We start from the raw sequence: 288,358 nt of genomic DNA, 5'->3' as shown, positions 1-288,358 counted from the left end.
GCACAGGCGTTGCTTACGGAGATCTTCATCCACTGTCCTTGCCATTGCCGCCCATTTATCTTGTACTACGCCAGGTTAGGGCCCACAGCAGCCTCATTCTCCGTACTCACCCTTTCCGGGTGTTAGGGCAACACATGCCCAAATGGAGGCTTATTCAAAGGCACTCCAGGCTTTTTTTTAGTCGCCCCCTCTCCTTGGTGCGCCTTCGGGTTCCACATAGGTAGCTGGTACTCATGCCAGGTCTTCGTCTGCAGACGTTTCACCTGCACCAGCTGTGTGGATTGATTCCAGAGCTGACACAATGCCACCGAGCCAGGCCCAGTGCTCAGCCCATAGCCCTGTGCGGCTTCCTACGCCAACATCGGATGCAGCGCCAGGGACGCAAGGGTCGACGCCAGTTATTTCAACAGGCTCAATGCTGGTTCTGGCACCTCGTGCTCTCTCCAGGCAGGTTGCAGTGGGCTTGGCTTCCGTCAGTGTCCAAGTTCAGCCCTCTGTGGAGGTCGCCGACATCGAGGTGACTCAGATGCGGCATCTATCCCACTTCCCTAGGTGGTTGCTTCCCCTTGTCTCCTCATACGGCAATGGGTCTCCACCACAGTGTTCTCTGATGCCAGTGCTACCATTTACGCCTCCTTGCTTGGAACCTGATGTTTCCCTGGACTCCTCTGATCAAGGAGCCCGGGTGGAAGTACTCTGTATCGACTGGCCTACGGGTAGGTCTCCGGCTCCTCCACTGCTCATGTCCAGTGGTAGAATTAGCTTTCAACCATCTCCTACTGACAGTTTTTTAACTCCGACAAGGATGGCAACTGAGTCTAGTGCTGCCTTTGTGTGCGCTATTCATAGGGGTAATGCTGTGCTTGGCTTTTAGCCTCCTATGGTTCCTCTTTTCTCTGATCCTTTGTTGGATCTGCTCCAAGCATGGCGGCGTAAAGCCACAGAGCGCGTAAGGACCCGTCCCATAGGGTCAGTTGCATCCTGAGATGACCCAAGTGAGAACTGTGCAATGCTTCTATCATGCAGCAGTAGACAAAGCAATTCTGTCCGCAGACCTTCTGGAATAGAAGGGAGAAGGTGAGCAACTGAGTCAGAAAGAGCGGAGAATGCTTGTGAAAACAGACAGGCCGTATTTAAAACCCAGACATCTGCGCTGGCAGAGGCAAAAAGCTGGCGACCACAATCATCCAGCCACCTACATTCCCTGGAGGGAGGTGAGGACTGTAAATTAAAAGCTGCCTAAACAACCAGGTGAAGAGACAGACAAAGTGTATACGAGCAATAGCCCGATCAACAGGTTCACCCGAAGAGGGTCTGGACCATCTGCCACGCAGGATATCCAGTAAAGATTCTCCGAAGGGCAGCAAAGGTTCTACTTTGGAGTCTCCCAGCAGGACGTCTGCTTGTAGTTCCTTGTACAACTTGCTCTATTGCACGTTCGGTTGGTCTGTCTGTACTGCACTGGAACCTGGCATGGGTTCCATACTGTGTGGTGTCTATCACACAAGCCTCGTTAGACACCTTGTTGAGGTAAATCTTTCACAAATGACACCCTATTTGTCGCTATGCGGTCTGCTGCTTCTTGTTTTTATTGGGCAACTTGAACGTACAGCCTCTTTGGGTTTGTCCTCCAAAAGAGTGGATTAACAGATGTTCTCTGTTATCTTACGAGTCTTTCCACGCTTTTGCTTGGATTCATTCTGTGCATTCTCAAGGGGCATGTTTTCCCTGGATAATCGCTCCTTGAGATCCGGATACTTTACAGTGGCAAAGGTGAGGACAAATGTAGTGACTAGTTCTTTTTCCTACTCTGTCTTGCAGGGGACGGTGGTGCCTCTCTGGCAAGGGACAAGGGTCACTTACTGCTCTGGACATTGTCCTACCCAGTTTCCGCATGTCGGTGAGTATGTTCAGTATACTCTAGACTCTTGTTGGGTCACGTTTCATTGTTTCAAAGTTTTTCGTCCTGCTCCGTACCTCCTCTGTGTTTTTACATGACTGATTCATGCAGGCTCTTTCATTCATGCGTTGTCCGTGGTTTCTGACCCAGTCTGATTGTACCACCAGCTCTTGTGGTGTCTGGCTTGCTGGTGCCCTTTTTGGGCCGTTGCTTTCTTGCCTTCTTGCTGCTGTGCGCCTCTGAGCTAGTGCTACCCTACAGGTAGTCTTCACTGACTGCGTATGGTTCCAGTGTCCACACGGAATGCTTATGTCCCATTCCTGCAAATGATTTCGCACAGCCACAAAGCTGTGTACTGGGATATCAACCGCCATATCGACACAGTGTAAGATAAGTACAACGCAATGTAAATGCACAACTGGGTAGTAATTCAAAAGAAAACCGTTTTATATTATCAAGCTTGAATAGACCTATGTAACTATAAGTAAGTTTATCCCTACACCTCAGTCAGCCGGAAAGAATAGTTAGGGGGTCGTGGACTGATACAAGCACTACTCGAGAGTCTCACAATAAGACCACACTCGTTGGTGGCGCCATGTTGCAAGGATCCTGCACATACACAGAACTGTACACAGAGACCTAGGACATCAGTGAATTGTGGTGTGCACAGAAGCTCACCTCAGTACCTAGAAAAACCCCAACCAGCTAGCATCAGTGTCCCATTAGCTCTTCGTCCTATAGCAAAGCAACCAATGATTAGACAACCTAGAACATGCAACTTAGTACAAACTCAGGAATGGTGGTAAGTGAGAACACTCTTTCGTTATACTCTCATACCAGTCCACAACAGGAGTAAAGAAGAGACACGGTAAGGTTAAAATATTTATTTTACCAACGTGATCTCAGGTGCAGTATCCTAGCCAACATAAGCGGATATATGATTAAAAATAATATGGTCAGCATTGTTACAATTCCATAAAACACAAAAGGAGAAAGCATATTATAATGCTGGTGAAAACAGGTAGTATAGCACCTAGTTATTACACCCTCCCTATATAGGAACTATGTTTATAAACTACAAAAGGTCTCTTGGGCCTGTGTGGGTAACCCGATTACCTTTCCACTCAGTAAGAGTAAATCACGTCGGTATCAGCATGTAGCTCTCTGCATCCCTGGAAACGGAAAATCTTCCAAGTGTGTGAAATCATGGTGGCTGTGGTATAATTAACATTTTGGTGTACAAGGGAACCCAAGGAAGCAGTATGCTAGGGACCTTAGGGTAGTTATATCTATAAACAGGACAGTGGTTCCTAGACAAGGCAAATTTGACAAATAAGTAAATATAGGCTAAATAGACACTATATTCTTTGTCCAGCCGGACATATTTATTTTTTAATAAGCAAATTTCTAGAATTTTTTGAAAGGAGTGTTAACAGCAGGACACCAGCCGATGTCAACTGACACACTAAGGAAAAAGACAGACAAGGCAACTAAACAGTCTGCGTAGTTAATTCACAGTCAGACGATGATACAAACACACTATTGCTGACATCAAATAATACATTTCATTTGCATATAGTGTGACACAGTGGTATAATTAAGGCGCCAGAATCTCAGTTGGCTCACAGTTGCCTAATTGTGATGTCTAAAAGCGTTCTTCGGTCATGTCGAACAACATCTAGTCTGTTATGATAACATTGACGACTTCAGCACTCACTGTGCAGACTAAGGGTACAATGTAAGTCTAGAGATGTTGAAAACAAACCTTTTATCATGTGTAGCCTTACACAAAGCCTAATTTACAAAAGCAGTTATGTGCAGTATAGTGTGCAAAAGTAAAATGGCGTTTAAATTTCTAATAAGCCATGCTAACATAACATGCATTCAAAGGAGGCCTTAGGCCATACTACCAGAGGCAAGTATAGAAAGCCTCAACCTGAAAAGTTCCTCGCAGAATAGGGAGGACGGGGGGCGTTAAGGAATCTGAGGCTAGACTGTGTCTCTACCAGCTACATCGTTACCGAAGGTAAGTAATTCTATCAGCTGATAGAGACATCCAGCCACAGATTCCTTAACTTAGAATAGATACCAAAGCCATACCCATAGAGGAGGCAGGTCTGCGACTGAACCCCACCAAGTTCCCAAAAGAACTTAGTCGTCCATAAGGTAACTTAACAGCACTGTTAACCGTGGGAACGAACCACAATGAGGACAGTAATGTTGGCACAGTTAACCACAAGACCATGAGCTCTAAAGAGAGTGGAAAGCCAAGGGAGGCAAAAGCACTGGAACCCGTCAAGAACAACATGAAAAATCCCCTTTGTGTATACCCGGTTGAGAGAAGGAAAACACAGAGCCAGAATAATCATGGCAAAGTGAGAGTACATAACTTTAAAAAAGGAGATGAACCAACCCAGGGTTTGAAGGATCCACAGATTCCGAGGTGTCGACAGAAAGCAAAAGCCATTACCGGTCGACGAAGCAAAACAGTGGTAAAAAGCACTGTGGAACCTGTACCCGTAAAGGCACATGGGGCAGCAGTAGCTATAGGCTGACCAAAACACAGTAAGTACCAGCATGGAGAAGAAACCATATACAAGATAAGCTGGAGGAAAGAAGAAGGGTATGACAACATAAGACGTGGAGCTGAACCGAGGGTGTGAGAGAACCGCCGGATGCAGCATGACAATTGAAGCAATGCCTTGACGGATGGCAACTGGTATGACAGAGGCATGGAACATCGGCCCGATATGTACAACTGCGAAAAAGAACCCTGTTGAAACCGGTACCAGAAAGCACAAGTGACAGCAGTGGCAGAATGCCAATCCATGGCCACAAGATGATGGTAGTGCGAAAGTAGAAGACACGCCAGGACTAGGCGATGTTGTCACAATATATAAAGGGCAGATGACAAGCAGTTGAGCAACAACAAACAAGAGAGAAGATCGAATGGGACCTAAGCATGCCGTGTGGACACTGGAACCGTACGCAGTCAGTGAAGACTACCTGTAGGGTAGTACTAGCTCAGAGGCACACAGCAGCAAGAAGGCAAGAAAGCAACGGCCCAAAAAGGGCACCAGCAAGCCAGACACCACAAGAGCTGGTGGTACAATCAGACTGGGTCAGAAACCACGGACACCGCATGAATGAAAGAGCCTGCATGAATCAGTTGTGTAAAAACACAGAGGAGATACGGAGCAGGAGGAAAAACTTTGAAACAATGAAACGTGACCCAACAAGAGTCTAGAGTATACTGAACATACTCACCGACATGCGGAAACTGGGTAGGACAATGTCCAGATCAGTAAGTGACCCTTGTCCCTTGCTGGAGAGGCACCACAATACCCTGCAAGACAGAGTAGGAAAAAGAACTAGTCACTACATTTGTCCTCACTTTTGTCAATGTAAAGTGACAGTGTGCGCGAAACTGGGCAGGATCACCTCCTCCCCTTGTGGAGCGGGCAAGACAAAAGGTGGAGGCCAATCGACCTCCAGCAGTAAAATGTCATAAGTTGTTGTCAAATTTTCCCCCAAAAAGCCTTTTATAGTACGTTGTATGTAACCTTCAATTAAAAGGTTGATTTCAAAAAGCCTGTCAGGGCGAACCACTCTAGTGTCAGCTGTTTCTACTACTACAAAGGTGTCAGTCGCTGTCACCTTCAGTAGTGGACGCAGCACATCTGGCACTATGGTAATTTCCGCTGCGCTGTCCAACAACGTCAGTGCTCATGTCATATTCCGAAGCTGCGTTCTCACTATATATGGCATATCTCACTGTTAAAGCTGCAACTCTTTTCTTTTGAAACTGAGGTCTTTGACGTGGAGAGTCGTCCTGCTTGCCTTTTCCGCCAGCCTTACGAGGCTGCTCACTGCTCTGTTGGGCACCTGGTCCTCTGCCGCCGCCTCCTCCACCAGTGGGCGATACTGATATTTCCTGCAAAGAATGAGGAGAACATTGTTCAGGAACCTGAAATCTATCAGGTTACTTAATGGTAGCGCGGTCGCGTAACTCATAAGTATGCTCATTAGAGGCAGGTGAAGGTGAAGCAGGACGGGACCCCTGTTTCTGTTGCTGGTCCCCCTGTTTTTTATTCTTACTCCAATTTTGTTTCGGAACTTTCTGGCGATCATCTTTGTCAGAAGACGCCTGTTGAGTTTGCTGCTGTGTTTGTTTTTTAGCAAAAAGCTTAAACACCCAAACTATTACGGCCAATGGTCTTATAAGCCTCCGTAATATTTCTCGGTAACTGACAGGGTTTGTCGGCATCAGGGACTTCGCGCAAATCATTAGACACTTGGAAACTTACCGCATCTCCCTTGACATTAGCAAGGACGAGGTTGCAAGCCATGTCAAACGCTCCCATGAGTCGTATTCTCAACTCAACAGCCGTCTACGGCCCATGTTCATCTTGAACACGCTTAATGACGGAGGGAAGGACAGCCATTGATGGGGTGCCAAAGCACCTAGTATTGACTGCCTCAAAAATCACACCCCAAGTGGTTCAGTCATTTACATCCGGCATTAAGTCTTTCTGCAAACTAATGGTCAGGATCCTGTATTTCTCCACAGGAGTGGTATTCGGGAATACTGCCTCCAATTGGTCAAATTTCTCGGCAAGCCAGAAAGGCATCTCATCCTTATCTTGAGGTCGCTTGCCCATAACCGCATTACCATAACGGGACTAAGCTTCAGCCTGTTCGGCCCAACTGGATGTGCCGCACCACCCAGGGCCCCACCTGGGAAGTTGCGGGTAACGTATTGAACCAGAATCCCTTATCGCTGACACCGCAGATGCATAAAGGGTCCTTAATTCTGCAGCTGTACACCGCGCCACATTAGGGTACGGAGTATGACCAGCTAAAGCAGGCCAAGAAGAGCCTCCAATTGACGACAGTCCTTGTCTGACCGTCATCATACTGTGGGGAAGGGCGTCATTAAACCAAATGGCATGCTGCCAAACAGAAATTGGAACTTCCTGTGTTCGATACGGAGCGTACTCTTGACGTACGGCAGCTGGAGTTTTTACGGCCCGCATAGTGTCTCTCTTGGAGAGATTTGACCCAGATGCCTGTTCGTATGTGGATGGCATCTATCTTACAGACGACGAAATATGGCTGCATCTGTGTCGCGTAGACCGCATAATATGTCAGTTTGTGGACTTCAGTTACAAATTCAACTTTTCAAAGTCACACATTGCAGAGTACACAGTGTTGTTCCTGGGCTATGAGTTCAACAATGAAGGACAAGGGTTAGCTCGTCACTTCCTGGAGAAATGCGCACAGTTGCGCGCTCCGACAACACTGAAGAAGCTACAATCTTTACTGGGATTTTTGAACTTCAGGCGTACCTACATTCCTGATTATGCCCAGCGTATCAAGCCACTTTACGCCTTGATGCAACCTACTTTCTCCAAATTGTGCTGGCTGCCTGAACATTCAGCTATAAGCTGAACCAGTTACTTACCTTCGGTAACAATATAACTGGTAGAGACATAGTCTGGCTGCAGATTTCTTAACGCCCGCCCGTCCTCCCCATTCTGCGAGGACCTTTTCAGGTTGAGGCTTTCTATACTCGCCTCCCTTAGGGTGGCTTGCCCTTTGGCAGGATGATATACTCTCTCACTCCAACATAGACTGTTTCGCTCTGTTTCTCTGATACTTTCCGTCCATTCTCTAAAAATTAGGCGGTATGTTAGATCATATGTTCTTTCTAGCCCTCACCTGGATTGTAGGGTATGAAATCTATTCACATTTTTTCCCACCATCCCGCTTTAATCCTCTACATTGCCTTATGGTCGTTGCCACCTCTGCAGCCTTTTCCTTCAGGTTTACTGGCTATGTATGGATGTTTAATTGGGATTGCAAAGTCTCTTTTTGGTGATGTCTTCTGGTGAACTCTAATTAATCTAGTGTTTTACTGTTAAACCTGTTCTACTTCACGGTTTTACTTTCAGGATGTGGACTTTCTGCACTCTGCCAGGCTGTTTTTCCACATCCTTGTCTTCCTATAACGTTGATTGAGCCTTTGCTTTTGCAGGGTAGCTTTTCTCAGTACTGCTGTGTCTCACATGTCCATTTTTTCTAATTTTTATCATTTTTGCACACTGTTCCCATATTTTCACCGTTTTTTCTTTTGGTAATGGCTCCGCGTTCTGGCCCGGAAACGTTTCTCCAAGAAAACTGAAGTCAGCGCACCTGAAGGGGCATATATGGCACCATTGACGTCATGTCTGTGGATGACGTCAGGGTAGAGCCGGCAGCACTGCCCCCCGGCGCACAGAGTTGCTGCTGCGGAAAACTTTTCCAGATCCAGTCTTATGCCTGGGGATATTCTAAGTTAAGGAATCTGCTGCTAGACTATGTCTCTACCAGATACATCGTTACCGAAGGTAAGTAACTCATTCTTTAAATGCATACAAGTCAGCCCTAGGGTAGGCCCTGCACTGCCCAGAGGGCAGGGTGCAATGTATTGTAAAACTTAAAAGTACATTTTTAATGTCCTAAATACAATTTTTTCAGCACTGCAATGCCTACCCCTCCCATAGGATAACATTGGAGTTACCTCATTACAATCAATAAGTGTACTTTACTTTTTTCTGTTTGGAATCAGTTCATGTTTGCTGTTTTTGGACTTGTAATGAAAAATCCTAACTCATGGTGAAATCAGATTTTAACCCGTTGACCGCGGCGCGAAGCGGTGGTGCGGGTGATTTATGGAGTGGGTGTGTTTTGGATGGCCCCTGGCCGTCCTCCGCACACGCCCACTGTGACGTCGGACGGCCATGGGCCATCCGGCTCATGGAACAAGTTCAATTCTAATAGTGACATTTTTAAATGTATAAAGTTAGCATTTTCCTGTCTTAACCATTTAGGGCCTGTAACCTGTCTCTGGCCACATAACTGGGTGCTGCCGACATTTGGGCTTTGTGGATTCCTCCTAGGTAGCCACACACAATGGGGAGCTTAGGTGTGACTGGATGGGCTGTCACTGGCAGGATGGGAGGGAGGAGCTGGGTCCAGCATCACTTACACTTGAATAGGCTATGTCCTGTCTCCACACACAGGGCTGCATACCCCCTGTAGTTAGTCTGGAGCCAAGGCCAGAAAGGCATGGCACCTGTGTACTTCAAAGGCCTGCCTCTTGCAGATTCTCCTCACTTCAAATGCCCAACTGTGTATAAATACTGGACCTCCGACATCAACTCTTCAGTACACTTTTTCCTAGTAGAGTATCCACAAGTCAAGAAGGACTGTTGTGATGCTGAAAGTACTGCCAATCTGAAAGGAAGACGTTAGTTAGTGATTCCTTAGAATTACCCCAAGGTGTCAGACTGGATCCAGAAAGTCTTTCATCAGCAGTACCTCTTCACGTCGGAAGGTGGCGTTGGTCGGCTCCGCGTTCGTCATTGGTGTTGTGGTGCCAGGAGGACATTGTGGTAACTACTTAGATGCCGCCCTCTCGCGCTGATGTCAGTTCTTTCTTTTTTCGCGCCAGCCAGCGCAGATCTGGAGAGAGCAATACCTACAGTCACTTTTTTGACAGATTTTTTCGTGACTTTTGTTGACCTCTCTTTTGAGTCTACGACTCCAGGTGCACGAGGGATGCCGGGTTGAAGGCCTGCAGTGCCTGTCCCCGACTGATGTTACGGATCTGTACAGCAAATGCCTCTTTTGCCTGGAGCACGACCTTGATACCAAGCTGTGCTCTGACTGCTGGTCGATGGCACCGAAGGGTTTGTGGGAGGGGTCCCGAAAGTTGCTTGATTGCCAGCGGTTGGCTCTACGCCGTTCGAGGTCCCAGTCGCAGGGGAGAGCCATCACCACTCGACAAAATCATCCAAGTGTTGGCACTCAGGGTCGGGTAAGTTGAAGACAAAAAGAAGTCGAAGAAGCATTGTTGCTTTTTGACTTCTTCCAATCGTTTGGCTGATGCGACGAGGGATGCGGGCGGTACCCTTTCCACAGCCCTGCGCGGGGAGCCCGAAGAGTCTACTCCAGGCTTCCCGCCGTTTCCGGGACCCGGGCCCAACCCGGGCCCAACTTCGTACATTCTACGAAGTGATGCATGTCATCTTTGGTGACCCGATCCCGCCGGCTCACCTTTGGGCCCCGCAGACTCAGATGGGGGACCTAGGCCTTTTCTGCCATCAGCTCCGGCCACAGCGCAGCAGGCCCTCCTTGGATCCAGGCCTGGATTCAGATAGGCGCTGGTTGACCTCATTACACCTTCACCGGTGTTGATGCTCGCTCAGGTCTTGTCTACCCTCGACCCGGAAGACTGGATGGTAATGTTGGAAGTGCAGGATGCTTATTTTTACATCTCCGTCCTGCCGGACCACCGGAGTTACCTGTGACTCACGGTAGACCACAACCATTTTCTATTTACCCGGCTCCCTTTTGACCTTACCAGTGCCCCTCGGGTATTCAGGAAAGTGATGATGGTGGTTGCAGCTCATCTGCGCTGATGAGGGGTTTCAGTCTTTCCCTATCTCAATGACTGACTTTTGAAGGCGGGCTCGCCCCTGGCAGTCATCTCCCACCTCCAGTCTACGGCAAACACCCGGCAAATTGATGGAGAATTCCAGCGAATGCAGAAGTCACACTTGATTCCCTCTCAGAATCTCCTCTTTATCGGAGCGGGTCTGGACACGATGATGTTTCGGGTCTATCCTCCCAAACAGTGAGTCCATGATAATCAGGCTATGAGTCTGATCTTTCAGCCTCTAACCCGGGTTTCAGTCAGAATGACCCTGAGGCTGCTTGGACTCATGGCCTCCTGCATCCTGCTTGTCGATCATGCCAGGTGGCTTATGTGGGCTCTGCAGTGGCTCCTGAAGTTCCAGTGGGCGCAGTATCAGAGGAATCTGTTTGAATACGTTCAGATCTCAGAGGGCACGACAATGGCAGTGGCGGCTCACGAACCAGGATTGGGTCAACGGCAGATCCCACTCTCTTCCCCATCCAGAACACACAGTGGTGACAGACACATGCCTTCTGGGGTGGGGCGGCCACATGGGGGATGCAGAGATCAGAGACCTCTGCTCTCCAGCGAAGTCCGGGCTCCACATCAACGTTCTGGAGCTTTGGGCGATTTGTGTTGCACTCAAAGCATTCCTTCCCTCTGTCCGGGGAACAGTAGTGCAGGTGTTCACAGACAACACCACCACCATGCAGTACTGCAACAAACAGGGTGAAGCAAGGTCTCTTTCAAAAGTGGGGAGAGCCTCGGTTAGATCTTTTGGCCACCGAATTTCCAAGGTGGCACTCGCTTGGCGATGTTTTTTTGCCACAAGTGGAGTTGCGGTCTGTTGTACGTCTTTCCGCCTATACTACTGCTGCTCAGAGTGCTGAAGAAGATCAGGTGCGACTGGGCCCGAGTCATCCTTGTGGCTCCGGATTGGGCACGAGGAGTCTGGTATCCCAAGCTGCTCAACATGGCCATTGATTCTCAGATCCGACTGCATCTTCAGGAGGATCTTCTGTCACAGCAGCAGGGGACAGTCTTCCAACCGAACCTGTCCAGCCATCACCCCCTTGCGTGGAGATTGAGCGGCGGCAGTTGACGTCATTTTACCTGCCTCCCGAAGTCTGTGATGTCATCTTGGCAGCCAGGCATCCCTCCACTAAGAGGGTATATGCCTGTCGGTGGAACAAATTTGTGGCATGGTGCACAGCAAAGGTTGTGGATCCCCCCTCTGTCCCTCTTTCTGAGGTTCACTTGTTCCTCCTTTCTTTGGCCCAGCAGGGCTCTACTCTGGTTATTATTATGGGCTATCTCTCAGCCATCTCTGCCTTCCTTCAGCATTCAGATCAGCCTTCTCTTTTCAAGTCCCCGGTTGTCAATCATTTCTAGAAAGGCATAACTCTTCTCTTTCCTCCTATTCCTTTTGTTATGCCTCAGTGGGACTTGAATCTGGGTTTGACCTCATTAATGTGGGCTCCCTTTGAGCCGCTTTATAGCAGTCCTTTGAGGCTTTTAACTCTTATCCATCACATCTGCCAGAAGAGTAAGTGAGCACCAGGCTCTTTCATCTAAGCCTCCTTTCCTGTCTGTCTATCCGGACAAGGTAGGTATCAGGACTTATCCATTCTTCCTTCCTGCCCAAGGTTGTCACTGCCTTTTTCATCCGGCAGACCATCACTTTGCCCACCTTCTTTCTGCCTCTGCATACTTCAAAAGAGGAAGAGAGGCTCCACCCACTGGACCCAAAACGTGTGCTTTCCTTTTATTTGGATCGCACCAAACATTTCCGGGTGGATGACCAGCTCTTTGTTGGGTACGTAGCCGCCAAGAAAGATCGGGCCGTACAAAAACTGACTATCTCCCTATGGGTCGTCTCGTGTATCAAAGTCTGCTATTCTTTGGCAAACAAGGAGCCTCCAGTGGAGTTGCACACCCATTCCACCAGGGTGACTGCAGCAACTACTGCTCCGGGATGAGGCGTTCCTCTGAATGACATCTGTCAGGCAGCTACGTGGGCTTTGTTGCACACTTTTTATGAAACACTGCTGTCTTGACAGTCAAGTCCGGAGAGATGGCTTTTATGGCCATTCTCTTCTCCAGGACTTTCTCATGTGATCTTGGATTGCAGGGGGTTGGTATTTGCTGGGGTATCTATTCTAAGGTAGGGAATCTATAACTAACATGTTTCTTTCAGATGAACGAGTTAATTACCCACGGTAATGATAAATCTGTAAGTAACATTAGTTAGTTATAGATTCCTTACCGCCCCACCCACCCTCCCCATTCTGCAAACTGATTTCTAGGGTTAAGGACATCCTTTCAGGGCACTAGTTTTCTGCAACATTGGTCAGTGTCTTGCATGGCTCTGCGTTTCTGGCACTGAAAGTCGTGTACAGAACTGACTTTAGCACGGGAGGGTGGCGTCTAAGTAGTTACCTCAACCCGGCGACACAATCCCAACCACAAACGCGGAGCCGACCGACGCCCCCTTCTGACGCGCAGAGGGACTGCTGCTGAAAACTTTCCGGAACAAGTCTAATGCCTGGGGGTATTTCTAAGGTAAGGAATTTATAACTAACTAATGTTTCTTACAGATATATCATTACCGAAGGTAAGTAACTTGTTCCTCTTCTCGACTGCTGCTCTGAAGGACTGCTGGTATAATGTGCTAACCTGCTGCCCTCTGTGCTCTGGGTTCAAGAGATATAGTCTCAGTCCATTATCACCCAGACAAGTTTGTATTCAAGAGCTAGTTGGTTGGCCTCAGATCTGAAGCTTCTGGGACAAACCTACTTAAACAAACCTTGCACCTTCACCTCACCTCTGCCATTTATCAGTCCACCATTACAAGTGGTGCCATTCAAGTCCTGGACCTTTGGAAGTGGGCTTATGGTGCTCCTCCAGCCGCTGTGGATCCAACTGAACTGGCGCATCTCCTCTGCTGTGTGGTGTAGACTTGAGCAGAACTGATGCATCACCGCAGCTGAATGGATTGGACCCATTGCAAAGACCTGCATCACATCGTAGCCCGTCGGAACCACCACTGTGCGACACGCAGGTACTGGCCCTCACACCCCTCATCGAAGGCAGCTTCAACAGCATTTCCAGACTCTGCATCGCAGTCTCGCAGCTCCTTGGATCCAAATCATGGCCCTGACTGCACACCACATCCCTGACACTGGACTTTGCATCACAAGCCCCACTGACAGGATCACCTGCAATGACACAGGCTCTGGCAATGCAGCCTCAACGGATATCAGAACGGACCCATCGCTTCAGCTGCAGGATGCATCTTCAACGTCAATCCTCGCCACGTTTGTCAAAGCCAGAGTTAAGGCACTCTGTTCAGCGGGCTAAACAGTGTCCATGTAGCTGGCCTGAACACTTTCACAGTCACCCTGAAGTTGTGACTTTGCCCCAGTGTGGTGCAACCAGATCTCCACAGTTGGCGCTTTGTCACTATTTTCACTAAAATCTTTAGAATTGCATAGCCCCAGTTCTATAGATTGGATCTTTGTCATTTTGGTCTTGTTTTAATCATTATAGAACATTCTATTAATCTGACCTTGTGCAACACTTCAAATGTGATTCCACACAAATACTTTACACATTGCCACATTGCCTCTGGTAGCCTGGCACAGAGCACTCAGGCTTAACGATGAGTGTTAAGCACAGTTAATTTAGGGTTGGCTTGTTTCCTCACCTTGACAAGGATTGTTGTTGTTGCTTGACCAGGGCTCACACCCCAGTCAACCAACAATACAATTTCTTACAGCAGAAACCTCACTTGGCTTTGAGGCTTGAAACCCTTGACCCTATGGTATGTCCACACCTTGAATACGTGGTAACAGTGGCGTTCACCCTTCCGTGGTTAGGCCCTCATTATGAGTGGCCTGTTACATTTTTAAATACTGCACATCTTTGTTTGCACATTGTTTGGAATTATGATTTATTTGGACTCTATCAGACTGAGTAATTATTGGGTGCCATAAGATCCAACCCTGTGAGATAAATATTGTCAGGTTTCATATGATAAAATGTAACTATAAAAAGGGCTGCTAATTACTGGAATATGCAGATTTTGGTGTGAAAAGCTTCAAAATGTGCTTTTTATTTGCCAAAATCTTGTGATTGGCCAATCTTATGACGCCCAATAAATTCCAACTGCCTAACTTTTATCCATGCCATAATTATCACTAGAGAAAAAGGGCCAGTCCTAATGAAGGACTTTGAATGGGTCATCTATCCTTGTTTTTTCCGTCCTGTGGCCACCATTTGAGGCATGGTAGTCCTGGAAGGAAGGAAAATGTTCAGGTGAAGGGGATGCACATTCACTATAATGTGGCACAATTGTATTGTTTCCTTCTGCTGGGCCGGCACAAAATAAAAAAATGCGCCATTTGTGTAATACGGGTCCAAAAACCCAATTTCTAACAGAACCCTTTAAAAAATTCAGATCTTGCAGCAAGGCCAGCATTGTAATCACTTGTGGCAATTCTGCAAGATGGTGTAGTTCGGGCTGGGCCTTGTTGCACGCATTGCTATGTTAGCATAGGCTTATTAGAAGTTTAACCGCCATTTTTACTTTTCGCTGCTTTTGCACACGACACTACATATAAATGTTGTTGTAAGTTAGGCTGCGTGAAATACTTAGCCTTGGAGACTTTAGAACACTGTGTGCAGACTAGAGTCTCAATGTAAGTCTAGGGATGCTAAAAACAAGCCATTCTCATGTGATCATAACAAGGTAGCTGTTGTTCGGGCCGATCGGCTCACGTTTTAGCCTTAACATACATGCAGCTGCAGCCAACGTGATTCTGGCGCCTTTAATAATGCACTGTAAGCATAATTTCAGACACTTGGAAGAAGACTTTTTTTCTAGAGAGACAGAGAGCTTTTGCAGATCCTGATGTGATTCACAGCTGTTGATCTTGGAGGTATGGGGTCCCCCAAACAAGCCTAAGAGGCATTCTATATTTTATAAAACATAGTTCCTAGGTAGGGAGGGTGCTATACTAGGCACTATAAGACCTTTATTTACCATCGTTGTAATATGATTTCTCCTTTTGTGTTTTATGGAATTGTAACAATGCTGATCATATTATTTCTAATCATATGTCTGCTTATGTTAGCAAAGATACTGCATCTTAGAGCATGTCATTAAAATAAATATTTTAACCTTCCCCTTGTCTCTTTTTACTCCTGTTGTGGACTGGCACGAGAGTATAACGAAAGAGTGTTCTTGCTTCCCACCATTCCTGAGTATAACCTATGTCGCATGTGTTCTGGGTTGTCTAATCATTTGTTCCTTTGCTATAGTCAAGTCAAGTCAAATAACTTTATTCGGTTATTTAAAATAACAACCATAAAAGCATTTACACACTGTACATAAATTGACCCATACTTACATATAAGAGTTAAAAAAGTAGCTTAACATAGAAAATGATCGCAAGTAGTTACAGGCAGACTATACATTCAGGATATTAAAAAAAGGAGAATTCTAGGAATATAAAAAGATTTAATTTTTGTCTTTGCAATTAACAGAGCTATCATCCTTCCATACTTTTCCTCAATTTGAGTGCTGATTTTAAAAAACTGCAAACAAACAGAGTACAGTCACAGCTTAGCATCTGAAGATAGTAAAGTGCTGGTCTAAATTGAGAGAAGTTCAATTTTTTGAGACAGGGTTTTAAATATAGCCTCCTTGGTATCTTATAAAGTGGACAGAAAAATAAAAAGTGTGACAGGTCTTGCGGAGACTTTTCGTCGCAGCCGCAAGCCGGCAACACTTGTCCTCGATGGGATCCCTTAGGCACAGCTAGAAGTAAATGAAGTAGATCCAGCCTAAACCTTGTCAACAAAAAACGATCATAACTTGACATCTGCCATGACAGGTACTGTTCCATGAGCAAGGTTGTTTTTAGTAGCACATGTTTTCGTACACTGCCTTTCCTCAATTCATCAGCCTCCCTGGCTAATTGCCTAGAAGAAATAAAAGCCTTCTTCCTTTGCTATAGGACGAAGAGCTAATGTGACACTGATGCTAGCTGGTTAGGGTTTCTAGGCACTTAGGTGAGTTTTTTGGTACACCACAATTCACTGAGATCATGGGTCTCTGTGCACAGTTTTGTGTAGGAGCAGAATCCCTGCGACAATGGGAAAGCAGGACGTTTAGAATACAAGATGCAAAGCTATGGATCTCACCACATATAGAGTGTAGATTCCAACAACAGCTCCTCAAATTTAGAAAAGCCTGAAAAACCAGTCTCTTCTCGTATTTGAAACTTTGTCTCAAGTCCTCCACTTCCAAGCTGATAGACACTTATGGAGTTGTGTTCTACAAAAAACATAAATAAAATATTGATCCATGTTTTTATTTACAATGACAATTCTGTGCTGCTACTTTGTAAAAACATTTAACAATACAATCATCCACGTATGTTTTACCAGGTACAATTTAGGATTTTCAACAGAAGTAAATTTAATGGGGACATTACTTTGAGTTTAAACATGGAATGAACTCATGGGAAATTATGCTTTTTTTCTAAATAGAGTAGATATTGTTATACTTGCAAACTACACATTTATGTGTTTGCTTAAAAGTTGAGTGGAGCAGAGAAGTGTTCTTTCTTAAATTGTTTATTGGTAAGTAAATTAACACTCGGGTCTACTGTAGTATGTTACGCAGCTAGCCTGCCCATTTCTTACTGACCAAACTGTTGCTGCCAATGCAGCCAAGAAACTCTGAGGCCAGCCTTCTGGGAATGAATCAGGCATTGTGGGGGTGTGGTGCTTGAAAGGTTCTATGGTGACCTTCCCTCTTTCTCTTCTTCTTTGTCATTGTGTATGTTTCTATTCACTATAAAATAGGCAGGCCATTGAAATACAAAATATTTTACCTAGACCTTTTTAGTCAGAAGGGACATTCTCATTGGATACATCAATACATGCTATGATGCAGCCAGTAGATAAGGACTAGAGTAGTTAATATTTTCCGGTCCTACGCACTGATTCTTGCATGATCATAAGTGTCCCAGATGAAGTATTGGGTCGGATATACTAGTCTCAAAAGTGGTTGAAGTTTACAGCCGTCTTTTGCGACCAGAAACGTATTTTTAGAACCAACCTGTGTACTAACAGGTCGGTTCTCAAAATAGGAAATCAGAGTGGGTTGCCGTTGAACTTACCCAAAAAATGTTATTGAGTTAAATTAGGTAAATTGCGAATTGCTCTTATTGGCCACAGTCGCATGGATCGCTATCAGCAGCAGCTGTTCTGCCCGGCAGTGGCGGCTCCTCTATAGGGGTGTTTGGGCACCGGCCTCCTGCTTTCCTCGCCGTGCGAGAAGGCAGAAACAAATGGTAGTTATTACAGTAATAACTACCATTTGTTTCTGCCTTCTCGCACGGCGAGAAAGCAGAAGTACCCGGTTGGGGGTGGGCGGTCCTGCTCGAGGGCAGGGGGGAGTGGCTGGTCCACTGTTGTTAATACTGACTGTTTAGGCAGACTGAGGCCGCCCAAACAGTCAGTATTAACAACAGTGGGAAAGCCACTGCCCAGTACCCTCAAGCAACACCGCCCACTCTCCCTGTTCTCTCTGTATGCTGCAGCATACAGAGAGAAAATGACCCGGGTGGGGCAGCGCCCTGACCAATCAAAAATGCTGTGGTGGAGGGGAGGGAGGCTGCCTGCAGCCTTCCTGATGACGAGCCCAGAGGAATTCAAACGCAGTGACGGCGGGAGGCGGGAGACTCCGGGACTTCACTAAAAGCGAGTGGTAAGTTTTACTTTTATTTTATTTTTATTTTTTCCTTAAACCCCTCCGCCTACCCCTCCTATCCCCTCCGCGGCACAACTACCCCATTTTCACCCCCCACCCGCAATGCCGGCCGCAACTGTTCTTTTGCCTCTGATTATTTTTGGCTGCAGTTAATATACACTGCCAGCAGTCGTGCAGCAGCTTGGTACGCCTGTCCTCACCCTCGTAGTTGTGTTTTAGGCACGTGCATGGCTGGTGTAACGCTAACGCTGCACGGATACAACACTGTCCTCCTGTGGTTCAGGTGCAAAGAACTGTATAAGGTTGGTGTGGAGACTGGTTTGATTTCTACTCAGTGCATCTCTTTTTCTTCCATTTGCGCTGCTGTTGGACCCTGGGGGGGACGAGAAGGGTGGGATGTCCCGGCTCTGACTACCCCTTACATCCTTGGATCAGATGAGTTGTTCCAAGTCGCAGTGAGTTAATATTGTTTTGCAGCAAGAAGCAAGCTTGTTCCTTTTATAATTTGTCAGTAAATAAATTGTCATGTGGGCATGAATGAAAATGCACTTGTAAAGGTTGTCAAAGGGTAATGTACACATTATTTGTTCGAAAATAAAATAATTTTCTACATAAATGATGAAAGATACATATGTTCATTGGGGGTGTTAATTGCCGATTACATTTTATACGTTTTATTTAATGTAATCTCTTCATTTGCTTCAACCCATAATGGTAATTCCTGGTATTCTTATACACTTGAAAGGACAAGAGAGTTCACTAATACAATGTCTTTTTGCTGAATCTGGATGTCAGACTGGCACTAGTGAGGTGAAATCTGTCCCCAGGTCATGTAAAAGTGTGAAAATGACAAAATAATAAAGTAATACTATCACAAACTGTGGTGCATTACATCACAGAAGTTGCCTTTTGCTGCCACATAATTCCAGTGGCCCTGCATATGACATAAAACCAGCAATATATTAGATCTTAGACCTCCAGTTCTGCCTAACTGTAAGACGTGTTACTCCACACCACATACTCTGGCCCCACTGCAGGCAGCAGCCGCAAGGGCTTGAACAGTGTAAAGGTTGCAGTGGTCATAGGTGTGTGAGAGTCATTCTGCAGACCAGCTGTGGTGTTTTTTTATAGAATGAAGCAGGTGGTAGCGGGGCCCATTTGCCTTGATTGACGAGGGCCAAAGGCCCCCTTGATGTGTTACTAGGCAGCCACCACAAGCTTATATTCTCTCACAGTCAACGCACCTTGCAAGTCAAGAACACTTTACCCCCTACCACTTTCAAATGTTCACCAGCCGCCACTGCTGCCCGGCCCTCATCTGCCTGCATCCTTTAGTTGGAGGGAGCAAAAGGGTCTTAACAAAAAAGATAACATCTCTCTTGAGACTCCCAGACCTTTCCCATCGCAAAAGAAAAAGCTGCTGCAACATTTACCACCTGCTTGGAGGTTCCAAGTTGGAGCAGATAGTATATGTTTTTTGATTTGGGCAAGTTCTACCCCTTGAAGGGGGGGAAAACGTGCGGAATTCGAGCCGTTATTTCGGGGGCCGCACCTCATTTCCTATTTTGGGCAAACTAACTTGTAATCCCCATTATTTCACAGGGAATTGCCGCCAGATATTGGAACTTTCCAACCCTCTCTCTCCTTGTCGAGATGACAACACTATGGCCGCATTGCAGCTTGCCTGTTAAGATCCTGGAATGAGCCTCTAATGTGAACAGATTTTTTTAACGATATGTACAGCAATTAAAACAAAAATCTATTAAACAACGTTTCAGTAATTACTCTCTCAAGATTATTCTGGTGTGGATGGATAAAACATCGTATTCTTTGGAGAAGGTCTCTAACCCTCGTTGGAACTAATCAGTCAGCCTGCCTGCCTGAAGCTTATCGCCCATTGGACCCAGTGGGCACAGGCTGGTCATGAGTAAAGAACAAGAAATCCGGAAGCCTTCTGTGGTTCATTCTGAGAAGTGTAATTGTGCTATCTGCTGTAGATTGAACAAAATACCAGCTTGCGACTTGAGTCATTGTTCTGTTTTTTAATATTAGAACAGAGGACATGTTTCTGAAGGTAGGGAATACTGTTTATCCAATTATGTGAGATTCAAAGTCAGTTTAGTGTTACTCTGATATTTTTTTCTTATTTCTTTAATAAAAGGGAGCATTTTCTTGGACATATCCTTCCTCTCGAATGATATTTAGACAAACATGTATTGACTTGAAATGGCCCTTTAAAAATGTTAAATTTAATTTAGCTGTTTGAAAAAAAAATGTTGATGTACTCAGCAGCAATATTCTAGTTAAAATTTCTGTTTTTTACAACTTCTGACGGTGGTCATGTGCCTTTTCCACCTGGAGGATTGAATGGCATCTTACCTGCATGCCTTCAAGTGTTGTAAGATGGAGCATGATTTTCTATACGAAGGCAATGTAAATAGATAAGGCAATAAATACCCTTTCAGCAATAGCAAGAAGTGAACGTGAAATTCGATTTTCTTCTGGATTCTTCAGGCACATAAAAGCAACCAGGAAAAAGACTTCAACTACATTTATTGTGATTTTTATATAAATCTCCCATTTGTGTTTACTTTCAAATAACGGAAAATACTCAAGGGCAATGCTATTATCTGTTTATTCACGTGTCCTCGTGATAATGTCATTTTTGTGGCTGTAATAAATATGATGGCTTTGTTTTTTTTTTCCTATTGGGGAGAGCGGTTTGGTTACTTCAAGATGGCAGACAGCTTGTGTGGACATCAGGTTTAAAGACTATGCAAATGTGCAACAGCGAGTGTTGTAATGTGGATGATTGGCCTACATGGCAACTTTACGGAAATTCACATGAGAAAAGAAAGTAGCCCCTGAGAGCTACTTTCAAAGTAATGCGTTGACATATCCCTCCGTGCACTGCCTCCCACACACAAAAAAAGTCATCCTAATGTTGTAAAGGTATGTGTAGCAAAAATGTGTGCAACACCATGTGTATTCTGCTCTATAGGCTTGTTGAATAACAACTAAAAAAAAAAAATAATATCCTGCCATGAAAACTACCAAGTTGACTTTAAACATGATCAAGTATTTGTTTTTCCTGAGGCAAGTGCCCAGAATGCCCTAAAGCAGCGGTTTGGGAGGACGGTCCGAGGGACAGATACTCAATTGCTCTGGCCTGACTTACCCCACCTGCACCCTTGGATCTCATGGTTCACTGAGTTAGGTCCATGGACCTTGTACTTCCTTCCAAAAGTAGACCTACAACTTCCAAGGCCTCAACATGGAGGAACATCAATGTAAGTATTGTAATTGCATTTATATAGCGCTTACAACCCCAGGCGAGGTGTCAAAGTGCTTTTTCGGCGAGTAGCACGCTACTCCAGAACCCATAATGGATTAGTGGTGAATTAGTATAGTGAAATTTGAAATGTGAGAAGTGGAAATGCTAGTCTGTTATTTTGATTGAAAAGGATAGTGGAGGGATAGAAGAGGTAAGGATTTAGACTTTTCATTTTGGAGGTCACAGCAGTAGTGGGAGGCTAGGGATGAGTAAAATGGGATGTGGAGGAGAAGAGTTAGAGGGAAGAGTTTAGAAAGGCTTGTTTTGGAGGATCAGTATAGTAAAATAGGTGTCAGATGGTGCAAGGAGGGGTATAATAGGGGAGAGTCTAGAAAGGGCTATTTTAGGGATCATAGTAGTGGTATGGGGTTTGGCAATGCAAGTATATAGATACATAACTATAGTACAATTAAATGCCTATATACAGAGGGATATGCTGTATATTTCTGTTTACGTATGATGCTTATGTTGGGTAGAGCCGATTCTTGAGTAGTTTTCTGAAGATAAGGTGGTGTCTGTGGATCTTATGTTGAGGGGTAAAGAGTTCCATATTTTGACTGCTTGAACAGAGACCCATTCCACCCATGTTTTTTTCTTGTATCTTTGGATTTTGAGGTTAGTGCCACTCTAGAGCCGAGGCTCCTATGATGAATGTGTTTGGTGATTTTATTCCTGATGAAGAGCGGTCCCATTCTATGTATGGCTTTGTGGGTGATACAAAGCAGCTTAAACATGGATCTTCTGGCAACTGGTATCCAATGCATGGCTTTAAAGGCAGGGAAGATGTGGTCTTGCGGTTTGCTATGCAAGAGTAGTCTGAAAAGACTGCAACAGATTCAGAACTTGGCTGCTTGTGACGACGAGCAGAGTCATGAACCCACCTCATCGGACCTAGAACATGTAGAATTACCCTCTTACCTTACCCCCTATCCCCTCCTCTACTTTCAGACTCCGATGTGGAATCCGGATCAGCGCTGTCCCTTTAAGAGTCCTCAGTCTTCATCTGTGGTGGCCGATCACGTGGGCGGGTCAGGTGATCCGTCGACCTTCAAAGTGGAAGAGGAGGCAGTTCCTTGGCGTTCGCATCGTCGATCGGAAACGTGGAAGCCAGATCAAAGCTCAAACTTAACGGAGCAAAAACTGAGATCTTGATCCTGGGACACCAATTTACATCTTTGCCCAAAGCCTTTTGGCCGCCCTGTATGGGCGAGCTGCCTCAACCAAAAGAGAAAATCAAAAGCCTAGGGGTCTTGTTTGAACCCGAACTAACCTTTAGGACACATGCCCAGAAAGTCGCGGGCGTGTGTTTCGGCCTGCTTCGGGCAGCGCGGAAAGTTCTCCCTCTCTTGCCCTTTCAGTCCAGGAAACTATTGATCCAGGGATTAATTTTATCCAGGCTGGACTATAGCAACGCCCTACTCCTGGCAGCACCAGAAGCTACCATTAATATCTTGCAGCGGGTGCAGAACGCTGCTGCCAGGATGCTTCTGGGGGCCCCAAGAAGAGCGTCTGCCAAACCGTTACTGAGAGCCCTCCACTGGCTTCCAGTTCGTGAGCGAATTGCCTTCAAATCATCCTGCATTGCCCACAAGACACTTCAAGGCAAAGGTCCTCCGGCCCTGAGGAGCCTGATTCGTTCCTACAGACCTCCTTGGGCCCTTCGATCAGACCTGGACAATCTTGCCATAGTTTCTAGAGTGAGGAAGGTCCGCACAGGGGGCCGCCGTTTTTCTGTAAATGCGGCAAAAAATTGGAATGCTCTCCCTAGGCATATTCGGACTGAACCTTGCTATCTGAAATTTCGAAAGTTGCTTAAAACTTTTCTTTTCCCTAAAACCCCTTAAATTTCGGTTCCTTTTGAGTTTTCTGTTATTGTTTAGGCAGCGCTGGGACGCTCTTGGGCAGCCATGCGCTTTACAAATCAAATTTCATTTCATTTCATCTACCGAGCCGAGAACGGGACATCCGGACCTTCTTTGTGGAGCCAGGACTCGAAGGAGCGAAGACCTTTGCCATGGAGGAGGAAGAAGCAACAGGAACAAGACGTACAGAGGGACTGACCACAGCCATGGAAAGAAGGGAGCCGGACCTATTCCGGCAACATGCAGGAAGTGGCCACAGCCTTGGAGGGTCGTGGCTCCACAAGGTACGGGCCGGTTAGGGGCCGTGTGGGGGAAAGGAAGCAGGGAGGTGAGGGGAGGGCTCAGCAACACATCGGAAACCTCTGCTCTTTTGTCAGAATATTAAAGTCAAAAAGTCACAAGAAGTATTGAGAGCACATAGAGTGTGATTCACGGGTGACGGTCAGGTGTACTCTCCCTCACTCCCTCTTCCCTGATCATTCGTCAACAGATAGAACAACGCTCTTACAGAGCTTTTATTTTCTTCTTTCTCCTTTGTTTGTTGTTTTCCGACGTTTACTGCAACCGGACGGCAAGACCAAGTCCCTCAATTCTCCAACCTGGCTGAAAACACAAAGGACATCCTTACTCTTTGACGGAAGAGAGCGAAGAAGGAGTCACTAAAGGACTATTTTTTTTTTGTTTGTTCCCCTCCAATTGTGGAAAGTTCCCCCTTACGTGTAGAATGAAAATAAAAATAGAATTTACATATCCTACCGTGAACTCTCTGTCTTCTTCTCCATCACCGTGCACGTGGTGTCCGAAGTGGGATTGTAACATCTCCTGGGTCTAGGAAAATGGAGAACCTTATTCAGCAACTTATACGGGGGCAGGAGAAGCTAGAATGGTCTGTGGAAAAACAGATGGCTACAGCCCATGCTGACAGAGAGCTTTTCAGAGACACTATGGCAAGTCAGGCGGAACAACTACAAACTGTTGCTGATGACCAAGCCCAGTTGACAGCCCAAATACAGAACCGCGCTGGGACCGGTCCCAACGTGTCCCTCCAAAAATACATATCAGGCATGGATCCGGATGCATTTTTATTACATTTTGAAAGGGCAGCCCGAGCAGCGGGCTGGCCAGAGGCCAAATGGCCATTTTTTCTGGCCCCCCTCCTGACTGGAGAATTGCAAGCCGCCTATCAAGTGGCAAATGCATCCGGTCATGCCCCTTACCAAGAAATAAAAGGGATAATTTTGGACCACCTAGGTATGGATGCGGAGGCATACCGAGTCCGTTTTAGAAAAGAGAGAGGAACTCCTAAGGACAATCCTAAGACATTGTATTTTAAATTAAAAGCAGCCGCAGACAAATGGCTGAAACCACAGATCAATACTAAAGAAGAGATTATGTCTCTTATCTACCTCGAACAGTACCTAGAAGCCCTGCCATACCCGATTCAACATTGGCTAAGGTAACACAACCGACTGACAGCTGAACAAGCAGTAAAAATGGCTACTTCATTCTATAGGGCTCAACCCCATCCCTTGTCAGGAGATCAAGAGAAATCGGTACGCCCCTCATCCTCTATGGGAAAACCGGACCGAAAACCAGTTAAACTCAATTCAGAACCCATGAAGTCCCGTCAATACAGAGCCGAACTGGTTGCTGTTAGGTGCCCACAATGCTTCGACTGTGGGGAATGGGGGCATATAGCCAGAACCGATGGACATAAGCTACATTCCTCCTGCCATATTGTACACTGAAGAGATGGGTCCCAGTTATTACGTTTGTGTCCTTGTGGGGGGGGGGGGGCGAAGGTACGAGCACTGTTAGATTCTGGTTGTCCCCAATCAGTTATTCATCAGTCCTTGGTAGACCCCTCTCTCCCTACAAAAGGGAAGATGGTGCCTATCAGATGTGTGCATGGGGACGTGCAAAGCTATCCTTTAGTTCACCTATCAATCTCCCTCCCAGCCGGAACCACCCTAAAGGCTAGACTGGGAGTTTTACCCTCTCTTCCTGATTAGTTAATCCTAGGTAGAGATAACCTTTCCTTTCTAGCTCTCCTGCAAGACAATCTCCAGTCCAAAACATTACCTCCGACAACCTGTTCCTCCCTCCTCACACAGACTCCCTGGCTCTCAGATAGAAGCTTCAGGTATAGTCAGTTAAACAATCCCACTCTTCAACCCGCCTGGGATCATGCAAGGCAAAATTCTCAACTTCAGAACCCGGTATACCCCCTTTTTCGGGTACAAAATGAACTCCTGAATAGAATAGCTAAAGCAGGAGACCAACCCCAGCTTGTAGTACCCCAAGACTTCCGAGAGCAGGTCTTATTCTTTGCTCATTCAGATTAACTTGCGGGTCGCAGGGGGGCACAGAAAACCATAGAGATGCTTTTGAGACACTTTTACTGGCCCAGTATTTTTTCTCATGTTAATAAGTTCTGCCAAGAGTGTGAAATCTGCCAGAGGAAAAATCTGTAAATACCACCCGCGGTACCCCTACAACGCCTTCCCATCATCAGCACTCCCTTTGAAAGGATTGGTATGGACCTCATTGGACCATTACCACAGACCAAAAAGGGACATCTTCATGCCTTGGTTATTGTGGATTATGCCAGATGGTAAGCTGAGGCTTTTCCTTTACGCAAACCCAACAGTCAGAACATCAGCGATAACCTCCTGGAGTTATTTTCCCGGGTGGGCTTTCCACCCACGTGAGATCCTTAGGGATCAGGGAACCCCTTTTGTGCCTAAGGGTATGGCCCAAGTCTGTAAGTCCCTTGATATCTCTCATATCAGGACGTCAGTATACCACCCTCAGACTGATGGCTTGTGTGAACGCTATAATGCCACCCTAAAACTCACACTAAAGAAACTGAGTGTAGAAGGAAAGGAATGGGACATTAGACCACCCCTAATACAGTTCTCAATCATCATTTGTGGCCAGTTAAAGACCACCATTCCAGTGGGTGGATTGACCAGGAAGTGGAAATCCTTAAATAATCAGGACTTTATTAGCACCCTGGCCAACTCATTACCCACCTTCAGCCACAACGTAAACTCTATGGAAGAGAAGCTCTCTGAATGGCTATTGTCGGCATGCAATGAACATGTTCCGCTCATTAAATTCTCTTGCGCCGGCCACTCAGATGCTCATAAATGGTTCTCCTTTGACCTTAAAAAAACTTGAGTTACGCCAATTTGAGAGGAAATGGAGACATGGATACTCCACAGAAGGCAAGGAGCAATACACGATTGCTCGCAGAGAATATAAAAAAGCCATATTGGGCACCAAAGAGACTTATTTCTCTGAGAGAATACTAAATGCTCACAATAAATTGAAGGAATTATTTAGGGTAGTGAACGACTTGTGTAATGACGAAAGAACAGCATCTGCCCAAGCACCTACCCAAGAGCTCTGTAACTCCGTAAATGATTTATTTCTGGACAAAATAGCTACTATTAAAGACAGCATACCAAATAGTGCCAGCCTGGACTCCCTGAAAGACATGCCTAGCAACCTCTCCACACTAGATCTTTTTCCTCCTATCGACCCCCGTATACTAGCGGAACTAATGACCCGGGTCAAATCTGGATCACCCAATGACTGCTGTCCACCTCACGTCTTAAAAGACATCTTCTCGGTCATACCTCATAGTGTACTCCCCCTTCTTAACCAGTCACTCATGCAGGGCATGGTCCCTTGCGCCTTAACAAACGCAGCAGTGGTTCCCCTTATCAAAAAACCTGGGGCAGATCCTGATAATCTCTACCGCCTTATATCTCTCCCCCCTTTTGGAGATAAAATATTGGAAGCATACATGGCTAGGTGTCTTTCCAACTTCATTGAATCTTCAGACTACCTGGAACCTAACCAAGCCGGTTTTCGTCCTGCGCATTCTACAGAGATTGTGATTCTGGCAGTCCTGGACACTATTAGATCAACCGCTGATAGGGGTATCCATCAGGCCCTAGTGCTTCTGGACCTGTCGGCTGCGTTCAACACGGTCAACCATACTATCTTACTGCACCGTGTCAAACAGGCCGGCCTGCGAGGTCCTGCACTTAGCTGGGTCAAATCCTTTCTTGCCGACCGCACTCAGGCAGTCAGGCTCTGGACTTTCATTGACCCCAAGCTCATTTCCACTTACGGGGTCCCTCAATGCTCTTCCCTGTCCCCGCTCTTGTTCAACCTATACCTTAGGCCCCTGTTACATTCTTTAAAAACAGAAATATCACAATTTTTAATTATGCCAACGATCTGCAGCTAATATTTTCACTGAACTCCCAGGACTCTGTCACTGAGTTTCAGGCCACCATGCTTCACATCCAGCGTTGAATGGACCTGAACCACTTGAAACTTAACCCAAGAAAGACGGAATTGGTGCTTCCTGGGAAAAGTGAGACCAGCTGGGGCCCGCACTACTGGCCGACAGAACTAGGGCCTCCTCCCTCACCCTCTCACTCGGTAAAAAGTCTCGGGATCATAATTAATGCAGATCTTACACTTAGAGGACAGGTTGGAGCAGTGATCTCCTCTAGCTTCCATCAATTGCGTATAATCAAGAAAATCGCCCATTTGCTGACCCACTCGGCTCTCATACAGGTGGTGTTAGCTCTGGTACTCTCACGGCTTGACTTCTCGAATTCCATCAATCTTCATTTACCTGCATTACTAACAAGACGCCTACAAATCATTCAAATAAAGCAGTCAGACTTATTCATAAACAACCTTAATGGCTCTCGGCCAGACCCCTGCTGTCGAATCTCCACTGGCTACCTATAGCCCAGCGGATTGCCTTCAAGTCCAGCTGTCTGGCCTTTAAGGCCCCGCCCGAAGTCTTAGTTCGGCTTACCTCCACTTGCTCACCATCCCCTCCTTTAAACAGAAGCGGCAAGGAGGCTGCCGCTTTGCCTACCTTGCCCCTAAAGTCTGGAATTCCCTTCCCTTGACAATCAGGAGCTGTGACAATCTCATGGGTTTTTGGGAAGCTTTAAATACCTGGCTGTTTGAGCAAGCATATGCATAGTTAACCGGCTGCAACATTCTTTACTATCAGCGCCATGAAGCCTATGGTTGTCGGTGCGCTTTTGAAGATGTTATTAACATAACATAACATAACATAACATGTTACTCCCTTTGGCTTTATATGTGATTAGGAGCCAAACCCAGGCCAGCTTAGGCGTAGCCTGTTGGAAATCACTAAAGAAGTATGGGAGCAGGAAGAAGAAGAAGAAACAAGGTCCTTCCTTAACTATACACAGGGTTTGCGTAATCGCTTACAAAAGTTGCAGGAATTTGCTGACTCTAATCTGGAAAAATCCCAAACCAAACAACAAATCCTGTATAACGGGGGGGGAAATGGGAGACAGTTACAGGTGGGGGATTGGGTATTGAGCCTTATGCCCGCCGCCATCATGAAAGCAAAAGCAGGGTGGCAAGGTCCTTTTAAAATCGTACAAAAGGTCGGATTGACTTCCTGCCGGGTCCAGGTCACTCCTAAAGGAGAACAACTGTATCATATCAATCTTCTAAAGAAGTGGTTAGGACCGCTTCCTAGGAATATACACATGGTCAACCCAGTAATGGAAAACGAGACCACCCTAAATCGATTGGTAATTAACCAAGAATTGACAATAGATCAAAAAGAATCCTTACAGAAAACATTACATCCTTTTGCACCCTTATTCTCTGACCTTCCTGGCCATACAAACCTGGCAGAACACTCCATCCCCACTCAACCAGGAAAAGCTATCAAGCTAAAGCCTTATCGTATCCCGTCTGCCCAGAGGGAGGCCATAGAGCAGGAAGTTCAAAATATGCTTTCCTTAGGGGTGATACAACATTCTCAAAGCGAGTGGTCTTCACCAATCGTATTAGTGCCAAAACCGGACGGTTCTGCCCGGTTTTGCAAAGATTTCAGGGCTGTCAATGCCATCTCAAAATTTGATTCATACCCCCTTCCCAGGGTAGATGAATTAATAGAGAGCCTCGGAGAAGCACAGTACATCACCACCCTTGATCTCACCAAAGGATACTGGCAGGTGCCTTTGAAACCCCAAGACCAAGAAAAAACGGCCTTTTCAACACCTTCTGGCCTGTATGACTTTACAGTGTTACCGTTCGGGTTACACGGGGCACATGCCACATTCCAATGCCTTATGAACAAAGTACTGCTCGAATACCAGGCATACTCTTCTGCTTACCTAGATGATATTGTTATTTTTAGCCCACTTGGGACACACATCTCCAGCATTGTCATCTAGTTCTCCAGGCCCTTCAGGCCGCAGGATTACATATAATGCATAGAAATCTAAAGCAGGTTTTAGAAAGGTCAAGTATCTAGGTTTTCTCCTGGGTAATGGATACATTGTACCCCAACAAGAAAAGGTCAGAGCGATATCCCAAACCCCTTTTCCTACCACAAAATGGGAGGTGCAAGCCTTTTTAGGACTCTTGGGGTACTATCGCCGATTTATTCCTCAATATTTTGAACTGGCCACCCCCCTTACTGACCTCCTAAAAAAGGAAACTGTAATAATGTAGTCCACGCTTGTAGGTAGTTCCCAAGTAGATTTATTGAGCAGTTAGGTTAAGTCAATTATAAGCTCAGTTGGAGACCATAGGGAGACCCCACCAGGAGCATCCATCTAGGTGCTCAGCCCATCCAACTGTCACTATCTAGGCAGAACACCAACATTCTGACAGCTGCTCCAATGAACATTCCATTGTAGGTGGAAAGTCATCACATTGAGGATAGAAGGATATTACAGAAACAAACCCAGGGACCTCCTTAATCCCCCCCTTGAAGCCAAACAAGCCTTCCTTGAATTGAAAAGAGTCATCACCTCCAGTCCGATATTGCGGTCCCCAGACTTTTCCAAACCTTACCTACTACAGACAGACGCTTCTGAGAACGGGCTGGGGGCTGTTCTATCACAAGTATCTTTAGAGGGGGTCGAACACCCTATCCTCTTCCTGAGTTGCAAGCTGTTCCCCCGAGAGCAGAAATACCCCATCATAGAAAAAGAGTGTCTTGCGATCAAATGGGAGGTGGACAAGTTAAGATATTATCTTGAGGGTTCCCATTTCCTCTTATATACTGACCACTCCCCGCTCCTTTGGATGAGCAGGAACAAGGGGAACAACAAACGTGTGCTACGATAGTTCCTCGCCCTTCAGCCCTTCTATTTTGAAGTCCGCCATCGGAAGGGTTCTGAAAATGGAAACGCAGACTTTCTTTCACGCATCTCTCTGTTCCCCGATCGGGAACAGGCTGGGGTGGGAGTGTGTGACGACGAGCAGAGTCATAAACCCGCCTTGTCGGACCTAAAACATGAAGAATTACCCTCTTACCTTACTCCCTATCCCCTCCTCTACTTTCAGACTCCGTTGTGGGACCCAGGTCAGCGCTGTCCCTTTAAGACTCCTCAGTCTTCATCTGTGGTGGCCAATCACATGGGCGGGTCAGGTGATCCGTCGACCTTCAAAGCGGAAGAGGAGGCAGTTCCTTGGCGTTCGCTTCGGGGATCGGAAACATGGAAGCCAGATCTAACGAGCCAAGAACGGGACGTCCAGACCTTCTTTGTGAAGCCAGGACTCGGAGGAGTTAAGACCTTTGCCATGGAGGAGGAGGAAGCAGCAGGAACCAGACGTACAGAGGGGCTGATCACAGCTGAGGAAAGAAGGGAGCCAGACCTATTCCAGCAACACGCAGGAAGCAGCCACGGCCCTGGAAGATCGTGGCTCCACAAGGTACAGGGCCGGTTAGGGGCCGTGTGGGGGAAAGGAAACAGGGAGGTGAAAGGAGGGCCGAGCAACACACCGGAAACCTCTGCACTTTTGTCAGACTATTACAGTCACAAGAAGTATTGAGAGCACATAGAGTGTGATTCACGGGTGACGGTTGGGTGCACTCTCCCTCACTCTCCCTCACTCCCTCTTCCCTTGTCATTTGTCAACAGATAGAACAACGCTCTTAAAGAGCTTTTCTTTTCTTCTTTCTCCTTTGTTTGTTGTTTTCCGACGTTTACTGCAACCGGACGGCAAGACCAAGTCCCTCTATTCTCCAACCTGGCTAAAAACACAAAGGACATCCTTGCTCTTTGAAGGGAGAATGAGTCACTAAAGGACTATTTTGTATTTTTTTTGTTTGTTCCCCTCCAATTGTGGGAAGTTACCCTTACGTGTAGACTGAAAATAAAAATAGAATTTAAATATCCTACCCTGAACTCTGTCTTCTTCTCCACCACCGTACACTGTCATAGTCGTTAATGGTGATCCACGGTAGAGGCTAGTGGCATAACCAAGTTTAGACAGAAGATGGTAGCTTGGACCTTATGTGGAAATCCCAAATGGGGGAAGATTAGTCGCAGAGTTGTTATAGTAACAAAGCATGATCTTGCTAGTTTGTCCACTTGGGCATTCATCGATAGCTTGGTGTCCATAGTCATTCCAAGGTTTCTTACTTCCTTCAATACTTTAGGCGGTGATACCATTTTATCAGGTCAGACGGCAAGCGGATCATAATGTTTCCACTTGCCACACATGAGTATTTCTGTTTTGGGAGCATTCAATTTGAGATGGCTCCAAGTCATCCATTGATCTACGGCTCCAAGACAACTGAAAATTGGTGAGTTTCCAGTGTCTTTGGGGCATTCAAGTTGAAGGAGTATGTGCGTGTCATGTGCATAGTTATAACACTTGAGTCTAAAGTGATTGATCAGTACCGGTAATCACTTCATGTAGATGTTGAAAAGCATGGACGAGATGATAGAGCTTTGAGGGATCCCAGCTTTTGTGGAGTATGGTTTGGAAGAGAAAGATAGGGTATGGATGACTTTAATTCTGTTTTGAAGGTAGGACTTGATCCAGTCTAAAGCAGTCCCCTCTGACATGGTTGACCATGACACTCTATGCCGGCTTTGTAAAGTCTTTGTATCAAAGGCAGCCGAGAGGTCTAGGAGGAGTATCACAGCAATCCTGTTGCAGTCAACTGCGTTCTTCAGGTCATCCCAGATGGCACGGAGGGCAGATTCTGTGAATCTACCTGGACGAAATCCTGTTGAGAAGTCTGAAAGTATGGCATTCTCTTTAATGAATTGTGACATCTGGGCAAACACTGCTCTTTCTATCGCTTTGCCCAAGAAAGGTACATTTGTAATGGGTCTGTAGTTGTCAGGGTTCATCGGGTCCAAGATTTTTTCTTCAGTAAAGGGCGTATGTATGATTTTTTGAGTTCTTCTGGAAATATTCCGGTAGTTAAGGAATCGTTGACGATTCTTCTTACTGGAGTGGCAGCAGAGGTTGTTAGAAGAATACTCTTGAAGGTTTGTAATGGACACGGGTCAGAAGGGCTGCCGGCATGCCATTTTGCTTTGACCAGTTCCATAAATTCATTGTGTGAAATGTGTTGGAAGGAACGGAGAGGCTGAGTTAGAGTATTCTTGGATTGTTGTTCTATAAAGCGGTTAGTTCTTGTGCTTTGTCTCTCGCAAATCATTACACAGACAAAGCAGACACATTGGATTCGTACTTACAAGATTTCACTGACAAACTGCTTTAAGAAATAATGCCCACAAAACTCAGACTTTATAAAACAGCAGCAGTGTGGCACAGACTCAATTACACAAAAATCCTCAAACGTTTTAAGGGCGAAACCTTTAACTAACATTGGTGGCCTGTGCTACAAGATTTCGAATATACCCATCTAACCAATAACAAGAAACCTACCAGTAGCATTAAAACTTTATAATCTCAAATTTCGCTACTTTTCGATAGCCAATTATAGAAAAATCGCCAGAAGACGTGATTTAGTAGCTGGAGGGACAGGCTCAGTGAGAGCACTTTTGAGGTCGAGGTATTCACGGGGTGAAGAGACTAAATGTTTGATTCCCGCACCCTATGTTCAAGCTCACTGCCAGTCTCCCCACTTTCGATGTCTCTTCTGGCCCTCTCAAGGATTAATACAATAAACAAAAAAAAAACAATTCCAGGAAGGATTACTGCTTTGTATTAACCTTAAAATGGAAGAAATTCCTTTTTAAGAAGAAGCCTCACTCACCAACCTAGTTGTTGAAATGCTTCATCATAGGGTTCCCAAGCTAGCGGCCGAGTGCCTCCTGGGTGTGCTGCGACACCCGATTACAGAGGAGTGGGTTTTCTTTGTGCAAAGTGTGAAGTAGAAAGTGATTTAAGATTGTCTCTATGCACCCAAGAAGGTTAATGGTGGGGGTCATAGGACAAGATTAAGAAGTAGGTAGATGTCCTATCTGGTAATATTGGCCATTGACATCCGTGGTGTATTTGTGACAAGGTCTACATGTTTCTGCATTCTCATGCGTTATCACAAGGCTTTCTTCAGGACCAGTGAAAGTAGTCAGGTGTGCACTTGCTAAGGTGTACACACATTATGTGAGACTGACCGCAAACTTAGGGTTCTGCTTGTACCGATTGATATTTAAGATGCAAATATGTGGAATTCCATGGATCCTGCCGGGGGTCGTTGTCTATTATCAAACCTTTGTCAAGGTCAGCACCTGCATGTGGCACCTGTTGCAGTCCCGGCCCGGGATCCCGAGGATCTCCAGGATTAGCCAGATGTTTTTCTAACTGAAAAATCAGGAGTCCAATATGACATGAGCATTAAAATAGACTGACCGTTCCAAGTGGCAGAGGAAGTACAATCCCCACTGTGCACCATTCCTAGGGCTGGGTGGGAACCAGATCATTCTTCTTTGAGCAGGAGTAAGAAGACCTCTGATGAGAGGTGCATTGCAGCAAATATGCATGGTACACAGGGAGTTGGGGGATTTTTGCTAACTTGGTAATGGAGTAGAGCAACTGCTGGAGCATGAAGAAATGTACCTCTGCAAGAGTTTCTGTCCTTCTAGGTGGACCTTTCATGATCTGAGCTCCTGCAGGTTTTGGGTCCTAGCCAGGTCTTCCAGATATAATTGCTCTGTTAAAGTCACACGAGTGAAAGCTTTGCAGCATTGTCTTAAATGCTACCTATCCTCCTGGGACTAAAAGTCCTAGTATATTCCTGTTTGCTATTGACCAAAGTCCCACAATTCAAAGTAAACACCTGGACTGGAGCACCACCTCACGCATGGATCTTGGAAACTTGGCAGGGCTGTGTGCTCAGTAACAGACTCCCCCATGCATCCAACAAGTTCACAATTCAAAAAGGCTAGGCATTTGGTATTGTGTGTGGTACTGAATAAATCACACATGCAGTGCTAATGTCCACATATGATCATATGTCACTATCTCGTGAAAACGTTCAGGTACCATGTGAGACATTTGTCACGGAGTAGATGTCACTATCTGAGCTGTTAATGTCATTTTTTAAATATATTTTTATTGTTTTTAAAGACAAACAAAACAAAGCATTATATTTCCGTAGTTTCAGCATCATGTTATGAAAAGAAAATACTCCCTAGAGAGAGCTCCTGTTTTCAACTAGGCATTAGACATTATGGAAAATGCGGTCCACAACATACTGTCAACTCTCAAAGCTTCTCAATATCAATCAAGGTCTCAGATAATAATGCCTCCGTCAATGCTATTCGAATGCAATTGTCAATTTCTCTGGGTATCAAATAACATGAAATGTAATCCCATTCCCACCCACTTATCCCTCCCCCTCCCTAGTGGTGTAACAATGCTGTGTAAACAATATGCAATGACAAGTCATAGTTGTGAGATTTACAGGTATGTATACCTTAGTAATCCAGAAAGCCATTCTATGGTGTCAGGGGTAATGGCATATGAGAAAGCAGCCCAGGTGTCCTTCTAAGGAGACGTTAGCCCTCAAGGAGGAGTCTCCGGGCCTAGTGTGCTCGAGTCATCATCAGTGTCCGTGTGAGGTGTTTTCAATAAGTGTACTAGCAAATCCCAGGCCCATCATTTTTAGCACGGGTTGCCATCTGCAGTCGCGTGGTTCCCTCGCATTCCGCCCACATAAGAAAGTTGGAACGCCAACTCTGAAAACTAGGACCCTTCGTTGCCTTCCAGTGTGCTGTTATTTTCAGTTTCGCCAGTAAAAGCCATGCCGTCTCAGGAATTTCATCACTCAGGTCTACTTCCCACTGCTGCCGGAGCTGTACCAATGCAGTCAGTCGTTCACTCGTCATACGACGATAGAGACAAAAGACTGCTTTGATGGTGCCAGCAGCCAGGACTATATACTGGCAAACCATGGAGGTGGGCGGTTCCCTGAATCCCGGTTTCCAATGTGCCTGAATGGCCGTTACTAATGCTAGGTGTAATAAGTAGTCTCTCCGAGCCAAGTCATATCTGTCTTGAATTACCTCATATGGAATCACAGCCAATCTGTATGAAGATGGCTCAATGGTAATCAGCCCCCTCTCCGCCCAGTCCCCCAGCGCTGCCCAGTTACCACCATGCGGCAGAGCTCTACCTATTCCTAATGGGATTTCAGGGGCATAGGGTTGAACTATTTGTGCACGTCTTTTACTCCTATTCCAGCAGAGCCTAAACGTCACCATCTCTCAAGTCAGAGAGGAGGCTGTGAGTGGTAATTGCAACAAAAATTTGGAAAGCGTTTGCCATTTGAATTGATTTCCCTCCCCATCATCAGCACCGTAGAACTACCATTCCACTGCCTGAGTAAGCCACTGTAATTGTGCCGCCAAATAATACGTTTCAAAATCAGGAACTGCCAATCCACCCTCCGATCGCGGTCTCCTTAGTGTATTAAGAGCCACTCTCTGACGTCTCCCAGCCCAAAGAAAGCCAACCACAATCGAGCGGAGCTGCTTAAAAATCGATGCTGGGATCCAAATCAGCAGCTTTCTGAAATAATACAACAAGCGGGGGAGCGCTACCATCTTGAGAAGGGCCAGTCGTCCAGCCACCGAGAGTGGCAGTGTACCCCAAAACTCTACACTGCCCTTAAGTGCTCTAATGGCCCTAACCACATTATCCTCCAATAAGTCAGTGTGGGTGTGATAAATGCGAGTGCCAAGGTACATCAGGCATTGTCACTCCGATCGTACCTCCTGCGTATAGTCTTGGTCCTCAGAGTGCAACGCCGCAGGGAACAGGCAGGTCTTTGTCCAATTTACCTTCAGACCGGCTACCTTGCTAAGGTCATCCAATAAAACCTTAGTGCCACGAAAGGCACCCTCTACATCCACCAGAAACAGAAGGAGATCATCTACAATATAATGCGATATGATGAATTTGCTCTTGTACCCTCAAACCCGAATAGTGCAAGCCCGTTCTTGCCCGGGCCGCCAGCGGCTCCATGGCCAGGGCGAACAGCAGAGGAGAAAGGGGACAACCCTGTCTCGTCCCTCGATCCACAGAGCAAGTGTCCAATATCATCATCCCTATCTTCACCCGCACCGTGGCCTGTCTGTATAAAAGAGATGCCCAATCCAGAAAAACGTCCCCCAACACAAAGCGCTGCATAACTTGGAACAAATATGGCCATTCCAAGCTGTCAAAAGCCTTTTCAATATCGACCACCAATACAGCAGCAGACTCCTTGTGTTAGGTGTCTGCCTCCAAGATAGTAACAGGGCGCCAAACATTCTGACCCGTATTCAGAGTTGGTATAAAGCCCGCTTGATCAGTGAGTACCAGGTGGACCATGTATGGGAGTAAGCGGGTCGCCAAAATTCGACTCATTATTTTATAATCCATGGTCAGCATCGATAATGGGCAATAAGTGGTCCTATCATGGGGGCTTACCCAGTTTCAGCAGTGGTATAATTAACGCCTCCAGAGTGGTGGGAGGCAAGTGGCGCTCTTTCCACGCTGTATTATACAGTTTCACCGACCTAGGGGCAAGCAGGTCAACATAAGCACTAACACCAGGGATTTTCTTCCGGGCCATATGCTTAATCGCACTACGGACCTCTCCCTGGGTAATGTCCTGACCCAGTAGCTTCACCCTCTCACGATCTAGCACCGGGAGATCTGCCGCCTCTAGGAATTTCTGAATAACCTCTTCACCAGGGGCCTCCTTGCTTTGGTACAAGTCAGTGTAATGAGCAAGGAACTGGTCATTAATCTCCTCCTGCGTATAGCGAGCTTCCTCATCCGGGGCACGAAGTTCTAAAATGACCGACTGTCACGACTACAAAAATCACTAGTCAGGCTAAGAGTATAGCTACTCTAATAAAACGACAGAGGCAGATTAAGCTCAAGAAATTCCGTAGGAGTAAAAGAATACCTGTAACCAAACTATTTGTAAAACGTTGTTTGAAATACATACAACATTCAGGAAAAGAAAATGGCGGCATCAAAGGACAATATTCAAGAGTCAGTTCGCGGTCTAGTGTTTTGAATCTCGCGACTGGCGAAGAGGTTGTAGCGCGCGTTCCAATTAGGAACTGCGCACTTCAACTGTAGCCTTGCATGAGGAAGAAGTGTCTTCCATCGCGCATGTCTTTTCTGTGAAAACATTTCTTTCCGAGAACCTGTGTCAAAGCCAGAACCGTGAATTTTCTACAACGCATGCGCAATGAGGGATTTTCCTGTCAGTCTGGAGGAAGTCAAGTTCATCTGAAGACAGTAGTTTGAACATTTTTGATAACGACTCAACTTAGCGGTAAAGTAAATGAATTCCGAAAAAACCACAAGGTATGATAACAACCTGAGACTATTCAAGTAGCATTCAAGTTTGGACCTGTAACTCTATTTAGGATATTGTGAAGATATTCCACATAACGTCTAGTTTAATACGTCCTGTCATAATTTCCAGGTAATTATACATTCCAGTCAGAGCATTCGTAAAAAGTGAGGGAGCTCACTAGGTACTAAATAGTGTGTTGTTGTTTCCTATACAGAATTGAAATTATAACAGAACACTCACACATAGGGAGGAAGTTCAGCCTGGGTCATATTGGTAAGACTCAGTCTTTAGGCGAATAGAACATTGCAGGTATAACAGAAGTGTAGAGTTGCATGTCTGTTCATTATATCTCCTATGCAGGTACACCTATCAAGTGTCATAAAAAAAAACGTGACCCAGTGAAGCGTTACTACACGCAACAATAAAAGAAGGCTGTTTCTCTCTTTTTATCTATTTCCCCTTTCCCCTCTGTTCAAGGCACACCCCAAGTACTATTGTCTCGGGCGGTGTTTCGGGTGGAGTGGCGTTGGGACCATCATCGACTCCTGTGGACCATGGGCGTTCTGACAGATTGAAGTGCCACTTTGTCCACCTGAGTCGATATGGCTGAAGGGTTCGATTTAAAGTCCTTGGCAGGAGTATTGGAGGGGTTGCAGAATCAGTTGACCCAGTCAGCAGAAGAGAATAGGAGGCTTAGAGAGGTCATTGGGAGGTCCCAGCAAGAAACTCACCAAATTAAACTGAAAATGGAGGAACTCTTAGCTGGTACTACCCCATTGCCAGGATTGACGCCTACTTGCAGTACTGCTGCGGAGGTTGCCACCCAGGTGATACACTCGGTAGCTCCCATAGTGCCATTAGCCAATCCAGAGAGGTTTAGCAGGGACCCCCACAAAGCACACATTTTCCTTACCCAGTGTTCATTGCATTTTTTATGTAAGCCAGTAGTATATAAAGAGGATCAGGCTAAAGTTGCGTTCATGTTGTCCTACTTGAGCGTTGATGCTGCTGCCTGGTCGATGCCTTTAGTGTCTCGTAACGACCCTGCACTGTTTAACTTCGACCTGTTCAAAGGAGAGTTCTTGAGAATCTTTGATCGGCGTACTGCAAATCAAGCCACCGATAATGAGTTATTGGATTTAAAGCAAGGGAACCGAGATTTGGTGGTTACATTGCCCAATTTAACAAACTGATAGTGGAAACCGATTGGCCGGAGGCCAAACGTTCAGCTATTTTTTATCGTGGGTTGAAAGAAGAATTAAAAGACGCCCTTGTGCAGATACCTAAGAGACCACAAGAAATTTCCGAATTGATTGATTTGGTGCTTCAAATTGAGCACCGACTCTATGAAAGACGTTCCGAGAAAAGGAAGGATTTTCGTTCATTGGTACCTCGTTTAGATCGAATAAGAACCGAAGGAATTAAACCAGAAGTAATCGGGGCCGAAGAAGCCTTTGGCTTTGGAGGCAAGATGGCCGCCGTGGCTCTGTAGAGGATAGTCGCTAATTTCCTCTCTCTCGCCTGTGGCTTGGATGGACTGGATGGATTGGAATTGAGAAAACGGGGATGTGGGGCCTGGATGGAATTCTGACTCGTATAAAGGCAGAGGTATTCAGCACCGGCTTGCTTAAAAACCTAGTGGCTAAAGTGGTTAAAGCAGGGGTAATTTTCCTCAGCCGTTTGACAAGAATAGCAGAGACATCCCGCAAAATGTCGCATCGAGGCAAGCCAGATAAGGATAAGACTGCATTGACAGCATCAACATCGGCTGGAACGATTAAAGGTTCAGCGGTAAAAGAAGGCGCGATTCCCAAAGTGCTAACTGCAGCGGCTGCTGTCATGGCCAGAAAACAAACGGAGCAGCTCACCCGATCCGCTAAGAGTGCATTACTAAAGAAGACGGAGAGACAAGAAAAGAAGATTGAATCAAAGTCTGACAAAACCGAGACCAGGTTTGCAGTCAGCAAGCTAGCGAAAGAGACTCTAACAGAGGCTGAAGGAAAACCCCAGCGCGCGCAGACAGTGATACCAAAGGATCAATTTCGCCAAGTAACATTACCGGAGTCTTTTTCAGTTAAACTGCTTCCTCCGACTCAGCTGCAGGCGCCCGACTGGGCTCAACACGGAGAACATGGAGAATCGAGTGGATTTCCTCCGGGGGAGCAGAGGGAAGCGGAGCTGCAGCGGCTGCCAGCGGAGCCGAGCGCAGGCGTCGGAGAAGCAGCAGACCGCGAGGACGCCAGCGTCAATGTCCTGGTTGCTGGGCAACCGCTGCACGCTGCAGGAGAGAGTATCCAGCAAACGCCGCGGCTCGCAGCAGTGGAGAATCCAGGAGCGGAGGAAGGTCTGCAGTCTGACCCAAAAGGTAATGTGGTGGAGCGTCTTGAAAGGCAAAATAACTTCCAAATGCTTGACGCTTTGCTGAATGTGGAAATAGAGCTGGACAAAAAAGCCTCTAAGCAACTAGACCCGAGCTGGGGAAGCACAGGAGAGTTACAAAACTTTGGACAGGAACAGAGAGCTGACAAAGGAGGCATAGGCGACAGAGCTATGAGGGGAGGCTCCCCTGAATTCTTTTCAGTAAATGAGGGTTCTGACTCCTCAGAGGCAAGTGAACTAGAAAATGATGAGGAGGGGACTACCACGGACCAGTCCTCAGGCTCAGGTACAAGTAATGACTCCCGGAACTTAATGACAAGGAAGAAGAAAAGACTGGGGGCCAGAAGAGATGGTAAGGGGTCCAGAACCAGTATGAATAAGAAACTTTCCTGGGACTACTCAGCCACATCGGAAACTTACCAAGAAAAAGACCAAAATGAGGGTGGAAAGGAGGAAGGGGCAAAATATCGAACTGTTGTTCGGGACTTTAAAGCAGATGCAAGCTGAGGCTAGAGTAGAAAGCCGAAGAGCAAAAAGAGACACAAAAAAACTACAAGCCTCTATTAGAAAAGTAAATAGAAAGCAGGAAGAGGTTGAAGTAAGAGTAACACAAGTCGAGGAAAGGACTAGCAAAGCTGAAGACGAGATAACGGACTGGAAAACTTTTAAGATGGAGCAAGAAAAGGTAGTAGAAGACTTGCAATGGAAGTTAGAAGATTTTGAGAATCGCCAGAGGCGCAATAATGTAAGACTTTTGGGACTTGAAGAAGGACGGTAGGGGCAAGATCCTAGAGGGTATGTAATTAAAATCTTAACAGAAGCCTTCCCAGAATCAAAATGGCAGTGGTAGCTTGAAGTACAAAGGGCCCACAGATACCCTCTGTTTATAAAAAGAAACCGGGGGGGGGCAGGAGAGTGCCTTGCCAAGGGCAATGTTGGTTTTTTTAGCTAATTTTCTAGCAAGGCAGGAAATAATTGATAAAGCGAGACCGGACTCTAGAAAGACTGCAGATGGAAACACATTTTTTGCCCGCCCAGACTTCTGCCATGTCACTGTCGAAAGAAGGTGGAAACTAAGGCAGATGATAGTGCCTTTCCAAAAACAAGGAGCAGAAGCTTATTTATTGTTCCCCGCGAGATTGAAAGTCATCAGGAAAGGGTACACAAAGATGTTTACTTCAGAAATAAAAGCAGGAGAATATCTCGCTGAGATTACAGAGTTGGACAAAAGAAAGGAAGGTGGAGCTAGAGGGCCGCAAAAAAACCCATCAGATAGCCCACAAAAAAAACCACAGAAAGGAAACTAAGCTATAATTTGGTTAAAGTATGGTTAAATCTGTGAAGAGTAATTTTTGAGGATTCAGGATGAGAGAGAGTAGCGACTCTACAGACTATAGGGGCCACACATAGGTCAGGATTGACCTATTTGCCTGTACCAAGGGGGGGAAGGGGGAGGGGTTCTAATGGGGTGGGCAGCGGTGGGGAAAAGGGGGGGGGAGACTTGCACTTAGGTGGTGGGCACAAGCGTAATGCACAGAAGAAAGTAGCGAACGACTTGGGAGATAAGATAAATTACTATGTGGTAAAAAATTTAACAGATAAGAAAATAACGAAGCAGTTTGAGAATCGCTGGAACAGGTGTAAACAGAAAATGGGAAAGAATAAGAACTACAATGACCTGTAGGATAGTCTCAATGAACATCTGTGGATTGAATGAGTTGAACAAAAGGCTTAAAACAGCTGCCCTGCTAAAATCATTTAACCCCGACCTGGTGTGCCTTCAGCAAACGCACATCGAAGGAACTAAGGCGTATTTGCTAGATCAGCTTGGCTTCAAGGTATTAGCAAAAACTAACCAAAATACAAAGACGAGAGGAGTAGCCATTTTAGGCAAGTGGTCTGATATACAGGTTAAAAGAAGAAAGGAGGACCAGTGGGGGAGATGGGTCATAGTAGAACTAATACTTAGAGGAGAAATAATCACGGTTGTGTCGGTTTATGGTTCCACAGGGGATGACCCAGATATCTTTCAATATTTAGATATAGAACTTGCACAATGGCCGGAGCCTATCATATTATGTGGGGACTTAAACCTACATGATGAAGATAGTAGTTTCTTAGACCCCGGTAGGAAATACTTAGGGAGGAAAAAAAGGACATATAGAGCAGTTGCAGATATGGTGACGCACAACTCGCTGGAAGACCCATGGTTAAGATATCACCCCAATCTTGATGGGAGTACCTTTTTCTCAGCCCCACATCAGTGAATGGCTAGGTTAGATTATTTCCTAGTTTCGAGAGATTTAATGGATAGAGTAAGGATTGATAGAGAACCTAGGAATATTTCAGACCATAATCCGTTAGTTTTAACTGTAGAAGTGGGACAAAGGAGAAATAAAGAGATAAGACAATGGACCTTCGACAGAGCTTTATTACAGGATCAGTCTTACAGAGACAGAAGGAATAGTTGGATTAAAGAATTCTGGGAGATCAATAGGGATTCTGCAGCATTAGGGATAGTGTGGGACGCATTTAAAGCTGGTGTAAGAGGGGAAACACTGAGCTATGTTATTAAGATGCAAAGAAAGTTAAAGGTAGAAGCTGAACAAATTAAGAAATTAATCAGGGAAGAGGAGGATGCGCTTATTTCAGCAATACTTAGACAATCACCCATTGATCAGATAGCGTTGAAATTAATTGAGCTTAAAAATGAAGCTATGGATGGAATGGCGAAAACGACAGTGGAAAAATATATAGTGAATAAAGAAAAGGTATATGAGCTCAGTGAGAGAGTAGGGCATATATTGGCAGTTCGAGCTAGGCAAAGGGAGGGGATTGCTGATATTAAGGAGATGAAAAACACTCAGGGAGTCACAGTCAAGGAACCTGATCAGATTAGAGAAATTTTTAAATGTTTCTACACGAAGTTATATGCCCTAGATGATCAGGAAAGGGACGAAGATATCAGTAATTATCTAAATGAATTAGAACCATCTGTTCTAACAGACGAGGACAGAAATGGATTGGAAGAGGCAGTGCAGTTGAATGAACTAGTGGAGGCCTTGAGGGATTTACCATCTGGCAAGGCAGCTGGGCCGGATCAAATACCGGTAGAATTTTATAAAATTTTTCAACCATCCCTGCTGAATCAAATGCTCAATGTAATGTTGTTGGCACAAGCGGGCGAGTCTGTTCCACAAAAATGGGGGGGTGCAGACATTATTGTAATACCAAAGAAGGGCAAACCAACAGATGTTCCAGGGTCATATCGACCCATTACGTTAATGAATGCAGACGTTAAGATATTTTCTAAAATTCTGGCGAAAAGATTATCTAGGGTAATTGAAGCACTGGTAGTTCTATCACAGTATGGCTTTATACCAGGTAAGGGAACAACTCAGCACACTAGACAGGTAGTCATGGCATTCGACGTAGCAAACACTCTAAAAGACCCCATGGCTGCCCTTTTTTTGGATGCAGAGAAAGCATTCGACAGGGTATCCTGGAGGTATTTGTGGGAGGTTTTGAGATGGAATGGTATAGGACCAAGATTTATTAAGGCCCTACAAACCCTATACATAAACCCGACGGCTAAGATAAGGGTCAACAGAGGTCAGTCTTCAGCAGTTAGCATTCAGAGAGGTACTAGGCAGGGATGCCCTTCTTCCCCCCTCCTTTTCGCTCTATACCTTGACCCCTATATACGGAAACTGGAAAACAATGGTCAAATTCCTCCACTAATGTTAAATGGCTCCAGACTGAAAATGCTAGCATACGCAGACGATGTGGCTGTCCTCACTGCAAATCCTACAACTGCTATAAGTATAATTGAGGGTGAAGCAGGGCGATTTGGTCAATTTTCAGGCTATAGTTTAAACAGCACTAAAACGCAGATCGTCAAAAATCAGTGGGTAGTCTGTGCTGATGACAGAGTGGTGAGAGAGGCAACGTATCTAGGGGTGCGAATCACAGCAGATATTGATAAGATTGTTGAAAATAATATGAACCCCTTGATGGCCCAAGTCAAAAAGGATTTGGAAAAAATGAATAATCTACATCTGTCCCTGGTAGGATGTACTAACATTATTAAGATGATGATTTTGCCTAAATTTCTGTACTTTTTTAGGGCCATACCTCTGTTGTTTGAAGCCAGTTGGTTCAATAGAATTGAGGCCCTATGTAATAGGTTTATCTGGGCACATGGTAAGACCCGAAGAGCTTATAGATACATGACACTCCCCAGGGAAAATGGGGGCTGGGGTGCACCAGATTTCCGAATGTATTATATGGCCTCTGTTTTACAATGTATAAAAGGTTTAATCGGGGGGAGTATGGAGGATTTAAGCATGCAAACCATGGCTAATGAATTATATGCTGTTGTACTGGGACCAAATGTTTACAATTGTTTTCTAAAATGTACAGATTACAGTTACTATAAGAGAACCAGGTTTAAAACTGTTATGGCAGAAGTCACGGTGTGGAACGCTTTTACAAAGAAAGCTAAGATGGGGAGGTTTAATAGATACGTCTATCTGATTAATAATAGATCACTCCCAGTGGAAATATTTTCTGATCAGACGATGATAGAATGGGCAACAAAGGGGATTACGCAAATAGGTGATTTTTTTACTCAGGATGGCTTTAAACAGTTCTCAGAATTACGTGAGTCATATGGTATAGACAACAGGGGCTTCTTTAAGTACCTCCAGATTAGGAGTTTCTTAAAGAACAAAATAGGAGGCCCGGTAGGCTTTAGCAAAATAGAAAAATTGGAGAAAATAAAGTTGATGGGAGATTGCTCAATTAGGTCCCTATATGCAGCCCTGATCAAGGAAAAGCAGGATGATTTAGAGAAATTTAGTCAGAAGTGGGCAGAAAAATTGGGGGTAGAAAGAAATTTATTCCAGGACTCCTTAGATTTAGGATGCACAGTGCTGAGGGCAGCCCCTCTGCAGTCTCAGCACTATAAAACGCTCTACTTTCTCTATTTTACCCCGGCCCGGATTGCAAAATGGGGTGGGAATACAGGAATTAATTGCCCCCGCTGTAATGAATTGGAAGCAGACAGTATACACATTTTTGCAACATGTCCTCAGTTGCAGTCCCTGATCAGGGAGATTGAGGGGTTCCTAGCAAAGTCTTTGGGCATCGCGATCCGTCTGACCCCATCTTGGATTATGTTAGGAGTGGCTGAGCAGGAGCATGAGCAGTATACAGAATTTATGTTCGTCTTAATGGCAGTTTACAGATTAACAGTTGCTAGGGCTTGGTTAGACAAAGATCCCCCAAAATTCCAAAACTGGTTGGCAAATACGTTATATGCTCATAAGATAGAAGAAAATATATATGCTCGGAAAGGAAGGAGAGGAAGACGTTTGGGGAAAAGAATATGGGAGCCATTAAGTAAATGGAAAGAAAAGCAAAGATAGTAATACTTGAGGGTATTAGGGTGGATTTGTTAATTTGTGGCTGCTGGTATTCTGTATCTTTTTTGTTTTTTTTGTTGTCTCTTACGTATTGTATTAGACTCACTTATTGGGTAAAAAGTCTCAAAATCTCAAAGTTAATGTGGTGGGTTTCACCATCTGTATGACATATTTTAAAGATGATATTTAGGAAACTTAGTAATCAAAGTAAAAGATTGTAATTGTAAATTGTTAACTATAACTTGTGCAAGCAGAATTGTGCTAATGTTTGTAAAAGAAAAATAAAAAAACCTTTAAAAATAAAAAAAAATAAAACAGCAAATTGGTTCCATAAGAGGCCCGCTAACTAAAGAGGAACGAAAAAAACGACGTACAAAAAATTTGTGCCTGTATTGTGGAGAGTCCGGTCATTTCCTCAGAGATTGTATGAAGAAACCCAAATCAAGCTTGGGTTTAAAAGACAGATCCCACCAGTGAAAGGAGTTGCCCTGGTGGGTACAGAAAATGAGCCAACTCAGGAACATCAGCAAGTAATTAACACCCTGCAATCTGCTGCACCCCATTTAACCATTTCATTTACTGTGAAATTTGGTTCAAAGACGTTGGAGGGGGTGTCGGTAATGATTGATTCTGGCACAACTGGCAATTTTTGTGATTTGAGATATGCACACAGTGTCGGAATAAAGGCTCTTAAGAAGAAACATAGTGAAGTTGTTAAGGCTGTTGATGGTACCAATCTCACTTCAGGACCAATCGTGGAAGAAACAGAGACCTTAGAATTGCTTGTGTTGTTGAATCATCGAGAGTATATAAGATTCAATTTGATTGACGCCCTGCAATTCCAGCTCACATTGGGGGTGCCTTGGTTGACTCATCATACCCTACCATTGATTGGGAAAGAAGAACAGTTAAAATGGAGTCAAAGTATTGTAAAGATCATTGTTTTGCTCGAAGTCAAATGAGATTCGAAGATTCCCCGGCCACAGCATTGGCTCAACTCAATCAAGTTATAGGAGTTGTGGAAACCCAAGAATTTCCAGTGGAGTACCAGGATCTGGCCAGTGTTTTTGACAAAAGAAATGCTGAAAAACTTCCCCCGCACAGGGAATATGACTGTAAAATTGAATTAGAACCCGGGGCCACCTTGCCGTGCTGTCGTATTTACGCTCTTACAGAAGCTGAAAATGTGTACCTTAAAGAATACTTGGATGAATAATTGCAGATAGGATTCATCAGACCCTCACAATCTCCGGTGTCATCGCCACTATTTTTTTGACCCAAGAAGGATGGAACTCTCCGCACTTGTATTGACTAAAGAGCCCTCAATCTGGTGACAGTGAAAAATAGATATCCATTACTACTGATCTCTCAGCTGCTGGATCAAGTTAAAGGAGCGAAAATATTTACCAAGCTCGATCTGCACGGTGCTTATCACCTGGTCAGAGTTGCCGAAGGCGACGAATGGAAGACCACTTTTAGAACGAAATATGGTCTTTTTGAGTATCAGGTCATGCCCTATGGATTGAGCAACGCTCCCGCAGCGGTTCAACACCTGGTTAATGATGTTTTGCGAGAGTTCCTAGATCGAGTGGCGGTGGTCTACATCGACGATATTTTGATTTTTTCTGATAACACCCAAGAACATGTAAAACATGTAAGAGCTGTCCTTCAAAAGTTGTTGGAGAATCAACTTTACGTCAAATTGGAGAAATGTTCTTTTCATGTTGAGCAGGTGGAATTTTTAGGATTCGTGATCTCTGCAGATGGAGTAGGCATGGATCCATCAAAAGTTCAAGTGATTCAAGATTGGTCCTCCCTGAAGAATGTCAAAGAGATACAAAGCTTTATCGGGTTTGCCAATTTTTACAGAAGGTTTATCCCCAATTTTTCAATCAAAGTGTCACCAATTACAAAACTTTTGAAAAAGGGGAAGAAATTTGATTGGAATTCGGATGCTGAAGGAGCTTTTCAATTTTTAAAGAAGGCTTTCATCACAGCCCCAATTCTGATACATCCAGATCCAGAAATGGCATTTTTTGTGGAAACCGATGCCTCGGATTTTGCTACAGGAGGAATTTTATCACAAAGAGATAAGGTGACAGGGCAACTTCATCCTGTGGTATTCAGATCTAGGAAACTATCAGCTCCTGAAGTCAATTACTCAATTGCAGACAAGGAATTGTTGGCTGTGAAGGAAGCATTTCAAGATTGGCGGCACTATCTCTTGAGTGCAAAACATTGTGTGACGGTGTTCACTGATCATCGGAACTTACAGTTTTTAAAATCGTCCAAAACGCTTACCCCACGCCAGTTACGTTGGTCTCTATACTTCTCTGAGTTTGATTTTGTAATTACATACAAGCCAGGAGTCAAGAACGGTAAGGCCGATGCCCTATCCTGAATGAATGCTCCTGAGGAGCTACGCGTGTCAGCACATGAACCAATCATACCATTGAACAAAATTGTCGGTGCCATCCATTTGGAAGAATTTGCTACGGATCTTCGAGAGAATGGCTTAGACAAGGAATGGGAAGATTGGGCTGACAACGATGCAAAGAAAACCATTGTGGAAGGGTTGCCATATTATGAAGGGAAGCTGTATCTTCTAACCAAAGAATTGCAGGACAAGGCTATGAAGAGTTGCCACGATGATCGTATGGCTGGGCACAAAGGAATCAGGAAAACTTTGGAACTTGTAAAAAGAAGTTTTTGGTGGCTGGGCATGGCAGCTCAAGTGGGGCAGTATGTTGCGACGTGTGAGTTGTGCATAAAAGGGAAGCCGAGCAGACAAGCCTCTCAAGGGTTGTTGCAACCCTTACCTAATCCGCCTGAACCCTGGCGCACAGTGACCATGGATTTAATTGTAGACCTCCCACCGAGTCAGGGGTACACAACCATATTGGTTTTTGTGGATTCCTTTTCCAAAATGGGTAATTTTGTTCCTTTAAAAGCGGTACCAACAGCTCCACAATTAGTTCAATTGTTTAATAAACACATAGTTAAAGCTCACAGGGTCCCACAGATAATCATTTCAGACAGAGGAACTCAATTCTTGTCTAAGTTCTGGAGAGAATTTTTGCATAGTTTAGGTATTGATACACGATATTCCACCAGCTATCATCCAGAGACTGACGGGCAGACTGAAAGGGTAAACCAGGAATTGGAACAATACTTAAGGCTATATTTATTGGAACAGGAAGGGAAGTGGTCAGATCTCCTGTGGACTGCAGAGATAGCATATAATAATGCAGTTCATGATTCTACAGGTTACTCCCCTTTCTATTTAAACTCAGGTAGACACCCAAGAGTAATGATAGGGAAACAGCCTGAGGTAGTGCCAGCAGCTTCTGAATTAATCCTAGATTTACAGAGCAATTACAAAAAAGCACAAGCAAACTTGTCCAAGGCCAAAATTTCCTATAAAAAACAAGCTGATAAGAAGAGACGGGTTGGTCCCAGTTTTGCAGAGGGAGATTTAGTCTGGCTTTCCACTAAAAATCTAAGGCTAAAAGGGAATAGGAAATTCCAGCCACGTTACATAGGGCCATTTAAGGTGTTAAAGAAAATAAACCCAGTGGCCGTAAAATTGCAACTTCCAAAAACACTGAAAATACACTCCGCTTTTCACATTTCACTGTTAAAAAGAAATGCACCTCATGTCAGACTAAAACAAAAACCGAAGCCATTGCAGTTCGAATCAGGAGATGAGTTTGAAGTTAGTAGAATTCTTGATTCAAAAATTTCCAAGAACCAAATGTATTACGTGGTTGACTGGAAGGGGTTTGGTCCAGAGGAGAGATCATGGGAACCTCTTGAGAACATACATGCTCCCAAACTCATAAAAGAATTTCACAGGGCTTATCCAAACAAACCTAAGAAGGAGGGGCTCCTTTTGGAGGGAGGTACTGTCACAACTACAAAAATCACTAGTCAGGCTAACAGTGTAGCTACTCTAATAAAACGACAGACGCAGATTAAGCTCAAGAAATTCCGTAGGAGTAAAAGAATACCTGTAACCAAACTATTTGTAAAACGTTGTTTAAAATACATACAACATTTAGGAAAAGAAAATGGCGGCATCAAAGGACAATATTCAAGAGTCAGTTCGCGGTCTAGTGTTTTGAATCTCGCGACTGGCGAAGAGGTTGTAGCGCGCGTTCCAATTAGGAACTGCGCACTTCAACTGTAGCCTTGCGTGAGGAAGAAGTGTCTTCCATCGCGTATGTCTTTTCTGTGAAAACATTTCTTTCCGAGAACCTGTGTCGAAGCCAGAACCGTGAATTTTCTACAACGCATGCGCAACGAGGGATTTTCCTGTCAGTCTGGAGGAATTCAAGTTCATCTGAAGACAGTAGTTTGAACATTTTTGATAACGACTCAACCTAGCGGTAAAGTAACTGAATTTCGAAAAAACCACAAGATATGATAACAACCTGAGACTATTCAAGCAGCATTCAAGTTTGGACCTGTAACTCTATTTAGGATATTGTGAAGATATTCCAATCCAATCCAATCCAAAAATTCTTTATTTCGGTCTATAAGACCATAAAAGATACATGGTATATACAAATTGACAACATTTAAAAAAGAGAGTTACATTTATAAAAGCACATTTACATTAAAAAGAATAACGCGTCATTCCAGGGACGATGAGCGAAAAAGTCTTTCATAAACAGGAATAAAATAGACATAAATTGATAAAAAGCACAGTCCATGAATATAACGACAAGTTCACACTTTGGGGATTTGTGCAATTAACAATTTTTTCCTGATTAGCCACATAGCCATAATAAATTTCGCCACAGCAAAAACTACATGAGGCAGAGTACTGGTTTTTAAAACTCTGTAGACATCTATGTAGCTCCTGAAACCCAAATTCCTGCAAAGAGGGACCAACCAGTACTTCCTAGGTCTATAATATGCAGGACAAAAGAAAAAAAGATGGGTTTCTTCCTCATCGTGGGAATTACAACCTGGGCAGGATTTATCATCCCTCTGAAGCCATTTGGAGGTAAAAGTTTTGATTGGTAAAGTGCCAAACCTCCACTGTATAAACAGCTTCCTAGCAAGGGTTGGGAAAATAATATCCATAAAATCATCAAACTCATAAGAATTTTTGGATTGCAGGAAATGTTCAGTTAGGGTGCCGTTATTAGTCGATGTCATAAGTAAATCGAGGCTTTTTGGCTTGTATATTTGGACAAGTCGTTTCCGGGATAGCCTTTGGCAGCCTGCTGCTGGGACTTCCCAGAGTTCAGACAGATTTAGACGGTACAATTCCTTCTTAACAAAGGCCAGCCAGGGAATTCTATCTCGTTGATTCAGGGCCAGTACATGGTTGAGATCACACCCGTAATGCTCAAGCTCGCTGGTGGACCAGAGCCTGTGCCAGAATCTTACTGGTTTAGACTCCAGCTCAGCAGCGATAGAGGGTACACCCACGTCCAATATCAAAGGAAATAAGCGGTGTGCGACGGGGGAGAGCCAGTAGGCGTCTGAGAAAGATGTTTTCTACTCTGGCGAGATCCTGACCTGCTCTGTACCCCCAAAGCTCACTGCCGTACATTGCAGCCGCCTTGGCTTGCATTTTGTACAGTTCCAGTGCCGGACTTATAGGTTTGTAGTTTGAAGTGTTTGCAACCTTCAGGATTCCACCAGATAATTGGGTCAACTTTAGCCGAGATTTCACTATCTGGGGTTCCCAGGATAAATTCTCGTGCAGAGTCACCCCCAGATACTGAAAGGTTGTGACCCTTTCTAAGCTGGCTGTACCCAGAGTGGGATTTGGTCTGCTCCTTGGTGAGGGATTAAAAATCATGAATTTGGTCTTCTCTGTATTGATCTCTAGACCATGTTGTCTACAGAAAAGACCAAATCCATCCAAAATCCTCTGGATCCCCATTGGGCTTTTGGAAAGCAGGAGGGTATCATCAGCAAACATGATGGCTGGCACCCTCCTGCCTGCCAGAGAAGGGGCGTCATTGTCTTTTACTTCATCAAGGTGAGATATAACACTGTTCGCGAAGAGGCAGAACAGGGTCGGCGCCAAGACGCAACCCTGCCTAACCCCCCTGAGAACAGGAAACCTTGCGGAGAGCGCTCCATCCCTCCCGCACCTCACCTGCGCATAGTTGCCATCGTGTAGCCTGATTATGGCATGCAGCAGCTCAGTTGGTACGCTCAGCACCTAAAGGACCTCCCATAGTTTTTTTCGTGGGACCAAGTCAAAGGATGACCGCAGATCTACGAACACCATGTATAGTCTCCCGCCCTCCATCCTCACCGTTTTCCAATACAGGAGGATGAGGCGGAAGATCTGGTGCATGGTGGACGTAATTTTTCTGAAGCCAGCCTGGAGAGGACTAAGAATCTCATTTGCCTCCATCCAATCCTGGAGCTGGTCCAAGAGGAGACAAGAGAAGAGTTTTTGGGGAACATCTATGAGACTAATCGGCCTGTAGTTGGCTGGGAGGAGAGGAGAGCCCTTTTTATAAATTGGCACTATCTCTGCTCCCAGCCAAGTACAGGGGATTTCCATACCCCCCAAGATGGCATTAAATAGAATGAGGAGGTAGGGGTCCCAAACTTCAGGATATTGTCTGAAGAGATCACCGGGCAACCTATCCAAACCCGGGGCCTTCCCCATTGCCAATCTCTCTACTGCACCCACTACCTCACCAAGAGTGAATTCCAACCCAACTGCAGGAGTGATTATATCATCGGGAGCCACTTCAGCGGCAGGCAATACGGTGTCCTGGTAGAGTTTGCGAAAGTGGGCCTCCCAAACAGATGGTGCAATATTTGGCTCCACAGCAGCTTTGACCTCTCCAGTGCCATTATTCACCAGAGACCAGAATCTTTTTGAGTCTCTGGTTTCTAATGCGAAGGAGAGATCCTGCCAATGGTTCCAATCCCACTCCCTTTTTGCTAACGCAATTGCATCTCTATGAACCCGTCTAAGTTTGGCGATCGTACCCTTATCTGACCCTGTCTTAATATTGGCAATTCATTCTTGCTTGGCCTTGCTGCAGGAGGAGTTATACCAGAGTGAAGTGCGTGTCTTTTTGCGCCGTGGGGCTGCCACAGGATGGAAGACCTCTGCTAGGGAACCCACTAGATTTGCATGTATCTGTCCCAGTTTGGAATTAAAGTCCGTGGAACCAGGCTGATTAATTAATTCGTCTAGTTCCACAAACTTCGGGATTGCAATATCAAAGATTTTCCTTATTTTTTCCTCAGTACTGACTATTTTCGCCCATTTTACCCTACGCCTATTGGAACTTAGGGCCAATTTTCCCGGGTCATCCTTATAGTTGGTAGATAGCGAGTCAGCAGAAGGTGCTGAATGTTTCAGATCTAATAAGAGAGCGTTATGGTCGCTATCAGTTCTGGGAGATACCCTAAAATCCTGGACCCTGGACCATGAGCCGATGTCGACGAGAATATAATCCAACCTGGATTTGTGACCCTTCCTATTGAAGGTACACGATGAGGGGCAGTCTGACGGGGTGCGGCCGTTGCAAGCCCTCAGTGCATAGTTTAGGGTTAGGGACATAATTTGCACAACAAGTGGGGACCAGGATTTGGGATGAGGGGATGAACATGGTGGAACACCCCAGAAGTCATCTTCGGTGGTAAGGGCACCCTCCCTTAAGCCTTCCAGGGGTTCGAAGTGGCAATTGAAATCTCCGCCCAGGACGATTTTGTAGTCGCTGGGCAATGAGTCCAAAAAGGACGCAAGATCCTCTAGGGTAGGCGATTCCTTGGATGCGCTAACTGGACGGGAATACACATTTATAATTGCCAGTTTTGCTGCATTGGGCCACCTGAGAAGTACACACTGGATGTCCTCAGAGAGCGTAGGAATGCTCTCTGCAGTACAACCAGTGTGACTCGCTACCCAGATCGCCAAGCCCCCCGAGGGTCTCCCCTTTCCACTCCATTTAGCCTGGGTCTCGAAAACTGCAAAGCCCACACTACTCACTGGTTCCCTGGCCCATGTCTCCTGGAAGAGACAGATATCACTGGTACTAATTAAAAGATCCCAGTCTGCTGTATGTATTTTATTTGCAATACCTGCCACATTCCAGGAGAGAATTTTTAGAATTTCAGTGGTCGATTTGGGGATACACCCTTCAGTTATTTCAGGAGTAGTGCCCGTGGGTAGGAATAGGGGGAACCGGTCTTGCATTCCCGGGGTAGATTTAACAGAAGGTGTTACATTAGGAGCAAAAAGTGCTTCTGAGGGATTCAGGGATGCACTATCTGCAGTGACCCTAAGACTAGGGGATTTTAAACCACCGCCCTGATGTAGATCCAATTGTCTGTTTGAAAAGTCAGCCCCTTCTGTTCCGCCTCTTGCCCCACAGGTTCATTGTCAATGACTTGGTAAGATTGTGGGGGAGAAACCCCTCGAAGTCAATTTACTTCATCTAGGCAATTAAACCTGTTGGGATGTACATAGTTTGTGTTGGAAAAATGGGTGTTATACCTAGGCCTATATCTAGACCCATCCACTGCAAAGCCCACCTTTGTCCATCCTTCGTCCCTTCTCATAGATGTCTTGCTGGTGTTGGGGTAAAAATATGAGAGAGGGACGAGTTCGATTGATGTATTGGTGGTGTTACCAAACCAGTTGCAGATGTAAGAAACAACCTGGGGATTCTTAAAACTGACAATTACACAGTCCCCCACACTTTTCTTGGCGGTATAGCCAACCCACATGACCCTTCTAACCATGAGGACTTCTCCTTTTAGGCTACATGGAAGGGGCCTTTGTATATTGAGCCAGCTAATGACCTTATTTCGTAGGGATTCAAAAGACTCAGTTACCCCACTAGCTAATTCAGGTACCCCCATCAGTATAACGGTGTAACTCGCAGCCTCAGGGGGCAAGTTCACTGCCCTGTGCCGTGTTTTGGGGCTAGGCCGGTGGGCAGAGCTACCAGTTAGGGGATTTGATGGAATCCCAGGTGTGGATGGGTTAGCAGGAACTGGTTGTTTCGACCTTCTAGGTGGGGGAACCGGAGGCAATACCCTGGGCAGTGGGACTGGTACTATTTGAGGCACCGCAGTTGTACTATGAGTGCTAATTTCCCCATTAGAAGTTGTAGAGGATTGGGGAACCTGAATCATGGCAACCGGGGGGGTGGGGGGATCTAGATTTCCGGCTCCCACTGCGGTTAGCCCTTCTGTACTTTCTCTTGTTCCAGACCGGCCTAGACTGCCTTCACTGAGACTCTCAATTGCAGCTAGTCTCGACTCTATAGATTCCAATTTGAGTAAAATAGGAGTCAACAGAGCACTGAAAGCAGCAGTGAGTGAAGCAATGATGGGATCTGTGACATTGGGGCTAGCCCCACCAAAAATAAATGGCTGGGAAAGTGGGGGAGTGGCTACAGAGGAGGGAACACATGGCACTGCCCTCTCCTTCCCCATTCGCCTTTGATCAAGGAGAAGCGTCCAGAATTTATTCACTGATTCAAGAGGAAAAGGAACCAAACGTCCTCCAATAGGTCCAAGGCACAGAACATTAAACAACTTTTATACATTTCCAAGAGACAAGTCAATCAGAAGCTACATGCTAGCACTTTAATAAAATATCATAAGATACAACGCATACCACGGGGATAGCGCATAGCTCTAAAACCCTCCTTATGTAAAAACTCAAAGAATTTTCAAGACAAATGGTACGCCATACTCAATAGATGCTCGCTGGATCTAATATTGCTAATAATCGAGGAACTTTCTGGAATTTTATTGGAGTTAAATAAAGAGATCGAAGAAATAACTGAAAAATTATCCTCTATGATGACAACAGATGAGCTGATATCAGTCCTGGACGACATCAAAGAACAAATAAACAAACATACACAAGAAATAAACGAAAGGAAGATCAGGAAATTCAAACGTGATACAGTAGATTATAAAATTGGAGAGGTCTAGACATGGGCAGATGTGTACGCCCAAAGAAGACGAAATCGGCCTTACACTCCTTATACTGATACTTCCTCTGCAGGAAGTGACATGTCCAATAAACCAGCGTCCACTAAGAGTCAACCACCTAAGAGGGGCACGGATACCTCTCGTGAAACTATGAGTAGAGGAGAAACATCTACCACATCAAAAAGATACAACTATCTCAGAAGTTCCTTTTTTAGAACAAGGTTCGGCACAAACCAAAGACGCAGGAGGGGAAAAAGATCCCCCACACACAAGAAGCACAACGTTGAAAAACAAAGAGAAAAAGAAACCAGCAACAAAGAACACTTAGTCATTAACATTTCGGATTATACACTATCAACTCAAGAACTTGCAGTATTAGAAAAAGGGACGTCTTTCGTCCCCACCACTCAAACAAACTCATTGGAGCTGGAAATTCGTTTTTTTAAACTAATGCGTAAACTCAGGTTGCGACATTTCTTTGACAATACTACACCCACATCCACATCACAAGACATTGATCAAGTCAAGGGGCTATGACCGAAGAGTACCTTTATGGCTCCAATGAGCCATAAAACACTTGATTTGTTTGAAACATTGGTGAGACAAAATCTTTGTAAAATCAGACACCGGGAGGAAAGACACAAAAATTTGACAAATAAAGACATGAGCTTGCTAAAAAAACTGGCAAATAATGATAAGATTACCTGCACAAAAGCTGATAAAGGCGAAGGCCTAGTTGTGATGAACACAACCATGTATCAGACAAAAATCAATGAACAATTATCAGATACCAACATCTATGCACCTTTGGATCATAATCCAACTCAGGAATACCTAAATAAGCTCACAGAAATCATCACAAAGGCTAGGAACAATGGGACAATCAATGAAAGAACGAAAAACTTTTTAATCAAATCCAATCCCAGGAGTCCCACCTTCTACATGATGCCGAAAGTGCATAAAAATTTGATGGATCCTCCGTTACGCCCCATAGTTTCAACCAAGGATAGCATACACGAGCCCATAGGGCAGTTCATCGACAAATATATGCAACCGACAGTTCAACAAATGTCTTCTTATATAAGAGACACAACTGACTTTTTGAACAGACTGATCATGTTAAAGATCGATACCAATGAGCGGCTGATTCTTTGTACTGCGGATGTCAAATCCCTCTATACATCGATTCCACATAGTGGTGGGATTGAGGCTATGGAGGAGGCAATTCTGACTACTGAATATGACTTATCCACACAAATTTTTCTTATGGAATTGATAATATTCACGCTGTATCACAGCTACTTCGTGCATAACAACATCTGGTACCAACAATTAGTCGGAACTTCCATGGGCAATTGTGCTGCCCCAGTGTATGCAAATATCTACATGAAGACATACGAAGAACATAACATTTTGAGAAACCCCCTTTGGATGACTAATCTCAAAATATTCGTCCGATACATCGACAATATCTTTATTCTTTGGAAAGACACAAAAGAATCACTAGCCGAAGCCTTAACGGATTTAAATTTGAAAAAGGAGAGAATTCAATTGACCTGGGAAATTTCTGACATTTCAATTACCTTCCTGGATGTACGGATCAATTTACGTGAAGATGGCATTGAAACAGAAATGTTCCTCAAAGACACAGACAGGAATAACACCTTGCCCTTTCAAAGTTTCCATCAGCAATCACTCAAGCAAGATTTGCCTCTATCACAAATGATGCGAGCAAAGAGGATCATATCGGATCCGGACAAACTTCAACCAAAACTCAATGAGATGGGAAGCAGATTTTATGACAGAGGATATCCAGACAATTTAATTGATCAAACCAAAGAAAAAGTCAAAAAAATGCAGAGAGCAGAGTTGTTAAAAACACGAAGCAAAGACAAAGAGAAAAGAACTACCATTGTGTCTAAATATTCTACTGCCAGTTATAAATTCAAGAAGATCATTCCTAATCACTGGAACATCTTGAAAGCTGAACCGGATTTTAATCATGTTTTTGATCATCAACCAATTTTTGCATTCACCAGGGGTAAAAATCTAGGCGAATTATTAAAAACAAAAGCAGATCCGTTGGTAATTTTTCGTGGAACTCGGCCCTGCTTACAATGCGGAAATTGCAACAACATTATCAGAGGCAATTGTTTGACTCATCCTATGAAAGGTCACAAGATCAAATTACGAGTGAATGCCACCTGTGATACAGCCAATGTGATCTATATGCTGAAGTGTCCCTGTGGAAAAGTATACGTGGGCAAGACCACGCGTAAGATAAAAGTCAGACTTAACGAACATAAGTCCAACATCAGAACTCACAATACCAAATCAACGGTGGCGGTCTATTTCACTGAAACATCACATACCATTTCTCAACTTCAATTCTTGATTCTAGAAGTTATTCCCAAAAAAGAAGGTCGGGACAGTAATCGTTTTCTCTTACAGAGAGAAAATAGTTGGATTTACCAGTTGAACTCTCATAAACCGTTCGGTCTTAATGACCGCATAGAATTTATGTGTTACCTTGGAATCATACGCTAGACATTTTCATTTGTGCCTTGTTCTACTGTTATAGGGCTGAAAGTCCGACATACGATCGTCCACAATTTGAACAGTAACTATATTGTTTTTGCTTTTGTTTTTGCCATATTGTTTTAATTCACCATTGTATTTACAACTTTATTGAATTTTACAATCAATTACAGCGATACCATTCAGTGTTCATTGATCCAGCTCCCGATCACATGATCGGACGGTGGACTAATCACCACTCGTGTAACTTTGAGTGCAGGCACTGACTATCTTACAAGTTTGTTGATTGGTTGCTTCCCGTGACCGCGAATTACGTTTAGTAAGACCTGGGTCGACAATCGTTTGGGAGACGCTGCGGCGTCCTTGAAGTAAGTTGTTCGCCAGCTAACACTTTCCTAAGTGTTAAGGTTTAGAAAGGACCTAGAGTGTTTTAATGTTAAACTTTCTTCCACAGCCATATAGAACCTTGGAGAAATCACCGTTTGACTGCGGTTTGAAATACTTAGACAGACGTGAGTGCCTGTCGGCATCGCTCATTATCTTGTCACTTTCACTTGGGGTTTTCACTGTTAATCACAGAGCTGTAATGCATGATGTCAACATTTTAGTTTGTTCTTATGTTGGTACGAACAGTTCAGTGAATTGATTATGTTTTTTTGTATACCTTGTTTCAGCCTTTGGTCCCTGATGAAGGGCACTACAGCCCGAAATGCATTGGACTAATCAAACAATGTAATGCTGATTTATATGAAAAGCAATATAAAAAAAAGCCTATGAATGAAAAAAACGATGAATTAAAGAGATACTCTTGAGACTATATCACAGTATTGTTGAATTTATGGAATTCTGGTGTACCAGAAGATTAATGAGTGGAGCGCCAGGGGATGCTTCCAATGGTCCATTGGGAGCACAACTTGTGTATTCTTATTAAAGGACGCCGGTGACAAGCGACGCCACCTAGGCGGCACCCTCGAACTGTTAAAAAACTTTCAACTTTTCTTACTTTTCTTAAAATAAGAACGCTGTGCACCTTCCACTCCCACTTCTACTCTAGTGTTTATAGGAGTGCCACCTCTTAATGAGGGTGAATTTGAATCCACCACAAACCTTCTACACAAAGCACAAGTTTGGTGTGCTGATTCTTCCAGTGGGGAAAACCCCTCAGACTCGCTTATTTTTGCAAGGAGGGTGGGTGGGTTGGGAAAAGACCCACAATCACTAAGGGTGGTAATAAATTTCAACAGGCCCAATGTGGCAGATAAACTTTTCTGGGACGGTTCTGCCATAACTGTTAAAGATCTTGTGAGACCCGTACCACTGGGGTTCTTTTATCCTCCTTTGAAGAGAACCCATGTTGGACACCGTCACTGCACCGCAAGCTCAACTCTAATCTCACGTCCAAGGTCAGGTTTCTCTGCGGGCACTACCACGGGTTCCTCTCAATGTCTTGTTCAAAGTTCAGAACCCTTACCACTGCCATTGCCAGTCCTAGGGGTGGGTGTTGTACCATCAGTTAGCGGGACATCTATCAGTAACCGCTTTGCACACCTATCAAGTCGGGAGGGCTTGGAGGGTATGGAGGACGTCGATTGACCACTTGCTCCTGGGCGACCCCTCCCAACAGGACCTGGTGAGCGGGGGGAGGCCATGGTATTCAAACTCATTAGTTGGAATGTGGCAGGTATCAAAAGTAAGGTAACAAACGAGGATTGGGTGGGTATGGTCCGTGGATAGGAAGTTATTGCCATGCAGGAGGCTTGGGATACAGCAGATAGTTTTTGGCTGGACGGCTTTACTAGCTTTGTTAGGGCTGCATCCCCAAGTAGTTTAGGTAGAGCTAGGGGTGGTCTTATAACCCTTTTTTCCCTGAAACTCAAAGGCTCCTTGAAACTGGTCAATAATCCCTGCCCAAACCTGCTAATAGTTGAAAGGTTGGTTTCCCCTTCTATGAGTACTTTTCATATCAATTTTTATAATTCAATGAATAAGGACACTAGAAATAATAGTATTGCTAGTTTAGATTCCTTTTTAGTTTTTGTCAGTCAAAACACACGTTTTAGCTATGAAATTATTCTTTTAGGAGAATTTAATATTCACCCATGCAACGGTCTTTGTGGTTCAACGATTGGGGCTGACCCTGCAGGGCCAGTAGGGCCACATTTTGAGCATTCTACTGAGGGGGCTGAGTTAGAAGATCTATTTGCTTACCATAATCTCTATGAACCTAACTCACCCGAAGGCACTATTAGATCTCATACCTACAAAGGCACTATCCCGGGGTCTACTATCGACTACATATTTATGACCCCAGGAATCCTGAATAGGGTAACGTCATATAACCCGCTGGTGTCTGTACATAGCAACCACAATCCGGTAGTAGCGGAGGTAGTTTGGGGGCAGCACATGGGCTCCAAGCCCCAACCACAAGAGGCCCCCATTATAGTTTGTCCAGTGGACCAGGGGAGAAGGCTCAAGTGGGCCAATGTAGTGCCCAATACTTTTCTTGCGGAGCTCCTACCCAAAATCAATTGCTATTTAGAGGTCTGCCAAAATACTACGTCCCCGGCCAACGAAATTAAGGGGGCATTTGAAGCAATTTGCAACCAAATCGTGACGGATCTTACGGCCAGCACGAGGCGGGGAACCAGCAAACCCCATCGCTGGTTTGATGCAAGTTGCTCCAAAGCCCACAGATTGCTTATGCTTGCTTTAAAGCAACTTCCAAGGGACAAGAGGAATATAGCACATCTTAGGAAGCAGTATAAGTTGGCCATCAAATACAGGAAAGAGATGATCAGGAAAATAGCCTGGGATAACCTATTGAACGTAGACATTTCAAGGGACAGTAAAGAATTTTGGAACATAATAAATCAGCCCTTTTTCGCGGATACACTTATTTCAGTCATGGACTGTGTGATTCCGGATGAAAAATGGAACAGTCACTTTAGCGCAGTATATGGTAGAGAGTGCATGGATAGTACCCCCAATCCATCTGCCGCCCCAGAGTCTATCCCCCTGAGCTTCAACATAGGAGAAGTGGAAAAAGCCATCCATGAAACTTCATAGAACAAAGCACCAGGCCCTGATGGGGTGCCGGCCGATTTGTATAAATCTTCCCCTGGTGTTTGGGCAGGCGTTCTGACAAACGTATTTAACGCGGCCACCAGCAGCTTTTATCCATCTTCCTGGGCAACTTTCATCATCGTCCCAATCTTTAAGAAAGGTAACCGGGACGACCCAGGCTGTTATAGGCCCATATCCCTCCTGGACTCTGCAGTTAAAATCTTAGGCAGAGTCCTGTTAACTAAGTTGAGGGAGAGTATAGAGAAATGCGGTGGGCTAGCCAAAATACAATATGGGTTCAGGGAAAAGAGGGGCACAGTGGAACAGTGCTCCAATTTACATCTTCTGATCGCCAAATATACGGTCGCCAAGGAGGGGTCCTTATTTCTAGCATTTATGGACCTCTCCTCGGCTTTCGATTTGGTGAACAGAACTAAGCTCTGGGCCATGTTACTAAAGATTGGGATAGAAGGGGCCCTGGTTAGATTCATGGCCTCTTTACATCAGGATCTGTCTGCTAAGGACAGGGTCACCAGGGAGGAAAGATGCAGTGCTCATTTTAAGTCCAGGCGTGGGGTAAGGCAGGGCAGCATATTAGCCCCCCTCTTGTTCACCATATACATCAATGGCTTGGGGAAGTGCCTGGGGAAGACCGGGGCGACGTTCCGCGTGTAGGAGAAGCTAAGATCCCTGCTCTCCTATACGCGGACGACGCAGTCCTCATTGCCCGCACTGGTAACGCTCTGCAGAGTTTGCTTGACGCATTTGGTACCTTCATGGATGATCTGGATATGAAGGTTAACGTGGGCAAATCGCACACAATGATAGTAGGAGCACATAGGCGTAAAAGTATGATTAAAACCTTCAGATGTAAGGGTCAGGAGGTCTCCAGAACGGTAGTTTTTCCCTACCTGGGGGTGCTCTTTGACGAGACGGGGACGTGGGGCCCGCAGGTTAGGGCAAAAAGCCAATCGGGGACCAGGTCATCGGCAGCCCTCATGGCCTTTTCCAAAAGATTGGGGGCCAGGTCAATGGAGGCCCTACTGAAGGTCTACACCTCAAAATGTTTGTCAATTGCCATGTATGGTGCCCCTATTTGGGGTTACTGTGCGTAACCCCAAATAGGGGCACCATACATTGAACCTATTCAGAGAGCCGAAAACAGGTTCCTTTTTTTTTTTTATTTAAGATTTTTATTGAGCATGATTTGTAGTATTCAATCAAACATTTTCTTTACAAAAGAATAAATTCTTAATGAAACGATAATACATCAGGAAAGTTAATTGGAAGGAAATGCAAAAAAAATAAAATAAATAAAAACACATTACAACCCAATACATGTGCACAGTTGATATGAAGAAAATATAAAGAGAAAATGTATACAATACAATTTGCCTCATCATATCATATCAGTCCCTCTCTTATCAGGGGGGGAGTCTTACATTGGAATACCAGTCGGAGATTGGGGCCCAGATCTGGGTACCCCGGGCTCTAGCTTTTCTACCTCTTGTGCTATATATAGCTATCTCCTGTTTGTATGTGGCCAGAAATCGACTAAGCCACATCTGAAAGGTGGGTACGTTAGAATCTTTCCATCGGGCCGCCAGAATAATACGAAAGACGGCAGTACCCAGGAAGACAATCCTCTGTTCCTCCAAACTGTAACCTAAGGATTCGTCATAACCTAGAAGATATAGGGTAGCGGAGGATCTAAGATTCCGCCCAAAAACTTGAGCCCAAAATCCTCCAATCATTGTCTGTAGATTATCTAGTTTCGAACATTCGGCAAACATGTGTATTAAATTTGCTTGCCCCTGTCTACATCTTGGGCAGCAATCGTCTACCCGCAGTCCCCAAGTGAAGAGTTTAGACGGAGTAAAATAAAGGTTGTAAATAGTTTTATAATATTGTGCTTTAAGGTTAGGAGCTAAAAATAATGTTGTGTAAAGGGTTAGGGAATAGTCAATATCCACATCCGGATTTCCGAGTTTTAGTGCCCAAGACCGCTCAACACGATCTAAATCATCATTTGAGGATTGAGAGAGTATGTCATATAAGGTACCTATCCTGGTAGCTCGTTTCTCAATAATAGAGAAAAAATAAAAGCTATCTAAGTTAATATTAAGTTTAGAGTTACGGATATTGGTAAAGACTTGGAAATATTTTAGATAATCTGTGGATGGAATGTCAAATCTCCGCTGTAACTCCTCGAAAGATGGAATAACATTCTGTCCAAAAAAATCACCTAGTGTATATATGCCTAAATTCTCCCATCTCCTAGAGACATTATTATTTAAACATGATGATATGATCTTACTATGCCATAGAGAGGTGTATCTAGTTATTTTGGGTATGCCTAGTTGTTTAGAGGCAAATTTCCAAATTTTCCATGAGTCTCCAATCACCTTAAATTTGGTCTTTTTATAATATGACGCTTCGAGTTGTTTCAAAAATAACCTTTGACATCTAACACCTAATCCAAGTTCAAAAATAGAAGGGATATAAGAGTCTATGTTGGGTGGATTGGAAGGTTTAACTTTAAAGAGTGGGCCCATTTGTTGGAGTAGTGTCGCCCAAAGATAAAATGTCAAGTTCGGGATGCCCAGGCCACCTCTATGTAGGGGGAAAGTTAGTGATGGTAGTGCTCTCCTTATTGTACCATAGTTCCATATAAATTTAGATATTATGGAATCGATGATTTTAATAGTACTACTGTCGGCCATCAATGGAATAGCCCAGAATAAATAGAGTATTCTAGGAAATATGCTCATTTTAATATAATTCGCTCTCCCTATTATTGACAGATGTAGATTATCTACCCTCTTAAGATCAGTTTTTACTAACTTGATCAAAGGATCACAATTAAGCCGATTAATCTCTTTCACCTCAGGAGATATATTTACACCGAGATAAGTTGCATTTTTAACTTTATAGGGGCTGTCGTATATGATATTATTTGTGCAAAGAACCATGGTTTTATCCCTATTAAGTGAGTAGCCAGAGTAAGATCCAAAAACCTGGGTTATTTGTTCTATTTCTGCTACTGCATCAGCCGGATTGGTTGTGAGCACGGCAATATCGTCGGGGTATGCCAGTATTTTAGTAGAATATGGACCCACCTTAACAGGTTGTATTTGAGGGGAATTATGAAGCTTTAAAATTAAAGGATTAATTACTAGGGCAAATAATATCGGGGAGCAAGGACAGCCCTGCCTAGGGCCTCTTTGTACCTCAACAAACTCTGACTCAAAGCCATCGATGGATAATTTAGCCCTAGGACTGATATACAGGGCTTTTAGGGCTTTAATAAAGCCTGGGCCAAAGTTGTTGAATTCCATAATGTCCCATAGGAACCGCCAAGACACTCGATCGAATGCCTTTTCGGCATCGAGTAAGATCATCGACATCTCTCCCCCCGTGGCGCCCATGATGTCAAATAGGGCGATGACTCTGCGGGTATGATCAGTCGTACCCCTCCCAGGGATAAAGCCGTGCTGCCACGGGGATACGAGATGTTCGATAACCCCCCTCAGCCGATTTGCAAGTATCTTGGCGTATAACTTTGAGTCAGAGTTTATGAGGGAAATAGGTCTATATGAAGATGGAAGCTGGGGGGGTTTCCCCTTTTTTGGGAATATCGCTATGTTAGTGTGTTTCCAAGACTCTGGTGAATTTGAGTGATGTTGTACCCCCAGAAACAGGTCTATTATGTAGGGTAGTATCTGTTTGCCCAACAACTTATATAACTCTAAAGGGATCTTGTCGGGACCAGCCGCCTTCCCATTAGCTAGGTCCGACAGTGCAATCTCTAACTCTGCAATTGTAATTTCTTTCTCTAGATCTTCTCTACCTGCTCGATCGATTATTCTAGATAACTCTAGTTCAGGCAGCCAATCATTGAGAAAGATTTTCGTGTCTCTGGTAGGTAGATGTTCATTTTCATTTTGATAAAGTTTTTGGTAATATTTTTGAAACACACCTACAATATCTTGAGTGGACGTGTACTGTTGACCCTCATATTCGATATTCTTTATTTTATTGTATGTTTGTTTTTGCCTAGTTTTAAGAGCTAATTGCCTCCCTACATTTTCCCCTGCTTCATAAATTCTGTTCATATTGGCTTGGTATGTTTCCGCCGCTTTTTGAGTTAACGAGCTATTAATTTCTGTTTTTAAGATCAGTAATTTTTGCAGTGTATCAGAAGTTGATACTCCTTGCTGTATTTGATCAGCATGTAGTATTTCCAGATTAATGAGTTCTGCATTAAGTTGTTTGTCAATACTATCTTGAGTTTTCTTACGGTTAGCTACAAACGCTATGGTCTCCCCCCTCATTGCTGCCTTAAAACAGTCCCATACAGTGAATCTGGCTGCGCTATATTGATTACAATCAAAGAAAGATTGTGCCCATGTTGTGATATGACTTATATAATCTGGGTTAACAAGAAGCTTGCGGTCAAATGACCATTGGATATTAGGTCTTTTAAAACTATCCAATTCAAAAATTAACGTAAGCGCATTATGGTCAGAGATGGTTTTGGGGGATTTAATTATGTCTATTAGGGCCATCTTATGTAATGATGTCATGATGTAGTCTAGTCGAGCATACTTATTGTGGGGATAAGAATAATACGTCAAGCCGTTATCGTTCTGCTTCAACATGTCCCAAGTATCCGATAAATCATGACTGTCCATCAGATGGGATACTGTCCTGTAGACTTTAGGTTTACGGCCGCTATAATTCTGTGGGAGTCTATTGTTTACTAACTTTCCTATATTTAGGTTAAAATCCCCACACAAAATGAGTGGACCGGACCAAGAGGCCAGTTCTAATTCAAGTTCGATAAAGAGTTGTGGGTCGTCCAAATTAGAACCACAAAGTGAACATATGGTAATATCCGACTCTAGTTGAACCACAACCCACCTACCATGTTTATCAACAAGTCGGCGTCTAGGGCTCCCCAAACCGGGTTTTGCCAAAATAGCGACTCCCCGTACTTTAGAAGTTTGAGATGTTGATGCTATCAGATTATATCTAGGAATTTTTAATACATTTTTATCACTCCCAGCTATATGGGTCTCCTGCATACAAAGGATGTCGACAGGATCCTGATGTAATAATTGAAAAAGTTGGGCCCTTTTTCTCCCATCATTAAGACCGGCAACATTCCAACATCGCAATTTTACTCTCCCCATTCAAGACTATTCCCCATTAAACCGGTACCGTCTAAACAATGTAGTTTGCACCAACAACAACACCAAACAACTTTAAATTCGATATTTACATTAATATTCCACTCCCAGTTCTGGTTATTCAAAATAAATGATATGTGACTCCAGTTACTTAAAAAATGTGAAGAAACCAATAAACCTTTAAAGCTTCTTATACTATAGATCAAGCTCATTTTTGCAGTTTTTTCCCCCGTTTCACCCTCCCCCTCCCCCTCCCTCCAAGCCCCTGCAACCCACCCCCCACACTCCCCCACCCGCAAAGTGAGGCAAATAGACTCTATAAGAGTCTTTGATGATGGAGAGACACTCCCAAACCAGACCTAGGCTGAAAATATACATAGAGAAAACAGCCAAAAAAGGAGAGAGAAAAAAAAATTATAAGGAAAATATAAAGAGGATGAAAGAGGCGAATTGACCTAACATGTCCTATATAAAATTAACCTAACATGTCCCTATAAAGTCTGAATAATGTCTAATACGCTCTCTTTTCTCCTCTCACTACTCTCTAGTCCAGTATCCGAATTCCTTGTCTTATCCATTTCTCAACCAATAGCCACTAAAAAAATCATCTATGCTGGTTTTTATCACTAGTAAGCCATTAGGTGAGACTGTCTAGAAATTCTTTGGCTTTTATTTCAGAAGTGAAAAATTTGGTCTGACCATTGTATAGAACTTTCAATTTGGCTGGATTATTAAGGTAGACTTGTGCTTTCTTCTCCATAAAGGGTTTGATAAGTTGTCGGAGACGCCACCTCCTTTCCACCGTAGTGTGGCAGAAATCCGGTCTCACAAAATAGGAGATGGAATCCCTAGTCCGTCGAGCGTCTGGCCTGACTCTATCTGAAATGGCTTGTCGGAGAAGAAAGTTTCCAAAAAATACCAGGACTGCTTGTGGATAGTTTCCCTGCTTCTTGGTGGGTTTTAAGGTAAATGGGGTTCTATGCACCCGTTGCACCTCAAGTTCCCAGTTCCATGAAGAGAGCTCAGGAAGTGTGTCTTTAAAGAGTTGGATGATGAAGGCTCGGATATCAGTACCTTCAATATTTTCAGGTATTCCAAGGACGCGTAGGTTATTACGTCGGAGGCGATTTTCCATGTCCTCGAGCTTCCATCTGACATCACTTAGCTCTGCTTCATGTAATTCGACTTGTTCCTGTGTGGCTGTAGCTTCTGCCTCATTGATGACTATACGGTCTTCCATTTCTGTCATTCTGGTGTTGAAGGTATTGACTGATCTTGATAATTTACGCACTACACCCTGTACCTTGTGTAGAGCTAATTGCGCCTTACGTCCATCCCTTGATGTTTCCTCTCGATGGGAAGAGATAGCCTGGAGGACTGTATCCATCACCGTGGAGAGCGTAGCATCATGTTGATGTGAAGAGCACCGCTGTATCGGATGCGAGCCGGTGGCATGTTCTTGAGGACCCAGTGCTATAGAAGGGGAGTAGTCCCATGCCAATCCCAGGGCCCTTTTCTTCCGTATGGTAGTTCTTTTATTTTCCCTGGATTCTGCAGTTCTCACCTCGTGGTCACTCTCCGTCTCGGAACCAGTGTTAGTTTCAATATCAAGCTCAGAGTCATCTGACCATCTTGCATCTTCTATCCCTTCTGATATTGAATAAAAGTCAGAGGGATCCCTGTCAGTATCAGTAGGGTCAGGGGTTATCTCATCTCCATTGGGTTTCTTACTGCAATCAGGGACCCCCAGTAAGTCCTCCAGATTTTTTGAGATATCTCTCGCCTCTAATGCCCCTAAAGCGCTCTCTGGAGCATTGCATATGGCCTGGTTGAGCTCATATTGCGGCGTTTGTCCACCCTGCTCAGCCACAATCACTGGGGTATTACAGACCGTTGGTATAGCTTCGAGTAATGTTACTGGTGCTAGCGCTGGTAAGGCTACCGGTGTGGTCTGTGTCAGTGATGTTGATAAGGCTATTGAGACAGTCGAGAAAACAGGAGTATCACATGAGGAAAGGTTCTCCATACCTTGTATTACAGCGTTAGGGTCTGCCCCAGCATTGGAGTCTAGTATTCCTGCCACTGCAGCCGTAGGTTCCGTAGATTCCTTGGATATCGTAGAGGTTTTTTCCACATTTGTAGAAGTAATTGCTCTAGTGTCCGTTATTTCCAAACCCCCGGTTTTGCCATTCTGGATTCGCCCACTTGATGTCGCTGTAGACCCTGGAATAACACTCTGGATATTCAAAGTTGATGGTAAATCTGCAGGGTATCTGTATTGAAGGGACCGGAGCCGGGGCCGGAGCAGACGCGGGAGTGGGAGTCTTCCGGAGCAGCTCAATTACTGAGGGACCAGCTACGGGCGTATTAGGCTGCTGTCTGGAGCCCTTTGCCGGTTTACCAGTTACAGCATCGGACTCAGCAAAATCACCACTCCCTTCCAGTCGTGCGCCGCCTCGTTTTGCCACCAGCTCTCTATCACGGAGAGCCTGCTTCGCTGCTCTGGTCTTGGCTGCGGCAGCAGCTATCGTAGCAGCGTTTTTCGGCGCCATGTCACAGGGTTCACTCTGTGAAGGCGGAGCTGCATCAGAGAGCCGAGTCAGTTGATTTAGCCCTAAGAGTTTATCTTGCTTCTTTTGCGTAGTTGCCTCTCCGGTCTGGATAAGGGCAATTAATCTCAGCACAAGTACCCCGATCAGTGAAGTGCAAAATGAAAAACGGTGTTTTAGAGCACTCGGATCCGGTGCAGCCATCAAGAGTCGACCCTCCACTCTATTCCCAGACATCACTCCGAAATCGCCATCTGGGATAAAAAAAAAAGCAACAGCGAGGAAAGAGGTAAGTCCTTTTACACCCATTATTTTATTAGTTAAACGAGACATCTTCGTTTCTTTGCTGTCTCTTTGCCGTTTTCAAAGCGCTGGTTTGGGAGCTGCCTCACAGCGGTCTAACACGCCGCCGCCATCTTGCCTCAAGCTCCTCGTCCCGAAAACAGGTTCCTACGTTCATTACTGTCAGTCCCCCCATCAACCCCAACTTATTCCATCCACTCGGAGGTGGGCATGGACTATATAACTGACAGGCTAAACCTGGCTCTGCTGATTTATTGGCTAAAGACATGGCTTAACAAGGAGGTAACCTTGAACCACTCTATTATGGAGGATGTTATGTCACTGGAGCACTACAAAAAGATTCCTTGACTGCATTATCTAAGGAAGTATTTTCATCGGATAGGAAGATTGGAACTTTTTGAATCCCCTCAAAGTATAATAAAAAAGGATGTAGCTTTGATCAAGAGGCAGTTTTTGTCCCAGGCAAGATCTAACCGAGAGGAAAAAGAACTGCAGAAGCCCTCGGTCAGGTCTCATTATTTAACAAAATGCTCCATTGCCATGGAACCTTATCTTTCAATAGTCACAAGACCTTTCCATAGGTTCCTCTTGACAAAATTCAGATTAAATCTGATCCCGTACCAACTGGGAAATTATCTATCCTGGGCAAAGCCAGAGTCAGCCCCCCGTGCTCTTGTGACAATCACTCAATTCAGGGCACGACGCATTTTGTCTTCTTTTGCACACTGTTTTCAGTGCCCCGAAAGAATTACTTGCTCCAAATTTTGAGGGAGGTGGGCTTTAAACAAGTTAAACCGGCACTCCTTTATTTACAGTCGATGAGTACCATTCGTATAATTTTCTGTATGGGAAGTTTCTTTGCCGCAGCAGTGCGTATCAAAGTTAAACATGTATCCATTGACAATATTCAATGATTTTCCTTACTGTAGATCATATTGTGTATTTTGCACTGTCTTTGCTGTTGCAGATATTTTTATATGTAACTGCTATTTTAAGGATGTATCGTAATGCCTTGCACATGTATTTTAATCTTTTTTAACATGATTGTAGCTGAAGTAATTGTAAATGTATTTATGAACTTTTTTGTATGCAATGTCTTTTTATGATTTTTCCTAAAATCGAATAAAAGCATACCCTGCCACTACAAGCGGTGACTGGGTGTGTTTGATTGGTTCAGATGCTCCGTCCATTACCACCCCCTTTTGTACTGCTTTTGTCCGCCATAGGTTTGGCGGGGTATGCTCAGACGTGAGGCCCTTGCTCACTTTGCCACTGGATTCAAGCAAGCCGTGCTGAAGATGGCTGGAATGCCAGAAACCGGTCCTCGGAAGCTCGTTTCTGGTCCAGGGAAGGCATGGCTTGGCAGTTCGGGCTGGAGTGTTCCCATGAGGCACAGGGTCAGACTGATTTGCATATAGCCATGTCTGAACTGGGGTGGCAGAGTGGGCTAAAGAACGGTGATGGATTAAACCCATATCTTTTGACTGGGTGTGAGTGTTTGATTGGTTCAGATGCTCCATCCATTACCACCCCCTTTTGTACCGCTTTTGGCCGCCATAAGTGTGGCAGGGTATGTTCAGACGTGAGTCCCTTGCTCACTTTGCCACTGGATTCAAGCAAGCCGGGCTAAAGACGGCTGGAATGCCAGAAACCGGTCGTCGGAAGCTTGTTTCTGGTCCAGGGAAGGCATGGCTTGGCAGTTCGGGCTGGACTGTTCCCATGAGGCACAGGGTCAGACTGATTTGCATATAGCCATGTCTGAACTGGGGTGGCAGAGTGGGCTAAAGAACGGTGATGGATTAAACCCAGATCTTTTGACTGGGTGTGAGTGTTTGATTGGTTCAGATGCTCCGTCCATTACCACCCCCTTTTGTACCGCTTTTGGCCGCCATAAATGTGGCAGGGTATGTTCAGACGTGAGTCCCTTGCTCACTTTGCCACTGGATTCAAGCAAGCCGGGCTAAAGACGGCTGGAATGCCAGAAACCAGTCCTCGGAAGCTTGTTTCCGGTCCTGGGAAGGCATGGCTTGGCAGTTCGGGCTGGACTGTTCCCATGAGGCACAGGGTCAGACTGATTTGCATATAGCCATGTCTGAACTGGGGTGGCAGAGTGGGCTAAAGAACGGTGATGGATTAAACCCAGATATTTTGAGTGGGTGTGAGTGTTTGATTGGTTCAGATGCTCCGTCCATTACCACCCCCTTTTGTACCGCTTTTGGCCGTCATAAGTGTGGCAGGGTATGCTCAGACGTGAGGCCCTTGCTCACTTTGCCACTGGATTCAAGCAAGCTGTGATGAAGATGGCTGGAATGCCAGAAACCGGTCCTCGGAAGCTCGTTTCTGGTCCCGGGAAGGCATGGCTTGGCAGTTCGGGCTGGACTGTTCCCATGAGGCACAGGGTCAGACTGATTTGCATATAGCCATGTCTGAACTGGGGTGGCAGAGTGGGCTAAAGAACGGTGATGAATTAAACCCAGATCCTTTGGCTGTGTGTGAGTGTTTGATTGGTTCAGATGCTCTGTCCATTCCCACCCCCTTTTGTACCGCTTTTGGCTGCTGTAAGTGTGGCAGGGTATGCTCAGACGTGAGTCCCTTGCTCACTTTGCCACTGGATTCAAGCAAGCCGGGCTGAAGACGGCTGGAATGCCAGAAACCGGTCCTCGGAAGCTTGTTTCCGGTCCAGGGAAGGCATGGCTTGGCAGTTCGGGCTGGACTGTTCCCATGAGGCACAGGGTCAGACTGATTTGCATATAGCCATGTCTGAACTGGGGTGGCAGAGTGGGCTAAAGAACGGTGATGGATTAAACCCATATATTTTGACTGGGTGTGAGTGTTTGATTGGTTCAGATGCTCCGTCCATTACCACCCCCTTTTGTACCGCTTTTGGCCGCCATAAGTGTGGCAGGGTATGTTCAGACGTGAGTCCCTTGCTCACTTTGCCACTGGATTCAAGCAAGCCGGGCTAAAGACGGCTGGAATGCCAGAAACCGGTCCTCGGAAGCTTGTTTCCGGTCCAGGGAAGGCATTGCTTGCCAGTTCGGGCTGGACTGTTCCCATGAGGCACAGGGGCAGACTGATTTGCATGTAGCCATGTCTGAACTGGGGTGGCAGAGTAGGCTAAAGAACGGTGATGGATTAAACCCAGATCTTTTGACTGGGTGTGAGTGTTTGATTGTTCAGATGCTCCGTCCATTACCACCCCCTTTTGTACCGCTTTTGGCCGCCATAAGTGTGGCAGGGTATGCTCAGACGTGAGTCCCTTGCTCACCTTGCCACTTGATTCAAGCAAGCCGGGCTGAAGACGGCTGGATTGCCAGAAACCGGTCCTCGGAAGCTTGTTTCCGGTCCAGGGAAGGCATGGCTTGGCAGTTCGGGCTGGACTGTTCCAATGAGGCACAGGGTCAGACTGATTTGCATATAGCCATGTCTGAACTGGGGAGGCAGAGTGGGCTAAAGAACGGTGATGGATTAAACCCAGATCTTTTGACTGGGTGTGAGTGTTTGATTGGCTCAGATGCTCCGTCCATTACCACTCCCTTTTGTACCGTTTCATAGTCAACTAGGCGGGTTAATAAGCTCTCCACCAACGGATATGCGTCTTGCTTGCCAGTATCATCTTTGAACGTTGAAGACACCGCCTTCAGTTGGTGCTCTAGCATGCGCAACAATGGGATAGCTTAGCCCAAAGTACAGTCCTCCCTGCTGACTTCACACGTGAAGACCTCAATAGGACGAAGCATGTCTGTCAGGCTTTTAACTAGGTCCCATTCCTCCAACTCTAGCCTCATGTCTTTCATAGAAGAACCCAGTGCAAAGACATACTCATGGATTACCAAGCACTGCTCAGACAGACGCTCAAGCATTTAGAAGTTTGAGTTCCAACGTGTGGCCACCTCCTGGATGAGTCCTCTGACTGGCACTCTACGGTCATGTTGAAGTTTCCTCAGCTGCTTCCGGGCCTTAAAAGAATGGCTGAAATGTGTGCAGATTCTTCGGCAGGTGGTCAGTAACTTGCTGACTGTGTTTTCTTTTTTCAAGAAATCTTGAACAACATTGTTAATACTGTATGCCAAACACGGCACTCTGAAATAGCCACCATCATTCATGGCACTAATTATATTACTGCAATTATCCGTGGAAACATAACCAATCATGCGCTTTCTTGGATGCAGCCATTCAAAGACCTTACTGTTAAACTCCTCCAAAATGTTTACTGCAGTATGAGATTTCTCCATGGCAAACATGGCTACTGTTGCATGTTTCTGACTTGCTTGAAAAACTGTGTCACTGTCAACACCTGCATATAACTTGTCTCTAACCCCTGAAAAAGAGACCCAGTGTGCAGTGATGCACATGTAATCAAGGGCTTAGCAACTGGTCCACATGTCTGTTGTCAGGTGGATAGTGTGAACAGCACTCTTCTGCAAAGCTGCCCCAATCACCTCCAGCACATCTTGATGTAGTGCTGGAACCGCAACTCTGGCAAAAGAGGACCGGCTAGGAACCTTGCATTTAGGGCAGACTGTTGCCACAAATTGTCAAAAACCCACCCCTTCTAAGAAAGAAAAAGGGAGAAAGTCCAGCGCTAACATTTTAACCAGCATTACATGCCGTTGGGTGGTTGCGTTCAAATGGCGCCTCAGACCACAACATGCTTTTAATGGTGGTCTGGACTGCTTTCATATGTGATGAGGATGCAGACCTCTTCAACCCAGTTAGGCTCATTGATGTACTTTTTCGCATTGGTGTCTCTACCAGACTACTGTGCCTCCTTGATTTTGTTGGGGTAGATGAGGGTGTGGGCGCTATCACTGCAGTGCTGCTGCCAGGGGTTATGTGTGTACCAGAAAAAATGTCTCTCGGTTGTTCACCTCCCCCCTGCATGATCAGCTCCTCTTCGTCATCAGATGCAATATCAATGTCTACATTTGAATTTGTACTTTTGGCTTTTCGGATGTTACTTATCCCACTGGATAATGTGGTGTTTTTTTAGATGAACTCTCTGGCCTCCGGCACCATAGTTGGTACCAAGCTTACCCCGACTAACTACTTGTTTACAAATCGAACAAATGACTAGGTTTTCCGCCTTTTTTCTCAAACTAAAGAAGTCCCGCACTAGCGACTGGAGATTTCTGGTGGTGGTGGAGGTGCTACTTTCAATGCTTGATGAAGTGGAGGATGGGCGTGGCTGACGGTGACTCTGTTGTGCACTTACAGCACCACTACTTGAGGTAATGGAGGTCAAGCTGGATGGAGGTCCCTTCAGGCCCTTCTGACAAGAAAATATGGAATCTGTAGGTCGTGTTGGTGTAGTAGTTACCTGTGTTGATGGTGGTACCGGTGCCACGCCGCCCACATTCCGCTCAGCAGCAATTCGGGATAGGGTAAAAATATCTGTTTGCTGCATGCCCGCTGGGGTTGGAGTGACGACTGTTATGACTGGGTCGTCATCGCCAGACTGTTCATCAGCAGCAGAATACACCACTTCTACTTCTTGTTCGTCGTCATCACCCATAAGTGAAAGCCTTGCGGGAACCTTCCTTTTAGGCTTAGCTACCTTTGTCGGCTCATGGCGTGCCTCCCTCTTAGACTACATTGGTGGGTTCCAATCAAGATCATCAGAAGGAAGGGTGCTTGAAAAAGAACTTGTACTAGCCCTCCTTGACCTTTTTCCTGCTGGGGATCTGGAAGACAATGGATCATCAGGAGGAGTGGCTTGCTCGGATGATACCTCCGCTTGAATCTCGATTTCATGATGTGCCCCTACTTCTGAAGGAACAAGCATTGTGGGCAGTCGTGCCTCTCCATGCGCCTCACCATGCACCCCTACTTGCGTCACTCCTTGCACCTCTACTTTCGCCTCTACTTGCGCCACTCCTTGCTCCACTCCTTGCACCTCTACTTGCACCTCTACTTGCACCATTCCTTGCGCCACTCCTTGCGCATATTCTTGCACCTCTCCTTGTGCCTCTCATTGTTGCACCTGTGGTTGTCGTTGTGGCTGTGTTTGAACACTCGTCAGATGAGTTACACCCTGCGTTGATTGGATGCTACTTTCTTGCGATGAGTCAACGCCAACATCACTGGTCGATGGTGATTGAGCAATTAAAGTGGCTGCCTCTGCGGCACTCATGGCCTTGGGCCTAACTTGGCGTGGTGGCATTGAGACCAATGAAGCTGAGGTGCTGCTCCAAGCTTAGTCCCCGGCGGACACCGCTGCTGCAGGCGTAGTTTTTTTTTCCCAAAAAGTGTCTGTGGGCACACTTGTCTCCTAGGTAAGTGGCGCCACTTGCTTCTTCTGCTCCTTCTTACTGGCAGTGGCACTGGCAACTTTCTTGGTAAAGGAGCTACGGCCACCTTTCTTTGGGCCCATCTTCTTCAGATGTCAGAACAGCAGGCCACAATTGCACGAGTTGCAGAATTGTCTGTGGCCACACGTGACTTCACGTGACGTTGTGCTGCACACAGCGCAGCAGGACTACTTCCTGGCACTGATGACGAACGATGAGGATGATTTGTGGTTTTCTTTGTGCACCTAAAAGCAAAGGAAGCCAGAGGAACATCACTGAAATAAATGTTGCATATTTCATGCTTCAATTAATATTTGCAACTAGGCATACACCCAAAAACGGAAAGACCAAAACTAAAATTTGCATTTATTTCTAATCAAAAATGGATGTTTACATTAATAGAAGAGAGACCCCACAGTAAGCCTTGGTCCATGCACCACTGAGTACCCCTGGGCATAATGTATGAAAGCTGGGCAGACTGGGTGCCGGCCTATGGCCCAAAGCACACTGCCTGGCTTCAAAATGGCCCCTTGAACCCCAGCCACATGGCCAGGCCCTGCCTGGACCAGGCCTCAAAATGGTCCCCACCCACATGGCAAGGCCCCAACAACACCCCAAAAAATCGAAAAACAAACAAAAATCACCACAATCCAATGCCATCCATGCCCTAAATGATGTTTAAATTCAAGAGACCCCACAGAAAGCCTTGGTCCATGCACCACTGTGTACCCCTGGGCATAATGGGTGAAAGCAAGGCAGACTGGGTGCAGGCCTATGGCACAAGGCACCCTGCCTGGCTTCAAAATGGCCCCTTGACCCCCAGCCACATGGCCAGACCCTACCTGGACCAGGCCTCAAAATGGCCCCCACCCACATGGCCAGGACCCAACAACACCCCAAAAAAGTTGAAAACCACATAAAAAATTATCAAAATCCAATGCCACCCATGACCTAAATGATGTTTAAATTCAAGAGACCCCACAGAAAGCCTTGGTCCATGCACCACTGAGTACCCCTGGGCATAATGGATGAAAGCAAGGCAGACTGGGTGCAGGCCTATGGCACAAAGCACCCTGCCTGACTTCAAAACGGCCCCTTGACCCCCAGCCACATGGCCCGGCCCTGCCTGGACCAGGCCTCAAAATGGCCCCACCCACATGACCAGGCCCCAAAAACACCCCATAAAATCGAAAAAAACACAACAATCACCACAATCCAATGCCATCCATGCCCTAAATGATGTTTAAATTCAAGAGTCCCCACATAAAGCCTTGGTCCATGCACCACTGAGTAACCCTAGGCATATTGGATTAAAGCAGGGCAGACTGGGTGCAGGCATATGGCACAAAGCACATTGCCTGACTTCAAAATGGCCCCTTGACCCCCACCCACATGGCCAGGCCCTGCCTGGACCAGGCCTCAAAATGGCCCCCACCCACATGGCCAGGCCCCAACAACACCCCAAAAAATCGAAAACCACATAAAAATCACCACAATCCAATGCCATCCATGCCCTAAATGATGTTTAAATTCAAGACACCCCACATAAAGCCTTGGTCCATGCACCACTGAATACCCCTGGGCATAATGGATGAAAGGAGAGCAGACTGGGTGCAGGCATATGGCACAAAGCACACTGCCTGGCTTCAAAATGGCCCCTTGACCCCCACCCACATGGCCAGGCCCTGCCTGGACCAGGCCTCAAAATGGCCCCCACCCACATGGCCAGGCCCCAACAACACCCCAAAAAAACGAAAAACACATAAAAATCAACACAATCCAATGCCATCCATGCCGTAAATGATGTTTAAATTCAAGACACCCCACAGAAAGACTTGGTCCATGCACCACTGACTACCCCTGGGCCTACTGGCTAGTGTGGCTTTACATGCACCCCAAAATAAAAAAAATCACATATCACAGTGAGCTACTCAATTCCATGAAATAAATGATATTTAAGTTCAACAAAACTCACAGAAACAGTTGTATCATGCACCCATGACTAACCCTAGGCCTACTGGATACTGTGCCTACACACATTTTTTTTTTAAGTTATGAAAAAGTTTAAAAATTGTAGTTGCAGCAACTGCAATGCCCCAAACAAACAACACCAACTTACTTGTAAAATCTCAAATCAAAAAGTAATCCAAAAGTGATCCAAACAAAAAGTCCTCAAATTCAGCAGCAGCCACAAAAAGTAATCTTTCCAGCTCCAGATCCAAATGAAAAGTGACCAGGACATGGAAAAAGCACTGGGAGGGGCCTTCTGGACAGGAACAGGAAGTTCGAGACTCTGGGGCACTTCCTGCCTCCCACCCCCCAAAAATGGACTCCTTGCACAAAAAAGTGCAGCCAAATGTCAATCTGAGGAGTTATTCTGATCCAAATCATCAATTTCAGAAGGTTTATGCTGCCTGCAGTAGATTTCTTATGCAGAATTGCAATTTTTGCAAGTTCGGGAAAGCGAGCTGTTCAAATCTCCCGCCGGAAGTCAGCTGCGCGTCTCATCTACGTGTTGCAATTGTTTACTCCTGCGATGCGTGATCGCGGGCCCTTATGACGTAGTCGCATTCTCAAACTCTCGCAGTGCAAGATGGCGGGCTGCTATGACGTACTCGCGGTCAAAAAGTCTCGCGTATTCACGCAGCCAGATCCAAAATGGCGCAGCACATGCAAACCGGGAGGAAAAAAAACTCCGCGAACTCAGAATCACGGTAAGTCAACGCAGCGCGTGCAAGATTGTATTTTTGAAGCGTGACCAAGCAAAAAAATCCGCCAGCTTGTGAATTGTGAATTTTTTGGCAAATTCGCGCGATTTGGGAACCTGCGAATTGCCAAAAATTCGCAAATTCCACGAGCGTAACGGATTTTCAGCCCATACTTACATTAAAGCCTGTTACTCCTTGGGTAAGAAGGAGCCTTCTGTGGGACTGCTTGCCCATTGTACTTGGGCAACAGCAGCCTCTACTGCCTTGGGATGCGGTGTTCCCTTGCAGGACATTTGTCAGGCAGCTACGTGGGCCTCGCTGCACACATTTACCAAACATTACTGCCTTGAAAGTCAAGTACGGAGAGATGGCTTCTTTGGCCGTTCTGTTCTCCGTGACTTTCTGGTGTAGTCTTGTTCGCAGACACACCACTGGGGTTGGTATTGCTGGGGTATCTATTCTAATGTAAGGAATCTTTCACTAACGTGTCTCTTTCAGATGCACAACAAGTTACTACTTGTGTGACAATATATCTGTAAGAAACATTAGTTAGTGATAGTTTTCAGAATGGGGAGGACGGGTGGCGCAATAAGGAATCTGATTTCTAGGGTTACGGTTATCCCTTTCAGGGCCCTAGTTTATTGCACCAGTGGTCAGTTTCTTGCATAGCTCTGCATTCCTGGCGTGGTAAGTCATGTACAGAACTAACGTCAGCGTGCATGGGTGGCGCATAAGTAGTCTCCTGACATCATCTCGGCGCTTACGACGCCAGCGACCGATGCGGAGCCGCACAACGCTACCTACTGACGCGCTGGGGAACTTCTAGCAAAACTTTCCGGATCTAGTCTGATGCTGGGGATATTTTTAAGGTAAGGATTCTATCACTAACTAATGTTTCTTACAGATATAGCGTTACACAAGTAGTAACCTGTGCTTCTGCGCGTACTTTTGGTGGCAATGCTTGCAGAACTTGAACGGCGTCTTGTCCATTACTTTGCTAAGGGAGCCCCTTGCATGCACATTCTCCAGTTGTTTGTCGAAGTTGTTGTTTTCACCTTTTGGCGTACTCCGAATGCTGGAATCGACGACCGGAAAGTCAAATGTAGGTTTCACTGACCTCTAGAACTCATTTTTTAAAAATTTTTGTGGATTCTTCTCTCCAAATCCTTGGAGCTCCTTCCGTGATGATCCAGACCCAACGGCAGAAAAAAAGAATCTGAAGATGGCGATAAAAGGTAGGAGCTTCCGGACGAAGAACGTCGCCGCCACAGAAGGACACCAAATGGTGGTATGTCAATGCCCACCCCCAAAAAAAAGAAATACTACATAAGATAACATAACATGTGTATTTGTAAAGTGCACGTTCACCCAGAGGTGTCTTGGCGCTGAATAACAGATGTTTCTTGTTACCCAACTCAATGGTACTCGTTTTATCAACCTCAGATGGATAAAAGGCTGAGTGGACCTGCCGGGAATTGAACCTGTGACCATGAGGTCGAACACAGGCCCCTGCAGTGGAGGCATTAGTCCACTGAGCGACCAGACCCGGCACTAGTTCCGGACCAACCACTAGATGGCGTAATAATGCACAGCATGTGAATCCAGAAAAGATTCACGCTTTAAAAGCACTATTTTCTTAAATCAGTTTCTCTTACTGTAGGAGGGTATCTCAGGGCGCACTTGTGACCATAGGCTTGTTTATCAAGTCAAGTCAAGTCAAATAGGCTTTATTTCGACATAAAAAATATCTTAAAAAGCGTACATACATGGTAAATTCAATTAAAACATTACTAGATAAAAAGCATAAAAAGCCCTTAATATACTAAGACTCAACGTTTTTTTCTACGATTTCTGAAGGGGGAATTATTTAATTTAGCTAAAAAAGAAATAGGCCAGAAACAGACCATATGTTAAAATCATAATTAAACAATTTGCCTAAGTCTTTTTGACCGTATTCGCAATGCCCAACCTAGGTACTTCGAGGTGGCGCATGCGAAGAATGAACGAGTGTCTGTAAGTAAGATTCGTAGTGCCACATTACAATGTCTGGTGCCCAAGGTGAGGCACATTGGTTTAATCCATTTCATGCGAGGAACCTTGTAGGCAGGGCACTCGAATAACAGATGGGGGACAGATTCACGGCGCTGAGGGCAGAATGGGCACCATGGCGCAGTCTGGTATGGAATTTTCCAGTGGCATGTGAGCTCCATTACAGGGAGAAGACCTACTCTAAATTTGAAATACAGGGATCTATCCCATGGGGCAGAAATAATGTCCAGATACAATTCTCTGATGGGGACATCTTTGAACTCCACAAAGTTTCTGGTGGACTTACAAGTCGTTGAGGAAGAGTTTCTTTTGCTTGCCACCCATGACCAATAGAGTTGTTTTAGCATGGATTTAGGCGGGGCTGACTGTTGGTGCCATGCTTCTTCCAGCCCCAGATTGGCAAGTAGAGCCTTAATGTCCCTTAGCCATTTTATTTTTGCCCAACCTGTGGAATTAATTATCTCCCGTAGGCCATCCGCATAGCTTGAGAGCTCTGGCACTCTCCAGATGTGGGCCCACAGTAGCAGGGGGCGTAATTTTGCTTGATCTTCAATCGCCCGGCAGCCCATGTCCAGTTGCAAGGGTAGAATAGGGACAGAAGGACCGAGAGACATTAGGCTTCTCAGGAAGGCATTCTCGGCTCGGGTTAGCTCTTTCATGTTTGACATCCCCCAGAGCTCTGCCCCATAAAGTGCTGCACTCACTCCTCTGGCCGAGTAAATGTCCATTACTGCCGCTATTGGTCTTGTAGATGCTGCTCTCTGCTCTTTCAACAGGGCCCCAGTCACTCTTTTCAGGCTCAACAACATTTTAGTCAAATGACAGTCCCATTTCATAGAGTCCACCAAGCGGATGCCCAGGTAGTCAAACATCTTGGTTCTTTCCAGTGCAACGGGCCCCAATGTTGGAGGGGGGCCGAGCTTTTGTGGGGGGTTCAGAATGAGATACTTAGTTTTGTCTGTATTGATACGGAAACCTCTCTGCTTGCAGAAGTTGTCAAATCCGGAGAGAAGCTGCTGGAGGCCCATTGGAGATTTTGACAAAAGTAAAGTATCGTCAGCAAAGAGCAAGGTAGGGATTAAGCGACCTGCCAGACGGGGCGCATCTGCTGGTATCTGGGTCAAGAAGTCCACCACCCCATTTACATATAGGGAGAATAGGGTTGGGGCAAGTACGCAGCCTTGCCGCACACCTCTATTCACCTCTATTCTTGAGGTCTTTTGTCCATTTGGCCCCCAGCGTATTTGGGCGTAGTTATTTTCATGGAACCTCATGATCAGATGGAGCAAGTAGGGTGGCATACCGAGGTCACACAGCACCTTCCACAAGTTGTTTCTAGGCACCAAATCAAAGGCCGTCCGGAGGTCGATGAAGGCCAGATATAAGGTACCCTTCCCAATCGTGACGACCTTCCAGTAGATCATGAGCAGCCTTAGCGATTGTTCTATTGTCCCTGTACCGGCTCTGAACCCAGCCTGAAAGTCCGAGAGTATCTTATTTTCGTCTGCCCACTGCTGGACCCTAGATAAGAGGACCTTACCCGCCACTTTTTGGGAACAATCTATTAAGCTAATCGGTCTATAATTAGCTGGGTCGTCTCTTGAGCCTTTCTTGTGCAGGGGGACCACCTCAGCTGCCATCCAAGAAGCACGGAGGGGGGCGCCTGCCGTAGCTGCATTCAGTAGCGATGCAATTAGCGTACCCCATTCGCTTATGTCCATGCGGAGAAGGTCGCCAGGAAGGCCATCAGGTCCAGCTGCTTTGCGGGGGACCAGAGATTTTATGGCAGTTTCAGCCTCTTTCCTGGAGAATAAGCTCTCCTCATAGCTGCCATCACCTTGATGGATCTGAGGTAGTGGAAAGTCCATCGCTTCTACAGCAGATGCTGTATACAGTTTTGAGAAGTGTGAGTACCACAGATCCTTGGTTATATTGCATGTAATGACAGTGTCCAAAGGTCTGTGTTTCTTTCGTAACAAGTCCCAAAAACCTTTTGCATTTTTTTCTGCGCTAGCTGCAGGAAGTTCCTGCCAGAAGGCATCTTCCCAGTCTCTCCTGGCTGCCTTTAATACAGATTTGTAGGACTTGCGTTTGGCAGCTATTGCTGATGCATCACCACTCTTTACTGCCAAGATTAGGGCTCTCTTTCCAGCACGGCACGCCGATGAGTACCAGCCTGATTTGCCCTGTCGCTTATCATGGTTTTTGTTTCCCTTAGTGTTTAGTTTAACCATGAACAAGTCCCCTATCGATGTCGAAACCTCGCTAAACATAGCTGAAATCTTGTGCGGGCTGGGAGGATGACTTTCCAAAATTTCAGAAGTGCAACAATAACGGCTCTGATGCAGGATAGTTTTTCTTCATCAATAGCCACTTTGTCCCATTTTAAACGTCTGAGGCAATTTGAGGGGACCACCCCCCCGATGACCTCTGCTCAGATGCGTCAGGAGCTCCAAGAAATGAGCCGCTGTCCCTCCACCAATGTATTAGGGATAATGAAAGTGCATTGTGATCACTTTCCAAGGAAGGCAGAACTATCATGTCCTCCATGTAGGCCCACAAAGGAAAGTTTAAAAGGATATAATCTATCCTAGATGAGTGACCCACCCTATTATACGTGTGTGCCCCCTCTAGGTCTGACCGTGTTCTCCCGTTGGCTGCTCTCAAGCCATACTCTAGTGTGAGGGAATTCAATTGGACGATTTTAGGTGTCCATCTTTTGACAATTGGAAGATCAAGGGACGGAACGCCTCTCCTTGAATCTTCGTCATGCAGGTCCAAGGATTCATCGGCCATCAAGGGCTCGAATGTGCAGTTAAAGTCCCCCATCACCAAAATTAGAGAGTCTCCTCGGCACTCCCCCAAGGCTGCTTCCAGAGCCATGAGGGTTGGTGACGAGGCCCTCCCTGAAACCCCTCGTGTGTAAATATTAAAAATCTCCAGCTTCTCAACTTTATTTGGGCATTTTGCTGTGAGCCACATCAAATCTGGTGATTTTTGGGGATGATGGTGTACTCGCCATCCTAGTGATATGTCGACCCAGACTAGGAGACCTCCAAATGGACGCCCTCTTCCTGATACTGGGATACCTGCCGGGACAGAGAAGGTAGCATATCCTACTCTGTGCCTTGGTTCCACACACCACGTTTCTTGGAATGCGCAGACTGCGTGGGGCTCAGTGAGCGCCACCCAATCCGGGGCATCCAACTTATTATTTAAGCCTGCCACATTCCAGCTGATAGCCTTCAGGGTAGGGCGAATCGGAGACCCAGCACATCCAGCGTCCCCACCCGGGGCCCCCGAGATTTCTACTCCTTCCATGGACTCAGTAAACTCAGTCCGACAGCCTAAGGGAGAGGGGGTGAGGGAGGTGGGCGTGGGTTGGGACGCAGGGGGGTTAACTAATATCGGGGAGACCCTCCCAGCTGTGCATGGTACAATAACCTTAGGTGAGGGGGCGTTTAATACCACTTGATCGCCAAGTCACCAACCCCATCCCTGGGGTGGGGCCGCTTGGGTCGGCGTCCATGCCCTAGCTCTAACATCCAGGGTTGGATAATGGGGGTACCATGCGCCTCTACCCCCATCCGGCAAAAACTTCTTAAACCCAGGTGACGGGAGAGGACGATAGAAGTACCCCAGGCTCCCTAGTTTGTATGTCGCAGAAGTTGTGTAGCGACTGCTGGCTGCAGATCATACCTGCTGCTCTAGGATCGCTGAAATTAATCAGCACGCAGTCCCCAGTTAAATCCTTGCGTCTATTGCCAATCCACCCCACACGACGGACATAGGCTATTCTGCCATCAATATGCCCTGGGAGGGGTCTATTTGCTCTAAGCCAGGAGAGGGTCTTGTGTTTGAGGTCAGAGTACAACTCACAAGAACCCTCTTCAAGCTCCGGGACCCCCGTGAGGATTACCACATACGGTTTGCACCCAGGGGGGAGGCTAGCATTGGGTGTGTATGTTTTTGCCCTGCCTGATGATAATTTAGCTGGAGATTTAGCTAAGGGGTTAGGCGCAGCCTGACTGCCAGAAATGGGAATGGATGGAATTATATTTCCATTCGGCGTGGTTGGCGCATTTCCTGCTACTTTAGAGGTTGACGCTATAGGCTCAGGATTGGGAGCAAAGTTAACCTTGGGGGCCTTTGGTGCTTGAGTATTGGGTTTTTTCCTTTGGGGGCCCGAACTGGGTCTAAGATTAGAGGTTTGTGGAGCGGGGCTGGTTCCAATGTTAGATTGTAGTGTCTGTGGGGCCTCCTCAAGTACAGGCACTTTTTGACGAGACATTGGCTCCGAGGGTACTAGAGTAACAGCACCACTCCTTGACCCTCCATTGTCTTCGCCCTGCATCTTGGAGTGAAATTTAACCAGTGATTTCACAGCGTAAAAATTATCCAACATTGATTGCTCAAGGGTGGCTAATTTTCGTGTGAGACTGTCGATCTTATCTGCAAGGGGCATCACCACAGACCTGATTAGGCTCTCAACATCTAGGGGTGGGGTGGCGATGTCAGTGTGCACAGCCTGGGGAACTGGGGTGGTGCTAAAAGACGCTGACGGGCCTGATATGCCTAGCGGGCAAACAGGACCCTTGGGTAGAGTAACTCTAGTGTGGATGGTAGTGGTTTTTGGGTGTAGAATGTGGTTTGAGGAGGTACCCCCTTTGGTCACATTGTGCCTACTTACTTTGCTGTGTGGCTTTTGAGAACCCCCCCTGCGAGGGCTAACAGGACGCTTTCTCTTCCTGTGTGCAGCTAGTCCTGGTGCTGGTTTCCCTGATGGGGTAGTTTCTAAAGCCGCTACTAGGGAGGTACTAACTTCAATAGGTGCGGCTATGGGGGGAGGGTTTAAAGCTTCGTTGGGCGTGACAGAAGGACTTTGGGCATTGTTGATCTCACGATCAAGTTCATAGTTTTGAGCCCCCAGCAAAGGATCAATTGGATCAGGTGGGTTTGGGTGTGTTGAGTCGTGAGCAATGTCCAGTGCAATGGTCGATACCCTTTCTAGGCTTGCCCTGATCCGACTCACCCTCTCGTCAATGTCCGGAGAGTCAGTTACCACCAATGGTGTAGTTGGTACATTTACTGGACTAGGGGCTAGGGCAAGGGCGCCCAGGGATGAGCGCTTGTGTGATAGGCCCTTGGAGTCCCGGGATAGTCTTCGTTCGGCTAGGATTATCTCCTTTTCTACAATGGAGACAGCCCGAGTTATAAATTGATCCATTGTACCTATGACTACGTCTCCCGCAGCTTTCCTAGATTTGCTTGCTCTAGTGCCTGTGGCCATGCTCCCGTAATTCCCGTGCCCGCTTAGCAGAGCCAAGAGATATGGCCCGTCCCGGCCTCTTCTGGCCCCTGATGGCCAAAGATGGTCCCGCCCTTGTCCCGGGCTTCTCCCGCGATGCTCCCGCGTGCTCCCGCACAGCGGGGAAGGGGCGTTCCTTTATGGGGGCGTGAAGCGAAGGGTGGGAGGGGCAACAGCGGGGGCTCCTGGTTAGGTGAGTCCCTGCAGCGGCGCTGATGGTGCGAGCGTGATCTCTGCTCCCTCGAGTCCTTCCTGAAGGCTGTGAGCAAACGTGCTCCCAACAGCCACACGAGCCCAAAACAGCGACGCGGCACCCGCGGAGCGGGTGCGGCTAGTTGTTGAAGAAAGCAGCTACAGCAGTAGCAACAGCGACCACAAGAGAACGCCGGTAAGCCCTCGGCGTGTGTGTGTCCCACTGGAGTGAGGAGTTCCGCTGCTTTTCACCCTCTGACCGAGGGGTGGGAGGGGCAACAGGTCAGCAGGTGTGCCGGAAAGCAGGGGCTCCTGGTTAGGTGAGTCCCTGCAGCGGCGCTGATGGTGCGAGCGTGATCCCTGCTCCCTCGAGTCCTTCCTGAAGGCTGTGAGCAAACGTGCTCCCAACAGCCACACAAGCCCAAAACAGCGACGCGGCACCCGCGGAGCGGGTGCGGCTAGTTGTTGAAGAAAGCAGCTACAGCAGTAGCAACAGCGACCACAAGAGAACGCCGGTAAGCCCTCGGCGTGTGTGAGTCCCCATAGGCTTGTTTATTTAACTCGTAGCAAATAGCCCCTGAAGAGATCCCTATGTGATACGGAAGGGGGCAACTCGGCAAAGCATTCAACCATTTATAATGCAATAAACGCTCTCAAATAAAAGACCTAAGCTATTGGCATGGTAAATGACTATGTTTTAAAAACCAAAACATAAAGGCATTAACAAAAAGTATTGTCATTTACTATGCCAATAGCTCAAACTTGCGTAAATGAGAGACCTATTACATTGCAGATGCTTGTTTTAGCAAGCCATTGTCTACAAACCTTGACTCCCATTGCCTCTCTTGGGAGAGTGTAGTGACACTTCTTGTGAGAAACATTCCAGTTGGCAGAAAAAGCAAACAGTGTGTACATATGTATGAAGACACTACTCTTTGTATTCTGATGCGCCATATGGCATTCAAATACAATCTAAGCAGGAGCATGAAACCAATTCAAATTAGGTGATGAATAATGGTACAGGCACCTGTTTGGCAGACCTGGTTCCTCCTTTCAAATACTGTGATGTTTTGAGATATGTGTGCAGATACAAGATGTTGCACTGGTTATGCAGCATGGAATTTGTTGTTAATGTTATGGAGAGGCTGGGGTATCGAGATTGAACTGAAAAAGCATAACAAAATAACCTGTGAACCTTGTTGTTACTACTAAGAGCGGCATCCAACACTAGAGGATTCTTCCCATCGGTTTCACAAGCATCTATAACTGTCAGGCCCCATGCTAACGTAAAAAAAACCTAATAATCGACCTTTGAGTAACTACTCTGAAATTTTGCCTGACCTATGAACTTTAGCCCACCTACCTGATGGATACATTTAATCATTAATTTAAAGGTGCACAAGAAGACGTACAGTTCATACTGTCCACCCACACAGCGAATGTCTGGTCACTTGACAATGCTTCCAAAAATATGTCTGGCATAGTGCCTTTCCTGTCTGCACTCTTCCCCAACCCAAACCCTCCATACAATCATGTGCCATTTGAGTAAATTTACAAAGTTTCTGTGCTGCCAACTAAGGGGAACAGAGACGTGAGTCTGACTTTCTGCGAACAGGTGAAGAATAAAGCAGAATAGCAGATCTGCAAAACTGCAAAGCCCCAGGTGAAGAGTAAATTATGCTGACGGGAAAAAAAGTCATGGTGCTGAACATCAAAGATTTGCACCCTTAGGGCAAGCCACAGTTACAGGCAACTCCGTCATAAGCTAGAGCGACCTCAAGATCATCACCTTCAAGATCGACACACCTATACATAACAAAACTTCAAAAACGACCAACAACAACAAACACTTGTAAACACAATGAAAAAAACGAGATGTCCAACAACTCAACACTGCCACCACTGTGGGGCAGTATCATACCTTGACGGAACGATAGTGTTATCATCACCTTTATGCATCTAAGTCATGGTTGGTCTAGCAAATTACATGTCCTAGCATTTTAAAACTAACTCTCTCCCCTTTATTTTCTTTCTCTTCTTTTTTTCCCCCCTGTATTCTCTCAACTTGTTAAATTGTGTACAGTTCTAAAAGGCAAATGTCATTATGCTTGCAAGACAAACATGTAGTATATTTCTGTCCTGAAGATGATACCCTGTATTTAAAGTTCAGCATCGAAACGTCGTCGACAAATTAGCACCATATGTACTAGAAATGTCCAATAATGACTTGTGCAATGGTGTTTAAAAACATAATTAAGTCTGTCCACTGAGTACAAGTATACAGACCGCCTTGTTCGTTTTTGCCTACATTTTTCTCTGTTTTGTCTTGTTCACTGTGGGTCACGGGTCGTGCCCACTTGTCATTTATGCAAAATCCTTGTGCTATTGTCTATATTCACTAAATAAAATCCTGTCTGGCTGGACAAAGGACATACTTACTATCTAGTGTATGCCTATCATTACTTCGATCCTTCAAATACTAGGGTCCACTGTTCTTTATATAAGTTACCGCCCAAGTTCCCTAGTGCATTACCTTTGGGTTCCCTTGTTTCCTTGTACCAAAAATGTAAAAAGGCACCTGAGCTTCAGGTAGAAGAATTAGTCTGGTTGTGTACAAAAAATCTCGGACTCAAAGGTCCCCGTAAATTCCAGCCTTGTTTTATGGGTCCTTATCCAATTGAAAAGGTCATTAATCCAGTCTCTTATAGACTGTCTCTCCCTAGTACTATCAAAATGTATCCAGTCTTTCATGTTTCTCTTCTCAAACCAATTAAACCGGGGTTGTGTAGGATTTCCCCTCCTGACCCTTAATGATGAGATGGAGTATGAAGTTTAACAAATCTTGAATTCAAAATTCATCCGAAATGAACTTTTCTATCTCATTGATTGGAAGGGATATGGACCTGATGAACGTTCTTGGGGAAGAAAGTACTAATGTTCATGCCCTCTGACTAATTGGAGCCTTTCATTCCAAGTTCCCTACCAAACTATGACTGCAGGAAACCCTGTTGGAAGGGGTACTGTCAGGACTCACAGGAGGTTTCCTGCTCCTAACTCTATGCTAGCTACTATTCTTCTCCCACAAACTTACCAAAAGACATCTAATCCCTTAAGTTGGAGCGCTAGTTGGCACCGCAGGAACTCCAAGATGCCTGCCAACATTTTGACACTGCAACATCACACTGCTGTTAGCAGTCTAGTCTTTCAGGTTTAATGATGTCTGGTGAAGTGCGCTTCAGCATTCTGCTGTGCATGTCACTGAGGAGATTAAGAGAAGAGCATCTGTTTTCCCTGCATAGTGGAAGTTAGATAGGGTAGTTTGAGGTAAACATTGGGGTTTAGCTTTGTCGGACACTTCATTTCCCCTCAGTTTTCAGGTTAGTGTTTATACAGAGCTAAATGTGTGAAAATGCAGAGAGTAACATTTAATGAGTTAACTTAAAATTTCTAGAAGCAAAGACTTCATAGACTGATGAGTTTGAATGGCCAGCTGACTAAAAATTCCTTTCAACGTTCAACCATTTCCTCCCAGTGAACGTTAAAACCTAAACCTTTAGTTCAGCTGCCTTGGTCAGCTGCTTCCGATTTTTTCAGACGCGGGCGTGTTTGTCAATCGCCACGTCTGCATTGAAGTCACTAAAAAGCTTCCACCAGAGTTTTCTTAAAGTTGAGAAAAGGATAATACGCAGCCATAATGCCTTCACATGCCGCGTGTAAATTGTAAATAGAATATTAACGCAGCTGTTTTCTCTATAGTCTGACGCGGGCGTGACCTTTCAACACGCTGTGTCTGACAGAATAGCATTCCGACTTGCTTCAGGATTAAAACAGAGAAATGAGACCAGGGCTAAATGCGGATAGAAAAACCTTAATTTCCGCTTACTAATGGTACAGACGAATAGAGGGAAATATTCCCAAGGCATGTCCAGTAAAAGCCTCACCAACTTACAAAGACATAATTCATTAAACATAAATACAGAAGGTTGTCCCAAGGGAGCACCAGAAGCCCCAGCATAAGATTCACTCCAGTTTATTCACAGTGAGTTATTTGGAGAATAAAAGAATCCCAGACAATACAATTTAAGGAGAATAAAATGAACACATACTTACCTTATCTTTCGTGTGTCTTTCTTGTGTTAAGGCATAGCAGAATCAAGTGCAGATTGCATCTACAAGTAAAAGAAGAAATCTGAGGGAAAACTTCTCATAACTACAATGCAGATTTAATATGAGAAGTAAGAAGAGAAGTAAGCTTCAAAAGACACTGGTACAATAAGTAATCTATATGTAAATTGAAGTAACAGTAAGTTTAAAGTTACAGTAAATTAAAAGTGATAATGTTCATGTTGGCAGTCCTGTAAGAAGAAAAAGAAGATGTAGCAGAACAGGCAGATTTTGGAGCAGTCTCTTCTCTGTCCCCAACCCCTTTCCCCCTTAGAACTTACCTGTGATGGAACACTAAGACCTAGCAGGACGGTTATGAGAAAGGCATTGGAACTTACCGTCATTCTGCTCTTGTGCGGTTAAGACAGTTGCAAGTACTTAGCTTTGACAACTGACAGCAGAGCGCACTAGCACTTTCTCAATGCGATCTTGGGCTGCTGCCCAGTTGGCTCCAGGAACTCCATGTGCAGGCGTTTCAGTATTCAATGGTGTTTGGGGCGTTACACTCACAGGGGAAGGGACGGATGCAGAGACAGGTACCATCATGTAGATAGACAGGGTGGTAGGGGTGAAAGGGAGCGTAGTAGACGAGACAGAGCCAAGATACCTGGCAGGACAGTGAAGAGATATGACAGGGGAAGTAGCAGTGTCCAATCCTGTGGCTGGCCGGAATACAATGGAGGCAAGTGGGGCTGGACTGAGACAGTAGTACTAGAAACAACCGCATCAGAGGGAACAGCCCCAAGAGTCGAGGGCTGGGATGTGGGGTGCATAGGATATATGCGCTGTGGAACATCGGGTGGTGGAGGGCGAGAATCCAAGAGTTCCTCAACTAGCTCATCCTCCTCCCTAGTAACATAACAATTATCAGTCTGAAGTCACAATTTCCTATCTGCCACTCTATGCCTTTTCCAATCTTTTCTCTTTCAAAGGCTACCGCCTTTTGCGTAATAGTTTGTATCTGCTTGCATCGAATCTCTTTTTCTGCTCACATGCGTCGCTGCTTTGAGAGTGTGGCAGAAAGAAGCAAAGAGTCAAACATGAACTGCCTACTCCTTTTAGCACACAACTTGTCCTGCAGGAAATGTATTTTTTGTTCATCTAATGAACCAGTAAGTGGCCAATGCAGCTCAGCATTGTCCCTTGTATATTTATTCCACAATGTGCTAAACATATTAGGGCCAATGCCATTCTTGACATCTATGTCACAATTTGGGGAACCCTCCGGAGGTGCGGGCTGGCTCTCTCCCAACCGAGCATTGGTAGAACAGCATCGACATGCAAAACATCCTCACCTACTTAAACAAGGCATCTTAATATAAGACACGCTTTCTGTCCCTAACAGACAAACAACACCAACAACTAAGAAAAAAAAATAGTCACTCAAAATGTGAAAACCAACTGTCCAGAGAGCATAGTCACCATTCACTCAACCAATAATTTAACTTGCACCATTATCGGCATCGGTCCGCAGACCCCACAGCACCCAGACACCAAAGCGAATCACACATCAGCCCAAAGGCTGCCTCACATTCAGGACGACAGTCTAAAGACCACTCCAAGTTCAAGAGAACAGGCTTTAGCCCCAGACCTTTTCAAATATATACCAATTGCCAGAGGGCCCGGCAGATTGTTCGTTAACAGTCCCAGACCTTTTTCAAATCGCAAGCCAAATTACCAAGTGGTCCGTCAGGCTGCACGCAAAAACTCTGTGTCCTTTACAAGGGTCCGCAAACCCACCAAGTACAAACCAAGAAGGTATTAAACAGTACCAAGACCCAGCCTGTCGACTTGAATCATTCAAGCAACGCAGTTCAGAAACTGGAGACACGACAGTCCAAGGACTGCATCTTGCCTGTGTCCACAAATAACGGTGACATTTTCCCAAGAACCAAGTCACTTACCTGGTTCACGCAGGTCGAGTCAAGTTATTCTTCACTGCCGACTCTTCAGACCAAAGGTCAGCTCTAATGCTTTGCCTTCTCAGGACCCCAGCCGGTGACCACTAGCCGAGAATCCACCCGATCAGAAGGGCGGGGACAGCTTCAAGAACCAAGCTCGGTCTTGTGTATATGGGGCCCCGATCTGCCCGGCCTGCCAGACACCACCCTGGCCCCTACAACCCGATTACCGGTGTGGAGATCACTTTGCAGAGTCCCTTTTCAGGCACCAACTGAAGGACAGGGCACTCTAGGGCCACGCAGGTTACATACAACCACCTTCTATGCCTTCCCCAAAATGAAGAGTCGGTCAGACAATAGAGACTGAAAACTTACTTTATTCAGTATATACTCTGCAGAGGATCCCAGTCAGGCCTTCACCCTAAAATGTATGCCGAGGGGACTGACGCCCCAGGGTATGCTAATACATAATAAACTCTTCTGGAGACTTTAGCCACGCCTCTAATGGAAAGTTACCAGCTTGAGTCAGGCATGAACAAAGGAGGTACAGAGAGTGCGCCCATCTGGCAGGTGTTAGCGCATCGATCAGTACTCCAAGGAAACTGTGCCGAGTCTCATTGTCTCCTAACGTGGGAGCAGAGCTACACATTGAGATTGGAATGCAGAGAAAGAATATCAGTTCATTAGCAAGTCTGGTTACAGCCTTGAGCAGGAGAGAAAATAGTAACGAAGTACAGTGCTTTGCTGAGGCACGCCGGAAGAGAAAAAAGGACCAGTACGAGCACAGCCGAAGCAGTCTTCTAGTGATTGCAAAATACAAAATGGAGTCACTCAAGCTAACTAGAGCTTACATGTTGCAAGGATAACTGAGTGGGTTGCATAACGTAAATACAAATGGCCACAATTTAGCCACATATTACTAACCTAATATAGCATGTGTGAGTGCACAACTGGAAGGGTAATTTGAAACCTAACAGGAGAGCGAGCGAAATCCTAACATATCTTGTAGGCTCTGTTTGGTTTTGGATGGGAAGTGACTAGTGCCTGCATGGTGGTCAATGGGAGGGTGTGGGCCTTGTGAGCTGCCTTATACATTCTTTCAAGGTGTGGAGTTAATTTATCTGTGTAGGTAGAATCGAACTCTGATGGAAACCATCTAGTCCAGGGGTCTTATTATTTGTGAGCTCTCTAATAGCCTTTTATTTTAGCTCCTGTTATAGGATTCTCTAATTCTTTTTGGGTGTCAATTTGGGGCAAGTTAGATTATCTAAAAAAGCCTCTATATGCTGCGGTGTTTCAGCAGTAGGGGCATTATACAGTGATTCGTAGTAATTAGTGAATGCAAGGTTTATCTCTGACTGGGTATGTACAATAGTGCCATCTAATATTGCTATATCCAGGATTGGGACAGGGGGGGCGTGTCACATAGTAGATGAGCCAATAGGGTGCCTGATTTATCTGCTTCTGCATGCCTATGTGGGTGTATGCTCAATAGTCAATCAACCGAAGTTGCTCAAGAAGTTCAGCGTGCTGTATTTGTGCTTCTTGTAAGTTCTTTTGTTTAGAGAGATCGTTACTCGTGTTTCGTTCAAGTTTATTTAGACAGTCTCAAGTGCTTTAAGATTCTTATGTATTTCCTTACAGGCCCCCACCTTTGCTCCTATTGCTGCACCTCGGATTATTGATTTAAATACATTTCACTCTATTAGGCGAGAAGAGGCAGAGTTATCATTTTCATTGAAATAATTGGTAATGGTCGTTTCTAATTTATCATGAAACACAGCATCCGCTAGCATCTGCAGCCATAGTCTCCAGGTTGGGACCGGCTTGGTATTTTCCCCCATTCCAGGGTAATTTCAAGTGGATTATGGTCGGAAAATGTTTTTCCAAGGTATGTAGTCTGGGAGACTTGGGACGAGAGAGATTAGGAGCAGAATAACCTGCCTAATATAGTGTGTAGTTTGTGCGGTGGAGAATAGAGAGTATTCACGGCTAGTAGGTTTCGGAGGTGCCATGTGTCCTTCATCTCCCAGCCCTCGGCCTAGGACTGTAGAGATTCTGCTTGTTTTATGGAAGCAGCCCCCCGAACCGGGGGATGGGAGCAATCCAGCTGGACTTTCAGAATGGAGTTATAGTACCCCCCCCCCCCGAGAACCCATGGAATGTCGGTTCAGTCTGCCAGCACTACGTTTAGATTTGTGAGAAAGTCATCCTGGTCATAATTTGGAGCATATACACTGCAATAACTATAGGGATTCCGTCTAGTGTACCGTGTATAAGCATGTAGCGTCCTCACGTGTCTATGCGCAGCTCAAGAATAACAAAAGGTACTCCGTGACTAATCCATATGAGTGTCCCCCTCGCAAATGCGGAGTAGGATATGGTGAATATTTAGCTTCTCCATTTTTTACACAATTTAATTGCTTTGGAGTCTGTAAAATGGGTTTCTAGAATTAGGGCAATCTGTGCTTTTCGTCTCTTTAATTGACCGTGGATTCTAGGACGCTTATGCACTGAGTTCTTCCCCCTTACATTCCATGTTATCACTTTGTATTTACCCAACATAGCCATACCGAATTTTGTGTGGTTGTGATACAGTAGCTCAGGTGTGTACGATAAGTAGTGTGTGCATTATGGAGTGGGACAAGCCAGGAACCCAACAAATATATCTGAACTACAAAACCCAATTCTAGGACTAGCGCTTGAACTATGCTAGTCTAAACATCATTTAAAACAAACTGAGGTTCCATTCGGTTACAATATGCAGTTAATGCAGGGGGGGATGGTTCCTATACTTTGTATAATGTGTCATTGTCAGGCAGAGCTACACTTGTGTCAGAACCCCTTGATACGAAAGGAATAGGAGAAACCTGGGGAGAAAAATGCAAAATACATGCTCATTAACAATGCCTCACTTCCCTTCAGTACAAAGGGCCATGCTTCAATGATCGTAGGGCTTCGTTTCCCGGTTCTGCACATCTTTAGCCAAATAAGTCCTGCACTATTTGTGGAGTAATCAAGGGCAACAAAATGTCTTTACTTTCAGAGTATAGCAGATTATCAATCGAGTGTTCCGGTGACAGTGCTTGATTAGTCTCTCGTATGGAAGCAGCTGCCGCCAATGCCAATTCTTGCTCCCGTTGGACCTGCTCAGGTGACTGGTTGTTCATGGGGAGTCTACGTACAGGTGTGATCCATTGTGTTCCCTGTTTAGTGGCTCGCTTTGGATCCTGTCATATCTTCTGGTCAATACTTTCAAGAATTTGAGAGTAAAGGGTGGATTCCAGACAGTCATTTGCTGCCCCCCCCCCCCAACATTAGAAAAAGTTCGATTTTTTTGGTTGTATCTGATTTTCAACCGTGCTGGAAACAACAGAGCATATTTGAGATTTAATGCTTGAATTTTCTGTTTCAGTGGTTGGTAGGAGGCTTTTTGTCATTGAGCTAGGACAGTATAATCTGGATAGAGGGAGATCCAATGGTTTTTTATCTGTATCAGTGCTTTTTCTCTGGCTTTATGGAGTAGGAGATTGCTGTTTTTGTAATTTAGAATACAGGTTATCAATGGCGTAGGTGAAGTCCCAGATGTTGGCCTTCCCATCGGGATCCGGTGGGCTTTTTCCACACAAAAATATTGTGACAGTCCCTCTGGGGCTATTTGAACTCATAGCCGTTGCTCTATGAATTAGGTCATATTGGGGACCTCACCGTGTTCCGACAGTCCTATTATACAGATGTTTTTGCGTCTAGTCTTGCCTTCGACATCTTCAGCCCTATCAAGGAGGCATGCTAATTGTCTTTGTATTTGGAATATATGTTCTGCATGTTCTTTATGTTGTGGTAGTAGTAGTAACAGAGTCTGCTTATTATTTTTGACTGCTTCTGATAGTTTGTTGTGGTCAGCCCTCAGGACAGTGAAACCAGTTGTAAGAGTGCCAATTTGGTGCTCTATATATTGACATGAGTCCCTTAATTCCTGTAGGATTAGGTCTAATTTGTCTGGTGCAGGCGTCATATTTGTCTGGCAAACAGCTTATCAATGACATTCGAGAGGATGAGTCTGAGTCTCCTTGGGACGATAGTTCTACTGGTGGCATTTCAGACGTTTTCCACTTTGTGCACCCCATTTTATCACATGTAGAGAATGCTTAGTGTTATTAGAGCTGTCACTGGGGTGACATCAATAGAGTGTGCTTTCTGTCCTACCCCTTGTTCATTCGGCACAGCCTAATTCGGGTCTCTACACTATGAGAGTGCTTCACGTGTCACCAGTGTATTAGGTAATCAGCCGGTGTAGTCTCTCAGTGGAAATGACTCACCAAAAGGGATAATGTGTCCCCAATGCTGGGTATTGCTGCTGTAGTGTAGTATCTCTCAGTTATGCAGTTGGACCCATCCAGAGCCTGTGGGTTCATATATTCTCTCTTTAATGGGTTGTCCCCTGAGCCGCCCAGTCGGTCTAACGTTACTGTCTTCAGGACATACTGGGAATGTACTGTTTCAGGTTAAGTGGTAGTCCGATCATTTACTCCAAAGTTCTCAGCACCAAGGGGGGGAGGTTATTCTATTACACCATAGATTTGTTAGTGATGTAGTGCCATATGCTCTGACTCCCTCTATCAATCAGACTCCATCAGGTATGTGTATGGACAAAAGGACAACACTGACGCTCCACTTATTACAACATTTTGAGCCACTTTCATGCAATCTATTTCATTGACCAAGGCAAGGGAGGCTCCCAGTGTCAGTGTTACTAGTGGTGATCCCAGGGGTCAACCCTATGCCCCATTCTCTGGTTACCCCTGGGGCCCCTTCGCCTCCCAGTTCAAAATGGGAAGAGCCGCAATCACAGCATATCAACCCTGATGCCCCGGGACAAAACCACCTCACCTCTGATCAATTGTCCCGGATGGCCTCAGGGGATTATAGCCACAGTCTGCAGAGTCCTCGCGGAGGTCTCAGGCAGGGTGCTCCAATGCACGCCACTGTAGGCAGCTCCTCAGGTCTCAGTCAGGTCGTGACGGATCACTGGTATTTTGCTGGGGGCCAAGGTCAGCAACAATGCCGACCGATAGCCACGTCAGAAGTGCTTCAGGGATTCACAGCTACTGTCTGCAGAGTTGCTACCAAGGCCGCAGGTCGGATGCTCCAATGTTCATTAGTGGAGGCAATTTCCCGAGTTTCAGCAAAGCCGCAGCTGAACACCAGCGAACAGCCGGGAGCCAAGGTCAGCCACCGCGTTATCCAGTAGGCACGCCAGGGGTCTCTGGCACTCAAAGACACCCTCAATGGGGCTCCGGGCCATCTCCAGATCACCTTCAACAGGGCCTACAGGCTGGGCCAGCCTCAGTCAGTCTTCAACAGCAGTCTAATCAGGGCACAGGCATTGGATCTCAGCGGGCTCCGTCAATGTCGTCACAGACCACAGCCCTCCTCTCTCAATGGCAAGCGCAAGGCTGTAGATCTCGTTAGGACCCCCTGCCAGAACGCGGACAGGCCCCCAGAGCCATCCGATATAAGACCTCAGACAGGATCCTCAGGCCAGGCCGCGACCACCAGCCACGTGGAGCATACGCAGTATGGTGCTGCTTTTTCATGTACAGTTACTCTGCCCTGTGTGTTTCCTCAAGGTCACCCTTGCTGCTGCGTGTCATCGCTGGCGTCCTGCATGGGCAGGGGGAAAGATTATGGGTGGATGGCCCCAGGTTTCACCATTAATTGAAGGATAATTGGATCCTGCATGGGAGCTCCGTCAGTTTGCGGTCGCCATGCTTGCTGGTTAGCCACACCCCCTTCCCTCGGGTACATAAGAGTGCTTTGGTACTTTGCCAGTAGACTGGAGCTCTGTCCAAGTTGAATGGTAGATTTGGAGGATGATTTGTCTCAGTGTCTCCTGAAGCATATTGTACTGAATGTCTCTCCACCACCTTATATGTTGCAAAGCCATGGGTACTTTGGTTTGTTTGATTTTGATACCCTTCACACCCAATGTTGGATTTCCCAGAATTACTCACATAGCATGTTTAATGTGGGATCTTTGCTCAAAGGACCCTGAATATCAAGATGTTTTTCTGGTGATCTTTTGAGCCATGCTATTGAGAAACTGGAGTTACAAAACTGCAATTGGATAGCCTATTAGATCTTTAGAAAAGTAGTGTCCCACGAATAATGCATATGCAAGACGCCAAACATAGCACAGGTCTAGCTGACAATTCGATGATGCTGCAACAGCTGGCACTATATTTTTTATGTAAAATCATGAAATGTTGCTGGGAATGTGATGACAACACGATGTGGGTAAAGTATGTAATAGTGTGATGGTACAAAGATATCTGGGATTTAAATCTACAGAGCAGTTGGATATTTGCTTAGAACTGGTACACCCAGTAGCATTTAGGAATTTGGGTGCATAGCCATTAGCAGGAGTCGCACCAAGAAGCCTGGTGTATGAAAATCAATTTATAAACAATGTGTGTCACATTAGCACCATGTATGAGTTATTAAACTGCATTTTGTCCTTTTGCAGATTGTACAATAGGCATAGAAAAGGCTATTTGAAAGAATGATTCAATGGAGTGAATTATTACTCTGTTCAATTCTGATCTTCAAGAAAATTATTTTGCACTAGTCAAGTATATGAGGGCAGCTTGGGAAAGCATATAGCAATTTGGAGTCACTTATGTATTTATATGTTCGCGCACACACACACACACACACACACACACACACACTACCTGTAAAAAAAATTAAAGTCCCAAATAACAGGCATTTAGTTGTTATTCTTTCTCCCCTTATTCTTAAGTTAGTCCAGAATGCAAATATACACACGGATAAGGAAAAGAAATAATGACAAGACTGGGTAGAAGATGCAGCCAAAAAGGAATTGCTAGTTTAGCAGTTGAAATGGGAGGTGAAGACAAAGTTGGTATTTGAATGTTTCTGTGCATGCTGCACTGGAATGATTATGTATTTGGCTGGTGGAACTGTCCTTTTTGTCCTCAGGTGAAAAAATGCATTAATTACATATTATTTTTCTGTCAGCGTTATCCAAATAATAAAAAGAAGTTGAAACTTCCACTTTGTATGCAGGTCAGGAATTATAGGGTTGTCTCCAGAGTTTTGAGATCTAACACACCCTCAACTGTGTTTGCTTTGTCCCGTTTTTCAGTGGGGGTATGGAGAATCCGACAGAGTAGTGTTTGGCCCTGAGATCCGCACTGTATTGTTTATTGCTGTTAGCAATGTGATGTATTTTAGCTCGACCCTCTAACTTAATGAGCCTTCCTAAGGAGGTGCTACTGGAACTCAAGAATATAAGCCAATGTCTCTGGCCATACTGCGTAACTCTGTGACTTATGATGATTTTTCGAGTTGATACTCAAGTAATGATCCAATGATTTTAATAAGGTTTATTGATGTAATTGTTTTATGTTTTTATGTGAACTGTATCCATGTGTGAACTTTTATGACGGCCTCTGCCAAATAAAGATCACGATGACTAGTGGAACACACTTTATTACTCTGTTAATATTAAGTCAACTCATATAACCATACTTGACTAAACCCTGGTTACCAGAAGTAAAACCTGTCGGGTAAGGAACCCCTCAAATCCCAGCACAGAAGTAAATCCTGTCTGAGCATAGAAAAATCCAAATCCCAGCACATCAGTCATTCTTCATGTAAGCATCAAAAATAAGGAACTCCTTGCCAAAATGTCTTAGATTAACCCCACTGATTCTGGCCTTCTCCACCGTTCTGAAAAATGAACTTTTAATGAGCACTCACCAAAGCAATAATCAATCTCCTATTTTTCTTAATTTGCGTTTTATATAATATGTATTATGTGCGCAGTTACCTATGCTTACCACTTATAAATGTAAAAAAAGAAACAAATTAACTTATTTCAACATTAGGGGTGCGTGGCTTGGCCGGCTGCAAGATGGCCGCACTCTTGAGGGCTGTTTGCGGCGGGGTAGGGGGCCCATGCGTAGTACCTTTTGGCCAGGGCCCTGTGCTAATCTAACACCCCATTACACTTTCTTGGGCTCTGGCACCACTGTTTATGGGCTCCTGGGCCTCACGACATGTGCTGTGTGCCTCCCTTGACCCCCCCCCCTGCTGCACCTGCCCCTGCCTGTTGCGTACCCCGGCGGTGCGCCTGCTCTGCGGCCCAGTGAAGCTCCCCCATGCATCCACCTCGGCTGATACCTTCAGAGGCCTGCCACGCTGTCATCGCGCCACCCAGGGCACACACTTACTGGCGTCATCCCCGTTCTTCAGGGGCCTTCCTGCTGTGACTACCCCCTGCACCTGATGTGTTTTCCAATGCTTCAGTCCCTGCCAGCCTCGGTGCTGTGATTAGTCATCAGCCGGTGGGCCTCACGGCTGAGCCCGGGCCTGGAACTCTGCGCCTCACCCCAGAGGCCCTCAACACAAATTCACCACACTTGCTGCCTGGGGGCCTGGTGCCCGCTCTGCCTTGGACCTTGCCCTGAGCTCCTCTCACCGTCACGCATAACCCTGAGCCTGCCTGTCCTCTTCACTGCTGACATCTGCTGGCGTGTGGCTATTTACGGGGGCCGCTCTGTCAACCTGGAATTTTAGAGCCTGCCTTGCCTTCTGCTTCTAGTGACACCTCTTTGTCGCTGCCTGTTTCAAGCTGCTGTGGTACTGAGGCCTATACCTTTGGCTGGTGTCTATTGAAGCTGGTATTGCGGGGTACCCTTTGGAGCTTTCTTCGTTAATCATATTTGCTCCCTCTGTCTCAGTGATCTGTTGCTCTACCCACTGGTTGTTAAGTGGGTCCCCTGGTCACATATTCTAACCTACCTGTGCTATCTTGGCGGGCTGTCGTTTCGGATCCTGAAATGCATGCCACACCGCTCTGCCATCAAACGTTGTCTTCGAGTGTCCTGGACTGACTGCTGCCACCCCCTAGAGACCGAGATCCTGCCACCCTTACCATTAGTGTCTGATGTGCGACTGCCCTAACAATCCATGCTAACTGCGCCTGCACACCTTAGGTCCCCTCTCCTCTCCTTTTCTGGGGTTTTACTTTTTTTTCTGTCTTATCCTGCCATGGGGAGGACTGACCCAAAGCAACCCGAAATCACCTTCAAGTAGCGCAGATCTACGCACCAGGAAGGTGCGGGATCGGATTGCAGTGATCCTGCTGCCAACATGGAGGCCCCCCCGGCTCGTGATGACGACCTGACTGCAATTATGCTCGATTTCAAGTCCACTGTCACTGGAATTGCGGTTCAACTTGGTCCAGTTGAACCTCGATTCCAGTGATGGTGGACTTGACATCGAGCATAATGCAGTCAGGTCGTTGTCACGAGCCGGGGGGGCCTCCATGTTGGCAGCAGGATCACGGCAATCCGATCCCGCACCATCCTGGCGCGTAGATCTGCGCTACTCGAAGGTGATTTCGGGTTGCTTTGGGCCAGTCTGCACGTCTGGACTTGGTTAAGGCCCGGTGCACTCTCACAACTCCCACCTCCTACATGTTGAGTCCCGGGTGTCAGACGCTGAGGACGCCGCAACTCAGGATTGCCGGAAGCTGCTGCAAGTGGACAAAATCCTTGACATTATTCAGAATACAAATGGGGATTTGGAAGCCCGCTCCCGGTGGAGCAACCTCTGCATCACGGGAGTCCCCGAGTCCACCAATATCTCTTGCATGGAGGACTTTGTGGAGCAGCTCCTCAGGGAACTCTTTGGTGACGTTCTCTCCCCCCTCTTTATTGTTGAATGGGCGCATCGCTTCCTCAGCCCCAGTCCTGGACCAGGACTGCCTGCTCGCCCCATAATTGCAAAGATTTTGAATTTCAGAGACCGCAACTTTATTTTACGCGCAGCCAGAGACAAGAGCAAAATAAGTCACCAGGGCAGCTCGCTATCATTCTATCCAGACTACACCATTGCAGTACAAGCAGCCAGACGTGAATTCCTTCCAGCCAAGAGAATTCTCCAAAACCACAAAGTCTCCTACTCATTGGTGTACCCTGCAAAGTTGAGGGTCATATGTTTTTTCAGATCCTAGAGACGCTCTTGTTTTTGCCAAGAAACTCGATAAAACTCATCGCACCTCACCTTCTAGCTCCCAAATTGCTGCACCTGACCACCTTAGTGACAATGATTAACTGATTCTGCTCCTATGGCTTTCTATTTCACTATGTTGTTTGAAGCTCCGGTAGCTTGGCCACCCTGCTTTTCTGCGGGGGAGTTTGGGGAGTCCTGCCTTGCCCTCACGGGATGATGCCCTTATTCACCATGGTTTCCCTTTTTCCAAGTTGTGGGTTCCTGGGGTGGGAATGGGTGGAGTCTCAGCCTGGGGAGTTGGAGTGAGTGCGGGGTGGAGGGTCTCTTGGTAATGTTCTTTGGTTGTGGGGTGGGATTGAGGATCCGTCAGGAAATTGTCTTCTCCTTTTTGGACTATTGTATTGCTTCTTCTTGGTTGCGTGGGAGACGATTGGGTTTGTGGGTTGCCTAAGTTTTTCTGTTCTCATTTTGTGTTTCTCTTCAGCACACAACACTGTACTTTTATGTTCGTTTATGGTTATGGTTATATGCCTGTACGATGCACCTCACTATTCTGTAGGCTGGCATCTTTTGGTTCGACGTTGTTGGTCTTATCCTTCTTTCCATTTCAGTGAGGCTCCTCATGGACAGACTCTCAACACATGTAGGCACTGGCTGGCTCAATTGCACTTCATTGTGGCTGCTCAGCACACTGTTTATGTAGATACACCTATTATTGCTACACAAACCAGATCTAGGTCACGGACTGAACTTGCCGTTCCATGCCTCCTTTGAATAGCGTTTAATGACTGACACTATATGCTGGACCTGGAATATTTGCAGTCTCAATGACCGTCGCAAGGCCAGGCTAATTCACTCCCATTTAATCCGCCATAAAGTGGACAGATGCCTATTACAAGAAACCCATCTGTTACCAACGTCCTGCACCGACTTCAATCTCGCCACTAGGGGAAATCCCACTCTTCCTTTTCCTCCTCTTATTCCCAAGGGGTGTCAATTTTGATACAAAAGGGGTCACGACGCAGGTTATCACGGATCCAAAAGAGCGCTATGTCCTCCTACATGGCTCCCTTTTGTCCCAGCCCATGACGATCGCAGCCGTGTAGGGTCCTAATTCAGACGACCCTGACTTCTTCACTCATGTATGGCACCTTATTTCATCCTTGGGTCCCGCAGCGCTTCTCTGATGTGAGATTTTAATGTCACACTTTCTGCTGCCTTGGATCGCTCTGGCCCACACTTATCCCACCCGCTCCTCCGCTCTCCTTGAATCAATCCTTATCAACAACTCATTATTCAATGCCTGGCATCACTTATGGCCTGAGGCACCAGCGCCCGCAGCTGTTGGTCGCGCATAGATCTCTGGATCACCTCCCCGGATGTCCTCACTTGGCTCACCTCCGCTACTTACATGGCTCGTACTCTCTCTGATCATGCACCAGTCCACATTGGTCTCCACCTTCCCCACTCCTCTCAGCGTGCTTTCTCCTAGAGGCCCCTCCCAAGCGCTCTCCGGAACTCTGTTTTCTGTGCTGAAATCCAAACAGCTATTTCTAACTATTTCGAATTGAACGTCGGCTCCGTCGATTTGGCATCCACTCTGTGGGAATGTTTCAAGACCGTCATCAGAGGCGAGTGTATCTCAAAACAATCTGGCGTCCTTCGCTCCATTTGTTCCTCTTTAAGCAGGCTTGAGGTCAAGATTAAGGCCCTGGATGCTGTTCCAGCAACCCATCCAAGCCCCGAGAATCTAGCTCTTCTGCGCGGAAAACATACTGAGCTCACGGAGGAGGCTGATCGGGAACTTGCCGTTTCAGTGAGGGTGACCGGCCTGGAAAAGACCCTGGCTAACCTTCTCCGTCCCACTCAGGCTGCATCTTATATTACTGCTCTAAGGGACAGCGGCCTCTCCGGATGAAATTAAGACCATATTTACGGACTATTACTCGCAAATATATATCAAGGGCTCTACTCCCTCGCGTGAGGATTTTAATCAATACTTTGACACCATTGCTTTAGTCTGGCTAGAGGACTACCACCACAAATTCTTAGATGAGCCCTTCTCTAAGGAAGAAATACTTGCAGCCATAAATAGCTTACCTGGTGATAAAGCCCCTGGTTTGGATGGTCTTCCCGCCTCCTTTTACAAAACCTTTGCATCTCTGCTTGAGCCGCAATTGGCTGCTATGTATAATGACTCCTTTGATAATGGCCTCTTCCCTCAAGCAATAACTCTCCTACTTAAGCCGGATAAGCCTTCAGACTGCCGCGATTTGTATCGTCCCCTGTCCTTGATTAACATAGACAACAAAATCTTTGCTAAGTTACTGGCCTCCCGACTTCTCCTCCTTATGCTCACATTGCGCTTCCGGACCAGTCCGGCTTTATTCCCGGTCGCGCCACTTGTCATAAACTTTGAACTATTTTCTCTGTCCTCCATCAGATTAACCCCAGCCTTCCGGCTTTCGCTGCTCTTCTCGAGGCTTTTGATACTCTTGAGTGGCCCTTTTTATTCTTTCTTTTACCACGCCTTGGCTTCAGTAAAAATTTTACTCGTAAGGTATCACTCCTCTACACCAGCCCCTCTGCCCGTCTTCAGATAAACGGCCAAATCTCCGATCCCATTCCGGTTGGGCGGGGTACTCGGCAGGGGTGCCCACTTTCCCCTATGCTCTTCAACATTGCGATAGAGCCACTCGCTGCTTGGCTCCGGCAACACCACACTCAGAGGGGTATTGGCTTTTCTACCCGTGCCCTTTTGGTTTCTATGCATGCGGATGACATTACGCTATACGTCCGTCACCCCCAAGACAATCTCAGCACTCTGGCGCGTGAGAAAATATGGCTCAGCGGTCTGTCAGGCATACAGATCAATTGGAACAAGTCAGTTCTGTTCCCTCTTACAGATGCTACTAAGCCGTTTGCCCCTGACTTCCCGCTTGTGTGGGCCTCCACCTCATGCGCTATCTGGGTATTTGGCTGAGTAGAGACCTGGATGATCTAAGGCGTGCCATTTTTGGGTGGGTGGTGGATTGGCTTGAGTCTAAAATACCTCACTGGAACCAACTGTCCTTATCCCTGGCTGGCCGGATCGCCAAGATGTTGGTCCTCCCGAAGTTTCTTTCCTTCTTTTTGAATGTCCCCCTACTTCTGACTTCGCAATTTTTTCATAGACTCCGCTCCCTGATTATATCTCTCGTCAGGGCCGGCAAGCAACCCGGGATTGCCTACGACATCCTTACACTCCCCATGTCAGTTGGTGGTATGGGCGCTCCCGATTTCAAACTCTATGCCTTATGTGCTCAGGCCAACTTTCTTCACTTCTGGATTCACCCCTCTCCGTTTGGCCATTGAATACTGCTCTGTTCGCCCCGGCCGCCCGCCCATGTGCTGAGGTTGACCCGTTGAGACACTTCGCTGGGCCTGGCTGGGTCTGCGTCGCCTCTCTAATTCCCCCATGCTATCTGCCAACACCATGCTGATTGTATTTCACCCTACTTTCCCTCCTCTCCAACCATCTGGCATGTCCAGGCATGTTGCCCATCTTGGACTTGTGACACTAGCGGATCTATATCCTGGTAATTCTTTCTACTCTCTTACAGCCTCCTCAGGCCCTCTGGATACTTTGTTCTTTTATCAGCTGCGGGCTATCTGCAGGGAGTTACATCCCTTGTTCCCCCTGCCTCCGCCGTCGATGCTTACCCTGGACTTCATCTATTCCTCCCCCTCCCCCAAGAAGCTTGTGACCAAATTATATGCTATCACTTTGTCGACTGCCTCCATCTCCACTGATCGTGCTCGTGTGGCATGGGGTGAGGACCTTGGTGAGGACTTTTCCCAAGCTGACTGGCTCTACTGTTGCAACCAGACTAAAAAGCTATCACCCAATTACCGCCTTCGTCTAATACACTGCAAATATTTATGCAGGGTTTACAGCACCCCTGCTCAGCTACACATCTGGGACTCATCCCCGATGATAGATGCCTGCACTGCTATGCCCCTGCTGCTGACTTCGCCCATTTGGTCTGGCTATGCCCTAGAATGTCGGATTTCTGGCAGGAGGTCTGCGCAGCTATCTCTGAGATCACCTCCACGCCGGTTTGGCCTGACCCACTGTTATGCCTGTTGGGCTTCGTTAAATTCTGCTCGGACGCCACTCGCCGTCTGACTGCATTGCTGCTTGTTCTCGCGCGGCGTAGGGTGGCCATGTGCTGGGGGCGCAGACCGGCACCTAAATTTGCCCAGTGGCTCAAGGTTGCCTCTAGGTGTCAGACCCTACTATCGGAATTCTGGGACCTTATGCCTGCCAGATCTCGTCCTTATGATACATGGGACCCCATGGTGACATACCTTCATTCCCGTTCTCCTCCCAGCCAGTCTGCCTCTACCACGCCCCCGCCAGCACTACACCCGCGGCGGCCGCCGGTGCTGGTCAGTAGCTGTCTCCCATTCCATTCCCAGTGCTCTGCAGTCGGTCCTGCTAATTTCTCTGAGGTGCCGCTATTACAGTATCCCTGCTCTATTTAGCTTTTCAATGTGATTCTAGTACTGTACAAGATAATGCCTAAATTCGTTTGATTTCTTCCCTCTGGTGTTGTGCCATGTTACTGATGCATATATGTACGATGTTTTGATGCTGAATTATTCAATAAAGGTTTTCTGAAAAATCAAAAAAAAAACTTATTTCGTTTTTTCATCAGTAACTTAAGCTTAAATATAATTTTTCCACTCAATAGTTTTATTTTAACATGCAAAGCAACATGATGTATTTTAATATATTTTGCTAATTTTTACAAATACTCTTTACTATCCTGGCTTTTCAGGCTTGCAAAGGGTGATTATTGGAGACTCTAATTACAGCCTGCTGCTTCCTTGGTCCTAACTAGTGAAATGCACCCATTTCAAGGATTCTCGAAGTTCTCATGCAGAGTTTCGACGAGGGAACCCTGTTCTTGTTTAAAGTCGAACTTTGCAAACTGAGTTTCCCGATTTTTTTATCTTTGATTTTCAGTCCTTTCAAATATAAAAAATAAATGCTTTGAACATTAAAAAATAAAATTAGTGACTCCCTTTCTGATCAACAGTAAAATGGCTAGTTTATTGTTCTCTCCTATGAGTTTACCATTAATATTGTGCTTTTGCAGCTTTTAGCTCAGTGGATTACTTTACAAAATTTTACTGTTTAATGGATAATTTGAAGCCTTCAAAAATTGTTTTGGTGCAGTGTTTTTTCAGAATTGCATTGAATTCCTTTAAAAATCTATCAATTTTAAGAACATTGCCATGGCATGTATTTCAATGAGGAAAGTTATGTGACAGCTTTTTTATGTTGAGCCTGGGCAGTGCATACGCTACTCTGTGAGGCATGCTGTGTTCGGTACGTGGGCTTTAATTCTGCCCTTTATTTATCAGAATAAGGTTAGTTAACCTTATTGTGAGAAATAATGTACTACTCTACAGGACGAGCTAGGGTGTAGGACCTCTGTAAATTATCTCGATCTTCCTTCCCCCATTGATTTATAGCTTTAGTTCCGCCCCTCATTGGCGATTCATTCAAATGTGTGTCATTCATAAAGGCTTGATTTATTAGGGTTTATGACCTTTATTTGTCCAACATTTTCAGGTCTCGCTCGTCCCCTGGAGTATTGGCCTATTATGTGTGTCCTCTCTAAAGGCTTTTTACCTTTGTGTTTGTGCACTATTTTGTTTTTGTGCAGGCTGCAGCATTTTTAAAGAGTGTTCCTTTTTGGTCTCTTTAGTTACGTAACCCAATGCGCAATGTGCGTGATGTATTGTACACTAATTGCACTGCTTTAACTGACATATAGTATAGCATACACTTTTTGTGGATAAAATCCTTTTTTCCATTTTATTTAACACCGCTTTCACTCGCTAATTCAAAGCCTATTAGCTGATGACAAACATTATTTGTTAGCATGCACTTTTGTAGATAAAATCCTTTTTTCTATTTTATTTAAAACAACTTTAACGCACTAACCCCCAGATTCATCATTGTCATGTTTTGCGAGTCCTTAATAGCGATTATTAAGGAATCGCTATTAAAGACTCGCAAAACGGGATTCATGTAGAAATTGCATTATTTTTAGCGATTTCTACTGCTTCCTTATTTGCGATTAGCTAATTGCTAATCGCAAATAAGGAATGGCTTTCCCATTCATTCCTATGGGCCTAAAGGCCCATAGGAATGAATGGGGAGTCATTCCTATTTTTGCGATTAGCGATTAGCTAATCGCAAATGTGCCGCAATTTCAAGGGTGCCAGGGTGTCCAAAGGACACCCTGTTGCACCCCAGAAAAGGTAATGTACACTGGTGTTGCGCACAAACATATCAAAAGGACATGTGTGTGTGTAACATACAACTTAGAAAAATGCACTAAAGTGCATTTTTTTAAGTTTTCGCTATTTACCACGTAGTCAGACTTCTCGGTAAATAGCGGCCCCAGATTGCGAATTTGCAATTTTTAAATGGTTCATGAATTGCATTTAAGTAATCTCAAATTGAGATTCCTTAAATGCAATTCATCGCAATTTTTTTTTTTTTTTTAAATATATTTTTATTTTTCTCCTTTTTCTTGTTAACTTGCACATTGAATTACAAAACATACTTTTATACATTTTACAGATTACATCCAATATATATCACTGGTTTGAAGTTTTTCAAAACAATACAAACAATATAAACAGTATATTTATATCACCAAATCATATATCAAAATCCTAACCTTTGCTATTCATCAAATTACGGTATCTTAGGCTGCCATCCTCTCCTTCCATTTGTTTATTGGTTCCCAAATTTTCAGCCCAAGTCTCCTTCCCCTTTTCCCCTTCCGAGCATATATAGCTCTCTCAAGGTTATAGCTAGCTAACAGATTTGACAGCCATACTTGTAAATCAGGGGGTACCTTATCCAACCATACTCTTGCAATTGATAGTCTCAGTACTGCAGTTGCTACAAACATAAATTCTTTATGATCCAATCCAACTTGATTATCTATTCCAAACAAGATCATCCTAGATGTTAGTTTAATCCTTATATCAAGAGTATTGTTAATAAAATCTTCTATACTTCGAATCAAAGTATATAACTGGGGGCAAGTGGCAAACATATGGATAATATCGGCAGCTGCTGCATTACACAGTGGGCAAGTAATACCAGTGGACCCTCCCCACTTAGCTATTCTAGCTGGGGTGTAATACAGCGAAAATAACGTCTTGTAGTGTTTTGATTGCAGGGGTCCAGAGCACAAAATATTACATCCCAAATTTAAAGACTCTTGAAAACTTCCTGCGTCCACTCCCAACTTTCCAACCCACTTAGTGCTAACTTTCTCCAAATCATCCACCTTCCCTTTGGTTAGTATTGCATAAAAGGATCTGATTGTGCAATCCCCTCCTACTTTTATCTTTTCCAGAAGCTCATTTTTATTAAACCCCTCCCTACCACCTTGCTTGTGCGATAAAAAACTCCTTACCTGCAAGTATTTAAAGAAATCCTTTCTCTCAACCCCATATTTAGCACTAAGATCTGAAAACTGGATTACCCCGTCCCCATCCATTATATCCCCAATCTGTTCTATCCCTTTCTGTGTCCATCCCAACATTGTTGAATCAGCAAATATTTCTACCGGAAAGGAACTGTTTTTATAGAGCCTTACATACCTATTATATCTGCCCATTCCCATTCTTTTAAGGAATGTGTTCCATATTCTAGATGCTGCCATCAGGGTCTTAAACCTTGTTCTTTTATAGTATCCAAATTCCACTCTATTTAACAAATTATTTTCTGCCTCAGCCCCCAGTATAATAGCATACACTTCCGTGGACATGGTCACAACCCTTGCATCGCTTCCTCCACCCCCAATTATTCCCTGCATGTATTGTAATGCAGCAGCCATCTGATACAACCTAAAATCAGGGGCTCCCCAGCCCCCTCTCTCTCTTGGTAGGGTCATGTACCTGTACGCTCTACGAGTCTTTCCATGTGCCCAGATAAATCTGTTCAGTACCCTTTCTATCAAATTAAACCATCTAGCTTCGAAAACTAAAGGAATAGTACGAAAAAAATATAAAAATTTAGGTAGGATTAACATTTTGACAACATTTGTGCATCCCATAAGGGAAAGGTGTAGGTTATTCATTCTTTCTAATTCTTTTTTGACTTTACCTATTAGAGGATCCAAATTCATCTCTACTACTCTCTCCAAACTTGCAGTTAGTACTACTCCTAGATATACTGCTGAGTCAACCACCCTATTATCCGCACAAGGAGTATATCTATTCTTAATAATCTGAGTCTTTGTTCTATTTAAACTATACCCTGATAATTTCCCAAATTTCTGAGCCTCTAACTCTACCTCCTTTATAGCTAGGATAGGGTTTGGAGTTAAAATTGCCACATCATCTGCGTAGGCTAAGGACTTCACCATATTTTCATTTCTTTTCATTGGAGGTATCCTTTCATTCTCCTCCATCCTACGCAGTAAGGGTTCCAGGTATAATGCAAACAATAGGGAAGAGGAAGGGCATCCCTGTCTGGTCCCCCTGGCGATTTTTACTTCGTCTGAAAGCCCCCCATTCACCCTTATCCTTGCTGCTGGATTCTTGTACAATACCTGAATCGCTTTTATAAATGAATCACCCAACCCACACCATCTCATTACACACCAAAGATATTTCCAGTCCACCCTATCAAATGCTTTCTCGGCATCGAGGAAAAGTGCTGCTACAGGATCTCCTAATATTTCTGCGTGGTCGAATACTGTGATCACAGTCCTTACGTGCTGCGTAGTCCCTTTCCCAGGTATAAAGCCGTGCTGGATAGGGGTCACTAACTGCTCAATAACCCCGGCCAGTCTCTTTGCTAAAATCTTGGAATATATTTTGATATCCGTGTTCATTAATGTAATTGGCCTATACGACCCTGGCATTTCTGATGGCTTTCCTTTTTTTAAGATAACTATTATATTAGTCCCCCCCCCCCAGGACTCTGGGCTGAGGTCTCCTACTTGTGCTTGTTGCATAATTATACACATGTCTGCCAAGAGTTCGTTTTTAAAAATCTGATAAAATTCTAGCGGAATTTGGTCTGGTCCTGTCGCTTTGCCTTTCGGCAAGCTGTCAAGAGCTTCCTCCACCTCTCCTAGCAATATTGGACTATCCAGTATTTCTTTATCCTCTTCTGAGATTGCCGGAGGGGGTATATTATCCAGATACTCCTCAATCTCCCCCAAATTTGGTACCTCTTCTGGAGTATATAAATCTGCGAATTTCCTAAATACCTCTCTTACTGCATCAGTCTCCATAACCAAATTTCCCTGTGTATCCCGTATTTCTTTTACTCCTGCTTCAGCTGCTCTCTGCCTGGTTCTAGCTGCCAGCACCCGCCCTACCTTCTCACTAAGCTCATATGTCTTTTCCTTATTAGACAAAAATTTGTCTGCCGCCTGTCTGGCCAGGCCTTCCACTGCCTCTGCTTTTAATGCTATTATTCTAAGCAGACATTCCTCTAAAGGTATATTATTTCTTATTGCCCTACTTAGATTCTCCTCCTCCCTTAGTAATTTATACTCTATCAACTCTCTCCTTTCCCTTTCTCTTTTTTGTCTTCCCAGGACAAAGCTCAATGTTTCACCCCTTATTCCCGCCTTAAATGCATCCCAAACTACTCCTATAGCTGCTGTCCCCCTATTGATATCCCAAAACCCTTTAATCCACTTTGACATGTGCTCCTTATATGTAGGATCTTTTAAAAGTCCTCTCTCAAAAGTCCATTGTGCGGGTGCTCTTTGTAAGTAATTATTTTTAATGGTAAGTATTACCGGGCTGTGGTCTGAAATCACCCTTGGAAGTTTCTCAATCTGTGTCCCAGCTAACATGCTGCTAGTTATAAGAAAATAATCTAGCCTAACCAATGTTTTATGTGGGGCCGAAAAAAAAGTACTTCCATCAAGATGAGGATGTAGTTTTATCCAAGGATCAATCAATGAGTTATTCAGAGCCATATCGGCCAGAGCCCTGAACACCTTCTTTTCCTCCCTCTATAAATTGCATCTATCCGTGTAAATGAACTCTCTGAATCATGTATGTTAAAATCACCACAGCAAATTATGGGTTCAGGCCACTGAGCCAACTCCGCATCAAGGAACTGAAATACCTCAGGATCGTCTTCAGTAGATCCATAAATTGTGGCTAATGATATTTTCTGACCCCTGAAGGATATTTCCGCTATAGCCCATCTTCCCCATTTATCTTCCTTCTTTTTCCCCACTACCATATCCCTGTGTCTGCCCAGGATTGCCACTCCTCTGGTCCTAGTTTCTTGTTTAGAGCTAGCCAATACCCTGAACCCAAGTTGCTCCAAAAGATTCATCTTGCTTGACTCAATATGGGTTTCCTGCAAACATACCAAATCCAACCGCAGGGTTTTTAAATATGCAGCCACCCTCATTCTCTTATTTAAATCATTTAAGCCACACACATTAATTGACGCTACCCTACATGCCATTGTGTTAACATGCGTAGATACCAACAACAAAAAGCAATCTTTGTCAGCCACAAACCAGTCTGTATATCTCCTCTGTATCCCAAAAACATGACAATGTGCAAAATCATAATCAACCAATTGTTATTCTCCCCCCCCCACACCCCCCTCCCTCGCCGCCCCTGCTCTGCTCACCCCTCCCCATCCCCCCCCCCTTCGCAGGCAAATAGGTCAGCCGACCTATGTGTGCCCGCCTTATGTTGTGCAAATCGCTTCCTTCTCTCAACCATTTACCTTTTCGTGTCACCCACTGATCCCACTATGTCCTATGTACTACCCGGGCACTCACGCTCCTTTCTGTTTCTTCATTTCATCTAGAAAGAGCCCCGCTTTAATTTCTGAGTTGAACATCCAAGTTTTTCCTCTAACAATTACCTTCAATCTGGCAGGGTAAAGTAGATACGCCTCCATACCAAGAGCCTGAAATGGTGCAATCAGCTGCCTCATCTTCCACCTCCTCTCTACAGTAAAATGACAGAAGTCAGGCCTGGCAAAAAAGGTATTATTCTCAAAAGTTCTCCTACTCTCTGGCCTTGCTTTAGCTAAGATCTCTTCCCTAAGCAAAAAGTTCCCAACATAGACTAGTATAGCCCTTGGTTGATTTTTTTGCCCACCTCTGCCTGCTCCCCCTGCTTCTCCCACCCTCTTTAGTGTAAAAGGGAACCTGTGCGCCCTCTGTATTTCTGTTTCCCACTGCCACTGGGACTCTGGGAATGCGCCACTCAAAAGATTTATCACAAACTGCCTGACGTCCTGCCCTTCTGCCCCTTCCTCCACACCCAAAAGGCGGACATTATTCCTCCTCTGCCGATTCTCAAAATCCTCCATCTTCCAACGCATGTCCTCTGCCATTTTCTCGTGTTCTGTCTTAAATGATTGCCATCTCCCAACATCGTCCTCGAGCTTCCCTGTCCGTTCCTCCACCTCTGTAACTCTGTCAACCAGCTCATCATACAGTTTATTGACCTTCCTTAGGCTATTCTGTATTTTCTTTGACGCCTGCCTTGCTCTACGACTTTCTGTTCTTGCTTCATTTTGCATCTGCCTCAGCGTCGAGAATAAAGCCTGGAAAGGGTCTTGTTGGGAAGGGATATTGCCACTTGTTGCTCTCTCTGCCATGTTTGCATGCGTGTCCTCCTCCTGATACACTTGAGAAGTCGCTGAGTAGTCTCATAGGAGACGTTTCTCTACTTTAGTATGTTTCCTCTTTTTCATTGTAGACTCTTTGCCAGAGGTACTTATGCCTGACTCTGTACCTTCCTCTTCCTCTGTATTTGATTCTGCTGATGACAATGACTCAGAATCTTCATTTACAGAGTAAAACTCTCCCTCCCCTTCTAAGGATGTACAGTCTCCCCCTCCGCCTCCATGGGGCTGTTTAATTATATTAATCCCCCCTTCGAGACTTTGTTTTTCAGAACTTGCTATACTTTCTCTGCTCCCCCACGAACCAGTCACTTTCCGGGACTCGTTAATCTCTTTCTCGACTTGCATTAATGCGCCAAGCATGTCTGCTGTAGTGCCTCCCCTGGCACTTGTATTCCCTTTTTCCACTCTTTCACTGTCAATCACCCCTTTACCTCCATCTCCCGCTGGTATTTCGTCTTCAGCGCGAGCTCCTGCGTGTGCACCGTCTGTCTGTGGTGCTTCAGCCTTCTGTGCCTCTCTCCGCGCTGGCTCAGCCCGTTGCCTGGCAACCACCTTTGCGTCTTCCTTGTCCATGTCGATTACGTCCTCGAGGACGTTTCCAGCTGCCGGGATGACAGCGTCTGAGTCGCGGAGAGTGCTCGGGTTTTCTGCAGTTACAGTTGCCGTCGCTGTTTCCGAGGGCTTCCCTGCTAGCATCTCTGACATGGTAGGTTGACGCATGTTTGTATCTCGAGCCTTTTGCTCGTCTCCCTTCGTCGGTAGTAACATGCTCTTGCTCGCCGTGCTGTTTATTTTAATGATGGTGTTTTGTTTCCGCGTTTCACTCTTTTTGTTTTTTTCCGCTGGTGGAGGGATTATTTTCCTGATCGCGCCGGTGTTCTTTGCTGACAGGGAATCCTCTTTCACGCTACCAGCTCCCCCTGTCTTCATTGCCATCGGAGTGTCGGGGGGTTTTCTAATTCTGTCGTTCACTTTTTCTTTTTCTTTTTCCTGATTGACCATTCGTGTGGGTGGTTTAGGAGCCATATACTGGCGCGTTTTTACCAGGTACGAGAGTCCTTCTTTCAACCGACTCCAAACCTGCCCAATCCGTAGTAGCTGCTTCTTAAGGGGTATCCTTTCAAACCAGCAGTGCCCGGTCTCCATTAGAGCCTTCCTTCATGGGTGGCACGAAATTCTTCTTAATATGTCAGTTCATTCTAAGAGAGAAGGAGAGTGCGACCTCTCAGCACAACAGCTCAGCGGCCATCTTGCCTCCGCAATTCATCGCAATTTAATGATTTCTATAATTGCGATTTTTGCATTTGGAATGATGAATCCCAAATGCAAAAATAGCACTTGCAAAGGGCCAGATTCTCAGAATATGGCCCTTTGCGATACGATTTCGGCTTCATGAATCTGGCTGTAATTCAAAGTCTATTAGCGAATGAGAAAAATGATTTGGTACTTCTTCACATTTTGTAAATATGGCCACTGTTTGCATCATGTTTATTTTTGTTGCAAACTCCATTTTTTGATCTCGTAATTTTCCTTTACTTTTGGGCTTGTTTAACAGATATGCAACACACTTATTTCCAGATGCAATATTTTACTTACTTTAATTAGGAGTGGGGTGAATTTATATTTTTTTCTTTCTTTTTGTGCACTTTTATTTATAGGCAGATTTGACGAAGTTACAAAGTACTCAGAATGAGCTCCAGTCACTATTTCTTCTTTATAATATTGTCACAAAAACACTGGTATTTGTACATACTGGGGTAGGTAATGGTTCCCTAAATTAATCAGGATAGTCTAAGTCCTCTAAGCAGTGCCGCAGCTGCCTCTCTGTCCCTAGTTGTAATTCCTCATTCATGGTCCCCTAGATACTGCTGCTAGCTGGTTTTCTGGTCCCAGTGGTAATTTCTCATTCTTAGTCCTCTAGTCCTCTAGGCAGTGCCACAGGTGGACCTCTGTTCCTAGTTGTATTTCCTCATTCATAGTCCTCTAGACAGTGCTCCTAGTTGTTTTTCTGGTCCCGTTGGTAATCCCTCATTCTAAGGCTTTTAGACAGTGCTGCTAGCTGCTTCTCTGGTCCCAGTGATAATTCCTCATTCTAAGTTCTCCAGACAGTGTTGCTAGCTGGTACTCTGGCCCCGTCCGTAATTCCTCATTCTAAGTCCTCTAGACAGTGCCGCAAGCTGCTTCTTTGGTCTCATCAATATTTGCTCTTTCTAAGTCCTCAAGACAGTGCTGCAGATGCTCCCCTGGTCCTGTTGATAATTCCACATTGTAAAACCCCTAGGCAGTGCTGCAGCTGCTTCTCGGGTCCTGTTGGTAATTCCCACATTTTAAGTCCTCTAGGCAGTGCTGGAGCTGTCTCTCTATTCCTAGTGGTATTCCTGCATTCTTAGTGCTCTAGACAGTGCTGCAGCTGCTTCTCTGGTTCATTCAGTCATTCCCACGTTTTAAGACCTCTAGGCTGTGCTGCATCTGCTTCTTTGGACCCATCAGTAAATCCTCATTCTACATCTTCCAGACAGAATGAGGATTAAACACTGCCTAGAGGTCTTAAAATGTGGAGATTACCGACAGGACCAGGGAAGCTGCCGCAGCACTGTCTAGAGGACTTAGAATGAGGAACTACCAATGAGACCAGAGCAGAAGGTATCAGAATTGTCTAGAGGACTTAGAATAAGGATTTACTGCCAGGACCAAAGAAGCAGCTGCAGCATTGCCTAGAGGTCTTCAAATGTGGGAATTACCGGCAGGACCAGAGAAGCAGCCACAGCACTAAGTCCTCTAGACAGTGCTGTAGCTTAGCTTCACTGGTCCAGTCAGTAATTCCTCATTCTAATTCCTCTAGGTAGTGCTTCAGCTGTGTCGCTCTTCCCAGTGGTAATTCCTCATTCTTAGTCCTCTAGATTCCACAAGTAAAAAATAATGTAATTTACAGCACCAATAGCTCTAACTTTGAAAATGCTGGTCCGATTGCGCTGCAACTGATTGCTTTGATGTTGAATGTGTCCTAAGTCACTGCACAATTTCACAGCAACATTGTGTTGCTTTTGTTGAATTTGTAGGTGTTTATTGGTAGGGCACAACAGTATAATTGGAATTCCTGATACATGTAGACCAATGAAATTTTTTCATTCAAACATAAGCAAAAAATCCATTAAACTAGACATGTTTTAACCCAAATATAGTGTATACTGTTTCAAATCAAGAGTCCATTGAAGACTTAGCGGCACAAAACTCATTCAGGCTTTTCTCTGGGTTTTTTTTTCAAATCAGTTTATTGACCTTAGATTAGAAATCAGTTTCATATTTACTGAAATGAAACACCCATGGCTTCGATAGTTTAAATAAAGCATCAAAGTGAAGAATTGTGGAAGCAGAGGACGCCATGAAGCAGATGAGCAATACTGTGGCCCTTCGTGTGTCACTTTATATTCCTAGTTTCTAGTTTTTGAAGCAAGTCTGTAATTACAGTAACAGTAACAGTTTAAAACAGCTTAAAACAAAACATCATTGAATTTTCCCGGTATGGATAACCTTGACTTCGATATTATCATACATGCAGGATATACGTAGATTTACAGTGAGCGGCTCTGTACCAGGAGGAAGCTGTGTGTTCAAGAAGTCAGTACCCTCTGCATGACAAACACTTCAGTATTTAGCGACTGTGTATGTACAACGAGGAAGTACTCTGTGTCAGACCATGTCCTGGGCGTGAAGTTTGAAAGACACGTTTGTATGAAAGAAAGTGTTCCACGTAGATGCAATAGACAGTTGGTCGGAGAGCTTTTTCAGGAGGCGGAGCTCCAGCCTACTAACATAGTTGTACCATGAAATGTGGTTTCAGTGTGCTGTATTTTATCTTGGAATTACAGTTATATTGAGATTCGTACCCTTCAGTGAGGTGCCAGAGCACATTATCAACAAGCATTTGCAATGCAATACGTCTCGCATTTACGCGAGACACACTGCAATGCATATGGTAATCATCAATAACAAACGAGAGGGAGGGCGGGGGGGGGGGAGAAGAGACGGACAACGGGAGGGCGGGAGGGGGAGAGAGAAGGCACGACAACAGGAGGGAGGGGAGTAAAGAATTCAGTAGGAGAATCTCCTTAAAGAGAATAGTGCTCAAAGTCTAAATAACACTACCGTGTAAAACTCTAAGTGAAGAGGACAGTCGCCATGTGAGGTGACAAATGAAGAGGAGGTGGTACTAAGGAGGGACCAACAAGCCTATTGATGAACCAGAAGTCAGCATTTAGGACAGAAATCAATGGCAAACATGGGTGGAGAGTGGGTAGGGCTTCTATTCGCTACTCCTCTGCAATGAGTCCCACAGCGCATGCGTGCTGGCTCAGGCTCGACCTACAAAGGCTAGCGAGTTACTCCCTTGGGAAAGTGCTTGGTTGGCAGGCAGGATGTTGAATATGCTGTGACTATATGTGGAAAGGTTTTTTAGTGCTAAGCACGAGTGACAAGCCAGATGCTCTTATCTTGGCTTACACATTAAATGGCAATTTACAGGTTTATTCAGCAGTTACGTGTAAAATGATTAACAAAACGCCACTGTTTATTCTGTTTTTCTCAATCTGCATAAGACCTGTGTAGAAATGCTGTAGATGGCCTACCAGCTTTGCAAGTCTTGTTAATATGGGAAGGGTGTGAGACAAAAGAGGATGGGGGAATGATGGTACGATGTCAAAGAAAAGAGCGGGTAGAGTGGGTGTTTCTGTGCTCAATTTTTTTTTTTTTTTTTTTTTTTTTGATTTAAGGATTTTTATTGAAAAAATAAAGTGGCATATACATTGGCAGTTTTACAACAGTGCTGAAGAGAGAGAGGAAGAAAAAAGAGAGAGGGGGGGGGGGGGGGGGGAGAGTTAGTGTGGCTTCTTTAAATGTTCGTCGAGTTGTTTCCACATGTGCTCTTGGGGCGTGTGTTCTTTCGAGAGGTTGCCCGTGATGTTGTCTGCTCCTCTTAGGAAGGTGACCCAGTTGATCCATGTTTTGAAGTTTGCTTTCGCCGTGTTCTTCCAGTTCGTTAAGATTATCTTCAGGGCTGCTGTCAGGAGCAGGTCTAGGAGGTCTCTTTCTTCCCTGCCGTTCAGGTTTGCTGTTACATGCCCTGTCGCCAGTGTCACATAGTTTAGTACTAAGTCTGTTTGGAGCATGTCATTTATGAATGCGTTTATTTGGGCCCAGAACCTCTTGACTTTGACGCACCCAAAGATAAGGTGTTCAAGTGTGCCCTCCTCTTTCTGACAGTTCCAGCACTCGCCTGAATCTGCTATTCCGCTTTTGTGGAGTCTTGATGGGGTCCAGTAGGCTGTTAATACTGTTGTTAAGTGCTATACAGCCAAGAACAAGTGTTTTTAAAAAGTCCATCGATTTTAAAACAAATCAAAAAGCACGTTTCAATACTATTTTTAGCAACTAACCAGAAAGGGAACCATATTTTCTTTGTACACATGACAGATTGATTGTGAAACTGATCAGTGCCTTTGGGTCCTGTCTCGAGAATTCATAAGAAAAAACATTTTTTTTTCTCTCTGTCTTTTGAATTTTTCCCCTGAAAGGGTGGACACTGCCGACTTATTTCTTGTGTTGGATTTGTTTCTTTTGTTGGGTCTTTTTCTGTTTCGGATTTCTTGGCCATTGCAGAGATTCCAAATATAACACCAGCTGCTAAGGTGGCAGATATCAGTGCAGAGATTTTAAGGTGAACGCCAGATGCGAAGGTGGCAGATATCAATCACAGATATCTTTCTTGTTTTGGACTGAATTCTTGTGGCAGATTTATTTCTTGTTTTGGGTCTGTTTCTTGTGTTGGATTTCTTGCCTTTTGCAGATATTTTGAGGTGAAAGGAAGATGTGAAGCTTCCCAAAATTCTTTAGCCACAAAGTAATAGCAAATGGCATCCAAGCAGCAGTTCAAGTGGGACAGGCAAGTAGCAATGTGTATGTATGTGTGGACTCGTTGATTGATGGCGCAGGACGTCCAGGAGAACCATAGGCCAAACCTGATCATTTTCCCTACATTGTCTGGCAGAAAACAGATGATAAAAACAGACAGATTGGCAGCCACTATTTGGATGGCTTTCCGAACAGATCTCTCACAATCTTCACTTTCGGTTATCTTCCTCTTGAGAATTCTTATTACTTGAATGGAGCAAAAGCTCAGTATAAAGAAGGGCAGGAAAAACCCAAAAACAGAGGAATAGATAATTCGCTTCATAGGACGATCAACGCTTTGTTGAAAGCAATAAACACTTTCTTGTGTTGAGTTTCGTTGAGCATCGTGCACTAGTAAATAAGTGTGAGCAGAAATTACGACAATCCATAAAAAAATGCACACTATACCTGTCTTGACTGGAGACCTTAAAACCATTGCTTTCAAAGGGTGCTTAATTGCTACATAACGATCAACAGCTACCGCGGTAATGATCAGAATGCTCATGTACACGTTCAAAAAATAGATAAACGTTAGGATGCCACACATCTCTTTTCCCAAGTTCCAAGGAATGTTGTAGGCGTATAAGCGGAAGGGAAAGGTAAAAAGCAGGCTGCAGTCAGAAATGATTAGGTTGATCATGTACACCCTTGTTTCGGTCCATTTCTTAAGCCTGAAAAAAAAGACCCACAAGGACAGTCCATTGAAGGCCAATCCAAAGATCAGCGTTGGGATGAAAATAATCAGTTGAAATAGTCTCACTGATGGCTCCAATTCCAGGTTGGTACAGTTCGTTCTTGAAATAGTCGCCATTTAAAGCACTGCAAAACAGAAAGATAAGAAATAAAGTAAATACGCAGTTTTGTTGTTTACAGACTATACCACACTTGGTAAAAATGATAACCACTAAATATTTCAGTCAATTACTCATTTCCAGCACTGACTGTGACTTCTTCAAGACAGCCAAAGGTTGATTTTGGTGCAAGTTTTTTGTATTTGAGGTATATGTACAAGGGAAGTGGCGGAGTGAGGCGTTAGCCTTCTTGGCTTAACGGCTCACTTCATTATGAAACACAGAAATGTGGGTTTGCCCTAATCAATCCGCACATCTACTTACTTGCATGAAAATAAACAGTTCCTTAGTTTTACATATGGTCAGTACGGGGTGCTTACTACGGTATCAATCACCTGCCCACTAAGGTGTTGCTTCACCCAAAGATCCTAAGAATCCTGGTCTATTAATTTCAACTCTGCACCAGAGCACACCCAATCACTATATCTATAATCCAACTAGTATGTCATAGTAATGAGTCCTTTCAATAATGTAGTTCAAATTCCCAAGTTGTCAATCAAAGGAAGGGATCTGGTCACACTCTTCAATCAGATCTGTATGTTTTTATTGTCCAATCAGATAATTGTTGATACAACAGCAGCAGACGCGTGTTTCGCTCACAGGGCTTTTTCAAGGCTGCAACAAAATGATGTGTACACTCATTTTAGATAATGTGTTCCCACTGTTCAAAAACGTGTACACACATTAATTATCATTTGAACTGCAAATCCAGTTTTTTTTAAAACCATGAACCCCCACGAAAAAATCAGTGATATTAACAGTTTTACCATTAATACAATGTTAGAAAATGATAAAAACCAGACATTTTAAAGATATGAGGTGTATAGTCTCCTCATCCAACAGTCCCATCTATGTTGGTGGAAAGAATGTAAGTAAAATTTACCCTTGGAGAATTCGAGATAAATCCCCATTATATAGATGGTATGAAGAACATATCCATTGTGTGCTAAGAGGCGGTCCTATCACGTAACACCAACGCAACCGTCACCAAGTGTATCGTATATTGAAAAAGGCTCATCCCTAATCTCACCTTCGGGATATGAGCTGAATTCATATGTTCTCCTGTATTGTCCAAGTGCTAATTAAGTCTTGCGATGTAACAAATCCAATGATGAAAAAGGTTGGTTGAGGAGACTGGGCTTGATGCTCCTGTTGCGTTGTGTTTAACTACAACTTATTCCAGTCAGGGCATCCCCAAGAAACAAAAGGAAGTAAATTGTCATGCAGCAGGATGGTATGAAAAGGGAAACGAGCACTTTGTGTGCCCTCATTAATATCATGAGCAAACATTAAGTTGCAAAGTCCTCGTTGTTTGCGTTATCTAATGTTTTCATCACATTGTGAATATAAAATGTAGTTAATGCACTGTGAATGCAGGGAGTGTGTACTATTTTCTGCATCCGATTGAAAAGACCAACTGTGGGTTGACAGTAGGATTAATCTGGTGTGCCCTGTGGTGTCATGTGAATGCTGGTGTGTTATGTGCATGGGGTGCTGAACCCGAACTGACTGAAAGAGATATTATCCCAGCCAGTGTGAGTGGAAGTTGTTACTTAAGAGGCACTGAACACAGACTGAGGAAATTGTGTGGTTCGTAAACTGGCATGTAGAGCGATTGCAAATTATGTCATTTACATTGTGCAGTCAGTAATACAAATTATTGGACCATTGGCTTACGAGCTCGAGCCTCTCTTGAGGACTATAACATGGATAAAGTAACACAAGTAAAAATATACATTTGCCACAATGCACATGGATATGTTTACCCAGTTACCTCCCCCACTCTCTTATAGTTCTTCCCTCCAGCTTCCTCATTAAATAAATAGTACACTTCTGAGGCCTTTGTTAGTAACCTTTCGCCTGAAGCAGAGGACTGATAACGCAACAGATTAATCAAGTTATTTCCTTTGTTTGCTTGAGTGTCAAAGGCTAGGTGAACAGCTGTGCCAAAGGTGAGACACTACAACTTATGTATTTACCAATCTGAAAGAGACAATTAGTTATGGATTCCTTACCTTAGAATTACCCCCAGGTGTCAGACTGGATTCGGAGAATTTTTTTGTCAGCAGTACCCCTGTGCGATGAAAGCTGGCGTCGGTTGGCTCCTTGTTCGTCATTGGTGTCGTGGTCGCCGGGCTGATGTCGTGGTAGATACTTAGACACCGCCTTTGCGCGCTGACGTCAGTTCTTTTTTTTTCCGCGCCAGCTAGCGCAGATCTGGAGAGAGCGGTACCTTCAGTCACTTTTTGACTGACTTTTTGCTGACTTTTGTCGACATTGATTGAGTCTTGGACTCCTGGTGCAAGTCAGGGATTCCCATTTCAAGGCCTGCAGTTCCTGCAGCCGGCGGCTGATGTTGGTGACAGATCTGCACCACATTGTAGGAGAGTAGGGTCTGCTATCCTATGGTCACCCCAATTTTTGCTTTTTGCTTCACTGGTTTTCGACTTACTGAGGCTGTGGGCCTGCTAATCAGACCCCCAGCCTGCTGTTCTCTCTCTAAACTCGTAATACATGTGCTATAGGTACATACCACAATTGGAAATGGACTCCTTGTCAGCCCCTGTACCATGCACTATAGATGCCCAGGGCATAGGTGCCATCAAGGCCTACCAGGGGCTGCAGCATATCTTTTGCCACCCCTGGCTGGTTCTTAAATTGACACAACTGGCTGATCACTCAGCTGGGGCAAGTTGGTGTAGTCACCCCTTGCTTAGATATAGTATACCTATATCTAAACCTATATCTGGACACATATATACCTATGAGTCACTCCTATGGCAGGCCTCATCCATCCTGGAGGCAGAGTGCGTGGTTTAATGTGAGATGGAGCTCTGGCATGAGCTGAGCCTGTCTGCAGCTGTCGGGAACAACGCCCTAAGCTGTTCCGGGATAATGCCAAACCATATACTATTAGGTGCCTTATATTCCTCGCGGTTATATAGCAACTTTGGTTTGGCTTTATCAAAACATGCCGTGTAAGGTGTCATACGATTTGGAATACTATCCCCTCGACAGTTCTGTCGACGGGGATAGCATTCCACCCCTCTGGAGGGAGAAGACATGTTACTTTACTGAAACGCGGTTGGTTTTTAAAAGAGCCTCAGATCCACAAAATGGATGCTTCTGCCACAGACACAAGTCTGACCTCCTGCTGCCGACCGAAACTCAGCAGAGGAGGCCTGGACAAAGGGTTTCCTGTCACAGGGAGGTGTCACACCACCCCAGACAGGAGATAGTGGATTGTAGCAGGGAGGTTTGAAAGAAACCAGACACTGCCTGGGGAGCACAAGGCTGGCCCTTGCTTAATTCGGCCAAACCGGTTCTGGGGCACACCAGCCCCAGTCCCAGCGCGGCCTGGATCAAAGGAAAGGGGTGTATCCACCCCCTTCCTGGGTCCCACCCATAGGAGGGGACCTAGCAGGTAATCCAACCCCCTAGATTGGTATAAGAATGGGAGCAGTGCCAACGCACTCAGATTATCATGATGAAACATTTGAAACAAAACTCTGGACCCTTCGACATCCTACTCAACGTAGAAGACTGAAGAATCTCCCTTGTGGTCAAGGAGTGGCCACCCTGTGCAAACAGACACCATCCAGCACCTCGATGTCTGCTTTGTTGCAGTTCCCGCCGGAACTCGAGCGACAGAGATTGACAAGATCAAGCTTGCCTGCCTTCTCACAGACCGATCCACAGTCCCTGCAGAGCTGAGACCCGTGGAGGCGACCGGAAGCATGGAGCATGCCATCTTGAAAAGACCACGAGACGCTGACTGTGCAGCCCACGAGTGACCCTCGAAGCTGTACACTGGGGTTTGAGAATCCCCAACCCTGAGCCACTCTTGCACCGAAGCTCACCCCTTTACACTTGACGAGTGCTGCGTGGGGCCCTTCTGCTTTCTTTGGCTCAACGCATTGGCCCGGTCACTTGCCAGCTAGCTTGTGGCCCCTGTGCCGGCGAAAACCTAAATACGACTTGCGATTCTGATTGCTCCAGATTTGCACCAGCTCCTCTGAAAAGGAGCACCCGCTCTGACCCTCCTGACCTGAGTGAGAAGCAATTTTCCGGTCCTGCGTGGATTGCTCTTGCCAAGTGTTGTTTGCTCCAACCTTGAAGCCGACTGCGCCGACGGTGAGAGCCTGCGTGGGACAGATCGTGACCTGCTCCTGGACATCGCAGATGCCCCAGAGCCCACGTGACAGCAGAGAGAAGCTCCTTGACAACCACCTGATTGTGCCCGACATTTCCTGGTTCTGTCCTGGTTCCACCCTGGTCACTGCTGAGTGACCCAGACTCTGTCCCCTTTGCTTTCAGGTACGTTTCTACTCTGATCCACCCTTGGATCACACCGGACACTTCTCCTTCACATCTCCTGCAGCATCTTTAGCTTCAAGCACCAAGAACCTGCGTGACAAAACCCAACGCCACTTCGACCCTATGCACCTGCTTCCTGTGGGTGAGGTAACATTGCAACACCGGTATTCCCACACTGGAACACACCTCTAGGGTCTGTGTCTAAAGTTTGGTCCTTCTAGGTTCAGCGGAAGTATCCTTAAACTCTATTTGTGTAACTTTTACCCAGCATTGACATTGCAGTGGTGCAAGCCGCGCTTTAAGTGCTGCACCCGAATCCCGCGGGCTTTTCCTGACTTCAGCAGTGCTAGCCCCGACTGCTCCCAGCGATTCCCTAGGCCCTAGGCCTAACCACTGTTCGATTGGTATCTCTTATACAACTTTTTTAATATATGGTTTGAGTGGCCACCCGCCCTCATCCATAATTGTGCAACTTTTTATGTTATACTGTGCTTTTGATTTAACGCTTGTGCCCCTTTGCTCATAAAGAGTACCGGGGATTATTTTAGAAATAAATACATATATTTTTATAATATATACTTGTGTGGTGTCCTTTCATTTGATATTACAGGACTGTGATTGGTAAAACAGCTCGCTTAACACGCCTTTTGAGTTAAGCCTTTAAGGCTGCTTAGTCCATGCTACCCCTAGGATAGCTTGTCTAATAAGGTTGACTTACTACCAAACACCATAAGGGATTGTTTGGACTGATACAAGGTGGTTCCAGAATTGGAAACATCATATATCAGGCCAACATCTCACATTGGTGTGCAGCGGTGCGGATTTGAGCTTGCTGTTGTTTTACCATTGCGATCTTTTTATCAAATTGAAAGATCACATCAAGTACCTTAGGTACATATAAATCAAAAGCTTAGCATATTAAGTTCTACTGAACTTAGTAGTTGTAGATTAAAGGGATTAGCACACCCTGACTACAACTCACTAGTAAGGCACAGTAGGAAAACACTTAGTGTAGGTAAGTGCACCACTTGCACCTCACTAGCAGTCATGTCTGACGTAGGTGGAGCTTCAGGCTCTGTCCCTGTGACAGTTGACCCTACCAAGGCAACTTCCAGCTATGACAAATTTAGCCACAAAGACTTGAGTGCCTTGTGCATTGCAAGGTGGCTAAAAAGGGGCAGACACCCCACCATTCCTATCCTGATAGCCATCCTGGAGATGGATGACTTAAATAAGGAGAGTGCAGCTCCCTTAGCTTTAGGAGATGGAGTGAACCCCCCTGAGAATGAGACCACCCCAGAAGAGGAAGAAGAGGAGGAAGAGGAGGAGGGCTCAGAGGTAGATGAACCTGAGAATCAGGATCAGCAGGGTAACTAGGTTGTAGTTGCCAGGCTTAACCAGGCCAACTTAAACCTACATGGGAATGGAGAGGGCCAGCACCTCCCCAGACCATACACCATAATTCCCTCAGGCAATAGGAGGGTGAGGTCTCCCTCAGGGGACTCTCATGTTTCTAGTGTCTCCAGGGAATCTCAAAAGAGAATTACTTCCCCCCAGAGGAAAGAGCATAGGGCCAGGATGAGGGCTGTCCAACTCCAAATAGAGAGGGAAGAGATAGCATTGGCTCAAGCAAGACTTGCTTTAGCAAGAGAACAAAAGTTGTGTGGATTAGATTACTCTGGTGGCAGCAATTTTCCTAGAGAGAAAGACAGGAGCTATGACAATAGAAACCTGACAAAAATTGTGGCCCCCTACAAGGAAGGGGATGACATCCACAAATGGATGACTGCTCTTGAGAGAGCCTGCATGGTACAGCAGGTTCCTCAGGATCAGTGGGCTGCAATTTTATGGTACTCCTTTTCTGAGAAAGGGAGGGATAGGCTCCTCACAGTTAGACCTGAGGATGCCAAAAACTACTCTGTCCTGAAGAGTGCTTTTATTGAAGGGTTTGGCCTAACCACTGAGCAATACAGGTTGTTGTTCGGAGACACCCAAAAAGCACAGACTCAGGACTGGACTGATTTTGTTGATTGTGCCACTAAGGCTCTGGAGGGTTGGCTGCAGGGAAGTAAAGTCTCAGACTATACAGGATTGTACAATCTTATAATGAGAGAGCAGAATAACTGTCAGAACCAGCTGTTGCATAAATACCCTATTGACTCTGATCTGACCTCTCCCCAAGAATTGGGAAAGAAGGCAGACAAATGGGTCAGAACAAGGATTAAGCAGAAACCCCAGAACCATGGTGACCAGAAGAAAACAGACCAGAAGGGTGGGAATCAGAAAGATAAAGAAAAAGACCAGAAGTCTTCTTCAGGGCCACAAAATTCTAATAAGGAGGGTGGTTCCCAAAACGGTAACAAAAAGAAGAAGAATGATGGCCCAAAGAAACCTTGGTGTAATACCTGCAAATCAGTTTCACACTGGGGCAGTGAATGCACCAAGAAAAATCCAGTTCCTACCACTGCAGCTCCTAAAGCAACTGCACCCCCTAGTACAGTCAGCAGTGGTAGTGCACAACCTAAGGGGATAGTAGGGTTAACCTTGGGTACTGAGGTGGAATCTGGCCTAGTCAGAATCCCCACTCAGGCAGTTCTCCTATATGATGTGGACTTATCTTTGACCACTACAGTGAGTCCCAGTAACCTGGGCAAATATAGGTAGACGCCTTTAATCAATGATAAACTGGCTCAGGCCTACAGGGACACTTGTGCCAGTTTCACTATGGTGACACCTGACTTTGTGGACCCTGGTCAGATTGTACTAGGTGAGAGTTACCTAGTGACCAATGCAAGCAACTCCACTACTACACATAGTGTGGCTGTTGTGAACTTCTCCTGGGGAGGGGTAAATGGCCTAAAGAAAGTTGTGGTAAGTGCAGACCTCCCAGTAGACTGTCTGTTAGGCAATGATCTTGAAAGCTCAGTTTGGTCAGAAGTGGAGTACAGGACTCATGCAGAAATGCTAGGGATTTCAGCTCATGTCCTTGCAGTGACAAGGTCTCAGGCTAAGAAGTGCCTTCCTGAACCAGTGGTGGATCTTGAAACATTAGACCAAACACAACCCAAGAGAAGGAGCAAGAGGGTTACCAGCCACGCCCTCGCCACCGTCCCCCGCATCCGAAGAGCCACCACAGGGGGACGGTCCTTCTCCTACCTCGCCTCCAAGACATGGAACTCCCTCCCGACCCATCTCCGCCTGACCCAGGACCACCTCGCCTTCAGGAAGCAACTCAAGACCTGGCTGTTCGAGCAGCAGCGGACCCCCCTCCCATAGCGCCTTGTGACCCTCTGGGTGAGTAGTGCGCTATATAAATACTGTGATTGATTGATTGATTGCCTTCCCACTTGCCCCAGGTTGAGGATCAGCCTTCACAGGAAGCTGATTCTGCAGTCCAAGAGGAGACTGTCTCAGAGGAACTTGAGCCTGACCAGGTTGAGTTTCTGGGGACAGGGGGACCCTCAAGGGCAGACCTGGGGCAGGCCCAATTAGATTGCCCTTCACTTGAACCCCTCAGACAGCAAGCTGCTGCTGAGGCTGCAGGGAATGCTCAAGGTGCCCATAAAGTTTATTGGGATGATGGACTCCTTTACTCAGAGGCTAGAGACCCCAAGCCTGGTACCACCAGGAGGTTGGTCATACCTTTGAAGTTTAGGGGTTTCCTTCTTACCTTGGCCCATGATATTCCCCTTGCAGGACACCTAGGCCAGAACAAGACTTGGGACAGGCTTGTCCCTCACTTTCAATGGCCTCACATGTCAGAAAATGTCAAGGAGTTTTGTCGCTCCTGTCTCACTTGCCAAGCCAGTGGTAAGTCAGGTGGCACAACAAAGGCCCCCCTGAAACCACTACCTGTGGTGGGGGTACCCTTTGAAAGAGTTGGAATAGACATTGTGGGTCCCATGGATCCTCAAACAGCATCTGGGCTCAGATTTATACTGGTGGTAGTGGATCATGCCACCAGGTATCCAGAGGCAATTCCCCTGAGGACCACAACAGCACCTGTTGTGGCAAAAGCCCTCATTGCAGTTTTCTCAAGAGTGGGCTTTCCAAGGAGGTTCTCTCAGACAGAGGTGCCAACTTCATGTCTGGATACTTAAAGGCAACGTGGAAAGAGTGTGGAGTAAACTACAAGTTTACCACACCCTATCACCCACAGTGCAATGCGCTTGTGGAGAGATTCAACAAGACCCTAAAGGGAATGATAAAAGGATTACCAGAGAAGCTTAGGCGGAAATGGGACACCCTTCTACCCTGCTTGCTCTTTGCTTACAGAGAGGTCCCACAGAAGGGGGTTGGCTACAGCCCTTTTGAACTTTTGTTTGGCCACCCTGTGAGGGGTCCACTATGTTTGGTGAAGGAAGGATGGGAGTTACCTCTCAAAAAGCCTAAGCTAGATGTTGTGGACTATGTACTTGGTCTCCGCTCCAGGATGGCTGAGTATATGGAGAGAGCATCCAAAAACCTTGAGGCCAGTCAAGAATTACAGACAGCTTGGCATGACCAAAAGGCTGTTCTGGTTGAGTTCCAGCCAGGGCAGAAGGTGTGGGTGTTGGACCCAGTGGGCCCAGCAGCACTCCAGGACAAATGAGCTGGACCCTACCCTATCATTGAGAAAAAGGGAGAAGTCACCTATGTGGTTGACTTTGGAACCCCTAGGAGCCCCCACAGGGTGCTCCATGTTAATCATTTGAAAGCATTTGTTGACAGGGAGGACATGAGTCTCCTCATGGCCACAGATGGGGATCAGGAGGAAAAGAGTGACCCTCTCCCAGACCTGCTTTCCCAGAACCCTGATGATGGTTCAGTTGATGGAGTAGCCTTGGCAGGCAGCCTCACTGAGCAGCAACAGGTGGACTGCAGACAGGTGTTGCAGGCCCACAGAAACATGTTTTCACTCACACCCAGTCAAACTAACTGGTGCACCCATGAGGTGGACACTGGTGACAGTCTGCCTGTGAAGAATAAGATCTACAGGCAACCTGACCATGTCAGGGATTGTATAAAGGCTGAGGTGCAAAAGATGTTGGAGCTTGGAGTGATTGAGCCATCAGAAAGCCCATGGGCTAGCCCAGTGGTCCTTGTGCCAAAACCTCATACCAAAGATGGAAAGAGAGAAATGAGGTTTTGTGTGGACTACAGAGGTCTCAATGCTGTCACTAGGACAGATGCTCATCCCATTCCAAGAGCAGATGAGCTCATTGATAAATTGGCTTCTGCCAAATTTCTGAGCACATTTGATTTGACAGCTGGCTACTGGCAGATCAGGTTAGCTGAAGAGTCAAAAGCCAAAACAGCATTCTCTACCCCTAGTGGACATTATCAGTTTGTGGTAATGCCCTTTGTGTCAGGATTTGCCGCTCCACAGCGCCTACCGCACTAGGAAACTACATTTCCCATGAGTAGGCGGGAGTCTCGCAGGAAGTTTATCTTGGGACCTGACGCGCTTCCGGTGGCGTGTTATTCTGGCTTCTGGTTCTGCACCCGGCGTGAGAGCGGACGCTCTGCATGCCTGTCTTTCGTGTCTCCTGTGGACTATCACCCCCCCCCCCCCCTGAGGCTCAGTGGGGAGCGCTTCCGTGTTCTGCCCTCGGCGGTAGACGGACTTCACGCATCCACAGGTATTGCCGTTCTGATCTCTTCGGCCGCCTATGCGGTCAGCTGTTTACTTCCTGAACAGAGTGCTCAGGGAAGTTCTGTGACTGTTGCTAACAGACGTTACCTTTGCTGATTTCCTTCTTGGCTAAATTGTGTGTAGCGGAACACAGTGGTGGTCGAAACCACGTGTTACCGTAAACACGGGGGATCGTTATAGTACTACAAAAGCGGGGCGCGGTAGTAAGGACAACTACGCGTCTCCATTGTAAACTGTGTATTGTACAAGGAACTAAATAGCTGGGCATGTAGTAAGGTAACTACAGGTAACCCCAGTTCTCTTTGTATAGTTCACCGTGGGGTGTGTTGTTGGCAGAATCCAGTGGTGGTCGCAACTACGTTTTTCTGTTTGACATTAACCAAGTATTCTCTATTGGGTCATTAATTGGAGAGCGGAGTGTTGTAGTTCTTGCTTCCTACACACTACCGTTTCCCTCTTCCCTTGTGTTGGAACTTACATCATTGCTTTGACGATTTGGGACACCCCTGGTACATTGAGTCCTCTACCATGTTTGTGGTATGTTGTGAGTAGTGGATTTGGTGTCTTAGTATAACGTGAGTGTGTTTGGTACGACAGGAGTGTGTTCGTTAACTATATGTTTATGTGTTCCTTAGGCCTTCCTCACAGATTGTGGCAGAAGGGCTATAGTATTTCCTATCCAAGGTCGTGTTTTCTTTATGCTCAGGTACTTGTCTATTTCCTTGGTTATCTAGTGAGACTATATGAGAGTAGCCTTGCATGTTAGAACAGCACTTCACTGATGCCTGTCTTGTCTTCTGTTACATGTGTCCTTTCCCTGCTGACCCTACCTTTACCCATCCCACATTTTTTATTTTAGTTTGTTATTTTTCTCCCTCGCCTAATGGCTCGAACACCCTGTGTTTACACTTCAGGGTGTTGGTGACATTTGGAGGTGGAACCATATTTGCATCGACTGGATCCCGTGGAGTAAACCTGACAGAATAACGCACCCACGAACGTTGCTCTGCCCGGTCCAGTTGTTGCAATATGGCCACCATGGAGGATGTTCTGCAGGCTCTGCTTTTAGTGCAGCAGGAGCTTGCCTCCTCTAAAGCAGAGGCCGCATCTCTCAGAGAAAAAGTAGATAAGCTATCTAGGAATCCCTTTTCTACCTCGGTACCTCAGGTTCAAGTAACGGTTCCTCCCCCTATCCCTCTAGCTAGTCCGGAGAGGTATTCCGGGGATCCAACCAAAACTCGGGCGTTCATAACGCAAGTCATGTTGCACTTTTCATGTAAACCTGCCTCGTTCCCTAACAACCATTCCAGGGTAGCTTTTGCGATTTCTTTCCTGACAGGGGATGCAGCCAATTGGGCTGTACCGTTGGTACGGAACGACGATCCAATGCTCTCAGATTGGGCAACTTTCCGAACTGAATTCGAAAAGGTGTTTGATCGAAGGGCAACCACCTTCAGTGCAGATAGAGAACTCCTGGAATTAAGGCAGGGGCGGTCGGATTTGATAACGTACCTTACTAAGTTCAACCGACTGGTGTCTGAAACTTCGTGGCCGGAGGAAAAAAGAATGTCCTTATTCTACCAGGGTTTGAGGGATGGTCTTAAAGACGTCATTGCTCAGATTGATCCTCAACCAACCACTTGCGTAGATATGGTGAATCTGACTCTGAGACTGGATGGTAGAATGACAGACAGAGGAGGGGATAGGAGAAGATGGGACAGGGGCCCTCCCCGTTCTGAATGGAGTCCACGTAGGCCTTTGCCTTCTGCAGATGCACAACCTGAACCGATGGAAATCGGTGCAGTTCGGTCCCCACTAACCAGGGAAGAAAAGGAGAGTCGTCGTGTTGCAGGACTTTGCCTGTACTGCGGCAAAAAGGGTCATTATGTAAGGGACTGCCCTTCCAAATCCGGAAACACTGGGTCATGGTCTCGTAATAAAAGAGTAGCCATAGCCGCGGGCAACGCTCTAGAGGAAGCTGGTGCTCAGGGAGAGAGAGACCAGAAGGAACCACAGCCCTGGAAGGTGCCATCGTTAACGGTGCTAACACTACGTGAATCTGAATCCCACATACTGTTGCCCATGAGGCTGGAATGTCAGTTACAGGTATACAATGTCACGGTTATGATAGACTCGGGGGCCACAGGGAATTTCATCAATAGCGGGCTTGTGACCTCTTTGTCTATAGACAGGGTACCCAGAGACACCCCTGAGGAAGTCTTGGCGGTTGATGGAAAACCACTAATATCTGGCCTCATCACGGAACAAACCGAGAGGGTAACACTTTCCGTTGCTGTAATCGACGGCAGGCATAGGGAAGAACTGGTGCTTAACATCATTGAAGATCCTCAATACGAGATAATTCTCGGTATGCCCTGGCTCAGTCATCATAATCCCTCAATCGACTGGAAGGAGAAGTCGATCCGTTTCTTGTCTGAGGAATGTAAAAAACATATGGAAGAGGGCGCCGGGTTCTCTCCGTCTGTTCTTCCTTTGGTGGTAGCAACAGCAGCAGAGAAAGATGTGTGTCTACCCCTGGAGTATAGGGCTTACAGGGATGTCTTCAGCGAAAGTCAGGCTGAGAATCTCCCTCCACATAGGCCTTATGATTGTAGGATTGATCTAGTGGAGGGAGCCACCATACCTTCCTGTAGGGTTTATGCATTGTCCGACCCTGAGACTACTCATTTGAAGGAGTACTTGGACCATTATGTGGACATCGGCTTTATTCGCCCATCCAGGTCCCCTGCTGCCTCGCCCCTCTTTTTCATCAAAAAAGCCAACGGAGATTTAAGGGCCTGTGTGGATTATCGAATGCTGAATAAAAACACCATCAGAAATCGATATCCACTGCCGCTTATCTCTGTTTTGCTGGACCAAGTACGGTATGCCAAGGTTTTTACCAGATTGGACCTAAGGGGGGCATATCACTTGGTCCGTGTCCGCGAGGGGGACGAATGGAAAACCGCCTTCAAAACGAGATACGGCTTGTACGAATACACTGTGATGCCGTTCGGGCTGTGCAATGCCCCAGCGGCATTTCAATACTTTTTGAATGACGTTTTGAAGGATGTGGTGGATATCAGTGCTGTGGTATACATCGATGATATCCTGATTTACTCGGAAAACGTCAAGGACCACACACGACATGTAACTGAGGTGCTCCAAAGATTGAGAGAAAACCGTTTGTTCTGCAAGTTGAGCAAGTGTGAATTCAGTGTGGACAAGGTTGAGTTCTTAGGAGTCATGCTAAGCCACGAGGGACTGCAGATGTCAGATAGAAAGGTACAGGCGGTACGGGAGTGGTCTACCCCTACCTGTGTGAAGGACGTGCAAAGGTTTTTAGGCTTCGACAACTATTACCGCCGATTTATTGCGCGGTTCTCCTAAGTAGCAGTCCCCTTGACGAGACTGTTACGTAAAGGTGTGCAGTTTGCGTGGTCCCCCGAAGCCACAGCGGCATTCCAGTATCTAAAAGAGGCTTTCACAACGGCTCCAATTCTGGCACATCCTAGACCGGAACATCCTTACGCTGTTGAAGCGGATGCTTCCGACGAAGCTATAGGAGCAGTACTGTCCCAAAGGGATAAGGACACCGGTCAGCTCCACCCTGTGGCGTATCCGTCCAAAAAACTAAGCCCTCCCGAACAGAACTATACCATCTCCGAGAAGGAACTGCTAGCTATCAAACAAGCATTTCAGGAATGGAGACAATACCTTTGGGGGGCTAGATCCCCTGTCACCGTCTATACAGACCATCGCAACCTGCAGTATATGAAGACCGCAAAGCACCTCACGCAAAGACAGATGAGGTGGATGCTCTTCTTTGCGGAATACGACTTCACCATTACCTTTAGACCAGGGACGGACAATCTGAAAGCCGATTCCCTATCCCGACGAGACCAGTCGGAGGAGAAGGACAATGGAGACGCTAAAGCGTCAATAGTCAGTCCCGAGAAGGTGATTTGCGCAATACAGGCCAATACCTTTTTGGACCTTGTCCGACAAGCAAAGAATCATGATGCCTGGGTCGGTTGGGCCACATATGGGGGAAATCGCACTTTGGTGAATGGGTTGCCTTTTCAAGATAACAGATTGTTTCTTCCCTCTCCAGCATTGCGAAAAAAGGCCTTCATGTGGTGTCATGAGTCCCCTTTGGCAGGACGTCAGGGGGTACAAAAAACCATGCGGCTCATGAAACGGCATTTCTGGTGGGAGTCAGTTAACACCGATGTCCCTGTATGGATTGGGCAGTGTGAGACATGCGCCAGGGCTAAATCCACAACCGGACAGAAAAAAGGGTTGTTGATGCCGTTGCCTTCCCCAAGGAAGCCTTGGCAGACCATAAGTCTGGATTTCGTCACAGGACTCCCTCTTGATCAGGGCAAATCGGCTGTGTTGGTGGTCGTTGACAGCCTCACTAAGTTAGGCCACTTTATACCATGTGTCAACTTACCAACCGCTGGGCAGACTGCTCAATTGTTGCTAACCAACGTCATACGACTACATGGAGTCCCAGAGGTTATAGTGTCTGACAGGGGCCCCCAGTTCATTGCGAGGTTCTGGAAGGCGTGGTGTCAGGCATTGCACATACAGTCTTCCCTCTCGACCAGTTTCCATCCACAGACGGACGGGCAGACAGAACGGTTAAATCAAACATTGAAAAAATATCTGCGGTGTTTTGCTGAGGATGCCCAGGAGTCTTGGGTTTCCCTGTTATGGATGGCCGAAATGGCTTATAATAACGCCTGGCACTGTTTTGTGGGGATCTCACCTTTCCATGCTAACTATGGGTTTGATGCACGCATCCTTCCTGTGCGCATCCCTGAGGAAGTGTCTCGACAGCCTACGGTTTTGGGACAAGTACGGAAGCTCCGTGTTCTGCACAAGAAGGTCAGGGCGCATCTGGAGAAGGCTAAAGCAGTGTTCAAGAAATGGGAGGATAAACATCGTAAGGAGGGCCCCTCGTTCCAGGTTGGTGATAAGGTCTGGTTGTCGACTCGCAACATTCGGTTCAAATTGCGTAGTGTGTTTCATCCACGATACATTGGGCCTTATACCATTGTGAAACGTATCAACCCTGTTGCTTTCAAATTGAAACTGCCTGGTTCTTTGCGTATACATCCAGTGTTCCATTGTCACTTGCTGAAACCAGCTCATTCGGCAAGAAGGATGGCCACCCCTCCGGTGCTTCGGGATGCTGGGGCTGAATACGAGGTACGGTGTATCAAGGACTCCAAACTGTGTAGGGGCGTCCTTTGGTATTTGGTATCATGGAAGGGCTACTCGGTGGAGGATGATTCATGGGAGCCTGTGGGGAACATTCACGCCCCGGCGGCTGTACGTGCTTTTCACCGTAGATGCCCCCTGCGCCCTGGTCCTAGGAGGCGATAGGGAGGGGGGATGTACTGTCAGGATTCGCCGCTCCATAGCGCCTACCACACTAGGAAACTACATTTCCCATGAGTAGGCGGGAGTCTCGCAGGAAGTTTATCTTGGGACCAGACGCGCTTCCGGTTGCGCGTTATTCTGGCTTCTGGATCTGCACCCGGCGTGAGAGCGGACGCTCTGCATGCCTGTCTTTCGTGTCTCCTGTGGACTATCACCTCCCCCCCCTGAGGCTCAGTGGGGAGCGCTTCCGTGTTCTGCCCTCGGCGGTAGACGGACTTCACGCATCCACAGGTATTGCCGTTCTGATCTCTTTGGCCGCCTATGCGGTCAGCTGTTTACTTCCTGAACAGAGTGCTCAGGGAAGTTCTGTGACTGTTGCTAACAGACGTTACCTTTGCTGATTTCCTTCTTGGCTAAATTGTGTGTAGCGGAACACAGTGGCGGTCGAAACCACGTGTTACCGTAAACACCGGGGATCGTTATTGTACTACAAAAGCGGGGCGTGGTAGTAAGTACAACTACGCGTCTCCGTTGTAAACTGTGTATTGTACAAGGAACTAAATAGCTGGGCATGTAGTGAGGTAACTACAGGTAACCCCAGTTCTCTTTGTATAGTTCACCGTGGGTTGTGTTGTTGGCAGAATCCAGTGGTGGTCGCAACTACGTTTTTCTGTTTGACATTAACCAAGTATCTCTATTGGGTCATTAATTGGAGAGCGGAGTGTTGTAGTTCTTGCTTCCTACACACTACCGTTTCCCTCTTCCCTTGTGTTGGAACTTACATCATTGCTTTGACGATTTGGGACACCCCTTGTACATTGAGTCCTCTACCATGTTTGTGGTATGTTGTGAGTAGTGGATTTGGTGTCTTAGTATAACGTGAGTGTGTTTGGTACGACAGGAGTGTGTTCGTTAACTATATGTTTATGTGTTCCTTAGGCCTTCCTCACAGATTGTGGCAGAAGGGCTATAGTATTTTCTATCCAAGGTCGTGTTTTCTTTATGCTCAGGTACTTGTCTATTTCCTTGGTTATCTAGTGAGACTATATGAGAGTAGCCTTGCATGTTAGAACAGCACTTCACTGATGCCTGTCTTGTCTTCTGTTACAGGTGTCCTTTCCCTGCTGACCCTACCTTTACCCATCCCACATTTTTTATTTTAGTTTGTTATTTTTCTCCCTCGCCTAATGGCTCGAACACCCTGTGTTTACACTTCAGGGTGTTGGTGACATTTGGAGGTGGAACCATATTTGCATCGACTGGATCCCGTGGAGTAAACCTGACACTTTGGTTTGAAGAATGCACCTGCCACCTTCCAAAGGTTGGTGAATCACGTCCTTGCTGGGTTGGATGACTTTTGTGCAGCATATTTAGATGATATTGCTGTCTTTAGCTCCACCTGGGAGGATCACCTGATCCACCTGAAGAAGGTTCTGGAGGCCCTGCAAAAGGCAGGCCTGACTATCAAGGCTACCAAATGCCAGATAGGGCAGAGCAAGGTTGTGTACCTGGGCCACCTAGTAGGTGGGGGTCAGGTTCAACCATTGGAGAGAAAGATCCAGACCATAGAGGACTGGGCTCCTCCAACTACCCAGACACAAGTCAGAGCCTTCTTGGGCCTGACTGGGTATTACAGAAAATTTATGAAAAACTATGGGTCCATTGTGACACCATTGAATGACTTGACATCCAAGAAGATGCCCAAAAAGGTTCAGTGGACAGTTAGCTGTCAAAAGGCATTTGATGACCTGAAGAAGGCCATGTGCTCTGCACCTATCCTGAAGAGTCCTGACTACTCCAAACAGTTCATTGTACAAACAGATGCTTCTGAGTTGGGGGTGGGAACTGTGTTTTCACAACTGAATACAGATGGTCATGACCAGCCCATTACTTTTATTAGCAGAAGGCTGACCCCCAGGGAGAAACGTTGGTCAGCTATTGAGAGGGAGGCCTTTGCTGTGGTTTGGGCCCCGAAGAAGTTGAGGCCATACTTGTTTGGAACTCACTGCCTAATTCAGACAGACCATAAGCCCATCTGTGGCTAAATCAGATGAAGGGTGAAAATCCCAAACTGCTCAGGTGGTCCATTTCCCTAGAGGGGTTGGACTTTACAGTGGAGCACCGCCCAGGGACTGACCATGGTAATGCAGATGGTCTCTCCAGGTACTTCCACTTAGAACACGAAGACTTATCTGGTCAAGGTTAAGTTTAATATCCCTGCGTTTGGGGGGGGGGGTTGTGTAGGAGAGTAGGGTCTGCTATCCTATGGTCACCCCAATTTTTGCATTTTGCTTCACTGGTTTTCGACTTACTGAGGCTGTGGGCCTGCTAATCAGACCCAAGCCTGCTGTTCTCTCTCTAAATTCATAATACATGTGCTATAGGTACATACCAAAATTGGAAATGGACTCCTTGTCAGCCCCTGTACCATGCACTATAGGTGCTCAGGCCATAGGTGCCACCAAGGCCTACCAGGGGCTGCAGCATATCTTTTGCCACCCCTGGCAGGTTCTTAAATTGACACAACTGGCTGATCACTCAGCTGGGGCAAGTTGGTTTAATCACCCCTTGCTTAGATATAGTATACCTATATCTGGACACATATAAATCTGTGAGGCACTCCTATGGAAGGCCTCATCAATCCTGGAGTACGTGGTTTAATGTGAGATGGAGCTCTGGCATGAGCTGAGCCTGTCTGCAGCTGTCGAGAACAATGCCCTAAGCTGTTCTGGGATAATGCCAAACCATATACTATTAGGTGCCTTATAATCCTCGCGGTTATATAGCAACTTTGGTTTGGCTTTATCAAAACATGTCGTGTAAGGTGTCATACGATTTGGAATACTATCCCCTCAACAGTTCTGTCGACAGGGATAGCATTCCACCCCTCTAGAGGGACAAGACATGTTACTTTACTGCAACACGGTTGATTTTTAAAAGAGCCTCAGATCCACAAAATGGATGCTTCTGCCACAGACACAAGTCTGACCTCCTGCTGCCGACCGAAACTCAGCAGAGGAGGCCTGGACAAAGGGTTTCCTGTCACAGGGAGGTGTCACACCACCCCAGACAGGAGATAGTGGATTGTAGCAGGAAGGTTTGAAAGAAACCAGACACTGCCTGGGGAGCACAAGGCTGCCCCTTGCATAATCCGGCCAAACTGGTTCTGGGGCACACCAGCCCCAGTCCCAGCGCGGCCTGGATCAAAGGAAAGGGGTGTATCCACCCCCTTTCTGGGTCCCACCCATAGGAGGGGACCTAGCAGGTAATCCAGCCCTCTAGATTGGTATAAGAATGGGAGCAGTGCCAACGCACTCGGATTATCCTGATGAAACATTTGAAACGAAACTCTGGACCCTTCGACATCCTACTCAACGTAGAAGACTGAAGAATCTCCCTTGTGGTCAAGGAGTGACCACCCTGTGCAAACAGGCACCATCCAGCACCTTGACGTCTGCTTTGTTGCAGTTCCCGCCGGAACTCGAGCAACAGAGATCAACGAGATTAAGCTTGCCTGCTTTCTTACAGCCAGATCCACAGTCCCTGCAGAGCTGAGACCTGTTGAGGCGACCGGAAGCGTGGGGCACGCCATCTTGAAAAGACCATGAGACGCTGACCGTGCAGCCCACGAGTGACCCTCGAAGCTGTACACCGGGGTTTGAGAAGCCCCAACCCTGAGACACTCATGCACCGAAGCTCATCCCTCTACAGATGCAGATATTGCCAAGGCAGTTTCTGAAGTTTGAAAAGAGGGAGTCAGAGCGGTCTCTAAAGGAGAAAACAAGCTGAGTATCGTCAGCATAAGTGACCACCCTGACACCCCAAGACTCAAATACCTTGGCAAGAAGGGCCACATAGGCATTAAACAATAGAGGGCTCAAGACAGAACCCTGGGGCACTCCGCACAGGAGGGGTTTATCCTCAGATTCAAATGGGTGCATCGTAACCCTCTGAGATCGACTGGACAGAAAAGATTTAGTCCAGGCCAGTACTGTCCCACCTACTCCTAGCTGTTGTAAACGGGTGGCAAGTATATTATGGGATACAGTATCAAATGCAGCGGATAGGTCGAGGAGGACCAGCATGGCCTCCTCGCCCCTATCCACTGATTCCCTGATGATCTCAGAGACTTCTACCAGCGCCGTCTCAGTGCTGTAACCGGTTCTGAAGCCAGACTGGGAGTCGTGTAGAAGCTGGTTTGATTCTAGATACTGCGCTAACTGTTTCTGTACCACCTTCTCCAGAATCTTGGCGGGTTTGGGCAAGAGCGATATGGGCCGATAGTTGCTAAATTGCAGTGGGTCAGCACCGGGTTTTTTCAGTATGGGGATTAGCCTGGCCTGCTCCACACTGAGGGGAACTGGCCGCAAGACAGGGAGGTATTCCAGATGGAGAGAAACGGATTTACTAGAATAGGGGCAAGAATGCCCATGACTTTGGCCGGGACTGGGTCCAGAGGGGAACCAGACTTTACGTTGTGTAGCAGAGACAGCGCTAGGTCCGGGGTCAGCTCACTAAAGGAGTTGAAAGAACAGGGGATAGAACCTGAAATGTCTTCAAGGAGGTTGGGAGGAGCCGTAGCAAAAGTGGAGGAGAGTTTGACTATTTTCTCCTGAAAGTAATCTGAGAGTCCATTACACAGATCTTGAGTGGGGATACATTGGTATTTCGAGGCCGGGGGGTTTACAAAGTCTTTCACGATGGAGAAAAGAGTTTTGGAGGAGTTATGCGCCTGTTGAATGAGAGTGGAAAAGTAAGCTCTCATTGAGGAACGTTTCAATTTGTGGAAATGGTTCCGGGCCGATTTATAGGCCAGTTTGGCTAGAGGGTCATAATCCTGTCTCCATTTGCATTCCAACTACTTACACTTGCTTTTTTCCTCACGAAGCATAGGGGAAAACGAAGGGGCCGAGGGACGTGATCTGGAAGAAGTAAGTGGAACAAGAGGGGCAACAGAGTCAAGAGCGGCGAAGAGGGTCGAATTAAATCTAATAGTCTCTGTGTCGAGATCTTCTAGCTGATTGAGTTGAAAATTAAGGTGGGCTTCCAAGGAATCACAGGTTACTTTGGCCCATTTACGACCTCTGACTCTGTTAAGGGGGGTGGGGGCGGAGGGGAAGGGGCCGTGATGGTAAATGGGATAAGAAAGTGATCAGTCCAAGTCATAGGAGTCGGGGGAAGGGTGGAGATGCCAGGATGATTGGAGAAGATGAGGTCAAGTGTATGACCTGCTATGTGGGTCGGGCCTAAAACTAATTGGGGCAGGGTGAGTCCATGTAGAGTTTCTAGCAGGGAAGAGGCTTGTGAGCAAGTAGGATTATCAATATGGAGGTTAAAATCTCCCAATACGGTAAAATGGGGGTGTTTGAGAGAAAAATCTGCAATAGAATGCGTCAAAGCATTTAGAGAGGAGGAGATGGAGCTTTGAAGCTGAAAGCACGGTGCTCCTGTAATGGGCACCATGCTGAATAGTTGTAAGTTATAAAAAAAAAACAGACAAACCATGCCCTGCAAAAGAAAAGAACATAACGTGCAGCTGAAGGATTTTCCCTTTCTATCTTGGGCTGCAGAGAGCCCATGCTCCAAAGTTTCGCACCACAAAATGTATATGCATTGCTGCAAGTGAAGCGGACGACATAATAAATAAAAAAAATAAGTAGTCCACAAAGCAAAACATATAGGGGATGACGGACTTTCCTTACGGCCACTCGGGTCCTGCTAGGATTACCACAGTATTCTCATTTCCAGAATTACCAACAATACCTGACGTATCTGGGATCAAATGTTTGCTAACATTTGTGCCAAGAATTTTCAATTATATTAAGGACACGGAGGCGAGGATTATGCTTCTCATTTCTTTTACTGAAACTCACAGCAGCCAATGAAAATACGTATTTTTCATTCAATAACAGTAAACAAACTACATACCCCATCATGACATGTACTTAGGCACGCCCCCATGGACTATAAGAACTCCGCTCGCAGTCGGTTGGGGTGCCGCTCGCAGTTGGTTTTTGGACTTGGATTCCTGCCTCGCCGCATCTTAAGGAGCTGAGCTGCCCTTGCTGGGATATCAATAGCGCCCGTGTTTGAACCAACAGGAGACCGGGACTGCGAGGCCCACCAGGCAGTGCGTTCTGACATCCCGCACACCTGCCGCCTCTTCCTGTGTCTCCTCCCCTCTGCTGACTCTGTTACCTGGCCTGATAAAACACGACTCACGGCCCCCGCTCCGCGGGGGCCACTCGCAGTCGGTTTTTGGACGTGGATTCCTGCCTCGCCGCATCTTAAGGAGCTGAGCTGCCCTTGCTGGAATATCAATAGCACCCGTGTTTGAACCAACAGGAGACCGGGACTGCGAGGCCCACCAGGCAGTGCGTTCTGTCATCCCGCACACCTGCCGCCTCTTCCCGTGTCCCCTCCCCTTCAGCCTCTATCCTGTACTTTAGGCGGTCCCAGTGCGCGTTAGCGGGACGCGTGTGCGGGACGCAACTCGGGACGAAACCCGGACAAAGGGCGGGCCCTCTGAGGCCCTCCGAGGATCGCAGAGACTGGACTGGCCTTGGCCCCTTGCAGGTTTTATTATCTTAAGCCTGTCTTCGGTATTTATCTCGCCTTTACTTTGTATAGGACTGTTTATGATCCCTTCGTATTTTTTTTGCTGGCCTAGTTGTCTCCCATACTGCACCTAGGAACATTGAGGCTTTTGCTTCTTGTGTGGTTTAAATCTGTTTGTGTTTCCTGTTGACTGTCGCATTGTCTACTTTTTAAAATAAGTCATGTCTACCCGTGAAACCCGCAGTCAGGCTGCGGCTGGAGCTAAAAACAAAACCAAAAATCTCACTAGGACCTTAGATCATTTTATTTTACATACTAACACCTTAATTGATTAGGGTATTGTCCTCATGGAAAGGAGTGTTTCACAAGACCTTCTACATGCTAAAAGGTCGTCACTAGGAAGTATAGCCTCGGCTCGTACTCCAACTAAACCTTGAGTAATTCTGACCCACTCCTGACGCAATTTAACCCTGTGTCTCTCAATACCATAGGGCCCCATTTACCCCGTATAGACCCATCTCCCGCGCCCGTATTATTATCATCTTTAACATCTCCCCCCCTTGTTAACAACCTATTAGTTACATCTGCTATTGTCCACAGAGTGAACACGCAAACCGAAGGGGGCATAGTGGAAGGTGTAGCTCTTACCCCTAACCAAACATCCCCTCAGGTGACTAGCATAATTACAACTAACCAAGACATGTTGGGTTGCTCGGTAAATATGGCTTGTCCTAGTAGCAGCAATGAGGAGGGGAGGGTTTCCATGGGAGCACAAGCAGGGAAAGAAAAGGCACAACGCGAATCTCACCACCTGCCAATGGGTATTCCAGATGATACAGTCTCAAATATTAGCCTGGCCACTATCCTTGACAATAGTAGTTCTAATGAATCTTCAGAAGACTTAGAGGACCAGAATGCTCCACTCTTAAATTCCCTAACGGTCCTTATTAGATCTTTACTTTTGCCCCTGGAGACTAGACTCCAAGGTATAGAACATCAACTTCAGGCCCTCCGCCAGGAACGAAATCCTAAGGGGGAAAATAACGTACAAGGGGCTTCCGATACTCCTGTCCCAACTGATAAACCTTCATCCCTGGTTAAGACCCAATCTGTAGGACCTAACCCCACCTCCAAGAAACGCCCTCCTAAAACTACCGTCCAAAAGGGTAATAAAGATGGTTCTATCCTGCCAGCGCTCACTGCCTCTACAAAACCCCAGAAAGCAGCAGGCTCTACCATTCCAGCCTCTAATCCCCTACCATCTCAGTTAGAGAAGCCCAGGGTACGGCGGAATATTAGTCTACCACCTGACACCTGCCCTTATGTGCTAGTTTTAACAGGCAGCCCGGAGCTTGCATCTGCTACTTCTGAACCCTTTTGGGCAATTAAAAATAAAGTTTGCCATTGGCTAGATAGAAAATTTCCTCCTCCTCCTAATATTAACAATAAAATGCTTATGGTGGAGAGAACCCCATGGGTAGGAGAGAATAAGAAAAATCTACAGGGAGACTGTGTTGTGATTACATTTGAAGACCCACGATTAGTGGAGTATATTCGCTCGGTCCCGATGTAAAAACGATTCAACAATCAAGGTTAAACCCCTGTCATATTTCTACATGTCCCCGGAACATTATGATAATAGGTGGAGCTGGTTGAGGGCCCCTAACCATGATAGAGGTAGGATGAGACCCGAACATCTGGGGAGGCAGTACCCTAGTAATTGGGGCATGGACGACAACGGAGGTTGGAATGTAATACGAAGAGGGGCAGGGAGGCCCTTCATTGGTGGTAAACGGTTTAATGAGGAATGGCTGGGCCCCCAGCTTAATTATCCTATCCCTTGTTACATTCGCTTCAGTGGTCTGGAGGGAGTTGATTGACTCCCATTCCAGTCTTCTGAACGATCTGGAAAGAGAGAAGTGTCAGTCACCCCTGGGGAACAATTTAATTTAGCTGTGGATGGGACAGTTAACACAGGATTCATTAGGGAAGGTACTGGAGAACTGGAACCTAGCACTTTAGCTGTAACCAGGGAACTCCCACCCCAGTCTTCTGGACGATCGGGGAAGGGAGAGGTGTCAGCCACCCCTGGGGAACAATCCAACTAAGCCATGGATGGTAGAGTTAACACTGGATTCGTTAGTGAAGGTATAGGAGAACTGGATCCAGCACGTTAGTTGTAACCAGGGAACCTTCTGCAGCCCCAACTTCAATTAACATTTTGTCATGGAACATAGCAGGATTAAAGAAAAATCTTGCCAACCCAGACTGGAATGACTTTATTAATACTTTCCATATATGTATGTTCCAAGAAACCTGGTGTCTCTCCCCGAAATATAAAAACGGCTATTCAACCTTTTTTACTCCTGCAGTTTCGGTGGGTAAAGGTCGTCCGTCTGGTGGCCTGCTTATATGGGTGAAGGTGACTTTGAATTGTACTGTTATCTCCCACAAAATATATTCTAACGACATTTTGTACATCACTCTTAAGAATCAGTCTGGGGGATTTACCTTTACTTTTTTGTATTTATGCTAGAGGCCTTCAGGGCAGGCTTTCCTCCCCAACAATAGAGCTCTTAGATGTGAGGTTATCACATCTTCTTCCCAGATCTAAAATACTGGTAGGGGGAGATTTTAATTGTACTTATGAACCCCTAGACAATGAAGAGGTATTGGGTTTCAACTCAGAGGATTGTAGACAGACTATTCCTCCTCTAACTCTTACACCCATTAAGAAATGGACAGCCAGAGCAATCCAGCTAAATGCTCTAGTATTAGAACACAACTTACGGGCTCTTAATGGTCGGACCACGTCGGATCGTGATGGGGCAATGACCTATAATAGGCTAGGTTGCCCTTCTCGAATTGACTATATTCTTTTAGATATACAATCTTGGGCTGACCTAATTGATATGGAGGTTAGGCAGTCATCAGATAGTGATCACAATCCATTATGTATGGAAATCCATTGGGTAAAAGGGATTGATACTAGTGGAAAACCAGAGATGATTACCAAAGAAGTTTTCCCTTCAAATGATAATCGGAAATTAAAATGGAATGTGGTCAAGTGTGATGAGGAGAAACTCCAAAATATCAAAGAATAAGTCTCAGTAGAAACCCGCAGCCTTACTGCTTTGGTCTCAGCAAAATTTAACAACGCCGGACGTAGCCTACTAGTCTCCTATAAAAACGTAATAACTAAATTAGGAGTCTTTTTCTGCAAAGAGCCCCGGGTGAATTCACGGTTCAACCGTGAATCCTCTAAGAGCAATCCCTGGTATACGGCAAATTGCAGGGAAAAAAGGAAAGCAATTGCTTTAGCGATAAAAAGCAAGGACACTGTCGCTGTCCTAGTAGCCAGAAAGGAGTACTCCAATAGTATAATATTAGCAAAGAAAGATTGGGAGGAGGAGCACTGGCAGCAGCTTAAGGCTGCAGCTCATGGGAAAAATTCCATTATTTTCTGGAAATTGATTAATGCTCTTGACAGAAGAGGGGTAGAACCAATTTTAAACCATATAACCGAACAGCAATGGTATTCCCATTTTTTAAATTTATATTGTGAGGATAGTTTGGAAAGCTCGGCAATATCCCCAGCTATTGAACCCCAAAGTAAGTTTTGTGTGAAGCCAGGTTCTAAGGTAGACCCATTCTCCCAGCGAGAAGTTCAGGATGCCATCTTAAAAATATTACCAGGGAAGGCAGCCGGGCCAGATGGCCTCCCGGGGGATTTGCTACTGCATGACCCTTCTGCAAGGAGTTTGCATTCTCCCACAAAAATCCTCACTTGAGCCTTAATTCTGATTTCAAAATGTATGCAGACAAGATTTATATCTTGACATGTATAAAGGGTGTGATGGGGACAAATTCAGGCCAGATTTACCATTATTTAGCACCGATTTACCAATTCAATTCAACAAAGCTTTATTTGATTTATTTCAAGAAAATCATAAAAGCACATAATAATGTGCATCATTTTTATCATCACCGATTTAAAAGCTGTTTTAAAAAGTACAATCAAAAAGTTGAGGTGGTTTTCTATATGCATACAATAGAAGTTGAGTATTGTAAAAATTCATATAAAAATGTATTTTCTGCGTTTAATATATATATATTTTTTTTTAACAGATAATGTCCTTGTAAAATAATTATTCTCTAAAAATTGCAGGGCTGTAAATGCAGGACGACATTGTGTAAGGCTGAGTAACTTGAAAATTGGTAAAATACACCTTTTTCTTTGTACAGAGTAACATTTGCAAAAGAGAATGACATGCAGAGTTGATTGTTGGGAAACATCATCCATGGACACCTGCTCATGACTCTGGACCAATCATTCATAATAGGGAGAATTGTTAATCTATGAATAATCCCTAGTCTAAATCTGGTCAGTAGGAATTTAATGTATCCGCCGTGCATGAATTTAAGATAAGGCTGGATGCTATGGGTGGTTAGAATCATTTGGTTCGCCAATACAGTTGGCTTCACTATTTCTGTGTAAAGTCGAATTAAGTCCAATAATCTCAGACAGTTTCCCTTAAGATATTTTTCTTGTGACAGCAGTCATAGTAGAAGGGTCATTAAAATATTCAGGATGACCAAGGCTGTTCATGAAATTTTTAACCTATTTTAGCCATGGGATGGTGAAAACCTGCTCTAGCTTAAGACTGTTCTTTAAGATGTCCCGATTAAATTTAGTTTTGTGATCATCCAGATCCTGTGCAATAGTAAGATGAGTTCTGTTTGTATAAGGTTAGAAATGAATGGCAACCCTAGTTCAGAATGACATACGTAGGAAAATATACTGGATGGGACTGCCAACAAAAAATTTACAAAGGTAATAAAAAAGAGACATTTTAGTGATAGATTCCTTACCTTAGAATATTCCCCAGGCGTCAGACAAGATCCGGAAAGTTTTTCTGCTTAGCAGTACCCCTGCGTGTCAGTAGGTGGTGTTGTGCGGCTCCGTGTCTGTCACTGGCATCACGAGCGCTGAGATGATGTCACAGAGACTACTTAGGCGCCACCCATGCGCGCTGACGTCAGTTCTTTCTTTTTCAGCGCCGACAGCGCAGATCCGGATTGAGCCCGTACCTCGGTCATTTTTTTACCACTTTTTTGGGACTGTTGTCTCCATTTCTTATCTCCTGGTGAACGTAGGGATGCCCGGCTTTAAGTCTTGTGGGTCATGCCACCGTAATATGTCAGTGGTGGACCCCCATGATGTCTGCCTCTACTGCCTTGAGAACGACCATGACTCCCTGGATTGTCGGGACTGCCGTGCCATGGCCCCGAAGGCTTTGCAGAAGCGGCGCTGGAAGTTGCTGGAGGTCCGGCACGCCTCCCACCGCCGCTCCCGGTCTAAGGGCCTTTCGCGGTACCGCTCGCTGGACCGGAACCGTCACTCCTTTGACTAAGTCTTCACCTTCAGATTCCAGTAAGCAACATCATAAGAAGAAGTCAAAGAAGTGTGTTCGCTCTCCAACGTCCCCCGTCGCTCCCCGGAGGCAGGCGTGGGGGACAGGGGATCCGCTGCGGCTCCTCCGGAGCCTGAGAGTCCCGTGGCCTACCCGCTATACCCGGGTCTGTTGGCGACTCCCAAACAGATGCAAGAGTTCCTTGCTGCCTTGGACTGCCTACAGGCCCTGGGCTTCCGCCGGTGAACCCTCGGGTCTGTGGTCCCATGTCCAGATCCTGCTGGCCCGGCGGCACTGCCCCTGGTGCCAGCCTCAGAGCCACTGGATCCAGCTCCCTCGGCTCCGGCCCTGGCACCACAAGGTGCAGCACCACTTGCTCGGCCCTGGCGCTGCCCTTGGCTCTGGCCCCAGCACCGCCCCTGGCTCTGCCACAGGTGCCGCACTGGGTGCTGTTTATCCCGGCCCTGCCCCGGTTCGCGGACCATTTTGTTCTGACTTGGGAACCACATTGGGATGTGGCTCCAGTTTGGCCCCGGCCTGCGCCATTCCTGGCACCGCTCCCGGTGCCACCCCCAGCGCCGCTTGCCCCTTCTCCGGCCCTGCCGCAGCGGCCGGCTCCTTATACTCCAGAGCCGGATGAGGATTGGGACAGCTCCAAGGATCCCTTGTGGGGCGATGTGACTCCGAGCAGGATTGGGTGGATGGCCTTCAAGATGCGGGTGAACTTGATTTGTCTTCTGACACCCTTACTATGGAGGACGGTGCTTCCTACACTATGGTGCTGCGTCGTGCCATGGAGGCTCTCCATCTCGACCTCCCTATGGTCGCCCTTAAGACCAACCTCCTTACGGAGGTGCTCCAGGCGGCGTCCACGTCGTTGGAGCCACTGCTGCCTTTCAATGAGGCCCCTACCGAAGTCCTGGGTACTTGGTTGCGGACAGCCTAGGGGGCACCGGTGGATAAGAATGTCGCTAGACGTCATCGCACTGCACCTGGTGATCCTGCCTTCTTGACCACTCACCCCACGCCTGAGAGCCTGATTATTCAGGCCTCAACATCGCAGAGTGCCTTTCCCTTGGCTCTGCTGGATAAGGACTCTAAGAGGCTGGACCAATATGGCAAGAGGTTGTTCTTCTCAGCCAGTTTGGAGTTGAGGTCAGTAAATACCGCCTGCTTATTGGGCGGTTACTCCCATGCAGTGTCAGATTCGGTGGCGGAGATTCTGCCTCTGTGCTCTGAGGAGGTCCAGGCTGTCCTTTCCTAAGCAATTCGAGCTTCAGGGACCACCCCACGCCAGTGGGTGGCAGGGTTTGCCTCAACCTCCACCACTGGCATGGGATCACATCGGACAAGTGGGTGTTGCAGATAATCAGACACGGTTATTCGCTCCCCTTTCTGTCCTCCCCTCCTGCCATGCTGCCTCAGCACCACTGCATTTCGGGCGATCATTTGACTCTTCTCTGTCAGGAAATCTTGACCCTCCTGGCCAAGGGGGCCATTGAGTGCGCTCCTGGGCAAGAAGTAGGTTGTGGTTGTTATTCCTACTATTTTCAGGTCTCCAAGAAGGACAAAGGGGGCCTGCACCCCATCTAGACCTTCGGGACATCAATCAGTTTCTCCGGAAGGAGAAATTCAAGATGCTCACTCTGTCTCAGGTCTTTTTTGCCTTCGACCCTGGATGGTACCGTTGGACTTGCAGGACGCATTCTTTCACATCCCCGTCTTGCCGTCCCTCCGGCATTACCGGCGGTTCATGGTAGGCCAGGAGCATTTTCAGTTTATCGTGCTCCCCTTCGGCCTTACCAGAGCCCCTCGGGTGTTCAGGAAAGTGATGGCGGTGGTCACAGCTCATATACGCAGGTCAGGGGTGTCAGTCTTCCCCTACCTCGACTACTGGTTGTTGAAGGCGTGCTTGCTCCAGGCAGTCGTCACCCACCTTCAGACTACGGCCGACCTCCTGCACTTGCTGGGGTTTTCCATCAATGTGTCGAAGTCGCACCTGAGTCCCTCTCAGATGCTCCCCTTCATCGGAGCGATTCTGGATTCGATGCAGTTTCGGGTTTATCCTCCCGAGCAGTGAGTCCGGGATATTCAGGCTATGATTCTAATCTTTCAGTCTCTATCTCGGGTTTCAGTCAGGATGACCCTCCGACTCTTGGCCTGATGGCATCCTGTATTCTGTTAGTGCAACATGCCGGATGGCATATGCGGGCTCTGCCGTGGGACCTGAAGTTCCAGTGGGCACAGCATCAGGGCAACCTGTCCGATCATGTACAGGTCTTGGAGGGCACTGCAAAACAATTGCAGTGGTGGCTCACGTATCGCGATTGGGTCAATGGCAGATTCCTCTCCCTTCCCCAACCGGAGCACACAGTGGTGAAGGATGTGTCCCGCCTGAGATGGGGAGGCCACTTGGGAGAGGTGGAGATCAGAGGCCTCTGGTCTCCTGGGGAGTCCCGGCTCCATATCAACCTTTTTCTAGCTGCGGGCGATCCGACTTGCACTGAAGGCATTCCTTCCCTCTGTCAGGGGAAGTGTAGTGCAGGTTTCAACAACCAACCAACGCACACCACGACCGACCAGCCACCCCCGCCCACCACCACCCTCCACGCCTGGACCCCGATCAGCACAGAAGACACCATCCGCACGATGAACTCAATCCACTCCGGATCACCAACCGACCCCTGCCCCCACCACATCTTCAACAAAGCCGACGCTGTCATCGCACCCCACCTGCGAGACATCATCAACACATCCTTCGACACCGCCATCTTCCCCGAGAGCTGGAAACACGCCGAACTCAGCGCTCTACTCAAGAAACCAACAGCGGACCCCACCGACCTCAAGAATTACCGCCCCATCTCGCTTCTCCCGTTTCCAGCCAAAGTCATCGAGAAGACCGTCAACAAGCAGATGGCCGCCTTCCTCGAGACGAACGGATCCCTCGACCCCTCACAGTCCGGCTTCCGAGCCAAACACAGCACCGAGACCGCCCTCATCGCCGCCACCGATGACATCCGAGCCCTGATGGACAATGGAGAAACAGCGGCCCTCATCCTCCTAGACCTCTCTGCGGCATTCGACACGGTCTGCCACCGCACCCTAATACGGCGCCTCAGCAACATCGGAATCCAGGACAAGGCGCTGGAATGGATCATCTCCTTCCTCGACGGAAGAACACAGCGAGTCCGCCTACCACCGTACAAGTCAGAGGCCTCCGAAGTCATCTGCGGCGTCCCCCAAGGATCATCCCTGAGCCCCACCCTCTTCAACGTCTACATGAGCCCCCTCGCGGCCATCGTACGCAAACACCACCTCAGCATCATCTCCTACGCCGACGACACCCAGCTGATCCTCTCCCTGACCAACAACCCCGCCGCCGCCAGAGCCAACCTACACGAAGGGATGAAAGAGGTAGCCGAGTGGATGACGACCAGCCGCCTGAAACTGAACTCGGACAAGACGGAGGTCCTCATCCTGGGCTCCTCTCCCTCCGCCTGGGACGACTCCTGGTGGCCTCCCGCCCTGGGCACCGCACCCAAACCGACAGACCATGCACGAAACCTGGGCTTCATCCTGGACTCCTCCCTCTCCATGACCAGGCAAGTCAGCAGCGTCTCTTCGGCGTGCTTCAACATCCTACGCATGCTACGGAAGATCTTCTGGTGGATCCCCACAGAGACCAGGAAGACCGTCACCCAGGCCCTCGTCACCAGCCGACTGGACTACGGCAACGCCCTCTACGCCGGGACCACCGCCAAGCTCCAGAAGAGACTCCAGCGGATCCAAAACGCCTCAGCCAGACTCATCCTCGACATCCCACGATCCAGCCACATCTCCGGACATCTGAGAGACCTTCACTGGCTCCCCATCAACAAGAGAATCACCTTCCGCCTCCTCACCCACGCACACAAAGCCCTACACGACCAAGGCCCGAGCTACCTCAACAGCCGAGTCAACTTCTACGCTCCCAAACGCCACCTCCGATCAGCCAACCACGCCCTCGCCACCGTCCCCCGCATCCGAAGAGCGACTACAGGAGGACGGTCCTTCTCCTACCTGGCCGCCAAGACCTGGAACTCCCTCCCGTCCGACCTGCGCCTGACCCAAGACCACCTCTCCTTCAGGAAGAAGCTGAAGACCTGGCTGTTCGAGCAGCAGCGGCACCCCCCCCCCCCCCAGCGCCTTGAGACCCTACGGGTATGTAGCGCGCTTTACAAATGTCACTGATTGATTGATTGATTGGTATTCATGGACAACACCACTGCCATGTGGTACTTCAACAAACAGGGTCCACGACCCCACCCCGCCCTATGTCAGGAAGCTCTGCGCCTCTGGACATGGCTGGAACATCAAGGCATTACCTTGGTGGTTCAACACCTTGAAGGTTCTCTGAACGCCACAGTGGACGAAATCAGCTGCTGGTGCGTGATGGATCACGAATGGCGTCTGAACTCGGACGTGGCACAAGGTCTCTTTCTGAAACAACAAGAAAACTTGAAGGTCTAGAAAATCGAAAAAAAGAGAGAAGTGGCCACAAGGAAGTATCACACACCACTGTAACAACTAACGGTGAAGGACCATCATATGTAAAGAAGTCCTATCAGCCCACCCATATGGCGGAACATCGTCATCTAGGACCTTATCAGCAGGTTCTCATATGGCCAAGCCCACAGGTCATTGCTTGATGCCAGTAGATCCTGATGCTGAAAGCAAATGTGTCCTCACCGAGAGTGGTACTGAAAGGGTGCAGTGCTCAGAAAGATAAGTGACGGTGATTAAAATGACGGTCGAGGTGGAAAAATATGTTTATTAGTATCTACCAAGACGCCAGATAAAAAAGTGTGATGTCAGTGTAAAAAAATCACTGTACAGTAAGCATATACGATCTAGGCCAGCATGTTTCTGCAGTTATGGTATTAGTTTACCTGCATTCTTCAGGGCCAGGCTGGATTATTAGCTACTGCAACATACACCATAGTAAGCGTGAGAGGTTGTAACTGAATCAAAACAAATTTATAACATGGTTATAAAGAATGAAATGGTGTGGCTCGATGAACCACCCTACCGTATCCTCGTAAAAAACCGTATAACGAGGAATCGTTTCCTGCAAACATCAAAAAAAGGAACAATTTTGTGACAACAATGGAACAACGTGCTTATAAACAAATGTGTGAACACAAATTGTGGCATTCATTAACTCAATGGGCCAGTCAATTTCATGATGGCCAAATTGTAACTTGTGCATTGTAAATAGTCACATGCAGATAATCTGTATACAGTTAAAAGTAATGAATCTATCATACACTTACCCAGCTTTGTGTGGGAAGTAAGCCTCACCTCACCCGGCAACGGTTCGGATAAAGAGGCCCCGCTCTATTAGACATATGGAGAAGGACAATTTCAGAACATGATAGCTGTCACTATCTCGATATGTGCTTGGGTACAAAAAACAGAAATACTTGGTTGTTCAAAGAAAGCCCATGAGGTCAAAAAGCGATGCACTACACTGAGAGGGTTGCATTCCATTAGGGATATTTTATTTGTATCATATTCCCAATTTATAGGGTTCAGAATTAAAATTAGGAATTATGAAAACATTTATAGAGTCTCAAAATAGACCCCTGCAAGTAATTGTAGTGTTGTAGTCTGTGGTAGGCTACAAGGCTCCAAAGCTAAGCCCAGGTTCAATCAGCTAGCATGGGTGATATTTGCAATAGTAGACTAGGACGGCTGGCGGGTCCAGATCAAAAGCAGGTTCCTAACGTCCTTACCTGTCCGTCGGTGCCTCCAGGAGTGTGCCTGAACCGAAGGGGAGGTACCGATGGACGGCAGGAACCGCGTTTTTATACCCACGCTAATTGGTATGACATACGCAAATTACAAACACCTGTTGAAGCGAGGCGCGGCACTCGGCGACTTGATTCTGCGCATGCGCGCATGTGCTTCTGCTATATCACGCTGCGAGGCTGTTGTCACTGCCTCGCTCATGCGCAGACCGCCGACTCATTCGCGGCGGAGGTTGGTCCATCCACCGGGCCGTCCAATCGGGCGCAGCAGGGGCCAACTCAACATTGGGCATGCGCGACGGTCTGAACGCTCCACCAAGCCAAGGGTAGGCGTCACAGCCTTGCGCATGCACCAACTAGTGTGGTACTATGTTTAAACTGTTACCACGGTGGAATAGTTAACGACTGTCACGAGAGTTAACCCTTTTGTGCTGGATGTTGGAATATATGTATTTATCGTGGAGCGCTGCTGCGTGTATAATCATTTCATTGTATAATAAACGTTATCACGCGTAAAAAAACGGCAAAATGGACCTAGCCACTGACCTGCTAGCACTGTCAAATAACATATTTAATTTACATACAAAAGTTTGAGAAATTATTATAGAGGAATGTATGTAAAGAAAAATGTATGTAAAGAAAAACCAGAGAGGGTACTTGTAATATGTGGGTTTTTACACTGTTATACTGGCCCTTAGTGGTATATGTTATTTGTAGGGCACAAAAACCCGTGGTACTGTTGTAATACAAGGTCTCTTTCTACATTGGGGAGAGCCTTGGTTAGATCTATTCGCCACCGAAGAGAACGCGAATGTCATCCGTTCTGCGCGTTGGAATTTCCAAGGCGGCACTGGCTTGGAGACGCTTTTAGTCCTGAGTGGAGTTGCGGTCTACTGTTGGCTTTTCCACCTATACCACTTCTTCCCAGAGTACTGAAGAAGATAAGGCGAGACCGGGCCAAGTTATTCTTGAGGCTCCAGACTGGGCTCGAAGAGTATGGTATCCCGAGCTACTCAGTATGAGCATCAATCCCCCGATCTGACTGTCTCTTCGGGGGGATCTCCTGTCGCAGCAGGAGAGGACGGTCCTCCACCCGAACCTGCGCTGTCTCCACCCCCATCCGTGGAGATTGAGGGGGACAGTGGATGGCTTTTGACCTTCCTCCTGAGGTCTGTAATGTCATTCTGGCAGCCAGGCGTCCCTCCAATAAGACGGTATACACCTACCGATGGAACAGATTTGTGGCATGGTGCACAGCAAAAGCTGTGGATCCCCTTTCTGCCCCTATTTCTGAGGTTCTTCTGTTTCTTCTGTCTTTGGCCCAGCAGGACTCTACTCTGGGCACTATAAAGGCTATCTTTCTGCCATCTCCGCCTTTCTGAGGCTTCCTGATCAGCCTTCTCTTTTCAAGTCCCCCGTTGTTAACCGTTTCCTCAAAGGCATTACACACACGTTTCCTCCTGTGCCTTTAATAATGCCTCAGTGGGACTTAAACCTTGTCTTGACTTTTCTGATGTGTGCTCCCTTTGATGGTTTGTGGTTTTAAGGTCCCGTCCTTCTTTCTTGCCGAAGGTTGTCACGCCCTTCCACATCGGGCAGACCATCACTTTGCCCACTTTCTTTCCTCCTCCAAATCCTTCCAGGGAAGAGGAGAGGCTTCACCGTCTGGACCCAAAACGTGTGCTTGCTTTCTATCTGCAGCGTACACAACAGTCCCAGGTGGATGATCAACTCTTTGTTGGTTACGTGGGCGCCAAGAAAGGTCGGGCTGTGCACAAACGGACCATTTCCAGGTGGGTCGTTCTTTGCATCAAAGCATGTTACTCCTTGGCCAAGAAGGAGCCTCCTGTGGGTCTGGTGCCCATTCGACTACAGCAACTGCAGCCACTACTGCCTTGGGACGCAGCGTTCCCTTGCAGGACATTTGTCCGGCACCTACGTGGGCCTCGCTGCACACGTTTACAAAGCACTACTGCCTTGACAATGCGGTCCGGAGAGACGGCTTCTTTGGCCGTTCTGTGCTCCGTGACTTTTTGGTGTAATCCCGTTCGCAGACTCACCTACGGGGTTGGTATTGCTGGGGTCTCTATTCTAAGGTATGGAATCTATCACTAACGTGTCCCTTTCAGATGCACAAGTTGCTACTTGCGTAACAATATATCTGTAAGAGACATTAGTTAGTGATAGATTCCTTACCGCCCCCCCATCCTCCCCATTCTGTGAACTGATTTCTAGGGGTAAGGTCATCCCCTTTTTAGGGTCCTAGTTTATGCACCAATGGTCAGTTTCTTGCATGGCTCTGCGTTTCGGTGCAGAAAGTCGTGTACAGAAATGACGTCAGCGCGCATGGGTTGCACCTAAGTAGTCTCCGTGATGTCATCTCGGCGCTCGCAACGCCAGTGACGGATGCGGAGCTGCACAACGCCACCTACCTGCATGCAGGTGTACTGCTGAGCAGAAAAACTTTCTGGATCCAGTCTGACGCCTGGGGAATATTCTAAGGTAAGGAATCTATCACAAACTAATGTCTCTTACAGATACATCGTTACACAAGTAGTAACTTCTGCTTCTTGACTAGTTGTAGTAACGGTGAATCTACATAGCCTCAATCGCCTGAACCGCACATAGCGGTAAAGATACATTTGGCCTGGTAGATATGTAATACCTCTAGAGGCGGCGGTCTACTCAGCTTTCTAGAGAAATTAGCTAGTGTGGCTGTGGCTTTCATGAACATTAATTTTCTTGCTTGGACCGCCTGAGACCATGTCCCCTTCTGATCGAAAAGGATACCTAGGTAGGAAAATCTTTTTGTAAATTCAACTTTTTTGTTGTCTATATAAATGTCTCTACATTTTGTACTACCACCCCTGCATTTCGTGATAAAAGTTTTTAAGGTGTTCATTCTAAGACCCAAATTATGCATAAATGTGGAAAAATTAGTCACTACCCTTTGAAGCCCCGGTTGGTTGTGTGACATCAATACAGCATCGACCGCATACAATAGGGCTGGTATGGGACACTTGCCAATTTGTGGCTGGTACTTGCACTCATTCATATGGATTAACCCAGTTCGTTGATATAAAGTGTAAATAGGAAGGAAGCCAACACACAACCTTCTCTTACCCCTCTCGGTAATTTGAACATGGCCATGCACTCCCCACTGGCCCCAAACCTCTCCCTTGCCTGTGTTTCACTATATAATTGCCTTAACAAATGTATAAAGTGAGGTTTTCCATGCCTAAGTCCTCCAAGATCCTCCATAACTTATCATGCATGACACAGTCAAAGGCCGCTGTAAGATCTACAAAGTTCAGTCTACCTTGCTTGGCTAGAGTGTACTTCCGGAGAAGGATGTTTAAATTTAGAATCTGCCTGAAGAAAGCCAAACTGTAGTTCTGAAATTATTCTGTTGTCTTCGGCCCAGTTGTGTAATCTACTGAGTATAATATGCCCCACTACCTTGTCCAGGGAATCCAACAGTGATATAGGCCGATAGCATGCGGGATTCTGGAGGTCACCTTTTTTAAAGACTGGGACAAGGATTGATTTGAGCTAGGTCGTTATCAAATGAGACGAGCAGCATGCTGTTATTCAATCAATAATATTTTTATTTCGGTTAAAACATGAACCATAAAAGATGTACATACAGTTTAAAAACAATAAAGCAGCATAAATCAATTTCCAATTCCGTACCCATATTATCCACAATCCATTATTGCCAATTGAGAATCAATCAGAGGCATTTGCAGTTTTAAAACAATAAATACAGTATCAAATATAAAAACCTATACCATTCATTGAAAAAAAGTGCAACCAATGCAATACAATTAATACTTCGTTAAGCAAAATTTAATATTAATGGTATTAAAAGTTTTGGGCAGTACTGACCCGAACTCATGGTTCCCCATCCCGTCTCCAGCTATTATGTTGATTCGGCTAAAAGTCTAGCCATATAACATTAAAGCTTAAAACCCCTTCTCCTTCTTGCTATCTCCACAGAAAAGAGATATCTGCTTACACTGAAAACAATGGATTGGCTTGTTTCAGTTCTTAAGATTCTTTCCGCCTCGCTGAACCGTCTAAAGCCCAAGAGGCGACAAATAGGTTTTATCCACTTCTTTTTGAGATGTGTGTAAGCAGAACAAAATAATAATACATGCGCCTCATCTTCCTTGGCACCAATGCTGCACAGTTCACATTTAACCAGATCATCCTTCCCTACATTATCGTCGTTGCACATCCATTTCGCAGTATTTACTTTGACTTGTAGTATGCCATACCTAAATTTTAAATACAGTGTTTTATCTAAGGTTGGTAAGATCTCATCCATAAAAGATTCGAATCTGCTCACTGTCTTCATGCCAAGATACTTGAGAGTTAGAGTCCCCAATTCCGGATTATGCAATTTTGAATTTAGGACAAATTCCCAGTATCTTTATTTTAGCAGCTTTTTACAGTGCAAGAAGAGGCACTCCGGGTCTGCCCAGTAGTGACTTAGCCCCAACTTTGCAAACCAATTCCCAATATGGTTCAACCATATCAACCTTGTTCGATTTTTTATTTTAATAATTTCCTTTAGGGCTTCTCGATAGTCTACTAATTCGTCTGTTGTCCACACGCAAATCCAATACAACAAAGGTCGTAAAGCCGCGTCATCGGTACGATGTATATCCAAATCCATTATAAGGGGGAGTAAGGGTGTGCACCTTGGAATTGCTAATATTTTCCTAAGAAAGACATTCTCTAGTGTAGTAAAAGCACATTTAGCAGCATAGCCCCATAATTCGGCCCCATAAAGTGAGGCTGATTGGGTTTTGTATTTATATAACTCCAATTCTGGGTACAGCTCTAATGTAGCTACTCTTATGGCGTCTCGCTTTTGGGACTAGATTCTGGGTCAGGATCGTTTTACTTCTATCTATTTGAGTTTTCCAATCCATTTTAGAGTCTAAAGTAATGCCCAAATATTTAAATTTTGCACATATTCTATCACTTCATTATTAACAGTCATTGTTTTGCTAAAACCTCTGTGGGGATTAATCGCCATGTACTTAGTTTTAGACAAATTAATCTCTAAACCTTTAATATCACAGTAAGACTGAAAGGTATCTAATACATTTTGTAATCCTTTTGGTGTCTGTGATATTAAGATGGTATCATCTGCGAATAGCAGTGCGGGCACATGGTCACCACACAACTTGGGAGAGTCATACTCGCAGCCCAGGAGGGTGTCTGGTATTTCATTAACGTACAGGGAGAACAATGTAGGTGCCAGCACACATCCTTGCCTAACACCTCACTTTATAATAAAACGATCAGCCAGTTCGCCGTTTGGTCCCCATCTCACCCTGGCGTAGTTGTCCTCGTGCAGCCTAACAATCTGTTCCAAGATTTCCCCAGGGACACCCTGGTCCCTCAGTCTTAACCATAATGCGTTTCTAGGGACAAGGTCAACAGCGGCCCTAAAGTCAACAAAAGCCACATATATGTGTGCCCGCTTTATTTTGACATATTTCCAGATGATACATAAAAATCTAAACACCTGATCAGTTGTGCTAATTTTTTCCCTAAAACCTACCTGGTACTTGGTTAGGGTATAGTTTACCCAATCCAAGCAGTCAGCTTACTTAAAACTTGTCTCGCATATACCTTCTGTAGGACCTCAGTTAGACTGATAGGTCTATAATGGGCCGGGTTCATACGATCCCCCTTTCTAAAAACAGTTACTATCTTGGCACCCTGCCATGTATCCGGAATAGGGGCACCCTTAGCAATGCTATTGGAAAGATAATTTATATAAACAAACAACTGACCGCTGTGCTGCCTGTGGGAGTCTCGGGACCTGTGACCCAATCCTCTAGCTGTCCCGCATCGCGCCTCCGCCAATAGTCTCCCCCTGCCGCCGCAGCCTTTTCCAGCACGGAGCGGTCGCAGTGAGGGGGGGACTGCAACCTCCATCAGCCCCTGCGCCAGGAAGTCGCGCACGCCTTGGACCGTGCCTGGAGGTGCATAAAGACCAGTGTGAGCCCCTGCGGCACGGGACGCATGCGGGCGACAGCCGGGCTAAGCCTGGGCAAAGTGCGGGCCGTCTGTGGTCGTCCCGGGCCGGACGAGGCCGGGCTGGGCCACCCCCTTGTCATTTCGTGCTCCATACAAGGTACTGTAATCGTGTGTGAGACTCACCACTGCACTACTGAACAAAATCTCGGAATTTTGAACTGGTCCTCTTCCTATTCTTGAGGGCTTAGGGACTAGTGACTACATAGGATTCAATGGGCAAAAGGAAAGCAATGGAAGGTGGAGGGCATGTGGCAAATAAGAAAGGGAAAAAGATTAAAAAAGGCAATCATGGGGCAAGTAATTGTGTTATGGACAGAATAGAGGTTATAGTCTCAGACTGTGAAGAGATCCTAGGGGCCAATAGCTTTGGTGCAGAAATTGTTTTAGAACAACAAAAGCATGATCTAGCTAACAACCACTAACGTATAATTCCGTCAATGTTCAGAAAACAGGCGCAATTGTCTACAAATTCAATTGTGCACACTGCCCCAGTAGATAATACTGCAAACACTCAACAGGTCCCACTGCCGCTGCCATTATCAAATCCTGGTACTCCTAGGGCCGCGAGTGGTAATCAAGGCACTGATAATGTCTCCCCTATCCATTGTGCCAATAGATTTGCGGTACTAGAGCACATGTCTGAGGGATCTAATATCCCGGAAGAGCATGGTTGTAACTATTCCGGGTATGATCCCTTGGTAAATAGATGTGGTTGTAAGGAGTCAAATATGGGGCTACTAGTACTAGTGGAAATTTGACAAAATGAGGTGGAACAATTAAAGATGATGGTGGCAACCCTAAACTGTAGGGCTGAACCCCTGCCAGTTGTCCCTACCACATCAAGTCAAGTCAAGTCAAGTTTGAATTTATATAGCGCACTACTCACCCAGAGGGTCTCAAGGCGCTTGAGGGAGGGGGGGAGCTTTACTTGTCTAATATCCAAGTTTTAAGTTGTTTCCTGAAGGAGAGGTGGTTCTGTGTGAGTAGGAGGTGGGTGGGGAGGGAATTCTAGGTCTTGGCCGCTAAGTAGGAGAAGGATCTTCCTCCCATGGTGGATCTTTGGATGCTTGGAATTGCGGCGAGGGCTTGATTGGATGATCGGAGTTGGCGGGTGGGGGTGTAGAAGGACAGGCGCGTGTTGAGGTATTCGGGTCCTAGGTCGTAGAGGGCTTTGTGTGCGTGGGTGAGGAGGCGAAAAGTAATTCTCTTGTTGACGGAGAGCCAGTGGAGGTCTCTCAGGTGTCTGGAAATGTGAGCTTGGTGGGGGATGTCTAGGATGAGTCTGGCTGAGGCGTTTTGGATGCGTTGGAGTTTTTTCTGTAGTTTGGCTGTGGTTCCGGCATAAAGGGTGTTTCCGTAGTCTAGCCGGCTTGTAACCAGTGCATGGGTGACCGTTTTTCTTGTTTCGGTGGGGATCCAACGGAAGATTCTGTTGAGCATTCGTAGGATGTTGAAGCATGATGATGAGACAGCGTTGACTTGTCTGGTCATCGAGAGGGAGGAGTCTAGGATCAAGCCCAGGTTACGTGCGTGGTCTGTTGGTATGGGTGCAGTTCCCAGGGCTGGTGGCCACCATGAGTCGTCCCAGGCGGAGGGGGATGATCCTAAGATGAGGACTTCCGTTGTGTCTGAGTTAAGTTTTAGACGGCTGTTCTTCATCCACTCGGCTACTTCTTTCATCCCTTCATGTAGGTTGGTTTTGGCGGTGTTTGGGTCTTTGGATAGGGATAGGATCAGCTGAGTGTTGTCTGCGTAGGAGATAATGTTGAGGTTATATTGGCGCGCAATGGATGAGAGGGGACTCATGTATACGTTGAAAAGGGTGGGACTGAGTGAGGATCCTTGGGGTACGCCGCAGATGACTTCGGTGGCCTCTGATCTGAAAAGGGGGAGGCGGACTCTCTGGGTTCTTCCGGCTAGGAACGAGAAAATCCAGTCTAATGCTTTTCCTTGTATTCTGACGTTGCTGAGGCGCTGTATGAGGGTGCTATGACAGACCGTGTCGAAGGCTGTGGAGAGGTCGAGTAGGATGAGGGCAGCTGTTTCTCCATTGTCCAGTAGAGTTCGAATGTCGTCTGTTGCTGCGATGAGGGCGGTCTTGGTGCTGTGTTTGGCTCGGAAGCCGGACTGTGAAGGGTCGAGGGATTTGTTGGATTCAAGGAAGGCGGCGAGTTGACTGTTGACAGCTTTCTCAATGACTTTGGCAGGAAAAGGAAGGAGCGAAATGGGGCGGTAGTTTTTCAGTTCGGTGGGGTCCGCTGTAGGTTTCTTCAAGAGGGCACTGAGTTCGGCGTGTTTCCAGCTTTCCGGGAAGGTGGCGGAGTTAAGGGAGCAGTTGATGACGTCTTGGAGATGGGGTGCGATAATGGAGTCTGCTTTGTTGAAAATGTGGTGGGGACATGGGTCGGTTGGCGATCCTGAGTGAATGGTGTTCATCAGGCAGATGGTGTCTTCAGTGGTGATTGGGTTCCAGGCGTAAAGGTTGTTGGAGGGGGGTTTTGGTTCGGAGATTGGTGGGGTGGGCTGTTCTCCAAAGCTGTTATGTATGTTGGCGATTTTGTCGTGGAAGAACGAGGCAAGAGAGTCGCAGAGGTCTTGGGATGGAGTGATGTCGTTGGTGCCGGCGGAGGGGTTAGTAAACTCTTTGACGATGTTGAATAGTTCTTTGCTGTTGTGGGCGTTGTTGTCGAGTCGATTCTTGAATGCTGATTTCTTGGTGGATCGGATCAGTTGGTGGTGTTTGCGGGTGGCGTTCTTGAAGGTGGCCAGGTTGTCAGTGGTTGGGTTTTTACGCCAGGCTTTCTCGAGGGTGTGACAGATCTTCTTGGATTTCTTAAGGGCATCATTAAACAATGGGGGCTTTTTTGCTGCCTTGTTTGATTTAATGGTTTTTCAGGGGTGCTAATTCGTCATCGCTGTGGGTGATCCATTGTGTGAGGTTGGTGGCTGCTTTGTTTGGGTTCGATGATTTTGCAGGAGGGTTTTGGTGAAGCGAAGTGAAGAGCTGTTCTGTGGTAATTTTGTTCCAGTTTGTTCGGGGAATTGGTTGTGGAAGGTTGAGGGTCGAGGTCTTTTTGTAGTTGAAGTGAACACAGCTGTGGTCCGTCCAATGGAGAGCTGTGGTGTGATTAAAGGAGATGTGCTTGCTGGAGGTGAAGATTGGGTCGAGCGTGTGCCCGGCAAGGTGGGTGGGGGTGTCGACAAGTTGTTTGAGTCCCAGATTGGCGAGATTGTCTATAAGTGTGGTGGTGTTGCTGTTGTTTTTCTTTTCCAGGTGGAAGTTGAGGTCTCCCAGTAAGATGTAGTCCTCGGAGGGGAGGGCGTGAGGGGTGATGTCTTCGCTGAATTGTGTGCGGGGTCCAGGTGGTCTATAGATGAGGGTGCCTCTGAGTGTGGTCTTAGGGTCGGTGTGAATCTGGAAGTGAAGGTGTTCGGCGGTTGTGAGGTTGTCATCGGAACTGGTCGTGATGCGGATGGTGTTCTTATGGACGATGGTGATGCCTCCTCCTGTTTGGTTGATGCGGTCCTTTCGGATGATCTTGTAGCCGTCCGGGATGGCTATGGCGATGTCGGGCGCTGAAGAGGCGTTCATCCAGGTTTCTGTAAGAAAGGCGACGTCCGGTGATGTGCTGTCGAGTAGGTTCCAGAGTTCAATGGCGTGTCTGTGGACGGAACGGGTGTTGAGTAGGATGCACTTCAGGTGGTTAGTGTCGGAGCTCTGTTTGGAGTCTTTGGGTTTGGTGTGGGTCCTGATACAGTCGAACTTGCAGGAGTGGCAGGTGAAGGGTCCATGGGTGTGTCCTGGGGCGGCTTGGTAGCAGTTTAGGAGTCGGCTGGGGTTAAGTGCTGAGAGGGTAGCGGAGTCGCACATAATGCGGGTGGAGAGGAGTTTGCGGGGGTCTGGCGCTGGGCGCGGTCCATGTGCGGACGGGCGTAGACGGGCTTACCTTTGGCGCACCTTCGGCGCGCATGGGGCGCATCCGCTGCGCGCAAATGCATCTGTCATATGTGGATAGTGGAGGGGGGCGGAGCGAGGGAGGAGCAGCTGGGAGGCGGGAGCGGGGTTGTAGCCGGGCAGGGAGGCACAACAACAAACAACAAAATGGCAGCAAGCCAAAAGCCTAACAGGACGAGATTGGGACAAAACTTTGGTAATGGCTATGAATTGGCCAGTGGCACCGGCAGAACCAGGTACAAATTAACAACTCAGGCAAAGGCAGCAAAGCACAACCGAATGTCTATGAATGCACACCTCAGCAACACAGCGCTACGATATAAATGCAATCAGCATTACTATATAAATGCAATCAGCAATCAGGCACAATTATATGCAGGATGCGCTATGGCTTTAAATTACAAAGAGCGGTCTGGGAGTATAGCGCTACGATACCAATCAGAGCCTGGAGCTCTTATAAGGGTGCCCTAGTCAATAATCCATCAAATATTAAACCTCCAGGGAGAGGAGATACTATATCTCAGAGGGTGCGCAACATAAGGATAGCAACTCCATCAGTGGCCCCAGACCTTGGGGTGGGAAAAGTTTATGCCGACCAATCCAAAGTACCTAAAGCATCAGGGGGGTGACATATTCCTTATAACCAGAGGCCCCTTAGCCAACCAATTCAGGATCTACCTAGGGACACAACCAGGGACTCTAGGGTGACAGTTTATATGGTGAAAGTGCCAAAAATCCATGATAGCCAAAGTTACGAAAGTAGTGATTCCCTTTGCAACAAGGCAATACATTGGCTCCGCCACGTAAGAGGTTGCAGGTCCATAATTCGCGAAGACATTTTGGGAGTAAGGAGAATTACTTCGCGAAACTCAGATTCAGACTGTATCGAGTTAAGGCTTAAAGATCCAGTCCTTGCTGACAACCTCCTGGCGCTGGAGTTTTGCACCTCTGCTCCTGATCACTCAAGAATTCAAATTAGACAAATGCCACTCTGGATGGCACCGGGCATTGTAGATCGAGAGGTATCGGGAACAGGGGTGGCGGGTCAGGCTGAATAAGGTCGACTGACTATCACCCAGGGGCACTGAGATTAGCACAGCGATAGTAACCCCAGTAAGGTCGAGGGAACCAGACACATTAGTACAAATCATAATCTCAGGAACCATATCAGAACACCGTCCTGATGTAGATAGCGCCGAGCCATGACCTGGTGCCTCAGACTCTGTAGCAGTGGAAATCACGAACAAAAGATCTAACCCAGTTATCCTGAATATTCTCTCATGGAATATAGCAGGGCTAGAGAAGAAGCTTAAGCTTCCTGAATGGCATAGATTTGTGGGAAAATTTGAAGCATGCCTTTTCCAGGAAACATGGAGTTTAACTCCCCTCCACAAATCAGGTTATACTTCTTACTGCATCCCTGGTATTAGTTCTGGTACAGGCCGTCCATCGGGGGGTTTACAAATCTGGATAAAAACTGCCCTCAACTGGTCGGTCACTGCTCACACCGGTCATTCAAGATATATTTTGCACTTGACCGTTAAAGGCTCGCCTAACGGTCCGGTTCTCGATTTATTTAATATTTATGCTAGAGGCTCTCCAGGTGCCCAGACATCCCCTTCATATCCTCCCTAGAGAGTATGTTAGCAACCATCTCGCCCCACTCCAATACAATTCTAGCCGGGGATTTTAATGTCACCTTTGAATCTCTGAGTGCGGGCGACCTAGTAGGAACTGCTGTAGAGGATGCTAAATGGGACATCCCGCCTCTCAGCTTAGATCCTATCAAAAAATGGTCCCAGCGTGCCATCCAAATTAATGTCCTTAGTTTGGAATATGGCTTAAAAGCTGTCAATGGGAGAACGTGCTCCGACTCAAATGGCGCAAATACCTTCAATCGATTAAGTTCCCCGTCTAGGATAGATTACATCTTCATGGATGTCCGATTATGGGGGGATTTGGTTGATATGATAGTTGTCCTTACCTCAAGACCATAGGTCCCGACCCCTGCGCACATTTGCCAATGGGATTTACCCAACTGTCATCAACATTATATACTCATTAATACAGAATGATTTCCTTCACGTATGAACATTTATTTCGACACCATAAATATTCACTTGTTATACTTAATATTAAATCATGAGACACAAATCAAATGCAATACATGTCATGAAGTCATTTGTTCATCAAAAGTGACAATTTCTTCTGTGTTTTCTTAAAGATGCTCTATGCATTTCGGGTCTCACAGGACCCTTCATCAGGAGCAAGTCCCATCTACAAAAACAATATTACACAGCAATGAGCATTGTGTAGCAACTGGAGAAAAACAGTGTATCCATTTTATAAAAAGAGCTCTTTTTATAAAATGACTTCATGACATGTATTGCATTTAATTTGTGTCTCATGATTTAATATTAAGTATAACAAGTGAATATTTATGGTGTCGAAATAAATGTTCATACGTGAAGGAAATCATTCTGTATTAATGAGTATATAATGTTGATGACAGTTGGGTAAATCCCATTGGCAAATGTGCGCAGAGGTCGGGACCTATGGTCTCGAGGTAAGGAGGTTTATGTTTTAGACACGGAAAAGGACAAACGTGTCACCCGTGCAGCACGCTGAATAATTTTAGTTTAAATTTTGAATTCACATAAAATTGTTAGCACAAAGCAGAACAGAAGGTAGTGCATCTCTATAATCAAAATAAAGTGATATGATAGTTGTGCCTTCTTTAGATAGGAATCACAACCCACTCTGCCTACAATTAAATAATATCTGGCAGTCGTCCGGGTTTAAGGCACGTAATTGCCCTATCATGTCAAGTAGAGAGGTAACCCCTTCCAATTGCAAGCGTCGTCTGAAATGGCAGAAAGTCTCCCAACAAGAAGAAAAATTATTAAGTATTAGGGAGGAGGTCGTTGCCAAGAATAGAGAACTGACGACACTCTATAGTGGTATGGGGAACCAATCTAATTTTAATTTTAACAGGTTTTATCAAGATTCGATAGATAAGTTGAGCTCGTTTTTCATTGTAGAAGGGAAATCTGCTAGAAAATATGACCAACCAAAGGCTAACAATCCTTGGTACTCCGCTAACTGCAGGAATAAAAGGGCGGCTATTGCACTCAGTATTAGGATGAAGGACCCAATTGCAGTTAAAATAGCCAGGAAAGAGTATGCGAGGGCCTTGGTGGAGGCAAAACGAAACTGGGAGGAGGCTCATTGGCAGGAACTAAAGGAGGCATCGATGCAGAGGGACTCCACCCTATTTTGGAATATTATTAACTGTAGGGACAGGAAAACATCGGACCCAATCCCCAATCATATTACATGCCTACAATGGCAAGAGCACTTCTCGATTCTTTACTCAGGGGAAGATTGCTCTGAGCCCCTAACCACTGAAACCGCTGCAGTCATTCATGAAGAACTCAAATCAATGAATAGTTTTGAGCTCCACGAGGTGGAGCAAGTAATACATAGCATTGCCCCAGGAAAGGCAGCAGGCCCGGATGGACTTCCCGGAGACCTGCTCTTGCATGATCCTAAGCCATGGGCCCAATTCATCCTCCTCATTATGAATCTGATAGTAAGAGGATTTGCCATCCCAGACTCCTGGAAAGGAGTGGAGGTAGTCCCAATATTTAAAAAAGGGAATAGAGAGGACCCTGCCAACTACCGGCCAATTAGTTTAATTGACGTGATACAGAAGGTGGTTGGCAGGATTCTTCTCTTGAGGAACAGAACCTGGATAGAGGATGGAAATATCCTGTCTCATTTCCAAGCAGGTTTCAGGCAGAAGGTGGGAACAATGGACCAGGTCTTTAGATTCTTCATGATCTATTGGAAGTCAGTCCTTTTGGGGAAAGGGAGCTTGTACCTGGATTTCATAGATCTGAAGACTGCTTTTGACCTGGTACCTCGGACAAGCTCCGGCAGGTGGTTCAGCACTTGAGTATGCCATCCTATATTCTTGACTTTTTAAAAAGACTACATACTGGTAATTATGCAAGAATTAGATGGGGATCCCAAGGGGAGGTGACAGAGAGGATCGTGGTGAACAGAGGGGTATGCCAAGGATGCGTCTTGGACCCCACCCTATTTTCACTATTCATTAATGGGGTGGTGGGTTACCTCAATGAGGAACCAACAGACGCTCCCGTGTTGGCAGGAGAGAAGACACCTACCCTCTTGTTTGCCGATGATACTCTGTTGATTTCCAAGTCACCAGGTGGTCTCCAGAAACTTCTGAATAGATTTGATTCATTTTGTAAGGAGCAGGGGTTAACTATTAATACCGGTAAAACGAAGTTGATGACCATCAACCCATTCAAACGCTTTAGGAATAATGGGCCAGATGTAGGTAAATCACATTTACCGATTTTGAAACACCGAATATTACCGAATTTTACCGAATCGGTATTTCAAAATCGGTAAATGGGATGTAGATACCAACATCTGGATTTTTTACCGATTCCTTAAAATTCGGTATTTACCGATTCGGTAAATAACGAATCAGTATTTGCTATTGAAACCTATGGGCCTTGAAGCCCATAGGATTCAATTCAAATACCGATTCGGTAAATACCGAATTTGTCAAGGGTGCAGGGGGTGTCACTTTGACACCCTCTAGCACCCTCAAAACGGGCATGTGTGCAATGTGGCACACAGACATGCCCTAAGGGCACATCTGTCTGTCACATGGCACATGTGCACATGCACAGATGTGCATGTACACAGGAATCGGTATTTTACCATGGATTTGTATTCCATGGTAAAATACCGATTCTGAAAGCCATGTGCCAATGGAAAATTGGCTACCCACATTTCAATCTTCCATTTTCGGTAATTTTACCTAATCGGTAAAATTACCGAATTGGTAAAATTACCGAAAATGCCAGATTTAAGGGCCCCTACATGTCAATGGCCATTTACCGGTCGGTAACGGCCGAATTTGGCCGTTACCGGTCGGTAAATGGCTATTTTCGGCCACCTACATCTGGCCCAATATCACCCTAAATGACGTCCCACTGGATGTGGTTGAGTCCTTTGACTATCTGGGGATAAGAATCTCGAAAAGTATGAGGTGGACTTCCCATCTAGACAAGATGCTTTTAAATCATAAGCGGGTGTCCGGGGCGATTGTCAGAGAGCAACATCTGTCTGTGAGCAGGCCGGTCGCCCCGGCGCTTGCCATCTATGATGGAAAAGCATTACCTTCGGCCCTTTACGGGGCAGAACTTTGGGGTATGGAGAATATCGGAGAATTAGTTAGGTCTGAAAATACATTTTTAAGAGACCTCACCTCGCTCCCCACCTCTACCCCCCTGAAGCCTTTATTTTACGATACGGGAAGGAGGCCCATTCAAGATATTGCTCGGTCACTCCCCTTGCTCTTCTGGGCCCGCCTTAGAAGGACTACCGAGCGGTCCAAATATGCTGCTGCTTTTGATGAATTGTTGTCAGTTGATACGGGGAACAGGATAAAATGATTAGCTGACATTAGGCAGCTTTTTGGCCTTATTGGATAAACTGAGGCTTGGGCTATTCAGATCCCGCCATCTAAGCAGGACTTAAAGTGTGCCTATTGGGATTGGGTGCTGAACCGTGATCTATCCAATCAAAATGCAGGGAAACTTACTGAGGGGTTCTTAGAACATAAAAACATCTGCAGACTAGAACCCTATCTCAACTTCATTCAGGACCCTATACATGAAGATGAGATTTGGAACCCTGAAAGTTAACAACGTGATATCACCATGGAAAGGGTCAAATTCAGTCCCTGCCCCTTGCCCAAGCTGTGCACATCCTGATGAGTCTATTGCACACTTTTTCCTAGTATGCCTGGCCTATAAAAATGCTAGAGAAAAATGGCTCAAGCCAGTATGCAAAGCGCTAGGCTTTATGAGCCATGTCGCTGCCTTATGTATCCTGAAAACAGACACCTCCTCTTTGACATTGGTATGTGGAGTAGCCAAATATTTGGGGTGTGCTTAGTTGATACGAATAAAAGCTTCAGGCAAGAATGTAACAGGCCCTTAAATTTGACAGACATGGGGCGATAGACCTGATGTAACATCTCCTTATTAGAACAAATATTTAGCTGCTATTCCCTTCTTTTAAGTACTTGTGATAATGGATTTATGTATTTAATCATTATTTTAATCTGTATATATCATGGTTTTTTAATGGTTCTAATCTATTTGATCATTATGGCATTTTTTTTTTAAGTGTGGCTGTCTTATCGCTGTGATTTTAAATATGCAATGCTTTTATGATAAACCTTTTATCGAATAAAGCTTATCTACTACTACTACTACTATAGGGAGCCCATAACACAATTTTCGTGCTTCCATAAATCCCCAGGTATCCTGTCCGGGCTGGGGGCCTTTCCTGTTTTTATTGCTTTAATGGCAGCGATAGTTTCTGCCAAAGTAAAGGACAAAAATGTCACACTCCAGTTGGGCGCTAGGTCTTCATTAGCATAAACAGTCTCAATATTGGTAGGGGAGTATAGTTCAGAAAAATGTGAACCCCACACCTTAGCTTCCAAAAACTTGTCCCTACTAGGGATTCCGCCTCTGGAGCCCGTTGTAATCAGGCCCCAGAACAATGTCTGGTCATTTGCCTTGCATGCTTCCAGCAGATCAGACCACATTTTCCTCATCCCAATATTTCTTAGCCTTAGCATTTGTCCCCTTATAACACCTCCTTTTCTCCCTTAATACTAACATGTTATTACTTTTTGCAGCCGCTATAAGTTCCTTTTTAGCGATACGGCAGCCCATATCATACCATATATCTCCCTTGGTTTGATTTCGCTGACCTTTTTTTAGTGACTTGATGATTTTGGTTAGTATTTCTCTAAGACCCCGAGACATGTTTCCATGAATCAGCATAATCGGGATCTCCTGTACTGAAAGATTATTATACGGAGAAACTAAGTCTACATACAACTCACACATTTTCTTAACAGTACTATCGTTCCCCAGTAAAACCGGCCACCCCAGGGCTCTGCGATTGTTTGAAATCAATGGGTCGATATCAGTGTATTGAAGGGAATCCTTTCCCTTAGATAGCAAATTAAGTATAGTCGGGCTAAGGGTTAAGCTAAGTGGGCGGTGGTCACTCTCAATGCGGGTCTCTACTACAAGATCTCTTACCATCGGCCAGAGAGGTATTGAGACCATTAGGTAGTCTAAATGGCTATAACAACTGCCCCGATGAAAAGTTGGCTGGCTAGGGCTGTCCGATGGCAAACGCCCGTTGCAAGCACGTAAACCATGTGCTGCAGTCAGTCGCAATAACTGTGCTGCAGCCTTTGAACATGGCACTGCGGGGCTGGTCTCAATTTCAGGAATGTTATTAGCATTGTCCTCTGGTTCAAAGATATTTTCCAGGCCCATTATCAGTTCAAATTTACGATTGAAGTCCCCTCCAATAATTATTAGAATTCCCTCATCAAGTGAAGAAATGATATTATCTAGTTGCTCGATCACTTTTGCCTCTTTATTTGCAGCTGAAGGCCTACTATAAACATTTAGAATACAAATTTCTCTCTTATTAGGGCCCATGAATTTCACTCCTAGGATATCTAAACTATTGGAATCAATTTGCTTGAAATCGGTTGCCAACGTAATCTTGGTCCAAATTGCCAAACCTCCTGAAGATCTGCCTTTATTTGCAGCAATTGCCGGTACACTTAATGACCTATAGCCAACTTTAAAATATTTTTCAATAGCCTAAGTTTCTTGGAATAATATGATATCACTACTATCAATGTATTCCTGCCATGTGGGGTCACTCAGGTTTTTTTTAATACCTGCTATGCTCCAGGACCTCAGTTCGACACTAGGTATGATATTTATATCAGGTGCATTATCATTCGGGCTTATGTTATTAGCTTCCACTAGTTGCGTAGTCTCAGTGTTAGTGTTAGCATTTTGGGAACTCCGAGTTATAGGGGCCCCTTCAGTCGTGGCGCCCTGGAGCTTCTGTACCAAATGGGGATCGTGTGCACTTGCTTGTGTTATTGTGTCATTATGTCTGGTTCCACAAGATGTTTCATTAATCAATTCAGTGGCCATATCCTTGTTGTTTACATTGATGCCCTGATATAAGCCCTCTCCCATACTGTTTAGATGCAAGATACGGTCCGCCATATTAAAAGTTGACCTTACTTGCTTCCTGGGATATTCTTCAATGGTCATTTTATTACCAACACCCTCTGATTTTCTATACAGGACTGCTGATTTACTCAATCCTTGGTCTATCAGTCAGTCTACCCCTTCGCGCCCACATAACTCCTCAAAACGATTAAATGTAGGGATTAGGAAATTATATTTGGATCTATTCATTGTCCCTACTCGTTGCATTCCGAAAGGGTTGCGGTTAGATGGTAACATAGGGCTTGGGCGGTAGAATTAACTTAAATCGTAAGTATGGATGCCACTCCCATCACTTGGGTAAGAACGACCACAAATACTACCAACTACCCGCCTATCCCTAAAGTTGACAAAAACAGAATCCCCCTCTATGTCCTTGGCTCTTTGCCCAACCCAACTTACTCTCCGTGCATACAAGATTTTCCCATCGATACTACTTGGGAGGGGTCTATTCTTATTTAGCCAAGAATTGACCTTGTTTTTCAGCTCTAGGTCGGTTTCTGCTTTGTCATCCTTCAGTTCAGGAAAGCCCACGAGTACAACAACATATGGGCAGGAGGTAAATTGATGCACTTTAAGGTAGATTTTTTCTTTAGGGTATTGGACGTTTCCTTAGCTGCCACTTGATTATCCTTAGCCTGCCTTACAATACTGTTCACATCAATCTGCCTCTCTCCCCCCTACCGCTTCTTGTTAAATCACTTGTCCCAGTGTCAGCGCGTATAGCCCCTTGGTTAGTTCTAGTGTGTACCACAGGGGTTCTATTAGTTCCAATCAAGGAAGGTGGTGAGGTAACTGCAGCTACAGATGCCTTCAACAGATTTATTTCGCCTGTGGCCACTCTCGGTATACACTCGACAAGATTCTTTATCTTGTCAAGATTCTCTACCGTGAACTGCTCGAATCTTTCCAGCCTTTCAATAATTACCTTCATCTTTTCTAGGAGGGGTAAGATAAGTGACTTCATCAACTGTTCCGCTTGAGACATAAATCCTTCAAGTGGTTGCGGTGCAGGGAGAGTTAAATCAACCACCTGGGTGGTCGGTAGTGTTAACAGAGGGGAGATTGGCAGTGACTGTATAAGCATTACAATAGGTTGGGTAGTCGCAACCTCTTCTACACTACTGGTGGGCAATTTGGAGGTTTTAATTATCTTCGAACTTCTCCCCTTGTGGGCACCCCCTTACCGCTTTCTCTTGCCGGTAGTGTTATTTGGTCCTGTCATTTTTTTCGGCAATTTAGATTTTATACTATTTTTCACACATGACCTTTTTGAGGGGCGAGGTGCAGCAGTGTAAGTAGCATCCCCCCTAACTAGGGTACTCGGTGTGACATAAGGGGACATCCCATTTGACACTGATCTATCCAATAAGCTTTCCTCTACATCTTCGATATTGTCTCCCTCATTATTATGCATAATATTAGTAGTTTGTCCTTCTACTTGGTTTGGGGAGGCTGCCAGCATTATAGGCCCTAATGAGGATCGCCTTGCATACATTGGTTCAAGAGACAGGCGGCGCTCTGTCAGGGCTATTTCATGTTCAAGTTCCGACGTTGCCCTGATAATAAATTGATCAAGTGTCCCACTTACTGTCCCTCCCCCCGCTACCGCTACCCTCCTCCCCATTACTGTACGTGCCGCCATGAATTTGATATGGACAGATCAGCGTGCTCCAACAGTAAGTTACCAGTCAATTTCAAAGCAACACTCCACAAATAAAGATTTTAATTTCCTTACAGTACTGGAAATGTTCGGGGGGGGTGGCCCTCCTCCAGGCTACGACAGGCGCGGACGGGCCCGCCCGCGCACGTCCCGCGCCGTGGGAGCCTGAGTGTCCTTTTGGGCGCCTCCTGGCGCTCTGGGTGTCATCAGCGGTGTGTGCGGAGCAAAGGACGCTGGGAGGTGTAGTTCGCCTCCTCCTCCGGCATCTGCCCATGCTGGAATGACCCCCGGTGACTCTCGGCGGTGGCGGCCGCTAGCTGGATGGTTCCCCCAAGCTGTTATTACTTTAGTTAAAAGTGGGCCCCACAGCAACAGATTAGTTTTGTAAAGATCTACGGAGGCTCTGTCAGGTCCAGGGGCTTTCCCACCCATACTTGCCATAATAGCACAGTTGACCTCTTCAAGTGTAAACTGGAAATCTATAAGACAATAAACAGATGGCAGTTGGTTTCCCCTAGGTTTCTTGAGCATGGAACAGTTATACATATTAGAGTAATCTTCCACCCATTGATCTTCTGCTATTGTGGGTATGTCTCGAGTAGCCAGGAAAGGGGCATTGACTGCCTTCCAAAATGCTGTGTTGTCTCTAGTTAGGGAGGCTTCATGCAAAGCTGGCCATGCTTCTTCTCTCAGCCTACCTTTGTGCTCTTTAAGTGCGCATTAGTGTTCCCCTCCCCTATCCGTTCGGATATCATGGGTATATCTGGCTGGTTCATGTAACTCGTGTTTCAGTCTAGAATATGCTTGGGTGTATTTGGCATCAAACCAGCCTTGATTCCTAATAGGCAAGTTGTTATTCTCCACAAATACCGCCTTTGTTATATGTCCAGTTATCTGTGAGAAGGATTTAAAATTGTTGCAATGCGGGGTGGTCTCGTCAAGGCAAGCCATCAAGGCAGATTCGCAATTAGTCACTAATCTCTTTGTGAATTCGAACGGATCCACCATAGCTCCAACGCAGGGAGTAGCCGTTTATTTTGCTTAAAGCTATGTTGTAAACGACATGGAGCTATTTACCCTTGGTGTTTAATGCCGTATTTGATAATATAAAGGATATGTTTAATGGGAAATGGTAATTCAGGGCATTTTTATGGGTAGTAAAATACTTAAGTCTAGTTAAATGTCTAGTTGACATCAATGTATAGTCAATGGTTGAGTAAGACCCTCTCCCAGTAAAAGTGAAGCTGAGGGGGACTGGCGGTGTACATAGCTCGTTAGAAAGCCGTAAATCTGAAGCAAACATGACTTTGTTTAGAAGTTCCCCCATAGTTTGTATGTGGAAGTGCTTATAATTGTTCTCATCATCAGACGTAAACCCACACACGTCCCATCCTATTGTGTGGGCAAAAAGCAGATTTAAAGTCCCCACCCCATATTGTAAACACATCTTTTACAGTATCATTCCGAATTAGTTTTAAATCATTACCTAATTGCCTCATTACCCCCACTATCTGATCTTTTGGCACATCATTATAGAAATTTAACAGGACAATGTGAAATATAATAGGTTGATAATGTTTCTGTTTCTGATTTCTTTAGTTCAATTTTGCTTAAGTTCATGTTGCTGGATGCACATGTGGATAGCCCGCCCTTAGGTCTCCCATGTTCCGATGGTATTGCGGTGGTATGAAAGGTTTTATAGCTGTTGATGTGCACAATGTCCTCTGTACAAGTTTCCTGAAAACACATTATGTTAAATTTCCATATAAAGTCCAGCCATAGCAGATTGGCAAGCTTTGAGCGTATGCCAGCAATGTTTCAAAATAACAAATGACCAAGATCCAGGTTGCTGTTGCCTGTGTAATTCATGTCAATATCATTATTCGGTTGGTCTGTAGGAATGGGAAGTGTTACGAGATTTCGACACTATTCTTGGGTGGCTATTGTACCATCAGTGGGGGACATAGTACCAGCTACTGGATAGAAGAAAGGTGGGAACTTTTTAAAAGTATCTAAGTTAATTCCTCCTTAAGGGATTAGGCCGAAGTTGGACAAGCACGTTTGTGACGCTGTTGTTATGATTTGACTACATTCCTTAATACATACGACAATTAGATGGATCATATTTAGTCAGTCTACCTTCTCAAATGTTTGAAGGCTGTCAAATCGGTTGCTAACCGGGACATCATGTGTATAGTGAGCATAGATTTACTATTATTTGACGCAATGCAGCAAGACAATTCTGCACTGTGGAGAGAGCAGGAATGTGCCATAATTACTAATATGTGGCACACTCCTTCTTGCTCTCTGTGTTGGCACACACAGTGCAACCTAGTGCCAATGCAGGCATTCTTGTGCCATGGTACAAGGGTGCTGGAATAGCAGGCAGGGTTGTTTTTGTGTATAGAAAGAAGAAATAACGAGGAGAAATAAAGGTACTTCTCCTTGTTACATATCTGTTGAGAAGGCATAGCATTTTGATGCATTCCCATGTTTTCTAGTATTAGCATATCTAAGAATGCGTCAAAATCCATTTGTGGGTGAGTGAGAACCCCCACAGAATGCCTTCCCAATGCAGAATAATGCAAGGCAGCATCTTGTGCTGTCTGCGTTACTCTGGATGTACTAAGCTATGCAAATCCAAGCAGATGGCTTTGCATGGCTTAGTAAATCTCACTGAAGCCCTTGGGTTGGCATGCACCACCTTAAGTGACACAAAGGCTTCTTAAATCTGGGCCTCAATGTCTAATCAGTTCATTTTATATTTACATGGCAGTCAAAACTGTAAGATGGCAAATAGTCTTGCTTTCACTAGATTAAAAAAAAAGAGAATAGTTGTGAGGGGTTTCTAATCTTGCTTGTTGAACTGGTCCTAAGATATGTAGAAAGGCATTTTGCATTTCCTAATAGTGCGAATTGCAATTTTGGGCTGTTAGGAAATGCAAAATAGTATTTTAGTATGTACGAAAGGCATTTGCTGTGGTACAAAATTCGATTTCTATCTAGTAGATTTTGGAAATCGCTAATATGGATTTCCAAATAGTGATTCACTAACTGCATGCACAAAAGATTTCCTAATTGTGAATAGTCGCAAAACTGCCATTCAGGTAATGCAATTATCATCAATCCGGATCAGGTGGTAACTAGATGAAAACTATAAAAAGGTACCCAAAGTGCATCTGGCTATTTCAGAATGGCATCCCTCTATGTTTTGGCAAGGAGGAACAGGATTTTGCCTGGCAGGCAGAGAAGTAGGAGGAGACAGGTGAGGATATTTAGGAAGAAGGTCACCCTGTTTGAACAGACAGGAGGAAATGTTTGGAAAGTACAGACTTAGTAGTGAGGTAATCGCAAAACAGGAAATCGCTAATAGGGGTTTTCCAATGGTGAATCACTAACTGCATGTACAGAGGATTTCCTAATTGTGAAGAGTCGCAAAATTGTCATTTAGGAAATGCAATTAACGTCAATCTGGACAGGTGGTAACCATATGAAAACTATAAAATGGCACCAAAAATGCATCTGGCTCTTTCAGAATGGTGGCCCTCTTTGTTTTGACAATGAGTATAGGGATTTTGGCTGGCAGGCAGAGGAGTAGGAGACAGGTGAGGATATTTAGGGGCACCGTCACCCTGTTTGAACAGACAGAGGAGATTTTTGAAGAAGTACAGACTCCGAAGTGAAGAAGTCCGGGATTTAATGGCTGCATTACAACTTCTGCTTCGGACCCCAATACTAAAAAAAACCAATGCAATCCCACCACATGTACAGGTATTGTGTTGACCACACCTCTTAACTTTTGGCAGATACCAGAGGGTCAAGCAGTGGTGGGGGCCAGGGGTCACAAAGTGCCTTTTCAAGGTTTCTAGACATTATGGTTATCAAAGTTAACCAATACATATTTTTTCCAAATACCCCTCAATTATTGTAATTGACCAAATTAATGTTCTACCGGGTAGCACAGTTTCCTAATGCCATTGGCTGTTCTTATGGCACATGTATTGTCATATGTGCCCCCTCGGGAAATTAATTGATATACAGAAACAGGAAATGCTCAATTTCACTCAATATGCAGTTAGTTTGGAATGCCTCCAATATCATAACAGACCTTGTGGCCAGAATCCCAGGAAGCACCAATGACTTGGTTTTATATTCCACTGTGGCACCACATTAACAACTGTTACAGGGTGAATTCTGTGATGTGTTTTTACTAGGTAAGAGATTTGTTGGCTCAAAGAATACAGTGGCCAGACCTGTATTGTATAATGTGACCTAATGGTTTTCCTTCTCATGACCTGAAAGAGACAATGCATATGCCTTGCGTCCCTAAATACTCACAAGAAACCTGACTCCAATACAAGAAGTGAAAGGCAGAACAACAGGGCACACAGCCAACACGCTCCATCATTGAGAGAAACTTTGGGATACTGAAGGCCAGGTTCTGCTGCCTACACAAGACCTGCGTAGCACTTCTGTAGAGACGCAAGATGTGCTGTAAGATCGTTGCCACATGTGCCATACTGCACAATATCTCAATGAGGAAGAGCCAGCACTACATCTCCACTGAGGATGAACCTGGCTCAGATGTAGAATTACCATCACTACAGGTGCAGCAGGATGGGACACATGCAGCACAGACACACAGACCACCAACAACTATTTCTGAGGTAAGAGTCATTACAACACCTAAGAAATAGATATCACACATGATGGTAATGCATGGTGCACAACTGAAAGAACACCTTTTATTCAGGTTGTGACCATAATGTATCTCTCCTACATCAAGAGTATCCATTGAGGATGTAACCCTGTGTCAACTAGGCAACAAACTATGTAATTGCAAACAACAAAATAGTAGACTTATGACTCTTCAGTGGATTCCCTTTTTTCAGCCTCTGGGATTGGGAGCCTTGTCAGCAACATTGCCCTTTGGAAGTGAGGACATATAAGACCCTGAAGTGTTAAGGGGGTGTACGCCTGGTACTGCATGCCTTCTGCATATATGTGCCACTGAGGCTAGAGCCTTCTTTGCTCTCAGGTGGGGGAGAATGTTGGGACACAAAGGTTTTTGGTCTTTATATTTTCAAGGGAAGTAATCACTTGAAGTAGCCCAAGCGCAACATCCTAACAGCAGTGCCCCATGTCGGTCTGTATTTTCCAAAGTTCTCCTTGCTAGAGTTGTTGTGGCTACCGCCAATCGGTTTATGAGATTGATGAAGGTATCAAAGTATACCAGGTACTTCCTGTGCCTCTGTCTCTGCAAGTTATGCTCCTTCGGCACAGCAGCAATCCACAGGTCTTGCATTTTCTGTAATTGCTAAATGGAGCTTGACATTCTTAACAGATGACTATTGACAGTCCTGATTTATTTGGTTTCCAGGTGCTGTGCGGAGATGATGGACTTCTCCAGGACACCAAACACAGAACATCTCTGCCATGTCATCTGACACATTCTGCTTTTGGGCTGTTGCTGGTTGGCTTCTAAGCTGGCTGTATGTCCTGTCTACAAACATTGTTGTATACCTGTTTTTGGATTGCTCCTCATCACCATCCACAAAGTCTGGCAGTCGTGTAACGGTTGCTCTCATAGCAGTTGGTGTTGGAGTGATGGGAATAGGAGCTGGCAATGTGTCATCCTCCATTATCACATGTGTGTCATTAGCTTTTTCAGCCAACATTGTTTCTGACACATCCTGGGTGTGATCTGTGGACATGCATGTATATAGTTAGTGTGAATAAATGCTTAATGTCTGTTCACTACATTGTTACAACTGTGCATTATATGTTTGTGACATGTTTGTGAGGTATAGATATGCATAGTGTAGTCATCAGCACAAAATGCAGCATGCAACTTTGGTGTACTACAACCCCCATGATGCATTGCCAATTTAGCGCAAGCATCTCAATTGAGTTATTTATGTTGTGATGTTTAATTGGAGATTTGCAAACATTATGTTATGTCAAGTAAGTAAAAGGAGTTCCCTTACCCTGGCTGGTGTGTGCAGGATGGGAGGTGTCAATGTCTGACACTATCGCCACACTTTCGGAGGGGGGAGATGGGTATTTGGAGGGACCACCACCTTTGCCACAACCCTCAGCCATTGTGCTGGCCACCTTCTCTTTTGAATGTTACTTCAGATCATTACAGTATTTCTTGATATCACGTATGGTTCTCTGGTCAACTCAAGGGAGTTTACCTTCTCCAGGATGCTGTTCCATATCGTTGTTTACTGTTCAAGAATGCCTGAAAAACATGCCACTCTAGAGAGCTGGTACATGTGTGCCACACATTCTTCTATTACAAGCTCCAACTTCTCATAAAAGTTGACCTTCCTCTTCCTGCTGCAGAATCCTTGTCCCCATTTTCCTTGGACATGGTGTTATACAGATATTGCCAAAAACACTTTGGTAGTGAGCCAGTAGCACCTTGCTAGGATTCAGGGCTGTGGCCACACCCTGTATTTGTAAACTTCCTGGTCTGACATCATCATTCGACATTCAAAATTCAACATCTCCTAATTTGCGATTTTAGGAAATCTCAATTTTGTGATTACCTAAATAGCGATTTTCAATTTATCCATTTATGAATGTGAATCTGTAAAAATCGCTATTTGGAGACTCCTCTGTTACATACATCTCAGTTACGATACACTAATAGCGCTTTCTACAGATTCGCTATTTGGAAATCACAAAACATTACCTTTCTTCCATGTGACCCCTAGTATCTCTTTTAGAACTTGAGTCTAAAGGTACTGAGGTAGTGCAGTGCAAGGATACCAAGGGAAGTGTTGTGGGGTACAGACTCCGAACTCAGCAGAACAACAAACACCACTTAATAAATCACTGCCCTGCCATTGGCTTTAATTTGAAAAAAGAAATATACTTCATTAGACATAAAAATAAACACTGCAAACAGATTAGCAAACCTATAGACTGGCAGATAGAACTGTCTATAGAGACACCTCACCATGATCAGGGAGGCACACAAGAAGGAAAAGTTTCAGTTACCCAATACGCTCCAATATGAAGGATAGACATCCTATATTGGTGGTACTTTTATCAGTTTGTATATCAGAAGGCCCTAACTTGAAGAAAATAAACCCACCAATATGTGGTGGTGCAATACTAAAAACAAGCCTACTGGCTTTAGAAGGGTGGTCCCATAAAATGCAATAGTAGAACATAAGCCGTTCTATAATAGAATGTTTCAAGAAAGAAGAAAACATGCACTGATTATAATTTTAATTTGCAGCAGGACTTTCGTTCAATAAAAAATATTAGAACAAAGAACCTTTTCTTTCAGGATTCTTATATCTACTTGCTATAGCTAGCAAACATAGACAACCTGATTACAAAGTCCATGTACCCCAGTCTCTAAGCAAAATCTCCAACTCCAGAAGTACTTGCAAAACCAAGAAATATTTTCTGCCAAGACTGTAAAAGAAAACCGTGGTGTGACCATCTGTTTTCCCTTTGTCCCTTTGAGAAAGACAAGCATAGGCTTGTCAGAGAGTCGGCTATCACCCTATGTAGATTCCACCCCCTGTCCTCTGCCAGGAGAATGCTAATCCTTCGTAAATGAGTCTAGTGTGCAGAAGAAGCTGTTTTACTGCCATCTTGGCAACAGAATAATTAACTTGCTCCAGCAGGGTAGTTCCTAACCTAAACCTCATTAGGGCTAGCTCATACAAATACCACACAAATCCAAATGCATCAAAAAATAAATATAGGTAAAAATTTATATTTGTATCCATTTAGGAGCAAGGAAAACAGAGAACAAGTTGAGGCAATGGCTTTTGCATTTTAAGCCAATCCAAAATTAGGTTTTACCCAGTTTTCATACAACAACTAAATACAGTTCAGAACTACAAACTTAGGACCTTATTCACAAAGGCCCTCCACACTTGGGGAGGATGCTCGCAATCAAAGGGTGGTATCCGCATTCAGGGTGGAATCTCTTCAATGAGAATTCTCATTGCAGAGTTTCCGCCCGAGTATGGAGACACCCCCATGACTGCAGGGCCTCTGCCATGAGTAAAAGCAGCTCCTCCACTAGGGCAGAGGACAGGGGTGGACTGGCTGTGACAGGCACTGTGTGTTTCCCTGGTGGGACGCCACGCTGGGGCCCGGTTTTGAGCTGTTTTTGTTACTGGGGGATGGCAATATTGGCCCCCTGTAACAAAATTGGCCAAAACCTGCCCTGGGAAACTGCTCGGCCGCACCCCCTCCCCCCTCAGGGGGGCTGGCCGAGCGGTTTGCCAGGGCCGGTTTTGGTTCCTAGTCCGGCCCTGGTGAAGGAGCATCGCCCCACTGCTTTCTCGCAATGCGAGAAGCATTACCATTTTATGTTTCTGCTTCTCGCACTGCGAGAAAGCAGAAGGGTTTGGTTGCGGACAGGTGGGGGTGCTCTGCGAGCAGGGGAGGAGTGGTGTGCCCACTCCTGAGTGCGGGCCAACCAAACCAGTCATGCGCCTTCTGCCCTTCTCCGTGCAACCTGCAATGCAGACTACATGGAGAACATGGCCGGACCATTAGACCCTGGCTGGGCGGAGGCCTGACCAATCACAACACTGCTTACAACATTGTGATTGGCTTAGGGGTGGGAGCCTTGCCGCCTGCTTCCTGTTGCCCTGCCCCCCACACCCGCAAGTCATGCCAGTTGCGACTGGCCACAAGTACATAGAACCTTTGTGAATCAGCCCTTAACTCTTTAGTTACTGAGAATGAGACATTTCCTTTTATGAATCTTATTAAAATATAAGGTCTATACAAGCCATATACAATTTATTCAGGGTTCCTTTTGTGAGAGAGATACATATTCACAGACACCAGGTAGAGTCAGAAAACAGTCATGTCTAACTAACCTAGGACCGCCTAGCCCAGATGTGCGCCAGCCCCTATTTCATTAGGCTGACAGTGAAACTCTTTAAATTAACCCAAGCCAATTTTAACAGAAGTTTACAGTGTGTGAGATGCAATGTGGCTGAGGGGCTCACTTGTCAAAGATCCAAATACCTTAAGGTCTGAAATAAAAAAAAACTGGGGGCAGCATTTACAATGATTTGTCGTAGGGCAGCACAGCAAGTGTTTTTGCTGAGCTGCCTCCCCCCAATCAAACGGGCAGGAATGCACAGTAATTACAAGATACAGTGCATTACTGTCCTTTCAGCTAGTGTTGGGGCCCAAAATGGTGCCTAGCGCCAATGCTGGCACCCTTGCACAATGCACAAGGGTGTCTGTGTTGTTGGCAGGATTGTTTTAGTGCAGGAAGGGGCACCTTCCTGGACATAAATCCATGGAGGTGTTATTTTCTTTCTAGTGTGCTGCAGAATGCAGTGCACATAGAAAGAGGGAAAACGAGGAGAAATAAACATATTTCTACTAGTAAAGCCTGGCCTGGTGAGGCATACAGTTTTGCCAAATTTCCAGATCCTTGTAATTTGGAAATGCGTCAACACCAATGGTTGGTGCGTGGAAACATCCATCACAATGCCAATGGAACGCCTCCTTGATGCAGTGTGAGGCAACGCAGCGACTCGCACTGAGTTGCCTTACACCATATCTACATGACCATGAAAAGCCCAATAAAGTGACTTTGTGTGGCTTAGTAGATATGTGTCTGCACTCTTTACTGCCGGAGTGTCATAAAAGGTGATGCACCAGCAGCTTAAGGAGCTGGTAAAAAAGCTCCTGGGTATCTTTTTTTACAGGGCAGAACCCTCTTCTCCTCTAGGGGAAGTTTGGGTTTGGAGTGTATGTGCATAGAAATGTTTCCAAATGAAAGGTGTTACCTTTTTCTCATCAGTGCATAACTGTTTCAAGACTATCACCTTTTTGTTAACTGCTGAACAGCTGGTGCATTGTTTTAGGGTTTGGCATTTTGGTATTATTGTAATTTCAGACCCTTCATCAGAGTATAAAGGTGTTATGGGAACAAACTTAAGGTATAAATCAGGAATGGAGCTTTACTGTGGAAAAGGTCATAAAAACAGGAGAAATTACAAAAGATACTTTAGAAGCAATAGCAAGTCCTAATTATTTAAGAGTATTCACTAGGACCTAGAAGGTGCTGGAATTCAGGAGAAGCATGAGAGAGAGGCGCTGTGGCTTGTAGTTATAGCAGATTAACAAACTAAACTGGTTATGGGGTTAGGGATGGGTTAGGCCACTCAAAATTAAATATAGTTATTATTATTATTATTATTATTATTAGGGATTTGTTATTCGCATGGCTGCCTCAGCGACGAGGCGTCCCAGAGCAAACCAGAAACCAGAGAGAGAACAGGGAGAGCTGCAGGCATCTAAACATCAGATAATGGAAATAGCCAGGTTTTTATGGTCTTGAGAAACATCAAGAGATTGGGGATACCTCTGAAGTGTGCTGGGAGAGAGTTCCAGAGTTTAGCCGCTAAAAGGCCAAACAAACGGCCCTCGCTCTCCACACTCGAGGGACAAGGACAAGCCCACGGTCGGCAGATCTCAAAGCGTGTCTGGGCATATAGGGCTACAGTAAACAGGATAACCCAGCAGGGGCTTGGTGCATCAAGATTTTATGAGAGATGCACAGCACCTTATATTGAATACGCTGTTCGATGGGCTGCCAATGAAGCTTAGGGAGCACATGTGCCACCGAACAGTATCTAGGTAGAGCCACTAACAGACGCGCCGCTGCGTTCTGAACCCTCAGCAGGCGTTTGATGCTAGCTTTGTTGGCACCTAGATATAGAGAATTTCCATAGTCAAGCCTAGCAAGAATGGAAGCCTGCACAATAGTCTGGCGCACTCTGGGAGGAAAAGTACCAAGCAAGGATCTCAGTCCTCTCAAGAGCCCAAAGCAGACAGCGGCAACAGCTTTTGTCTGTTTCTCAAATGTCAATCCATTATTGAACCAGACACCCATGTTCTTAACAGCCTCCTTGGGTGAAGGGGCGGGTTTAAGATGGTCAGGCCACCACTGTTCGGACCAGAGTTCCTGGTCCTTCCCAAAGATTAAGATCTCGGATTTGCTGGCATTTAATTGAAGACAGAAGATTCCAAATGGTAATTTTTAAAAATAGTACAGGGATTTACTAGATTGGTGCGTAAAAGTGGTAACAATACTACTGAAGTCTTATGATATCAGTTGGATTTACACAACTTGATAAAGATGAGATGTCTAAATAAGCTGTGTCAATGTCCTAAAAAGACATGATGAACGCAATAACCTTAACACGTTGGTCACCAGATTTGCAGAGTTTTTTGACTGAGTTTTATCAAAAGTTTGTTGCAGATTTAGTGTCTTCACTGAAGGTTGATTAATAATGCGCAATTCAAAAAGTAAATCATTGCACTTTGAATTAAGCCTTGCAATGTTAATACCTACAGTTTGGTAGAAATAAACGTTGTAGGCCAATATCTTTGATTTTTTTTAAATTAAATTCCTAAAGTGTTGTCACTAGTTTAAAAAAAAAGTTTCATAGGAAAATGACTATGTAATACTCAGAGAGGTTTTGTAAAAGATAGGCATGAAGCCCGATTGGTCATTGGTAAGGGGAAGTGACTGTAAAAGTTTTGGCTCAGTACAATGGGAATTATCCATGGAGAATTGTATCAATGTTTTGATTTCCTAAGGACATTTGTAATATTCCTAATATTAATATTATGGGGCAATGGCATGAATAATGACAAAAAGATGTTGACCTAAGCCCAAAACCTTCAGTAGAGGGATGCATCAATGTACAAGTTTCCTATTTTTTGTCTGGTTTACCTTATAGTTATTTCTGGAAGTATTCGCCAACAAAAAGTAGAGTTAACCGACTGAAACGTCTTGGAATGTTTGCATGCAGATGATATGTTGTTGTCCCTGACTAATTTGTCAGGAGTCTATTGAATCTTTGTTTTTTAATGGATGCATTTAGTAGTTGTTCACAAAAAAAAAAATGTTGGAGAAATTGCTGTTTTACATTTTTTGATGGTTTTTCAAGGGGAAGATAGATTGTTTGAGATGTAAATGTTTCCCAATATATTAACAACAACAAGGGACCCCAATTCAGTCAGCAGGGGACCTCGGGGAACATACTTTTCAGAACAACAGCAGTCCCATGCATTCAAGAGTATATGAGACAATAAATATAGACAGAATCAAATCTATATTTGGAGCGACATGTCCAGCTGGACAGAGGTCTTTAAGTGTACTCAATGAACAAATGATCCATACAGAGAGAATACTTTCAACTATTCACCAGTGTGGTACACAAGCCTGTGCCCAAACACTAATAGATCAAATATACAAGGTAAATTAGGAACATAGAAGGGCTTTTTAAGGCAAACTAATGTTTTCTGTTTAAAATTCAGCTGTACAGAAGTATCAATAAAGCACCATTACATTACATAGAAATCAAGTTTTCTATAGGGTGCTAGACAGGTTGACGGCGTTTCGGTCCCCCTACTTAATCATGGGGACCATCATCAGGACATTCAATTAATGCCTTAACATTATTTAGCCTCTAATTGCCTAAGGAAAAAATAGAGAAAAAGATATATACATTTAAATACAGAGACATAGAGTAATCAATATACTTAATCAAGTGCCTTACGGTGAAAGGTGACCCTATTCGCTTTATTTACACGTGAGTTAGGACAATCTTTCTTTTCATAATTAAGTGAAGGTTTTCAGTGGTGGTGTCGCTTTAAAAAGTGGCTTCGATTGTTCCGAAATTGTGCAAGGAGGCCGAAGGGGTGCCGATGTGGTGAACGAGCAAGGAATGGATTCATTACAAGTGCCATTGTTCAGGCAGAACGAAGGCGATCTTCCTCGGTCATTCCTATACAGTGGTGCTAGTTGTTCAGGTGATGACGAAAACACGAACGGCTAGTGCGAGCATTGAATTGCGATGCTGCGAGAAGTGAGAATTACTAGACCGTGCCTATATGGTGGGAGGCGCAGCGGGACTGGCTATTCGAGTGGTACCAAGAGCGCTTAACGAATGCCAGGGCGGCAAGTGCGGGTAGTTTACTAGGAGTGATTAACCTCATTGAGAGGAGTGCTATACAGTTTTTGCACAGTTATATTAACAACAACAAGGGACCCCAATTCAGTCAGCAGGGGACCTTGGGGAACATACTTGTCTATATTTATTGTCTCATATACTCTTGAATGCATGGGACCGCTGTGGTTCTGAAAAGTATGTTCCCCGAGGTCCCCTGCTGACTGAATTGGGGTCCCTTGTTGTTGTTAATATAACTGTGCGCAATCGACTGATTGCAAGGGCCTTGCCTTCCTTCCACTTCTCCCAAGTGGTCACTCGCCTCCCTACCTTGGCACGAGCGGGTCTTTACATTTCCTCACCCTCTGTCTTTCCCCCCCCTTTTTCTCTCACGCCAGGTTATAAACTGTAATGTCTGATTCAGCCCCCTTATACTCAATTGAATACATTAAAAAGATTTGCGCAGGACTTTCCTTGTTCACTGACCACGAAGAACCCAATACAACTGGGAGTTCTAGTCTGTCTGAGGACCTAGAAAAACAAAAGAAAAAACATGCACGACTTGAACTAATGACTCTTATGCTCACCCAATATTTTAAATCCAATACTATCCCCCTGGGCTTACAAGTCAGAAATATCCCTGGGGTGTTTACCGACAATCCGAAGTACATCACAGGTTTCAGTAGCATTGGAACCACCTGCTCGAGGCATTGGCTAGTCTTAGGAATAGAAACTGCGGGTGAAGAACTTAAAAAAACTGGATGATATTATCAAAGACCTTGAGAAACAAATAATTGATGATAAAACGGTTACTGACGCTAAGGCCCTACTTGAAAAAATTGAAAAAAACAGTCTTAGAATTCCATCGTATTGAACAAAACAAAAAGTCCAATAAGGTAAAGAAAGATATTAAAGCCTTTACCCTTGAACGAACTTACCCCTATCTACAGAAAGACTTTTATACGAATCACAATTTCAATTCTCACCAGCAAACCCCGAGACCTTGGGGAGGTTTCAATAGAAGAAACACCGTGGTGGGATTCACCGATTCATCTGCCAAATCATCTGATAGTTCAGACCCTGGCAAGGGACTAAGTGGCCCGACACGCAACCAGAGCTATTTTTTAGCCAGAGGCAACTCCGAACCCCCAAAGAAAGGGAGAGTAAAACAGCAACAGAGATGGCACAACCCTCCAGGAGAACGCCAGACCAGACACAAGTTTTACCAATGGTAACAAGTAGTACCAACTTGGACACTATCCCTATCTTTAATATATCGAATCACACCCTTTCTAGTCAGGAGTCATCCATCTTAAGTAAAGGTTTATCCTTTGTCCCAACGACCTACCCAAACTTCCTGGATCTTCAGTCCGAATTAATGGGCTTCTTCCGTAAGTTGAGACTTCGGGCCTTGTTTGAACTCAACCCCTCGGAGCCTAAAACTGTGGTCACAATGTTTAGGCCCCCATCGACTTTCTCACCTACCTCTAATATGATCCCTAAAGAGATCGTCACTTTTGAAAAGGTTATCGTAAAGGAAATTTCCGACTTGGAAAGATCACACTTTTTCATACCATACAATATCTCGCTGGACGAAAAATCTGCTATCACCACTCTAAAGAATAATACCAATCTGATTATTAAACCAGCAGATAAGGGTGGAGGAATAGTGCTACAAGATATTGGAAACTACAAAGATGAACTCCAGCGTCAAGTCTCTAGTACGGACCATTGTTGCAAACTTCCTTGCAATCCTACTAAAGATATATAAACCTTAATTAAACAACTGACCACGGAAGCGTTGGATAATGGTTTTTTAAGCAAACATGAGTACAACTTTCTTAACATCACTAACCCAAGAACCCCGGTCATCTACACGCTGCCCAAATCCACAAAAGACTGGATAATCTCCCGGGTAGACCAATTGTGTCTGGTTGTGGTTCGGTTCTGGAACCGTTGGGCCATTATGTCAATTTCTTCCTGAAGGACTTTGTGCCAGTAACGTTATGCTACATTCGAGATAGCATGCATATGATTAATCTCATCGAAAATCATCCCTACAACCATGAAAACGAGACTCTATGTACAATAGACGTGGAGTCTCTTTATACAAATATACCTCAGAGAGACTCACTCCGCATCATGGAAAGCATATTAAAGACCAGATCACGTCCCCATAGGGTTCCTACTTTGTTTTTAGTACAACTCCTTGAGATTTGTCTCACCCAGAACTTCTTTATGTATGACTCACAATACTATCAGCAGGTGCGAGGCACTTCTATGGGCGCTATTTTTGCCCCAACTCTGGCGATCCTGTATATGGACTGGCTAGAGTGTAACACGATTCTCTCCAACAGCAACCCATTCCATCAGGGGTTGCACACCTGGAAACGCTACATAGACGATATTTTCCTCATCTGGGGTGGGTCTACTGATGATTTCCCGGGACTCCTACACTTGCTCAATAACAATTGCAACGGCCTCACATTCACTTTAACCCATAGTAAGACTAGCATTTCCATCCTAGATCTCACTATCCAACATCAAGATGGGGTATTGTATACATCCCTTTTCCGCAAACCGACGGAAAGGAATACCCTGCTTAGTTATGGCAGCTGTCACCCCAGGGCTCTGAGGGACAGCCTGCCATGCTCCCAATTCCTTAGATTAAGGAGAAATTGCTTTAAGAAGGAGGACTATTTCAGTGAGGCGAATACCCTATTTGATAAACTCAGAACTAGAGGCTATCCAAGGCGCCTAATTAAAAACTCTATGAAAAGGGCATGGTATTGCCCCCGTGAGACCCTTTTGGAGCCAAAACCAAAACAAACCTCTGAAACAATGGTATGTGTCGCTACCTTTTCTACCATCTCCAATCGTGTCAAACAAAGTATAAAAAGGAATTGGCACATACTGAACTCAGGCCAACTTAACTGGGAAACTCCCCTCTTTGCGTTTAGAAAAAGCAAAAATCTTAAAGAGCAGCTGGTTAGGGCAGCCCTACCAACTGTAAATGCAAAAAATACCACACTCCACGACCATTGGTCGTTACCACCCCTCCGAAGTCACTCTAAGTGCGGATCATGTATTGTGTGTGATTTTTCAATAGACTGCAAAGTGTTTGTATACAAAGAAGTAAAGAATGAATTAAGAACCTTTACTAACTGTAATAGTTGTAATATCATCTATGCTATCTTTTGTCCCTGCGACTTAATTTATGTGGGCCAGACCAAGCAGAAAATCAAGCTGCGAATATCTCAACATCGAAATTGGATCCGGTGCAAAACACCTAATGCTCCTTTGGTCAAACATTTGGTCAACAAAGGGCACACAGAAAATGAAATCTGCTGGACTGTGATTACTCAAGTCATCATCCCACCTAGGAGCGGTGACTTGACTCGAATGCTCAACAGAGAAGAGCTTAAATGGATATTGAAAACGGACAGTTTGAACTCTGGATTTAACCTTCAAGAGGAATGGACTGCCCTAATTTAAAATCTGAACTGCAATCTTGAACCTGAAAATCCTGACCTGGTTTGAATAGTCGCTTACATTGTTTTTCCTGTGTAACTTTTTCTCCAAACTTAAAGTATTATGTTTTTAAACTTAAATATTAACATTAAGTCACTCTCACCCTGCACTGTGCACCACCGCCTAAGTTTAGTGCACTCTGCCTCACCCATTATGGCCGCCTAGTTACGTGTCAGTAGTTTAATTTTATGCTCCGGCACGCCCCATGACCATAGACCAATCGGCTTCCCTCCACTCACTTTTCACTCCCCTCATCCTTCAACCGTGCACGCCAGGGAACAGACTGAACTACCGTCTGACCCCGTAAGTTCCAAGCAGCCCATAGCTCTCCAACCTCCTCCTTGCTTAAGCCTCATTATTCTGATGGCCTTTGCTTTCCGACAGGTAGTATCCTGGCACCGTCGGATTACGCTATTGTAACGCGGTCTAAACGCGCCTGATTCTGGTAAGAAGTATCTCACGGCCACCCGCGTTCACTCGATCCCATTTTTTGGTCCATCCTCCTGTAACAACCTTCCCAACCGAATACAGGCTACACTTCCTTGCCGGTCACGTACCAGTGCACTGCCCTGGTAAGCCTGGTTTTACTTTTCACATAGCACTCCTCGCAACGAGGTTAATCACTCCTTGTAAACTACCCGCACTTGCCGCCCTGGCGTTCGTTAAGCGATCTTGGTACCACTCGAATAGCCAGTCCCGCTGCGCCTCCCACCATATAGGCACGGTCTAGTAATTCTCACTTCTCGCAGCATCGCAATTCAATGCTCGCACTAGCCGTACGTGTTCTCATCATCACCTGAACAACTGCGCCTCCCACCATATAGGCACGGTCTAGTAATTCTCACTTCTCGCAGCATCGCAATTCAATGCTCTCACTAGCCGTACGTGTTCTCGTCATCACCTGAACAACTAGCACCACTGTATAGCAATGACCGAGGAAGATTGTCTTCGTGCTGCCTGAACACTGGCACTTGTAATGAATCCATTCCTTGCTCATTCACCACATCGGCACCACTTCGACCTCCTTGCACAATTTCGGAACAATAAAGGGCACTTTTTAAAGCGACACCACCACTGAAAACCTTCACTTAATTATGAAAAGAAAGATTGTCCTAACTCACGTGTAAATAAAGCGAAAAGGGTCACCTTTCACCGTAAGGCACTTGATTAAGTATATTGATTACTCTATTTCTCTGTATTTAAATGTATATATCTTTCTCTCTATTTTTTCCTTAGGCAATTAGAGGCTAAATAACGTTAAGGCATTAATTGAATTTCATGATGATGGTCCCCATGATTAAGTAGGGGGACTGAAACGCCGTCGACCTGTCTAGCACCCTATACAAAACTTGATTTCTATGTAATGTAATGGTGCTTTATTGATACTTCTGTACAACTGAATTTTAAACAGAAAACGTTTGTTTGCCTTAAAAAGCCCTTCTATGTTCGTAATTTACCTTCTGTATTTGATCTGTTAGTGTTTGGGCACAGGCTTGTGTACCACACTGGTGAATATATGAAGGTATTCTCTCTGTATCGATCATTTGTTCATTGAGTAAACTTAAAGACCTCTGTCCGTCTGGACATGTCGTTCCAAATATAGATTTGATTCTGTCTATATTTATTGTCTCATATACTCTTGAATGCATGGGACCGCTGTTGTTCTGAAAAGTAAATGTTTCCTAAAGCAGATTATTATCCTGGGTATTAACATACGTACAGAAATTTACATTTTAATGGGTAAACTAACAGAAGAAATGTTGGAAATGATCAGGGAGAGAAATCTGTGTTTTAGAATTGCTACATTCGTTTGTGGGTAGAGGTAATATACTATAGATACATATGTGTATTTTAGAATGTGTTAGTAAGGGTGCTAAAAATATTCTCTTTGAAGAAGCCTTAAATAATTTTTTGGGGTTTCTGGAAAAAGATGTAGGTTTCAGTAGGTGATTTAGTAGTTAATGTGTAGCGGTGATGAATTGATTTAGCCTAAGCTACATCTTCAGTGATCAATGCACAAGCGTGTCCTATAATGAAAAAGTGTATGTCATTCCCTATGCCTATGAAACCATGACTATGACTAGGAAGTTGAATAAGAGATGTGTTTCCCATTAATTAATATATTGAATAAAATATCCTTTTAGCAAGTTTGTGGTTGTTGTTACTCAATGGAAATCAGCATTTGTTAAACATGCAAATTATATTAATTAACTGTAGTTGAAGTGATACCTCTACAACCTGTGCGCAAATGACGTCACAGAAAGCATCACAAATGTCATAATAGATCATATCACATCTGACATCACCAATGTCGTCCTCACTGACACCTCTCAGATGATTGAAATTTATCAATTTTAGCATATGTAGTATTGTCAAAAGAAAAAATGATATGTTTTTGGGAGAAAATTAAACTGTTAAGTGTCGGGTTCTCTAGGGGACACACTGAAGAAAGCCCTAATATAAAATGCCCATAGTAAACACAAGAAATCATGTTGGGTATTGAAGTACATTATTGGCAGGAATGTATTGCTTTCATGTGCCAACAATGGCACAATGGAATGCTACAGTCGCCTTTCTGTCCAGGTTGGCAAGATATTTGTTTTGGAAGGATTACTTTAGGCATTTGGGGCAATAGGAAGAGTTGTTGGATGCTACTCTTGCTTCCATGTGGCTCCTTTAAAAAGAATTCCAGGACACTGGTACCAAATATAGCACTCTGTAAAGGCAGCAGCAACATATTTTCTCTGTCGCAACCCACCAAGCTAGTCTGCGGAAGATCGGTACTCCTGTTATGTTATAGCGATTTATACAGCGCACAGCTGCTCCCATGAGTGTCCCGGTGCTAAAAGACGGACGGCACCAACCTGGACTCACAAACCATGAATAGATCAACAGTCTAGATAACTATATTTTTTTTATACCTTTTCAATGCCAACCCAAACCATTTTTTAAACATTAATTTCCCAAAAACTACAAAAAGGCTTTATACGTAACCAAGCATAACACCTCCTTGACTAAAGTTAAACTTTTTGGTGTAATTCCATTCATGGTTTGATTCCGTAGCAGAGAGCAAAGATTGCATAGGGAGTTAAAATGGGAAAAGACACAGTACCTTCATTTACCCTATCTCCCCGCTTGATGTTATTAGCGGAAATTTCAGTGATGATATTTTATATATATATATATATATATATATATATATATATATATATATATATATATATATATATATATATATATATACATATTACCTACTGGCTATCGCCAGTAGGTATATATAGTTAGGATTAATTCCCTATGGGATTTTTGAAAATTCTATGTCTAATAACTTTGGCGTTTGAGGACGGAATCGGCTGAAATTTTCAGGAAAATGGCACATTTTGTTTCTGAGCAGCCCCTGAAAATTTGGTGGGGTTTCGTCAAGGGGGGGCTGAGAAAAAAGGGGGGTCCCAAAACTCGTTTTTCCCATTCATTTTTCCATAGGGCGGTTGGACTCACTTTTAGCTCGAACGGCTGAATGGATTTGCACGAAACTTGGCAAAATTGTAGGGACTGTTAGCCCGATGTGCCTTTGCTAGGTCTCAATATATGTGCTCCAGTAGTTTTTGAGAAATTAACGTTCAAAACAAGATATATATCTGTAACAGCGCTCCGGGCAGCGATCCGGTCCGCTTACTTTTCGCGAAACGGAACTTTGCGCGCAGAAAGCTGATTGGCTCTCCGGTGTCTGTCAACATTCTAAACAGTCCGGAGCGGCCGCCATCTTATCTCTCGGTAGGATCGAGAGAGAAGAAGAGGTGAAAAACGAAGGGGTAATTTATTGAAAGGGGGCAAGGTATACCCCTCTTGACCCCCTAGGAATGTTGTTGGGGTTATTAAAGGGTCCCGTGGGGAAAATAAAAAAAAATGATTTTTCACGGTAGAAGCGCTTCACGGGCCGCGAACTGGGCCGCAAACTGGTAGCGAAACGGGAATTCGCCATTTTGTGCTTCGTTTTAATTGTTTAGAGACAAAAATTATCGCCGCACATCGGCCACAATGCATGAATATCGCTGAAAAGTCAGCGATATTCATGCATTATCCAGCAAATGCTCTTAGACATGTTTTCCACCTTCCATTGGATAACATGGCTAAAAACTGCTCTGTGCGTGAGCTTTTTTTTTTTTTTTTGCTGCGTGACGTTTGTTAACGTTCGATTCGATGGAAATCAGGAAGTGTTGACCACCATTTTGTCACTGCGAGTAAATATTTTGTTATAAATGAATCCTTATTGATAAACATTGTCTGCGCCATCTTGCGTTTTTGTCCAATGCCACAATTTTGTCGTGCACGGCAGCCATTTTAGATGCCTTGACCAGGGCCACTCTCTGCACGCCGCCGATCCTCAGCATGGCTCCCCACCCTCGCAAGCATCTCCCCCACGCACTGGTCACCCCCGCTCTCTCTCTCATGCATGGGACATATACTTCCCCCCATCTGCGCTGCTCTTCTCTGAGAATCACACCCTGTGCCCGCCCGACACCTCCCTTTCACCCTATTCACTACCGCACCCTCTGACACTCCTCTTCCTCTGTGTCCGATTGTCCAGGCCGGACCTAGGCTATCACCTAGCCCTGCGGATGTAGTTTATGGCCCCAGCTGTAGAGTATCCAGACATGCCAACCCTCCCGATTCAGGCGTGAGACTACTGATTTCAGTGCTAGTCTTTCGCTTCCCGATTCCTGCAAGGAAAAACCCGGGGGCATATTACCAACAACTAGCGGTAATTTTTGTCTCTAACTTGTTTAGAGACAAAAATTATCGCCGCACTTCGGCGAATTTTATCGCACATAAACCTTGCTATTAGCAAGGTTTATCGCAAATGCGATAAAAAACGGCCGCAATGCATGAATATCGTTGAAAAGTCAGCGATATTCATGCATTATCCAGCAAATGCTTTTAGCCATGTTATCCACTTCCCATTGGATAACATGGCTAAAACTGCTCAGGGCAGGTGTTAGGTTTTGGAGATATTCGCGCTTAGCGCGAATATCTCCAAAAGTTGGTAATAGGAGATAGCGATGGTTAGGGACTGTTTCCAGTCGCTAAAATCTTGGCACGCCCACTTTGCATGTCATTAGTGATAAATATCACTGATATGCAAAGCGGGGCCCAAGATGGTCGCTATCTCCTTTTAGCTGTCACTAACTGGTGTTAGCGACAGCTTGGTAATAGGGAGATAATTTTATCTCTTTTTTTTTTGGCTTTTAAAGCCAAAAAAGCGGAAATAAACCCCCTTGATAATATGCCCCATGATTTCTCGGGGGTTTCAGCTGACAGGGCTTGGTATTGTGTTACGTGCTAATTCTTCCAGGAAACGTCAGAGGGTCGATGCAGGGGTTCTAGAAGGGGTGATAAACCATTTAAGCCTCATGAACAAGCGCATGGTCTTTTAAAGATTTGTGAAGTACTCGGGGCGGCGGTGTGTGTGTGCCCTCTTTCAGGAGCGGGCGGGGGGGCACTGCCAGCAATTTGCAGGCCAGGCAGTGTTCAACACGTGCATCACCCTTTCTCTGCCTGCTATTGCGCTCCATGCTTCGGAAAGGTAAGAAAAAGAACGTGCATTTGAGTTTGAAATGTCCGATCTTGTAGCAGTACACTTGCAAAGCCCACACATGACAATAACCCGATTCAAGGCCCCATTCACCCGATTTTTTAAACATATATAGCACTCCAACAAAGTTAGATTTTAAAACTTTATTAACATTTAAATATAACGAACGCAACAAAAACTGTAAATATATTTAACCATTTTTTGAAATTAACCAGAACTATAACGATAACAACAACAACAACAATAATATAACTTTTATGCCTAAATTACGCAAACATTTAGCTAATCTGCTAAAGGGGGGAGTCGCCATTTCTTTACAATAATCAATAATGAAAAATCCACATCAATAGGGTTGCCCGTTTTCTCGATGCAGCACTATAGTGCAACATACACAGCACCTGGGGTGTCAAGAGTGAATAGGTCTTTCTTTGTTCCTTAAGATGTTATCTGTGTCAACCTCTTCCGAGAATGCTGATGCGTTAGGATTTCCTTGTGTTTCTTAATAGCATTGGTGTCTGTACACTTCTTTGTCAATTCTGTCAAGATGATAACTGCTTCATAAACAGACGATATCTTTGTTTAGTCATTAGTGTTAAGTGTGTCTGAAACTACAGTGCCCTTCTGTTTTTTTTTTCTTCAGGCTCTACAGAGTTTTGTGTGTTGTTCTTTTGAGCGACAATTATTCCAGAGCTTTCAGGTTCACTTGTTTTGTCCTGCAGTGAGTTAACATCTTTAGAGAGTTCATGTTTATTTGCTATGTCCTGCTGTTCGTCAACTGCTTCAGAGACGTCAGCCTCATTTGTTATGTTTCAGTAGATCCTGGACCTGCCCGGCCGCGCCCAAAATGGCGCCGGTGTAAATGGGACTCGTAACTGCTTGTTGTGTACTGGTTGCCCAACCTTGATATCACGAGATACATATGCAGTTTTGAAGCACATGGCGGAGGCTTGTCTGCTGTAGTGGGGCGCCCCTTTATCGTTTCAGTCGCCATTCCGCCCGCTTTTGCTACACTGTGCCTTTTCCGCCATTCAGCTGTTTACCGCCCGCTCTTACGGCTACAGCGTCTCGCTCACCATGTAGTTGAGTTGCTCCCACTCTTGCGGTGCAGCGATAGGCGGCTTCCACAGGACTCTTAAAATGGCGGCCGGCTCTTCGGATTTGGGCCTGGTCCAGTAAAATGGCCCTGGGACACCTTGGAACTCGGACGCTTGTCTGCCAGGGCTTGGGTTCCATTCTCGAAAGCGTCCCCTCAGCCTTGAAGATTGTACAAAAGTCTTGGGGGCCGTCGACTCCCGCAGGCTTCCGGTGGGGAGCGGCTGCCATGATTGCTTGCGGAATGGCCACGACGGAGCTACGAGATGGTGGTGCTCTCATGGTGACGCCAGCTTCAGTCTGAAACATCCAGAAACAAGGTGGGGCTTTCATCGTTTGGGAAAAAAAATGTTTTATTCCAATGAAAAGTGTTATTTTTAGGTCACATGACCTAGTCTTACATAATTAGGAAAAGAAAAGTAAAATGAACCAATGAAAAGTTTTATTAACAAGTCACATGACCTGTTATGCTTACGTTACGCGCTGCGCGGCGCGCTCTGGATCGTTTCCGGGAAGCTGCGCCTTGCGCACCGGAGCACTTCCGGGTGCGCTAACGCGTCGCGTCATATGACGCATTACGCGACAATGCAGGTCCAGAATATAGTCAAAATGTCTCCACCAACCAGCGGTCGGAATACAACCGCTTTCAGCAGTCCAAAAAGTTCGGTTAAATCTTAAGAGCGGGAGCAACTCAACTACATGGTGAGCGAGACGTTGTAGTCGCAAGAGCGGGCGGTAAACAGCTGAATGGCGGAAGAGGCACAGAGTACCAAAAGCGGGCGGAATGGCAACTAAAACGGTAAAGGGGCGCCCCACGACAGCGTGTCTTCAGGTCAAACGGATTGTGGGACAAGGTCCAGAATGGAAGATTCTTCAAAAGGCAAAAAATTCCGCCGGACCCCGGGAGCCGGCCGCCTATGCCGGGGGCGATCTCAGGCCTCACCAGGGCAACACGACTTGGGGAGGGGGCAGGAGCCAAGCGCCCCCTCTCAGTCCGCGCCATCTCACCGCCCCTCGGGGGCCTCCGTCAAGCGGTTTAGGGAGGCACCGTATCACATTGTTTTCCAATGCAGTCAGGTCCACAAATGGACCCCACTTACTTTGAATAGTGAAGCTGCAGCAGGTGCAAATAAGGTTTAAACAGTGTTACAAGAGCTGCTTAGAACTCTGAAGTATGGCACTCAACAACCAGGACTTATGCCATTTATGTAAGGCAGTGACATGGAAGCAACTCAGGGACAAAAAGCATGAACGAACATTCACGTATGAAAATCTTATTTGGAGAAGGGGTAGAATCCAAACGTCCCCTGCCAGTTCGCGCCACTACACCGTATGTGGAAAATCTGAAGCCATCATTCTACAAACTCTCAACGCTTGTTATCAGTGCATGAGTTTCATGCTCGATCGATTGAGCTAGCCGGATCGGGCAATAAAAAGTATAAAATAGTTATGTAAATAGTTATTTAATAAAATGTTTTACTCTGTTTCTTTGCTGGTGTGTTGTGTATATTTATAATATTTGCATAGGGTTTGTCGTTATTTTGGGCGGTGTGGGTGGCGGAGTCGAGCTGTTTTGCAGCCCTCATGGTGTGGAGCTCAGTTTATTTCACTATTTTCGTATTTCTCATGAAGGGTTATTCCTAATGTTTGTATTTTACCGAGGTCAAAAAGAGATCGAATTAGTGGTCTACTGATTTTGCTCGATTACTTTTATTTTTTTACACGATTTTTCACTATCTGCAAAGACTAAACAGAGTATTGCGACTTTGTGCTTGTTTGTAAATAGAGAATGATCCAAAGAGAACCAATTGTAAAACAGTAAATACTTGGATAACAATCAATCAAATGGAGAGACAAGCAGGCACGACGGATTACAACGGGGGCAAAGGCCTGCGTTAACTACCGTTCACTATCTGCAAAGAGAGAGTACTACTAAGAGAAAAGAGGGGAGGGGGGGGGGCAGCGTTCAAAGCACATCAGCGTGCATAAACACGAAAACGTTTTTACCTATCACGTACTTGACATTTGACAGCTTTTGATATTTGCTATTAAAAAACCATTGAAATTCACAGAAAAAACCATAGGTTATAGTCCATATATAGTTAGGAATTTGCATTTACAAAACCTTGAAAATTCAATGAAAAAACCATTGGTTTTAGGCCATATATAGTTAGGGATTTGCATTTAGAAAACCTTATTTTACTCGCATAAAACCATTGAAATTCCATATATAGTTATAAGCGCTAACTATATATCGCGCACCCGCAATCCACTGCTGATGATGTCACATATTACATCATTCATGACATGGTTAGTGACATCACTGATGACATCACTGATGACATCTCAAATGACATCACTGATGACATCACTGATAACATCTCATTTGACATGACTGATCACATCACTGATGATATCATTCATGTGATAATACCATGAACCTCTTCAGACTCTAATATAACCTTAGATACAATCAGTGTAAACAGACAGTCACTCATCCATGGAGTTACTCACACACCTAGTCAGTTATGCCAAAAATCAATCACACCTCCATTTTCTCAACTATACAGTTATACACACCTTACTTATTCAAACATATACTAACACATATTTACTTTACTCTCTTATACAATCTCTGATACATGTTCACAATGATCCATACAGCCACTCACACATTCACTGGCTCTTATGCACAGTTATTTATAGATGTCAACTCTCACATGTACTGTGTTTTACATATGTACTTAATTTGACATGTAGCACTGAGATATCCATTCACTCACTAATACACTCATGCACAGTCAACCGCCCATACAGCTGTTTCCACATGCACTTTTGAATCTATACATATAGTGAATCAACTACTCACACATCTATGTACAGAGTCACACACCTCCCAGCCACCCATACACACACACTCAGTTTCCCATACAAATACTTGGACAACCAATCAATAACCCATACAGTTACTCATATAGCTACTGATCAACATATGCAGCAGTTTGTAGAACAACAGATATAATGATGCACAAATTAAAACAGTTTAGTCACTAACCCATGCACTCAGTGAGACACATTTAATCACTCACTCAATCAGTCAGTCATGCACCTAGTAAATCCTTCATCCAGACACTTATATATCCACTCATTCTTCAATATGTAAAACATATTTTAACTTTACAGAAACATACGTCACTGGATGTTGTAATCAGTGATGTCATCAGTGATGTCATTTGAGATGTCATCAGTGATGTCATCAGTGATGTCACTAACCATGTCATGAATGATGTAATATGTGACATCATCAGCAGTGGATTGCGGGTGCGCGATATATAGTTAGCGCTTATAACTATATATGGAATTTCAATGGTTTTATGCGAGTAAAAAGAGGTTTTCTAAATGCAAATCCCTAACTATATATGGCCTAAAACCAATGGTTTTTTCATTGAATTTTCAAGGTTTTGTAAATGCAAATTCCTAACTATATATGGACTATAACCTATGGTTTTTTCTGTGAATATATATATATACTTATATATATATATACTTATATATATATATATATATATATATATTCACTGAAAAAACCATAGGTTTCACACCAGTTATAGTTAGCTGGAAATTTTACTGATATAAAACCATTGAAATTCCCACGTTATAGTTAGTCGGACTCACTATAACTTGCGCGTACAATGCACTGCTGATGACATCACTCATGACATCACTGATGAGACCATCCAGTGAATGTGTGTCTTTCTGAAAAATAAATTTGTTTTATATATGTATTTGTAAAGGTCGATGGAAGAATAAATGTTTAAATAAGTGTGTAAATGGATGTTTTTTTAAAAAAAATTGGTTGGGTAACTGGCATATTATGTGTATCTTAGTGAATACATATATTAGCGAGTATTGTTTAAATATTTAAATGTTTGTATCAGTGTTTCTCTTTGTGTATAAGTGGCTGCATGGGGTTGGTGACTGACTCACTGTTTGTATGTGTTTTGAAGACAGCATATGTGCAGGACTGTATGGGTGGATGAGTGTATATATGTGTGTGTTAGTGAGTGAATGACTGTCTCACTAGTGTCTTCATTAGTAACGACATATGTTTTAATCTAGTATATGTGAGTATTGATGTATATAAGTGAGTATAGTATATATAGTGAGAGATTGTAGGAGTTCCTGTGTAAATAAGTATGTGTTTCTATAAGTGATTGTTTAAGAGAGTAAGTATGGGTAAGTTTCCTTAGAAGTAAGGTGGCAGTGTGTGTATAAATGTATATGCAAAGAAATGGATGTTTAATAGTTTATTTGCATGTGTGAGTATGTGTGTGAGTAACTTTTGGATGATTGCTGATGTGTAACAGGATGTGTAGGTGTATCACTACATATGATGAGTGAGTATATGTATGAGTGACTATATAGAACTGTTGGTGAATGAGTGGATGTGTATATAGATGGTGGAATTACTGAATTGGTTGTTGTTACTGGTTTGGGTATCTCCATTTTTTAGAAAATGTTTGTTTCTATTTTTGAATATGTGTTTCAAGCGTTACATTACACTGAAATTAGGTCTGTCACTCTGTCACAAGGATGGTGTCATCAGTGATGTCATGAGTGATGTCATCAGCAGTGCATTGTACGCGCAAGTTATAGTGAGTCCGACTAACTATAACGTGGGAATTTCAATGGTTTTATATCAGTAAAATTTCCAGCTAACTATAACTGGTGTGAAACCTATGGTTTTTTCAGTGAATTTCATAGGTTTTTTAAATGCTAATTCCTAACTATAACTGGTGTGAAACCTATGGTTTTTTCAGTGAATTTCATAGGTTTTTTTAATGCTAATTCCTTTGTATATCGAGTTTCTAACCTTTTTTTTTTTACAATTTGCTGTTTTTTTTAAGTATTCATTTTTTTTATAATTTTTTTCTTTTGCGCTCTGGGTGCGCGCTCCTGGAAGCTTTCAGCTAAGCTCTCCTGTAAGCTTCTCCGAGAGCTCATCTGAAAGCGCACCCAGAGCGCAACTGTCGTTCGTGAAAAAAAAATATGAATGAAAAGTTAATAATAATGCAAAACATTTCGTACCATACAAATAAAATTTGTTTTTTTTAATATTGAAAATGATTATGCATTTCTATTAAAGATTGATGACGTCACTTCAGCGCACAACGTACGTGCCCTCGGAAGCGCCTACGTGCGCGGCTCCTAAACGCACGCAAAAGCGCCTACGATCGCGCCACGTGTGCGCCCCGGAAGCGCCTACGATCGCGCCACGTGTGCGCCCCGGAAGCGCCTACGATCGCGCAGCGTAAACGCACCCGGAAGTGCACCCGAGCGCGCAGCGTAAGCGCGTCGGGTCATGTGACCCTAAAATAACACTTTTCATTGGTTGCTAACAGTTTTTTTTTACAATGAATGAAATCCCCACCCATTTCCTTCACTTCTTCTTTCACTTTTGTGACTGAAAGACCTGCTTTTTTGCTGCTCCTTTTTTCTTGGTTCATCATGGCTGCCAGATCATCCAGCAGTGAAGATGACTTCATTGATGAAGAGCCACCTACCCCAAAGGTGAAGGGACATTTCATTTGGAAATTTTTTAAGTTTCCAGAAGGCCAGAAGAAGGTGAATGCACCAAAAGTAGAGTGCAGGATCTGCAAAAAGGTCCTGTCACGGGGTAACCCCCTAAAAAAATACTCTTTTGGCAACTTCACGATGATTCGCCATGTGGAGACCAGGCACCCCCAGAATTTTGCCCGAGAAAGTGTCAGGGCTCTGGCACAGGAGGTTCCCTCTACATCAACAGGAGGAGCAACTTCTTCTGGAAGAGACCAATCTCAGGGGCAGGTAGCAAACATCCAACCTGCATTCAACCATGGGGTCGTCAGATGCAGATACTGCAATCAACTCCTCACCTATGGGGAGCAAAGTGTCCTGCTCATGGTTCGGGCATTAGAGAACCATCACTGCCCTTCCCACCCCTAATTTTTTTCTTTTCTTTTTGCTCCTGTTGAGCAGTTTCTATTCCCTGTTTTTGTTCCTCTTCAGTTAAAAGAAGAAAACCAAAAGTTATTTTCAGAACTACCTCCAATTCTCATCAAAGAGCTATAATCTTAAAAAATGAAGAGTAAGTGAAATATAGTGCATTGATAATTGAAAGGAGAATGAGTAAGAAAGAACAGAAAGGTATGAGAGGTGAAAGGAAGTGAAGTAGGAGGACTGAAAGAAGGTGAGTGTTAGAAAAGAAATTTATGACACAGTGAATAAACTGGAGGCCTCATTTCTGAAAAGTGACGCATCGCTACGTGAAAATAGCGATGCGTCACTTATCTGGACGCACTCCTTATGACATTCCACATATGTCATATTTAATATATGACTAATCAATTCGCAAGGAGTTACAGATATGTCAGTATTTCTGACATATCTCTAAACACAAAAGTAACGCATTGCAGGAGTGCGTCACAAAAGTGACGCAACTCCAGTAATGTGTCCTTTCACATGGAAAAAGCACCATGTGAAAGGTTTGCTGAGAAGCAGGCGCAAGATTTTGGCGCAACTGCATCCTAAAAGTGACGCACTGCGTCATTATTACCAAGCTTTTTGCAAGGAACACCCCCTCTGCATGCATTATACCTGACACTATTTTTTAAAAAGTGACGCATCTAGGTACATGGGTCACTTTTTAAAACTCTGCGCCATATTGTATCTGCATCAGGTATAATGTATGCAGAGGGGGCAATCCCTCGCAAAAAGCTTGGTAATAACAACGTACTGAAATCTATGAGATTTCCCTGCGTCATTTTTTGGATGCTATTGCGTCAAAATTTTGCGCCGGCCTCGCATCACTTTTATGTTTACACATATGTCAGAAATACTGACGTATCTGTAACTCCTTGCAACATGATTCGTCATACATTAAATATGACACATCTGGAATGTCATAAGGACTGTGTACAGAAAAGTGACGCATCACACCAACAGTGTAATAAAATGTGCCTCGTTGCACTATATTTAAAGGATGCAACAGCATCCTAAAAGTGACGCAGTGAAATCTCAAACATTTCACTGCGTCGCTATTACAAAGCTTTTTGTGGGGGAACACCCCCTCTGCATACATTATACCTGACGCTATTTTTAAAAAGTGACGCATCTAGGTACATGGGTCACTTTTTAAAACTCTGCGCCATATTGTATCTGCAACATGATTCGTCATACATTAAATATGACACATCTGGAACGTCATAAGGAGTGCGCACAGAAAAGTGACGCATAACACCAGCAGTGTAATAAAATGTACCTCGTTGCACTATATTTAAAAAGTGACGCATCTAGATAGATGCGTCACTTTTTGAATATTGCATAACAATGCGCATTTTTTTACACCGCTGGGGCGTCACAAAAATTGACGCACAGGAAGCGCAAAACTAACAGCGCAAGGCCTTCATAAATATAGTCCTGGATTTAGGGGGTCAGAGGGGGTCTACTCTTCCCCCTTATGATCCAATCAGCTTCCTGCGCGCAAGTCGCTCGTCGCGCCTGGAGCGCTCTCCCGTGCGCGCACGGGAGAGCGCATATTCCCGCGCAAAACGAAAAAAAAATTTTAATGCCCTGCAGGACCCTATTTTAGTCCCTACATCAAACCTAGGGGGTCAGAGGGGGTCTACTCTTCCCCCTTATGGTCATTTGCCCCTTTTTTTTTCAAACCCCTTCTGTCTCGATTTTACCGAGACACAAGATGGCGGCCGCTCCGCACTGTTTAGAATGTTTACAGACAACTGAGATCCAATCAGCTTCCTGCGCGCAAGTCGCGTGTCGCGCCTGGAGCGCACTCCCGTGCGCGCACGGGAGCGCGGCTATAGATATATATATTTTTTTGAACCTTAATTACTTAAAATCCACTGGAGCACATATCTTGAGACATAGCAAAGGCACATCGGGCTACCAGTCCCTACAATTTTGCCAAGTTTGGTGGAAATCCATTCAGCCGTTCGGGCTAAAAGTGAAATCGACCGCCCTATGGAAATTAACATGGGGAAAACGCGTTTTGGGACCCCCCTTTTATCTCGGCCCCCGCTTGACGAATCCCCCCCAAACTTTCAGGGAAGGACCGGACCGCCATGAGACCATTTTCCTGAAAATTTCAGGCAGATTCGTCAACCGGCGCCAAAGTTATTCAAAATAGAATGTTGAGATTTAACATTGAAAATTATCCTAACTATAACTACCTACTACCTATATATCCTCACGTAGCAGGTGCTCATATTGAGGGAGACCACACACGAGGAAAGGTAAGTTCAGAATTTATTCGACATCTGCCAGCACAGGAATAAAAAGCAGCTCCTCATAGAACAGAGTAAAACGCCGGACGCGTTTCGGGAATTCCTCTTCCCTCATCAGCGGCGTAGGATTGAAGAGTCATTGCAAGCGCCAAAACACGCACCTGATTATAATGCCTGCCTGTGGGGCGTGGCGAGTTGTGATGCCTTCTGGGCTTTGTGGTGCAGCGCCTGCCGTGACTGTGTCCAAAATTAAAGCCCCAGTGGGTGTATGGGAAAGATGCCTGTCCTCCTGTGCCCCGCTTTGGTATGCCGATTTCTGGTGGGTAGGCGCCATCCTGCAAACGTAGCCTACTCACTTCCTCATGCCCGATATTTCCAACACTCAATGGCGTCGGGACAGGACCTGCTCTTCTGCTGGGGGTCTCTCCTCACGACCGGAGCCGGCCGCTTAAAATCCTCACGTAGCAGGTGCTCATATTGAGGGAGACCACACACGAGGAAAGGTAAGTTCAGAATTTATTCGACATCTGCCAGCACAGGAATAAAAAGCAGCTCCTCATAGAACAGAGTAAAACGCCGGACGCGTTTCGGGAATTCCTCTTCCCTCATCAGCGGCGTAGGATTGAAGAGTCATTGCAAGCGCCAAAACACGCACCTGATTATAATGCCTGCCTGTGGGGCGTGGCGAGTTGTGATGCCTTCTGGGCTTTGTGGGGCAGCGCCTGCCGTGACTGTGTCCAAAATTAAAGCCCCAGTGGGTGTATGGGAAAGATGCCTGTCCTCCTGTGCCCCGCTTTGGTATGCCGATTTCTGGTGGGTAGGCGCCATCCTGCAAACGTAGCCTACTCACTTCCTCATGCCCGATATTTCCAACACTCAATATATATATATATATATATATATATATATATAAATATATATATTGAAGCTCCTGTGTTAAACAAAACACGCCACACTCACGGGGGTGAAGAAGAGACAGGCGTTTATTGTGCAGCAGCCTGCTGATTAGCTACAGGGTCCATGAAAAGCCTCAGAAGATTCAGAGGCTGAGGGTTCGTCTTGCAGGTTCCGACGCGTTTCGAAGGTTAAGTTCCTTCTTCTTCAGGGAAATGACGAACATCACATATGGTGCAGGTACGGGTCCAGTTAAATACATGACACGCCCCTAATGGCGGGCTGGGCTGATGCCGCGGTGTCTACTGGAACAGGTAGGCTGTCTTTATTGTTAGTGCATATTTCGCAGTCCTCATCAGGGATCCTGTTCTGCTGCTGATAATCACCCGCTCCGCACCCCCTCGCCTGCCACGATAACATCTGAGCATGGAGAAGGAGTGGTGAATATCCGGTCTCCTCCGAATCTGTATGATTCCCGTTTTCAGGCTCCAAATCAGGCTGGTACTGTGGCGGTGCTAGGCATATGCAGGGTCACTGCGACGCTCCTTTTTCCGCCTAAATGTCCATGCACTCTTGAGGCGGGTGCAGAAAACGGTGGCGGACCGTTAAAATATTGAAGCTCCTGTGTTAAACAAAACACGCCACACTCACGGGGGTGAAGAAGAGACAGGCGTTTATTGTGCAGCAGCCTGCTGATTAGCTACAGGGTCCATGAAAAGCCTCAGAAGATTCAGAGGCTGAGGGTTCGTCTTGCAGGTTCCGACGCGTTTCGAAGGTTAAGTTCCTTCTTCTTCAGGGAAATGACGAACATCACATATGGTGCAGGTACGGGTCCAGTTAAATACATGACACGCCCCTAATGGCGGGCTGGGCTGATGCTGCGGTGTCTACTGGAACAGGTAGGCTGTCTTTATTGTTAGTGCATATTTCGCAGTCCTCATCAGGGATCCTGTTCTGCTGCTGATAATCACCCACTATATATATATATATATATATACTTATATATATATACTTATATATATATATATATATATATCAGGAAACACTCCACGGAGCCGACAAGCGGCAAAAGCAGAGAAAACAGACTTTTGAGGATTTAAAGTTGCAGAAGGTAATTTTATTTAATTTTTCATATTAAGGTGATTGCATGTTCAGCCAAGACAGCCGGACGCGTTTCGGCGCACACAGATACCTTGCTCACCAGATATATATTGTACTGTATTAAACAAATGGGGGAAAAAAGCGCAAAAATAAATTTGAGCACTTGCACTTTATTGGAAATAATTTTTGGCATTTGGATTTTAGGACAAATCCTAAATATGTTATAGGCTGCTATAAGACTTGTTATGAAATTGTTTATATGTATATAGAAGTGTTAGATTTGGGGGTCTCTAGTTGGCAGAGGTAGGTACCTTTGACCAAATAGGGACCCTTGGGTCTAGTCAGGGTAAGGGGATACACTCCTAAAATAACTTTTGCTCACCCCCTTGGTAGCTTGGCACGAGCATGAAAAGGCGTATCTCAGAGGCAGTGTGTAAAGCATTTGTGAACACACTACAGATGTACACCACACAAGTTGTAGTGTAAAAATAAGTCTTTTTATATAGACTTAGCACAAGACCACAAACGACAAAAAATCCACAATACTGTACTTTAAAAATGGTAGAATTAGCACAGTTCTCTTAAGATGTAAAATACAATACTTTGAGTTCAATGTACCTTTGAATGCATTACGCTATACAACAACAGTGTTGCACGGAAAGTGATGCGTCGCTTCCTTACACGCAAGAACAGTGATACGTCGAGTCCTTACTGATGCGTAGGGGATGCGTTGGTTCTTCTCAGCATGTGGAGGTGATGCGTCGGTTTCTTACTGCACTTCTGTGGTGATGCGACCAGCATCGCCGTGATGCGATGAAGATCCGGTGCAATGAAACAAAGAAGGCGTCGTCTTCTTGATGCGACACAATGCATGCACGCTTGACAGCCGTGCAGTGACTCAACGATTCTTCTGAGCCACGACAGGCCCTGCGGGACGCTTCCCGGTGATGCAGCACCATCTAATGTAACGTCGATCCTCTTCTCCAGTGATGCGAAGTGCTTCAGTGATGCAATGCGACAGCTGCAGCGGCGACACCCTTCTCAGCAGTGGCTGCAGCGATGAATGCAATGATGCGGCGGCATCTGATGCGACACCGATCCTCTTCTCCGGCAATGCGAGGTACTTCGGCGGTGTGATGCAACAGCTGCAGCGGCGACACCCTTCTCAGCAATGCGACAACCGCGGCAGTGACACGCTTCTCCGGTGATGCGGCGGCGTCTGGAGCGACGTCTATCCTCTTATCCGGCGATGCGAGGCGCTTTCGCGTTGTGAAGTGACAGTGGTAGCGACACACTTCTTCGTCGTGAGTCGCGCTTCCAGCTCCTTGTGACACGCAGCCCCTCAGAAGACCCAACACACCAACAGGCACTTCAAAAGAACTCTTGGGGAGCTGGTTGGTGAAGTCTGTTGTCCCTCAGACTTCAGCAGGAGGCAAGCTCTATCTCAAACCCATGGAGATCCTTCACAATTTGAATGAAAGTAGCACAAAATTCCTTTCTCCTCTCTTTGGCAGTCAGTCAGGCAAATGACAAAAAATCCACAATACCGTACTTTAAAAATGGTAGAATGAGCTTGGTTCTCTAAAGATGTGAAATGCGACACTTGGAGTTCAATGTACCTTTGTATGCGTAACGCTATACAACAACCGTGTTGCAGGGATGGTGATGTGTTGGTTCCTTACACGCAAGAATGGTGATGCGTCGGGTCCCTACTGATGCGTAGGGGATGCTTCTGCTCTTCTCGGCCTGGGGAGATGATGCATTGGTTTCTCAATGCGCTTCCGTGGCGATGCACGCCCGACGGGTGTGCAGCGTTTCAACGATTCTTCTGAGCAGTGATAGCCCCCGGTGATGCGGTAGCGCCTGATGCGACGTCGATCTTCTTCTCCGGCGATGGAAGGTGCTTCGGTGATGCGACAGCTGCAGTGACAACACCCTTCCCAGCGATGCGACAACAGCGGCTGCGACGGTGACACATTTCTCCGATGATGCGGCTGCATCTGATGCAACGTCAATCCTCTTCTCAGACGATGCGAGGTGCTTCGGCGATGCGATGTGACAGCTGCGGTGGCGACACCTTCCTCAGTGATGCGACAACAGGGGCTGTGGCAGCGACCCGCATTTCCTATGATGCTGCGGCGTATGGTGCGACGTCGATCCTCTTCTCCGGCGATGCGAGGCACTTTCACGTTGTGAAGTGGCAGCGTCCCACTTCTCTTTGGCAGTCAGGCAACCACTGCAGGCCAATCCCTCACGCTTAGGGATAGTCTCTCCTCAGTCTCTCCGGTTCTTCTGCTCAGCAAAGGTTTCTTCTTGTTTCCCAAAAGTGATCTAAAGTTCTGGGGTTAGGGTCCCCCCTTTGATCCTCATTTTCTCTTTTTTCTCTGAAGACAGAGAAGCCTTTGCCTAGTCCAAACCATTTCTGGTCAGTCCTGGAGCACTTTGTTGACAAGACTCCTTCTTTCCTTTACCAGTGCAGGCCAGGGACATCAGAAGCACCACAGGAGGTGGAGCCAGCATTGTGGAGGGAAGGCACAGCCCTATTCAGGTCCCAGGTACAACTCCTCCCACCCATCTATATGCATATCTCTCTATTCAGCTCTGTGCTGACTCACCCTGTCTCCTGGAATCCCTCAGCCTCTGTCACTCAAATTCCAGTGTACCAACATCTAATAAAAAAGTCAAAGAAGAAAATCATTTGACAGTAAAAAGAAATGTTATATCAGTATATGGAATGAGCCTGTATTAGAAAAATAAACTGACACTCATGAATATAATTTTAAAGTAGTGCGAAAGAGGTACCATAGAATGATGATAGATGCAAAAACTGTATACTTTTGAGAAGATCGAATCAGCAAAAAGCTCCTCTCTAAAGAAATATTTAGCATATCAAAATAACTCTTCAATCATAAAGCCTTTCGTGAATGTCATCCCATCATTCCAGGAGCTTTGTAATGAGTTATGTAGCTTCTTTGAGAAGAAGACAAATAACAGCTCTGCGATCTTCCCTAAGGAAGAATTAAAGATAGAAGAAGTCTCGCACTCGGACTCGGAATCAATAGTAAAAGCCCAGGTGACCTGCACCTTCAAAGCCTTTGCCCCTATTTCTCTGCAGGGTTCAAAAAATGCTTTAATACACTGTAAATAAGGATGCCTTGAGGACCCATGTCCCTCTTTGCTCCTGCACAAGATCTCTAAAACAGTCAATCTTTACATCAACATCAACCCCCAATCAACACTTTATCAAGCAACTTCTAAAGAAACCGACAGCAGACCTAAAATACCTGGCCTACTATAAGCCCATATCACTGCTGCTCATCCTATCAAAAGTCACTGAGAAATTGGTTATTGAACAGCTTTCACACTATCTAAGCTTGGAAAATCTACTTCACGCCTCACAGTTTGGCTCTTCAGGCCACATCACAGCACAGAATCTGCACTATTTGAGACTTCTGAGAAGATGAAGATCACGTACGATGAGCGGAAGAATGCTGCCCTGATACTTTTAGTCCTGTCTGCGGCATTCGACGCGGTCCCCCCACACTTTCCTGCTGAGATGCCTGAGAGAGGAGGGGATAGTGGGAAATGCCCTCAGGTGGTTTTGTTCTTTCATTTCAGATAGAATTCAGACGGTCATGTTGCCACCTTTTACATTTGAAGCCATCGCCCTCGGACATGGGGTCCCTCAGGGTTGGTCCTCAGACCCACTGTCTTTAACATCTTTATGAGACCTTTTAATAATTTTTATAACCTTATGTGCTGTTGACTGGTTTATTTAAACTCATGCACATGGCTTTGTAAAGTGATCAGTGGTTGTTCTTCTTTTGACCTGCTTTTATGGATTTATCTATAAATCCGAATAAAGATGTATGATTGATTGATTGACACATTTTGCCCGTCTCATCAAATCCTTTGGGATCACAGTTATATCACATGCTTATGATGCCCAGTTAATTCTCTCACTAGAGTGACAGCTGTTGAGTTCTGAGCTGAACTTCCAGAAGTATCATGCGAAAGTGTTAAACTGGATGATTCAAAACAACCTAAAATGCTACATGGAAAAAACTGGGATTATCCTATTTGGTAAATCCAATGCGTTCTCACCAACAAACTGTAGGCCTGAGGGTGTTAAACCCCACTTCTCCACCCACCACCACAGGAAAAAAACTGTTTGGACTTTGACTTATCAATCAGGCCACATATTCTTAATGTCTCAGCAACTTGTTTTGCACTGCTAAAAACCTTGGAAAAATGTCTTGCATTCTTACCTTTAACAGTTCGTAAGACAGTGATGCATGCCTTAAACACTCTACGACTGGATTACAGCAATTATTCACAAATTTGCCAAAATACTTTATCAAACTCCTCCAGATTACCCAAAATACAGCAGCAAGGACAGTATTAAAGCTTAACAGAAGGAGCTCGGGGTTGCAGACTCTTCGGGCTTTACATTGGCTCTGTCCATAGGAGGATCTGATTTAAGGCTTTAACATTTGTCCCCAAAGCCTTTAGAGGCACTAGGTCACTCTACCTCAGAACGAGGATTGTTCCTCACATACCTAAGAGACTTCTCCGCTCCTCTAATGCCCATTTCCTGGAGGTCCCAAGGTAATTTTCTATTCTAGCCCTCAGGGAATGGAGCCAGCTCCCTCTCTCCTTAAGGTTGGAAAGGAACACGTCCCAATTTCGCAAGCAACTCAAACCTGGCTGTTCTCCCAGTAAGATTACTAGTCAGACCCCCTTTTTTCACTTACCTCACTCTGCATATTAGAGGTATTCTATTTCCACAGTGCCAGAACGCCCTTTGGGGCAACAGAGCGCTTTACAAAATATCAACTATCAAAAATGAGAAGACTAAAGGGCAATGTAATGGAACAACCAAAGTAGATAAGGCGCAGTACCTAAACTATTCAAACAGATCTATGCGGCTACGAAACCTTTGAGAGCGAAGATAAGACGGCAGAAAAACATGCACTTACAAAATAATGAAATAAAAAGCATAAAGGCCTAGATAACTCACTTATTTATTTGAAGATAACACATTTATTTTACTTACTTTTAGACAAAGAAAAAAAATTGGACAATTGGCCTGGAAAAAAGCAGCTGAAATGTAAGCGACATAAGAATGTTTACGTTTATTGTTAAAGCACCCAAGGATGGTGGCATTATAAATAATATTTTTTAGGTCGAGCATTCGAGACCTAATATAATTTCTTATGTTGGGTTAAAGCCATCCCCCAGCTTTTCATCTGTCTATGTCAGTGTCCTTCAAAAATTCTTGCTTGCCAGTGGTCAGTCCTGTATCTTTGTCCCTCCTTTCTCTCGTCCATTCCTCCCATGCAGCAGGGACTAAGTACTGTCTCATTCCACTATGGTTCTTTATCTGTTCTCTGGGGAACTCTTTTCTTTCTTGGTTTTTTGCTCCGTTAGTGTTTGTCTGAGTTCAACTGCAGCTCCCTACCTGCTTACGTTTAATGTAGCTTTCTTACTCCCACCCCTCTTTATGCCACAGATACTTTACTAATGCCTCCCCTGCAGTCCTTCCAGCTGTGTTGCTTGTATTTTATTTAATGTTTTGCACTCTTAGATGTTCGCCGTCAGTTGGGCTTTTTTTGTGATAGGATAGTTTGGTTTGGGCTTCTTTCTAAGGTAGGATTGGGCTTTTTTTTGTTTTTTTCCTGCCTCTGCTCACTTCGCATTCAAAAGTGAAAGCTTTTGTTCTGAATGGCTGCTTACAGGAAATGCTCTAATTATTTGCCAGGCTCCGACCTCTCTAATACCGATCAATGCTTTTTATTAGTTATGTTTTAGTGCATTTTAGGGTGAATAACTTTTCCAGGATCCTTTACAGGTTGTTGAATCCACTGCTGAGGCTCGAACACGGATCCCAAGCTCCTAAGTCTGCAGCTCTGACTTCTGAGCCACGTCCTCTGGCTCTGGGTGTCCCTGCTGGAGTCGCTCTTTGTTCGCCTCAAGCCAAGAAGTCGCAGCAGCTCGCTCTCAGGCGTTTTGTTCTCATTCAGGAGTGCTTTCCAGCACCAGCTACATTAGACATTTCAGTTTCATATTTTTGATGGACAATCAGAGATTAATTGGCAGCTCAGGACATTACTTAAATGTCTTTGAGAGAGCTGCGGATTAATCTTCCCATGGCTACAAAAAATATGTCATTGGGTACAATGGGTAATGTTACTGGTGCTTGTGGAAAATGCTATGAAAGTGAAGGCTTTTCTTCTGAAAGGTTTTTTTTAAAAGCACGTTTATGTGAAGGCACCGCCTAAGCACGACGCCCGCTTTCGTGTTTTTAAAATCACTTTTATGTAGACGTGCGCCACCTTTCATGTTTTTTCTAATTATTTTCATACTGATGGCCGCCGCTTTAACTTTAAGCACAGCAACAGCTTTAATGCATTTTTAAATTATTTTCATGCTGAGGGGGATGGTAAATGCTCTGTTCAACAACCGCATGGATGGGCTTTCTTGTATTGCGCACGACTCTCAACTCAAGCGCTTTGGTCTGCGCAAAGCTGTTGACAGAAAAGCAAAATCAAGGACATGAAGTGATTTACCAGGGATCACACACTTTGATCGAGTGGAGTAGCCAGGATTGTAAAAAACTGGTCTTGATCATAGTCAGTAGCCCACTCTTCCCAAAAGAGACTGGAGACCTACTCGACAACCAGTCAGGCATCAGAGGGGTCAGCCTTCACTGTTCTCTGTTGACCACTTCAGTGGCATTTGTGAAACGGGCAGGCATTCCTAGCCCAGAGCTCGAAACCCAAGTCTCCACTCAGCAGCATAGCTCAGTTGGTTCAGCGCCTACTACAGAGGGGCATGTGTAACTGGTGCGTCACAGGTTAGATTTCTTACAGGACTGGCTCAGTCTTTTATCCTTCTGAGGATGAAAAAAACAGTATGATTTTATTTGCTAATAAAAGATGTTAATTGTAGTGCCAAGAGGCTAATAATAATGATGAGAACAACAACAATGAATGAATCAAAGTGATTTATTAAACGCAGCACCTGGCCGGCGGCGTCTTGGCACTATAGAAACGGGTTCAGCTACAGGAGAGATGGTCCTTGCAGGTACTCAAATATCTCCTAATCCTTAGAGGAAAGCCAAGTTTTCAAGGGCTTTCTAAAATTAAATAAAGAAGGAGCAACTTTTTTTTCCCCGGGAGTGTTATATAGCACGAACTTGACCCAAATCGGGTATCAGAGCGCTTTACATAGCACGAGGACACATTCATTTTTTGTCAGTCATGGGGAGATTAAGTGATTTGCCCAGAATAACAGGATGTTCAGTGTCATTGACTAGACTCGAACCCAGTTCCCCAGATTCCAGGTAATCTGATCAAGTGTTTAACATAACTACATTTTGAATGGATGAGTGAATCAACTAACAAACACCTACAAATAAATAAGTGCATGAAAGAATGACACAGGTTAAACGAATCACACAGTGTGCTTCACGCACGCACTTAAAGCCTTGGTGCACTTTGGTGATCATGGTTAGAGCAGCGGAGGGACCGATTTAGAATTTGGGCACTTTAGTGAAAGATGCTTTTTCAGGAACCCTTTTGAATAGCGCTAAAGGCTGCTTTTCAGAAAAAAGTATTCAGTTGGATCAAAGTACACAATTAGAAATTGTTCAACTCTGCTGTGTACAAAAGTTTATTGAGGTGTTTTTGTGTGCTCTTTCATGTGCACCAGGCGCAAAATTAAAACAGTCTTAGAAGTACAGGAGACATTTCATTTTGTGGCGCAGAGGCACTGTGAACTTATAGCGCCATCAATGCGGCCGACACAACATATTTACACGTTTTTTAGGTCAAGCTTGTGCTCATAAGTATGTATCCCTGTCTAACTTTTTGTGTATGCGTATATGTATAATTGTCTCTCTTCTAAAGTGTTTGTTTTCATGTATCTGTGGTAACCTCCGTTGGTGTGTGTGTTCGTGTTTTTGTTTAGGCTGTGATATGTGACTGTAAGTGTGTTTGAGGTCTTGTGTTTATCAACAGATCTCCATACCTAGACTGTTTCAGTTGTGTTAAGTTGATGTCATTTTGCCCTCTCCTGCCACATGATTTACTTAGCTGTGCCGTATAATTCCACTGGCCCTGGTCTTAGCCTTTGTACATTATTGTGTGAATATACTTCAATGTGTCTATTGTAGTGTCTATCTTTACATTCTGTGCAAATCACTTAATCTCCCCATGCCTACCAACAATAAATGTGCACTTGTGCAATGTAACTAGTGCTCACATACAGCCCTCCAATACATTTGGGTCAGAGTTTGTGCTATATAAAAATGCAAAAAAAAGAGGCAATATACAAGCACAAAGCATTTTATCCCAGTTTCGAAGGGATTTTGCAATTGTGAGTATACCTGTTTGCGCTTCTGAGTTTCACTTATACGTACATGCAAGGAGATATAACAATGAGCTGAACACCCCCCTAGTCCCCCCCAGGGAGTACCATGGAGCACTAAAAATTCGTTTTCCCACCATATTAGAAAGGGTACTGGTCTTAGTTGCAATATTAGAAAAATTAATACTTTTAATTCCACTTCTTCTCAATAAGCATTGCAAAAACTAGAAGACATTTTTAATGTTAATTCTTTTTTTTAATAGGGTCGTTCAGTTCTATATAATCTCTTATTGGTTACATATAAGGTAACAAAAATACATAACACTTTTTTTATTATAACTTTTCAACATGCTGCACAGTAGCCATGCTGCTTTACAGCATAGCTTAAATACATTGCCAAAGCCAGTAGCTCTGGCTAAACACTTATAAGGTTCCAAAGGCGAGACCTATTGGCTATGCCAATGCTTGTTTTAAAAAGCCACCGATCTAGTGAGCATAGAGTAAAAATAAAAACATTCAAGTAAGACGATTTAAAATTACTAGAGAGAAAGGTGACTCTGTTGATAATAAATATAAAGTCACTGAAATGTTTACCCCGGCTCCGAATTTTTCCATGAAATTTTGTCTTCCCTTCTGAATTTATGACATGTTCTGGAAATAGTATGTTTTGTAGTAACAGCACATAGCTTTAGAGAGACTTGCAAAAAGGGAAGTAAGAAAAATAAATATTATCAAATTCCGAGTTGAATTTACATGAGATTGAGACAGTGGCGTAGATAGACATTTTGCCACCAGTGGCGGTCCCTAAGTTTGCCGCCCGCGATAGCCACAGGTAAGAGTGAAGAGTGGGGGGTGGCTGGGAGACAGAGGACAACAAGTGTAAAAGTTCAGCTACCCTCAAAACTCATGCCTCCAGGGGCAGACTCCCCCCCCCCTTGCAACACCACTGGAATGCGAAATGCTCATAATTCTCATATATATTTGTTTTAACAATGTCTATTGGTACGTTACTTCCAGCACTGCTTTCAGTGAGATTTGAGAATAGACTAGCTATGTTAATGGCAAAGAAGGAGATCAATTTAAGAAAAAGAAACCAAAGGCAGATAGATATCTTGTGATTAGAAGAAGGATATATACTGCTGGTGACAATATTGATGGAATCAGACAAAAAGTCATAAATAGAAGTGAAATATATTAGAAAGTAAACAGAGTGAACTTTCACTAGGCAGATTAAGTATCTATCCATAAATTGGGGGCACTGTAGTCCCACAAGACAAAACCCAAAGTCCCAATGCATCATTTAGATTGAAGGGAATCGCTGGGATTTCAACAGTGAACCCTCAGCTGGATCTATCATCGCAAATGGATAAATTGATGGTCTTTTCACCACTGGTTCACAGTTAACAGTGACCAGTACTTTATTTTTATACAGACACATAAATTCCTGAGCTACAGTCAATTGGTAATACAATGCAATCAATTAATCCAGTATGTTTTTCCTCTTGGGACTTTATTTGGTGTTTGGTACATAGAGAATCTTCTATTCTTCAGCAACAGAACAGATAGCCACATATTATGCCCAGATCATGCTAACACGTCTTACGTCCAGGACGAACCTAGGACTTCCTCAGGGCTAAAACAAATACATACTTTTTAATTTAGTCTGGAGTCCAACCAAAATCTTTTCACAAAAGAGAAGATAACCTCCACCATAGGATATCAAAACAGAAAAGCAGGTGAAGATGTTAGATGAAAAAAGGGGGTGGAGGGAGATAATATAATTACAGATAGAGACACCAGTGCACAGCACACACTTTCTGGTCCATAAATGTATGTACCATGAACAAGTGAAAAGGAAAAGAGAAGAAAAAAGCGAAGGAAGAAAAAGTGGGAAAGAAGGGAAATAAAAAATTTCTCCAAAACCAGAAAAAACCTATAAATACCCACACTCAAATTTGTGTGTCAACCTTTAACCCCTTCCCTGCTCATGACGAGCTGAGCTCGTCATGAGGCACAGTGGAGCTGTGCTGATGACGAGCTGAGCTCGTCATAAATAATGTCAAATAGCAGTTTCCAGCACAGGCTGGAAATTGCCTTAGCAGCCAAGGTGTTAATACCATAAAACAAAAATGTGTAGGAGAAAAGAAAACAAAGCCAACCCGTATCATGCTCACATATTGTTGGACCTGGCCCTTTTTGGCAGGTTCACCCCGAAACGTTTTGCTTTTGCCTAGCTTGTTTCTGTAACCTGGTGTTGGTGATTTTAGGCCTCTGCGCACTTTTTCAGTGTGGTCCAGTGTAAAGTGCCTGCGCTCTCTGTGTATGTGTGGTGAGTGACCTGCCCTCCCATAGGAATGAATGGGGAATATGTATGCCCATGGTAGTTCCTGATGTGTGGTGAGTGCAGGGTCGAGTTTGGTATGTGCGAACTCGTGAGATTGAATGCTGCGTAATGGTATATGCGGCATGATTGTGCCTAGTGTGGAAGTGCCACTTCTAGAAGTTGGCATATTTGTGTAATTTGTGTCTGGCGTGTGATTGGCTGAAGCTGGCTGGTGAGCCTGGTTCTAAGAGTCTGGGTGGGTCTGCCCCGGTGGTGAATGGAGTGATTATCATGCTGATGTGAGGGGAGGGGTGCACCTGGGCCTGAATAGGGTTGGCTTTCCTCACACAATGCTGGCTCCACCCCCTGTGGTGCGTCTGATGTCCCCAGCATGGCCAGTGAAAGGAGTTCCCTATAACCAGTTGTAGCTAGTTCTCACTTTGCCTGCACCCTGCTAGACAAAGGATTTCACTGTATAAAAAGGGGCCGCCACACTGCCTGCAACGACCCGGAAGTGACCCTGCTGTGGGCGAGACCCCCAATGAACCAGAAGCAGGAAGTCCGGCCGGCTGAGGAGAGGAGCACCGGCCGCCGTGTAGCGCCGCTCTCCCTTTGATTCCAGCAGTTCCGCGGGCATTCTTATTTCGAGTCCCCAGAAGGGGGACTCCAATGTCTGGGACAGTTCTTCCAAGCCCTGAGAGGCTTCCGGGGGACATTATTGTTGAAAGCCCACGAGGCTTCCGGGCACATTTCTTGAGAGCCCACGAGGCTCAGGGGGCATTTATTTGTCGAATTCCCCCGAGCGGGACTCCAACGAAGCCGGCATTCTTGATTTAGTCCACGAGGGCTTCAGGGGGCATATCTTTGTGTTCGAGCCCCCGAGCGGGGCTCCTACGTTGCACGGGGCATTCTTTCGTTGAGCACAGTTGTTTTAGAGCCCCGAGGCTCTGGAGTGCCATCCTGTTTGTTTAGAGCCACAAGGCTCTTGGGGGATACAAGTGTTTTCAGAGCCTGTGTGGCTCCAACAGTTGGCGCAGTTCTGTTCTAGGGTCAGTGAGGACCCTGTTGCAGTTTTGATTCCAGCTGCACAGCAATTAGTGGGCAGCTGCACCGTTTAGGCCTTTGTGATTGTTCCCAGCTGCCCAGCAATTAGTGGGCAGCTGCAACGTTTAGGTTTGCGCCGGTGGCGCACCCCTGACTGGCGCTGCATTGGCAGCGCGCACTGACATTCTGGACACAGGGCTTTTTGAGTCCCCTTGTTGGATGGCAAGTTGGCCAGGGGGCTGATATGTGATTTCTGCGCAATGTGACTTTACTATGTTTTTGATAGTAATTACCTAAGGTGATGTTTGCGTAATGTGACTATGGGGTTATTTTACCTATGTAGGTTTATGCTAGTGAGAGTTTATTTCACTATGTGAGTTACGCCCTTAAATGTGAGTTATGCTTAGGGGGAGAGTCTAATGAGTGTAGACTAGTGAGAGATTGCCTACTGTAGTTTTTACTGGTTAGGCCCAAATGTGAGTTATGCGTAATGTGCTATGCCATTATGCCTGTGACATCTCTGAATGTGTTTTATGCATTATGTGTCTTACCTACACCTCTGAAAGTTTTTATGCATCATGTGTTTTCCTTCCCTTACACCTCTGAATGTTTTAGGCATCATGTGTTTCTCCGGTACCTCTGAATGTGTTTTGATGCGTCATGTGCCTTGTTCCTTACACCGCTGAATCTATGTTTATACATCATGTGTCTTTCCTACACCTCTGAATGTTCTATGCATCATGTGTGAAACTTCTGCTTGTTATATGTTCAAAGTGCTATTTCTAACAGTATTTCTAGTTCTAAAAGTGTTGATTTTGACAGTGGCCAATGTGGCCCTGTCCTGTAAATAATCCCTTGTGACTATTGCCCGTGCCAATTGGCACAATGTATATTGTGTGATTACTATCTGATGTGTTTTGACAATACAGAAGTTATTTTTATATAACCTTGTGTGGAGTTCCTTTTGTGGTGTGCCTAGGATGTTGTTGCTGTTGTGTGTGTGCACAAATGCTTTACACATTGCCTCCGGGATAAGCCTGTCTGCTCGTGCTAAGCTACCAAGGGGGTGAGCAGGGGTTATCTTGGCGTGTGACTCCCTTGCCCTGACTAGAATGGTGGTTTCTGCCTAGCTTTGGCGCCAGGCTTAGCCAACCAGAAATATCCAGTTCTAACACATATTAAGTGCCAACATGTTAATCACTCACAGCCAATTATGATGTATAAAAGCAAAAGAAATAAGCTTAATAGCTACCTTCAAAAACCTTCTTTAGCAAAAACAGCATCCTATAAAAATGCATACATTTTGTCACAACTCAGTTTCATGTCCCTCTATATACAAGTAAAACGCTAATGTCAGTTGTGTTTAAACAGCTAGCAATATTTATGGAAAACACTCACCAGTAGGAAACAAGCGAATAGTCAAAGACCATCATCAGTCGATAGCAGCAATATTCTAAAAGCCAAGTATAATACTAAAAATGGTACAAATACAAGGTCGGAAAACATGGCGCCCGCGTGCTAAGCGGCAGCGCGCGTCCTCGCAGAAACCCCTTCTCTCCTACCCAACGATGTAGTTTGTAGCACGTTAGTGCTAGGAACAGCAGAGCAAGTACGCATCGGGGAGAAACTTTTCAATTTTACCGGCTGTTGGCGTTTTCACGTTTGCTTCGTGGATGTGCCTCGGGGTCGCGGTCCGGTCCCCACACCCCTCCTTCCTGCCGCACTGGGAGCGAGCAGCCGTGGAGCTGAGGCGTGACTGCAGAGCGGTGGCTCACGATCTCCTCGGGGGGAATGCTGGCGGAGGCAGAACAAGCGGCTGCCCAGTAATCAGCGATTTCTTTCCAGCGTCTGGTTCTGTAGTAGAGGGGAAGCTCGAGACTCCGACAGTTCCAGCGCTGATACAGGATGACCTTGTCCCAGGCAGAGTAGACGGTGAGAGTGAGGTTGCGGTTTTGTCAGGGGGAGATGTGAGTGCCCCCACCAATGATAATAAGCGTATGGGCAGGAAGCAGACTGCCAAAGGCAAAAATAAACGAGGTAAGGGCACTCAACACCCACAGGTTTTTGAGGTTCTACCAGGTGCGGTCGTGAGGGTTGTTACCTGCTTAGAAGGGGTTGAAGGTGTTGATGGGGACAGTTTGAGTCAGGAGTCCCAGAGTAAAGAGGGAGTTGTACGAGTCAAAGTCCGTAGTAACTCTCAGAGAGGGGCAAAAAAGAACCGCGCAATAAACAACACAGTACACCTTACTCCCTCCCTGCGTTCTTTTTTTCGGGTATTGCCCCAGGTCCTGAATATCCACCCCACAAATTCCATTGAACATATTATGTCCTCTTACAAAAACCTTTCGATGTCTGAGGCCCCCCAGTCCCCCTGGGCTCCCCTACAATTGTGACTGAGGTCTCAGTACAGATCGATGGTTCAGCTAGCTCCTAGACTATAGCAGTTGATCCTGGTAACTCTGAGGATGTTACCTCCCGAATTGGGTGGTCTTCTGTTTCAACTTTTGCCTCCCCTACACTGCCTGGGTTAGAGGTTGGCGGTTCTGGTGGGGCAGAGAAGTCTGTCAGAGGTTCGATTGAGGCCCTTCTTGCATCTATGAAGGAGGATATAAGAAATGTCTTTTTGGTCTCTGCAGAAAATCAAACTGAGATCAGGGCTGCCTGTGAAGTACTCGAGAAGAAAGTGGATGGTCTTTATGAAAGGACGGAATCCCTGGAGGGCTCTGTGGGGGCACTTAAAGCTAACCTGGAGTCAGCTGAAGTAAAAATTCAAAATCTGTGAAGAGAGGGTGATGCTATGCGGGAGAGAGGAATCCTTGGAAAATTACTCGCGGAGGAATAATCTCAGGCTGCTGAAGGTTTCGGAGGGGAAAGAAGGGAGCGATATAAAGTCCTTTGTGGTGTCCCTACTAAAAGAATCATTAAATCTTGAGGAGCCGTCTGATATTTTGGAGAAAGACATCCAAAGGGTGCATAGAGACCCCTTTCGATTAAACCCTGGTAGGGTTAAACCCAGGAAGATATTGGTTAATTTCCTCACGTACACGCTAAAAGAAAAATTTGTAAACCTGGCACTGAAATCCAAATCATTGAAGGGTCCAGAATTTCCTTTTGAAGTCCGCTCGGATCTTTCTAAGACCACCTTGGATCAGCAATGGGAACTTGGTCAAAGGATGGACAAATTTAGATCCCTGGGCGCAACGGTTCAAATGAGGTTTCCCGCGTACTTGCGGATTATGTTTAACAACAAAATATACAATATCAGATTCGCCCTCGAGGCTGATGAGCTGCTGGAATCCTTAAGAGATTTTTCACGGGGGGTAGTTCAATGGGAGTACAAACTGGAATATAGAGTACATTTCAGCATCAATGTAAATTTAAGCCTTGGTACTAATTAACAAGGTATTAATTCCCAACAGTGTTCTGACGTAGGTTTCTATACAGCAATTAAAAAAAAACAGGGAAGAAAAAAGTATGAAAAAAGGGGGTCTACACGAAATGGCTACCATAAGGTGCTGACAAAAACAGTAAAAAAAAAAGACACATAAATAAGGACCTGCTCTACTTCCTAGTATAGATGTCTAGTAGCACGGGTAGGATAAGGGGGGCTGCCAGAGGGCGCAAAAATCTGGCAATACATCATGCCAGTGTAAGTAGGGATGGGTTTTCTAGGGGGTGGGTGGAGGGTAGGGACACTTGGGGTGGTGGGGGTGAAAGGTTAAAAAGTCCTCATAGGTCTGCTCTCTTACAGGTTTTTTAAGGTTTAGTATTGGCTATCACTAGGTTTTGTGCTATCAAGTTCAGAAGTCGTTTTTAACAGGGTTCGGGATGGAGCTAGGAATGTCTGATAAGGGGTGGGAGGGGATGGAGGAGAGGGATGGGTTGCTATGACCTCGCTTTAGTATCTATCCTGGAATGTCAATGGCCTGCGCGTGATGGGTAGAAGAGATCGAACCCTTCAATATCTGAGAGATTCCCCCACGCAGGTCATTGTTATACAGGAAACACATCTCCTCAAATCAGAGACTACCGATCTATTAAAAAAACAGAAATGGATTGATAAATTTGTGTGTACCGATCAAACCGCAAATATAAGAGGGATCATATTTTATTTCAAAAAACAAGCAAAGGCCCAAATAGTGGAGTACAAAGAGGATCACAGTGGGAGATGGTGCCTACTTAGAGTATCGTTAGGCGGTCTTAGGTGTTCTCTGGTGGGCTACTATGGGCCAAATCAGGATGATCCTTCCTACTTAGACATTATTCGAAGCCAACTGGTAGACTTCCAGGACCCTGTAATATGGGTTGGGGACTTTAATATTGTGTTAAACCCTAACCTTGATAAGTCGCCCAACTCCAGAGCCTGTGTAGCCTCTAAATCCAGGCAATTTCTTGTGTCAATAATGGCACAGTTAGGGCTGGCAGATATATGGAGGGAAAGGGCAGGGGTAAACTGGTGGTCTCATTTCGGAATCTTAAATACAAGCACAAGTCAAGAATAGACTATGCATTGTTTAGTTATAGCCTTAAAGATTTGTTGGAGGATATAGCATATCTTACATCCCATCTCTCCAACCACTCGGCTATTCTTTTCAGCCTAGAATCTGGCCAGCAATCTAGACATGCCTCATGGTCTTTTGACCGTACTATCTTATTAGAGGAGGCCAAAACTATTTTCTTTCTATCTGACTAAATTTTTTCTCATGGCCAATCTTGACTCTGCAAATATTTCTATTGTTTGGGATGCTTTGAAAGCCTTCTGGAGAGGCTGTATTATTAATAGAGCCTCTCATAGAGGAAGGGTATATAGGGAGAAGATTAACAGTCAAGAGGTGGAAATGAATCTTATTAAACGAAAGCTCGGCACCCATATAGGCTCAAAGGAAGATCAAGAGAAGCTAGCTGCATTAAAAAATCAACTCGAAAGCATTCTACAAGAAAGGGTCGCCAGGAGATGGGAGGCAAGTAAAATCTCTCATTTTGAATTCGGAGAGGCAGCAGGCAAGATCCTTGCTTGGAAAATAAAATCAGATCAAGCGCAAAACTACATCAGAGAGATAAGGGTGGACGGTGAATCATCTCCCCGGATTTCAAATTCTGATATTGGGAGCGCATTTTAGGATTTTTTCCAGGCTATTTATAAGGAAGATATCTATGATGACTATATTTCAAGGAACTCTTGGCTTGATAACATTTCCTTGCCCAGTCTTTCATATGAGCAAAGAAGGCATTTGGAGGTAGAGATTTCGGAAGAAGAAGTGTGTAAGGCCATCAGACAAGTTAAGCGAGGGAAGGCAGCTGGCCCCAATGGTCTACCGGGAGAACTTTATTGCATTCTTAGCGAAGCTGTTATTCCAACTCTGGCGACTCTCTTTAATAGTATTCTCTTGAAGGGGGAGGATCCTCCAAATTTAAAGTCTTGATCCCTAAACCAGCGAAAGATCCGACTGAGTGCGGGTCTTATCGCTCGATTTCACTCCTCAACACTGACTATAAAATCTATGCCACATTATATCTAACAGGTTGGGGGTGTAATAGATTCAATTATACATCAAGACCAAAAAGGTTTTATAAAAGGGTGTCAATTAGCTGACCTTACGCATGATTTAGTCGGGCCATAGACATCGCCTCTACCTTCTCTCTTCCTTTGGCCACCATCACTTTAGACTCAACCAAGGCCTTTGATAGGGTGAACTGGCCCTATCTGGCTGCCGTTATGAAAAAATTCAATCTAGGAGACAGCTTCTGCCGAGTTATAGCACTCATGTATAAGGCCCCAGCAGCTAGACTGCTTGTTAATAATGTTCTGACGGAGGCCTTTAAAATCACGAGGGGCACAAGGCAGGGCTGCCCGCTTTCCCCCCTGCTCTTCAACCTTTACATCGAGCCCTTTGCTCAGGTTCTTAGAGAGGAGTCTAATATTCCTTCTTTCAAATTTGGAGGGTGGGAAAGGTGGGTAGCTCTCTATGCAGACGACATTCCTATTTTTGCATCTGATCCTGACCTAGCGTTTCCTACAGTTATTAATAGGGCGGAGGAGTTCGTCAGGGTCTCGGGGTATGAGATAAATGCAAATAAAACTGAAATAATGGCCTGGAACATCACTAATACACAACTTGATGTGGCCTCCTCCATGCAATATCTCGGAATTAGAATTCTTCAAGAGGTTAGCAAAATCGCACAAAACAATATAGATCGGGTCTCTAAAGAATGTCAGAAAAAGTTAAAATCTTGGGCTTACCTCCCATTATCCATCTTGGGGAGGACAAACTTAGTGAAGATGTCTATTCTCCCGAAATATACATTCCTTTTTAATACCATCCCCATGGCCTTTGATACTAAACAACTAGATAAATGTCAACGGGAGATAAATTCCTTCATTTGGAAATATAGATCCACTAAATTGGCATGGAAGAAGTTAAGGCAGAGGAGGGAAAAGGGAGGGCTGGCACTACCTGACCTGCAATATTATGCATGGGCCTTTCAGTTCTCGCATTTCAGAATGCTTTTGAAAACACCCTCTAGTACACGGAGAGGAAGAATGTTTCAGGCCATGCTAGAAGGTGCCGATCTACCAACTGAGTGTTTCCTGTTTAAGTTTGGGGATCAAACATTTTTTTTTCAAAGTAAAATTAAAAATTCTTCAATCCTTGGCTAGAGTCTGGCCATTAATCAGAAAGAAAATAGGGCTTTGCTACTTTTCAAATGTTGCACCTTAGTGGGACTCTCCAGGTATACCATCTTGTCTTCAGGACAGTCTGGCGATTCCAGTGAAGGACGCCGGGATTGAGAGGTGGGGAGACTTGCTGGTAGGGGGTTTAATGTTGTCTTGGGAAGAGTTACGGGATAGGGTAGGTCCCGGCCTATCTAAGTTTAAACATATGCAGCTTGATAGTTGGGCTCGGGCTTTGTGTAGAAAAGGTGTCCCCCTGGGGAAAGTCAGTAACTTGGAAAACCAGCTGGTGGTAAGGCCAGGGGGCGGTAAAGAGGTTGCATTTTGGTATTTGAATATTTTGGAGGAGATAGATGGGGATTTCAATCTCCCCGATGAGTTGTGGGGTGGTGAGTTGGTCTTTCAATGTGAGAAGTTGTGGATGGATTCATTGGATGAATTTTGCTTTATTTTTATTTTTATTTTTTTTATCCTTTACAAGTGTTCTTGATATCATAAATAGTTTCGGAAACAAGTTCTGTATCCGGCACTGCGGTTCGCAATAACAAAGTTCAAACTTTCAGGCTTGTGTTAGCTTTTCGATACATTTTCAAAGTTGATTACATATTTGATTATTCGACAAATGAATTGTGGATCCACTGAGTCCAACGCATTTAATATCGCTGAGCGGCATGTGCGAATACCTTTTTCGTTGATTTTTTCCCTGAGTAAACTCCGGCAATCATGCTCCAGCACTGGACAAATGCAGATCAGGTGAATGATGTCTTGAACTGTGGCGCCACATAGATTGCAATCCTTCGGGCCCGGAGTCCTCCTGCCAGGTTGGTCGGCGTTTGTTGGCAGTTTTCCCATGCGTAGCTTCAGGTACTTAAGTTTTAAATATGGTGGAAAAGCGAGGCCTAAGTAAACAGCTGGTACCGGCCTTTTGTAGGATTGTATTATCATCCAAGCATGTGCACGGCGTCTTAAAGTTGTTTTGTCTTCGATCAACAAGTGCAAATTGACTGCTTTTTAGCGTCGCTGGACTCTATTCTTAACACTTCACTGAATATTACCCTCCCATTAATTATTTTCGGCATTGAGGAAAATATTTTCGGTCATGCAAGATCCTGTCTTTTTTACGCAATCCTTTTGGCAAAGAAGACAAATCTGCAAGTTTTGGGCAGACACTGTCGCACCAACATACTCAGGCTGGCTGACGTCCCTATATGAACTATCTAAGGTGGACTTGGCCAGATCTGGGAGCAAAAAAAACCTAGCATTTTGGGACTTATTGGTACAGTGGAGATAAGATTCCCGAGGTTTTATTTTTTTTGTTTTGTTTTTTTTCCCCCCGGGTCCTATGATTATGCATGGACCTTTTTTTTTTTTTTTTTCTTTTTATAATATATATTTTTTTATTTTGCAGTTACAAATAATCTTAACATCAGAAAGCCTTTGAGTTCATTTTAATTTTTGCCCCCCCCCCCCCCCACCCACCCCTGGGATCCCGGTATTCCTTCGGTGCTGATTGTTCCACGATTAATGACAATCAAAAGTAAAAAAAAAAAAAACAAACATCGTGATATGCATGTACAAGATAATGTGTGAAAATAGTTATTGACAGAAGAAAAGAGGCGAAGGATTAAAGAATTGAGGAAAGGATAAGAGCCATACGAGTTTCAAACATATTTTACATGTAACAATCTCCTAGAGATTTACTGAGCCCGATTGTCCCCGTTGCTTTGTCCAGGAGGAGAATCTCTCCCATACTTCCAACCCTATTTTCTTTTTCCTTCTTCCTTTCCTGGCATAGACTGCTTTTTCTAAATGGAAAGTGGCAGCCAGCCTAGCCAGCCATTGCGCGTAGGAGGGTGAGTCTGTGTCTAGCCAGCTTGAGGAGATACATAGTCTCCAAATTGCCATAGCGATAAATACCAGCCCTTCTTCCTTTATTCTTGGTGAGTCAGATTGTGTGCCAAGGAGAATAATTGTGGGGTTTAAGGAGACTGGATGTTTCACTATTTCGCTAAGTGTATTCTGTATTTTAAGTAGTGTCGAAGCTATAGGTAAACATGTCGCAAAGATGTGTACAGAGTCAGCCCCAGCTTCAGAGCAGTGTGGGCATAGTGTTCCTTTACCAGTCCCCCATTTGATGATCCTGCTGGGTGTCATGTAGAGAAAGAAGATAGTTTTGAAGTGTTGTGCTTGCCGCTTGGCAGATATTAAAATCTGTTGTGATAATACGAGAGAGTTGTGAGAGGTACTTTCTGGTGAATTAAGTTTGAGGTGGCATTTTGCAGCAATGGCCTCTAGGTCGTCGGGGGTTTGTCTATTGAGTATGTTATACAGAGAGCCGATGCGGGGGGTGATAGTGATAGTGTTTCGAAGTGTGTTTAAAAATTCAACTTCTGAGAAGCCCGAGGCTCCTCCGACTTTATTGGAAAGAAAGGCGTGAATAGACAGATGTTTGAAGGAGTCTTGGCTTCTCAGGTTGAATTTGGCATGTAGGTTTGCAAAAGGTTTGATTCCCTCGGTGGTAATCAGGTCCCCAAGTTTAACTATTCCGGCCCGATACAACTCTGAAAAGTATGATGTGTCAAAGATAGCTGGTAAATTATTATTGTTGAGTATGGGTGAGTAAAAATTAAGTCTATCTATCCCATAGATTCTTCGGATGTTGCAGAATACTTTGAAGGAGTTCAATAAGGTTTTAAATTTGACCCGATTGTAGTAGCCGTAAGTTGTTTCTCGAAGTAAGCATCCCCAATATTGATCCCCCAGTAGGATCTGGAAGGGAGAGGGCAGCCCGGCTGTAAAGAGAGTTGGTTCCATAACCAGCTCTGAGCTATACTGCGCGACTGATGCCCAGAAATAGAGGATGATGTTGGGAAGGGCCCAGCCACCTCTTTCTTTCGACAAAGTAAGATGTTTAAGGGCGCGTCTGGGTTGAGCGTATGCCCAGATGAATTGAATGAAAATTTGTTGGAATTTAAGTAGGTGATTTTTGGTGAATTCTAAGGGTATGCTGCGGATGAAGTACAGTATTTTAGGGAAATACGTCATTTTGACAACGTTGCATCTTCCCACTAGCGTTAAGTGCAAGTTGTCTATTTGTTGTAAAGCTTTCCTTGTTTGGGCTGCAAGGGGTGTTAGATTCTCTGTTACGATGTTCTCCAGTTTGGGTGAGATTTGGACCCCTAGGTATTTAGCATTGGGCACCACCCGTTCGTCAGTCCATGTGATTTTCGCGTTTACCAAAATCTGTGTTTTGTTTTTGTTGAGGTCATATCCTGCCAGTTCGCCAAATTTCTGGGCCTCAAATTCTAAAGCCTGAATAGAGCTGGCGGGATCTGTGGTGGTGATGGCAAGATCGTCGGCATATGCCAGGATTTTGCAGCAATTTTGGTGATAGCATACCAGGGAGATGCTCTTGTTCTTTTCTATCTGTTTGATAAAGGGGTCCAGGTATAGAGCAAACAGCAAGGGGGAGCAGGGACAGCCCTGTCTCGTCCCTTGAGATATGGTAAAAGGGTCCGTACGTAGTCCCGTTTATAGTGATGCTAGCCCTTGGTTTGTTATAGAGTGCCTGTATTGCCCGAATGGTTTTATTTCCGAACCCCATCTTGCTCATGACTTTCCACAGATATCGCCAGGACACTCGATCAAAAGCCTTTTCGGCGTCGAGTAAAATGAGTGACATTGGGTCTCCAGCGACCTGTGCTGCGTCAAATAAAGTGATCACTCTCCTAACGTGTTCGGTAGTTCCTATCATGGGAACGAACCCGTGTTGCCAATCAGATACTAGAGATTCCACTATTTGAGAGATCCTAGAGGCTATCACTTTGGAAAAAATTTGGGAATCGCTATTGATGAGGGTAATGGGCCTGTAAGAACTCATGTCCAAAGGGGATTTATCTTTCTTTAAAAAGATAGAGATCCTGGCGTTTGCCCATGAATCCGGTGGCAGAGCCCCATTGAAGATAGATGATATTACATCTGTAAAAATAGTTTTAATTTGTAGAGTAAAGATTTTAAAAAATTCTGTGGGGGTGCCGTCTGGACCAGGGGCTTTCCCATCTGGTAGCCTTGTGAGAGCTTCCTGAATTTCCTCCCAGGTAGGAGTTCGGTCTAAGGACTCGCTATCCGTAGGGTTGAGTTGCCCCAATTCGCACTCACTAAGGTAACTAGAGATTTCGCGGTCTAGGGTATCTCCCCCAGAACAGATTTCCTCAGTATACAGTTTAGAATAAATTTCCTGAAATCCCTTACGGATAAGAGAAGGGTCTGTGGTTTAAACGCCAGAGGGGAGTTTAATTGCGTGTATTTCGCTATTGGATACCTGCTGTCTTGACCTAACAGCAAGGTGGTGCCCAATACTGTCACTACACTCGTAGCTTTTTTCCCTAGTGGCAGCCCATTTGGCTGCAGTTTTTTCCATATAAACAGTGCCTATTTCTGCCTTGGCAAGTACTGCTTCCTCTTGAATAGATTGGCAGTCCAATCCTGCATGTATTAATTGCGTTAATTTAATCTCAACGTTCCTTAGTTTATCCTGTAGCTCGCTGATACGTTTTCTTTCCATAGAGTTTTTATGAAAAGAAAATCTCAGGGTCTCGCCTCTAATCCCCGCCTTTAGAGTGTCCCACACTGTCATTTGAGAGGCAGTGCCGTTGTTGATTTCCAGGAATTCCTGGATCCAGCCCTGCATATGGGCTACATAGTTATTATCATGTAGTAGTGCTTTCTCAAAGCTCCACTTTGTGGGTTCCTTCTGTGGTAATACCCCTTTTAGAGTGACTATGAGTGAGTTGTGGTTGGATAAAAAGCGGGGTGCTATGTCGATTGTGAAGTTGTTCATTAGTGAAGCGGAGATAAGAAAGTAGTCTAGTCTGGCTAGGGTTTTGTGTGGGGCTGAATAAAACGTGTATCCGGGTTGGGTGGGATTTTTGTTAGCCCACCCATCAATTAGACCGTGGGTCTGCATGAGGTTGTTCAGGGCTTGAAAGACTTTGGGTTTCCTTCCTTTATATTTTTGTGTTAAGTCTGGAGCCCAATTGCTGGGTAGGTGAACATTAAGATCCCCACAGAGAACTATTGGGGTGGGCCAGTGTGCTAACTCCCCGAATACAAGATTAATAACCCCGGGTTCGTCGAGGTTACTTCCGTATACCGAGCAGAGAGTGATAGAGGAATTATTGGGAAGTACAATCTCTGAGATAACCCACCTCCCTAGAGGGTCGGATTTGCTGCGGGGGCTATTAATGGCGAGTTTTCTATCTAGTAGGATTCCTACCCCCTTGGTTTTAGCCCCTTGTGAGGTTGCGCCCACCACTTTGAACCCTAGGGTGTCTAGTAAATGTTTTTGAGAGTGTTCTATATGTGTTTCTTGCATACATATGATGTTCCCACCCAGTGTCCGTAGACCAAGCGCCACTTTTTGTCTCTTAGTCGGATCATTTAGTCCACATACATTGATAGATATTATTCGTAAAGACTCTACACTAGCCATCTTGCAATATAAGGTTGAAGAGCTGAGGGGCGTACCTTTTTTGCTTTAAAAGTTTTATACGTTTGACTTTTCTTTTGGAAGGAGATATCTAAATTCACAGAAATGGTTGTGAAGTTGTGAGCATATTGCCTAAAAAAAGTAAAGATTTTTGTTTTTTAGTTTTTTTTCCCTTTCTACACCTAAGTGTCCCTGTTGAGCCCCCTCCCACCCCCCCCGACCTCCCGTCCCCACCCACCCTCTCCCTTGTGTGAGCAATCAGGCAGGGCCTGAGTGATGGTGATCAGTCATAAGCCTCGGCTGCTGGAGCCGCCAGTCAGTCCTGTAAAGGAGGAAGTCTAGGTCCGTGACAGGCAAAGGTGCTGCTGCGTGTTGTTGCAATACAGTGAGTGGGTGCAGATGTGACTTGTAAACATGTGTCAACCCATTTAATCAATATAAGTAACCAGAGTAGATAGAAGAGGAGACAGAGAGGAGTGAAGACATATCCAAATACGGGATAGATTTATAGGCTTGTCGGCGTTATCTAGTCTTTGTGTCCCTTTTTGGCTTTAATTTCATCAAGGTACTCTTTAGCCTTGATTTCTGATAGAAAGACTCTGGTAGACCCTTTGTGAATAACTTTCAGTCTGGCTGGGTTCATAAGATATACTTCCGTGCCCTGTTGCTGGAAAGGGGAAATAAGTTGCCTCAGGTGCCATCTCCGCTCCACAGTTTGATGACAAAAGTCTGGTTTAGCGAAGAACAAGATCCTGTTAGCCCCTTTTTTGCAGTTTGGTTGGGCTTGGTCGTAGATCAATTGCCTTAAGAGAAAGTTACCAAAGTAAACCAGGAAAACTCTGGGTTGGCCACCAGTCGAGTTGCTGCCATTCTGTTGTCGCTTTTGAAAGAAGGGGAAGCGGTGTGCTCGCTGTACCTCTCGGTTCCAATCCCACCCAGGATGGTCAGGGAAGGATTCACGTAGCAGGTTAACTATGAATTGCCGGGGGTCTTCCCCTTCTTTCCCTTCTGGAATGCCTAGTAAGCGAAGGTTGTTTCTTCGTTGCCGATTTTCTTGTTCCTCCATCTTTACCATTATGTCTGTAAGGCAGGCAGAGTGGGATTCACTCAGTTGTTTGGTAGCCACCGCTTCAGTTTCTAAATGTTCTGTCCGCGCTTCCACCATGCTTACCCTATCACAGATGTCTATACAGGTCTTGTTCAACCTTCATAGGCCTCCCTGGAGTTTTTTGGCTGCGCTCTTGGCGGACCGGCTATCAGCCCTCACCTCTTCTTGGAAGTCTTTGATGGAAGCTAGTATGGCTGCCAGTGATGGTTCCCCTGGCTCTACTGCCTTAGATTGCTGATTCCCCAGGCTGTTCCACTGCAGTTGGGTTGAGCTGTCCTCCTCCAGAGGGTACGACATCCTTGTATCGGAATAGTCCCATCTAAGTTGACTTCGTCGTTTGTTCTTATTCTTAATTTTCTTGGGCCGCACGATTGTATCAGGATTAACGTGGGAGTCCTCGCTCTCCTCTTCGCTGAAGCTGGGGGTGCCTGCCTCTTCGTCATCATCGTCCGTCTCCTCTTCTCCCTCACCGGATGTACTAGGAGTGCTATCAGAAACAGTGTAAAGGTCTTCCTGCCCAACCTCTGGGGTCCAGGGGTTGTGTGCGCCAACTGGAGTCTCCAGCGAGCAAGATGGTGACAGCGTGAGCACCGCGCTGTCTGGCTGCGCACGCCAGTCACGCATGGAGATCTGATCGGCTAGCTGTCCTGCCTGAAAGATGCTCGGTAACGGTGCACGGCAACACTTTCCCCCGAGGCGGAGACAGCGACGGCCTGACTCGCGGTGTGCGGTGAAACGGAGCAGATTAATCGGCAGATCAACACCTTCTCTCTCTTGCCTACGCTGTTTGTATACATCGGGACGGAGCAGCAGCGGGAGTGAGCCCCGGCGGGTGCGCTCTTGTCTCCTCCTCGCAGATTCTAACCTGGAAAGAGGCACTAGGCGTTAACCTAATTGTTCTAGTATCAATCATCCTGACTCACCGGTTCTTTGGGAAACAGAATCAGCGACAGGAAACAAAAGAACTTTTGATCTCCATGCTTTACCTTTTCCCGGACATGAGTGCTCGCAGAGCAAGGAGGGGGATCAAGCAAAAGACTCCGGCTTTAATGAAGGACGCTACCGCAGAAGAGGCTACCGTCAAGACAAATACAGATCAGGTCAGTGGTGCAAAGAAAAACGCTCTGGCTAAAAGCGGGGGGGGGCTTCTAACAAAGACTCTAAGGTTAACAAAGACACTAAAGACCATAAAAATTCTATGTCTAACCAGCGTTCTGTCCCTCCCCCCGCCAAAATATTTATGGTAGCCAAATCTCAGGCCGGATTAAAGAGTAAACAACCCGCTTCACCGCCTAAGACCTTACCACAGCCAGAGGGTACTACTGATAACGGGGGCTCCAAAAAACCCTGTCTTAATAACTTAAGCATAACAGAAAATCTGGCCACCTTCCCAAGCAATATTTCTGTACCTGCATCAGCATCTCTTGCCAGCAACCATATGCCCATTGGAAGTTCAGAGCCCAGCCTGTCTCAACCCACAGGGGCCCCCTGCTCCATTAACCCTCACGCTCCATTGGGTACCCCACTGCCTGCTTCATCCTCTGCCCAAGAGCAGCAGCCATTAAGTGAAGGAGTTAACCATCAAGGGGCTGACACTCCTTTAGTCACCTTTGGCGCCGGCTTTAATCCTACAAGGGGCTGAGTTTACTTTTCAAAACTCCATGGACCTTTGTAATGGGTTCCCCAGGTCATTGTAATGGTCCAACAGGTTGTAAGATACCTTGATGGAGTAATCTCGCTAGCCTTCCATCTTCCCATCTTCCTTTCTTTTTGGATGCTTCCTCCGCCAATCTGTCACTCGTGTCCCAGTAAGAGGAACAACTTATATTCTTGGGTTTCTCTATTTAAGACACGTAAGGTGGTCGGTGCTTCCTTAAAGAAGTTAAAGGCAAATGAGGACACAAAAAAAAATAGTACAATTACACGTATTAGGGATCCAATCAAAATTGACTCAAACTTACATGGCCAACTTATTAAGCTTACACCAAAGGTAGCCATAGGATTTATTGTCAATAAAGCCTATGGCTACCTTTGGTGTAAGCTTAATATGTTAATATGTCCGCAGTTAACCGTGACCAGTACTTTATTTTTGTAGATGGCTGCAGGTCGGCCCACTGGCACTTATTTTTGAGGAGCAGTACTTATTTTTCCTCAACAGGCTTCAATGTAGATCAAGAGAGAGAAAAGCACAAAATCGGGGAAGACAAAGAAATGGAAAGATGGAAAAACAGTGACGGGAAGAAAGCCAAGATAGAATGGAACCTGCAAGAGTGAGACAGAGAGGCAGGGGCTCTCTGGTGGGGCCTTAAAGAGGCATGAGGTGGAATCACGGCTACCCAGCCTTGGTATTTGACTCCTCTGATCTTTAATAGCGCTGTCATTGGCACCAGCACTTATTGTTTTACAGATTAAGCTGATAGTGGCAGTCACTCTGCCTTATATAGAGAAGGGGGATCACCACTCATTTTACTAGCCTGCAAGAAACCAACGACCTAGAGTTTGAAACTTGCAATCACTGTTTTGCCCAGAGATAAAACGCCTAGCACATAAGCAGCGTAGATTTTTTGGTTTTACACAAACAAACTCACACTTTGGGAGTTTGTGAAAAACCCAAAATGAATGCAGAGCATAAGAAAAAAATATAGCAGCCCCTTCATGCATGAACCACCCCAGCGTATGCACTAAAGGCAAACAGGCATGTACGAATACTAGTAGGCTGTCTTTCATTGGGGAGAAATGCAGAGTAGAGTGAGGTACAGTGCATTGGCATAAAGGGGAGTGATGGCGAGTAGAGGGAATAGAGTGCAGTAGAGTACCATAGGGCACAGTGGTGCAGAGTAGAGTTTAGTGGTGTAGAGTTCAGGTGCATGAGTGCATTGGTGCAGAGTGAGTGGTGTAGAGGTCAGTGGTGGAGAAAGCAGTTTTGCAGAGTAGATTGTCAGAGAGTGCAGTGGCGTAGAGTAGAGCACCGTAGAGTGCAGTGGTGCAGTGTTTAGTGGTGTAGAGTACAATGGCATATAGTTGAGTGTTGCAGAGTAGAGTATAATGGTTTAGCGTGCAGTGGTGCAAAGTAGATTGGTATAGAGTGCAGAGACGTAGAGTATATTGGTGCACAGTAGAGTGGGGTAGAGTGCATTGGTTTATGGTAAAGTGTTGTAGAGTGAAGTTGCATTGAGTAGAGTGGTGCAAAGTAGAGTGGGGTAGAGTGCATTACGGTACTGTGGAGTGGTGCAGCGCAGAGTGGAGTAGATTGGCGTAGAGCGCAGTGGTATAGAGTTGATTGTTTCAAATTAGAGTGGAGTGGTGCAGAGTAGATTGACATAATGCTTTGGGTTTGAGTAGAGTGGTGTAGAGTGCATTGGTTTAGAGTGGTGTAGAGTACAGTAACATAGAGTAGAGTGGTTTAGAGTTCAGTGGTGTAGAGTGGAGTGGTACAGAGTAAAGTGCACTGGCATACAGTGTACTGGTGTAGAGTGGAGTGGTGAAAAATGCAGTGTGACAGAGTAGAGTGCCATTGAGTGGCATATAGTATAGTGGTGCAGAGTAGAGTGGCATAGAGTGGAGTGATGCAGAGTAGAATGGAGTGGCCTAGACTGGAGTAATGTAGAGTGCAGTGCTGTAGAGAGCAGGGTACAATGCCATAGACTGTGGTGGCATATAGTGCATTGGATTTGAGTAGAGTGGTGTAGCGTGCATTGGCATAGAGTGCAGTGGTTAAAAGCAGAGTAATGTAGAGTGCAGTGGCATAGAGTAGAGTGGTGTAGATTAGAATAGAGTGGAATAGAGTGCAGTGTGGCAGAGTAGAGTGTGCAGGGTAGAGTGGACTATTGTATACTGGAGTGACAAAGAGTGGAGTAGAGTGGTGTAAATTGCAGTGGTGTAGAGGGGATTGTTTCAGAGCAGAGAGAAGTGGGTGGATTGCAAAGCCGCAAGGTAGTGTGGAGTGGTGCAAGTCAGAGCGCAGTGGTGTAGAGTAGAGTGGCCTAGAGTGTAGAAGTGTAGAGTATAGTGGCGTGGAATGAAGTGGTGAAAGGTGGATTAGAATGGCATACAGTGGACTGGCCTAGAGTACAGTGGCATTGAGTGGATTAGTACAGCGTAGAGTGCATTGACATAGAGTGTATTGGTGTTGAGTGCAGTGGCATAGAGTGCAGTGTTGCAGTTAGAGTGGCGTGGAGTGGCACTGAATAGAGTGATGCATGGTAGAGTAGAATAGAGTGGTGCAGAGTAGAGTGGCGCAGAGTAGAGTGGCATAAAGTAGAGTGGCATACAGGGGAGTGGTGCAGAGTAGAGTGTAGTGGCCTCGACTGGAGTGGTGTAGAGTTCAGTGGTGAAGAGTGAATTGGTGCAGAGTGGAATAGAGTGCATTGGGATAAAGTACAGAGGTTCACAGTAGAGTAGAGAGGCATAGACAAAGTGGGGTAGAGTGCACTTGGGTAGGCTGGAATGGTGCCTAATAGAGTGAAGTGATGCAAAGTGAAGTGGTGTAGAGTGAAGTGGTGTAGAGTGGAGTGGTGTAGAGTGAAGTGGTGCAGAGCAGAGTGCAGTGGCATGAAGTGGTAAGCAATTGGTAGAATGCGTTCCCAGGGAAGCTTTCTGAATGTTCCGAAGATGTCTTTAGTAAACCAGGCAGGTGCACTGTCTGGTAGGCTTAGAACTAATGCGGTCCAGAGATACTAAAGAATGTCTAACAATAAAACATTTAGATGCAAAAACAATTACAAAGACACCTAACATTGTTTTAATAAGGCTATATTTGTCAGCATGTTTGTTAAATATACACAGGAGTTGTAGCAAGAGAGGACACAATAAGGCACAAATTGACACATTTTTACATCACGCCAGGAAAAAAGAAAAATCGACAACCATAAAAAAATTACTACGAAACTGCAACAGACAAAATGTATGTTATTTAATCGAAGAAAGATCAGGAGAATTGCAAAATCTAAGATCCAAATGCATATGATCTTTGTATACCAGATTTCGAGGAGAAATGCACATTGGGCAGGTAACTCTTGAGTAGCGCACCTAGTTTATTTTACAGCCAAGAAAGAAAGGAACTTTATTCAGATTGTGTATCTGTTTATTTTACAGCAGTAAAACATGTAGTCATCTTTTAAATTAATTTTGGATGTACAAGCAAAAAACACATAAACAATAAAAAAATTATAAATTGGCACTTTGTTCAGTCCTCTGAAACAAAGGTGGAAACAACACACAAGCATTGCTAAAAATATGGACATCAATAAGAAAGATCACAAACTGTCAAAATTTGATCATATCAGATTTAATGGTATACCACATCCAAAATAGTAAGGATTAACGGAATCAGAGAACTCACTCTGAGGGAAAGAAAAGGATTTAAATATAGTCGTTTGTGGTTTAAGCAAGGATTGAAATTTACAGCCCTTTTTGGGGTCATATCATTTTCAACTACCCTCATCCTGTTAAAGATATGCATTATAAGTTTATGATTGTAAATTAAATCCAATGAGAATTGGCATTGGTTCATTTAGCGTTAAATTGTCATTAAATGAGGTGGTTTTCTGAACACTAGATTGTGACACCAAAAAGCTGATGTACAAGGCCTGGTATGGTTAACAGTTATTGGTATTTATAAAGATTTTCAATTCAGTTTGCATGTAATATAGTACATTGTGCTAACGTGAAGGAAACAGTTTGACTGGTAGTTATAAACAGCTCTGTTTAGATATATTGCTGTTAGCGTCATATTCACAAGCATAAAATGGCTTCGACATGTATTATGACAGATGAAATCAAAGATTAGGGATTTAACTTTAAATAAAACACAACTAACATTTTAGTTTATTGCAGGTAGCATGATGTTGAAAATGACAACTAGCATTTTAGTTTATTTCAGGTAGCATGATGTTGAAAATGACAACTAACATTTTAGTTTATTTCAGGTAGCATGATGTTGAAAATGACAACTAACATTTTAGTTTATTGCAGGTAGCATGATGTTGAAAATGACAACTAGCATTCTAGTTTATTTCAGGTAGCATGATGTTGAAAATGACGACTAACATTTTAGTTTATTTCAGGTAGCATGATGTTATTTCAGGTAGCATGATGTTGAAAATGACAACTAGCATCTTAGTCTATTTCAGGTAGCATGATGTTGAAAATGACAACTAACATTTTAGTTTATTTCAGGTAGCATGATGTTGAAAATGACCATCATTTTCTGTGGTGATCCCCTAGATTTTAACCTTGACTGTTTTTGCATGTTGTAGAACTCTGTACACTGCTAACCAGTGGTGAAGTTCCTGTGTTCCCCCAATCAACCTGATGAAATCGGCATACTTAATTAGTATATATAACTTATCTCTAAGTCCCTATGTGTACCCAGGACGTGTAAGTTAAATGCCACCAGTCGGATGCAGCACCCATTGTGCCACCTACTCCAGAGACAGCACCATTATGACTGCAGCCTAGTTGCGCTTTTTTACAACTCCTATATGCCAACCTTTGAAAAGCATAAAGAGGGAGATTTAAAAAAATAATTAGGTGAGGGGTCTATTTTCCCCATTGATTTTGTTTTGTAGTGGGGACAATTTTACGCTGGGGAAAGCTACATTAAAGTAATTTTTGGCTTTAAAAATAAAAAGTCTCACGCCTGAACTGGGTATTTTGCCATGCATGAGAACTAGGAATTCGACCAGTCAAAAAAAACCCTTCTAATGGGTCAAACCTTCATTTTTAAATATTATTAAGTTACACCTAAGTAGGTTTAATAGCCTATAAGGCAGGTTGCATGATATTTAAAAGTAGGGCATGCAAAAGTTTAATGTTACATGTCCTCGCAGCGAAAAACCGTCAACAGCTATTTTCAAAATAAAGAATTGGTTACACAGAAAACCACCAGCTCATGATAAGATCGGAAAAAAAAGATTCCACTTCAGTCAAAAATTTAACAAACCGGCCGGTAATCTGAGTTGACTTTCCAGATATACATAGAATAAGTGCTTGACTGCATATTTGTACCAGCACTTTTAAACACACACGTTTTAATTCGGCAACACATAACACTCTTGGGCAGACACATACTTTATGTAAAACTGTTTCCTGGGGATAGCCACAAAGCCTGCCACTGCTAGTTGTCCATTCTTGGCCTGAATACAGCTAAGTAAGGGACACCAAAATAGCTCCAAGTCTTAACTTCAAAAATACATCCCGCATGCATGATGGAAAGGAGACAGTCATATAAGTCTGGATGCCCCAGTTCTCATAAGAATTTATAATTGCCCAGTGCATTTTAATCTACATTAGACAAAAGTAGTTTTGTTGCTTGGTTCAAACAGCATTTAAAACACACTGCATTCATCTATAGACGCATAGAAGGCTGTATTCCAAACGTTTGATAAGACTCTGGCGAGCAGGACCACCATGCGCCAATATATGAAGATTTCCTAATTTACTCACGGTGCATATTTGCAAGGGAACCAGGTTCAGATAAAAACTGAGGGCCATATTCTCAAGAACGTATGATAACCAATGCAAAAGTTACTTAACTCAACTCCCAACATCGCAGTCTATCACGGGAAAAACTACGCTGTGTTAACGAAGCATTCTCAACATGGCGGTATCATGCGATAGTCACCAGATAATACATCAAATGTCCGCGTTAAAACCAACACCACGCCGTAAAAAGGCGATACGCGAATGCAAAAAATCCTGCGATGAAGCCAATAGCGGTATAAAAATCAGCAAAAACATGCGAAAGGCCTGCAAATCCCCCGCGTCTGGTGGGAAAATGCACTACCACAGTTACAAAAACAACACACCAGACACAATCCAAAGTGCGTGGAGACATGGATGCACCCTGACCGAGCACAGAAGTTGAAGCAAACCCACAAGCCCCACAGACCACCAGCAAGGAACAACAGGGGTCGGGGAAGGCCAAGGAGAAGAGGGAGAGGAAGACGGGGTGCAGTCCGCAGCAAAACAAGATCAGCATCACTGAGGTGACAGAATACAACCATCAACTGACCCACAATCAGACCACCGCGAATGTAGTCGGGGTGTCTAGGAGGCCAACGGAGGAGGTCAAGAGGCGCCGGCATGATGTGAAAATCTAAACCAGGCACAAAGGTGCTGCCAACAGGAAGGCAGCAACGGCGACAGAAGGTGGGAGTCCTGAGCCACAGGAGGAGCTGGAGGAAACGGAGGCCACAGTCAACAGTGTGGAGACGGTGCAAGGAGTCGTTAGTCCAGACACAGTTTAGGAGGACCTGACACAATATCAACACAGTGAGTAATGACCAGGGACCGGGGGGGACATGGGCACAATGGCACACATGCACAATGATGTGTAGCACACTGCACACCCACAATGACCCTGGATCATGTCCCTCATCCCCGCGGCACACTGCAGCACACAACTAGCAAGAACAGCACATCCACATTGACGACAATGAGGACAATGTGCAACCCCGACACTGCAGAACAGAGTACACAACTGGCTCCGCTATGTGCAGAAATAGGTATACTATATCTGACAGAGATGAAAACTGTGAAATGCAAATGTACGCCTACAACCACACATACGTCATGTAGTACAAATGTACACTGTACCACATCTCAATCCTGCACCTCCAAAACAGTCACAATGTACATTGTCATGCAGTCTGCAGGCAAACAAGAACAATGCACCAACATACATGTCAACAATGCATCTCCCCTTCACTATGTAGAGGGACACACAACACCACCAGCAGACCAGGCCAGACCACTCCTCAGTGGTGCCGGAGAGGACCCCCACACCTTTGACAACGACACCCTACAACAGCCCATGGACATCCCACGCAACCCACCACCAGGACCAGGGCAGCCAAGCTACTTCGGGGAGAACCCAGCCCCTGCAACAGACCACACAGCATGAAGCACTCACAAGCAAGGCTGGCCCACAACACTTCACCGACCCACACATGACAGACACCCCAATGCCAGGTGTCAGAATGCCGAAAGGTGGTGTCTGAACATGTGCGGATGTGGTCCGAACCCATGGAAGGCAAACTAGATTACATTTGTTGGTGTCAATTACCCTTCAGGGACTACCAGCACCCCACAAAGGAGACCCACACTGCCATAGAGACACATGCAGATGCACATTTCCAGTACAGAGCCAGGGGCACTCACATATCAGTCACACACCCATGTTGGCTCTGCGTACGATGGCCCAGTCCACTCCCCTTATGAATTGATTGGGTGACGACAAAGCTCCATGTCCAAGCACTAACCCGCTGCCTGCGGTGACATGTCTGCGTCCGCTGTACACAGAACAATGTAATGTCGTAGGGCCCAGGGCCCTCATGCATACAATAAGACCATAGGGACTCATGTAGATATTATGTTGAACTGGCGACGGGCAAGTGCGTCCGGCCCCTTTATTGGCAGGGCCACAAGTACAGTGATGCCTGTGCTGGATGTGTGTGGGGTGAGTGTGAGCCAGCCCACACAGAGTGCTTGGTGCCGGCAACAACTTGAAAAGTGGACACCAGTACAATGAAAACAGACAGCACCTGCATAACAGAGTCAACTGCTAAGCAACATGGAGGGAGCCGGAGCAAGTACAGAGGACACCCAATATACAAACAGAAGTGTCTGTGAGTTTCAGTGCACTGAGGTTGGGGCACTAGAGCTGAGCGCGCTCATGGGAAGAAAATATCTAGGATAGTGTCACTCCTGGACATTCCTGATGCAGCTGCGGGGGGGGGGGTGTCAGACCTGCATCATCTTCACCATCATCGTCCCAGGTCTCCCACACTGTCTGAGGTGACATTGCTGCATGAACTCTCCACAGCATATAACTAAAACAGTAATGGAAGATGATTTTTGGTGCACTGAATTAGTAGCACCTGGAGTGCTGAGCAGGGGATCAGGCAGATGATGGCATCCACGACAGGTGTGAGCAACTCCGTCAGTCTGGCAGTACCACCGTTTTGACTCTGGCAGATGCTGGTTGGAGCTGGTCCTGGCGATGGTGGCATGTGCCTCCTGTGGTGATGCCACGTCCGGGCCGGTATGTACTCAATTTGATGTGTTAGCCCTGGTGGGCCACATTTGTGGCCGGAGGCAGAGGACAGCGCAGGGCCACAGACACATGGCGTTGGTGACCCCAAGACGATTGCCTCGGAGGCCATCCAATATCTCAGAAGAAGGGGTCCCGGACCTGACCAGCACAGAGTTAGTGCCCTCCGATGCACAGCAGCTGGCTCTGGCACCCTTCCAAAGTATGGTGACTTGCGCTCCACTGAGGTAGGGCCACGTGGACTGAGCGGGTCCTCGTCGACGTCCAAGGTGATTGTGGCAGAGGGTTGTGGCGGACGGTGGAAGGTGTCCTCCAGGGAATTATGCAGAGGTCTGATCTTATCCAGAACAGCAAATGAGGGAGTGAAAAGAGACAGCCTCGTTGCCACCACCAATTCGGTATCAGCTACATGAGGATGAAAACTACCCCCTAGTCCAGAGACCCAGATGCCACCAATGTACAATCAGAGATTGTCCATAATTGTCAGGGAACAGACTTAGTGGCACCGGGGCTGAGGGGGATGCAGTCTGAGATGATGCTGATATACTGATATGAACTCTGCCATTGCTAAATCAAGACTCTGTGACCTACTGGACCGCAGTGTAGGCCAGAGGCAGAGGTCAGCAGTGGCCCACAGCCATGTGTCGTGGCCTTGCGATGCACAGAGTTAGTGACACCAGGGCAGTAGTGTTTGAAAACCTCTGTAACGATGATCCTTTTTTCCTCCCACATGCAACACATCATCTTCTTATGCCTCTCCTTGTGTGCAATGATATGTACTCTGCCTTTGAATAATCGAAGTCTAGTACCAATTCTGTGGCCTACTTGAGCGCAGCGTAGTCCATAGGCAGTAGTCTCCATGGGCCCACAGACACATGTAGTTAGAATGCTATACACAGAATTGGAGGCACCAAATCGAAGAGAGTATAGTGATTTAACCTCTGCCTTAAATAATGTTCTCTGCCATTGTGTAATCAAGACTCAGTTCCAAATGTATGACCTACTCGAGCGCAGCGTAGGCCGAGGCCAGTAGTCCGCGTGGGCGCACATGCATGTGTGGTTGTGATGCCATGTACAGTCTTGGTGGCACTACTAATCGAAGGGAGTATAGTGACATGGACTATGTCACAATTAATGTTCTCCGCCATGGTGTAATCAAGACTCAGTGCCAAATGTGTGACCTACTTGTCCGCTGTGTCTGCTGGCGAAGTATGTCAACAAGAAAGGAGTACTGCGGGTCTGTGTTGAGGAGGCCGTGATGGTCTGAGGAGGCTGCCAAGGTCGCGTGCCTCGGCCTTGGAGCTTGCACTGGCAAATGGTGGGCCCTCTTCAACACACACCGGTGTCAGCAGGTGGGAATTGAGGTCTGGGTGCACTCGGCTGGGCAAGACTGCTTAAGGGACCGGTGGCCCGGGGTGCAGCAGGCACACAGGATAGCAGGCCCAGCCGCACATGGCATCGGCCTCGTGGCAGGGTGAGAGACTCCGCCCTGGCAGAGACGTTGGACATTCCACAAGAGGACCACGCCCAGAGTGACATGCCTTTTATTCACACCCCTATGTTGGCCTGACGTACGCTGGGCGAGCCCACTCCGCTAGCGCTTACGGGGGGACATAACAAACTACATTTCCACGTTCTCCTCCACTGGCTGGGGTGACATGGTTACGTCCACTGTCCAGTACACTCCAAACACCAGCAGTATATGTCAACATGGATCTGTCTGTGGTCTGCATACTGCAGTCTGGTCTTCACATCCGCGCCACACTTGGCAGTGTGTACATTCTCATTCATCGATCACTTGCCTCCTGGGCAGATGCCTGGTCCCCACCTCTTCCGACATTCTGCTATTGTGTGGCTAAGGTGCCATGCTGTTGATGGCTAATGTACATGGCTGGGCCGCGTTCCGCCAGTGTGTTGTGCTGTCGTGTCTGGTGAGTGTGCATTTTGTTTGTGAGCTTGTGACGTGTGCATTGCCTGTGTTGTGAGTTGCATGATTGTGGGTGTTAGACCTGGCACCATTGGCGTGGGTCTCCCGTCCATTTTTTGCTGTTGCCTCTTGTGTTTTTGCTGGTGTTAGATGCTTTGGGCACTGTGCCACTGCTGTCCAGTGCCACAGTGCGAGTGCTCCCTACTGTAAATTGATGTATTGATTAGTGGTTCCATGATTGAATGTTTGGTTTACTGTCAGACCCTAGTACAGGGCACTGCGGGTGCCCTGGGCGTGTTAATCCAAATGCTGCTAGTGGGCTTGCAGCACTGGTTGTGCCACCCACAGAAGCGGTCTTGTAAAATGTGTCTAGGTCTGCCATTGCAGAGCCTGCGTGCAGTCTGGTACCGCCATGCTGACTGGGCAAGTGCACCCACCTGCCAGTCCTTAAACCTTCCCTTTTCTTCATATTAGTCACCCCTATGGTAGGGCCAAGGGCAAAGTGCATTGTAAGTAAAAGGTAGTACAAGCCCTGATGTGTGTGGCATGTCCTAATAGTGAATTTCTGCCATTTTTGTTTTTCATTATTGCAAGGCTACCTGTTCTCCATAGGCCAGAATGGGCTGCTGGATTGTTACATGTATAATCCTAGCAGGCTCAGAGAACATGGTAGAAATTTGAGTTTAGTATGCCTGGACTGGAAAAATAAAATACATCTTTTAGTAAAGATTATTTTAATATTCTGGGTTTGCAAATACCACTTTTAGAAAGGAGGTATTTGAGTGCCTAACCATTTGAGCCCGCCTCTGTTAGGTTGTGTATTCCTTGCCTGGGTTTGTGTTTGTCAGGACTGGGGAATTCCAGGAGACAGGCTGGGGCAGCCCGGTGGTGAATAGGGAGATCTGCATCTAGATGGGAGGGAGGAGTTGCACCTGGGACCTGAATAGGGCTGGGCCTTCCCTCTACAATGCCGGCTCCACCTCCTGTGGTGCGTCTGATGTCTCTGTCCTGCACACTGAAAGAAGAGAAGGAAGACTGTCAACAAAGTGCTCCAGTACACTGTACTTGCCTTCCACAATGCTGGCTCCATCTCCTGCGGGGCGTCTGAGGTGCCTGCGCTGTGTAAGGAAAGGAGAAGTCTGGTAAACAGAGTGCTTCAGAACTGGCTCGAACTGGGCACAGCCCCCTCTCCCCTCAGAGAACAAAGGATTTAGGGGTATAAATATTGGGACCCTGATCCCAAGAAATTAGATCACTTCTGGACTTACAAGACAAAACCTCTGCTGAGGAGAAGGAACCTGAAGAAAAGGAGGAGAGACTATTCCCAAGCTGAGGTGCAGCTTGGGGGATTGGCCAGCAGTGGTTGCCTTACTGCCAAAGGGGGAGAAAGACTTTGTGGACTTTTTCTTTTCAACTTGTGCAAAGATCTCCAAGGGCTTGGAAGATAGCTTGCCCCCTGACCGAAGCTCCAGGACCAGTGGACTTCACCAGCCTTTGTGAATTGCTGCTGGAGACAAGTGGCTACAGAGGCAGGGAGCTGTGACCGACTCTCACGACCGACCCGGTGTCCTGTAGACACCACACCAAGCAACGTCCGCCTCGAACAACTCAAGCTCTTGGCTAACCGACTCCGTCAACGGGCCGTTGGCCTGCATTGCGACTGGAAGGACACAGCGACGTGCAACGCCTCGCTACACCGCCTCACACGCTTTGCGACGCACAGCCCGACTCGCACTGCTGTCCGGACTGATCGGTGCCAGCTCTCGAACTCCGGCTCTGTCGCCGCACCATAAAGATGGAAGCACCGCAACGAGCAACGTCCACCTCGAACGTAAGCTCTGAGTTCACCGACTCCTTCTCGATGTCGTCAACGAGCCGTAGCCTGCACCGCGACTGGAAGGACACCGTGAACTGTAAGGCTTTCTTTTTCTACACCACGATGAACCCCGGAACCGGCTCGCAGATCCGTGCCGGCCGCCTCAAGGAAAAGAGGAACTGTGACTGTCGACCATTCGAGTGGGCCCATACCGACGCGGTCTGCTGGATTTGCTAGACTCTGTTATTTTTAACAACGCTGTAACCCGTCCGGGCTATCGACTCGCACAGAACTTTGATTTAAGCCTTTTTAACAAGAACTCTTGAAACTTAATAGTACTGTGGATTCGTTTTGTTTTTTATTGGTCTAGTGATAACTCTAAAAAGTATACTTATTTTTATATAAACTTGTGTGGTGTCCATTTGTAGTGTTGTCACTGGGTTACTGTATGTGGTCACAACTTCTTAACTTACATTGCCTCTGAAATAAGCCTTGACTACTCACGCCACGCCGCCTAGAGGGTGAGCAGGGGTTATTTTGAGAGAGTAATTCCCTTGCCCTGACTAGAGGAGAGGGTCCCTACTTGTCACAAGTACCTACCTGTGCCAACCAGAGACCCCCAATTCTAACAGTGGGGTTGAGGTGTGTGCTGTGTGCATTTGGTATTGGCCATCAAGCTATGCATTTCCGTGGGTGCCATCCTGGTAGCGCAGGTTGATGATGGACTGTATGAGGTCTATGCATCAGGCACACTGCCAGGGTGGTTGGCGGCAACGTTGGCGGAGATTCCCCAGTGGTCCACTAGTGCGTGCACATTGGTGGGATACGTGCACTTTCTGTTGCGCCTATTGTGTGCAGTTTTGGCAGGGGGCACAAGTGGGACATGTGTGCAGTTGATTGCCCCCTGACACGTGCGGGAAGCCAGCTTTGGCGTGGATGCCTTGCTTGGTCTCCGACTGTTCCTGCGCAGTGTGGGGGAAGTATTGGTACTGGTGTACCAAGCTGATGGTGTCATCCATGACGGTTGTGAGGGACTTGGATTAGCCTGGCTGTGTGACTCCACTGACTCAGGCGGTTATTGGTCGGAGGGAACCAGAGGCCAACAGGTGCATCACAGGCAGCAGCTTTGTCTGAGGTGGGATGTTGGTTGTCTGCTGTGTTGGTACCGTCAGCCGGTTGCCAATGGTGGTCAGGTTGCGGAGCTGGGTTGTCCCTTTGGGCCTGAAGGCGGCAATGACATTCTCTGGTGTTGGGGCTGTAAGATTGGTGCATTTTCTGGGATCGCTGTGTTTGTCTGCGCTGCCTCAGTGTTGGTCCGGGGTGGTGGCAGTAAGTGTTGGGTCTTCGAGCTGCATGATCAGTGGCTCCATTGCATCTGTTGCTCTTCAGGTGTGGCTGTGGGCTGGGCTCCCTTTTGTGGTGCAGGCTGTGGACCGACTTTGCACCAGGTCAGAGCTGGTGTTAGTTTCCTGCTGCTAACGTGCCTTATTGCATGTTTTGTGGTCGTATCACCGACCTGGCTGGTCCTTAAGAATGTTGCGGAGTGGTGTTGTCACAGCTTTTTGCACGGGAACGCCCACTCTGCATCTCATTAGCGATAGTTGCTGGGGTTGTCTGTGGCTATGTTTTTTGCGGCTGCTATTGCATTGCTATCCCATGGAAGATGACTGAGCCATAGGCTAATGTTGGAATTTTTTTAGCAGATGTCATTTTTACAAGATGATCAGAAGTCGAGCACATTAGTTTTTCTCAATGTGATTTTAAGGTAAAAAGAAGAGGAGCTGTTTTGGATCTTAATAGATAAAAATGACCGGTAAAAGAGATCCTATTATCGAACAAAATACCAAGTATTTAACTAATTCAATTGGCTGTCCTCTCGCATTCTAGGTTCTTGATCATGTTGTAAATACCCTGATTTCCATTTTTTTCCCTTAATATTAAACTCAAGGTGATTAAGAGGTATATATTTGTCAATGGAATTTATTAAGCGATGTAGACCTATAAGTGTATGGCTGAGTAGAATGGTATCATCAGTATATTGAAGAATTTGGGAGAACAGGAAATTTTGCTTCCAGATGTTGTTTCAAATCCGCCATGAAAAGATTAAATAAACACGGGGCAAGCACACACCCTTGTTTTAAGCCATTAGAAATTTAAATTCTCTGTGTAAGGCAGGTTCCATCACCTAACTTGACCTGCACCCAGACTTTCGTATAAAGGAGGATAAGGTTTAGTAATTTCAGAGGCACTTCCAATGCAGCTACCTTTTTCCATAACAAAACTCTAGGAACTGTGTCAAATGCTGCTTTAAGGTCGACAAAACAGATATATCGCTTTTGCTTCCTGAGTACTGCATTGTCATCAACAGTAGAGCAAGCAAATTAGGTGCACTGTTGCTAACCATTCTTCAAGCTCCCCTAAGAGACGAGAGGTGAAGTCTTTTGTCTCAATGTCTGTCAAAGCTATTAACTTATAGTTTGTAGGAACAGCCGGAGGACTGCTTTTGTAGATAGGTTGAAAAATGCTTGCTTGCCATGATTCAGGGACAATTTCAGGGTCAGAAAGACCTGATTTTAAAGGGCAGTCGGGATCTCAGCCCACTGATCTGGATTAGCCCTAAAAACAGCATTTTGGGAGGCCATTTGGAACAGGTGCCCCATTTGGCCTATACCGTTTCAACAATGCTGATGTTTCTTCTTTTTCTAGCAGCGCCATTATGAGGGAAGTTGATGTGTCTACCATGTGAAACTACCATATTCGACTTTTCCTGGTTTTCGTGGGAAATATTTCCCATTTTTCCTCCACGTTTCTCTGTCAATTTAATCTTTCAAAAGGATATATACTAAACAAAGTTACCGGTTGTGATCCGTACAAGTTGGAAATGTAGTCCACCTAGACATTTCCTGTAATGTTTGCACTGCCGGCCCTATTACCACCATTTTAAGGCCATTAATTATTAACTATATTGCTTAAGTATTATTTTACTTGCTTGCAGATAACAGTTTATTCCAGGTGGTAGTTGTTCTTTCCAGTCCATAAAGCTAGCTTGTATGACTTCATTAAAGCTTTCAACGTTTGTTTAAGTAAAGATTGAGTAAACATGCATTTGTGACAAAAGACAGCCCTTGTCGCTCTATTCACCGCCTTTTGTTTGTTTTGTTGTTGATACAATTTCATCCTGTACCATTTATTGTTAGATTTTACTAGAAGATTAGCCTTTCTTGTGTTTTGGCTGGGAATTTTGTGATTAAATATTTGCTTATGGAATTTTATTTGTCGACTTTGGAGCTTTTAATGAGAGCAGCTAGATCTTATTAATATCTCTGCAAGACCTCCGACCCTCGGTCTAGGTCCACTCTCTCCCCACAGCTCTGCTGTGCTGTCTCTTGCCTCCAGACCCCAATCTCCTACTTGGGAGGTTCGAGGCTGCTGCCCGCTCCTGCTGCCCGCTCCAACTGGGACCAGACTGCCTGCAACCACAATAACCTTTCTCAGCCATTTTTTTCTTCTTAATTTTTCCCTGTTATGCCACTGTTATTGTACCCATCTGTGTCTTGCTCTAATTCCTCACTGTGTTTATTTTCTCGTGCCTGCCTGTTCCTTTTGCTGCTACTACTTCTGCGGCCCCTCCCCCGGAGTTCCCCCCGGGAATTCCCCCTCAGAATTACCCCGCAACCGCCTCCCAGCCTCTCCTCCCTTCCACCTACCCTACTTAATGGCGGCCGCTTCGCTGTCGTGCAGCGGACGCACACAGCGGATGCGCCAACAGCGTGCCAAAGGCAAGCCTGTGTGCGCCTGTCTGCGACTTGACTCTGGCCAGCGCCAGGAACCCTGGACCTCCCACTACCCATTGCTACGACACTACCAACCCCCTCCTCGCACTCAAACCTGGAAGACTTAGAGAATGCCAACAGGCCATGCCGAACACGACCCACGGCCAGTTCTCCTGATTCCACTGCTGCCAGACCCTCACCGCCACCCCGGTCTCCAACATCGCCGACGCCAGCACTGGAGACACCCTAAAATGCATCCTTCTCAATGTACAACACGCCATGGAAATCTGGAACCTACTCGACTCTCGCCCGACATTGCCTTCTTCACAGAGACCTGGACCAATGCATACTCCACCCCCGACATCAGCACCGCCATCCCAGACGGATACAAGACCACCCGAACCACCCTGGAGGGGGCCTCGCTATTGCCCACAAAAGCACCCTCCACCTCACCACCTCCAGTGAGACCTTCCCCTCCGCCGAACACCTGCACTTCCAGATTCAGACCACCCCTAAAGCCATACTATGAGGAACCCTTGACTACAGACCCCCGGCCCCCGAACACCCATCGCCACCACCATCACCGACTTCATTGCACCCCATGCCATCGCCTCAACAAACTACATACACATTGGAGACCTGAACTTCGAGCAGTTCAGGTCTACAACCCCAGCAACCCCAACTCCACTATCCTTTGTGACAACCTCGCCAGCATCAGACTTAAACAACTCATCAACACACCAACCCACAGAGCAGGACACACCCTTGACCCCATCTTCGCGGCAGGAAACAGCATCCAGTTCAGCCACACAACTCAGCCACCATGGACCGACCACCACTGCGTACACTTTGCCGTCAACAAACCCAAGGCACCCAACCCAGCCCCTCGCCCACCACAAAGGAACTGGAGCAAGGTTACAGACGAGCACCTTAACTCCACCCTCACCCGAGACAACCACACCTGGGCACCCGACGCAAATGACGCAGCCAGAGAACTCCACACCTGGATTTCCAACTGCGCAGACGAGCTTGCCCGCTATGCCATCCCAACAGACTGCGCCCAAGGAAAGCCACCTGGTTCACCACCGCTCTCCAAGAAGCCAGACGCACCTACAGATGCACTGGAGAAACACCAAGACAACCGAAAACCACATCACCTACAAGGATGCCATGAAAGACTTCCACAACCAGATCAGAGCCACCAAGAGGAACTTCATTCACAACAAAATCCTCGCCAACTCGACCAACGCCAAGGAACTTTATAGTGTTATTCAAGAATTCACCAACCCACACAGCGCAGCCACAGACACTACCCCATCCCAAGACCTCTGTGACAAGCTTGGAACCTATTTCCACCTCAAGATCAAAAACCTCTACGACAACTTCATCGACCATCCAACAGGCGCCACAGAAGGCCCCCCAGAAACACCAGCCAACCCACCATCTCCAACTGAACACCGATCACGGTGAAGACACCGCCTCAACCATGAAAAGCATCAACTCGGGGGGCCCGCCTAGCCCTGCCCCCCTCACATCCACCACAGAGCCACGGCCGGCATCACACCCAAACTAAAACGCACCATCAACACTGCCTTCAAAATAGGCACCTTCCTAGACAACTGGAAGCGCGCAGAAGTAAGACCCCTGTTCAAGATGCCCACAGCTGACCCCAGCGACCTCAAGAACTATCTCGCTCCTCCCCTTCACAGCCAAAGTTGCAGAGAAAACAGTCAACAGTAAACTGACACAATTCATTGAACAGAACCCGAACTCGACCCGTACCAATCCAGATTCTTAAGCATCCACACAAAGAGACCGCCCTACTCGCTGCCACAGATGACATCCGCACCCTCCTGGACCAAGGCCACTCCGCAGCCCTCATTCTACTCGACCTATCAGTGGCCTCCGACACCATCTCCCATCTCACACTAGTCACCAGACTACACAATGCAGGCATACAAGGAACAGCCCTTGACTGGATCCGGTCATTCCTCCCTGGAAGAAGCCAAAGGATCAGACTCCCACCCTTCCTCTCAGACCCCACGAAAATCACCTGCGGAGTCCAGCAGGGTTCATCCCTGAGCCCCACCCTCATCAAAATCTACATGGCCCCCCTCGCACCCATCATCCCACAACATGGCCTCAACAACGTATCCTACGCTTACGACAGCCAGTTCATCCTCTCCCTCACCAAAGACCCCACCACTACCAAACTTAACTTCCAGAAAGGAATGCAAGATGTCGCAGTCTGGATGACCAACAGCTGCCTGAAGCTGAACGCCGAGAAGACAGAAGTCCTCGGTACCATCTCTTCTGCATGGGACAGCATCTGGTGGCCAACCGCCCTCGGAAGCCCATCTACTCACTCAGACCACACCAAGTACCCCGGCATCGTACTCGACTCATCACTCACCATGAACCGACAGGTCAACACTGTCACCTCCAGCTGCTTCAACACCCTCCGCAAGACCTTCAAGTGGATCCCCCCATAAGTCAAGGAAGACAGTCACCCACGCACTCATCACCAGCACACTGGATTATGGAAATGTACTCTACGCCAGCATCAACAAGTCCGTACTCCGCAAACTCCAGACAATACAGAACACCTCCACCAGACTCATCCTCAGCATCCCCCGACACGAACACATTAGCCAACACCTACGAAGTCTCCACTGGCTCTGCGTGGAGAAAAAGTCCCTTTCAAAGTCCTCACTCACGCCTACAAATGCGTATACAACAACTGACCCAAATACCTCAACAACAGAATCAACTTCCACCTACCCAAAAGAAACCTCCGATCTACCAACCTCGTCCTGGCCGAAACCCTGCGCATCCACAGAGCCAGAGCAGGAGGAAGATCCTTCTCTCACATTGCAGCCAAGACCTGGAACGAGCTACGGCAGACATCACATGCACCCCCTCCCTGAACACCTTCAGGAAGACCCTCGGGACCTGGCTCTTCAGCTAAACAGATCTTTGGACCACCCCCTCAGCGCCTTGGAACCCTCACAGGTGAGTAGTGTGCTTAAAATTCCCTGAGTGATTGATTGGTTGATTGCTGCATTATCTCTTCCTGTTTATTGGACTGCAGATTATAGTCACTTTCAAGTCGGACCTTGTAGCATAACCGACTACATGGGGAGACAGGCCCTTTAAAATGTTGGTATAGTTGATTACAAAACTCTGATGGGTGGAGCTAAATATTGAAACTGTGATACATCCTTCAGAACTTATTTATTGTGCATCAATAAGCCAAATTGTTTGATTTGTTCACAGCAAATTTTAGTAATGATGAAGTTGGACTAACCAGATGATTTTGTTGTTAGAGCGTTTCCAGTGTTTAGTCAGATATAGAAATCACCAGAGATAACTAAGTTTGCATTTGGATATGAAAAAGTCAATGATTTAACAATTTCTCACAAAATGGACATATGGGCTATCTTACTATTTCTCACTGTGTTTAAGTAAATGTTTAATAGAAAGATCAAAGAGAAACATTTTAAGTTTACACATTGCAACCATGTCAATTCAAAGGAATTATTTGGGTCTTAACTTCTAATTCTGTTCCTACAGCTATTGCTAGCCCTTCTTCAGCGCGACCTTGTGAAATGTGCGTGTGGCATTGGTGGCAAATTCTTGTAATCCGATGATTGGCGCACCTTGCTCTCTCCATGTTTCTTGGAGCATCAGTATTTCAAAGCTTTGCAGAAATAATGTTGCCTCTGGAATTTCCAGAAGCCTTGTAAGGCTGTGAACATTCCAGAAGCAAATTCTCACAGGCAATTGTGGTTTGTCAAGGTTAGCTTCACATCAATCTTTGTTGATGACTGTAGTTCCTGATAATGCAGAAAGAATCCAGGTGCAGTCATCCTTTAGCATTTTCCTCTTAACTGATTGTTCACAAATGCGAGATTCAGGGGCTGAATTTGTTATTGTTAAACAAGACATTTTTGACAATTTGAGAAGGGCCAAATAACACCACGTAGGAGGCAAGAAGGCAGTTTTGAAATGTTGGGAGGTATGGGCTGCCCATCCCTCTTAGGATATAGAACAGAACAATTGCCAATGCTGACACTGACTACTCCTTTATTTGTTAAATAGTTTCATGAAACAAAGCATGAAGGGCCAGATGCATCAAGCGAAATGCGCTCGCAAAAGGGCCAGATTCTCAGAATCTGGCCCTTTGCGAGTGCAATTTTTGCATTTGGGATGCATCATCCCAAATGCAAAAATCGCAAATAGAGAATTCGCTAAATTGCGATTGTTTGCATTTAAGGAATCTCAAATTGAGATTCCTTAAATGCAATGCATGAAAGTATCAAAAATAGCGAATTCGCTAATAGGGCACGCAAATTACCACGAAGTACAACTTCATGGTAATTTGCAAAAACTTTGAAAAATGCACTTTTGTGCATTTTTCAAAGTTTCATGTTGCGCACACACATGCCCTAAGGGCATGTGTGTGCGCAACATATGTGTAGAGATCACATTCAGGGGTGTAACAGGGTGTCCTTTGGACACCCCTGCACCCTTGAACTCGCTATCTCAATTTGCGAATCGCTAATTGCGATTCGCAAATTGAGATTGTCTTCCCATTCATTCCTATGGGCCTCTAGGCCCATAGGAATTAATGGGGAGGTATTCATTAATTGCGACTCGCAATTTGCGAGTCGCAATTAAGGAATTCTAAGGAATCGCTATTTTTATAGTGATTGCTTGATGCATTCCATTTTGCTATTCCTTATTAGCGATTCCTTATTTTTCGCTAATAAGGAATCGCAAAATGGATGCTTGATGCATCTGGCCCGAAATTCTGCTTTAAAGATTGCACCTTAGTCATAAACAAACTCTTCAATTTTCATTTATTTTTTCAAAAGACAGCATAATTTGTTGTGCATTTCAATATATTTATATTGAAATGCACAACAAATTATGCTGTCTTTTGAAAAAATAAATGAAGATTGAAGAGTTTGTTTATGACTAAGGTGCAATCTTTAAAGCAGAATTTCATGCTTTGTTTCATGAAACTATTTAACAAATAAAGGAGTAGTCAGTCTCAGCATTGGCAATTGTTCTGTTCGATAACTTAATGGCTCAGCCTTGCTGAGTGAGAGCCAAGACCCATCACTGTTGTTACATCCCTCTTAGGAGTCATAGAGGGACTCGCAATAATTGGATAGTATGAAAGGGCATATTTCTGGTCTTCAATGCACCACTCTTCGAACTGCGCTCTACAGTCAAATACTTTATTTGCAATTTCAGGGGTTGACCACATGGCATGGGTTATATCCTGAGCGGTATTAGAAGGATCTTGTTTAAATTGGATTGCCTTAATATCTACGGCCGTAAGACCAGATAAGGTTAGGATAAATGCTAACAGTTTTAAAAGAGCACTTTGATGAAGAATGTCATGAGGACCTGTAGAATGTACACTGGGATAAAAATTGTCTTGGCATGATGATTAGTCGAATAATTGGATAATCTTGCTTCTTCATATAGTCCATTGTCATGAGCCATGAACCTATTAACCCTTTCGCTGCGGCGGCTATTCCGCCGCAGCACTAAAGGGGCGGGGCGGCTGCGCGGCGGCCGCATGTTGGTGACAGAACCGCTCCGTCACCAGCAGCAGTTGAGCTGTGCTGGTGACGGAGCGGTTCCGTCATGACCCGCCCTGCTCAACACAACTGCCGCGCAGGCGCGAAATCAGCGCCGCGCAGGCGCGGCGCCCGGGCCATGACGGAACCGCTCCGTCATCAGCACAGCCCAACCGTAGCTGATGACGGAGCGGTTCCGTCATCAGCAGGGGAGGGGTTAATAAACCATTTGGCATTATACTACTTGGGTTTCCCTATTGATTCACAGTAAACAGGGAGTCAACAACGTGGTCCGTTTCACAGATAGCATTTGTTGATGATTAACATGAATAGGTGCCAATGTGATATAGTTGCTATTCTGTAAGCTATCCAGGCCATTATTTTAAATTAAAATCATAGATGTTTTTATTTGACATTCCACATCATTAGTTAGTAGAGTTACAGCTTTTATCATCTCATCTTGGGATGGTTTCCCTCCTATTTGTTGTCTAAGTTACTATTTAATGCCCCTTGCCTGAATGGTATCAATCTGCATGTGGCTTTCAGGACAATCAACACCCATTGCTACCATTTTTGGCCGTGTTTAACAACTATTATGGAGTTTACATTTAAAGATTGAGTAGCAAACTTTCATCTTTTCTTCTCGTGTGGTTGTTACTAATTCCTTAGATTTATTTTGGGCCTTTTGTGCCTTTTTCTGGCCATTTTTGTTAATCCTGTTTGTGCATTAGAAAACTTTTATGTATTTTGTGCCCGCATTGCCTCACTTGATGACAACTTTTCTAAGAATACTTTTTCAATCATATTAAGCTGTTGAACATTAATCATATTTTCATTTTTCTGCGCCAGGTTTCGAACGCTTGACATAGATTGCCCAATTTGTATGATTGATGCATCCTGAGTTTGACAAACATTTCTGAATTTTTTTATTTATTTTGTTTTTAAAATATTTTTGTTATTAATATTTTGATTGTTTTTACAGTTTGAACTTGCTGGAGTGAGAATATTAATTGGTACTCCTCCGCAATCCAACACTTTCCCTACTGTTGCATTGATTGGAGAAAGAATAGTAAATTTTACCTTGCCACTATCCAACACTTTCCCTACTCTTACACTGACTGGAGTGGGAATAGTAATTTTTACCCCTCCGCTATCCAACACTTTCCCTTCTGTTGCACTAGTTGGAGTGGGAATAGTAATGTTTACCCCTCTGCTATCCAACACTTTCCCCTCTGTTGCACTCATTGGAGTGGTAAAAGTAATTTTTACCCCTCCGCTATCCAACACTTTCCCTACTGTTACATTTATTGGAGTGGGAATAGTAGTTTTTACCCCTCCGCTATCCAACACTTTCTCTACTATTGCACTGACTGGAGTGGGAATAGTAAATGTTATCCCTCCGCTATCCAACACTTTCCCTACTGTTGTACTCACTGGAGTGGGAATAGTAAGTTTTTCCCCTTCGCAATCCAACACTTTCGCTACTGTTGCATTCACTGGAGAGAGAATAGTAATTAATACCCCTACGCTATCCAACACTTTCCCTACTGCTGCAGTCACTGGAGTGGCAATAGTAAATGTTTAACTTTACACCATTCAACAATGTTCCTACTGTTGCACTCAAAGGAGTGCAAAATGTAAGTTTGAAAATGTATAAATATTTTGGTATTTTATTTTATAATATAATGTTTTATTATTATATTTTATATTATAGGTGCATGTATATATATATATATATATATATATATATATATATATATATATATATATATATATTATAGTTAATATTTATATATTTATAATGAAAATAATTAAACTAATAACTATTTTATTTTGCAAGTAAATATACATTTATATATGTACATTTAAATTGTTTTAAATTGAATGTGTTTATTACATTTTTTAATGTATATGAAATCTAAGTAAATTATTTTAGTTCATTTTATAATATAATTGTTTTAACAATATTTTTATATATAAAAAAACGATATTTTGAGCATCGATATTTTTTACATCTATATTTTTTTTATATTATTGTTATTTACATTTTAAAGATAGGATGTCCATATTTTAACTATCGATATTTTTACATCGATATTTGTGTATGAAGATATTTTTGTCTTCGATATTCTCCCTGCCCCACCCCCTGCGCCCCCACTTGAGTTTTGCAGCAGATGCCACTGAATAGCAGATAAGAATAAAAAGACCAAGGAAGCACATGACTTGCCCGAGATCAAACAGGTTGGTCAAGTTGGAGAACCAAGTTTGCCACATAGGACAGCATGTTTCAAGACGCAGCATTTCCTCAATATCACATGCTTTATCAGTTCAAGAGAAGAGGGGATGATTGAGGACTGGGTGTAATGAGATGAAACCCCTGAAATGAACCGCCATATAAACATCTTTCTGAAACCATAAACAGCCAATTTTCCATTATCTCTTTGCAGGACAATTAGCATGTGATACTGAGCCGGGAACCCTAGTGATAGGGTGGGTTAGGGTGGAGCCTCTTCTTCACTTTTTGATGTAAGAATTGATTCCATAGACTGAATGCTAGGGCAAGGTGCTCCCTCCCTTGAGCCCACAATCATAGCCAAGTGCTGCAAAGCACCAGGGAGGGGCATAGCATAGTCTTGCAGCACTGGACAATGGGTATGTGACACAGAGGAGGGCTCTTCCTTCCTTGGACCTCATCGCTTTGGTCAAGACTGTGATGCCTGAAGAAGGAAGGCCTAGGGTTGCTTTCCAAAGTTCGAAGAATATTTTTCCATTTACTTACCTGTATGCAACCTGCTGTTGATATCCCCAGATCCCAGTCCAGCTGTGTGCAAAATGCGTTCAACAGTTTGTTGCACAGTGACTTTTCAGATTGCACATGGCCTTGCCATTGCAACAAAGATCTGCTTTCTTGGTGTGAAGAAGTAACTAATCATTAATGTTCAACAAACTAGCAATAACTGACTTGAGTGAGGACTTCAACAGAAGTCAAGCTATTTTCAAATATTTTGTTTGCTTTAATATCTTTCTTGTTCAAATATCTTATGTGCTATGCACCTCCTATTGCACTACATACCTGAGAAACTATTGTGGAATTTTAATTCACACTGCCGCCCCTTAAGGGCATCCTATATGCTGCAGCACATCTCAATAGGGACATAAGAAATATGACCACATCACACCAACCTGATGAAACTCTGTACTCTCCCCTTGCCAGCCAGGTCTACCTTCAAAACCAGCTGTATTATCTACAAAGCCATCATGACTGGCCATCGTAATGGATTAACACAGTTCACAAAGCAGCTACTTCTCCCATTACCCAAAGACTTTTTTGCTTGTTTTTGACCTGTTACAGATCTCTGCAGCATTTTGTATCATAAAAATACCACTAGATTCGACTGTCACACCTGTCTAAGTGAATGACAGCTGCTGCAAGGAGACCTTCAGGCGGATGCTGTAGAAGTACAAAAAATGAAGAAAAGAAAAAAGTCTTTCCCCATCTATGCACCAAGGATCCAGAATGAGAGTCCAATATCTATCTGGATAGCCCCCAATGGCTCAAATTTAAGAAACTGCTTTGTACTCAACTCTTTAAAGAACACTACATCATAATGCAGGGAAGTCCACAGACCAGTTACCCCTATTGCTTGTTGACTGACTTTAGTTTTCACCCTACACAGCAATCTGCTTCATTCCCGATACGTTTGTACTTTAAAAATACCACATATATACATAGTAATGCACTGATCTGGAAACAACTTGTTGAAATGTAATTAAAGACATATGTTTTGGGGGCGTGGCTACGCAGGCGATCGGAATGGCCGCCCGAAAGTAGAGCTCCGCCGTGCGGGCCGCGAACGGGGACATTCCCATGAGAGCCAACGCTGCCTGACGGCTGAAAATACCCGGTGACGGCCCTGGAGACATCCGGATGCGGCGGACAGAGGCTTGAGGCTGGGGGACGGCACGGAAGGGCGAGATTGCGGAGGGGTGGTGAGGCCTGTCGGGCCTCGCCGGACGTGACCCTGCAGCGCCGGAGCGCCTGGTGAGTCTTCTGTGGCCCCCCTTGGCATTGGGGTCGCTGTCGGGCTCTCCCTGGCCCGCTGCTTGTCCCTGGTGGGCTCCTTTGGTGGGGGTGCGGGCCCCCGGAGCGGGACCGGCCTTTGAGGCCTGGTCCGGCCTCGCGAGCTGGGGCCATCGATTTTGGGGCCTGCCCGGGATGTGTGGTGGCGGGAGGGGGCGGCGGGCGGCCGATCCTTTGTGCGCTTGGGGGGTGGCGGGGGGTTCACTCGGGGGGCTCTTGGGCAACTCTTAGACGTCCCCGCATCTACGAGACAGGTGGGGGCACTACACATTCGCCCCCACCACGGTAACAATCCCCTGAAGCGTGCCTGTCCCCTTATAAGCCTACAACAAGCGCAATTGATCATCTCTTCACCGCTACTGCCAATACTACACACGGCTTGCCAGTGGAGAAGTTGAAATGCCACGATAGGTCTGCATGACCTCTGTGGGTCTGCTTATTTGCCCGCTTCCATCGCTTGCCCTAAGTGCCTGGTCACCCTGCGACATCATCATTTGCCACACCACGAAGTGGAGAGATCGCCTGCACTGCTGGCACAGCGCTAACACCTTGACCCTACACTGGCCTTATACAACACGGGGGCTTTACCACCGGACTAGCACTAGACAGAAGTGCTGCCCTGGACCAATTGACCCCTGGTGTCGCGCAGTTTGGCCTTCGTAGTCCCTGGACTCCCGCTGCGCTGGCTACACCAAGCTCGGGATGGAGATTGGGGCCCCTGATCTATTTGCCTTGGTCTGGACGCCCCCCCCTCCCCTGTTGGGAGGCCTGGGTCTGTTTACAATACTCTTTCTGGGCACGCTCCTCGCGGTGGGCTAGTCGCACTGTAGCTCTCCCTCCATCATTCCCACCATGGGGAAAAGAGACCCTAATCAGAGGAAACTCAGTTTCGACAAGGCTTCCCTCCGCTCAGCTGATACCCCGCCTGACCAACCCACGGACACTGCAGTCCCAGCGACAACAAGAGACGCCGCTGGTTTGGTCGCCGAGATGCTGGGCGAAATGCGTGCTGGATTTAAGGCCCTGGATTCCTGCTTTGACACCCTCGAAAAGAAAATGGAGGATATGGGCGCGAAGATTCAAACGCACGATAGACGCCTGGATGTGGCCGAATCCAGGGTTTCTGACCTGGAAGATGGAGCTGCGCCGACGCTGAAGAGACTGGAACGAGTGGAAAAGATCCTTAAAGATGTTGCTATAAAGAATGAGGATTTAGAAGCTCGCAGCAGGCGCAATAACATTCGCATAATAGGGGTGGCGGAAACGAAGGCGACTGGACGCTTCGACACGTTCGTTGAAAATCTCCTGATCGAGTTATTCTGCAGGGACACTTTCACTACTGGCTTCATTGTGGAACGTGCGCAGAGATCGTTGGGGCCTCGTCCAGGACTGCCACCCCGACCCATAATTGCTAGAATCATGCAGTTCAGAGATCGAGACACTGCTTTAAAGGCTGCCCTGGAAGCCGGCAAAGTGAAATGGCAGGGTGGGACACTTTCATTTTTCCCAGACTTTACGATGATGGTGCAAGACGCTCGTCGCAAATACACTGGTGTCAAAGCCTCTCTGCGTAAACTGTGGTTGCGCTACAGAATGCTATACCCTGCCAGACTACGAGTGGACATGGATGGCAGGTTCCGCATATTTGACTCCCCCGCTGAGGCTCAAGAATTCTGTCAAGCCCATAAAAATAAAGGGTCACCTCGGGCCTCAGGCGAAGCACAACGATCGCCACCACACACAGACTCACAGATAAGTGCTGACCTCTTTGCTGAGAGCGGGCAGGGCTGACACATATCCTCTTCACCTAGGCCGTTCACTTTTGCATAATGCATCAAAAATTGTTGATGTCATTGCAGTATTTCTATACTTGTTGAAAGTTGGATGTCGTCCTGGCTGGGATACCCGCATGATGGAGCGTTGCCTGCTCCCATGGCACGGGCCGTATTGTGCCTCTTTCTTAGATTGTTCTTATTTTTCGAGTTTATCACTGGAACATTGCTTTTGCTAGTTGACCTTGATATTACTCCTTGGGTAGGGAGATGCCTCTTAGGGCTTAATGAGAGGCTGGGTGGTGGGTGGGGTGAGGGGATTGTTTCATTCCTTGGTTCTATTGTTCATATAAATGCACTGTTTTTCTTCTTGAATAATTCCTATTTTGCGGTAGGGAGGCGGCGAATGTGCACACGCCTGTTCAACTATGATATCTGTGGTTTTGAATGGCTAGGATAGGGCAGCAGTCTGGCTCTTCCAGACTTACTTTGATGACATGGAATGTATGGGGTTTAAATAACACGAGAAAGCGGAGACAGGTCCTCAACTATGCAGCGCGACACGGGGTGGATGTGCTGTTCCTGCAGGAGACACACTTGGTGCGATCCGACTCCTCCTCCTTTGCTAAAAGCTGGGGCGAGCATAGATATTTCTCCTACTACAGCAGATATGCGCGGGGAGTGGCGATACTGGTACACAGGCGCGTCCCCTTTGTGCACACTCACAGCATCATCGATGAAGAGGGCAGATATGTTATTGTCACAGGGGTGCTTCTTGGCTTCAAGATCACCTTTGTTGGGGTGTATGGTCCCAACACTGACTCCCCCGCCTTTTTCCAGAGCCTCCATGATGCTTTGCTGCGCACTGACACTGACATTTTGGCGATAGGTGGGGATTTTAACTTGTTGATGGTCCCTGCTAGGGACAGTACGTCACCCTCCCCAGATTGCAAACCCCGCTCTCGAGCTGTGCTGGCGGATATGTGCGCACACTACCCGTTAATCGATATAGAGGCCCGTCTACACCCTCACTCACCCAACTACACGCATCACTCTGGATATCACAGCACTAGCACCAGGATCGACTACTGGCTTCTTTCTCCAGGGGTGGCTGGTTGGGTGGATAACCATATGACACTCCCACGCACGTTGTCAGACCACTCTCCTATAGTACTGACTCTACTGATTCTGAGGTTGGGGGGATACGAGAGACAGTGGGGTTTTCCCGGAAGGGCCCTGTCTGACCCGGTTTTCAAAGAAGACATCCGTACAGCGATAGAGGAATATTTTGAGATCAACACGGGCACAGTAGACACATGGGCCATGTTGTGGGAGGGATTCAAGGCCACTATTCGAGGGGTTTGCATCACTAAGCACGTGGGTGCCTTGCGCGAGATTCGTGCTGCCATGACACGTATCGTGACGGACATATCCAAGCTGGACAGGAACGCACTCACTGACACAGATGACACAATAGAAGCGAAAAGGTTGGGGTTGTTGCAGGAGTTCAGGGATGCTGCAGACAGAGAATTGAAGTTTTTGTGCGCACAACATTCAGCTAGACAATATGGAGAAGGTGATAGACCTGGCAGGCTCCTAGCGCAACTGCTCCGCCCTCCCCGTCAGGCCGCGTACATATCTGACATAGTGGACGACTTAGGCGTTAGACACCACACCACCCCTGGCGTCTGCAATGCATTTCTATCCTATTACAAAACGTTATACACTTCCACTCTGACGGGGGACCGTCGCGACCCTGGCCCCTACATCAATGAGATAGCAATGGTGTATCTGGAGAAATATATGCAGGACTTCTTGGCCATTCCTATCACTCCCGAATATGTCAGCGAGGCCATAGATGCATTAAAGGGCTCTTCGGCACCGGGTCTTGACGGCTTCTCTGCCGATTTCTATAAGGAATACAAAGAAGAACTAGTCCCGCGCCTGATGGAGGTGTATGCGGAGGCACTTGAGAAGGGGGTTTTGCCACCCACGCTCCGAGAGGCAGTCATTGTCCTGCTTCCCAAGCCCGGTCGTGACCCCTCCCTTTGTGGCTCCTATAGGCCCCTTTCGCTACTCAATACTGATTACAAAATTTTGGCCAAGGTCCTCGCAATCCGATTATCGTTGCTGATGGAGTCCATTGTTTCGCCGGCTCAGTCCGGATTTGTCCCCCACCGCTCCACCTCCTTCAACCTCAGAACGCTGTTTTCGGTACTACACAGAATAGACCCTGACACCCCGGCAGCCGCGGTGTTTTTAGAAGCTGAAAAGGCGTTCGACTCCTTAGAATGGCCCTTTTTTTGTCAGTCATGAGACTGATGGGAATGCCTGCGATGTTCGTAGCCACAGTTGAATTGCTATATACCTCCCCCAGGGCGCGGTTGCGCCTTAATGGCACCATTTCTGAAAGCTTTCCTCTCTCGCGAGGAAGTAGACAGGGATGCCACCTGTCCCCCCTGCTGTATATCTTGGCCATGGACCCTTTGGTGAGACACTTTCAGGAAAAACATATGCACCGAGGTCTCCAGTTCCGCATTGGTCCGCTTCTCATTTCCCTCTATGCAGATGATACCATTCTAAATGTCCAGACCCCAGAAACCAACCTCGAGCCCCTACTTTTAGAGGTGGCTCAATTCGGAGAGTTCTCTGGCCTTCGTATCAACTGGCACAAATCTGACATCTTCCCACTCACCCCTTCCACAGAGCGCTGGGACTGTCCGTTTCCGCTTGAGTGTAATGCAGACTCTGTGAAGTATCTGGGTATTCATATTCATCTAGACACGGTCTCCATGATTTGTCTAAATTATGGACGGGCGTTGGACTTTCTGGAAGATGGTCTCGCCCGTTGGCTCCGCCTTCCTTTATCGATGGCTGGCCGCATCGCTATAATAAAAATGATAGTGCTTCCCTGTTTTCTATATTTGTTCAACAACATCCCGATCCCACTCACCAAAATCTTCTTCACTCAACTGCGCTCGTTGCTGCTACGGTTGGTGTGGGGAGACAAAAACCCACGGGTCTCCTGGCGAACCTTGACTTTGCCTTATGAACGTGGTGCATTTGGGGTACCCGATTTTTATCTTTACTACATAGTCGCGCAATGCTCTTATGCACAACCCTGGTTTCACCCGGACGCTAGGATTCCATACCTGAAGCCGGAAGCGGACTTGGCGATGCCAATCACCCTCAAGACATTACTACCCAAGGGCATACCCTGAGATCCACAGGACATACAGACCGTTTCCACTACGTCCTGGGCTTAGATACAGTTGCGCAGGCTACTTCAGCTTGACGTACTGTACTCGCCGGCTCTCCCCCTGCCGAACCCCCACTGGTTCCCTATCACCGCTGAGACCGTGGTCTGCAACACGTTATCAAAATACCAGATCACCCCGATAGGGGATTTGTTCACGGATGGACACGTTTTTTCAGTGTCGGAAGATCAGCAATTCACTGACTGGACGTTTATGGACTCATTTGTCCTGACCAGATTGCGATCCATGCTTAGAGCAAAGTTCCCCTCGTTTCCACTCTCCCCAGATGAAATGGCGGCCCTAACCTTCTTAATTCAGTCCCAGACGGGCGCACACATGGTTTCTAGGTTGTATAAACTCTGTGTGGCTGCGCTCCCTGCCTCGGATACACGGGTTCGTGCGGCATGGGAGACTGATCTGGGTGGTTCTATCTCAGATGACCAATGGGCTGCTTGTTGCCAAGCTACCAAAGACGTCTCAATTAATAGTAGGCATAAATTGATACATTTCAAATTTTTGAGGCGGCTTTACATCACGCCGGCCCTAACTCACAAACTCAACCCGGCCAGGCCGCACTGCAAAGCCCCACACGCCGATTTTGCACATCTTACCTGGACATGTCCCAAACTACATGAGAACTGGCTACAGGTGCACCGCATATTGGGCGACATTTTAGAATGAGAGCTGCTGCCCATATCAGAGATTGCGCTGCTGGGTTATGTTGTGGAGTTCCCCCGTGCTACCAGGAAACTTGCTGCCATAGGCTTTTTGCTCGCAAAGAGGGAAAATGCTATACTCTGGGGGTCCAGATGAATCCCCACCTCCAAGGCGTGGCTACGCAGTCTGGCTCACTGCAACGTCAATAGTGTAGAATACTCTACACAAGTCCCGACGGCTTCACGCCCAGTGGATATCTGGGGCCCATATCGACAATACATTAGCAAGTTAACGCAGGCTGCACAATCTCAAGCTGCGAGTTCTATTGTCCCGGAAGGGGTGGGATAGATAACAATGCCCTGTCGAGAGAGCCTGGCTTGCCGTGCAGTGAATGTCTTGCTATTACTGTTTTGTGACTGGGAGGGGGAGGGGTACCACGGATCCAATTGTTGATGGTGCCTGAGGGGAGGGTGCTTGTTTCCCTATTTCTTCGCCTACTTGACTCCGAATGACGATATTGCACTACTTACGTTTGCTTGTGTATCATTCCGTCACTCCTCGTCTATCTAAGCCAACACTATCACCACCTCAGTCATGATTGCTGTGTTGCTTGTCGCTCTCTCTCTCACGCTGGCATTTTCATTATTGTTATGTTTGGAAATATATGTATCTCTTTGCCTTATCCTTGCATACGTGCGGTTCACAACCAGAACTGGAAAACGGAAAACTGGATTCCAGAATGTGTTACACCATCTGTAATGTTTTTGGTCACGTGTTCCGGATGCTTATTTTGTATAATGACTACAGATGTTGTCAATGTACTCTGTTTACTATTTGACTGCATGCTTATACGGACCAACCTGTTGCTAATGAAGAGATTTAAAAAAAAAAAAAGACATGTTTTGGAGAAACCAACACCAATTCTTTCCACCCACTGGGATTAATATAATGTATTTCCACTTAATGGAACTTTAAAATACATGTCCTTATTTTAGTGCTATTTTTTATGTTTTATTGTTTTACTGCTGCACCATGAAAAGTACTTCTTCAAAGTGGCTTCCATGCCTAAAGACTAACACTCGATTGATGACTCGTCTTCTGATGCCATATCCTGTGACGTCATTGTATGCAAACTAGAGGGGCCTATGACCTTCTGTTCCTGCCAGGGGAGGCCAAAAATACTAGAACCGCCCGTGACTGTCCCTCCTCTAGCCCAAGGTGATACACCTCTTAGCGCGCATTACCCCTTCCACACAAATAAAAGCTTCCCTTCCAAATATGAGCTAATTTGAGACCGTTGAGCTTTCATGAGGCAATTTCCCATTACCAAGACCGCTTCCCCTATGACAATGTTTATTAATGAACAGGAAGATAAAAACATGTTTACTTTTTTATACAGATCTCATTGTCGTCGTTATACATACATAACTATTCGAGCGTAGCAGAACAGCTAACTAGTCAATGATAAAGGAAATCGGACGCAGGTGATATACTTACTAGAGTGTGGAACAAGCCGTTCCCGTAGCTTCTCTACGGAAGCCGCAGTGGAGGACTCGCTCTGCAACCCGGTTCAAGAGTGAGTGCGTAGTTCGTATGCAGAATGATTTCAGATACAAGCGCGGACATGCACACTAACCGAGTTTCTTCCTTCAAGTTACCATACATTGAATTTATAAGCGCTTATCTTCGAAAGACTGCTAGCCCCTCTCCTGTCTACTGCAGCGGTAAAAGAGACTGCATCAAAACCCCCACTACAGGACGGCGGCCCGGTAATGTTTACTTCCAGCTTGCAAATGAGGAACAATGACCAGTGTCGCTGTTACAACAAACACCGCAAGCGACGAACAATGACAAGTTTCAGTACCATAAAAAAGGAAGTAATTACAAGGCGTCTCTAGCTCTTCAGCACCTACTTAAAGCGCTATCGCTATCTGAAGGGATATATATGTTTCCTGCAAGCGCTCTTAGAGCAGGACACGCTGCGTCTATGCTAGGAAAGCTAATTTCGAGGATTATAAAAACAGAAAGGGAGAGAGTGTGTGCATTTTTGTCTGTGTATGTCAAAATTCCTTGTGAAATCCGCCAGAGACCTCACCATACCCGACTTAAAGCACCTGTACCCGACTCTGTATCCCGTTCTGGAATATTTGGACACATTTAAAAATCCCACAAATATTGATCCCAAAAATATTTTGAAAAAACTTTGAAGCTTCCACTTCTAGTCCACTTTCTGCCTGTGTGGACACCATTCACAACCAAGGATTCGGGGCTCCCAAGGGACAGCAACAGCGACCCCTGTTTATAGGGCAGGTGTTAGGTTGTGTTTGAACAAAACACCTGTGAATTTGTCAAATGTGATAGTTCCTTACAAGTGATCAAAAATCAAAATTTGTTACAAATGATAAGGAGTATAACAAGCTGATACTTCATAGGCCAATATATGATCCATATCGATTAATACTGGTGAGCATGACCAACATTGTTTTTTCAAATCTTTGTTTTGAGTGTTATTTCAAGTTATCAATGTATTTTCTCTTTGGGGTAAAACACTAGGCTTTAGGACATCAATTATTGTGATGTTATGTTATGTTATGTTATTTATTTTCTTGTATAGCGCAACGGTTACTCAAAAAGAGTATCCCGGCGCTTTAGGTAAGGTGAACAGATTTCAAGAATAACACATTCAGAATAACACAACACAGATAAAAACAGTTTAGAAGTCAACAGAAAAAACGGAGCTACTGGCAGACCTATTGAGAAAACAGCCAGGTTTTGAGGCCTCTTCTAAAATCAAGAAGAGTAGTCGCCCCCCGCAAAGGGAGCGGTAATGAATTCCACATCTGTGGAGCCAGCAGACTAAAGGAGCGGCCCCCTAGGCGAGCCCTCTTCACGCGCGGAACAGCCGCAAGGAGTAGAGATTCCGACCTCAACGAGCGAGTAGGGTGGTAAAAAGTAAGTCTCTTTTGAAGATGTTTAGCTCCCACAGCATGGAGAGCTTTGTAGGCCAAGGTCAGAGCCTTAAAGGCAATCCGTTTGCGGATGGGTAGCCAGTGTAGCGTCACCAACAACCCAGAGGCGCTGGTGCGTCTACTTAGGCCAAAGATGGCCCTGGCCGCCGCGTTCTGTGCAACTTGAAGCCTCTGCAGCAAATACTCTGGCAGGCCCAAGTACAGACTGTTGGCGTAATCCAACCTGGAGCCTATCAGGGCCTGCACCGTCAGCCTCTTGTGCTCTTCAGACAATAGAGGCAGAAACTTCCGCAACATTTTTAACAGGCCGAAGCAGGTGCCGGTTACCCCCAGGATCTGGGCTTTCATCGTCAGCCCCTTGTCCATCTTAACCCCCAAGTTTTTAGCCATGGGAGAAGAGCCGGACGGAGGGAACATGTCGATGGGCCACCAGGCCTGCCAACTGGGCTCCGTATCGCACCCGAAGAAGAGTACCTCCGATTTATCGGAATTGCACTTGAGGCTGTGCAGTTGGAACCATGCGAACACAGCCCCAAGGCAATTCTGGATACTCTCCCCGTCAAAGTCAGCGCCCCTCTCACAAGAGAAGAGGAGCTGGGTGTCGTCGGCATACGACACAATCCGGGCACCAAATGACTCCGCCACCGCCGCCAAAGGGGTCATATAGATATTGAAGAGGGTCGGGCTCAATATAGAGCCCTGAGGGACCCCGACTCCCAGAGGCGGCATTACAGCGGTGTCAGATGATGTCCAGATCGTTTGCCGGCGGCCGGCCAAGAAGGAAGAAAACCATTTGAGCACCGTCCCCCGCAGGCCAATCTCAAAGAGTCTTGCGAGCAGGCCCTCATGGGGGACGGTGTCAAAAGCCGCCGACAAGTCCAACAACACCAGCATGACTTTGCCCCCGGAATCCAGCACCCCTTTAATGGTTTCCGAGACCTCCAGGAGCGCGGTCTCGGTGCTGCGGTTGGAACGGAAGCCTGACTGGGAGTCGTGTAAGATCTCGTGGGACTCCAGAAAATTGGAGAGCACCGACTGAACGTGCTTTTCCAAAATTTTTACAAAAGCCGGCAGCAGCGAAATTGGCCTGTAATTGGCTGGGGCTTTCGGGTCAAGTCCCGGCTTTTTAAGCAACGGGATGACCATTGCCTGCTTCCATGCTGGCGGCACCTCTCCCGAACTCGGCGAAAGGTTGAGAAGAGGGTGAGCCAGCGGATTAACCACCTCCGCCAATTTACCCAGGAGCTTAGCTGGGCAGGGGTCAAGCGGAGACCCAGATTTTAAGTTGCTCATGAGCGCTAGGGAAGCAGAGGCTGACAGAGATGGAAACTCAGCCAATATGGCGCCCTGTATGACTGGGGAAGGCGTACCGGCCTCAGGCACCGGCAGCGTGACCGGTCCACTCGATGGAAAGGAGTCCTGGATGAGTTTGATCTTGCCTGTAAAAAAACACGCAAGATCCGCCGCCCAGGATTCTACGGGGCCCTCCTCCGAGGTGGTAGTCCGAGGTGAGATGAATTCTCGAACGATAGTAAAAATCTCCTTACTGGAGTTCGAAGCTGCTTCGATTCTCCCCGCGAAATAGGCTTTCTTTTCGAGGCGGATGTCTCGGTGGTAAGCTTTAACCACCGCCTTGTAGGCAGACCTGTCCTTGCTGTCATAATGTGCCCGCCAGGCCCTTTCGGGATCAAGGTCAGGGTCATGAGGCATCACGTCTTTCAACTCAATGTCAAAAGTCATATGATGCCACTTTCTGTGTTATCATGGAGGTCAAAGGGTGTGTGATATCACTTTCACTGCTCCTGGCAATTCGTGAATTGATGTCCATGTAGAAAGCAGGCTTCGAAATCTGAACTCAAAGACAGGTTCCAGCACTGGATATATCTTAAGGGTTCAGCGAGTACGACCAAGAGAAGACTTTAGAAACTGTGTTAAAATAATGCATATAACAGCACAATTTTCACTTAAATTTGCTAAAAAGTCAAATGTTTTAACACACCATCACAACAAATTCCATTATTATAGTATTGTATGGAGGGAGGGAAGGGACTGGGGTGTGTTAAGCAGTGCTTTGAGCTTCTTATGCTTCTATGTGTTTATAAACAATAGTGAGTGTTCACAACTTATTTAAAACACAATTCATCAGTTTCAGCAGCATCTATACTTTAGCTTATTTTGTCTATTAATGTTAGTTTCTTGTTACTGTGCAGCCACCAGCAATGAGTAATTGGACTAATGGCATGGTGCAGAGCCTGTCCTCCAGCTCTTATGCTTGTGGTCACCGTGGTCTCAGGCAGACGCCAGTGCTTGCGGATCATCTCAGTACAAGGCTCAGTGCCTGTGCTTGCTTACTTTCAGTGCTTTAGCCACAAGCATGTTTTGAGCCTTTGGGCCACCTGCATTAGGCAAGGCTTAGTGCTGCAAGCATCTGGCATGACACAGTTGCTTATGCACCTAAAGACAAAGTGAGTCTACTTTACCTTTGAGCACTGATTAACAACTAGAAGATAGGGTGAGACCAGTTTTGGCCTACTTTCACCTCTGTTACCAGGCAAACTACCATATCCACTTATTTCTGCCCACCAATTTTTGAAAGTTTATATGCACCTATTCATTGTTCAGCAAATTTTGACTGCCCTGCCCATCATAAATGTGACTACCCTTAGTCATGTCCATATCATAAACATCACTCTTCTTATGCAGGAAATGGCACTCACTCGACCGTGCAGTAATGAAATGATATAGTTTAATTAAAATAGCCACAGATAATGCAGCGAGGCACCTAGAATGTACTACTGGAGTCTCCAATAATTTCGATTGCTGCCACTTATCTTCTCACTATAGGTTATCAATAGTGGAAATCGTGACCATTTTTCACTTGTGGGTTCTCCCATGGACCATTGGATTTCTACTGACCTCCGGGACGCGCTTTTGTATTTACCTGTTTGCCGTGAGGGGAACGGCTGCCTTTGTGCTCTGTTTGCCATGAGGGGAACGGCTTTTCATCGTCATCTCTACGCTGTGAGGGGAACGGCCTACATTCCCCAGTAGCACCTCCAGGGTTGCAGGGGAGCCACGTCACATCAGCACCGGCACCAGCCTTGAAAGCGCTCCCGCCCCCACGCAACGCGGGACGCGCACGGTTGGCGCCGGGCGAAGCCCGGGCAAAGGGCATGCCGTCTGTGGCCATCGGAGGCCGAAGGAAACCGGGCTGGGCTCCCCTTTAATGCCTGCAAATGGGTTAGCGGAAACAGCAGAACAATGGGGAGCAGGGGGGCAAAAAGGCAAAGGTGCCGAGGAAGTCAGAATCCATCATTTCTTATTTGACATCAGCTGTGGGGGTTTTAAGTAAGGAGATTGCCAATGCGGAGAAGGAGTTGGGATTGGATCTCCCCTCAACTGTATATGAATTGACTGCTATTGTGCCTATGACCAAGGTACCTTTAGGTCCGGTTGTGGTGATAACTAATTCCACGAGCGAGACTGAGACTCAAAGTGGTATAGTAGAAGCTGTTGGAGAAGTTTTCACTGACAGTCAGTCCCCTGGGTGAGAACGATTTGGATCAACAGCACAACGTAACTTGGAGAAACGAAGAGGAACGAAGAAGTGCATAAAGCGGCTAAAACAAATAGCTGTCTCACATTATACTGATTGTGATATCCCCCAAAAACTGGGTGATATGGTGGAGGAGATGTTTAACTCACATCTGGAACCAGCTTTAGCTGGCATTGCTAAGGACATTGTAGATACTCTAAATATTTGTGGTGCAGGTCTTTTGAAAAAATGTGAATTAATTGACTCATTTATAAAGGAGTATAGAGGTCAGCAAGACTTGGTTAGACAGGCCCAGCAAGATCATATTCCCAAATCTGGGCATAAGGAGGGTCACTATTGTATCACTAGCTCAACTTTAACCCAGGATCAACTTACTAAAACATCTAATAATGTGAGTTTGGGTGCCATTGGTAATACTTCGCAACACGATATTGGGAGTTTTATTCCCTGTTACGCCCAAAGGGTGGGCAGCAACAATACCGCTGGAGAGAAAATCGCCAGGTATCCCAGAACTAGCAAAAGGTGAGTAAATCCTTGTAGCATCAATCTTGATCTTCCCCCAAAAGATGCTCCTTTGGTGGCTGTTCTTACAGGAGTACCCCCATTAGGTGATGAAGTGGTTGAATCTCCTAAGGCAGTCAAGAAATTGGTGTATACAATATAGCAGAGGGTGTTCAGATATAGCGTCTAGCTTTATTAGCCGTTATTATGGCCAGAAGGGTCGGATGGACTGGACGTCGCCCTAAGAGTGTTGAAGGGGATTGTGTGGTAGTGAACTTTAATAGGCGTAATGTGGCAGATAAATTGTTCTGGGACGTTTCAGAGTTAGAAAATTCTGGTATTAGACCCTTACCATTGGGTTATTTTTATGCACCATCAACTGTACACATAAATGCACATGCTACATACTCATCTATGCCTATTAGGAAGAGGTCTTTGTTGGCCCTAAATATGTTGCATGATATTCCCCAGCCCCAAGTAGCAGGGGGGCTCCCCAGAGAACTGAGAGTGTTAAAGCAGCCCCACAATCATTTAAAAAAATTCAAAACTACAGGATACGGACATAGCTCTAACTAACTATTTTACCCCATTGACAAACCTGGAGGACAATGATTGACTGGAAGATACTGCCCAGCACTAAGTAGAGAGACTAGTGGAGCCAAATCTAGCTACTTCCTGCAAAATTCTAAATTGGAATGTTGCAGGAATTAGGTCTAAGAGAAATGATGACATCTGGTTAGACTTTATAAAACAATATGACATTATTGCCGTGCAGGAAACATGGGACACAACTAAGAACTTTTGCCTGGATGGCTATATAGGTTTTGTTGTTCCTGCAATCCCAGGGACAGTTGGTAGATCGAAAGGAGGTTTAATCCTCCTTTTTTCTTTAAAACTGAATGGTTTCTTAAAGATGTTGGAATCAGGCTCTAGTAATTTTTTAATAGTTGAGCGGGCTACGCCCAATTTGTCTAAAATATTATTCATCAATTTTTATAATGTCAGAGAGGGAGTGTATTAATCAACATTTGGTCTCCCTGGATTGTTTTTTGTCAGAATATAGAATAAAACAAAATACTGCATTCAATATTATCCTTATGGGTGATTTTAATATTCACCCATGTAGTTTAGACTGTTATATAGATGATCATCAGGGGCCTCCCTGTTCTGTGGTCCCACATTTTGAACATAGTAGACAGGGAGAGGCTTTGGAGGATCTTCTAGCTAATATGAATCTTTTGAGTCAGGTTTTAGTGATGGTGAGGAGAGGGTCCCTACATTTAAAGGTATGACACATGAGGTATCAGGTTTTTAGGGACCCGGCGGTGCCAGGGGGAACACCCAGAGACCTCTTGAGTTCTTCCTGTTCTGGACCACAGAAACACAGTCTTCTTGGTGATGTCAAGGATCGAGTTTTATTGGCTGCAACCAAGTGTCCTAGAAGTACAACAGCACGGTGTGTATATTCTCAGGAGACTGTTCGTTTTTACAGAACCAGCCTTCTCCTTTTATACAAAAATATCAGCTTCAGGCAAGAATTCCTAGTTTTACGGTTCAACCATATACATATTTTTACAACAAAGAAAAAGCAAAGTCATGATGGCAAGCCCATATTTTCGTTTGTCCAGTTTGTGATGGATTACCCAGCAAGGCCCAGAACTTCCATCAGATATCGATGAAACCCCAATAAAATCGGGCACCTCCTCCTTGTAAAACTATCCATAAAGAAGAAACAGGGACAGGTGTGTGTATGATAAAGCGTAGCTTGCATGCGGTAAACAGTTTATGACATGTTGTGCCTTGATGCTAATCTCGCTCGGCCAGTGGGTTTGAGGACTGCCCGAACAGGTTTGGCTTGAGGCAGTGGAGTCAGCTCGCCCAGGTCACAGAGGAGTCAGGAAAGGTCTACGTGCCCTTTCAGCTCGAATTCGGCCTTGGTCAATTGACTATGTAAGGGCAACCACAAGATGGATGCCGCTCACAAAATGGAACCCGAGGGTTCAGGACAGAAACTATGATTTTAGGGCGGTTGCATCACTCGATCAAGACGCAAATGCATAGGTATAATGTCCCAATCATTACCGGTCAGCCGATACCAAATTCGTCATGGTAGGATGATATTTTCTGACACGAGTGTAGAGCTTCGGTACCATACAATAGCGGGGTCCAGAATTTTCAGTACCACAGACCCTCCTTTTGCCCTTATATAGGCAATAACTCATGCTAATCTGAGTCCAAATCTGTATTCATGAAGTCATTGAGATGCTGCTGTAGCATCATCCTGTTACTGAGTTTGTCCCTTGACACAGGCTTCCTTACACATGATGTAGCACAGAGGCCACATATTGCAGGAGCGCACTGTACACACAGGCAAAACATGAACAGAATGGCTAAGATCATTCCAATGAATATCAGAATTTTCCATCCCCAGGCAGATATCAGTTCCCAGAACCACCCCAGCAATGACCAGTCTCCTTTGTCCACATGAATGGACTCAGAGATCTTATGCAGTTTGGAGATGGCCTGGTATACTGTCGGAGCATTATCTGGGATAAAAATGCAGCAACTGGATTGGATCACTTTACATACCCCACCACGGTCTGCAAGTATAACATCTAGAGCAACCCTGTTCTGAAGAGTCATAAGGCGGTCCGACTGGAGCTCCGCAGTCAAGTTACTAAGGGCACCAGCCGTTTCAGTCACGGCGGATTCAACTACCCTCGTCAATTGGCGAATGTTCCAGCTGTTCACCATAGGCCCCCAAAACGGCAGAAAACCTTTTGCGAAATCTCCAAACTCCTGTTCCGCGGTGTCGTCTTTACTCACAACACCCCTAACTGTCCTTGTCCGATGGTAATCTGTCTCGGCTGTGTAGGTGGGTGGCAACAGGAACAAGATAAAACATGTGCCCGAAAAGTGAGGGGGCAACCATGTGTATGCCCTATCATGGCAGACGAAGTAGGTACCCTTAGCTTCTAGGAATGAGGGAGAGGTCTGAGACGAGAAAACGTAAGTTTCAGTACAGACACTCTTCCCCAACTGAACTCTAGGGTTTTTGCCATTTCCTTGCAGACATAGGTGACCTTGGTGGGGTACTATCCAGATTGGGGAGGATTTCTTTGCTCGCTGGCTCTCACTAAAGGAAATTCTATACTTAGTTATGTTCCATCTACTGTACACCTTAAACTCATCTTTGGGGATCGTCCTATATGTGTCGATGTCCCTGCTCCTATTTCTGATTCCTGCCACTAGCGCCTTGTTGCTTGAGTTTCTTCCTGTGGGACGCGGGGGATACGGTTCTATGGCAAACAGGAACATTGTCTGGAAAGCCCACAGAGAACCATAGTAGCTAAATGGCAGGACAAAATACGGGATACCCTTATCTGTTGTGTGTGGCATGAGTCCACATACCCAATAATTTGTTGTGTTCATTACAGACTGGTGCTGGTGTAGGAGCTGGACGAATGAGTTATTTACAAATTCTAATCTTCTGGCAGACTCGTGTTCAGGCAGAGGGTGAAAAGAGTGCTGGGAAACAGTAGGAGGTGGTGTGGGCTGTGTAGTGTATGCAAATGAAACTCAAAAAGTGAATAAAGTATATCCCACCAAAAACATCATTATGCTACACAACATTAAAATGCATATTATTAAAAATTGTTTTTTCGCCATCACAGTGCATATTCTTGTTTCAAAGTTCGCTGATCTGGCAGGTCTCTTCATCTTGGGAAACTCCATCCTCTAAGTTGCTGCCCGCGGTGGGAGATTGATTCTGCTAAGGAGTGCTTCTGTCAATCCAGGGTAACTCCCTTGGAGCAACAGAACTGTCGACCTAACCGTCTCCAGCTGCACTCCAAAGACTGTGGCAACCGCGACCCTAGCACCAGAACCGGATGGCGGTTCAAAAATCAAAAATGAGCACGTTTCCTGGACGAGAGAGCTGCACAATCAAAAAGAAAAAGTTTTTTTATTTGTCCATAGTCATAGGTCTTGGCCTTAAGTTATAGCGGTTTCGACCAGGAGCTGTGTGGTCTTGAAACAGGAGTTCAGGCTCAGTAGTGTCCAATTGCATTGACGGTGGCACAGATCCTTGCATAGTGTTATCGCTCTCCTTTTCTGAAGTAGTTCCTTTCAAACGTGCATCACTGAAGGGTAAGAAGCGAGGCAGAGTCTCGGTTTCAGAGTCAGCAATTCCCTCCTGGACCCACCGGTCATATGGAAGGGGCAACGGGACCCGTTTACAATGGGCGCCGTGCACCCAGTTCTTCTTGCCGTGGACACGTACTGCAGAGCGGGTAGCCAGTAAAACTTGGAATGGTCCGGACCAGTGAAGCTGCTCGTTCTTGGTTCGCTGGAAGTTTCGCACCAGGACCCAGGTGTCAGGCTCAATTGCGTGGCCTGGATCATCAGACGCTGGCGGGGAGGAACGGTGGACCTGTTGATGTAAAACACGCAATTTAGTTGTCAATTCGTGCAAATAGTCAAGCAGTACAGGATGCTCTATCTCACTGAGCTTTGTGGGCCTTGGCACTCCCCATATGTTGGCTGGGCGACCGAACACAATTTCGTGTGGACTAAGTCCCACTCTAGAGTGGACGGTCATTCTCGTGGACAGGAGCGCCAAAGGCAGAGCGTCAGGCCATTTAAGACCTGTGCTTGCTTGAATCTTGGCCAGTTTCAACTTTAGAGTGCCGTTATAGCACTCTACTAATCCAGCTGATTGGGGGTGATTTGCCGCGTGGAACTTCTGGTATATGCCTAGACTCTCACACACTCTCTTCATCACTCGTCCCACGAATTCACTCCCATTATCACTCCAGACCATTCCAGGCATTCGAAACCTAGGGAAGAATTCTTTGACAAGGGCTTTAGCTGTGGACAAGGCAGTATTGTCCTTAAGGGGATATGCTTCCACCCACCTGGAAAAGGCACAAACAACAACAAGTACGTATTTCAGATTGTTGCACCTTTCCATGTGGATGAAATCTAGCTGAAAAACCTCGAACGGGTACGTTGGAGGCGCAAAATGACCAGCTGGAGTTGGAGTTCCCTTACCAGGATTGCACTTCAAACACACCATACAGTTCTTGACCACATTCTATGCACATTTAGGGATGCCACTATTCTGCCATACTGGAGCTAACAACTTACAGATCCCTTTCACACTAATGTGGGCCATTCCATGAGCCATTGTCACCACTGCAAGCACATACGCATCGGGTAACAGCCATCTCTGATGCTCTGACAATTCAATCCAACAACCATTCGCATCCAATTTACCCTTGCTTTCTCTACATTCATTCACCTCTTTCTCCGTAGCTTCGGATTGGATAGATTTCACACTCTCAATCGTGTCTTCACACATACCCACATCACCAATCCATCTTGCAGGGCCTGCAACATACATTTGACTCATCACATTCCTTGCAGTTTCTTTTGCAACTTCATCTGCAAATGCATTCCCGCGACCAACATCATCCGTCACCTTTCTGTGTGCACTGCATTTCACAATCGCAACTTGTAGTGGCAAGGTCAGTGACTCGAGAAGCTCATTTACTAGCTGACCATGTTGTATCTTTGTACCATGCGACGTCAGGAACCCACGTTCACGCCACAATCGTCCAAAACTGTGAGCCAGGCCAAAGGCGTATTGGCTGTCTGTGTACACATTCACTCGCTTTCCTTTTGCCAACACACATGCTCTTATAAGTGCAATCAACTCTGCTGCTTGCGCAGAATTGTGTGGGATACGTGCAGCTTCAACAACCGTATGCAACGTCGTCACAGCATATGCTGCAGTCGTATCACCATTCGGCAACTTGAAACACGAACCATCAATTCATAAAGCATCATTACATTCAGGAAGAGGAGTGTCCTGCAAGTCTACTCTCCCTTTTGTCTCTTCTTCTGTCCTAAAACAGCAGTCATGTTTTTCGACCTCATCTGTCTCTACTGGAATGGGCAATAGCGTGGCTGGGTTGAGTGTATCACACCTCTTTATGTGTATGTGACTCGCTAGCAGTGTCAGCTCATAACTTGACAATCGAGCACTAGTTAAGTGCTGTGTCCTTGTTCTATTTAGCAAGATGTCTACTGCATGTGGGACCATGACTATTAGAGTTTTATTCATTACTAACCCAGCAGACTGTCGAATAAAGACAGCTGCCGCCGCAGTGGCCCTCAAGCAACTTGGCAATGCCTTAGCTACCGAGTCTAAAGTCGCTGAAAAGTACGCGCATGGATGCTGTTTGCCCCCAAAATACTGTGTCAGGACTGATAATGCACAACCTTCCTTCTCGTGGACATACAACGTAAAAGGCTTACTGTAGTCGGGGGTACCCAACACAGGAGCCGAACACAATGCATCACGCAATTCGTGAAAACTTTTCTGACAATCTTCAGACCACGGAATGGGGTTCGGTGTATCCTTGCAAGTTAGTGCCACCAAAGGTTTGGCCAACAAGGAGAAATTTGGTATCCATTGTCTGCAATATGATGTAATGCCCAAGAAAGCACGCACTTTTCTCTGTGTTCTTGGGACACTCAATTTTGCAATTGCCTGTATTCTCTCTGGGGTCAGCTTCCTTCCCTCCTTCAATAAGATGTGACCTAAGTAGGTCACTTCTTGTCGACAATATTGTAATTTCGAAAGAGAGACTTTGTGCTTCATATCACATAAATGACGCAACAATGACAAAGTGGCTTGCTTGCAAATCTCCTCAGTATCTGCAGCGACCAGCAAATCATCGACGTACTGAATAAGAGTCGTACCATCGGGTAGAACAATCGTGTCAAGTTGTGATTTCAGAGCCTGACTGAATATTGATGGACTTTCACAGTAGCCCTGAGGAGCGCGTTTGAAGCAGAAGCTTCGGCCTCCTAAATTGAAGCCAAAAATATCTCTGCTCTCCTCTGCAATCGGGATGCTGGAGAAAGCATTCTTCAAGTCAATCACTGTGAACCAAGTGGCTGACGCTGGAACCATAGTCAACAAGGCAGTAATATCAGGAACAACTGGAAACTGTGGCACAACAATCTTGTTCACTTCTCTAAGATCAATCACGAACCTATAGACAGGTGGTTGGGAAGGATCAGTACGCTTCAAAACCGGCAGAACAGGAATGTTACAGATGTTCCCTGTTGTCTCTTCAATGACATCTTTCTCAATCAGATCGTAAATGATTGCTAACAACTCTTTTTCACCTTCGCTAGAGATCTTGTATTGGGGAATACGTGGCAACCTAACATTGGCTCGCAATGTTATAACATATGGCGCTATTTCCAAAAGGCCCACATCATTGGATCCAGTAGCCCAAAGTATGTCTGGAAGTGAAGACAATTCTGTTGGAATATTTTCCCTTGACAAATACATTGGAGAAACCACTTTCTTATGTAGGGTAAGTTGTACTCCCGAAGGAGAACAGTACAAAGTCGCATATAGTCTCTTTAACAGATCCAATCCCAACAAGTTCTCACCACAACCCGTTGTAAGAATGAGGGGTGCTTCTAATTCACATGGCCCAACAGAAAGGGACATGGGAGTAGAAATCGGGTTCCTAACCGAGGCGCCAGAAAAACCTACTGAAACATTCATTTCGCCAGACAAAGGTGCGCCAGGGAGCTTTGAGTGCATAATAGAACTCTTTGTAGCACCAGTATCCAACAGAAAAGGCTCTGACACACCTGATGTAATCACCTCAACATAAGGTCCATTCTGATCTACTGGAACTGAAACAACTCCCTCTCTTTGTCCATGGCTGTCCTAGCAATCATTATCCTCATTCTCGTTCTCTGCATAATAGTCATCAGCATAGTACTGAGCTGTCCTAGAAGACGCATTATTCTGTTGGTCAAAGCTGTTCATAGAATTCTGAGGCGGAAAGAGACGAGCGTTCTGGGGTAAATTTCCACGACCCCTACCTCTAGGGGCCTGCTGAACACCTCTACCTCTTGCACCAGAAACACTATTGAAACGTCGCAACAGAGCCGGACAACTATTCTTGAAATGAGCCTCTTCCTTGCAATACGCACACTGATTCAGACCATACGGTAAACGCTGTTGAGAAGACTCGTTTCTTTGCGAGTTTCTCGAATACTGCTGTGGTTGCTGATAATCGGGCTGACTAGCAGTACGAGGCGGATAAGCTTGCTGGAGAAGGACTTTAGTTTTCAATTCTTTAGTCTTTTTATCTGCCTTCTCTAGCTCGTCTTTGCGTCTATTCTCATAGTACAGGGCTGTAGCTAGAATCTGCGCTGATGTGGAAACAGCCCAAGCACTCTCTGAATCCTTCAATTTATTACACAGTTCAGGAAGCAAATTATGTACGAACTTGTCAACAAACAATCTTTGGCCACCCTCAGTAGCCATATCCTGACCACTATGATCGACGAAAACCTCGTGAAAAGTCAGACACATTCTCATCTTTCTTCTGCTTCGACGCAGACAACTTGTCCCAATTCACACGCAATTCAGGCATTAAAGTCTTCATATACGTGATAATTCTGCCAGGAAGTTCCGCTACTAAAGGCTCCGGCTTAGAGCCACCAACTTGTCTAGCATCAGCAGCAGCGATATTAACCCATGTATCACCTAACTCTTGATCATGATCTGCATGACGAATCTTTCCCCATAAAGGCTGTGGAACAACATTTCCAAACAACATGTCTACATCAGCTAGATTCATGATACGGGAGCTGGCAGTCTGTCATAACTCCTTATAATACCCTGCAGGATTTTTACGGGGATCCGGCAATGTCTGCTTTAGAGCCAAAACCTCTGATCTTTTCCAAGGGACATGTACCCATACACGCTGGAAATGCGGCGGAATTGCTGGATTTGCATTTGCATCACCTTCCCTCCAAACTGGAGGAACCTCTCTCATTGGATACTGCCGCGCCTTTTTCCTACCTGGCATGTCATGCTCATACAATGATCTAGAATTGCTTCCCTTACTCCTATAAGACAACAACATATCTATTGCTTGTTCAACATCGGCACCCACAATCATGCCTTCTACGAACTTGAATCGCACACGGAATAATACTTGCATATCGTACTCTGGATCATTTCCCTTCAAATCTTCGCGGAGATATACACACATCTGTTCAAATACATATCTCTGTGTGGATGCTTCCCACTGACGGAAGACTTCCATAACGGACTGAGTGTCATATCTTGCAGTATCAGTAACCCATTTACGTGCTAACTCATTCAGCGCGTCTCTTTCCTGATAATCAGGCAGTCGACTTCGCAACTGTCTACGTTCTGTTTTAGGGGTCGTATTAGGCGACCCAAAGAAAGGTGAGAAAAGACCAGTGACAGTATTTGCCACTCTCTGTCGAACAGAAGGAGAAGCAGGCGGAAAGGCAGATGCGCCAGAAAAGACAGGCTGATGTAAAGCAGAAGTCGAGGCAGTAGCAGAAAGAGTATTAGAATAGGCAGTTGGAGCCGTAGGCGAAGTCGTAGAAAAAGCAGATGGAGTATGTAGCAAACGCGGCGGCCCTTGAGAGGGCTGCGCCGGAGGAGAAGAAACCAGCTGAAGAGGAGCTGGTGCTTGTGGAAGAACTGGTGTTCGTGCGACGGGGCGCGGTATAACAAAGCGTTGCGGGGGTGCAGTAGCATTTTGTGCATAGGGGGGTGGTGAACTCAGTAAATGGGACATTAAAGGATCCTTTTCAGGTGTCCCTTTTGATCCCTGTCCTTCACGTGGCAACACTGGGTAGCATCTATCTACTGCTAGTTTCTTACTTCTAAGCATTTGTTCACTCTCTTGCTCTTCCTCATTATCCCTGAATGCGATGGCAGCTTGTACCATGGACATACCTCGTTTATTTTTCTTTGCTAATTTCATCTCTTTCTGTTTGGCTTCTTTGCGCCATAGGCGAAAGGAGTCAAACATCGCCGGCCGGGCTTTCTTCTTGAACAGTTTCACCTCTAGATTGTCTAAGATTTCTGTATCAAAGCTACCATATTGAGGCCATTTTAAGACACCATCTTTTCTGGTGTATTTTATCCACACTTCATTATACATGATAGGGCCTACGCCGTGCTTCACGTAGAGCTCATATGTTGGAGTTCCAATCGGAGGAACCGGACACGAATCCTCTAATCGGGAGTCCCTATTACAACCAAGACAAAACAAGTTTCCAAGTCTGCTAAGACCAGGCATCTTCGCCCTCTAGTCTAGCTTCAAACTTCAAAGGATTATCGAATACGATAGTCTCGTGAATACACGAGTCCCTCTGCTTTGGCGCTTGCAAGTTCCAAATCAAAGCGTATCTCAAGGATACCAAAACTAAGAATCAAACTAAGGACTGGGAGACGCTCCACTTATACTTAACTGAAGTATTGATGATCGATGACGTCACTAGAAGACTCGTCTATCGTTTCGCTCTACCAAGCATCAATGGGTCCAAAACAGGGCGATAGTCAGGGCAGCAGTCCTTCGTAGCCATCAGGACGCGGGGAACCTCGCAGCAAAGACCTTCGGAACCACGTCGACATACAGGGGTCACTGAAGTGGCTGGCCGTCCTCTGAAATTTTCACACGAAGCTCCTCACGAACATCTGGCTTGGACCGACACTGCTTGATACCGCTCCACGTTGGGCGCCAACTGAGGTATCGGGTTTTTAGGGACCCGGCGGTGCCAGGGGGAACACCCAGAGACCTCTTGAGTTCTTCCAGTTCTGGACCACAGAAACACAGTCTTCTAGGTGATGTCAAGGATCGAGTTTTATTGGCTGCAACCAAGTAACAAGCGTCCTAGAAGTACAACAGCACGTTGTATATATTCTCAGGAGACTGTTCGTTTTTATAGAACCAGCCTTCTCCTTTAATACAAAAATATCAGCTTCAGGCAAGAATTCCTAGTTTTACGGTTCAACCATATACATATTTTTACAACAAAGAAAAAGCAAAGTCATGATGGCAAGCCCATATTTTCATTTGTCCAGTTTGTGATGGATTACCCAGCAAGGCCCAGAACTTCCATCAGATATCGATGAAACCCCAATAAAATTGGGCACCTCCTCCTTGTAAAACTAGCCATAAAGAAGAAACAGGGACAGGTGTGTGTATGATAAAGCGTAGCTTGTATGCGGTAAACGGTTTATGACATGTTGTGCCTTGATGCTAATCTCGCTCGGCCAGTGGGTTTGAGGACTGCCCGAACAGGTTTGGCTTGAGGCAGTGGAGTCAGCTCGCCCAGGTCACAGAGGAGTCAGGAAAGGTCTACGTGTCCTTTCAGCTCGAATTCGGCCTTGGTCAATTGACTATGTAAGGGCAACCACAAGATGGATGCCGCTCACAAAAAGGAACCCGAGGGTTCAGGACAGAAACTATGATTTTAGGGCGGTTGCATCACTCGATCATGACGCAAATGCATAGGTATAATGTCCCAATCATTACCGGTCTGCCGATACAATTCGTCATGGTACGATGATATTTTCTGACACGAGTGTAGAGCTTCGGTACCATACAGTAGCGGGGTCCAGAATTTTCAGTACCACACACAGGTACTGTCATTGATTATATTTTTTGTCTTCCTGTGTTTTATCTAGGGTTGTGTCTTATAAAGTTGTGTTTTCTGTGTTTAGTGACCATAATCCAGTGACTCTGGAGGTGGAATCAGGAGTAGCTTTGGGTTTTAGGGATAGTGGGATTTTGGGTGTAAGTCACCTGACTACAAAAGACCAGGGGAGGAGGCTCAAGTGGTCTAAGGTGGTCCCTGAAACATTTTTTGAGGATTTTTTCTCTAAGGCTGATGTGAACTTAGCCAGGTGCTTAGATAGTTCTGCTCCTAGCTCAGAGATAATTGGTGCTTATGTTGCCATATGTAGCCAGATTGCAAATGATTTAAAGGTTAAAACTAAACTAAGACCTTATCAGGAAGAAAGATGGTTTGACAGAAGCTGCTCCAAGGCTCATGGTGCTCTGCTTCAAGCCCTGAAGGAAAGACTAAGAAGCAGGGAATCCATTGCTAGTTTGAGGAAAACATACAAATTGGCTATTGCCCAACGCAAACAAGAAATTAAAGATGAAGCGTGGAACAATCTTTTATCAATTGAAGTCTTGCAGGACAGTGGTAAATTTTGGTCAACTATTAACCATCCCTCTTTTTTTCGGGGCAAAAGAACATATCCTGGATTGTATCATTCCAGATGATTAATGGCTATTACATTTTAGGGAGATCTATGGCAATCAGGGCCTGGGGCCTCTGGTAGATGATAATATTTCTACACAGCCTTTGCCACCCATAACCTTTGAAGTGGCTGAAGTAGAAAGAGCAATCCTGGATGTGTTAAAAAATAAAGCACCGGGCCCGGATGGGGTCCCGGCGGATTTGTGTGGAAATATACCAAAATTCTGGGCTAAGATCTTAACCAATGTTTTCAATGCCTCAGGCTCAAATGGGTTTCCTGCCTCCTGGGCTACATCTAATATCATCCCGGTTTTTAAAAGGGGCAGAGAGGGGACCCTTCATGCTACAGACCAATCTCCTTGATACACTCAGCATTAAAAATCTTGGGAAGAGTCATCTTGTATAAACTCAGGGATTGGTTAGATAGCAGGGGGGTACTCTCGAATCTCCAATACGGTTTTAGGGAAAAGAGAAGCACCCTTGATCAGTGCCTGAATCTACAGCTTTTGATAAGTAAATATACATTGGCTTAGGAAGGGTCCCTTTATATGGGTTTTATGGACCTTTCCTCAGCTTTTGATTTGGTTATTAGGGCTAAACTGTGGTCAATTTTATTAGACTTAGGCATTGATCCACCTTTGGTTAATTTTTTAGCCGTCTTACACCGGGTCTTCTAGCGTCAGTCAGGGTTACACGGGTTGGTAGATGCACTAGTTATTTTAGTTCAGAGAGGGGTATCAGGCAAGGGTGTTTCCTGGCACCCCTCCTTTTTACTTTATATATTAATACTCTGGAGAAATCCTTAGGAGGGGCCTCCTTGGATGTTCTGCGTATAGGAGACTCAGTAATCCCGGTTCTCCTATACGCAGATGACGCTGTTTTATTGGCCCCTACTGGCCTTGGTCTCCAAAGGTTGTTGGACTCCTTTGGGGACTTTATGGTGTCCTTGGATTTGAAAGTAAATATCAAGAAGTCACATGTCATGGTGGTTGGGAAACATTGTAGGAAATTGAAGTCGAAACCTCTTTTTTTTGTAATGGAGTTGAGGTCACGAAGGTGCCCGTTTTTACATACTTAGGGGTCCTCTTTGATGAAAGAGGCACCTTTTGAAAATTTATAAATCTAAATGTTTGGCTATAGCCACGTATGGCTCCTCTTTAAGATCTCTTCTCGCAGTACCCCAGTCTACCCCAACCTTTTCAATATATACTGAACTAGGGTTGGGATATGTTACTGATTTGTTGAAAGTTGCCCTACTGATGTGTTGGGTAAAGACCTGGCTAAACCAAGAATTTACATTGAATCATCAGATTTTAGGTGATTGTGTATCCATGGATAAAGCTAACAGGGTTCCCTGGCTTGTGTATGTAAGACTAATGTTTACAAGACTAGGGCGCCCCGAGATTTACATGTCACCGGATTTTATTAAAGAGGAGGATGTGAGCTGGACAAAGACTAGTTTTTTAAACATGTTAGCAATGGAACGTGAGGAGCAGGAGCTAAAGAAACCTTTTGTAAAGGCTAATTATGTGTTATTAACTATTCCCTCACTTGAGCCGTATTTATTGATAATTCTTCAACCCAGGACACTTTGCACTTTATGTGAGTTCTACTATGACATTCGGAAAAAATGTTAATACCAATATTAAGAGAGGCGGATTTTCTACAAGTTAGGTCTGCTCTCACTTATTTACAGATCTTAAGTAGCACTTGTGACATTTTTTGTGTTGCCAGTTTTTTGGTGGCTGATGTTCGGAGCAAAACTAAAAGATTAGCCATCCTTAACAATTCTGTCTGATTTTATTGTTTATTAAATGAAATTATGGGTATTTAATGTATACTGAATGTTATTGTTTATTTTACATATATGAAATGTTTGTAATCTTGTCATTTATGATTTTAAATAATCGAATAAAGTGTTTTGACTGACTGACTGACTTCTGGCCTCCATAACCGATCCTATTTTGTAAGTCCCTATCCTCTTGTCTTGACACTAATGGGTCTTATTGGTGATCACCAGCTTGAATCTTATTCTAATCTATGTGCTTCATAATTTAGAAAAACACTGAGGGGATTTAATCTCTTTTTTCACAAACAATCTTAATCTCATCTATTTTGATGATGGCTTTTGACTACTAGATACACAAATCACATTTTCTGTCCATTTCTCATCTCATGGAAACCTTTGAGTAGATTAATATCACTGTAACGAGGTGACCGGGACAGTACCTAACTCTGAGGGCGGAGGCAGAGAAGTATCCTGGTGGTCAGTAAATGATGAAGATGTCGTTAATCCTTCTTCACAGGACGATTCCTTTTCCTGGCACAGCACGTCGCAAGAAATACAACGCGGCCCCTTTAACTGGACCACGGAACAGGAAGCCGGGACTGCCCATCGTGACGTGGCCTTCGCTGCATTGGTTAAAGCCCCGGAACTCTGGAGATCGGGGTGTGACGTCACCGACTGGGAAGTAGGTGCGGGAGAAGCCGAGGTATTCTCCACGCCAGGACGAGAAGCAGACGAGGTATTCTCCACGCCAGGACGAGAAGTAGACGAGGTATTCTCCACGCCAGGACGAGAAGTAGACGAGGTACTCTCCACGCCAGGACGAGAAGCAGACGAGGATACCGCCGCTCCAGGACGAGAAGCCGACGAGGACGGAAGCAGAGAGGCCCTGACTGAAGCAGACGTGCCAGGAGGCCAACGAGACCGCGCAGCGCCGTGCCACACGCCCGCGGGAGGTGTGTGGCTACGACAGGTACGGGAGAGAGTCTCGAACTGGGTGGGAAGGAGGGGGCCGTTGCCTGCGGTAAAAAGCCCTACAAAACCCTAGAACCCCGCACTTCCTTTTTCCCTGATAATACCCTCCCTCACTTTTATGCACGTACATTCGGAATTACATTAATACGCACTTGAAGGTGTCCCTCACTCCCTTGGTACCCTTGGCAGTAACGTGGAGGACGTGACAGTAAATTGGTCCTTTTTCTCTCTTTTGTTTCCGGGGACAACCACTGAGAGAGGCCTCTCTGAAGTAAACGCTATCCTGACACCAGAAGTAGGAGAGGAAAGGAATACCCCTCGACAGTCAGCACCACGGATCCTGCCGATTTTGCAAGAGAAAGACTAACCTTACGTAAAAAGAAACTGTATGTTAAAATAAAACCCTCCTTACCAAGACATAGTGTCCAGACCATTCCTGACCCGCCGTTACAAGTGGTGTCAGAAGTGGGATTGCCAGACCCCCACCAGCAGACCCTGATGGATCAAGTCATTAAACATTTAATCGAAGGACAGGACAAATTGGAATGGGCCATAAAAAATCAGATCTCTGTAGCCGACGCAGACAGAGAACTATTCAAGACCGCTCTTACCGCCCAGATAGAAGGTCTACAGAAGGTAGCCCAAACCCCAGTAGTGGGAGGCGAGCGTAGGGCCGGAAGTCCCCATCCTTCCGGAGTATCGCTACAAAAATATGTTCCTGGGGAGGACCCTGATGCCTTCCTCTCAAACTTTGAGAGAGCTGCTCAAGCGTGTGGATGGCCCCCAGAGAAATGGCCATTTTTTTTAGCTCCTTTGTTGACTGGGGAAGCTCAGGCCGCTTACCAGGTGGCAAATCATGCTGGAAATACACCTTATGGAACAATTAAGGGAGTTATCTTGGATCACCTGGGATTAGATCCCGAGGCCTATCGGGTCCGCTTTAGAAAGGAAAGAGGAGTAGCCGGGGAAAATCCCAAAACCTTGTATCTAAGACTAAAAATGGCGGCCGAAAAATGGTTACAGCCCGGCCAAAGAAGCAAAGAGGACGTTATGGACAGCATAGTCTTAGAACAATTCATGGAGGCGTTGCCTTACGGAACTCAAAGGTGGCTACGCCAACACTCTGGATTAACGGTGGCCCAAGCGATTGAAATGGCTACCAATTATGCACGAGCTCAACCCAGAACTTTTGCTTGGGACTCTGAGAAAAACAGGAAACTGGCGGTAAACCTGAGAAGTGAAAAAAAGAAACAGGAGATACCCCCTCCTGCCAGACCAAAACCGTTGAGGCTGGATAACGTTCCCTTTAAAGGACCCCAATGTTTTGACTGTGGGGAGTGGGGACACATCGCTCGGATGTGTCCAAAGAAAAAACCGACAGAGGAGCCCATGGAGGTCGGCTACATTCCCCGAGCTGTCATGTACTCAGCAGAAATGGGTCCCTCCTTCTATGTACGTATTAGGATCAACAACACCAATATAAGGGGGTTGCTAGACTCAGGGTGCCGGCAATCAGTAATACAAGAGAAATTGGTTCAACCTACCCAGATTATACCTAATGAGAAAGTGCACATAAGATGCGTGCACG

General features: G+C 45.5%; 1 protein-coding gene across 2 annotated transcripts; it reads right to left on the bottom strand.

Annotated features, from left to right (window-relative positions):
- Positions 1-118,833: 118,833 nt before the first annotated feature.
- Positions 118,834-266,619, bottom strand: LOC147748904 (G protein-coupled receptor 35-like). 2 transcript variants are annotated; one of them, XM_086964461.1, is made up of 2 exons: positions 266,343-266,619; positions 118,834-120,468 (listed from the first exon to the last, which is right to left on the bottom strand). In XM_086964461.1, the coding sequence occupies exon 2, from the start codon at positions 120,458-120,460 to the stop codon at positions 119,450-119,452; it is 1,011 nt and encodes a 336-aa protein (XP_086820587.1). In that variant the 5' UTR covers positions 120,461-120,468; positions 266,343-266,619; the 3' UTR covers positions 118,834-119,449. The 2 variants fall into 2 exon arrangements, with proteins under 2 accessions (XP_086820587.1, XP_086820589.1); XM_086964463.1 differs by lacking the exon at positions 266,343-266,619 and adding an exon at positions 121,531-121,577.
- Between the last annotated feature and the right edge of the window lie 21,739 nt (positions 266,620-288,358).

The sequence above is a fragment of the Lissotriton vulgaris genome, chromosome 1_1 (genome assembly GCF_964263255.1).
Source record: "Lissotriton vulgaris chromosome 1_1, aLisVul1.2, whole genome shotgun sequence".
In the NCBI taxonomy this organism is placed as follows: domain Eukaryota; kingdom Metazoa; phylum Chordata; class Amphibia; order Caudata; family Salamandridae; genus Lissotriton; species Lissotriton vulgaris.
Note: the sequence above shows the minus strand (reverse complement) of the source record. Positions and strands in the feature narration are given on the sequence as shown.

Excerpts from the sequence above, each read along its gene's own strand:
- LOC147748904 (XM_086964461.1), bottom strand. The coding sequence starts at position 120,460 with ATGGCGACTATTTCAAGAACGAACTGTACCAACCTGGAATTGGAGCCA.